The 288,358-nt window shown below is 48.0% G+C and overlaps 2 long non-coding RNA genes across 2 annotated transcripts; one reads left to right on the top strand and one right to left on the bottom strand.

Annotated features, from left to right (window-relative positions):
* Positions 1–141,484: 141,484 nt before the first annotated feature.
* LOC146036530 (uncharacterized) lies at positions 141,485–166,382 on the bottom strand. The gene is made up of 3 exons (XR_014460831.1): positions 165,891–166,382; positions 164,645–164,739; positions 141,485–141,722 (listed from the first exon to the last, which is right to left on the bottom strand). It is a non-coding gene; the product is annotated as an uncharacterized LOC146036530 (long non-coding RNA).
* An 863-nt stretch (positions 166,383–167,245) lies between these two features.
* On the top strand, positions 167,246–275,536 carry LOC146036529 (uncharacterized). Its single transcript, XR_014460830.1, has 4 exons — positions 167,246–167,950; positions 236,922–237,033; positions 272,768–272,905; positions 275,134–275,536. It is a non-coding gene; the product is annotated as an uncharacterized LOC146036529 (long non-coding RNA).
* The last annotated feature ends 12,822 nt before the right edge of the window (positions 275,537–288,358 follow it).

The raw sequence follows: 288,358 nt of genomic DNA, 5'->3' as shown, positions 1-288,358 counted from the left end.
GGAGGGCTATCATTAGGAAATAGAACGATGCCACACAGACACAGCACTCATTACACTGTGCCAGGAAATCTATCCTTCATGTTATTGCCTTTTCTCCCAGACAGCTCTGGGACTCTGTAACTAGGGCAAGCGTCCTGCTGCCTAAATCCTGGCACCTCAGCATTGTGAGATCTCCATGATGAGAACCCAGGCTGCCTCTCTGCGCACACATACCCGCAGGCCCTGAGAATTTACACCAGCCTGAGCTGCCACATTCACACTGCCGCCTCCTCAGGAGCCTTGTGGGGAATAGGCCTCGGAATAGATGTTCTGCAGCAGTAACTCAGGGAAGTACTAGCGGAGATCCTAATGGCTTTCAAATGCTGCTGCATTCTTCTGGGCTTCTTAAGTGCATGCAGCCTCTGAGGGAGACGGCAATCTGCATGCTTTATTTATTAAGGAGAGAATTACTGGGGAATAGGCCGTGGATGAAACCCAGAATGACTCGTAGCACTCTCAGCTCTGCAAGTTGCATAGTCAGATGTTCTAAGGAGTTAATGGGAAGCTGTAACGTAAACAGCAATAATGCATAATGTGTGTGTGTGTGTGTATAGACAAGGGGTGTGCAATATGTTTCCGTGAAGAGGATCAGAAGCCATACCTCCCAACTGGCAATTTTCGCGGGACCATCCCGTTTTTTTGAGACGGTCCCATGTACCGCCCTGCTGTGGGGAGCAGTTGGGAGTCCCCCATGCATGGCACTGTCACAGTGGTGAAAACAGGAACGTGGCCATGCGAGAATGGCGCAAGTATAGGCCACGCCCCCTTGCTGTTAGAACATGCCCACAAAATTCCCTCTTTTAATGTCTCACATGCTCATTGTCAGGGGTTTCCTGCTTGTTGCCAGGGGTTTTCTGCTCATTGCCAGGGGTTACATGCTCATTGCCAGGGATTTCCTGCACATTGCCTGGGGTAATATGCTTATTGCCAGGGGTTTCATGCTCATTGCCAGGGGTTTCATGCTCCTAGCCAGGGGTTACATGCTCATTGCCAGGGGTTTCTTTCACATTGCTAGGGTTTACATGCTCATTGTCATGTGGTTACTTGGTCCCAGTTCGACAGCACTCCTGGAATACGACACTGTGCTCCCCTGACAGATGCGAGAGGTCCAGTAAGACCTCTATCTTCTGTCTCCTCCAAGGCAGCTGCCAAATTTAATGGGTAATACCAGCAGATGGGCGGCGTTGGCTGGCGTTGATGAGGGAGCACGCATCAGCACTCATCGCCGGGCCGTAAACACTGGACGGCAAATCCAAGCAGCTTCCAGATCAGATTAGCTCAGGGTGCTTGGGCCTTAAATGACATTTTCCCCACATATAAAAAGATTTTTACGGAAATATTTTCCCTTTTCAATCTCAGCGGTTCCTCCGTACTTATAATTACACCGTAGCTTTATACTATGTAAGACAAGGCAATAAAGGGCTCCAGATAAACTCTTCCAGGCTTCATGTGATTATTCGTTCTTTGTTGTTTGTGCAATGTGTGCATTTATTAAAGGCTTGTTCCCTGCGCAGCGTTTACTTCCAATGTAATAGTAAAAGTGTTATTACTTAGTCCTGATCAGCCGCAGTTGTTTCATTACTCCCTTCTGTTTGTCATCGGCTTGGAAAGTAGCATGTCACAAGAAAACCAATATAGATTTCACTTTCCAGGTCCCTTTCCTCTGCAGCCAAATACAATCTTTTTCTCCTTAATAAAAATGTCTCTCTCTATTTCTCACTTGCGCGGCTTATGTCAGCTTTGGCCTATGAGAGAATTCCCAGAGGAAGTGTTGTCTTCGCCTCAGCTTCCACTGACCTCTGTTGCGACAATTTAAACCGGTGACAGTATTTTATACCAGAGCCACAGACTCTCCTGCCGCAGCTATACCCACAGGCCGCCCAATTACATTGCTCAAATACTTTTACTGCTAGTAATCAGCGTTAAATTCTGAATGAGAAAACCACTGTGCGCACCGGCATTCCTTGTATTCTATGGTGATATTTACAAAGAGTATGGCAGGGGGTGTTCCATCAGCTGCGCCTGCGTATATGTACAGGGGTAATGTGCGAATATATGATAATGCTGCAGGCGACGTAGAATGGATTGACACACTGGGGGCCTGGCGAGTCTCAGCGTGTGTATACCAAGATGCAGTATCCGTCACAGGATTTCCTTATAGGAGATCTGGGTAGCCCTATGACGGCACAGCCTGGCTGCATTAAATAAGGGGGCCGATTCAGGATTGCTTGTTGTGATCCAAATTCGTCCCCAGCACCGATGGTCTTGGTCTGCTCATGCACAAACCAGGGCAGCAAACGGCTTTGGTGAGTTACACAATCGCCAGGCCATTTGCTGCATGGAGGGGATGTGTTTACTCGTGCGATGGGGGGGGGGGGCGGGCGTTTAACGCCGCTCGCTAAGCAGTGAACGACCGCAAGCAGTCCTGAATCAAGGCCAAGATGACGGAACCTTTTCTACTGCATGCTGGATCGCACTCACACACTGAAGCACACTTTAAAAGCTTCCACGATATGAGCGTGTTTGAGTTGCCACCCACTGCGACTGCAACCGTGAAAACATCACAGCGAATGCACAGTGCCGATTATCGCTCAATTGTGGAATTAACACCATTGTATGCGGCCATAAGTCTGCAAATTATTTGCCATTTAAAATAGGTTAAAGGCTTCTCGTGCCGCTTCCGTTAGGTCTATCATTCACTTTAGATCACCTACTGTATTTGGTGGAAGACTTTTAACATACTGTATGTCACTATACAGTTTGTGGTGCTGATTTTGCACCTCGTGCTGTGATATCGGATCAATTCCATGTGCGATAATTGACTACATCGAGCTGATGTATCAATTATCGCATGAAGGGATTGAGCTTTGAGCAGTCTGTTGTGTACGGTGTATGGACACTTGACAGCAAGCAATCAGATGCATACCTCCCAACTTCTGTGGAGACCAAGGTGGGACAGAGGGATGTGGGGGCATGACCTAATTAAAGGGGGCGTGGCCTATAATTGCGGCTCTCCCATGAGGCCACGCCCCATTTTGACACTATGGGGGCATGACCCAGAGGCTCTGTGAGCCTCTAGTCATGCCTCCTGGCTGCGGGAATAGACGCTGTGCGTGCGAACAGCGTTTATTCACTGCTGCTCAGCAGCCGACAGGGGGGACTCCCAACAGCCCCCCCCTCGCCACGGTACACTGCCGGCTGTGGGAGGGACGTGGGAAAGTCCCCGAAAACCGGGACATTCACTTACTGTACGTCTCCTATTTCTTCAGCTATAATTCACTTACTGTACGTCTCCTATTTCTTTCAGCTCCGACCACCTACATCAGGATCCTCCTATCCATACTGGCCTGTGCCAGTCCTTGCTGAGTCGGGTAGACATTAGACAGTTTGCCTTTGAAGACCGAGCAAACGTCTGCACTACACAAGATTTACAATATGGGAAATTGAAATTCTGCAGCCAGGCGCAGGTAATGGGGATCTTTGCAAACTGTTAGGACTGTTCCCTCAGAATATTAAGGAGCGCCTGCGATGGGTAAATGGGAATTATATGTACAGTAGCAATAGCGAGCAACCCTGCTAATTCAGATCGGTGTCATCTGTATTCATTATCTGCATCTACTATGTGAACTATTATAGGAATAGGAAATGTTTCTTATAAGTTTATAAGACTGAATAACTAAATATATAAAATAAATGTTTGGTAATAAGAACTAGTTAAAATCCCGTCAAAACGGCTTCTTTCACTTTGAGCTGTGATAGTTTTTACTTTCACTTTGAGCTGTGATAGTTTTTAGCCCAGAATCTCTCTACCCCACCCCAGTCCTTATCTGCTCCTACCTGCAATCTGTGTTCCTCTCCCCATTGCCAGCAAGTTTGAAACAGACCAGTGTCCCTGCAAAAATTGCTTTCACTTTCTGTTATGACATCTTTTAGCACACAAAGGAGTAATTTGGTCTGTAGAGTGGCCTCTAGCGGGGATTTTTAGCACCTGTGCATTTATGCGCATGTGCAGACTCTTGGTGCGAGTTCGCTGTCCCGTTCGCCCCTAGCAGTGCAGGCGGGGGGCATGGGGCATTTCAAGGGCTTTCCCATGGTGATTTCCTGATGATGCGGGTGAGGGGGGGCGGGCAGTTGATGTCAACTGCCCATCCGCTTTCCGCACGGGGTGCCCGCAGACCTAAGACACTACATAAATCATTGAATGATTTCATCCCCGCACACAAGCTCAGGGTTGTCTACCCTCCCGGAATGGCCGGGAGGGTACCGAAAATTGGGTCCCCCTCCCGGCCCCCCGGAAAGGTGGGCAACCCTCCCGGAATCCTGGGCACCCCCGCTCAGCCACCCGATTGCCGCTACCTCCATCCTGCCCTTGGCGTTTAAATAACCCTATCTGCCGATCTCTGTGGAGGAGGTGGGGCTAAAATGCATAATCATGTCATTATAGCCCCGCCCCATCCACGGAGATAGGCAAAGAGAGTTATTTCCCATTCTGGGGGCAGGGCTCAATGATGTCACACTATAGCCCCGCCCCCTGAAGTCATGCTGAAAGTCTCCTCTCCGAGCTTCTCCCGGAGAGGCGACTTCAAAAGTCGGCACACCTGCACAAGCTGTGAATGGATGTTTATAATAATAATAATAATAATAATTTTACTTTACAGCTCAGCAGATGTCAGTGAAATGCCTGAGTAAATAAGTACGTCTTTAGTCTATTTTTAAAGGATTCTACAGCGGGGGCTTCTCGCACTGTGCGAGGAAGAGAGTTCCAAAGAGTTGGAGCAACAAAGTTGAAAGCTCGACCCCCAGATGAATTCAGGGAGATTTATGCTATACATCTATTCGCACACATGCAGGGGACCCCCGCGTGCAAGGGGGGGGGGACAGGCGTTCGTGCAGGCGGCGTTTAATCCACTCTCAAAGCTGCTCATTTCCCAGCTTTGCGTGTGGACCAGAATAAGGTCCAATATGCGCTATAATATCGTTAATGGTATCATTATCATATACTTATATACTCAGTACTTATTCAGATGTGGCTGGAGGTGCGATCACTTCCTTAGAAGCAGCAGTGATAGCATGGTAATGCGGCATGAGGCATCTATTACACACAGGCTCCTCCTGCTGTATTAGGGATCCCACCTGCATCCTATGATGTAGCGTCCGATCACTGACTAGTCACCATCAGGCAGCTTATAGTACCCATGGAACTGCGCAAGCCACGCGTCGCAGAGGTCGGGGAATCGCCATCCAATGACAGAGATCCCTGGCCTCTTCCCTCTCCCTAAATGATGACACCCCTCCTGAAGGAGCTGGCTTTTTAACTGCCCCTCTTTAGGCCCTGGACCTTTACATTAATGACAGGCCACTGGGTCTTTCTCCTGCACTATGATGGGCCTCTGGGTCTATTCCATACACCGCCAGAATCCAGAATCCAATAGACACGCAGAGATATGTCCACCCAAAATGTTTTTTATTTACCGTTCTTATGGTTTCTTGCTGCAGCGCCTCCGTCTGGCTCCCTGTGGTCATGTGTGAAGCGGTTTAGGTGTCGGCATCAGAAGCATTATGCTGGAGAGTATTCTACCCCCAATCCCTAATCTTAATTGAATCCCTAAACTTTCCCCTAACCACACTTCCCCCTCCCCCACAGTCTAACAGTAACACCTGACTCCACAAGCGATGACATCCTTCAATTTTCTACATTTCAGATGTTGACATTGTCAACATGTTGAACGTTTCCAACATTCTAATGACATTATAATGTTGACATTATGATTCTGAATAATGACTTGGTTACCACTGACCATCGGTTGATGTCGGCACCTGAGCATGTGGCTGCCGCCCCAATTAGTGTACAGCGCCCCCTACACATTTTGCGATCTTCCGATGCTACGTTGCAGGTTATTAGGGCGGAACATGCATTTCCCTTCCAATACTGTATCCCCCTCTGACGCTGCTTCCTCGCGCTACATTAACATAATTGCCAGGCTCTTTGTGCATTAATAATCTAAAACTGCTGAATACTCTACTTGGTTGGGAAAATCACTTTCCCGGCTTATAAACAAATGCGATGAAATTATAATGAAGCGTCCTATTGAACATTGAATTTAAAATCTGTTATTACCTATAAATATTCAGCGAAATGTAACCTGCTGCTTTCCAATATACTGCACCAGCACCTTTTTTTATCTCCCCCCCCCCCCCCCCCCCCCCGTGAATGAGGGCGGGGAAGGGGGTAGTTGGGTGGGTGGGTGTCATTTCTATCTGCAATACGGGGGTTCTTGTTTGCCACTATATATTCACTGTGATATTTATTTTCTACTCACTCGTGTACATGATTCATGTGATGTCTACGCAATACATTTCAAATGCAATTTAAAGCATTTAAGGATGTTTTCAGTGTATTCATTATTTTATTGTGAACACTGGACTGTCTGTAGCTTGTGGGCACTACCTATATTTATTGGTTGTGCTGTTTTCAATATCATTATAGCATTATCCAAATCAATATGGACACCAGATACTCTAATAAAGCAAATATGTTTAACTAAAGATTACTAATTACTAACAAATATTTCTACCCTGTCACTTACTAGCAGCAGTAGCATGGATCAGAGATAAGAAGACCCTCTGTGTGATCATGCGCTGCTGTCTCTATTACCTGTTGGGATACGGTCATTGGGTCACCAGCATGATGGTCGACATGCATTTAGGTCAACACCATTAGGTCGACATGCATTTAGGTCGACATGACTTAAGGTTAGGTCGACAGGGTCATTAGGTCGACATGGGGTTTTTTATTGTTTTTTTTAAGCAACAAGAAAAAAAGTGTAATCTGAAAGGACAGCGCTCAAAGGTAACTATAAGGTGAAAAATACCTAGTAATCCGTGCTGATAAATTAATATTATTATTAAAATTCAGAAAGTGAGAGATTTGGTGAGAAATCTCCAGTTTTTTTGTTTAAAGCGGCAATCATTTACACTGCAAAACCAGTTTGATTTGTTTGCCGCTTTAAAAAAACTGGAGATTTCTCATCAAATCTCTCACTTTCTGAAACTCTCATCCTAGTAAATCTCACCCATGGTCTTCTGACGAAGGATTTATCCGAAATGAATTACGTGTGCACCGCTTTTATTTGGACTTACCTGTGCATGCTGAACTGGTTGGGGTCACTGACTGGAGTTCCTGTCCGGACTGAGGGACTGTAGCCGAGGACCCTATTACATCCACCTGCCTGCTGTTTGCCTGGGACCTTTTGTCTTGTGTTTTTATATAAGTTATTTTATTGTAAGTGCAGTGTGCATATTAAACTTGTTTGTTATGAAGTTCTAGGTCGACATGGGTCAAGGTCAACATGGTTCTAGGTCGACATGGCATTAGGTCGACACAATCATTAGGTTGACATAGTCTAGGTCAACAGTCAAAAGGTTGACATGGGGTTTTTCACTGTCTTACTTTACCCGTATGTTGACACAGTCGACGCGGACACAGTTTGAAGTCCCCCGCATCCCCTTGCATCGCTCACTGTGCTCGCGATGCTTTGGGCACGGTGCCTTGCTGCACTCGGCACACTATTTGATTCTCACACCACGCCCTAGTGGATGGTAGGGCATGAAATACCGCCTGTCGGCACATATCGGCTCAAAAAACAATGAAAACCCCCAATGTCAACTTTTTGACTGTCGACCTAGACCATATCGACCTAATACTTGTGTTGCCCTAATGATCTGTTGAGCTAAAGCCATGATGACCTAGAACCATGTCGACCTAAAACCATGTCGACCTAAATTTTGCACTTTTACATATTTAGGGAGACATTGCTGAATAGTAACTTCATATTTGCCTACTTTTGAGATCTAGTTTCAGGGAGATTATAGTTGAAAATAGAATTGAGGGGGCGTGTCATGCTCCACCCACAGGGCGTGGCTAGTTCCATATATGGAGATATTGTGAAAAGAGATTGTGAACGTGGCACCTAGAAGCGTGGGTGTGTACTGCTACATCTGAGAGGAATCTTTTAAAACTACTTATATCCAAATGTAGATGAGCCCCAAAGCAGTTAGTAAGAGCTACTATACTTGGTAAAGTGCTGGGAAATGGTGCTGATGACTCAATGTAAATGTATCTGTCTCTCATTCCTTTTTCCCCCAAAAAGTGTAACAGTGTAATCATACCTCCCAACTGTCCCGCTTATCGCGGGAACATCCCGGTTTTTGGGATGTTCCCGCGTCCTTCCCGTGGCCGGCAGTGTCCCGCGGCAGGAGGGTCAGTGGTTAGTCCCGCCCTGTCACACATTAATAGACTATTCCCGCAGGCAGAGGGGCTGGAGGCCTCTGAGCTGCTGGGCATGTCCCTACAGCCGCGAAAACGGGGGCGTCAAATGGGGGCATTGTGAAAAGGTCGGCATTGGAAAAAGGTTGACACAAGTAAAAGGTCCACATTGAAAAAGTCAAACCATGTAGATATGCACCAGGTTGGCATCAAATAAAGATTGACACAAGTAAAAGGTCCACATTGATAAGGTCAAACCATGGAAATATCAACATGAGTTTTTCACTGTCGTGTCAATTACAACATCTGTCGACATGGACCCACAAATAGTGTAGTGTGTACCCTCACCACAAGTGTGTAAACAGAATTAGTAACTTGGACTGAATTGTAATAGCTTTACACTTCCTAGCAAAACATCCATCTATCATATAAACCTACTGAGCCCAGTGCCTCCATGCAGTAGTGTTTGTGATGTCATCATGATGATGTCACAAACAATAGAAGGTAATAAATTGCAGCTCCCGGGAGGTGAGGCTCAGAAAGGGGTAGAAGTGGTTGAGAGGAGAGGAGGTATAACAGATTTGAGATGAATTCTCTACGTTTAACGGTTTTTCTTATGGTGACTTTGCTCACCCTGAGAACCAACGGACAGACTACAGATCCAACTGAAGGTAATGGAGAATTATTTCTATGAATTTATATTAGTAAGGATAGCTAAACTAATTTATATAGGATAAGGGGTATATTTATCATAGGAGAGACACTGTTGATGAGACGTCAAATGGGACAGAACAAGATTTGTCTAAATGTGGTGCAAGTAGAATAGGAAAAGTGTCAAATGTAACTTTTAATTATTCCAATAAAACTGCAAAATATAAATCCACAATAAAAGGGAAAACGACAAACACAGTGATGTGTGTGAATGTTAAAACACCCATACGGGGATTGCAATTATATCTCACAGTTTTATAGGAATTATTAAAATTTAATTTGACACATTTCTTATTCTACTTTGGTGAACCACATTTACACAAATCTTCTACTGTCTCAGTTGATTGCTCTATTACATATATATATATATATATATATATATATATATATATATATATATTATACTCAGTACTTTTGTGTGATTGATCCCCACATAATGCGGCCAATTCAGAAACGGTCTTTCGGTTCCGAATTTGGCCCCTTCCCCGAATAATAAAATTAATAATAATAATAATAATAATAATAATAATAATAATCTTATAATGCCATTACCAGGACAAGAGCAATAACACTGCTTTATTCCAGGCATAGAATTTATTTTATTTCCGTAGTTTTGTAATAATGTTTAATTATTAAATCAGAGCAATTAATATAAAACACAATGATAATACAAAACCAATGTGTACAATATTAATACTCGTGACTTCCTTTTATCTCACCCCTCCAAGTGAGGAAGAAAAGTGGTAAAAAGTGTGTAATAGGAATTAGCAATTTGGGACTCAAATTTAGTAGATGGGTGTGTAACATATTTTAAGATTTGTTAGCAATTTTAAAGCCACCATATAAACTTACTGAGCCTATTTGTGATGTCATCATGATGTCACAGAAGTAGTGTTTGTGATGTCATCATGATGATGATGTCACAAACAATAGAAGGTAATAAATTGCAGCTCCCGGGAGGTGAGGCTCAGAAAGGGGTAGAAGTGGTTGAGAGGAGAGGAGGTATAACAGATTTGAGATGAATTCTCTACGTTTAACGGTTTTTCTTATGGTGACTTTGCTCACCCTGAGAACCAACGGACAGACTACAGATCCAACTGAAGGTAATGGAGAATTATTTCTATGAATTTATATTAGTAAGGATAGCTAAACTAATTTATATAGGATAAGGGGTATATTTATCATAGGAGAGACACTGTTGATGAGACGTCAAATGGGACAGAACAAGATTTGTCTAAATGTGGTGCAAGTAGAATAGGAAAAGTGTCAAATGTAACTTTTAATTATTCCAATAAAACTGCAAAATATAAATCCACAATAAAAGGGAAAACGACAAACACAGTGATGTGTGTGAATGTTAAAACACCCATACGGGGATTGCAATTATATCTCACAGTTTTATAGGAATTATTAAAATTTAATTTGACACATTTCTTATTCTACTTTGGTGCACCACATTTACACAAATCTTCTACTGTCTCAGTTGATTGCTCTATTACACATATATATATATATATATATATATATATATATATATATTTATTATACTCAGTAGTTTTGTGTGATTGATCCCCACATAATGCGGCCAATTCAGAAACGTTCTTTCGGTTCTGAATTTGGCCCCTTCCCCGAATAATAAAATTAATAATAATAATAATAATAATAATAATCTTATAATGCCATTACCAGGACAAGAGCAATAACACTGCTTTATTCCAGGCATAGGATTTATTTTATTTCCGTAGTTTTGTAATAATGTTTAATTATTAAATCAGAGCAATTAATATAAAACACAATGATAATACAAAACCAATGTGTACAATATTAATACTAGTGACTTCCTTTTCTCTCACACCTCCAAGTGAGGAAGAAAAGTGGTAACAAGTGTGTAATAGGAATTAGCAATTTGGGACTCAAATTTAGTAGATGGGTGTGTAACATATTTTAAGATTTGTTAGCAATTTTAAAGCCACCATATAAACTTACTGAGCCTAATCCCAGCTATCTGGTTCCATGCAGTAGTGTCTGTGATGTCACAGACAATAGACATAGTGATGTCACAGACAATGGACATTGTGATGTCACAGTCAATAGACATTGTGATGTCACAGTCAATAGAAGGTAATAAATTGCTGCTGCTGGGAGGTGCAGCTCTGATAGGGGAAGAGACGTTGAGAGGAGAGGAGGTAAAATATTGACTAGAGATGAATAATCTACTTTTACTGATACTTCTTATGGTGACATTGCTCACCATGAGAACCCAAGGCCAGACTACAGATCCACCTGAAGGTAAGAGGGAATTATTTGTATGACATCAAACGAGTAAGAAATTTATATAACATAACGGGTGTATATCTCCTAGGAGAGCCCTATAGCTGATGAGATAGCCCTATGTATTACATCGTTTAACCGCCCACATTATATGGTGTTACCTGTTCTGGTAGCACCATGTCATAACTCCATTGCCAGAGCATTTTTTATGTGGTAGTACAGGTTGAGTATCCCTTATCCAAATATCTGTTACCCAAAGAATTCCAAAAACCATACATTCCAGAAAGTGAAATTAAAAACTACTGAGGATATAATATGTAACTGGCACTACTGAGGAAATAATATCAAACTGGCACTACTGAGGACATGCAGGGCAGCCGAGAGGAATGCCGGGCCCCGGTAAAATTTTGGGGGTGTGGCCTAAGTGTGTGTGGTGTGGGCACCTCCCACACTTAGGCCACACCCCCAAAATGTTTAGAGGTGGGTAAAAGAAAACTCTAAAAACTGTAATCTCAGACGCAGCACACACCTACAGTATGTGCTGTGCTGACAGCAGGCTCAGCATGACCTCTCACGCTGTCAATGAGACACTCATGCTGAGCCTGCTGTCAGAACAGCACATGCTGTAGAAGTGTGTGCTACTGGTGATACCCGGGAGGGACGGAGGGGGAAGGGAGGGGTCGAACCAGGGCCCCTGCGGGGCCCCTTCAGCAAGCCTGGGCCCGGGTAATTAGTACCTGCTCCCCCCCTCTCTCGGCTCCCCTGAGGACATGACATCTAACTGGAACTACTGAGGACATAATATGTAACTGGCACTACTGAGCACATGACATCTAACTGGCACTACTGAGGACATGATATATAACTGGCACTGAGGACATGATATCTAACTGGCACTACTTAGGACATTATATCTAACTGGCACTACTGAGGACATGATATGTAACTGGCACTACAGAGCACATGACATCTAACTGGCACTACTGAGGACATGATATGTAACTGGCACTAAGGACATTATATCTAACTGGCACTACTGAGGACATGATATGTAACTGGCACTACTGAGGACATGATATGTAACTGGCACTACTGAGGACATTATATCTAACTGGCACTACCGAGGACATTATATCTAACTGGCACTACTGGGGACATGATATGTAACTTGCACTACTGGGGACATGATATGTAACTGGCACTACTGGGGACATGATATGTAACTGGCACTGAGGACATGATATGTAACTGGCACTACAGGGGACATGATATGTAACTGGCACTACTGGGGACATGATATCTAACTGGCACTAAATATGTGCAAGAAAATTATTGCTTGAGATAGTACACAAACTTTGTTTCATGTTTTGAAACCTTGTTTTGTGTATTTCATGTGTTTGATGTGTCTGTACAACAAATGCAAGATACATCATTGAAATATAAAAATATTCTGAAATACGGAATAATCTGTTATCCAAATTTCTTCTGGTTCTGAGCATTTTGGATAAGAGATACTCAATCTGTATTATCATTATGTTTACATAGTTACATAGTTACATAGTAGGTAAGGCTGAAAAAAGACTTGCGTCCATCTAGTTCAACCTGGTATAGATATCCATTGCTGATTTGGTAGGTTCTGGTATTTTACAGACAAATTATATTTCTTATTTGTACCCATGGATGTTTTTCTCCAGTAAATGTTTGTCCAACTTTGCCTTGAACGTATTTAATGAGCCAGCCGTTACCACCTCTCTGGGAAGAGAGTTCCAGAGTTTGACTGTTCTGACCGTAAAGAAATTCTTTCTACTAGCTGAATGAAATCTTTTTTCTTCTAATCTATACTCATGCCCTCGCATCCTAGATTCCTTTCTAGTAGAAAAGAGGGTGTGTGACAGTTCCTTATATTGGCCCTTGATATACTTGTACATGTTGAGCATGTCCCCCCTTAAACGTCTCTTTTCTAATGCAAATAGTCCCAAATTGCTTAATCTCTCCCCGTAGCTTAAATTCTCCATTCCCCTAATAAGCTTTGTTGCTCGCCTTTGGACTTTTTCTAAATATTATAAATACAATGTATATAGTAACATGTATATGTATCTCTATTAAATAAGTCACATTTGTATGTATTTGCTTATTTTTAAAGGTGCTACAGAGACGAGTTCCGTTGCCCAGACAAGCTGGAGATCAGGTACAGTATTTGCTGAGTTTTTGCCCTATACCAAATGTTTGACGCTAAAGTCTAAATGAAGACAGTTACATTGCTGGTTGGAAATGACATTATTAGCCCCCTATAGTGCACATAATCCCCGTATAGATGTTAATGGCAGTGTGTGTAAGAGATGCCCCCCTCAGGCAGCAGAACAGCACTACAGGTGGCACGTATAGGAGTGTATGTCATTGTCTCTGACATGGGCCTGTGACAGGATTGTTGGCCAGTTTGTGCATTACACAAGCGGCAGCCATTCTTAGCCGGGCCGTAGATAACCGCGTGTGATAGGCCGACAGCAGTCATGTGTGCATTGTCCCCTTCCCTCAGCTGTGCTCAGGCTACACGTGCTGTGATACCCGGCCAATGGCTGCAGTATCACAGCACATGTAGTCTCCGTACACACATCCCAGCCTTACCCATATGCATTGTCCCTGTAATTATAATAATGTCCCATAGTCACTGTCTCTATACATATGTAACGTGTATCATGTGCTTATCTTATCTGTCTCTCTTTCCTGAACAGCATTAACAAAACTGGAAATGACATTATTCTTTGGCAAGATCGTCTTAGGCATCCTGATGTTGTATGGACTTTATACACTGTATAAGCACATCCAGGAATAGTAAGTTACTAGCATTCTCTACATATAATATTACACTACAGAGGTCTCTGGCCTCAACTATTTACTTTCTCTGAATCACTTGGTCCGGACACACGACGGAGGAAGCCATTTTGTGGATGCAACCAATATTCATTAGGTTGCAGCCTAACACCTCAGTAGGAGCCATTGCCTTGTGAGGATTGGCCATGAGGTGCCTCAGGAAGGTCATTGGTTTAACCCACAAAATGGCTGCCTGGTCTAGTACAGGAGGACACATCTAATTACTGTATCACCTTATCTGGGACATAATAGGGAGAAATGGGCTATTTTATGTCTCTGTGCTGTGTGTACTATTATCAACTGACCGCTTCTCATTATTGTTATATTTCAGCTACCAACGTGTATGTGAATATGTGGGTAACAAATACCAGGCTATAAAGCAGATGGTGACAGGCACAGATATAGATCCAGATATAGATATTGAGGCAGGAATGGAGTACCATCACCCCGGACACCATGAATCTACATACCACATGGAATATGAAGGGGAGCGCTACCACCGCGCACATGATGAGGCACACCATTATAAAGAACGTCATCACAGCGAACACGAGGCTGAGAAACACACACCACGCGGCAAAAAAGACTCAAAGCCGGTGAAGAAAGAAAAGAAGCCCGTGATTCGTCAGCTAATAAAGAAGCCCATCCAAAAGCGGAAGCTCACCAAAAAGCAAAGCTTCATAAATGCAGCACCCAAGAAACCAGCGACAAGAAAAACACCTAAAGTCATGAAAAAAATCAGGCGTTAAAGAACCAATAGGTCATAAGAACAATGAGGGGTAGATGTATGAAGCATTGATAAGGGAGGAGAAGTTATAAAGTGCATGGTACTTTATAACTTCTCCTCACTCATCACTGCTTCATATAACTACCCCTCAGCCTCATTGTAATATCTTGGGGTCTGTGCCATTGCCGTGTACACCCGTCTGCCACCACTAATATCTGCTGTGTGCCCTGGTCCGCTACCATCTTGAAGATCTGCTGGTTTCTATCCGATTCTTGCTGCTGCTGGGACTTCTCCTTGTCTGGGATAACATCTGCTCAGACAGAACAGGAAAGAAAAGTGGGGATTAGGGCTACTGGCGATACCCCCCAAAAAAAAATGACACTGGGCAGCCACCCCACGGGTGTGTTGGAAGAGCTGCTAAGCTGATAATTATTCTTAATGATAACAGTGACATCCAACTCATTGGTAACTTATTAACTTGTAGATTTAAACCTGGGCAACGCCGGGTACTTCAGCTAGTCAACAAATTAGCCTAAACTAATACACAACGGGATTCTGTTTTGGGGCACTCCTGTATAAGTGCAGAACGGACTGTAAATATAAAACATATACTTTATATCACCTTATAAAATATCAGGGAATAAAGCATACTTGCCTACTTTTGAAAACTAATTTCAGGGAGATGATAGTTGGTAATAGAATTTTGCAAAGTGCCCCATTGAGGGGGCATGTCATGCTCCTCCCAAATGGTGTGGCTAGTTCCATATATGGAGAGATTGTGAATGTGGCACCTAGAAGCGTGGGTGTGTACCGCTACATCTGAGAGGAATCTTTTATAATGACTTATATCCAAATGTAAATGAGCCCCAAAGCAGTTAGTAAGAGCTAATATACTTTCTAAAGTGCTGGGAAATGGTGCTGATGATTCAATGTAGATGTATCTGTCTCTCATTCCTTTTCCCCCAAAAAATGTAACAGTGTAATGTGGGCTAGGTGACATGAGGGAGTTTGCTCGACTAATGAGGTAGAGAGGGAGATTGCTGCAATTTCAGGGAGTCTCCTGCAGAATGCAGGAGGGGAGGTAACTATGATGTAACAGTGTAATGTGGGCTAGGTGACATAAGGGAGATTGCTAGACTAATGAGAGAGAGAGGGAGATTGCTGCTATTTCAGGGAGTCTCCTACAGAATGCAGGAGGGGAGGTAACTATGATGTAACAGTGTAATGTGGGCTAGGTGACATGAGGGAGATTGCTAGACTAATGAGGGAGAGAGGGAGAATGCTGGTATGTCAGGGAGTGTCCTACAGAATGCAGGAGGGGAGGTAAGTATGATGTAACAGTGTAATGTGGGCTATGTGACATGAGGGAGATTGCTAGACTAATGAGGGAGAGAGGGAGATTGCTGTTATTTCAGGGAGTCTCCTACAGAATGCAGGAGGTGAGGTAACTATGATGTAACAATGTAATGCAGGTTAGGTGACATGAGGGAGATAGCTGGACTAATGAGGGAGAGGGAGATTGCTGTTATTTCAGGGAGTCTCCTACAGAATGCAGGAGGGGAGCTAACTATGATGTAACAATGTAATGTGGGCTAGGTGACATGAGGGAGATTGCTAGACTAATGAGGGAGAGAGGGAGATTGCTGCTATGTCAGGGAGTCTCCTACAGAATGCAGGAGGGGAGCTAACTATGAGTAATCTGCGCACTAGTTTTTTGTTTCACTTAAAGTTTTACTGCCGAGCAAAGACCCCCCCCCCCCTTCCCCCCAAATAACATGAAATATTGAGCAGAAGCCTATTATGAAGTGCATGGAGGATGTGACAGGGAGTCTCAGCTTTCAGGAGACTGCAGCTAATTGCCCTTCAGATGCCATTTAAATGGCATTGCTCTACATCTCCCCCATCACAATATATCCTCCTGATCTTTCCACAGATCTGGGTCCCATCATAGGAAAATCTCTGACGCTAACGTAACTTACTTAGATTGTATATAAGGCTTACTGTACTGTATATATTATCACCAGCCACATAGAAGCAGCTTCCGTTACTATGAGTCTTACTAGGATAGGAGGGCAATGTATAATGCAGCGTAAGCAGTTACTGGCCTGATTCTTCCTCCCCCTCAGTCACTAATAGTGCGCCACTCTGGGTAGGTGACGGGGTCTTTATCTAACAGTCCCCGCTGTCACAGAAGCACACGGCGTTACTGTGTGAGGTGCACCCAGGCCACTGAAATCTGGGCATGCTGCCCGTTCACATTAGACTGTCACCGTCCTCTTCCAGTACTCGCAGCGCTCGAAGAATGTTGGCGATTATCATATAAAGTGTCCCCTGAATCTGGCCTCTACGCCACTATTTCCCAAGAGAGGACATCTGTTGTACAGCCAGTTCTGGAGGAGTCAAAGCTTATTTTTGTAGTAGTTTTCAATGATCTATCTATATGTTTGTCTGTCTGTATTCTGACTATCTATCTGTCTGTCTGTCTATCTATCTGCCTGTCTCTAGGGGCCTACACACGTAGAGATCTGTGCTAAGCAATTTTGCTAAGCAATTTTGCTGGTGTCAAGATCTCCCATGGAGAGCACATACACACGCAGAGATTTGTGGTAAGCAATTTTGCTTAGGCAAAAAAAGGCCGGGTAGTTGTTCAGAATGAGAGATTGCGATCAGTATCTCTCATTCTGTACACACAGAGAGATTTGCAGTCATTTGCCATGCAATCTAACTAGATTTTGACTGCCTGCACTGATTTGGTTAGCAAGAGATATTTAATCTCTCGGAGCATACACAAATGGTGTGGCTAGTTCCATATATGGAGAGATTGTGAATGTGGCACCTAGAAGCGTGGGTGTGTACCGCTACATCTGAGAGGAATCTTTTATAATGACTTATATCCAAATGTAAATGAGCCCCAAAGCAGTTAGTAAGAGCTAATATACTTTCTAAAGTGCTGGGAAATGGTGCTGATGATTCAATGTAGATGTATCTGTCTCTCATTCCTTTTCCCCAAAAAAATGTAACAGTGTAATGTGGGCTAGGTGACATGAGGGAGTTTGCTCGACTAATGAGGTAGAGAGGGAGATTGCTGCAATTTCAGGGAGTCTCCTGCAGAATGCAGGAGGGGAGGTAACTATGATGTAACAGTGTAATGTGGGCTAGGTGACATGAGGGAGATTGCTAGACTAATGAGAGAGAGAGGGAGATTGCTGCTATTTCAGGGAGTCTCCTACAGAATGCAGGAGGGGAGGTAACTATGATGTAACAGTGTAATGTGGGCTAGGTGACATGAGGGAGATTGCTAGACTAATGAGGGAGAGAGGGAGAATGCTGGTATGTCAGGGAGTGTCCTACAGAATGCAGGAGGGGAGGTAAGTATGATGTAACAGTGTAATGTGGGCTAGGTGACATGAGGGAGATTGCTAGACTAATGAGGGAGAGAGGGAGATTGCTGTTATTTCAGGGAGTCTCCTACAGAATGCAGGAGGTGAGGTAACTATGATGTAACAATGTAATGCAGGTTAGGTGACATGAGGGAGATAGCTGGACTAATGAGGGAGAGGGAGATTGCTGTTATTTCAGGGAGTCTCCTACAGAATGCAGGAGGGGAGCTAACTATGATGTAACAATGTAATGTGGGCTAGGTGACATGAGGGAGATTGCTAGACTAATGAGGGAGAGAGGGAGATTGCTGCTATGTCAGGGAGTCTCCTACAGAATGCAGGAGGTGAGGTAACTATGATGTAACAATGTAATGCAGGTTAGGTGACATGAGGGAGATAGCTGGACTAATGAGGGAGAGGGAGATTGCTGTTATTTCAGGGAGTCTCCTACAGAATGCAGGAGGGGAGCTAACTATGATGTAACAATGTAATGTGGGCTAGGTGACATGAGGGAGATTGCTAGACTAATGAGGGAGAGAGGGAGATTGCTGCTATGTCAGGGAGTCTCCTACAGAATGCAGGAGGGGAGCTAACTATGAGTAATCTGCGCACTAGTTTTTTGTTTCACTTAAAGTTTTACTGCCGAGCAAAGACCCCCCCCCCCCCCCCCCTTCCCCCCAAATAACATGAAATATTGAGCAGAAGCCTATTATGAAGTGCATGGAGGATGTGACAGGGAGTCTCAGCTTTCAGGAGACTGCAGCTAATTGCCCTTCAGATGCCATTTAAATGGCATTGCTCTACATCTCCCCCATCACAATATATCCTCCTGATCTTTCCACAGATCTGGGTCCCATCATAGGAAAATCTCTGACGCTAACGTAACTTACTTAGATTGTATATAAGGCTTACTGTACTGTATATATTATCACCAGCCACATAGAAGCAGCTTCCGTTACTATGAGTCTTACTAGGATAGGAGGGCAATGTATAATGCAGCGTAAGCAGTTACTGGCCTGGTTCTTCCTCCCCCTCAGTCACTAATAGTGCGCCACTCTGGGTAGGTGACGGGGTCTTTATCTAACAGTCCCCGCTGTCACAGAAGCACGCGGCGTTACTGTGTGAGGTGCACCCAGGCCACTGAAATCTGGGCATGCTGCTCGTTCACATTAGACTGTCACCGTCCTCTTCCAGTACTCGCAGCGCTCGAAGAATGTTGGCGATTATCATATAAAGTGTCCCCTGAATCTGGCCTCTACGCCACTATTTCCCAAGAGAGGACATCTGTTGTACAGCCAGTTCTGGAGGAGTCAAAGCTTATTTTTGTAGTAGTTTTCAATGATCTATCTATATGTTTGTCTGTCTGTATTCTGACTATCTATCTGTCTGTCTGTCTATCTATCTGCCTGTCTCTAGGGGCCTACACACGTAGAGATCTGTGCTAAGCAATTTTGCTGGTGTCAAGATCTCCCATGGAGAGCACATACACACGCAGAGATTTGTGGTAAGCAATTTTGCTTAGGCAAAAAAAGGCCGGGTAGTTGTTCAGAATGAGAGATTGCGATCAGTATCTCTCATTCTGTACACACAGAGAGATTTGCAGTCATTTGCTAAGCAATCTAACTAGATTTTGACTGCCTGCACTGATTTAGTTAGCAAGAGATATTTAATCTCTCGGAGCATACACACGGAGAGATTTGTGCTTACTTTCTAAGCAATCTAGTCAGATTGCTTAGAAAATAGCACAAATTTGCTCCGTGTGTACACCCCTTCTGCCCCATTACTTCCGACTATCTATCCTCCACCAGCCAGAAAATTGGAGAATAAGGGTACCCTTGGTCAGTCACAGTGTGTTACATGGCCCTGGTCAGTCACTGTGTGTTATGCAGCCTGGTCAGTCACAGTGTGTTACATGGTCATGGTCAGTCACTGTGTGTTACGTGGCCCTGGTCAGTCACTGTGTGTTATGCAGCCTGGTCAGTCACAGTGTGTTACATGGTCCTGGTCAGTCACTGTGTGTTACATGGTCCTGGTCAGTCACTGTGTGTTACATGGTCCTGGTCAGTCACTGTGTGTTACGTGGCCTGGTCAGTCACTGTGTGTTACATGGTCCTGGTCAGTCACTGTGTGTTACGCAGCCTGGTCAGTCACTGTGTGTTACGTGGCCCTGGTCAGTCACTGTGTGTTATGCAGCCTGGTCAGTCACAGTGTGTTACATGGTCCTGGTCAGTCACTGTGTGTTACATGGTCCTGGTCAGTCACTGTGTGTTACATGGTCCTGGTCAGTCACTGTGTGTTACGTGGCCTGGTCAGTCACTGTGTGTTACATGGTCCTGATCCTGGTCAATCACTGTGTGTTACGCAGCCTGGTCAGTCACTGTGTGTTACGTGGCCCTGGTCAGTCACTGTGTGTTATGCAGCCTGGTCAGTCACTGTGTGTTACATGGTCCTGGTCAGTCACTGTGTGTTACGTGGCCTGGTCAGTCACTGTGTGTTACGTGGCCTGGTCAGTCACTGTGTGTTCCGCGGCCTGGTCAGTCACTGTGTGTTATGTGACCCTGGTCAGTCACTGTGTGTTACGTGACCCTGGTCAGTCACTGTGTGTTACGTGACCCTGGTCAGTCACTGTGTGTTACGTGACCCTGGTCAGTCACTGTGTGTTACGTGACCCTGGTCAGTCACTGTGTGTTACGTGACCCTGGTCAGTCACTGTGTGCTATGCGGCCTGGTCAGTCACTGTGTGTTACGTTGCCCTGGTCAGTCATTGTGTGTTATATGACCCCTGTCAGTCACTGTGTGTTACCTGGCCCCTGTCAGTCACTGTTATGGGGCCTGATCAATCACTGTGTGTTATGTTGCCCTGGTCAGTCATTGTGTGTTGCGTGGCTTGGTCAGTCATTGTGTGTTATGTGACCCCTGTCAGTCACTGTGTGTTACGTAGCCCTGGTCAGTCGCTGTGTGTTACGTAGCCCTGGTCAGTCACTACCTGTTATGTGTCCTGGAGAGCGGATTGTTCTTCATGCAGCCAGATCTGCCGGTCATACCATGTACAGTAATAGGCACAGTTACCTCAGGCGTGTCTCATAGAGGAATGATTTCTTAGTGCAGCTTCTTCCGAGTCATTAAGAGTTCATGGCACTGAATTATTTATCTGTGAAACAACATGCCACATTCATTGGGACTGCGAGAAGTGCGGGAGATCGCCTGACGCGCTGGGAAATGATAAAAGCCAATAAGGTGTGAAGTAAAGGATAAAGAAATCTAAAAAAGATTGTGTTTGCTGCTCTCATGAGGCGCTACAGCTCGCAGATAAACATGTGCATAGATTAATGGTGCATGGACACACACACACACACACACACACATATGTATATATATATATATATATATATATATATATAAAAAGGAAGAATAGAGGTGCGCTGGTGTAGGTTTCACCCAAATTTCATACACAATGGTAGAATGAAGTAAAAGAATTTATTTTGTACAATAATATAAAAACAATTGATTCTCACACAAATGATCGTGTCATATTAGACACCATTTTTAACAGGTATGTTTTCCTGAAAGACCCTACGCGTTTCGTTCCGGAGGGACTTCTTCAGGGGTAACAGGGTATCGATCTGAATTGTGTTCACTTTTAATAGATGGATGGACCGATAGGAGTCCGCCCCTTTGGAGGGGTGTTGACTATATGAGTATCCTCAGCTTGGGGGGGGTGAGTAGAAAGAGTCCGACTGATATCCTCACCAGATAAATGGATGGACCTATAAGAGTCTGCCCCTTTGGAGGGGTGTTGGATATCTGAATATCCTCAGCTTGGGGGGGTGGGTAGAAAGGGTCCGACTGATATCCTCACCAGATATAAACTCCACAAATGGGTTAGGTATGTCCAATCAGTTAGGGTGCGAGTGTCTCTCTCTCTCTCTATATATATATATATATATATATATATATATATATATGTATATGTATCTATCTATCTATCTATCTATCTATATATATATATACAGTGGTCGAAGTGGAAATTTTAAAGTGGGGGTATGGAAAAGTCAAGGCGTGTGCTATGCGCCAGGAAAAGTGGGCATGGCCTCTTAAAAGTGGGCGTGTCCTTGAGTGTAGTGTGCCACACCATATACCTCATATACATTATGCAGCACAATAGCAAACTCCCTTATACTATATGGTCCTTAAACATTATGCCACAGGGGCTCAGGCAAAATTCACCTTAAGCGAAACACAATGAGCCAAAATTCAAATGGAATGAGCCAAAAATCACATTATACCATCCGGATGGAGCAAAAATTTACATTAAGGTGCCCACCAATGAAGCGATGGGCTCTGTGCATTTTGAACTAGATCGCATTGCATCTAATTAAAAACGTATGCGAGTGTGTGTTTTGAAATAAATGCAATGTGATCTTGTTTAAAAAGTACGTGCAGCACATACTTTTTTTTGGGGGGGGGGGGCACCCATCGCCTCACAAAACAGGATCCCTCTGTGTACAGTATGTGCAGCTTTATGACAAAATAAAAGTGACAAAATTCACATCACGCCACTTATATTGAGCCAAAATCCACATCATGCCACACTGCAAGAGCAAATATTCACGTTATGTAACACATATTGAGCCAAAATTTACATCATACCAACCGGATTGAACCAAAATCCACGTCATGCCACCCAGATTGAGGAAAAAACACACATTTTGCCAAACGGTTGAGCCAAACTTTACATAATGTCACACAGATTGCAGTCCCTGTCCCTGCATCCCCAAATTTTGCCGCAATGAGTCAGGGACACAGGCGCGCATGGGCATGGGCACAGACAGGCAGGGACAGGGGCACACAGGGGCAGGGACAGAGGAACACATGGCCAGGGGCACACCATATCATGGATAGAAGAACACAGTGGTAGGGACACACATGGCTGGGACACTGGCGCACATGGGTAGGGGCACGCATGGCAGAGACAGAGGTACAAACAGGCACACAATCCTCTGCCCCTGTAGCCCTGAATAGTCAGAGCAGACTGCTGGGGATGCACACAAATAAATACATAAATATCCACACTGACCTCAATGTAGGATGGAGAGGGGCTGTCTGCTGAATGCAACTGCCTGGAGCTGATGCTGCCCGCAGCCGCCAGGAGGGGAATGCCAGTTGAATGCAGCTGCTGGGTGGGGAGGTGATGGGGCCATCCACCTGCACTCCTGCAGATGGAAGGGGAGTGCGGTGCAGAGGGGTTGCCCATTTACTTCAGACGCAGGGTGGAGAAGGGCTGCCCATTCTCTGCTGTCGTAGGGTGGGGACTTGGGAGAGAGGTGATGCTGGTCACCCGGTCGCCCTCAGCCGCTGAGAGGGGCTGCCTGTTGACTGCAGTCACGGCGTGGGGAGGGAGGTGACGTGGCTGTCCGCCCTCAGCCGCGGAAGGAGGGGGGAGCGTTCTGGTGCGTAGGGTCTGCCCTCTGTGATATGCTGCTACTAAAGTAAAAAAAAAAAAGAAGTTCAGTGCTTGAAGTGCAAGTATACCGGCCCACTTCGAGCACTGGGTTGGACACTATGTCAGGGAAAGAGAGGGAGGAGTTCTTATGCTCGCTGGAATGTGGGAGTGACTTTGCAATATGGAGAAGCAGTAGGTGATAGGGGGAGGCAGTGGGTGATGTTGATTATGACTAGGATAGGCAGTAGGTGACGACAGGTAGAGAGTGACATGAAGAGGCAGAAGGTGACAGGTAAATGCAGAGGGCGAAAGGAGAGGCACAGGGTGACATTAAAGAAGATGCACAGGGTGACATGGAGAGGCAGTGGGTGACATTAAAGGGGGCACTGGGATGGATGGGATGGGGATTCACTGGGCTGAATTAGGGGGACTATTAGATGATTAAGGAGGGGACACTAAGACTGGACTAGGGGCAGTTAGAAGGGGAAACTGGGCTAGTTGCAGTAGCGCACGCAGGGGGGGTTTCTGAGTACCCAGAAACCCCCCCAGGAGTCTAATGGCCCTAGTCTCAAAGCTGAGGGTCCCCTCTTTCCATGGGTACAAGAATTGTAAAAATCGGCCCTTGGGAACCGGAGATATCGGACTTCAAAGCAGTGGTCCCCATCCAAGCTTGTTAATTGCTCTTCCCAGTCAGATATTTCAGGTTTTTTCTAACTTAGAGTTTTTCTGAGGGTATATTCCAAAAGCTGGGACTCTCCCCCTTTGATGGACACTAGAAGCTGGTCTCTACTGTGCCCAGAACCAGAGATATCAGCCTTCAAGCAGCTGGTTACTGCTCCAGCTCCACACACCTGGTATGTAGTTTTATATACTCATTGGCGGATTGCTCTGCCTCCTGAACTCTGATCCGCTAGTCCCCAGTACCATTTGGTAGGGGGGATTCTTTAGTTTTTAATTCCATTAAAATCTAAGAAATCTATTACTGGAAACTGGAGATATCTGCAGTCAAGCAAGCTGTCTCCCCACCAGAAAATTATGAATAATAAGCCCACTCCACTAAATACCCCTCCTCTGCATATTAAACATCCTCTACCTTCCTGGAAGTTATGTATCAGGGCCCCTTCATTCAGCCCAATGTCCCCTTCTCCCACCTCATCTCCCACCATCTGTGCAGTAAATGGGTAATTAGTGAAAATTACTGATCCAGGCCCTACATGCTGAGCGGTTGATATAATACCCCCTACCACCCGGTGGATATCAAAGCTTCCCCCACTCCTACCGCTGGAGGATCAGTAGGTGCCCTAATACATTGCTATGTATATATATATATATATATATATATATATATATATATATATATATATATATATGTGTGTGTGTATATATATATATTTTATTATTATTATTATTTATATACATTTGGTCTATCTATAATACTTTAACTGACCCGGCATATACTGGGTCACCTAAGCGACCATCTCCGTGCTTTGCTCCGCCCCTCTGGAAACCCCCTTCTGAAAATCCTGCGTTTGCCACTGAGTTGGAGATACTAAGGTAGGGATGGAAGGATGTAACACTTGGTAGGTGATATATAGTAGGTGATATATATAAGTGAAGTGGGCTAAAGGACCTTTGAAGCCCAGGTAGAAGGTCCAGCTTCTGGAAGCCCCCACCTCGCATACCGGCGTGTTCCCGCACTTTACTTCTGGCAACTGCAAGCAGCATCTCTATCTGTCCCTTTTCCCACGTCACTCCCCCCCCCCCCCCCCAAATTCCTGTGTCCACTCCACTGCTCCTCATCTTGTCAGCTAAGTCCCCCCCCGATCTGCCTCTTCTTGTCCATCCCCGTTTCCCCTGTTCTCACTCCGCTCTGCCTCCCACCAGATCTGTCCCTCGCACCACACGGCTATGCCTCACGTCAGTTGTTTACCTCCTTCGCCGCCTTGTTTCTTCTCTCCCGCTGCCCGCAGTCCGCTCCACCTCCCAGCAGCTCTGTCCATTGTTTCCCCGCACTCAGCACTGTACCCCGTCTGCCAGTAATAAAAAAAAAAAATATATATATTCTAACTTAGCTCCGCTACTGCATGACACCATGGTGGTGTCATGCAGTAGCGGAGTTATATATATTTTTTTTTATTACTGGCAGATGGGGTACGGAGCTGAGTGTGGGGAAACAATGGACAGAGCTGCCGGGAGGTGGAGCGGACTGCGGGCATGGTGTCATGCAGTAGCGGAGCTAAGTTAGAATATATATATTTTTTTATTACTGGCAGACGGGGTATGAGCTGAGTGCGGGGAACTGGGGAAACAAAGGACAGAGCTGCCGGGAGTTGGAGCAGACTGCGGGCAGCGGGAGAGAAGAAGCAGCCACCTTGGACATCATGAGGGGGAGCTGGCAAAGCAGTAGCAATACTAGATGGTCTCCTCCCCTTGCTCTGCTAACCCAGGCCACTGGAGCACAGCACATGACAACTCTGCTAATTGGTCAGAGCGCGTCCTCCTGAGGTACCCTGCTTTTTTTTTTTTTTTCATATTAAAGTGGGGGTATGGCATACCGTCCCATACCGCCCGCCCCACTTCGACCACTGTATATATATATATATATATATATATATATATACACAACTCCAATCCTGATCACAGGAAAAAAACGGCACTCTGAAGACTAGTTAAATATCAAACATATATTTAGAGCATGGCAGGAGAACGTTTCCGGGTATGAGCCCCGTCCTCAGCTCCGACCTACAGCAAACAAACAAAATACAATACATACATTTATACTTACAAGTCCCTTTGCCTGGCCCAGGAGCCGCCGCACGCGCCGTCTCACCCACCGGAAGTCGTCATCACTAGCATCCGGCGTGACCAACAAGCTGCGTTGCTAAGCAACCGCTAGCTTGCGTATCATCTACGGGAAGCACAGTGACACGCATATCACGGCAGGGAGCCGACTCGTGTAGCTGCTAACCCCAGGCCAGCCTGCAACTGAAAAATACAGCGGCGCAGAGAAACGGCACCAGATCTTACCTGTGAGTGTGGTGTGGGGCCTGGGAGGCTGTAGCATGAGAGAGTGTTATACTCATCTCAGTCTCACCTCTAATCCCGTTTCCATCCTGCTCACAGTGATAGGTCTGGGCACTCTATTCTTCACACGCCCCTGTATAAAATAAAAAAATAAAAAAAAGTTACATACAAAAATTACAGTGTGAGGCACAATATCATAAACATAGCAAGAGAAAATATAACAAATAAAAAATAGAAAATATAACAAGAGAAAAAATAACAAGAGAAAATATAACAAGAGAAAATATAACAAGAGAAAATAGGAATAGACAGCTCCCATCCAAATACTACATCAGACTATTCCAATTTAGTTTATCATTGAGTCCATCTGGCCTGATGGTACCCAATTTGAATATCCATTTGGATTCAAGAATCAGTAACTTCTTAGCCCTGTCTCCACCCCTCATGGTTTCTTTGACGTGATCAATAATAAAATATTGCAGGGAGGAAATAGGATGATTTTTGCTTTTAAAATGGCGTGCTACAGGACGGTCTATCAGCCTGCCTGAATTAGACAAACTGATATCGGACCTGTGCATCGCCATTCGATCACGAAAGGGGCGCTTGGTCTGTCCAGTGTAGTAGAGACCACATGGACAGACAATCGCGTATACCACAAAAGAAGATCTACATGTGAGGACAGATCTAATATCAAACATTTTGTCAGAGTGGGGGTGCTTGAATTGTCTGCAAGGTACCATGTATTTGCAGGTTGCACATGAAAAACAGCTGTAGCATCCTGGGGGTTTAAAATACGTGTTGGCAGGTCTCGGGATCCCCATTTCAGTAATGTCAGTTCTTACCAAACGATCCCTGAGATTTGCTCCCCTTTTGAAAGCCGCCAATGGCCTAGTAGCACTGAATACCGGTAAATCCGGATCAGTTTTTACAATCGGCCATAATGCATTGGTGGCATGTCTGATTATGGGACTGCTGACAGAAAATTCTCTGGACCATGGTAACACAGCTGATGGATTCCGTGTCTTAGGGGTAAATAAATGAGCCCTAGACATATTCAGAACCTTGTTTTTCTGTGTCTCTAATGTAGCAAGATCGTATCCTCTACACACAAATTTCTCAATCAGATCATTCAGACGGGATTCGATGCAAGTAGCATCGCTCATGATCCGTGAAACTCTCATCATCTGTGAAAGCGGTAACCCGCGTTTCAATGCTGGAGGGTGATGGCTTGAAGCCATCAAAAACGTATTTCTATCCAAATCTTTGAAGAAGACATCTGTGAGGATCCTGTTGTCCTTGATGCTGACAGCAACATCGAGGAAGTGACAGCTATCTTGACTCACAGAAGCCGTATACTTAATTGTGGAGGCCCCTGCATTAATCTCTAACAACAGATGAGAAAGCAATTCATGACCACCCGTCCATAGAATAAAAATATCATCTATGTAACGGGTGTAGACTAACAAGTGTCGACTGATTTCTGGTCTATTGAGAAAGAGAGTTTCCTCCTGCCCGAACATGAACACATTCGCAAATGACGGGGCCACAGCGGACCCCATAGCGCATCCTTGTAATTGGAGGTAATACGCTCCATCAAATAAAAAGAAATTGCGCTTTAGCGTAAGCTCCAACAATTGTAGAAATAGTTCATGCTCGAGAAGAGAGGAATCAAGATGTTGACTGACAAAAGAGTGCATGGCCTCTAACCCTCCCCAATGTGGGATGGAGGTGTAGAGGCTACACACATCGAGGCATACCATAAGAGTGCCGGTCGGCACTTCTCTGATATTGCCTAGTAATTGCAAAAAGCTAGTGGTGTCCTTCAAAAAAGATCTCTTTAGTGGCAATAAAGGTTGCAACATCGCATCTAGTAGCTGCGCCACAGGTTGATGTAATGAATTGCGCGCTGCAATGATTGGTCGTCCTGGGGGGGCATTGGCATTTTTATGTATTTTAGGCAGCGAGTTGTAAGTATAAATGTATGTATTGTATTTTGTTTGTTTGCTGTAGCTCGGAGCTGAGGACGGGACTCATACCCCGAAACGTTCTCCTGCCATGCTCTAAATATATGTTTGATATTTAACTAGTCTTCAGAGTGCCGTTTTTTCCTGTGATCAGGATTGGAGTTGTATATGTTTACTTATTCGGGCACCTGAAGCAAGCTGTACTATTATATGGAGTGCCGGCAGAAGTGGAGTCGTATATATATATATATATATATATAGATATAGATATATACTGTAAATACACACACACACTAGCCACCAGCCCGTAAAATGATGGAACCACAGTAATGTCATACCTGGTGGCTGTACGCTCCCGAACAGAGCAACACTAGAGTTACTCCATCAGGCACTGGCACAGGCAGCAATTTAATCCTCCCAACAGAGGTGAGGAATACCAGTCTAACTTTGTAATGTAAACCTGTACAGACAAAATCGGGATGCAAATACTGTGCGACCGGGATGCACAAGTGTCTCATACGCAAGTGCGTACCAGTAATTTGTGCGGCAGGGTATGGCAACCCTGCCCAGATCTGCTTCAGGAAGACGGTCAGGATTAGGGGTTCGGTAGCGTGCGGGTGCGTCTTGTGCACAAAGGGGGGTGCGGGTGCAAGTGCTTCTCATGCACAATAAAGGACGCATTTGCCAGTGCTCCATGTTACATACTGGCAAATGCCTCCATTTTAAACCCCCACTATCCACATCAGCCGGTAGCATGGCGAGCACAGAGAGCCCCACGAGGGGACGCGGTACGCGTCCTCCCGACCTGTTCATACCCCCACTATCCACGTCAGCATGGAGTTGATTTTATAAAGTGTGTCGAGCGCAGCGAGCCACCACGCCTGAAGTGTGGCGAGCGCCGCGAGGGGATGCGGAATACACGTCAAGTAATAGTGGGGCTCGCCACTATTTGAGCTTGGTGGCTCGCTGCGCTCTCCACACTTTATAGTATCAACTCCACGCTGACGAGGATAGTGGGGTTATGAAAAGGTCAGGACGACGCGTATCCACGCTTCGGGCTGGAGTGGATAGTGGGGTGTTTCAGGAACACATTCACACCTGTCATGTTAGGCAGGTTAAAAATGGTCAATGGTTCCCACACAATGTAATAAGGGCTGACACAACGCTGACTGACTACGCTAACTGCGTAACGCTGACTGACTACACTAACTGCATAACGCTCTGGTTAGGCGCAAACGTACATACAGCCGCAGACACAAGCTGACTACGCTGGCTGCGGGAACACAATGCTGATGCTGACAGGGATGCTGACTACGCTGGCCGCAGGAACACTACGCTGATGCTGACAGGGACACTACGTTGACTACGTAAATGGCGCTGTGAAACTACACAAGTACCATTTTTTCATACATCACTTTATATTGGGTCAATGCCCCAAGCCTCCCAATGGTTGGGTAAGGGTATCAGGAATATCGAACACGCTTAATTTCCCTCACAGACCGCCGAGCATCACCTCCAACCGGTAGCTGGATCGGCGGTGCCAGGGGATTAGGGAAACAGGCTGCCTGAACTGGTTCTCCGATTTGGAGAGAACCAGGCATACCGAAAATGTCTCCTCTCTGATCGTGGGGTATGGAGCAGGATAGGGACACCAGTGCAGGTGCCATTCACAACATCATCCAGTACCACCATGTGTGTCTAGTGCCGTGGATTGCCCACGTCTGGTATAATGAATGCTTTGAGGAGCAGTCAGCGGGCGTCGTCACATCGAAACAACTGAAGCCCACAAACTCATTTTTATTTTATCTGCGAAGCTCAGAAGCAGAAATTTAATTACGTCAAGAGAAACCTGTCATGTGGGAGACGGAGAACTGATTCCTAACCGTATTACGCCTAACACCATCCATTCCACTGTAACATTATTATTCCAATCTTGCAAAGTACCTTATGTGTTCCACAGAATAATCAATGCGGGTTCTGCTGGCAGAGAATTGGGCCTTTCTATTGGTTGGATAATGTGACTTAAGTTATTCTGCTACTTGTCACCCACAATGGGTGTCGCTCCATATATACCCTCTGTTCAATGTCATTGTATATAACCTGTTTCACCCCGCAGTATACGAGCTGCAGTACATAAAAGAGAAGGATAAAAATAATAATAAAATGTGTACATATTTATCATATACAATATATGTATCAATGTATGCCTCTGTGTCTGTATATATCTATATATATATATATACATATAATGTGTGTGTACTCTATGTATGTGAATATGTTTTATATATTAGGAATCAATTTTTCTTTTTTTAAATCCCTGCTTAGTGGGTGCCTGCAAATAACTGTCACAGTTTTCAGACCACCCTGCAAGGTGCACAGAGAGAGTTTACTAACTGTCACATTTACCAGAGAACGACAGTGAGGTATTGTAAATGGCATTTGGACATTTTGCCACGTAACTTTCCCAGTTTTAAGCCTCTCCACGCAGCAGTTTCTGTTTCAGTTAATGATTGTGTTTCAACCTACATATGAAAATGATGATCATTATGAACTGTTCGGTATGAATGGTTCATCCTAAACAGCAGGTTGCAGGTTCCTCCAGATCTGTATACAGTTTTAGCTGCAGTCAGCAACTGCATACCTGTTCAGCATTGCAGTTTAACCCTTTGAGTGCCAGCATCTCTGTTCAAAATAAAATGCCAGCCTCGCTCAGATATGTGATATAAATTCAAATAAAAAATGCGGTGTAAAAAAAAAAAATTATATTTCCTATATAAGGTAACATTACAGGTCATTACGATAAATAACAATGTTTGCTTGGCAATTTTCACACATATTTTGACAAATTCACTTGGCACTCAAACGGTTAAGGGCGGGATGCACTAACAACCGCACCCCCTCCCCGCCGCACATCGTCGGCTACCGCATAGATAATTATCGCATATAATTATCATGCGTCGTTGCGGGGGTCTGTGCGGGGCGGCGTTGGTCGCAGTAAGAAGCCCATAGGCTTCTATGGGGTATTGCCAGCTTTTGCACAAAGTCAATAATATGTCAGTGTCAACAATCTTTCTGAACCGGTTTCCTCAGTCACTTTATATCTGTCAGGCATGTTTACACTTGCTGATGATTTCTATCTACTGTATAATTTCTCTATCATTTCATGTACAAAGCTGAACGGGTGAGTTTCACTTATGGCCACTAGGGGTCAGTAGAGATTTAACTGATACCAATATTAGCTGTGGAGTTCATGCAGTAGAACAGTGCAATTATATACGAGTGATTTACCCAAGCCACCAGTTGGGGCAATGCGGGCCGTCCGTCCGTCCCATCTCTATTTTCCTATTACTCGCTATAATGCCAGCTAATTGTCAGCCCCATCTACGCAATGTAGTTACCTCACAATCGATTCCACTTTCTCGATGCTTGGAAAAATTAAATAAAGGACATTTATTTCCCTTTCACACTAATAGGTTTGTGAATATTAGATTTACTTGTCTCTGGACAAATCTAATTCTCACCACTCATCACGTAAAGATGTGTTGCTTCTTATTTTGGCCGTATTTTATAACCAATATAGTATTACAAGCAGGGCCCTCAGTCCCTCCCGTCCTTATACCATTAGCTCCTCCCACTGCCCTTGACGTCACCAAACCTTTGGGTTCAGCTGGCACTGCTATTGTTGCCAGAACATTTGATCTCTTTTCACTCCCTTAGGAGTCGAATTTAGAAAAATGACTGTCACAGTTCCCAGACCTCCCGACAGGTCACATGTTTTAGGGGGGGGAGCAGGTGACCCACTGATAGCGTGAAAGCTCATGGTGAGCCTGCTCTCAGCACTGCACATGCTGTAGGTGTGCTGCTGCTGAGGGGGGGGGGCGACAATAACACTCCCCCTCGACTTTAGCGTGTTTTATCACCTCCTTAAAGATTTTGGGGCGTGGCTGCGGGATGTGACCACGCCTCCCTAATTAGGCCACACCTCCCAAAATTTATCGGGGCCCAGCATACCTCTCGGCTTCCCTGAGCACTCAGGGGTTGGCAGAAAGGGGTGAGGGTTAGATTGCAGAGAGGGAGGGTTAGGTATGATTTACTTATATCTTTGAATTATCCCCTAGATCACCTGGTCTATCAACAAATGATTACACCCAACCTCTAATACGTAACACAAATCCCTATTACCCGCAGTTCTGACTTTTAAATAATTGCACCTTTAAAATATATATCAGCAGCTCCCCACACAACCACACCAGCATTCCACCCACTACCCCCTAACACAACCACACCAGCATGCCACCCACTACCCCCTAACACAACTACACCAGCATGCCACCCAGTACCCCCCTGAGGGCTGTTTCACACAGTACGGTTCCTGCCGCACGGTGAAATCCCGTACGGCCAGGGAGCCGTGCCGCACTCAGCAGTTGTGAATGGACACTATTGTGTCCATTCACACGGGACGGCCACGGCCCGGCCGCACGGCTGCAGCCGGATCCCCCCACTGGAAGGGACGGCTGCCGGGCTGTGGCCATCCCTGCCATTATAAAATTCTGAGTGCGGCGCGGCTCCCTGACCGTACGGGATTTCACCGTGCGGCAGGAACCGTACTGTGTGAAACAGCCCTAACACAACTGGTGTGGAACGTTTTATCGACCACACTTAGGTCGACAGTCATTAGGTCGACACCGTTAGGTCGACATGCAACTAGGTCGACATGGTTGAAGGCCGACAGGTGTCTAGGTCGACATGGGGCAATGTCTACATGAGTTTAGGTCGACATATCGTTAGGTCGACATGGGTTAGGTCGACAGGTCGCGAGGTCGACATGGTTTTTTTCACTTCCTCCTAACACAACTACACCAGCATGCCACACACTATCCTCCTAACACAACCACACCAGCACGCCACCCACTACCCCCTAACACAACCACACCAGCATGCCACCCACTACCCCATAACACAACCACACCAGCATGCCACACACTATCCTCCTAACACAACCACACCAGCACGCCACCCACTACCCCCTAACACAACCACACCAGCATGCCACCCACTACCCCATAACACAACTACACCAGCATGCCACCCACTACCCCCTAACACAACTACACCAGCATGCCACCCACTACCCCATAACACAACTACACCAGCATGCCACACACTACCCCCATCACAACTACACCAGCACGCCATACACTTCCCCTTAACACAACCACACCAGCATGCCACCCACTACCTCCTAACACAACTACACCAGCATGCCACCCACTACCTCCTAACACAACTACACCAGAATGCCACCTACTACCCCCTAACACAACTACACCAGCATGCCACCCACTACCCCATAACACAACCACACCAGCATGCCACCCACTACCCCCTAGCACAACTACACCAGAATGCCATCCACTAACCCCTAACACAACTACACCAGCATGCCACACACTACCCCCTAACACAACTACACCAGCATGTCACCCACTACCCCCTAACACAACTACACCAGCATGCCACCCACTACCCCTAACACAACTACACCAGCATGCCACACACTACCCCCTAACACAACCACACCAGCATGCCACACACTACCCCCTTACACAACCACACCAGCATGCCACACACTACCCCATAACACAATCACACCAGCATGCCACACACTACCCCATAACACAATCACACCAGCATGCCACACACTACCCCCTAACACAACCATACCAGCATGCCACACACTATCCCCTAACACAACTACACCAGCATGCCACACACTACCCCCTAACACAACCACACCAGCATGCCACACACTACCCCATAACACAACCACACCAGCATGCCACACACTACCCCATAACACAATCATACCAGCATGCCACACACTACCCCATAACACAATCACACCAGCATGCCACACACTACCCCCTAACACAACTACACCAGCATGCCACCCACTACCCCATAACACAACTACACCAGCATGCCACCCACTACCCCATAACACAACCACACCAGCATGCCACCCACTACCCCATAACACAACTACACCAGCATGCCACACACTACCCCCATCACAACTACACCAGCATGCCACCCACTACCCCTTAACACAACCACACCAGCATGCCACCCACTACCCCCTAACACAACTACACCAGAATGCCACCTACTACCCCCTAACACAACTACACCAGCATGCCACCTACTACCCCCTAACACAACTACACCAGCATGCCACCCACTACCCCCTAACACAACTACACCAGAATGCCACCCACTACCCCATAAACACAACTACACCAGCATGCCACACACTACCCCATAACACAATCACACCAGCATGCCACACACTACCCCATAACACAATCACACCAGCATGCCACACACTACCCCCTAACACAACCATACCAGCATGCCACACACTACCCCCTAACACAACTACACCAGCTTGCCACCCACTACCCCCTAACACAACTACACCAGCATGCCACCCACTAGCCCTAACACAACTACACCAGCATGCCACACACTACCCCCTAACACAACCACACCAGCATGCCACACACTATCCTCTAACACAACTACACCAGCACACCAAACACTACCCCTAACACAACCACACCACAACCACACCAGCATGCCACCCACTACCCACCTAATACAACCACACCATCATGTCATTCACCACCCCCTAACACACCCACACCACCAGCCTGTTACCCACTAACCCCTTACACACCCACACCAGCATGCCACTCACTACCCCCCTAAAACACCCACACCAGTCTGTCGACCTCTCAGGAACACATGTGGTCCCATAAGCGTGCCAGCCCACCAGAAATCTTACCTACACCTTTTATTGCCCATACTCCGGTTATGCTCTTCCTGTGCTGGGACTGCTGCAGGAATGCTGGGGAGGTGTTCTCGCCTGTAGCAGCCTCTCCTGGCCCCATAGACCTGTGTATGCTTCCCGGGACTACAGCAGCCACCAGGACATAGCGTCTAATCATAAGTAAAAGGAAATCGCAGGAGTCTTATGGAGTGTAATACGTAATCCAGGGGTGGTATGGAGCAGCACTAGCAGTACAGGAAGCACAGAATAGCCGGATCACAGAGCAGCACCGGCAGTACAGGAAGCACAGGATAGCCGGATCGCAGAGCAGCACTGGCAGTACAGGAAGCACAGGATAGCCGGATCACAGAGCAGCACCGGCAGTACAGGAAGCACAGGATAGCCGGATTGTGGGGCAGCACCGGCAGTACAGGAAGCACATGATAGCCGGATTGTGGGGCAGCACCGGTAGTACAGGAAGCACAGGATAGCCGGATTGTGGGGCAGCACCGGCAGTACAGGAAGCACCGGATAGCCAGATTGTGGGGCAACACCGGCAGTACAAAAAGAAAAGGATAGTCTGATTTCGGAGCAGCATCGGCAGTACAGGAAGCACAGGATAGTCGGATTGTGGGGCAGCATCGGCAGTACAGGAAGCACAGGATAGATGGATTGTGGGGCAGCATCGGCAGTACAGGAAGCACAGGATAGGCGGATTGTGGGGCAGCATCGGCAGTACAGGAAGCACAGGATAGATGAATTGTGTAGCAGCACCGAAAGTACAGGTAGCACAGGATAGCCGGATTGCTGAGCAGCACTGGCAATACTGGTAGCACAGGATAGCCTGGTTTGTGTAGCAGCACCAACAGTACAGGTAGCACAGGATAGCAAGATTGCTGAGCAGTACAGGTAGCACAGGATAGCCAGATTGCCTAGCAGCACCGACAGTGCAGGTAGCACAGGATAGCAGGATTGTGTAGCGGCACTGACAGTACAGATTGCACAGGATAGCCGGATTGCATAGCAGCACTGACAGTACAGGTAGCACAGGATAGCCAGATTGCTGAGCAGCACTGGCAGTACAGGTAGCACAGGATAGCCGGATTGCGGAGCAGCATCTGCAGTACAAATATTACAGGATAGCCAAATTTTGTGGAGTGAGAGCCGCACAGCGCTTCCAAACACCACCCCTGTTTCTGAACCATTTATAATATTACTGGCTGACAATAGGACCAGCGACTCCTCATTTGCATTGTGTTTCTTTTCAGTTCGCCTGGGGGAGGCTTCCGGTCTCCAAAACACTGTTACCCAATTCTTAGCAAATCCTCCAGTTTCCGAGGCCTGGAGAATACGCCGGAGAGTAACACAGGAACACTTTTGGGATAAGACGTTAGAGGCGACTTGTTTTTGATTGAAGCTAATTGTAACCTGACTTTCTTTTTTAATGAATCACGTTTACCGTCATCTCTGGGTTTACATATCTTTGTTGTGTTAATTTCCCGGCTGATTACAAGTCACGGAACGCTTTCATTTCCGGCATGATGAAAACTCTTTGAGAGAAACCACTTTGCCTGTGATCTCGCACAAAACACGACAAGGCTTTTGTGTCGGATATTTATGTCCTCCCACGTCAGTGGTCCGGTCCCGCGTGCTGAGCTCTGACCTAAATTCAAGACTCCTCTACAGATCCGCACGTTTTAGCGATCGGGAGACGGCGCTAACAGGCTGACACCACAAAGGAATAATGAGGGCTTTTTTTTAAATGTGTCGGCTTACCAAAGTTTTTATTCTCAGCAGGCCTTTATCACGTCTCCACATCCTTAAGAGTGAAGTCTTTTCAAAGGTCTGAAGAATATTCACCTATATTGAAGCTTTTGTGTTGACAGAGCGGAGCATACCTGCCCTCCAACTTCAAAGTGCCGACGCCGTAGGCACAGAACAAGAACATTCCTGATAAAATTAGGGCTCGGAACGCAGAATAAAAGCTCTGAAGATCATGTCTAGTAAGGTAGACATATTACAGCCTACATTAAATGCTTAAACTTTTTTTTTTTTTTCTCGCACGTTGTCTGACAACTTGAGGTAAAAAGCGTCCCCAGAAGTCGAGGCGGGAGGTTTTTTCCGGTTGTATTTTAGAAGCCACGTACAGGATTTTTTTACATTATTTTATGTGTTTTGTTCAATGATTTATGGCTGTAGCTTCTTTTTATTTTAGGATGTTTTGAGGTAATTTTTTGTTTGTTTTAACAGCGTTTAGGGCCTTGGTCAGCCCTGATCGCACTGCCGCAAATTCACCAGCGTTCCCTCAAGCCGCCGCCCTGCTAAAGTGAAATCCCACTTTGCGAATCAATGTGCTCGCTGAGTGAATTGAGGTGTACGGCTACACATTCATGTTCATCCGAGCGAGTATGTTCTTAAACTCATCGTAACTCACCATTGAATTTTGACGTTTTCAGCCACTGCAGCTTGATGTCACAAAATATCCTGGTACAGAAAAGGCTGATGTCATAAGGGATTTGTGCGGCTCAGAGTGGGGGCTCAGGATAGAGAAGCAAAGAGATGGCGAATCATGAGGAGCCATAGAAAGCTCAGAGGCTCTTCTTCGAGACTTTCCAATTATGTCTCTATTTTCCTTTATTATACCTCAGATCTGTTTTGTACTGGTTTGTGATTGTTTCAGCATAGACAGACGACGCGTTTCACCATGGGAATCATCGTCATCATCATTAACCTGACCATACACCTCCACTCCAGAGAAACTTTACCACAGGAATATTTTATAAATCTATTGGCAAATAAAGGGGTCTGGTTTTTTTAAGACTTCTCTGAAAATATTTTATTGCAGCTCGCCACTCTCCAATCATGCGATCCCCGGCACCACTAGTCATCATCAGTGAGGTTAGAAGCCGCTGAGGCCAAGTTCCCCATCGTCAGGGTCTGTCACATTGCATTTACAAAGTCCCTCCCAAAATGGCCGATGCCTCCTCTAGCATCTACAATTACGGTTTCCTATGAGGTGGTGGCCATTTTGGGAGGGGCCAAGTATCTAGTCTGCGGTCCAGGCAGTGTTAGCAATAGCTAACCCCTTTGCCCACTGCCCCCAACCCACCCAGTTCTGCGTGCAGCTGCATGCAGCTGCGAATCAGGCCCTTGGTCTCAGAGACATGTAGTCAGAATGTTTACAATAGATATAATATTAATGTATTTGGGGCAGAAAATTTTTCTTAAAAGAAGCAGTTTTATTAGTTTTCTCCATTCTGTGAAGTCAGCATTTTTATAAAAAAAATCTCTTTATTTCATTGTATTATAGGCTCCATGAGATGTAAATAGTTAAGCACGACATTGTAGGAGGAATAAAAATTACACCGGTAACATGAGACAGTAACGTGTTGGAGACGAGGTGCCATAAACATCAAAAATTAGACGTGTCAAACATGGTGTTAGTAAGAAGAGAGGAACTAAAACAATTACATAGGAGGAAGAAATAATTAGAGGCATAGGAATGGGGAATTCTATCTAAGGGCCGTACATATATGATTCTGATTCGTACACCCATGCTGCCGCAAATGCCATCGCGCCTTGCGCAGTTAAAGTGCTAAAATATGCAGAAGCTATGTTAACCAGTCTCTGTGTGTATGAGTGTGAAATAAATGGTGTAAAAGTGAACGGTACTCTTTACTTAGCACGGCGCCCATCGCGGCCATCGCGGGCATTGAATGCACTAAAAAATCGGGTGCGACGCGACCGACGCGATGCCCGCGATTTCCCATAGGGAACAATGTTAAATGTCTCAATTGACCCGATTTTCCTGTTAAATGCCTCAATTGACCCGATTTTTCCATAGGAAACAATGTTAAATGGCCCACAGAGGCCAAATAGGCACCCTGAAGTGCGAAATGGCCCCCACAATTGTTAACGCCACCCCACGATCAACGTGAACCCGAAGCGTGGCGAGCGCAGCGAGCCCGCGAGGGGCGGCGGTACGCGTCCTACGACCTTTTCATACCCCCACTATCCACGTCGGCGTGAGTTGAGAATAGAAAGCGTGGCGAGCGCAGCGAGCCCCGCGAGGGGACGCGGATACCTGTGAAGCCCGCGAAGGGACGCGTTTACCTGTGAAGGTATCCGCGTCCCCTCGCTGCGCTCGCCACGCTTCGAGCTCGGTGGCTCGCTGCGCTCGCCACACTATTCTATTCTCAACTCCACGCCGACGTGGATAGTGGGGGTATGAAAAGGTCGTAGGACGCGTACCGCCGCCCCTCGCGGGCTCGCTGCGCTCGCCACGCTTCGGGTTGACGTTGATCGTGGGGTGGCGTTAACAATTGTGGGGGCCATTTCACACTTCAGGGTGGCTATTTGGCCTCTGTGGGCCATTTAACATTGTTTCCTATGGAAAAATCGGGTCAATTGAGACATTTCACATTGTTCCCTATGGGAAATCGCGGGCATCGCGTCGGTCGCGTCGCACCCGATTTTTAGTGCATTCAATGCCCGCGATTTTTTTACCTGCGATGCCCACGATCAAAATCGTGGGCGCCGTGCTAGGTAAAGAGTACCAAGTTAACACACCCACTCACCTAAATATTGCGCAACTCCTAACTCTCCTTTTTCAAACCCAAGCTGTAACCTGACAGCTACGATCTGATTGGCTGCTGTGTTATCAACTTCAACTTTATCACTTTCCCAGGATAAATGTATTATTATTTATTAACAGTTTCTTATATAGCGCACACATATTCTGCAGCGCTTTACAGAGAATATTAGAACATTTCCATCAGTCCCTGCCCCAGTGGAGCTTACAATCTATATTCCCTACCACATGTACACGCACACAGACATTCTACGGTTAATTTTTTGGGAGCCAACAAGCCTACCAGTATATTTTGGATTGTGGGAGGAAACCGGAGCACCCGGAGGAAACCTACACAAGTACGGGGAGAATATACAAACTCCACACAGTTAGGTCCATGGTTGGAATCAAACCCATGACCTCAGTGCTGTGAGGCAGTAATGCTAACCATTACTCCAGAGGTTCCCAATCTTTTTTGATTCACGGCACCCTAGAGAATCAGAATTTTTTTCACGGCACCCCTAGGTCCAAAAAAAATTAATTAGATTGGGTTTATATGCGATTCTTAGAGGCAGTTATGTGGTAAAGGGCAGGATTTGCTTCTGTTTGCACACATTCTATGATTGGCAGCCACCAGCACTAGTTTTGCTCCTAAATAATTAACCATTAATAGTTTGAGTTGGTCCTGGACCACCAAGCCGCGGCACCCCTGCATGTGTCCCGAGGCACCCCAGGGAGCCACGGCACACAGTTTGGGAACCACTGCATTACTCCATCCGTACCGCCCCAATACATCTGCCCCAGTGTTCCAAATCCTGGGTCGAAGTTGGGACTTAAGTGGAACAGAGGTATTATGCCTATCTCCCACACTCTAAGCAGCCTACAGTAATTGCCAGGGTGGCCCATCCTGGGATCGGGATCAGTCGGATTCCCGGAGTTGGCCCTTAAATTGCCGGGATTTCAATCCCAGATTGGTTTGCAATCACGGGATTTGTGGATTAGACTGCGCATGCACAGTTTTATTAGGGAAGTCAATCCCAGGATCTCAAATCCCGGGATTGAAAAAAATACCCAGGGATTGGCATCACTAGTCATTGCATTTATAATATTGCGACTACCCTAATGCTAGCCATTCTGTGTGGGAAACGTTTGAGGCCAATAAATCTGCATCGCTCTTAAATGGTTTCCTTTTATTTTGAGGTTCCTGATCTGATTAGAGGACTTTCACATAAACCATTCCGGACAATTAAGACATGTTTCCTTCCTGTAGTCAATACCTCTTTCATTGTAATTAGTAACTTACCCCAATTATTCTTATTTCTCTCTCACCACAAATGTCCGCTGATAATTAGTCTGTCATTATCATTTTTAAAAACTGCATTAAGGAGCATTCACAGAAAATGCTGCAATAATTAGTGTAAATTAGGCTTCAACTTCTCATCTCCTTTTTATTTAAAAAATAGTGGTTATTAAGTTACTGATTCCTGTCAGGAGTTTTGGTGGCTTAATGAAGGACCTTGGGCAGAGGCGGTTTAAGAGAGGAGGTGGCTCTTGTTCAAGCTCCGATTGTGCCCCCTTTTCTCTTGGGCCCCCTCTTCTCCAGTGGTGCAGTAGACTCTGGCATTGTGTGTATGGCCAGCATGCCGACTGTCCGACGGGTTTGGTGTGGAAGATCTAGAGTAGTTAGAAGACAGACATTAGGTTTGACAGATTCAAAAGGTTGAGATGGCAATGGTCAACATGAAAAGGTCAAGGCGCTTTTTAAAGTTTTTGGTTTTCTTTCTCTATGTTTCATCATATGTTGCCACAATGATAGCTAACTTTGGGCACCACGTTTCGGGTATAATTACTATTCCCAATCCTAGTCCACGTGGATGGTAAATCGGGAAAAATCCCTCCCAAAAAATTTGTATCAATCATTGTTATGCCAAAACTGTCAACTGTTTATACCTAATGAACTTAAGCACTGTCTACCTTTTACTTGTCCACCTTTGAACCCCATCAAACGTTTGACCATGTCGACATAATGCACAGTTCACAGTTCAGTATGCGTGAGGCCGCCCTGAATTCTTGGGAATGGCAAGAAAAATGGTGGGCATGCCAGAAAAAATTCAGATGTGCCAAACCGGCTTAGGGAAGGGTGTATCATGGTGCCTGCTTTGACTTGTGCCCTATGTGGATGGTAAGCCTCTTATGCGAATATGTCTGAAATCCTACATGAGTGCAAACGGATGTGCACAAGGCGGGATTTCACTGGAGTAGGGTGGTGACTTAACTGATCGCTAGCTGCTACGAATTCAAAGCCGTGCCATCAAGTCTAAATGAACCCCACTGTGTGGATGCCAGGATTGGGGCCACAACACCAACAAGTGAGATATCATGTACTGCAACACAATATGATAGCGTGACCTGTTAAAGTTTGTGGATACGGAAGATAAAGTGCAGAGGTAAGCATTCATATGCAGTTACATCTACATATATATATATATATTTCTATTTCTGGATGTAATTGGAAGCTAAAAAAAATTGTCCAGAAGGGACCCAGGAGTGACACATTTCAGGCGCGTAGTTGGCAAAACTTATTAACGTGTGCAAATTGCATTTGGGTTACCGCTGGCTTCCTGCCCGCTTTAAATATGCATAAGATGGGTGACATGTGCCAATGATGATTAATCAGATTAACCTATCTGCTTCTGGATGCCGCACGCTGTATATTTCACGGATAAAGATGAATACCCGTTATCTGGTCACTTTTAGTATAAATCTGCAGAAGATGTACTAAACTTGTCAAGTATTAATCTCTAGTCACTTTCTGTCTGGGCCAGCGCCATAAATTTTTTAACGATCAATTTGTAACGATGATGTTCGGATGGAAATAAAAACACATTTTTTTGCGCTGTTTTTTTTGCAGTGCTAGTGATGTGATTGATTTCTAAATGTTATTTTTATCGGAGAAGCCGCCATTGGTTTCTTTAAGCTAAACTTCTGTCACTATCTTTCACTTCTCAATGCTGGTTGTGGGCAGATGCACCTGTGGATAGGAGAGGGTGGAATGTGGGTGTCGACAACGTTCCCATCAATCTTTTGCTTGCATTGATCTTCTGTTACTGTCGATCTTAATGCTGCTGACCGTGTTTAGGCTTCTAACCATAAGCGTTTGTTTATTAGTGGTCAACCACGTGATTGTCGAGGTAACAAACACCCCGTCAACAGACCCCGCCTCCATGATGGCTGCTTTAGTTACTGAAATAAATGTATTATAGGAGCATGGTAGAGGTGTGGCCACACCTCTTAAAAATACATAAATATACTCAGTGGTCGAAGTGGAAATTTTGAAGCGCGCGCTCCAGAAAAGGTAGCATGGCCACTTAAAAGGGGGCGTGGTCACACAAAGCTAGAGGAGTGGCTTCATCACAATAGGGGTGTGGCCATGAATGCCACATACCATAATACCCGATGCACATGATGCCACACACTGTAATGCCCATTACACATGACGCAACACACCGTAATGCCCATTACGCATTATACTACACAATGGAATGCCCACTACACATGACGCAACACACCGTAATGCCCATTACATATTATACCATACACTCTAATACCCATTACACATGACGCAACACACCGTAATTCCCATTACACATTATACCACACAACGGAATGCCCATTACACATGACGCAACACACCGTAATGCCCATTACACATGACGTGACACACTGTAATAGCATTTACACATGATGCCACAGAGCTTAATGCCCATAATACATTATGGCACACACTGTGATGCCCATTACATAATATGCCATGTAAGTGCCACTTACCCACATGCTCATTGCTAGGAGTTTATTTCACAATGCCAGGGACTTTATGCCTGATGTCAGAGGCTTCATGCCCAATGCCAAGAGGGTTCCATTCTTGTTACCACAGGGGATTACATGCTGGTTGCCAAGAGGGTTTCATGCTTGTTACTATGAGGTATTACATGCTCGTTGCCAAGGGGGTTTATTCTCACGTGACAGCCGCCACAGTGGAAGCGCACCGCGGCCGCCTGGCCACCAGGCAGACTGTAGCTGCTGGCACCCGGCGATAGGGATCGGGTGGGGAGATGACAGGCTGGGCCGGGGGTCAGGGTGCATAATATGCCTTGAGTAGTGTGGCTGGGATCCCCTGATGATTTGTTTTCTCCCCTCCCTGCAGCAGAGATGGAGGAGATTCCACAGCCATTCACTGCAGCCCACATTAGACTGCCACCCAGCGATAGCGAAAGGTGTGGGGATGACGGCTGGGCCAGGGGTCAGGGTGCATTGTGCCCCCCCCCCCACTGTCTTGGCCACACACCCACCCACCGAGAGAATGGCAGCGACATGACAGTCAGGTGAAAACTTGCAGAGAGTGCAGAGCGGTGAACTGCCCATGGAGGGGATGCTCTAACATCTGCACCCCCTTACCGCTCCCTATCGCCGGCTACCGCATTCATAATTATCACATATGCACTAACATATGCGATAATTATGGCAAAGGACAGCTCTTGCGTTAAGAGCTGTCCTTTGCGGTGAGATTCGCCGGGTCCCAGCTGGTTCCGACGGCTCTCCCCTCCCTCCCTTACCCGTCGCTGCTGCGCCGGGCTCTCCTCCTCCCTGCACCCGGAAGAGGATCACAGTGCAGGGAGGAGGATGTCACAGTTCCGGGCAGCACAGCTCTTTGCTGCCCGGACACAGGTGGGGGGGGGGGCGTGCAGGGCTCAGTCCGAGGCGGTGGGGGGGGGGGGGGGGCGGTGCGGGGCGGTAGAAGCCCATAGGCTTCTATGGGGCATCGCCAGATTTTTCTTAGACGCTTAGAGCAGCCCAAAATGCTCCCCATCTCCCCACCTTTCCCTATGGGGGGGGGGGGGGTGTTTTGATCAGTGCGATCGCTCAGCTTGATCAATGCAACCATTTGGTGAAATAGACACTGTTGAATTTTGTGATATTGTATTGCAGCTCCCTGCTCTTGCCGGGCAGTCAGCATCTCTGGGGCGGTTGGACACAACCAGGAAAATCCAGCGAGACCACACCCTTTAAATTAGGTCACACCCCTACCAGGCAGGAGTTGTGTGTGTTTGTTAAGGCAGTGTGCACCTCAAACAAAGTAGCCTCTTAGCCAGATAGAGTAGCACAGTGTGCGTATGTGACACAATCAGATAGTGTAGGGGGGGAGAATCACTTGCGGGCAATATGGCACCAGCGCTATGTGGCCGCTCCTAATTGGCAGATTGCAGACTGACCCCTCTGACGAATAATAAATCACATCACAGGAAGACGCAGCCGTCTCATTTGCATGACGGGATTGACACTTCCAGTTGGTCTGCTGCCGCAAACAAGATTCCCATTGGATTTTTTAATGGGAAAACAACAGATGTTTGTATTTAATTGGTATTTGTGTTTTGTATTTGTGTGTATACTTAATTACATTTTATAGGGAACATGCAAATATCACATCTATTAATAAGACTGCCACTTGTGTGTATGACACTGCATGAAATTACTGTATAGTGTACAAATGGGGTAATACACTAGTAACGCGCACATGCTGCAGCTCTGTGTCTGTCATAGAGGTATAGGTGCTGCTTGTATCGCCTGACCTGCGCACGGCGCACAGCGTTTCACCATCTTACACCGTACGTCCTGGGCACAGCATGGTGCAGCATGTGACCGGGTGGTGATACTAGGTTACAATGCCTACGTTTCTATGTTATACTTCTGTGGGTGTCCACAAAGCTGAATACACAAGATGGGGCCGATTCGGACCCATCCCAATGGTGGGGGTAGGCGCATTCGCGTACTGTATAGGCGCATATGCAGACCTCCTGTACAAATGCCTTCAGCGAATATCACACTCGCCGAGTGTAGGGAAGGAGGCGGGCAGTAGGTGGCTGTAGGGGAACCCACCACATGGCGGGTGCTGACGTCACCTTTTCGGTGGATGGCAGCTGTTTTAAAAGTCAGTTTAGAATAACTTTTCTTACAGAATGCTGAAGAAATCATTCGATGGTGAGTGACCATCGAATGTTTTCATTTGCTATCGGCTGCATGCAAGGGGATGTGCTAGCAAGGGGATTCGGGCACCGGGGGCGAAATGACGCAATTTGTGTCATTTTAGCCCATTTCCCAAAGAGCTGTGAATGCCGGTATTTGACCGGCAGAGGGAGGTGGTGTGGGCCCAGCTAAATGTGGGGCCGGGAGGGGGACCAGAATTTCTGGACTCTCCCGGCCATTCCAAGAGGGTAGGTAAGTATGGATGAGGTGGCAGTGGGGGCAATGCGCATTGGCCTCGCTTGCGATGTCCCACTTTGTACTATATGTACAGATAACGGAGGTTTCTCTGACATCACCAGCGACACAGAGGATAATATGAATATTTTGTTCTTCCAACCCGGCGGAAGTTTGCACAAGTACCGCACATTAACTCGCCCACAAGTACCGCACATTAACTCGCCCACAAGTACCGCACATTAACTCGCCCCATAGTACCGCACATTAACTCGCCCCATAGTACCGCACATTAACTCGCCCCATAGTACCGCACATTAACTCGCCCCATAGTACCGCACATTAACTCGCCCCATAGTACCGCACATTAACTCGCCCCATAGTACCGCACATTAACTCGCCCCATAGTACCACACATTAACTCGCCCCATAGTATCGCACATTAACTCGCCCCATAGTACCACACATTAACTCGCCCACAAGTACCGCACATTAACTCGCCCACAAGTACCGCACATTAACTCGCCCCATAGTACCACACATTAACTCGCCCCATAGTACCGCACATTAACTCGCCCACAAGTACCGCACATTAACTCGCCCACAAGTACCGCACATTAACTCGCCCCATAGTACCGCACATTAACTCGCCCCATAGTACCGCACATTAACTCGCCCACAAGTACCGCACATTAACTCGCCCCATAGTACCGCACATTAACTCGCCCCATAGTACCGCACATTAACTCACCCCATAGTACCGCACATTAACTCGCCCCATAGTACCACACATTAACTCGCCCCATAGTATCGCACATTAACTCGCCCCATAGTACCACACATTAACTCGCCCACAAGTACCGCACATTAACTCGCCCACAAGTACCGCACATTAACTCGCCCCATAGTACCACACATTAACTCGCCCCATAGTACCGCACATTAACTCGCCCCATAGTACCGCACATTAACTCGCCCCATAGTACCGCACATTAACTCGCCCCATAGTATCACACATTAACTCGCCCCATAGTATCACACATTAACTCGCCCCATAGTACCACACATTAACTCTCCCACAAGTACCACACATTAAGTCGCCCACAAGTACCGCACATTAACTCACCCCATAGTACCACACATTAACTCGCCCCATAGTACCACACATTAACTCGCCCCATAGTACCACACATTAACTCGCCCCATAGTACCGCACATTAACTCGCCCCATAGTACCGCACATTAACTCGACCCATAGTACCGCACATTAACTCGCCCACAAGTACCGCACATTAACTCGCCCATAAGTACCACACATTAACTCGCCCCATAGTACCACACATTAACTCGCCCCATAGTACCGCACATTAACTCGCCCCATAGTACCACACATTAACTCGCCCACAAGTACCACACATTAATTTGCCCATAAGTACCGCACATTAACTCGCCCCATAGTACCACACATTAACTCGCCCCATAGTACCGCACATTAACTCGCCCCATAGTACCACACATTAACTCGCCCCATAGTACCGCACATTAACTCGCCCCATAGTACCGCACATTAACTCGCCCACAAGTACCGCACATTAACTCGCCCCATAGTATCACACATTAACTCGCCCCATAGTACCGCACATTAACTCGCCCCATAGTACCGCACATTAACTCGCCCCATAGTACCACACATTAACTCGCCCCATAGTATCGCACATTAACTCGCCCACAAGTACCGCACATTAACTCGCCCACAAGAACAGCACATTAACTCGCCCACAAGTACCGCACATTAACTCGCCCCATAGTACCACACATTAACTCGCCCCATAGTACCACACATTAACTCGCCCCATAGTACCACACATTAACTCGCCCCATAGTACCGCACATTAACTCGCCCCATAGTACCGCACATTAACTCGACCCATAGTACCGCACATTAACTCGCCCACAAGTACCGCACATTAACTCGCCCATAAGTACCACACATTAACTCGCCCCATAGTACCACACATTAACTCGCCCCATAGTACCGCACATTAACTCGCCCCATAGTACCACACATTAACTCGCCCACAAGTACCACACATTAACTCGCCCATAAGTACCGCACATTAACTCGCCCCATAGTACCACACATTAACTCGCCCCATAGTACCGCACATTAACTCGCCCCATAGTACCACACATTAACTCGCCCCATAGTACCGCACATTAACTCGCCCCATAGTACCGCACATTAACTCGCCCACAAGTACCGCACATTAACTCGCCCATAAGTACCACACATTAACTCGCCCCATAGTACCACACATTAACTCGCCCCATAGTACCGCACATTAACTCGCCCCATAGTACCACACATTAACTCGCCCACAAGTACCACACATTAACTCGCCCATAAGTACCGCACATTAACTCGCCCCATAGTACCACACATTAACTCGCCCCATAGTACCGCACATTAACTCGCCCCATAGTACCACACATTAACTCGCCCCATAGTACCGCACATTAACTCGCCCCATAGTACCGCACATTAACTCACCCACAAGTACCGCACATTAATGCTGCTTTCAGACCGCAAAACTGGCTTTGACCAGGTATTTTCAAACGTTTCTAGAAACAGGTCTGCCAGCTAAAACCCCTTTCACACCAGATGTCTTTAAGTGGTATTTCAATGCAGTTTTTGTTCCTTCACAACACTGAACCCGTTTTAACCCATAGAAAACAGTGGATGAAAAAAAACGGGTCTGAAACGGGTAGGACCCTTCTTTATTACCGTTTAGAAATACCAGTTCAATAGAACCGGTAAATTCACTCTGCACCTTTCAGACTGCACAAATTATCGTTTTAAAACTGTAAAAAAAATGCAAAATAACGGGTAAAAAGTACGATCTGAAAGGGGTATGAGTCGCCCACAAGGAATACACAGTATGAGGGGATTCCTTTTCCTGAATAGCGCAGCCTTTATAACGCCAGCAGAACTGCAACATACGCTGTGGTAGTACGCCTGTCCTATGTGGCCACACTGTGTTTTGTGCGCCATAGCGGCTGTTCTGGAGTGCGGCTGTATAACTGCCTCTTCTTTCAGTCCCTGCTTTCATCATGTGATTGCCAAGTGTTTTGAATGCGGGCCAGTCAGCCAGTGCCAGGACCTTTATACAGAGTGCGCTCGGGCGATGGAGCTTAGACTGACCGGAGATCGTTGAATTTGGGACCAGCGCTGACATCATGTGACCTTAGCCGCCCGCCCCAGGCAGGCATTGGCATACCTACTACTACTGCAGGGTTACCCCCAGCATTTTTATGGGCACGCCCATAAAATGCTGGGCTTTCCCCTGCTTCTGCTACGTGCTCGCCCCCTTCCCGCCCCTCCTGGAGTGAACCAACCGGCTGGCTAAGGGCTGGAAGCCGCATATACCAGGTTGCCGTTACTGAATGCGTCACATGCTCGGCAGCTGTTTCATTGTTTCACTTAAATACCATAACCCCATGCTTTGTCTGGGTGAGGATCTGGACATCTTGTCACGATCCGAGCTGTCAGACAGACTTTCTTACCGGCTAAGTGCCTCCGCAGGTTCAGCTTGCGGTCCAGACGTCACCTCTGCCGGCGTCCTGTCTGCCGTGCGCCATCATCGCTGCCATCCTCCAGTCTGCTCAGCGCTGCTGAGTCCGCGGCTGCGCGGTGCACCGCTCTCCTTGTCCTCAGTGACAGTACCCAATGCACGCCAATCCACCTGTCCGCCGCCATTGCTCCCAGTATCCAGCATGGTGTGCGCAAACATACTTTCCCGCCATAGCCTGACATGGGGGCTGCCATGTTTTCCCAGTCACATGTCATTCCCATCCAATCCTGTGTGATCTGATCTCCCAGTCATACCTGCCCGGCCAATCCTGGCCACCCAGTGGGTATAAGTATGCTGGGAGCTCTCAGATCAATGCTAGTGCTTCAGTTGTCTCCTGTATATGGTCAGCTGTCCTTGTCTCCGTGCAAGTGTATTTCTCCGCTGGTGTTGTCTCCCATTCTGCAGAGCGTTCCAGGTTATTCCATCTCCTGTCGACATCCAGGTTATTCCATCACCTGTGAGCCTGCCTCGTCAGCCCAGCGATCCAGCCTAGCTCCAGGACTCTGGTCCTCCGATGCTCCTGCATCATCCATCTCCGATGTTCCACCATCGATAGTCCGATACTCCGGACCCACAGTCAAGCTTCCGTCCGTCATTCCGGACCCACAGTCAAGCTTCTTCTTCCGTCCGTCATTCCGGACCCACAGTCTCCATCTCCGATATCCATCCGATGTTCCACCATCGATTCCACAATTCATCATCCCTGTAAAGTATTGCAATCTGCATGAACTGTCATTACTCCTGCATACTTTACTGTCTGTATCATTACAACCTTCTGCATAATAAATCTGGTTGTATTTTTACCTCTGACTACTCATTGGCTCTGGGTGCACTGTCGCGCAGTTCATGCGCAGGGGTCCTCTCCAACCTCCCCGGTTCAGGTACCGGTCCAGGTCCCCACCAGAGGTCTCAGTCTTGTCGACTGAGTCCCCTGGTGTGACAGTAAGCACTAGCCAAATGGATCCAGCCGCAAACCAAGCTTCTCCACCCAGCCCTGTACAGCAACTGGCTGTTCGCTTGGATCAGCAAGAGGCTGCGCAGAGCCAAGTGATTCATTGCCTGCAAGATCTGTCTTCCCGGCTGGATAAGTTACAGACCACTCTCAGTGGCCCTGAGCCTGTCAGAGAACTTCCAAGTCCCGTTCATCCTCCTGTAATGGCTGCTGCACCTCGCCTTCATCTGTCTGTCCCCACCAAGTATGATGGGAACCCCAAGACCTGTCGAGGCTTTCTCAATCAGTGTGAGATTCATTTCGAGCTGCAACCCAGCAACTTCCCTACTGAAAGGGTTAAGATCGCCTACATCATCTCCCTCCTGTGTGGAGCGGCACTAGAGTGGGCGTCTCCCTTATGGGAAAGATCTGATGCCATCCTGTCCAATTACAAGGACTTCGTGTCAACATTCCGGCGTATCTTCGATGAGCCTGGGCGATCAGCATCCGCCTCCACTGAACTCCTCCGTCTCAGACAGGGATCCCGCTCCGTCGGGCAATATCTGGTCCAGTTCCAGATTCTGGCGTCTGAACTCTCCTGGTGTGATGGGGCCTTATACGCAGCTTTCTGGCATGGCCTATCCGATCGTATCAAGGATGAACTTGCTACAAGAGACTTACCCTCAGGTCTAAGTGACCTTATTTCATTGTGTGTTAAAGTAGACCTACGCTTCCGAGAAAGGGCTATAGAACGTCACAAGAGCGCTCCAGTTAAAGTGCCAACTCCTCCGCCTTCTTTACCCACTGCTCCAGCGGTCCATTCCAAAGAAGAATCAATGGAGATAAACCGCTTCCGTTTGTCTCCAGGAGAACGTCGACGTCGACGGTTGGCACAGCTCTGCCTGTATTGTGCCGATCCTGCACATCAAATTTCTGCATGCCCAAAGCGTCAGGAAAACTCCTCCTCCTAGCCCGTCAAGGAGAGGGTAGGCTAGGAGTAATTAAGTCCTCTCCATCAGCAACCGATTGTGTCCTTCCAGTTTCTCTACAAGTTGGTCAGCATTTCAAGACTGTCTCCGCGCTTCTTGATTCCGGTGCCGCTGGCAACTTTGTTACTGCAGAACTGGTCCGCAAGTGGGGGTTGCCCACTGAAAGTCTTTCCAAGACTGTCTTCCTTACTGCTGTGGATGGCAGTAGGATTCCTGATGCGACAGTCTCCCGCAGAACTTTGCCACTTACAGTCAAAGTGGGAGTCCTGCACACTGAACTTTTGTCCTTCCTGGTGTTACCCCGAGCCACTCATGCTCTGGTTCTGGGTTTACCCTGGCTCCGTCTTCACAATCCTCGTCTTGATTGGAAGACATCTGAAATCCTTTCCTGGGATCCTTCCTGCTCCGGTACCTGTCTCCAAAAGGTACTCCCAGCTCGTCATTCTTCAGCCGATGCAGCAGACCTTCCGCCTCTTCCCTACCAAGAGTACTCAGATGTATTCAGCAAGTCTGGCGCTGATGTCCTACCTCCTCACAGACCGTGGGATTGCCCTATCGAACTTATCCCAGGCAAAGAACCACCCAGAGGTAGAACTTATCCTCTCTCTCTTCCAGAGACTCAAGCCATGACCAGTTACATCAAGGAAAATCTGGCAAAGGGATTCATCCGTCCTTCGACTTCTCCTGCTGGCGCAGGATTCTTCTTCGTCAAAAAGAAGGATGGAGGCTTACGTCCCTGCATTGATTATCGCGGCCTCAATGACATTACAGTAAAGAACCGATATCCGCTGCCTCTCATCACCGAGCTGTTTGACCGTGTCAGCGGTGCAACCATCTTTACAAAACTCGATCTGAGAGGTGCATATAATCTCATCCGCATACGAGAGGGCGACGAGTGGAAGACGGCGTTTAATACCAGAGACGGCCACTATGAGTACCTCGTCATGCCCTTTGGGCTCAGCAATGCCCCAGCCGTGTTCCAGCACTATGTCAATGAGATCTTTCGGGACATTCTTTACAGTCATGTAGTTGTATATCTCGATGACATTTTAATCTACGCCAATAACATCACAGAACATCGTTATTGGGTCAAAGAGGTTCTGTCCCGGCTGCGAGCTAATCATCTCTACTGTAAACTGGAGAAATGTGTCTTCGAGGTGAAGTCTATACCCTTCCTAGGGTACATTGTCTCCGGTTCCGGTCTTCAAATGGATCCAGGAAAACTGCAGGCCATCCAAGATTGGCCAATTCCCTCTTCGCTGAAAGGTATTCAACGTTTCCTGGGTTTTGCCAATTATTACAGAAAATTCATTCGTAACTTCTCTTCTATTGTGGCTCCCATCACTGCCTTGACTAAAAAGGGGTCTAATCCAGCAAAGTGGCCGGCAGAAGCCATCGAAGCCTTCCATCTGTTGAAACAGAGGTTCACTTCCGCTCCTGTTTTAAGACAACCTGATACTACCTTGCCCTTTATTCTCGAGGTTGATGCCTCCTCAGTGGGTGTTGGGGCAGTCCTCTCGCAGAAAGCGCCCGATGGTCGTCTTCATCCCTGTGGGTTTTACTCCCGTAAATTCCTGCCTGCAGAGCGTAACTATGCCATCGGTGACCAAGAGCTTCTCGCCATCAAGTTGGCATTAGAAGAGTGGAGATATCTTCTAGAGGGCGCTGTTCATGAGATCACAATTATCACAGACCACAAGAATCTTCTGTATCTCAAGTCTGCTCAATGTTTAAATCCCCGTCAAGCCAGATGGACACTTTTCTTTTCCAGGTTCCGGTTCAAGCTGTCGTTCTGTCCAGGGACACAAAACCGAAAAGCTGATGCCCTTTCCCGCTCATGGGAGCAAGAAAGTGAGTCTAAGTCCACACATCAACACTTCATTATTGATCCAGTGGCATTCTCCGCAACGAGAGTTTCAAATCTCACGCCCCCTACAGGGAAAAGATATGTAAAGCCAGCTCTAAGAAAGAAGTTGCTCTGTTGGGCGCATTCTTCAAAATTCGCTGGCCATGCAGGCATTCAGAAAACTTACGAGTTTATCACCAGGTCCTACTGGTGGCCGTCCCTCAAACAGGATGTACAGGACTTTGTTTCCGCTTGTGCTAAATGTGCTCAGCACAAGACCAGTCGTCAGTCTCCTCCTGGGCAATTGATGCCACTGTCAGTGCCACATCGTCCTTGGACGCATATTTCTATGGACTTTGTAACTGATCTTCCAGAGTCTGACAAGTTCACCACCATCTGGGTGATTGTTGATCGGTTCACCAAGATGGCTCACTTTGTTCCCCTCACCGGTCTTCCGTCAGCTTCCAAGCTGTCCCAGCTCTTCATCAAAGAGATATTCAAGCTTCATGGACTGCCTCTCGAAATTATCTCCGATAGAGGAGTCCAATTCGTAGCCAAATTCTGGCGAAGCCTGTGCTCCCTGCTTCAAATCAAACTAAAGTTTTCCACAGCCTACCACCCTCAAACCAATGGCCAAACGGAGAGGGTGAATCAGGACCTTGAAGCATTTCTCCGCACATATGTCTCTTCTTCCCAAGATGACTGGGCTCAACTTCTTCCATGGGCAGAGTTCTGCCATAATAACCAATATCATTCTTCATCTAATGTCACTCCATTCCTTGCCAATTATGGGTTTCATCCTCGAGTTCCTGACTTCACTCTGCAACCTGTGTCCTCTGTTCCAGCGGTCGACACGACCATCCGGCAATTCGTCAAATCCTGGAAGCTCATTCGTTCTTCACTTCTGAAGGCTTCAAGCAGGTACAAAAAATTTGCCGACAGGAAACGCAGAGCTGTGCCAGCCCTCCGTCCAGGAGATCGTGTCTGGTTGTCAACCAAGAATCTTCGATTGAGAGTGCCATCGATGAAGTTCGCTCCCCGATATATTGGTCCTTTCCCAGTTGAGCGAGTCGTCAATCCAGTAGCTTACAAGCTCAAGTTGCCGCCCTATTTGAAAGTGCCAGCTACATTCCACATTTCGCTGCTCAAGCCGCTGGTTCTGAATCGCTTTCATTCCAAGCTCCCCAAGGCTCCCAAGGTTTGCACCCAGCGTGGAACAGAATATGAGGTCAGTAAGATCTTGGACTCTCGCATCCGATATGGTCGTCTGCAATATCTGATCGATTGGAAGGGCTACGGCCCCGAAGAACGATCATGGACCAATGCCATCGATGTCCATGCTCCCAGACTCATCCGGGCGTTCCACTCCAAGTTTCCCCGCAAGCCTAAAAGGTGTCCTGGGGCCACCCTTAAAGGGGGGGGGTGCTGTCACGATCCGAGCTGTCAGACAGACTTTCTTACCGGCTAAGTGCCTCCGCAGGTTCAGCTTGCGGTCCAGACGTCACCTCTGCCGGCGTCCTGTCTGCCGTGCGCCATCATCGCTGCCATCCTCCAGTCTGCTCAGCGCTGCTGAGTCCGCGGCTGCGCGGTGCACCGCTCTCCTTGTCCTCAGTGACAGTACCCAATGCACGCCAATCCACCTGTCCGCCGCCATTGCTCCCAGTATCCAGCATGGTGTGCGCAAACATACTTTCCCGCCATAGCCTGACATGGGGGCTGCCATGTTTTCCCAGTCACATGTCATTCCCATCCAATCCTGTGTGATCTGATCTCCCAGTCATACCTGCCCGGCCAATCCTGGCCACCCAGTGGGTATAAGTATGCTGGGAGCTCTCAGATCAATGCTAGTGCTTCAGTTGTCTCCTGTATATGGTCAGCTGTCCTTGTCTCCGTGCAAGTGTATTTCTCCGCTGGTGTTGTCTCCCATTCTGCAGAGCGTTCCAGGTTATTCCATCTCCTGTCGACATCCAGGTTATTCCATCACCTGTGAGCCTGCCTCGTCAGCCCAGCGATCCAGCCTAGCTCCAGGACTCTGGTCCTCCGATGCTCCTGCATCATCCATCTCCGATGTTCCACCATCGATAGTCCGATACTCCGGACCCACAGTCAAGCTTCCGTCCGTCATTCCGGACCCACAGTCAAGCTTCTTCTTCCGTCCGTCATTCCGGACCCACAGTCTCCATCTCCGATATCCATCCGATGTTCCACCATCGATTCCACAATTCATCATCCCTGTAAAGTATTGCAATCTGCATGAACTGTCATTACTCCTGCATACTTTACTGTCTGTATCATTACAACCTTCTGCATAATAAATCTGGTTGTATTTTTACCTCTGACTACTCATTGGCTCTGGGTGCACTGTCGCGCAGTTCATGCGCAGGGGTCCTCTCCAACCTCCCCGGTTCAGGTACCGGTCCAGGTCCCCACCAGAGGTCTCAGTCTTGTCGACTGAGTCCCCTGGTGTGACACATCTGACAATACAAACTCCTGCTAACCTTCAAAATTTGTCTCCAGTCAGTGGAATAACAATTCATCCGCACGGTATCCATTTGTATAGGGAATAGCACGGGGTACAGAAGCCTATAAATGTCACTCCGCATAAAAGGCTTCAGGTTAGTTCCGTAATTACCAATTTTCCATGATTTTTCTGTCCTGCTCTCACTTGAGACTTCCGTGCAGCCAGCTGCCGGTTGGATTAATGACAGCAGCGGTTCAGCCTAATGAACTCGATGTTATGTAGAGAAATAGACTACAAACAGCGACTAGGAATACAGTAAATTGTCAGGATGGCAATAACACATTATTCTATTAATTCATGTATTTCTAACACACAGAGGGGGATATTTACTAAGAATACGAACAAGCCTCAGTCATATTTGTATTCTTAATAGGACAGAAAAAAAAAAAAAATGGCGTAGGGTCCCCCCCCCCCCCCCCCCCACGGCCATAACCAGCGCCAGACTCAAAGAGCCGGATCTGATTGAAAAAATCAGAGAACTAAACAAGTTCCCTTTATTTTTGAAAACCAGCACCAGACTCAAGGGCCGGTCCTGGTTCACAAAATATGGGTGACAAAAAGAGTAGGGGTCTCCCGTATTTTGTGAACCAGCAACGGACCACACCAGCCAGCAGGGTTATGCCACAGCTGGGGGACACTTATTATATAAGGTCGCGCGGCCAAAGCATTAACCCCTACTGACCAGTCAGCCCTGGCAGGGGCATCCCTGGGGGAGTGGGGACCCCCCTATGAAGGGGTCCCCCCTCCAGGGTTAACCCGGCCTGGGCTGAAGCCCTTTGGCTGTCCCTGACGAATAGAATTAGTAAATGCAGAAAATACGAATACACCTAAAATAGGCGTATTTAGCTAATATGAATATACCTATTGTAGGCATATTTTGCTTAGTAAATTTCCCAAGAGTATCCGAATGGTGGGTCCCCCGCTGGGAACATCAATACACCAGTTCACATTTGAGATCTTTCTTGGATAGAAAAATAAATCTAGAGAAGAATTTTAATAAATAAATAAATTAAATCTATAGAAGTTAAACCGTAATTAATATAAAATATGGCAGTGATATCATATACCAGCGTTTCGCTATAGTGTAGGTTCTAAATGTATAATTTTCAGTCCAGGAAGACTCATCTTGGGTTCCTCTTCCAGGCACACTCATCTCAACCCTCTAATCCAGGCTCTCTTATCTCAGTTTCCTTATCCAGACATACTCATCTCAGTTCCCTCATCCAGACATACTCATCTCAGTTCCCACATCCAGATATACTCATCTCAGTTCCCACATCCAGACATACTCATTTCAGTTCCCTCAACCAAACACACTCATCTCAGTTCCCTCATCCAGACATACTCATCTCAGTTTCCTCATCCAGACACACTCATCTCAGTTCTCTCATCCAGACATACTCATCTCATTTTCCTCATCCAGACACACTCATCTTAGTTCCCTCATCCAGACATACTCATCTCTGTTCCCTCATCCAGATATACTCATCTCAGTTCCCTCATCCAGACACACTCATCTTAGTTCCTTCATCCAGACAAGCTCATCTCAGTTCCCTCATCCAGACAAACTCATCTCGGTTTCCTCATCCAGATATACTCATCTCAGTTCCCTCATCCAGATATACTCATCTCAGTTCCCTCATCCAGATATACTCATCTCAGTTCCCTCATCCAGATATACTCATCTCAGTTCCCTCATCCAGACAAACTCATCTCAGTTCCCTCATCCAGACAAACTCATCTCAGTTCCCTCATCCAGACAAACTCATCTTGGTTCAACCCACTTGTCTTGATTTCCTTATCTCAGTTCCATCCACTCATCTTGATTTCTTCATCTAGGATCACTCATCTCATTTCCCTCATCTTGGCTCCCTTGCCCATGCTCACTCATCTCGACACCCTCATTCAGACACACTCCTCTTGTTCCCCTCACACATCTCAGTTCCCTCACTCGGGCTCACTCATCTCTGCTCAGTCATCCATGCTTGCTCATCTAGGCTCACTTATCCAGACTCATTCATCCAGGCACTCGCCTTGGCTCAGTCATCCAGGCTCACTCATTCATTCTCACTCATCTAGACTAAGTCATCCATGTTCAGTTATCTAGGCTCACTCATCTAGGCACACTGGTCTCAGCTCTGTCATCCAGGCTCACTCATCTCAGCATCCTCTTCCAGGCACACTCGTCTTGGTTCCCATTCCAGGCTCCCTCATCTCTGCTCACTCATCCATGCTTTCTCATCCAGATCCTGGAAATATAGAGAAATATATTACAGCGCAAATCTATTAGTGTAAAAATATATACTATAAACTGAATAAATACAATGGTGTGGCTAAGAACAATAGGGTAGATCAGTGGTTCCCAAACTTTTTTGAATCACTGCACCCTAGAGTATCAGAGTATTTTTCAGGGCACCCTTAGGCCAAAAGTTTGTTACCAAGAATAAAAAATAATAATAATTAAATTACATAAGTTGTGCTTAAATGTCATCCTTAGGTCCAGTTATGTGGCGAGGATCATGATTCACTTCTGTTTATCCACATATTTTATAACTGAAAGCCACAAACACTGATTTTGCCCATTACATTGACCATAAACAATTTGAATTGGTTCTGGACCACCAACCTGAGGCACCCCTGCAAGTGCTCCGAGGCACCCCAGGGAGCCTAGTAGCACAGTTTGAGAACCACTAGGGTAGATTTATGAAACAGTTATAAGGGGCGAGAAGTGATAATGTGCCTCTTACTTTATCACCGGCCAATCAGCTCCTGACTGTTAAGTTACAGGCTGGGTTTAAAAAGGGACAGTTAGTTGCTGATTGGCCGGTGATAAAGTGCCAGGCACGTTGTCACTTCTCCTCCCTTATCACTGCTTCATACATCTGTCCCAATATTACTAATATCTTAAATATCCTGTAACTCTATAAGAGCGCAATTTTCAGCCTTTGTGTGGCAAGGATGCCAATGTGTGCGCGACAGAAGCCATTCTAAGGTTCATTATGTCCCAAATACAGAAACATCATTCTACTGTTCCTCACATAATCAAATAGAAGGACAGCGCAAAGACATTTCAGGGGTCTTGACATTTTTGCAGCATCCCATATATGACCATTTGGAAGCCTAAAACTCCCATATATTCACTACAGCTAGTCACACAACCAGAAGGAAGCTAATAAGCAATATGCACACATAAACCAGACACAACTCTACTAAAGATTCAGGATGGAGAACAAAAAGAAATACCCCATGAAGAGTTGGACTCGGACCCCAGGCACAGACCTGCTGTACTTTAAAGCAAATGTTTGATTTAGAAATCGAAAAAAGCGATGAAACCGGCACAGCCTGGAACACAATTAGCTGGAATAGCTGCGACAACAAAAAACAGAAAAGGCACTACTCAAGGGGGAGGTAAACAAGGGGAGATATTCTGGTTGATTCACAAGGCTGAGAATTCGCAGCCTTGTGAGTCCACCAAACCCACATGTGCACAGCCCCCATCGGTCCGCAAGCAGAATACATCCCAAGGCCCTTAATTGGAACCGGTAGCAACCGATAGTCCGGGCACACTTTGTCTACAGCCGAGTGTATGGGAAATTAAATCTGAAACTAGTTTAACAATGAGACCCCGCTTTTTATGTCATATTTGCAGCAAATAAAATAAGATTCCAACATATTCTAGAATGCTGCCATTTGTGTGACATCATCAGTCCAGTCGGCTAATGATTTCCAGTGTCGATTTGGGTTTTAACTTTTTGCTTTGCAAACTTTTTTAAAAGAGAATTTTTTAATCCCAATCAAGGGAATCTCAGAATGGTAGCATGGTAAACCCAAAACCCAGAAATTTGTAAGGGGCAGGCTAGGTGGGCCAAGTGGTTCTTATCTGTCGTCAAATTCTATGTTTCTATGTATCTGGATGATATGTCGACAGTGTCTAGGTATTCAGTTAATAGTCGGACACCAAAAGGTCGACATGCACAAGGTCCACATTGACAAAAGTTTGACATGCACATTGTCGATATCACCAAAAAACTGACACAAGCAAAAGATCAACATTATAATGGTTGACACATGAAAAGGTTGACATGAGTTTTTCATGTTTTTTTCCAGTTTTTAGACTTTTTTATACTTTAACTTCCACGTGGACTCCAATAGTGAAGACTAAGTGGGGGTCCACGTGCTCTGGTGTCGACACTCATACCCAAATAATGTGAAAAACTCATGTTGACCTATTGCGTGTGTCAACCTTTGTTACTGTTGAACTTGTTCATGTCGACCTTTTGTCATGGTAGCACCTTGTGCATGTTGACTCTTTGTCCCTGTAGATCTAGTACGTGTCAATCTTTTGTCACTGCCGACATAATGCACGTTGACCTATTGGCGTTGACGTATTGACTGTCTATCTAGACACTGGAAACCGTTTAATTCGGGACAGATTGTAGATCAATTTAGAATCCCTGAAGCCGGATGACCTCCCGACAGTCAGGATTCCGGCGGTCTGTACTCCGGCATCAGAATACCGACTGTTAAATGCCCGACAGTCGTGATCCTGACTTAAGGGGGCTATTCTCCTGCGTGGGGATCCATGACCTCCATAGAGGGAGAATAGAACCTGTGTCGAACGCAAGTTCGATAATAGAATATAATAGATAGAATCTGATTGGTCATCAGATTCTATGGGATGGCCATCGACCATCGATGTTAAGAACATATCAATGGTTTATTGCTGATGTCGAATAGTTTTGACATTGATGGGGGAGAACCAGCTGGTTTCCCACCATCGATATCAAGCTTAAAGGAATAGTTTTGTTTTTATTTTTTCCTGGGACACAGAGCATACTGTAGCTCCACCCAGGACACCCATGAAGCCCCACACCCATATTCTGATTGGCCCACAGGCCAATCAGTCAAAGGCAATGCATGACCATTAATATGTAAAAACATCAATGGTCATCCATTGCATAGTTATGCACCATCGATGTCCAGTTGCACTTTTGCCATCGATGGCAAACATCGATGGCAGAGGCAACGATGGCATCCCTAATCTAAATGACCCCTCAGAGTAAGTGTAAGTGTTGGGCAGTACAGATGGTGTAATGGTTAGCATTACTGCCGCACAGCGCTGAGGTCATGGGTTCGATCCCCACCATGGCTCTAACTGTGCGGAGTTTGTATATTCTCCCTGTGCTTGCGTGGGTTTACTCCGGGTACTCCGGTTTCCTACCACAATCCAAAAATATACAGATAGGTTAATTGACTTCCAACAAAAATGAACCCTAGAATGTCTGTGTGTGCATGTACATGTGGTAGGGAATAAAGATTGTAAGCTCCACTGGGGCAGGGACTGATGTGACTGTTCAAATATTCTCTGTAAGCGCTGCGAGATATATGTGTGCGCTATATAATAAACTGCTAATAAATAAATACATAAGTCATACTTGCCAACTCTCCCTGCTTGTTAGGGAGACTTCCTGAATTAAAAGCAATCTCCCCAAATCTCCCTTATTGTGCCTTATTTGCTTCGCTCGGACACGTGCATGGGCTGAAGCGAATGTACTAAATCCCACCTAGTGAGTGGATATCGCCGCCCATTCGCACGCTGAATTCAGCCGCTCGGCACGCGAACAGATGTTTTATGTGAACATACCTTCGAATGCCTGTGGTTGCCGACCATCGAATGATCTGGAAAGCGCTCGCCCATGCAGGAGTGGTCTAGACCACTCGTACATATGAGTGAAGAAAAGCGGGGAAATGGGCGGCAGCTGACATCCGGATAAGCCAGCTCTCCGCACACACGTCACAACCACATTTCCATACACACGCCCTGGGTTTTCATGGGAACGCCCATGAAATACAGGTGGTGCACATATGGTAATGACCCTGATCAGGCCGCAACGCCCCTCTCCCCCCCCCCCTGTCCTGCCCGAAAGGCCAGGAGCAAGCACTCAGCGACTGCACTTCTCAATGAGTTCGCTCACTCCCTGTGTACAGACATGCGCAGAAATGGATCCGCGCATGCGTATACGCACAACATCGGTACACTGGCCGAATTCGCATCCCAGCGAAGCGATCTGAATAAGGCCCCTTATCCCCATTATTTACAGGAGCTGTTATATTCTTGGGGGGAAAGGAAATGAGCGTCAGTGCTACTAGTCCCATCCAGCAATAACCACATCAGGGGGCGGATTGGCCATTATATCTACCGGGAACTTTCCCGGGAGGCCGACACTACAGAGGCCGCTGCCGCCGCCGAACGTTGCACATGCGCATACTAGCCACACAGACGGTGACAGGCTGGGGCTGAGCTGAGGCCGGGGCTGCTCAGCGGCAGGAGGCTTGCCCAGTCCCTGCCTCCTCTGCCTGTCATTGGTGGGTGGCCGCCGTCAGAGAGAGTGGCCCCGCCTCCTCCCGCCCGCTGTCCACTGCACTGCCTGCCCCTTCTCCTCCAGCCTCCTCACCAGGGACCATGGCAAGAATAATGAATAGTGCCATGGTGATCGCATTATATGTAAAATAAAAAAATGAGTGATTCCCCAATCAGCAGCAACGTGCCCTGCTGGCTGCTACTATATGGAGGAGGAGGGGGCAGCGCTGCGCCGCTGTGTGCGACTCTGAGTCGGGACCAAGTTAGACTCCGCCCCTTACAACACTCCTTCGGCACGGTCACAGTCTTCCCCCTCCGTCTGGGGTCGCCTGAAGCTCCACCCCCTGGTCAAAGTAAGCCCCACCCCAGAACGATATAAGCACCGCCTCCTCATCAGCCAGCCCAGCATCTCTGTCTGTAGCCCTGCAATATATGCCCTTCAAGAGGTATAAATATGGCGCCAAATAGAGCTGCAACCTGCTCATGGGGGCTTGGAGGCCGTAGCTGGAGCCAGTGGCTAGGCTGTGTGGGAGAAACTCAGGAGGCTACCGCTGGTGCGCATCTTCTCTCTGCTGCTGAGGAAGAGATCACTGAAAAATTATATCAGGTGAGAGGGTCCTGCCTGTGCATCCATCTATGCCCCATCCCATCCATCTCTCTCTCTCTCTCTCTCTCTCTGGCCCCTCCCATCTCTCTCTCTCTGGCCAGTCCCATCCTCTCTCTCCTCCCATCCATCTCTTTGCGGCCCATCGCGTCCGTCCCTCTTTCTGTGCCCCATCACATCTGGCTTTCTCTCTGTGACCTCTCCCATATCTGTCTGTCCTTAGCCCCATTAATGCTTCTCCCTCTCTCTTGCTCGTCTATTTCACTTTCTCTCCCTCATTCCCTATTTTTCAATGAAAACCCTCTTCATCTACTGTATCTATCTCGATCTCCCTTTTCTCTCTGTCCCGCTAAGTGGCATTGTAGTGACAAAGACTGGGGGTGGCCATAAAGTTCTAGTTATGCCTCTGGGGTGTTGCCCTTCAGGGTATTATTATTGCACACAGGCAGGATGCGTAATTTCCTGGTATACTTATATATATTAGGCACACACCATGGGCATTACCCTGTAACCTGCTTTAATGTGTACTGGGCATAATGGCATGTGCTGTAACGTGTACTGGGCATAACGGCGTGTGCTGTAACGTGTACTGGGCATAACGGCGTGTGCTGTAACGTGTACTGGGCATAACGGCGTGTGCTGTAACGTGTACTGGGCATAACGGCATGTGCTGTATTGTGCACTGGGCATAACGGTGTCTTCTGTAATGTGTACTGGGCATAACGGTGTGTGCCGGGCATATTGGTGTGTGCTGGAATGTGTACTGGGCATAACGGCGTCTGTTGTATTGTGTACTGGGCATAACGGCATGTGCTGTAACGTGTACTGGGCATAACGGTGTGTGCTGTAACGTGTACTGGGCATAACGGCGTGTGCTGTAACGGCATAATGGCATGTGCTGTATTGTGTACTGGGAATAACGGTGTCTTCTGTAATGTGTACTGGGCATAACGGCGTGTGCTGTAATGTGTACTGGGCATAACGGCGTGTGCTGTAATGTGTACTGGGCATAACGGCGTGTGCTGTAATGTGTACTGGGCATAACGGTGTGTGCTGGGCATAACGGTGTGTGCTGGAATGTGTACTGGGCATTACAGCGTCTGTTGTATTGTGTACTGGGCATAACGGCATGTGCTGTAACGTGTACTGGGCATAACGGCGTGTGCTGTAACGTGTACTGGGCATAACGACGTGTGCTATAATGTGTACTGGGCATAATGGCGTGTGCTGTATTGTGTACTGGGAATAACGGTGTCTTCTGTAATGTGTACTGGGAATAACGGTGTGTGCTGTAATGTGTACTGGGCATAACGGCGTGTGCTGTAATGTGTACTGGGCATAACGGCGTCTGCTGTAATGTGTACTGGGCATAAAGGTGTGTGCTATAACATATATTGGGCATTACGGCGTCTGCTGTAATGTGAACTGGGCATAACGACGTGTGCTGTAACGTGTACTGGGCATAACGGCGTGTGCTATAATGTGTACTGGGCACAACAACGTGCTGTAATGTGTACTGGGCATATCGGCGTGTGCTGTAATGTGTACTGGGCATAACGGCGTGTGCTATAATGTGTACTGGGCACAACAACGTGCTGTAATGTGTACTGGGCATAACGACGTGTGCTGTAACGTGTACTGGGCATAACGGCGTGTGCTATAATATGTACTGGGCACAACAACGTGCTGTAATGTGTACTGGGCATAACGGCGTGTGCTGTAATGTGTACTGGGCATAACAGCGTGTGCTGTAATGTGTACTGGGCATAACGGCGTGTGCTGTAACTTGTACTGGGCATAACGGCGTGTGCTGTAACGTGTACTGGGCATAACGGCGTGTGCTGTAACGTGTACTGGGCATAACAGTGATGTGATCCTGGTTTGTGTACTGTATGTAGTATTTTCTGGCTCTTTTCAGAGAGAGGCAATGTCCAGTATCAGCATACAGTATCAACAGCCTGAAGTTGAGAGTGTGTAAAGTCAGGGGTTAGTGCCAGACAACTATGGGTCCATTCACATTTTACAGTCTCACCAACAAACACAAGTTAATATTGATGAATCTGATATTCAGACACTATTGATGCTTTAGACACTATTGATACTTTAGACCAGGGGTCTTCAACCTTTACGACAGTGTGGGCCACATTAAAAAATTAAACGAAGCCCGAGGGCCACTAATCTCTACTGTGGTATTTAGCACAGCTCTTCCTAGACAGACATCACAGTCCCCATAAAGCACAGCCCTTTATAGATAGACAGCACAGCCCCCGCATACATAGTTGGCACAGCTGCCCATACACATAAACCCCACCTCCAAAAGCAGGAAAACCATTACCTGACATCTCACTTTTGCAACCTGCATGACCAGACATTGGTTACAGCAGGAATGGTTGTTGTCTTTCCTCGCTTAAGTTGGATGGCTAAAGGCCGCACAGTGACATATAAACATGAAGGCCCACACAGTGACCTAGTACGCCTCACAAATCAAGCCCAAACAATGACAGGCTACTTAAATCAATATACACTGTTTATCCGTAATGCCCATTACACATTATGCCACACACCATGATTCACCTCTGGCGTGTCCCACGTGCAAAGGGGACTAGCGCGGAAGGTTTTTTTTTACATGGCAATGACAGGTGGCGGGCCACTCAAAACAACTCAGCGGGCCATGGGTTGAAGACCCCTGCTTTAGACACTATTGATTGCATGTCAACAATGTATCAAAGTGTAGTGAAGTGGTAATCCCGCCTACTGTTATGTTGGCTCCGCCCATTATTGAATTGTTGCCGCCCACATAAGACCACTTCCAGAAATATTCCAGGGCCACTTTTAGTCCCCAATCCGCCCCTGATACCACATCAAACCCGCCATTACACTGGGGGCATCGGGACAATCACTGAATGTCTCCACAGGTCCCGTTAGGCTCATTACGAGCAGCCTCAATCTGCCAAAAGTGTTACTTTATTCTGCAATCATCACAAGTGGAAATGACAATTCCCTTTGCGGGAGACCTTAACGTAAGGTGATCATCATGCAGTTTCTGCTGACACCTTTTCAAAATTCTCACCCACCTGCTTCTGCCCTTTAGCTGCTGATCTCCCCGGGGGAACACTGACGTGGCGGCCTCCGCCATTGCTCTGTTCCTTACCAGGTTAATCCAAGGATTGCAGTTTGGCTGCCTGCAAGCTGCAAATTGATTGCCTGGCTTTGAGATTTCCAGTCCTCTGTTGGCTTAGCAAACTAGACAGGGCCGTCCAAAACTGCACCAGACGCATGAGCTAAGCAATAGGCTAATTACGATACAATTGATTCTGATTAGCATATCCGCACTTATTGTCAAACTGTCTGGCTGAGACGAGCGCGCAGTCTATTCCGGAGTCAGGAAGCGCTGCACAAACTTTACAAACAGTCTGACAAGTATTGAATGCCTAATGTTATTTACGTAAACACTTTAGGAGCTGACGGATATTTCTAATTGGACATTTCAGAAGAAATTAAATAGTCTCTAAAGGGGAAAGTGTCGGAAATACTGAATTAGGCCCATAATGGTGTATCCTTTGTATTGCGGAAGCCAACGGATCATTTCATGGGCTACTCTTACAACCTTATCTTACTTATAATAATGATAAGCAACATTTTATTATTAATATTATTGTTTTTATCATTATTATTATTATCATCTCTTATATATTCAGCCAGATCTGTCACTAACACCTGTGTGTATAACGCTGGGCGGAGTTACATGGGTGATTGACAGGCCCCCGGACTGCATTATACACACACAGTGTTCTGCCTTAGGAGACTCACAACTCTCCCCCATCCACAGCACTGCCAGACTCCGTCCCCCAAAGCATATTTCACGCAATAAAGGCATTTACAGGTTAAGGGGGCACAATAAAAAGGAATTGCAAATTTGAACAGCGCACATGTAATGAGAATTGTAATGAATGTAAAATAAATTTAATAAACAATTAGAAAAAATCAATGACAAATGAATGGTAAAAACATTTAGCTAGAATGAACTAGCACAATTGAAATGTTAAAACATTAGAAAGGGAACCCCCCAAGGGATGGTAGTTGAGTCGGAGAGTCCGTTCCTATGATACCCCTAGATGAACATAAGAATATACGATATTTACCACCCTTGGTAGGGTATGTGTGTCCTCCACCGAGTATCCACAGGTCGGCCCAAAGATGGCTCAAATCATCGACAGTTTGTGGTGTGTGGAGCTCGGTTGCTCCCCAAAGGGTGATTTGCAGGTGGTATATTACCAAGGGCTGTTCTTTGAATGGAGGCACATGTAGGTGGAATCCTTGGTGGAAACAGTGAAATTATAGATCCAGGGGTTGGTTCGGACTTCAATCCAGATGTATATAGTATATAAGGGGGTTCCAAGCAGTTTCTCTGATGCGTTTTGCCACTCCTGGTGGCTAGTCTCTGTGTGATTCCAAAACACTACAATCTATTGGCAGCAAGTGAAACTACATCTACTAGCTTTCGAAGCATTTGCTTCGAGCGGGCTCACTAGTATATATTACTAGCGGAAAAGTGACATTTTGCTATAACGCCGTTGCCTGAGCAGGGCATACAGTATACCAAACTAAAGCTCTTGACCCATAGATATGCAGAATTGAATTGGAGATGTAATTGGTTTCTTTGTTTCATTATGATGTGGCAAAATGTCCATTTTGCTATATATAGTAGATCTATACTTTTAATGTTTAATGGGATAAATTATGATTGCAGTTTGCGGAGAGCTGAGAACCGTCCTTGTTCAGTTCTTATTTAGGTTTTAATAACATTTTATTGAGTTTTTGATCAAAAACAGCAAATAAAATGATACATGTAGTTTTTTGTACGATGGAGAAAGAGCATATACCAACACAACATTACCAAACCGGTCCAACACGTAGTAAATGGTTTTCTCATATTCTGTTATTTCCATAGAGACGGAGTGGAGTATAGGGAATCGCTGCCTGGCTGGTTTGTGCGTTCATTATGAGAACCTAATTTAAAATGTATTGAGAAGGTGTTCAACCTCAACATCCATCATGGTCTATGTACTAAAAGCCACTGATTCCCAGCACGTTTAAGACCCAGATTTAAAATGTAGTAGCAAAACACACAACGCAGTGGGATTTAAATTGCAGTGTTATAACTAAGCCTACATGCAAAAGCAGAGAGTATTTACCCTGCATGCAGTCATAATACATTAATTCCACCACTTTCCTGCACGTGTGGGCAGGTGCAGCGTCATGATGGAGGAGGGCCCCACGAGTACGTGCTCTTGGACGGGGTATGAAAATGGCTTCCATTGCTTTTGCCAGGCATTGGTTGCCACATACCAGTCCCCAGCAATGGAACAGTAGCTACATGACCAGTCTTGGCAACAAAAACAGCCAATATCTGCTTGGCCACGCTTTTCTCATGTCAGGGCTTTAAGTGGTCAGGCGCCTCCAACTGGGGTCCTCTGTTGTATGTTGCTGGGGTGGAAACTGTAGATCCAGGAGTCAACACCACTGATGATCTTCCAGACAGAGTTTGAGTGACCATCATCAAACTAGGCCAGCGAGTTGCTGGCCAAACTGCTTTCCAGTCAGCTGATAGGGCAGTCAGCCTGCAGGATCCTTGCTCAGGCCAAACCTTGAATGGACTATCCCTATGAGATAACTATCTCTTTCTGGTTACGGTATATCAGTTCTACAATGTCTAGGTCTACAGTCAAAAGGTCGACAGGTTCAAAAGTTCAACAGTTATAAGGTCGTCGGGGCCAAAATCGACATTCAAAAGGTTGTCATGGTCACAAGGTTGACATTCAAAATGATGACATGGAAATGGTCGACATTACTTTTGTGTGTCGACATAGGTCGGTTTGGACACGTCTAAGTGTACCGCGTCCCCTCGCATGGCTCACGACACTCGCCATGCTTCGGGCACGGCGCCTCGCTGCGCTGGGCACACTATTATATTCTCCCGCCACGCCGTAGTGGACGGTAGGGTATAAAATATCGCCTGTCGGCACATGTCGGCTCAAAAAAAAATGTAAAACTCATGTTGACCTTTTCATGTAGACCTCTTCCATGTTGACCTTTTAACCATGTTGACATTCTGAATGTCGACCCTTTGACCATGTCGACCTTTTGACTGTTGACCTAGACACTGTAGATCTAATGACTGCATACCCTTTATCTGGCCCATGGTAGATAACACGTCGGACGGGTATGGGTCATAGGATCGACACTATGAAAGTCGACATACATTCGGTTGACCACTAAAGGTTGACAGGGATTAGGTCGGCACATGAAAAAGTCGACAGGGTCAGAAGGTCTACATAAGCATTAGGTCGACAAGGGGAAGGTCAATAGTCAAAAGGTCTGTCTGATATACCCGCTGAGCCCTAGGGGGGTTATTCTGGTTCACTCCTTCTGGCAAATTCCTTCCTAGATGGACAAAACCATGTGCACTGCAGGTGGGGTAGATGTTACTTGTGCAGAGAGAGTTAGATTTGGGTGGGGTTTTACTTCAAAGATCTATTTTGCAGTGTAAAAATAAAACACTCAGTATTTTCCCTGCACAGAAACAAAATAACTCGCCCAAATACACAGTGCACATAGGCCCTTATTCTGATCAGTGCGGCCGGATCCGATTATGCGGCCAGGACCGTGCGTGCGAAACCCCGCCTTCCATACGGATCGCCAACTCCGTCCGTACGCGGTAAGAAGCTGGCCGAACGGACCGCACGTGTATTTTTCACGGAATACGCCTCCTCCATCTAAGGGAACCTCCCCCATCATTCGATGGTCGCAGACCATCGAATGCAGGACCGAGTGGTCCACCAGCTCCCGCAACCTCAGACCACACGGACATTTTTCCGTGCAAAAGCAGGGATCTGGGCGGGCAGCTGACATCCGGCGATGTCATATGTCCGCCCCCTACACGTGCGTCACGGCCGCATTACCATACGTACGCCCAGCGTTTGCATGGGAACACCCATGAAACGCGGGGCGTATGCATATGGTAATGAGCCCAAATAGCCCTTCACGCCCCTCTCCACCCCCTGTTCGGAGTGTTCACATATCATGCGGGATTTGGCCGTACGCCCCGCTCGCACATGCGCAGAGACGCCTCTGCACATGCGCAGATACAAAACATCGGCGGCCCGAACGCACGCGGATATATCCGCACCGACCAGAATAAGGGCCATGGTTTTGTCCATCTAATACTGAATTTGCCAGAAAGAGTGAACCAAAATAACCCCATAGTTTCAGCTAGATCAGAGGTGACTGCTATCCTCGGGTAGCTATAGAAGGGGCGTATCACTAATATAATACATTGCGGCGCAGTGCCTTAATATTATATAATAAGTCCGCTCAGTATTACAGGACATATTCCAATTACACTCCAACCTGATAACATTCCCTCCACATTTCTCTCTCTCCTGATGTTAATACAGAAATGTAACGCTGACTGATTGAGGATCTGTGTTATTAACAGAAGGAGATTTAATTAGAAACACCGGACAGAAGAGTACTGATTATAGAATGTATCATTTAATCTCCTCCATGTAGCATGTGGTTAATTAAATTTCAGGAACATTAATTTTATTCCTGTCAAATATTTTTTTTCCGCCTACTGGGAAGAAAACTTCCATTACCATGGTTTGTACAGTCAACACAAATGCCGGCAGTCCGCTACGCCGACGCAAATCACCTGACCATGTTCTAAATGGTCAGGCAGGGTTTAAAAAATGGCAGTTAGGACCTGAAGGACAGTGTCTAAGTCAATAGTCAACAGGTTGAGCGCCATCGGTCGACAGGCTCACGGTCAACATAGATTAAAAAAGGTTGACATGCACTAGATCGACATAGACAAAGGTCTACACAAGCAAAAAGCCACCATATTGATGGTCGACACACTTTTTTTCTATAAAGTTTTTCTTGCATTGTGATCCATGTAGAAGACAATTTGGAATGATGCCATACCCCACACATGGGAGAATATGCGTTACATCATTAAGGATCGATTTTGACAGATGTCGACTCTGACACAAAGAATGATAACTCATCTCGGCTGTTGGCTTGTCTACCTGTTGTCTTGTGTGTGTGTGTGTTGACCTTTTTCACATGTCAACCTTTCGCTCTATTGGCTGTCGATCTAGTCACTGTCGTCCTTTGATCCATACCCTATAGCCAGCAGTGCAGTAGACTCTGAGCACTAGGGTCAATAGAGGACCTTAAGGCTGTCCCAGAGTCTACTGCACATGTACAGGTCTCCAGGATTCCCAGTGATTACTGCGAGTGCACAAAACACAAGGAAAATGGCCGATGTGCTGTTTCTCTGATGACTGCTGCAGCACAGCTACTGCAGACTGAGAACTCCATTTGAATAAAATGGGAGCACAGTGTTCAGAATGGACTCGTATGGACCACACAAACATGGAACCCGTTATAAATACACCAGTGGCTATAATCACTAAAGGCAACTGAGATGATCCGACCAATCAGCCAACTAAAGCTGCTACATACTTGCCTACTTTTGAAAACTAATTTCAGGGAGATTATAGTTGAGGGGGCATGTCAGGCTCCACCCAAAGGGCGTGTCTAGTTCCATATAAGGAGAGATTGTGAAAAGAGATTGTGAATGTGGCACCTAGAAGCGTGGGTGTGTACTGCTACATTTGAGAGGAATCTTTTAAAATGACTTATATGCAAATGTAGATGAGCCCAAAGCAGTTAGTAAGAGATACTATACTTGGTATAGTGCTGGGAAATGGGGCTGATGATTCAGTGTAAATATCTGTCTCTAATTCCTTTTTTACCCCAAAAATGTAACAGTGTAATGTGGGTTAGGTGAAATGAGGGAGATTGGTAGACTAATGAGGGAGAGAGGGAGATTGATGCTATTTCAGGGAGTCTCCTGCAGAATGCAGGAGGGTAGGCAAGTATGAGCTGCTATCATGAACTGTAATGTATCGGGGGGAAATATCAATTAACCATTTGCTGCCAAATGGACAATATATGATATATGTATCTACAGCTCTCGGTGCAGAGCGGATGTTTATTTATACACAAGTAAAACAATAATCAACAAATCTAAAATAATGACAGAGACCTATTGGTGAGGAAAATCGTCAGGTTACTAATTACTAGCTGAAGTACCCGGCGATACCCAAGGTTAGATGTTAAATGATCAAGTTGTTAAGTTATCAATGAGTTCGGTGTAACTGTCACCATAATAGTAATAATTAGCAGCTTAGCAGCTCTTCCAACACACCCATGAGGTGGCTGCTCAATGTCGTTTTTTTTGTGGGGTGTCGCCAGTAGCCCTAATCCCCAGCTTGTTACCGTCAATTCCCTCCAGTTTTTAGAATAGAAAAATGATTGTAGAAACTGGGAGGGATCAGGAACAAGTCTTTACAATCATTAGATTGTTTTCAGAAAAGTTATATAAAAAAAAGAAAAGGATTAAAAAAATGTAAAAATTTATTATTAATAGTAGATGGGAACTTACCGCTTTAGACCTGTGATCTTACATTGTGGTGGTTCTGATTTGCCGGGGAGCCATCAGGTGAGGTGGGAGAGAACGTCCAGGCTGAAGAGTCTCTCGCGGCACAGAGGGCAGATGTTGGTGACCTTCAGCCATTCTGTTAGACAGGGAACATGGAAGGTGTGGTGACAGTGCGACAAAGCCATTTCCGTACCTACCTCAATGCTAGAGATGCAGATGGTGCAGTACTCTGGTTTCTCTCCTTCCGCAATGGTGTGCCTGCAGAAGGTGGGGAGGTGGGGCCTGAAGAACTGCATGAATATTTCCAGCAGGAGGCGATCTGGTCTCACTGCCTCTGCCTGATGGTCACTGGCACTGGGCTCATGTCCTCCTCTTCCTCTCTGTCCAGATCTTCCTCTTCCCGATGATGGTCCAGATGTTCTTCCTGATCGACTCCCATCGGATGGTCTGCGGCGTCCTGACCTCAGCCAAGGCAGTCTGATGTTCTGGCTGGGTCCATCTAAATGATATTTCATATATTGTAGATATAACAAATAGCCATATGTGACATGTGAGGATCAGATATTGCTGGTGTACAATAAGAGTTCCAGCAATAACATGATTGTATATATTAAATTACCAAACAACTGAAATACAGAGCTGCAGCAGTATGTGTGTACGGATGCAGGCCCCAATGTTTAGGGGTTCCTGATCTGTAACTAACAGCATGGGAGGTGCCAGCCAGGAACACAGGGACACTGGCCAACCACCACTACTGTAATCCCTCCCACTACATATGACAACTGCTAGAGAAGAGGAATTGGTCTAATGGTGGCCATACACCTACAGATTTATCTTCAGATTTGGCTGGTTGGAACAAAAACATGGTTATGGATGAGAGCAAGTTGACCATTTGCTTGGAAATGCTGGAAAACTGCCAAACTGTCATTCAGAAATCACCAGATTTTTGTTCCAACCAGCCAGATCTGACGATAAATCTGCAGGTGTATGGCCACCTTAAGATTTAATTTACATAACAAAATTTTTACTGACCTTCATTTCCAATTAGCTGGGCCAACTCTCGACGACTCATTGTAGCCGGAGGCAGAAGGTGATCAAAGTAAGAAAAAAAAAAAAAGGGGGAAAAGAAAGAAAAAGCACAGATGTAATTGTGCGCTGAGCTCCACTCACTGGTACAGTAACTCACAGAGATCACTGGCAGCGATTACTAGCCAAAAAATGAATCTCACCTGAGAGGTATTTTCTTTCCTGTGTCCACATCCACTTCTGCCCAGGAAATGCCAGTGCTGAGGCTTTACACCATGCATCATTCAGATGTGGCATGCGGGCGGCAGTTGGTGATGGCCGTGCGGCACATCACATCTACATTATATTCCACATCATCCTCTTCCCACTCATCTTACACAGGCGGACAGGGGGAAATGGCCAAAAACAGACACTCAAACATATGTACATGTGTAAAACTATCTTCTGTGCATTAAAGTAGCAACCCAGTATTTGTAATACACTGTGAGACAGATTTATTAAGCCTGATGAAGTTGCACCAGCCAATCAGCCCATAACTGGCAATGTTAAACCTATCCTGTTAGGAGCTGATTGGTTGGTGCGTTATCACTCTCCACTTTATCATGTCACCAGGCTTAGTACATGTGGCCCTGTGGGAGGTGATTTGCTGATTAAATACAAATGTAAAGAAAAATACAGTTTTCCAGATTATTTGATGCTGCGCATCTCAGAGTGTCTCAGTTGTGCCGGGTGACTTGTGCTGGATGTCGCGTTACAGCTACAATAGGTACACGAGGACTTACCTGTATGTATGTAGGTAGATATGGCTATATTATATTGTCATATTTTTATGAATACAGCGGATGACTATACAGAGAACAGGGACGTATAGGTGCAAAATGCCATGGTCTGACAAAAATGCCCTGCCCCCCAGTGTGACTGTAACCACCAGGGCCGGATTAAGGTCTGTGAGGGCCCTGGACAACAGACTTGTGGGGGCCCCTATCAAACCCCCCCCCCCCCCCAAAAAAAAATTAATATAAAAAAGCACACCTCTATAGACTTTGAGAAATAGCACCATCACATTTCTAAATTGTTTAAATAAGTACAAAAAGGAATATATATATACATACATATTTATATATACATACCTCCCAACTTGTGCCCGGATGAAATAGGGACACTCGCGCGTCGAAGCCGTCCGAAAAGGGGGCGGGCGTATGCAAATGAGGGCGCGGCTTATGCTAATTAGCCGCAACCTCATTTTCATACGAGAATAGACGCTGTGCGCATGCACAGCGTCTATTCTACTAGATTGGGGGGTCTCCCAACTGCCACCCCCCCGCAGCGGGACAATGCCTGCCGCGGGTGGGACAGCGGGACAGGACCCGAAAATCGGGACTGTCCCTCTAAAATCGTGACAGGAGGGTGTGGGGGCGGCCTGCGAATCACCGGAGGGGGGTCGCTAGGGGGGGGGGGCGTTCACCTACACCATGGTGGATGGTGGGGGCGTGTACTGTAGCCCTGGCTGGGCGGGGGGGGGGGTGATGTCAAGGGGGTGGTAGTGTGTATGGGATGCAGTCAGAATCCCGGCGTTCAGAATCCCGACCGCCGAAATCCCGAAACTTTCTCCCTCCGTGGGGGGGGGGGGGGGGGGTGTCACGTCCCCCCCTTGTCGGGATTTCGTCGGTCGGGATTCCAGCGTAGGGATTTTGAACGCCGGGATTCCGACCGCCGGGATTCCGACCGCCGGGATTCCAGCGTAGGCATTTTGAACGCCGAGATTCCAACCGCCGGTATTCCATACCGAATCCGTGTGTATAACACTGGTCTTTTCCCTAGGGGGGGCGGGTTTGTGTATAACGCTGGGCGGAAACGTTATACACACAGGGGATGAGTGACAGATCTGGCTAAATATATAAGAGATGTACCTACAGCTCTGGGTGCAGAGCGGATGTTGACATCATAGACCTGTATGCACTGTACTATAGATATGCCGCTGGGTTGTAGTTTATGGATGGTAACTGTGGGATCTCCTGTCAGAAGGTACAGTACTACACATACCATAGACGCAGGCTACCGATTGGTAGATAGAGAGGCCGACTCACAGACCTAACTTAATAATGTATTCCTGCATCTCCTTCCAAAAAGTCCCGGTCAGAGATCCCGCTGTCACCCCAACATACCACCCTATAATGTGCACAATTACACTCTGGGCCTGATTCAGACCTGATTGCAGGGAACATGTGGGGGGTAATTCAGACCTGCTCCCTAGGTGGCGTATATTCGTAACACAGCCTTTACAAATGCACACTCCCCCCCTCGATTCCCCATGCTACGATGCGAGCAGATGTGTACGCTTGCGCCCGCACTCACAAGCACCCGCACAGAAGAAGAATCATTTGATTGTTACTTTCTATGAATGACTTCCTCTGGTCGCCCAGAACGTACTTTTCTGCTGCATGTTGTACGAATTCGGGGCAGGCACTGATGTCATGTGAATTCAGCCTGTGTTCCCTGGGGCCAGCGTTTCTATGGGTGCGCTCACCGTTTTTGTGGGCATGCTGGGTGTCCACCCCGGAACGCCCCCTGCCTGTCAATCAGGCAGCGAACCAGCAAAGGAAAATGTTCCCGAAAGCGCTTGCTGCAGGGGTCTGCGCATTAGCACCTATGCGCATCGACAGAGGGGATGAATTCGCTGCTCTACGAGCAGGTCTGAATCAGCACCTTTGTTGCATCTGCCCCACCTGCAGTGCAGCATCGTTTTGACAATTTGCAAAGAGAACGTGCCCTGTGATCACGGGCTTAATTAGGCCCTATATCCGAGGGTGGCGTAAGGAGTATTCATCAGTTATATCTAGAGATGAGCGGGTCCGGATCCCCGAGATCCGACAGATCCGAATATCGGGGATCCGGGCCAGATCCGAGCCGGCTCGGGTGTTCCCGCCTGAATTCCGGACCAATAACGAGCCCGAACGTCATCATCGCGCTGTCGGATTCTCGCGGGAGCGGGATCTTATAAAAGACGCACGCGCGCCCGCCATCTTCACTCCAATCTTGGAGAGGGAAGAGGGTGGTTGGGAAGCTCCGTGTGCTCCGTGCTGTGCTCTGTGCCATGTGCTCCGTGACCTGACCTGTGCCCTCACTGCCCTGTGCTGTGCTCCGTGCCATGTGCTCCGTGCTGTGCTCCGTGACCTGCCCTCACTGCCCTGTGCTGTGCTCCGTGCCATGTGCTCCGTGCTGTGCTGTGCCCTGTGTTGTAGACTTGTGGCCTGAGCCCTGTAGTGTGATTTAACTAACTAGGTGCTGCAGTGCTCACACGCAGGGGCTGCAGTGTCCACTGTCCAGGGGCTGTCCTGTGGCCCGTGCCCTGATGTGATTTATTTAGCCCTAAGCCCTGTGTTGTGATTTATTTTATTTAGCCCTGAACCCTGTGTTTTTTTTTGTGATTTAACTAACTCAGTGCTGCAGTGCTCACACACAGGGGCTGCAGTGCTGCTGAGTAGTACACTGTGTACAGGGGCAGCATTAATACAAGGGGCTGTGTCCAGTGTGACGGCCTATATCTTATCCATTGTCCAGTGTCACAAGTCACTCACGACATATATCCTGTGTCCTGTCCTGTGTGACGACTGACGACATATCCTGTGTCCAGTGTGACGACATATATCCTGTGTCGTGCTGCAGTGCTCACACGCAGGGGCTGCAGTGCTGCTGAGTAGTACACTGTGTACAGGGGCAGCATTAATACAAGGGGCTGTGTCCAGTGTGACGGCCTATATCTTATCCAGTGTCACAAGTCACTCACGACATATATCCTGTGTCCTGTCCTGTGTGACGACTGACGACATATCCTGTGTCCAGTGTGACGACATATATCCTGTGTCCAGTGTGAAGGCATATATCCTGTGTCGTGCTGCAGTGCTCACACCAGGGGCTGCAGTGTCCACTGTCCAGGGGCTGTCCTGTGGCCCGTGCCCTGATGTGATTTATTTAGCCCTAAGCCCTGTGTTTAGCCCTGAACCCTTTGTTTTTTTTGTGATTTAACTAACTAACTCAGTGCTGCAGTGCTCACACACAGGGGCTGCAGTGCTGCTGAGTAGTACACTGTGTACAGGGGCAGCATTAATACAAGGGGCTGTGTCCAGTGTGACGGCCTATATCTTATCCATTGTCCAGTGTCACAAGTCACTCACGACATATATCCTGTGTCCTGTCCTGTGTGACGACTGACGACATATCCTGTGTCCAGTGTGACGACATATATCCTGTGTCCAGTGTGACGACATATATCCAGTGTCCAGTGTGACATATATACATTGTCCAGTGTGACTACATATATCCAGTGTCCAGTGTGACAGGGGCTGTGTCCAGTGTACAGGGGCTGTGTACAGGGGTTGTGTCCAGTGTACAGGGGTTGTGTCCAGTTTACAGGAGCTGTGCACAGGAGCTGTGTCCAGTGTCCAGGGGCTGTGTCCAGGGGCAGTGTCCAGTGTGACGGCTGTGTCCAGTGTACAGGAGCTGTGTCCCGGGGCGGTGTCCAGAGGCTGTGTCCATTGTCCAGGGGCCGTGTCCAGGGGCTGTGTCCAGGGTAACGGGCTGTGTCCATTGTCCAGGGGCTGTGTCCAGGGTGACGGGCTGTGTCCAGTGTCCAGTGGCAGTGTCCAGTGTGAAGGCTATGTCCAGTGTACAGGAGCTGTGTCCTGAGGCTGTGTCCAGTGTGACGGCTGTGTCCATTGTCCAGGGGCTATGTCCAGTGTGACGGCTGTGTCCAGTGTACAAGAGCTGTGTCCAGAGGCTGTGTCCATTGTCCAGGGGCTGTGTCCAGGGTGACAGGCTGTGTCCAGTGTACAAGAGCTGTATCCAGAGGCTGTGTCCATTGTCCAGGGGCTGTGTCCAGGGTGACGGGCTGTGTCCAGTGTCCAGGGGCAGTGTCCAGGGGCTGTGTCCAGGGGCTGTGTCCAGGGGCAGTGTCCAGTGTCCAAGGGGCTGTGTCCAGTGTGACAGGCTGTGTCCAGTGTAAATTAAGAAAAACAAATAAAAGTAATAAATAAAATAAAAACACATTTTTGGAGGATGATGGAGGAGGAAATAGTGGGAGATCAGCAACCTGATAGACAGTGGTGCAAGTAGGAAAAAAGTCTTAGCGGTACTGTGCCGCGCGCCGAAGGCGCGCGCCGAAAAATGGGCATGGTCAGGGGGTGTGACCAGGGGCGTGGTCATATGACACTAGGGGGAGTGGCTGGAATATTGCACGCCAAAGGCACACGGCCAAAGTTTACACAGTAATGCCTGTTACGCGTCACACACCCAATACATATGACCCATACCATAATGCCCGTTACACATTATTCCCCACACCATAATGCTCATTACACCGCACAACTGATGCCCATTACTAATAGGCCCACACAGTGCCAGATATGCCCCCACAGTGCCCCAGTGCCAGATATATGCCCCCACAATGCCACACATATGCCCCCAGTGCCAGATATGCCCCCACAGTGCCACACATATGCCCCCAGTGCCAGATATTCCCCCCACAGTGCCACACATATGCCCACAGTGCCACCCATATGCCTCCAGTGCCAGATATGCCCCCACAGTGCCACACATATGCCCCCAGTGCCACATATGCCCCCACAGTGCCACACATATGCCCCCAGTGCCACATATGCCCCCACAGTGCCACACATATGCCTCCAGTGCCAGATATGCCCCCAGTGCCACACATATGCCCCCAGTGCCACACATATGCCCCCACAGTGCCCCACATATGCCCCCAGTGCCAGATATATGCCCCCACAGTGCCACACATATGCCACCAGTGCCAGATATGCCCCCAGTGCCAGATATAATATGCCCCCACAGTGCCACACATAAATGCCCCCACAGCAGCACAACTCACCAGTGCTGGCTGTGTCCGGGGCAGTCAGGTCCTCTCCCCCCTATAGTCCCCCGCTGTTCTGCTTCCCTGGGGAGGGGAGGGAGCGCATCTCCCGACTCTTCTGCCTGGCTCTGTCTATCTCGCGGGCTGGCTCCTGATTGGCTGCCAGCCCGCGAGCGCTGATTGGCTGTCGCCTGACAGCCTAGTCTGAGTGACACAGGGAGGGGAGGGAGAGAAGCGCAATGCGCTCCCCTCCCCTCCGCTCCGAAAGCAATCAGCTGTGGCGGGGCGGCGAAAACCACGCCCCCCGCCACTTACATATGCGCGCATGCGCATTAAACACTTTGGGGCAGATTTGTTATGGCGGTACGGGGTACCGGCAGTATTTCTTTTAATGGTACGCCGTACCACCCCGTACCGCCATACTTGCAGCGCTGCTGATAGAAGTGCTGAAGCTTCTACCACCAGTCATGACAAGGCCGATACCTCTTTGTATTTGCTCTTTGGAGCATTTCTCTTTTTTTGGGATAGTTTATTAAACTGCCACCCTGTCTGCCCCTGCAGTGCCGCTCTGCCAGGTTGGAAGTGTAAGGTCCACATGTATGTGATGCCGACTGCTGTCGCTTAGCTTAGTCATCCAGCTACCTCGGTATACCCTTTTGGCCCAACTACAGTAAATGAAAACTATTTTGTAAGCTGTGAAGTGATCAAAATTGACTAGAAATGAGTGGAAACTAATGTTATTGAGGTTAATAATACTTTAGGGGCAAAAACAGGCCCAAATTCTGTTATTTTAGCCATTTTTAGCATTTTTTCATAAAAATCCAGATCCAAAACCAAAACCAAAACCCACAAGGGTGGTTTTGCCAAAACCAATCCAGATCCAAAACACGAAGGGAGATCCAGATCCAAAACCAAAACCAAAACCCGAAAAAGTGGCCGCCGCACATCTCTAGTTATATCCCTCCATATAAATTCTGTCTTACGGCCTAAATCTCCTGTTTGTCTAAGTGGCGTTATATATGGCTGCTGCATAGGGGATTGATGCAGTGTAATCTCTATAATTGATGTTATGTAATGCACTAATATGCCTTTAGCCCGGAGAATGATTGGATTGGGATTGCGGTTCTGCGCGCCATATGATTCTTAATGTTATTTTTTTATCTATAATGGCACTTTAGGGCGCACGGGCGGCATATTCCAATGGAGCCCTCTAGTTACGTCTTATATTTAATAGTATTCCGATGTTACAAGTGTGAATCTAGAACGAGTTTATTTTAAAGCAATAATGTCGCTTTTGTTTGTTTACTGCAAGGAAAATGCTGTCTATAGCAATGTGCCGGGAGCGTCATATACGTCACAGAAGGGTTTTCTTTCCTGCAGTACCTCCGCTTTTTTTTCAAAACTGGGGTGTGGCCATGCCCCATTTTATCGGGGCCTGGTGGCACTGTCGGCCCACTGCTTACCTGCGCCTTAACCCTAAGCCTCCCTTGTACATACAGTACCTCCCAACTTTTAGGCTCTTTGAAGAGGGCCTTCGGCGCGTGCCCGAAAATTAGGGAGTGTGGCTAGCCGGAAATGGGGCATGGCCTATACGCGCTTCTTCCCGTGATGCCCGACACCGTTTTGACGCTGTGGAGGCATGGCTCAGAGGCTCTGTCAGCCTCTAGCTATGCCCCCAGCCCCCCTGGCTGTGGGAATAGACGCTGTGCGCATGCAGGGGGGACTCCCAACAGGGATCGTCCTCGAAAAGCGGAACTGTTGGGAGGTATGCTTGTAGCCTTACCTACACCCCCCCCCCCACACACACCCTCTCAGTGGTGTAACTAAAGGGCCGCAGCCCCCGCGGTGGCGGGGAGGCGCCGGGGGTCTGCGGGCGCTGTTGTTTCTTCGCCAGATCCCCACTGCTTGTGGGTGCAGCAGGGAGCTGGCTGGGGGGTCCGTGCTGCGCGGGGGTACCTGTGGTCAGGGACTCGCGAGAGCCTGGAGGTCCCTGCGGCGCTGATTATGAGTTGCCGGGGTCCCTGCAGCGAAGTGGAAATACTGCGCTACCGCCGTGCGGCGGCACGGCAAGCGCTACTAACTTTGAAAACACTGGCCGCGGCCGCACACTGATTGGCTGAGATTCAGCCAATCAGCATGCGCCCAGTGTTTTCAGAGTCAGAAGTGCTTCCCGCGCCGCCGCAAGGCGGTAGTGCAGTATTTCCACTTCGCTGCAGGGACCACGGCAACTCATAATCAGCGCCGCAAGGACCTCCAGGCTCTCCCGAGTCCCTGACCACAGGTACCCCCGCGCCGCACGGACCCCCCTGCCAGCTCCCCGGGGGGGGTCTTGTCTTTTAACGGGGGGGGGGGGGGGGGGGGGGGGGGGGCGACGATATTGTCCCGGCGGGGGGGGAGCAAAATTTTCTGTTACGCCACTGACCCTCTGCCTAAACCTGCCTAAACCTTACCCCCGTAACCCACCCCCCCACAGCCCAAGCAGCAGAAACTCAGTTCCTGAACCTCTAATTAAATATGACATCATCAGTAACTGGGCCAAAATGTACTAGTTTCCATGAGACAAGCTTTCCATAAGATCCCTGCTTTTGCATCCACGTCGACTGGGAACAGACTCAGTAAAGCACAGCGGGTGCGGAGTGAGTCCCCTGACCTGAAGCATAGCACTAACATCAATAACCGTGAAAAACTCATATCAAACTTTTGCCTGTCGACTTTGTGCAAGTCCACTTTTTTTTCCAATGTCGACCTAGACACCGTCGACCCATCATACTGATCAGATTCAATATAATATATACAATGTGCATGCTCCTGGATTTCCTGCCGCTCTGTACAGAGCCCGTGTATCTCTCACCTTCCCTCTCTGATTGTCTCAGGTGTTTACTACCTGCACCACAGCCCAGAGAGCCCTCCCAGCGCACCCGTCAGTTTTCAAAGGTTAGATCTGCCAGACAAATTCAAATGAACAAGCGTCTTCCTAGCAGTTCCATGGCAACGCCATCTCCTGGTTACATCATTTGCCTCTAATTAGCACCTTGATGAGGGAGCTTATTGTGCATGCACGACGTGTAAGAAGCCATAGGTGACAGTGACAGTAGAGGATCTCTCTGTTCTACGTCTGTTGTGTTTTCAGTCACATATTTCCAATGTTCAACTGCCAGATGAAAAGAGATGATACTACATAACAAACCAAGGGCGGCACAGTTGGTGTGATGGTTAGCATTACTGCCTCACAGCACTGAGGTTGTGAATTCTATTCCCAATCTGTGTGGAGTTTGTATGGAATACATACAGATGACTAGTGCTGGCCCAATTTCATGCCTTGGGTGAGATTCTGGCAGCTGGGACTCAGCACAGATCTCAGCAAAAAGCCAGAAAAACCCATCACTTCACCCATAGGCCCTTATTCAGATCTGAGCTCTGTACAAATTTGTTTGGAAAATGGGCAAAACCATGTGCGCTGCAGGTGGGGCAGATGTAACATGTGCAGTGAGAGTTAGTTTTGGGTGGAGTGTGCTGAAACTGAAATCTAAATTGCAGTGTAAAAATAATGCAGCCAGTATTTACCCTACACAGAAACAAAATAACTCACCCAAATCTAATGTACCACGACGACTCGCTCACGATGCACATTGTGAGCGGGTCGTCAGTGTTTCTTCAGACCCGCTCACGATGATGCGGGGAGGGGACACGACCCGCTCACGATGTGCACTGTGAGCGGGTCCGATCCGATGGCGACCCGCACCCGGCAGTATGGTCGTTATTCAGATCCTACCTGCAGCAGGTAGGATCTGAATAACGACCGACCGACCCGCGGGACCGCGCATCAGATCGGTATCGGTCCACACCAGGACATCTACATCCAATTGGTCGGAATTGGATCTAGATTGAGGGGATCGGGCCCTAGTCGTCCTGGTGTGTACCCAGCATAACTCTCTCTATACATGTTACATCTGCCCCACCTGCAGTGCACATGGTTTTGCCAATTTTCCAAACAAAAGCTTAGATCTGAATAAGGCCCTTAGTGTGTTGGTGTCCTGTGCAAGCAAGGTAATTGGTGCTCCTACCCAGATGGGAATGTGTAGCAGTCCTCCTCCAGGACCAGTGGCCATCTTTATTGTTGCCCACCAATGCCAACACTGTCTCTGCTCTGGCACTCTGAACCTCCCACTGCTGCCAACTGAGAGTTCCCATCATGGCAGTCAGACAGAGCAGAGACACTGGTGTCATCTGCCCTTCAGGTGACCGGCAAACCGACCCCAGACTTGTCTTCATCGTTGCGCTCTTAAATAACAGTCCGTTTTCCTTCTCTTTGTGAAGGGAGGAGAAATCCTTCCATGATTGGTGACCATCTAATGATTTCACCTGCTGGGGGAGGGGCATGCGAGAGGATGTGTTCTCATACATGGTACTGAGATGATTCTGCGGTATAGGGGTGTATCCGGACAGGCGGCGTCTCAGGCACTTGGTAAGATGTTCGTAGCTTACTGAGCCAACCAGAATAAGGCCCTTTGTCTGGGTTGCCGACTTTATTATTCTCTCTGGGAGAAGCCCGGAGAGGAGAAGTTCAGCAGCCGCTCAGGGGGCGGGGCTTAAGCATGACATCACTATGCCCGCGCCCCATGATGGTAAACCAGCGAATTCACGGATCTCCGTGGAGGGGGCGGGGCAAAAATGACGCGATTGTGTATTTTTAGCTCCGCCCCCTCCTCTGAGACCTGAGGATTGCGGCATTTTAATGCCACGATCCGGGGGACAGCGGGGTCCCCCTGAATCCGGGAGGGTTGCCCACCCGGGGGGCCGGGAGGGGGACCCGATTTCCGGGAGGGTCGGCAACCCTGCCCTTTTTCTGCTGGGCACGAGCAGGGCCCTCTGTGAGTCACGGTTATGTACGTATGTCTGGTGTGGTCTGCTTCCATCTAATGGAACTACGTAGCTTATTGTACGCTGTCCTCTATGAATGCCGCTATGGATCCCGTGTGGGGCCATAGACATAAAAGATAATATTAACAATTTCATTAGTAGGTTGTATAAAAGTTGCCTGCTATCAGGGATTCACGCTCCTGGCGGATGTGCTGTAAAGGAAACAAATGACGGCGATATTTGCTCCTGTTGGCATTTTCACCGTCGCCTAAAACCAGGGGCTTTGTAGTGCTCCACCTTGTCCAATGATTAAAAACCGCAGGATACAAGCCCCGTCGGTTACTCGCTGCAGGTGGATCAAACACAGAGGACACAGGGCTGAAGGGGTATGGGTCATAGGGTCAACAAGAGGAAGGTTGACATGCATTGGGTCGACCATTGACTGTCGACATGCATCAAGGATGACATGTCTGAATGTGGACATTAGGTCAACACAAGCATTAGGTCGACATGGGTAAGGTATGCAGTTGACATGGACACTAAAAAAAGGTGCCTCGCTACACTCTTTTATTCTCCCACCATGCCCTAGTGGATGGTAGGGCATGAAATACCGCCTGTCGGCACATTTTGGCTCAAGAAAAAGTGAAAAAGACCATGTCGACTTTTTGACTGTTGACCTAGCCCATGTCAACCTAATGCATGTGTTGACCTAATGTCCCTGTTGACCTAACCCCTTGTTGAACTTTATGCATGTCAACCTTTAGTGTTTGACCTATTATTACTCTGTTACATCTGCTTGATGTGTCATGCTGGGATTTGTAGTTCCACCGCAGCTGGTGAGATTTTCCTAGCTCTGCTGTAAGAGACATGGAAGTCCCTTCATCTTGATTTTTAGCATAGACTTAAATAAATAGATGGGTACCATAACAAAGTATGGAGCCAGGGGCCCCGTCCAGCTCTTCCCACTGCAGTGGCATGGAGACACTTTTGAGCTTTCATGCTGGGAGTAGTCCATCAGTGATAGCCAAAGATACGCGTATTACATTTCATGCATTGTAACCCATACTTGCCTACTTTTGAAAACTAGTTTCAGGGAGATTATAGTTGGTCAAACAGCCAAAATACATTACATTTTGTCAGGCTAAGAAATAGCCCACAAACCAAACATATCTCACAATTTCTTGTGATTAATATATATATTGACTCTTCCTGGTGGGAATTGACCCATAAATAGCCACATCTCAGTTGCATCCGCCTATATTTTAATCTTTAAAAAAATACATTCTTTATCTTTCCTATGTCATCACATTTGTATGTTTATGTCGTCATGTTTTTAACTCTCATTTCGCTACGATAAGTGGGTGTCTCCTTATCCTGAGTATAAACAATAATGATAAGAGGAGCGCCCACATTTTTATATTAACGCTATAAAGGCTTTCCACTGACACTATACATAAAGTGTCCGACAAGAGTGCATCCAGTAAAAACTTCTTTCCTCTACCCTCTCCCTATTTTTTGTTAGATGATAGTTGGTAACAGAATTTTGCGAAGCACCTCATTGAGGGGGCGTGTCATGCTCCACCCAAAGGGCGTGTCTAGTTCCATATATGGAGAGATTGTGAAAAGAGATTGTGAATGTGGCACATAGAAGCGTAGGTGTGTACTGCTACATCTGAGAGGAATCTGGTAAAATGACTGATATCCAAATGTAGATGAGCCCCAAAGCAGTTAGTAAGAGATACTATACTTGGTAAAGTGCTGGGAAATGGCGCTGATGACTCAATGTAAATGTAGCTGTCTCTCATTCCTTTTTCCCAAAAAATGTGACAGTGTAATGTGGGCTAGGTGACATGAGGGAGATTGCTAGACTGATGAAGGAGAGAGGGAGATTGCTGTTATTTCAGGGAGTCTCCTGCAGAATGCAGGAGGGGAGGTAACTATGATGTAACAGTGTAATGTGGGCTAGGTGACATGAGGGAGATTGCTAGACTAATGAGGGAGATTGCAGAATGCAGAAGGGTAGGCAACTATGATGTAACAGTGCAATGTGGGCTAGGTGACATGAGGGAGATTGCTAGACTAATTAGGGAGAGAGGGAGATTGCTGCTATTTCAGGGAGTCTCCTGCAGAATGCAGGAGGGGAGGTAACTAGGTTGTAACGTAGACCCATTACAGCAGTGATTTTCAACCTTTTTACCTTGCGGCACACTAAATAAGATTTTAAAATTGCTAAGGCACATCATGAGATCCCCACACGGCAAAACACATTGTCCCCCACAGGAAAAACACCAAACCTATTGGCCCCATATAAAAAAACAATAACACTGGTCCCCACAGGTAACAAAAATAAAATACATTGGCACTCACATGAAAAGAGGCGACCAGTAAATAACAGATGAACTGGTGGTGGCTGTAAACTGGTTTGTGCATCTAGATCTGGGGGCACACCTGAGAACAGCTCAAGGCACACTAGTGTGCCATGGCTCAGTGGTTGAAAAACACTGCATTACAGGGACCGGTTCAAGCTTCCCCAGTGGCTCCTCCATCCGCCAGTCCACCACTGAGCACATCACGTGACCCTTACTACTACATCGCTGCTGTTGACACAGAAGCTTTCAGAGCGGACCCTTGGGCCCATGCACAGTGAAATGATCAGCAAAATCAGATATTGCATTGTAAGTGCAGACCGAGCACCTCTCCTCAGACAATACCACCAGTTTCCATCCTCGGTAAGGGAGAAGCAGCACAGCTTAGAACAAAGAAGTCTGCTGCTTGTATTAATTGATCTGTATCTTCGCAACGTGTAATCAGGATCTGTATTCGCTGTACCCCTGGATAATTCAGAACAGAGACTCTTATCCTTTTAGGTGTATTACTATGTGAGATCAGAGCTGTTGCTTTGCCTGGAGACTGAGCAGCGCTGATAACGGTCACGTCTATACATACAGACACTCAATTTTCCAATAAAAAGTAACTTTAATCACATAAGGGGTCTGATTCAGGTTGGTTCGCTAGCCGTTGTGCATTTGTTGCCTAGCAAGCCCATAAACGCTGCCCGGCCGAACACCCACCCCCTCGCCACCGAATCCCTTCGGTACCATGCGAGGGGATGTGTAAACAAACTCATCCCCTCGTATGCAGCCGAAGTGCAGAGAAATCATTTGAGGCTCGCTGACATGGTCTAGGTTGACATTGGCAAAAAGGTCAGCAAAAGGTCGACACAATCTAAAGCTCTTGTCAACAATTTGTCAATGTCAACTTTTGTCACGTATCGACCTATTGCCTATTGACCAATAGTGATCGACCCAATTACTGTCGACCCATCTACCAGATACCTCCTAAGCATAAATATCCTTAAACCATCTTTTCCAACGGTGATGTGGCCAATGGGGGCGTGCCAGTGGGAGTAATTATGTAAAGGAGTGGTGCAGGGGCGTGGCCACAGTCTTATTATTGTATTCCATCCATAGTACACAGTGGTGAGAATATTGTCATTGTATCCAATGGCAGTAGTCGTGTGTGGGTGCGGGAGGGTGCCAAGGGGTAAGGGGGTGCCAAATTTTCACGCTGACCTACATAAGTCAGGGTTACTTATCCTCCCAGAATGAAACTCACTGAAATTGAGTCCCCCTCCTGGCCCCCCATTGGCAGGAAGGGGGGGGGGTGTCCACAGGACCAAATGACGCCAATCGCGTCAATGTAGCCCCTCCCACCACCATGCAATGCCTAAAATACCGGCACTGCGCATGGGGGCTTGGCTACAATGACACAATTGCGCTGAACATATCCCCAAACAGGATGTTCCTCTTTAGCTCCGCCCCACTTCTTTCCCAGAGAGGGCAGCCAGAAAGTTGGCAACTATGACGTAAGTAGGCAAGTATGCCTTAAAACCTGCGCTGCGTTGGGGTGCAGAACGACACAGATGGTGTGGGAATATAGGCAGGTGAGAGGGAGATGACCAGCAGGGAGATATTAGGCCTCAGGCAGGATGTGGAAGTAAACAAGTCATGGCTGAGCTGATGTCACCTGTCTCCGGCAGTCTCCCCGGGGACCTGACAAGCCTCTTCTTGTAGCTGTTTACAAGTAATGTGCCCTAACATACAAGTGGAAATAACAAGCAGTCACTGAAATCAGTGAAATGCGGTAAACAACAAACAGTGCATTTCTATACGTCTGTTAGTCTCTATTCATATATTCATATTACAGGTCGAGTCTCCCCTATCCGTATATTCCGAAAACTGAAATATTCGGGAATATTTATTTTTTTGTTGTTATTGTCCCCGCCCCCACCTCCTCGCCTCTTTTTTTAATACTTACCTCATCCCCTGGAGTCCATGGCAGCCACTTCAGCGGCATCCCCGGTCCCAAGGATGCATTGCGCTGAGACGCAGGTGACATCACCGGTGCATCCACGCACCCTTGCAATGCATCCTTGGGACCGGGGGATGCCACTTAAGAGGATTCCGAAGGCTGCCGTGGACGCCAGGGGACACTATGGATGTCGGGGGACCATCGGGGCACCAGGTAAGTACAGGGCCGGATTTGTTAATAGGCCCATGAGGCACGGGCCTAGGGGCGGCACCTGTTGCAGGCGGCAGGCATAGGTTGCAGCCTCTTGTTTTCTTTGCAATTTTTTTACATTTTAAATTGTTCTATGTCAAGGTAAGCAAGCAATCCTCAACCATACCCCCTCCACTGTAGTGTGCTACATTGTAGCCAGCCCCATACCCTCCTCCCCATTGTGTACTCTCCTGGACCAGCTTCCACCCCTTCCCATAGTGTGCACCTCTCTATTTACCCCCATAACCCCTCCCCATTGTTTACTCCCATATAGCCATCCCCATACTCCCCTCCCTAATGTGTGCTCCGTTGTAGCCAGCCCCATACTCCCCTCCCCATAGTGTGCACCCTTAAATCCAGCTCCATATCCCCCTCTCCAAAGTGTGCTCTCCTATATCCAACCCCATACCTCCTCCCCATAGTGTGCTCTCCTATATCCAGCCCCATACCTCCTCCCCATAGTGTGCTCTCCTATATCCAGCCCCATACCTCCTCCCCATAGTGTGCTTCCCTGTAGCCAACTTGCACCATTCCCATAGTGTGCACCCCTATAGCTAACCCATAGCCCCTCCCCATAGTGTGCACCCCTATAGCCAGCCCCATAGCACTTCCCCATAGTGTGCTTCCCTGTAGCCAGCCCCATAACCCTTCTCCATAGTGTGCACCCCTGTAGCCAGCTTCCACCCACATAGAGTGCTCCCCTGAAACTATCCCTATACCTCCTGCGTATAGTGTGTTCCCCTGTAGTCAGCTTTCAGCTGACCCCCCGCCCCCATAGTGCAGTGGTGTAGTTAGGTGCCATGGCGCCCGGAGCAAGGGCATGTTTTGCGCCCCCCCCTCCCCCCCAATATGTCATAGGTGAGGCTCCTGCGCAGTGAAAAGTTGGCACAGACCAACATTATACCACACACCGTAATGCCCATTGCACATTTTAGTGAACTTTGTAATTCCGATTACACATAAGCCCACACATGATGCCCATGCCATACTATATAACACTCCGCAATGCCCATGACATACAATATAACACTCCGCAATGCCCATGACATACAATATAACACTCCGCAATGCCCATGACATACTATATAACACTCCGCAATGCCCATGACATACTATATAACACTCCGCAATGCCCATGACATACTATATAACACTCCGTAATGCCTATGACATACTATATAACACTCCGCAATGCCCATGACATACTATATAACACTGCGCAATGCCCATGACATACTATATAACACTCCGCAATGCCCATGACATACTATATAACACACCGCAATGCCCATGACATACTAGATAACACTCCGCAATGCCCATGACATACTATATAACACTCCGCAATGCCCATGACATACTATATAACACACCGCAATGCCCATGACATACTAGATAACACTCCGCAATGCCCATGACATACTATATAACACTCCGTAATGCCTATGACATACTATATAACACTCCGTAATGCCTATGACATACTATATAACACTCCGCAATGCCCATGACATACTATATAACACTCCGCAATGCCCATGACATACTATATAACACTCCGTAATGCCTATGACATACTATATAACACACCGTAATGCCCATGACATACTATATAACACTCCGCAATGCCCATGACATACTATATAACACTCCGTAATGCCTATGACATACTATATAACACTCCGCAATGCCCATGACATACTATATAACACTCCACAATGCCCATGACATACTATATAACACACCGCAATGCCCATGACATACTATATAACACTACACAATGCCCATGACATACTAGATAACACTCCGCAATGCCCATTGCATACTATATAACACACCATAATGCCCATTACACATTTGACACATAAGTGCCACTTACCTAGATGCTCAATGCCAGGGGCTTCATGCTCAATGCCAAGGGGCTTCATGTTCGATGCCAAGGTGGACTGAATTTTCTTGTTGCCCAGGGGTGCAGAACTGTGCAGCGGCCCGCTCCCGGCCGCTGTGCAGCAAGGTGGGAGGATGGGTGCAGCAGGGTGGTAGGGTCGGTGGGTGCAGCAGGCTGGGAGGGTTGGTTGGTGCCGCAGGGTGAGTGGGTGCAGCATGGTGGGATGGTTGGTGGGTGCAGCAGGGTGGGTGGGTGTGTGCTTGCAGCAGGGTGGGTGGGTTAGTGCAGCAGGGTGGGTGGGTGCAAAAGGGTGGGTGCAGCAGAGTGGGCGGGTTGGTGCCGCAGGGTGGGTGGTGCAGCAGGGTGGGACGGTTGGTGGGTGGGTGCAGCAGGGTGGGTGGGTGTGTGCTTGCAGCAGGGTGGGTGGGTTTGTGCAGCAGGGTGGGTGGGTGGCTGCTTGCAGCAGGGTGGGTGAGTTTGTGCAGCAGGGTGGGGTTGTGCAGCTGGGTGGTTGCAGCAGGGTGGGTGGTTGCAGCATGGTGGGTGGGTGGGTTTGTGCAGCAGGGTGGGTTTGTGCAGCTGGGTGGGTGGGTGTTTGGTTGCAGCAGGGTGGGTGGGTGCGCGGGTGATGCAGGGTGGATGCAGCAGGGTGGGAGGGTGCACCTTACCTCCCCCTGCTGTGCTGTGCTGCGCTGCGTCACGTCCACCCCTCCCTCACCTCCTCCTGGCTCCCCGCTGTGTCCGGGAGAGAGACGCGCACTGCTGCTATGAATTTTACATTGCCGCCGCAGCAGCAGCAGCAGCAGCACGGCTTTCGCGGGGGAGCGGGCAGGGCAATGGCGGAGGCGGGCGAGCGAGCTGGCGGTGCCGGCACCAGGCTAGCTTCCTGCGCCCGGAGCGTGTGCTCCGCCGGCTCCGGGCTCGCTACGCCTCTGCCATAGTGTGCACTGTAGTGTGCTCCCCTGTAGCCAGATTCCACCCACTCCCCATAGTGTGCTCCCCTGTAACTAGCCCCATACCTCCTCCCCATAGTGTGCTTCCCTGTAGATAGCTTCCACCCACTCCCCATAGTGTGCTCCCCTGTAACTAGCCCCCTACCTCCTCCCCATAGTGTGCTTCCCTGTAACCAGATTCCACCCACTCCCCATAGTGTGCTCCCCTGTAACTAGCCCCCTACCTCCTCCCCATAGTGTGCTTCCCTGTAGCCAGCTTCCATCCACTCCCCATAGGGTGCTCCCCTGAAACTAGCCCCATAGCCCCTCCCCATAGTGGGCTCCCCTGTAGCCAGATTCCACCCACTCCCCATAGTGTGCTCCCCTGTAACTAGCCCCCTACCTCTGCTCCCCCCAGGCACGGGAAGCAGTGAGGCCAGGCACGGGGAGCAGTGAGGCCAGGCACGGGGAGCAGTGAGGCCAGGCACGGGGAGCAGTGAGGCCAGGCACGGGGAGCAGTGAGGCTAGGCATGGGGAGCAGTAAGGCCAGGCACGGGGAGCAGTGAGGCCAGGCACGGGGAGCAGTGAGGCCAGGCACGGGGAGCAGTGAGGCCAGGCACGGGAAGCAGTGAGGCCAGGCACGGGGAGCAGTGAGGCTAGGCACGGGGAGCAGTGAGGCCAGGCACGGGGAGCAGTGAGGCCAGGCACGGGGAGCAGTGAGGCCAGGCACGGGGAGCAGTGAGGCCAGGCACGGGAAGCAGTGAGGCCAGGCACGGGGAGCAGTGAGGCTAGGCATGGGGAGCAGTAAGGCCAGGCAGGGGGATCAGTGAGGCCAGGCAGCCAGGCAGAGAACTATCAGCGGCAGCGCAGCCCACCCCAGCCGCTGTAGCTGTCAGAGGAGAGTAGGTCTGCGCGCTATTTGAAATCTCGCGCCAGCTCACACGGTCCGACACTGGCAGCCAATCAGGAGCCGCCACTCCGATTAGCTGCGTGAGCCGGCGCGAGATTTAAAATAGCCGCAGAGTCAGATTATAATACATATATAATGATTCATTTGTTAAAATGGGGGGCAAAAAGGTTTTGCCTAGGGGTGGCCTGACCCTTAAATTCGCCCCTGATACGTATGAAGAAAAGAAAATATTCAGAAATCTGCAAAAATCCCTTATCCAAAATGCTTGTGGTCCGATAAGGGATACTCAACCTGTACTACACCAAAGCCTTTCAATGTGCGGCTTTAAATACCTGATGCAGAATTCCTCCGAATGTCACCTTTTCGCCCAGAGTTCCGCTGCTCGGTAATTGTACAGTAGCAGTAAGGAAACAGTTGGTGGCGCTGTCTGTGTGTATAACAATTATACCACTTACACTAAGAGCAAGTCATTTACTTTGTTGGGCCTTTCTGGTTCATGAAATGATGCAGAAACTACAGCTGCTGTCACTGACCAAGTTATTTATGCGCATGTGCAGTCAATGTGTGCGAGTGGCCACAACAAATAAATCATTCACCGGGAGCTTGCACACAACAGTACGGGCAGGAGGAAGGGGCGGCGGCGGGCCGGGGGATTCGCCCATGGGAACACCCAGCATTTCATGGGTGTACCCATTCTCATGGGGATTTGGGGGGCGAGCAGCTGACCTCAGCGGATGTCAGCTACCCGCCAGCTTCCCACACAGGCGCCCGCAGATCGGAGACACAACAGAGGCGTCTCAGATCTGCGAGTGCTGGAGAAATCATTCGATGATCGCTGACCAGGGCCGGCGCCACCACTAGGCAAATCTAGGCATTTGCCTAGGGCGCCGGCCACTGGAGGGCGGCATTTTGCCCCCCGTGCCGCGGGGGTACCTGTCCTGCGGCGCTGTGTATTTAAAGCTGGCGGCGGAGGAAGCGAGGGGTCCCTGCAGTCAATAAGAAATAACGAGCGCTATCCGCCGGGCTATGCGGAAGCGATTCTGTTGTGAAAACACTGTCCGCACGCTGATTGGCTGAGATTCAGCCAATCAGCGTGCGCCGTGCGGTCAGTGTTTTCACAACAGAAGCGCTTCCGCATAGCCCGGCGGATAGCGCTGGTTGACTGCAGGGACCCCCCGCTGCCACCGCCGCCAGCTTTAAATACACAGCGCCGCAGGACAGGTACCCCCCCTCCCCCGGCACCGGGGCGCCCCCACCCCGACTCGCCTGGGGCGCTCCGGTGCCTTGCACCGGCCCTGTCGCCGACCATCAAATGATTTGTCCCCCGCGCCAAGGCTGTGAATGGATGTTTATGCTACACTCTGCAAAATTTCAGGCTTGCGAGTCAATCAGAATAAGGGCCATTATGTGACCTATGGTGGTACATTAATTCATTGCCAGGAGTGCGCCTTTCCCAGTGCAAAACAAACTACATGTGCAAGATTGCTGCGGTTGTAGAATGTTGCTGCTGCCCAATGTTCAGCCATCAGGCACTGCGCAGTCCCAGTCTCTGCGCTGTTACGGCCATCCACAGCCATGGAAGAGGAAGCCGGACTTTCCAAGTCAGCTCCGTGCTCTGTGACCTATACTTGTACAGCGCCATTACTTGTAAACTGAATCTGTCCTCTGCGCCTGTGCCCTGAATTATTCAGGCTGCTTGTACTGAGCGGGCCAGGAATGGCTGCTGCTGGAGGTAGGAATTGAGTTCATCTATAAGCAGATCCTGCCTGATGCTGGATTTGTATATTCAGATGAATTCCCAGCCGGCTAAGCGTCAATGAGAAAACATTAACATTTCCATCACAATAAATCCTCGTTCAGTTTGCAGTGACATTTCTAGTTGATGATATAAATGTTTCCAGCACTAGACAAAGGTAGGATTGTGGGGTATTTGTTCTAATGGGATGCAGCGACAGTCCACATCTCGACTAGCGGGCAGACGATGGGTGCCGGAATAACGACAGCGATGAGAATGCCAAAACTAGAATCGTGACTACTGGCATCCCAAATGTAAAAATGATGGTTGTTAGTGCTAGGCTGGGGAGGTTGGGAGTTAGTCCTCCTAGGCTTCAGTCAATCGACTGGCAGCGATTCAAAAATGTGCTGCATTTCATAGCAGGATGGCCTTACTTGTGCATACTACAAACTGTACACATGCCTAGTCATTCAATTGCTGCCTGGCCTGCGAATTGGCAGCCAAGCAATCTGGTCTGAATAATACCCCAAGGCTAGGCACTGAGAAGACGGGTTAAGGTTAGGCTGCAGGGAGGGAAGGTTAGCGTTGGGCTGTGGGGTAGGAGGGTTGGGTTTAGGCAGCGAGGTTTGTAAGTTAGGCACTGAGAAGGTCGGGTTAAGGCTACAGGGAGGGAAGGTTAGGGTTGGGCGAGGTATGTAAGTTAGGTACTGAGAAGGTGGGGTTAGTCTGCAGGGAGGGAAGGTTAGGGTTGGGCTACTGGGTAGGAGGGTTGGGTTTAGGCAGCAAGGTATGTAAGTTAGGCACTGAGAAGGCGGGTTAAGGCTACAGGGAGGGAAGGTTAGGGTTGGGCGAGGTATGTAAGTAAGGTACTGAGAAGGTGGGGTTAGTCTGTAGGGAGGGAAGGTTAGGGTTGGGCTACGGGGTAGGAGGGTTGGGTTTAGGCAGCAAGGTACATAAGTTAGGTACTGAGAAGTCGGGGTTAGGCTGCAGAGAGGGAAGGTTAGGGTTGGGCTACGGGGTAGGAGGGTTGGGTTTAGGCAGCAAGGTATGTAAGTTAGGCACTGAGAAGGTGGGGTTTGTCTGCAGGGAGGGAAGGTTAGGGTTGGGCTACGGGGTAGGAGGGTTGGGTTTAGGCAGTGAGGTATGTAAGTTAGGCACTGAGAAGGCGGGTTAAGGCTACAGGGAGGGAAGGTTAGGGTTGGGCGAGGTATGTAAGTAAGGTACTGAGAAGGTGGGGTTAGTCTGTAGGGAGGGAAGGTTAGGGTTGGGCTACGGGGTAGGAGGGTTGGGTTTAGGCAGCAAGGTACGTAAGTTAGGTACTGAGAAGTCGGGGTTAGGCTGCAGAGAGGGAAGGTTAGGGTTGGGCTACGGGGTAGGAGGGTTGGGTTTAGGCAGCAAGGTATGTAAGTTAGGCACTGAGAAGGTGGGGTTAGTCTGCAGGGAGGGAAGGTTAGGGTTGGGCTACGGGGTAGGAGGGTTGGGTTTAGGCAGTGAGGTATGTAAGTTAGGCACTGAGAAGGCGGGGTTAGGCAGCAGGGAGGGAAGGTTAGGGTTGGGCTACGGGGTAGGAGGGTTGGGTTTAGGCAGCAAGGTACATAAGTTAGGCACTGAGAAGTCGGAGTTAGGCTGCAGAGAGGGAAGGTTAGGGTTGGGCTACGGGGTAGGAGGGTTGGGTTTAGGCAGCGAGGTTTGTAAGTTAGCCACTGAGAAGGCGGGGTTAGGCAGCAGGGAGGGAAGGTTAGGGTTAGGCTCCGGGGTAGGAGGGTTGGGTTTAGGCAGCGAGGTATGTAAGTTCGGCACTCAAAAAGGTGGGGTTAGGCTGCAGAGAGAGAAGGTTAGGGTTGGGCTACGGGGTAGGAGAGTTGGGTTTAGGCAGCGAGGTATGTAAGTTAGGTACTGAGAAGGCGGGGTTAGGCTGCAGAGAGGGAAGGTTAGGGTTGGGCTACGGGGTAGGAGGGTTGGGTTTAGGCAGCAAGGTATGTAAGTTAGGCACTGAGAAGGCGGGTTTAGGCTGCAGGGAAGGAAGGTTAGGGTTGGGCTACGGGGTAGGAGGGTTGGGTTTAGGCAGAGAGGTATGTAAGTTAGGCACTGAGAAGGCGGGGTTAGGCTGCAGGGAAGGAAGGTTAGGGTTGGGCTACGGGGTAGGACGGTTGGGTTTAGGCGGCGAGGTATGTAAGTTAGGCACTGAGAAGGCGGGGTTAGGCTGCAGGGAGGGAAGGTTAGGGTTGGGCTACGGGGTAGAAGGGTTGGGTTTAGGCAGAGAGGTATGTAAGTTAGGCACTGAGAAGGCGGGGTTAGGCTCCAGGGAGGGAAGGTTAGGGTTGGGGTAGGAGGGTTGGGTTTAGGCAGCGAGGTATGTAAGTTAGGCACTGAGAAGGCGGGGTTAGGCTGCAGGGAGGGAAGGTTAGGGTTGGGCTGCGGGTAGGAGGGTTGGGTTTAGGCAGAGAGGTATGTAATTTAGGCACTAAGAAGGCGGGGTTAGGCTGCATGGAGGGAAGGTTAGGGTTGGGGTAGCAGGGTTGGGTTTAGGCAGCGAGGTATGTAAGTTAGGCACTGAGAAGGCGGGGTTAGGCTGCAGGGAGGGAAGGTTAGGGTTAGGCTACGGGGTAGGAGGGTTGGGTTTAGGCAGAGAGGTATGTAAGTTAGGCACTGAGAAGGCGGGGTTAGGCTGCAGGGAGGGAAGGTTAGGGTTGGGGTAGGAGGGTTGGGTTTAGGCAGCGAGGTATGTAAGTTAGGCACTGAGAAGGTGGGGTTAGGCTGCAGAGAGGGAAGGTTAGGGTTGGGCTACGGGGTAGGAGGGTTGGGTTTAGCCAGCGAGGTATGTAAGTTAGCCACTGAGAAGGCGGGGTTAGGCTGCAGGGAGGGAAGGTTAGGGTTAGGCTACGGGGTAGGAGGGTTGGGTTTAGGCAGAGAGGTATGTAAGTTAGGCACTGAGAAGGCGGGGTTAGGCTGCAGGGAGGGAAGGTTAGGGTTGGGGTAGGAGGGTTGGGTTTAGGCAGCGAGGTATGTAAGTTAGGCACTGAGAAGGTGGGGTTAGGCTGCAGGGAGGGAAGGTTAGGGTTGGACTACGGGTAGGAGGGTTGGGTTAGGCTGTGGGAAGGGAGGAATAGGGTTGGGGGGGGGTTGCAGGTGGAGAGTATGTATACCATCTTCAGGACGCTGGCATCAGTATTCTGATCGCCACATCCCCACCGCCGGTCATCTGTACATATATCGGCTTCCTGCTGATTATGAGGTGCAGAACATGCAGGGGAGCATATGGATTACAATGAATCCTAAGTGCCTTGTATATCTCTAGAACAGGCATAGGCAACCTGCGGACCTCCAGCTGTTATGAAACTATACATCCCAGCATGCTTTGCCAGAGTACTGCTATTAGCAAATACTAAAACTGTAGCAATGCATGCTGGGATGTGTAGTTTCACAACAGCTGGAGGTATCACTGCTTTAGAAGATACCAGCCGTACCTGCCATTGGCTGTTGGCCGCCCCCTCCTCCAGCTCACAGCGCTCATACTGCATGGGGAGAGATGATGCACGACAAAGCTGTTGCTTGAATCATCTGTAAGGCCCTCCGTGCAGCATCTAGTGAGCCGTGCCCATGGATCCTTGGTAGACTAATTACTGCGGCAGGTGAAGCACAGGACACATTGGCGCCCTGTTACTGGTCTGAAAGCCCAAACCACTTCTCTAGATTGCTTGATCTCCCACCATGTGCCAGTTTGTTGGACCTTAGCGTCATGTGTTCAAAACATGCAGTGGTCTCTCTAGACCAGGGATTCTCAAACTATTTTGCTCCAGGACCTCGTCAGACAATAAAAAAATAATACAGGACTCCAGCAGTTATGTCAAAATGGCCTTCACATGTGAGGTAAGTGAAGTGAAGTGAGGCAGCAGTGGGTAATGATGGAAGAGGGAGGCAGGGGGTGTTTACTTAATGGCTTTTAACTTATCCTCCGTCCTCCAGAGACACATTAGCCTGATGGTCAACAAAATGGAGTCATGACCCCCTGCTGAGGGAGTTGGGACCAACTGTGGGGTCGGGAACCACAGTTTGAGAACCGCTTCTCTGGAGCTCTGGAGCTTTAAGTTACACCACCATGGCAGAACCGACCGCTGCCGCCTAGATCCATTCTAGCTTGAGAGCAGAACAGATCTCCCTTGCAGTACTGCCATATGGGGTACAGTCCCAGGCCCAGACAGAAACGGGGCCCAGTGCTGGAGTCTAACAAATATAATACGTCATAGACAAAGTTCACATTTCCCCTGTGTACACCGGACACTCCAGGGCTTCAAGAAGGGAGCCCTGATTAATTGGTCTCATTTTCTGATGGCATTCCTGCTCCCCTGCTACATAAATGTTACAAGTTATACATAATAGAAGGAATGGGCCTGTTTAAAAGCAACAAACCCATGATTATCTGACATGCAGTTTTCCTCCAGAGGCGGACTGCTGAAAAACAAGGAGCTTAATGGAGAGCTGTAATGGAAATCCACTGAGATTTGCATATAAAATATTGAACTGGAGAGCATTACCAAGGAAGGCAGATCTTGGAGGCCTGATGAATAAGTCATGCAGCTGGTTGTGTTTCCTCGCTGCACAGAATCATTCAGGCTTTTGTCTTCAAGAAACACACAAATATCTGGGTCTCTTCTCGCTCATTTGCATATAATTAGCATATCTGGATTGTGATTGTTTTGTATCTTTACGGTCGCTTCTTATTCGGGGGGGGGGGGGGGGGTGTTCCCTACCGATTCGTGCGCTTGGGTTGAGATCGCTACTTGTGCTTTCCGGACTTGTTTAAAATTTCATGGACTTCAGCTTAGCCTGTTAGTAAAGCCATCAGCCGAAGCTTTTGTTCCACTTTATCCCAGTCGTCTTTTAACGACCAGTGAGTTTGTCCAAAGCAATTAACCCAAATAGCCACGGTGTAATTACCAGATGACGGCAGCGCGACAGCTGTGCTTGGACCGCTTTGCCGATTACATCCTACGGCCAAGTTCGGGAAATGAGGATATTGTTTGAATTCATTGATTTCTTAGTTTGGGGGAAAAAATTCTCCTTAAACTTGTAATTCTGTAATCTAATTCACATTTGCATTATATAAGTATAAGGTAACTCACACACACATACATACACACCGACACACATACACACACACACACACACACACACACACACACATATATATAGATAGAAAATGTGGAATTCCAGTGCACAGTCTGAAACCTTATTGCTTGAGGAAGAGGTGGGGGCCCCCAGGATGTTGGTCCCTGTCTACGCCTACAACAATTAGGCCTAGGGTTACCAACTAATCCCTTTAATTTGGGACACATATTAATTACACAGGTTCTGTGGCTGGCTGACTTCAAGACTCCATTTCACCTGGTTTTAATCAGCCACAGACCCTCCATTTGACCTGGTTTTAATAATTTTAATTAATATATGTCCCGGATTAAAGGGTTGAGTTGGTAACCCTAATTAGGCCACACCCACTGCAAAGTACCTGTGCCCAGACCATGGTTGCCGGGAGGCTCCTGAAAACCGTGTCCCCCTCCTGGGCCCCCCAGAAAGGTGAGCAACCCTCCCAAATACCGCCAGACCCCTGCATCTTCCCGGCGGCAGCATTTAATTACCGCGATTCACCATTTTCTTGGGGAGGGGAGGGGATAAATATGCAAATTGCATCATTTTAGCCCCACACCCTCCTCGAAGACCAGTGAATTGTGGGACTTGCAGTGCTGGGGCAGGGCTTGATGACGTCTACATCAGGCCCCGTCCCCCAAAAAAGAGCTGCTGACAGTATCCTCCCAGGGCTTCTCCCAGAGAGGAAACGTTAAAAGTAGGGAAGTATGGCCCGGACATACCCTGTCCTTACCATACAGGTGCAAAGAGTGGTTGGAGCAATCCGCACTACTTAGTACCCCGCTGCAGTAGAGTTCATATTTCTGACCTATTTATCAATTATCACCTTCTAAAAAAATATATATATATATATATTTATTTACTAGGTGATTCATCGCACCCTATGGGCGCTCTTCACACAGTCGTAAGGGGCTGCGCCCCCTTAATTTGTGAACGTTTGGGTACTTGTTTCCTAGCACGGCGCCCATCTCATTGATTGTATGCCTTAAGTTTAAGGCACTTAAGGCATACAATCAACGCGATGGACCCGATTTTGTGTCAATCACCAGCTAATTGGCCGTTGAAAGACAAAATCGCATTGATCGTCCCTTATTAGGGGCCGCGATGCGACTGACGCGATCAATGCGATTTTCCCATAGGGAACAATGTTAAATTATTTTTAAAGTGAAAATCGGGTTGATCGCAGGCCATTATAATAAAGTGTGGCGAGCCCGAAGCGTGGCAAGCGCAGCGAGCCCCGCGAGGGGACGCGGATACCTGTGAAGGTATCTGCGTCCCCTCGCCATGCTTCGGGCTCGGTGGCTCGCTGCGCTCGCCACACTTTATAAAATCAACTCCACGCTGACGTGGATAGTTTGGGTATGAAAAGGTCGGAGTACGCGTACCGCCGCCCCTCGAGGGCTCGCTGCGCTCGCCACGCTTCGGGTTGGCGTCAATAGCAGGGTGGCGTTAACAATGTGGGGGCATTTCAAACATCAGGGGTGTTTTCTATGAAAATGGGGGGTTTTGGGGCATTTCACATTAAAATCGATGTAAAATCTGGTCTCAGGGACCATTTTACATTGATTCCAATGTAAAAATCGGGTCGATACGATTTGGTTGGCATGCGATGCGATCGTCACGATTTTTACGTCCCGATGGATACAATCAAAATCGGTGGTGCCGTGCTAGGAAACAAGTAGCAACGTTTGTATATGAGAAATATGGTTAGAATTGTATGAAAGATGCCTGTATTGCAACTTGAGTTATAGGTGAAATGTGTTAAATAGAGAGCATATGATTTGGAAGGGGATGTGTATTGTTTTGTTTAATTAAAAAGCGGTTACAGAGTAAGATGTACAGTGACATTTGTGGGTGTGTGTGTGTGGGGGGGGGGGTGCGTGTTGTTAAGGTGTGTGTGTGCAATAGTATAGTAGGGTGTTTTTGAGTCAGCGGCTCCCCACTGGCGGAGGTCACGACACAGGAAAACAGGAGGCTGGGTAGTGATAGGGGTGTGTGGGCATAAGGGGGACTAAAGAGGAGGGTGGGGGACACTGTTCAGATTCCCTGTATTGCAGCTTCTGCCAGTGGGTGAGGGTCCAGGGTGGCAGCACAGGAGTACAGGACGGTGCCCCTGAGTCAGTGTCTCCTCCTACTGGGTGGGAGTTCGGGTGCATGAGAGCAGGAGGCTGGGCTATGAGGCATGATAGGGGTATGTGTGGGCAACACAGGGTCAGCGACTCCCCAGCTGTGGAAGTTACGGTTCAGGAGAGCAGGAAGCTGGGTAGTGATAGGGGTGTGTGTGCATACGGTGGACTAAAGAGGAGGGTGGGGGACAAAAAACAGTGAAAAAACCCATGTTGACCTTGCAACCTGTCGACCGAAAGTCATGTTGACTTTTTCACCTGTACATTATATATGTCTGTATTTTGACCTTGTCGGGATTTTAAATGTCGGGATTTTGTCCTTGTCGGTATTATGACCCATTCGGGATTTTGACCGTCAGGATTTTGACTGCATCCCGCCAACAGTGTTATGTGTTATGGTTGCTGTTGTTCCTTCATGGCTACATGTAATTGTATCAATCGCTGCTCCCCAGATGTGCGCAGAGATGGCGCAGGCCCTTACTGTAAGGCGACGGGCAGTAGAGAGGGGGCTGGCCACGTATATCCGCCAAGCTGTATTCTCGACTTAATCTGGCTCAATAAATTCGGCCTGTAATTACCTGCGCCGAGCCATTATCAGGCAGCTCTGTGTTCTGCACTTCAAGAACTTGTTTTATTGTAGGTTCAATTAGCAGAAATGAGGGACTGTGCTCAGATACAGGCTACACAATTATGTTTGATTACTGTAATTAAGGTTGTGCTGAATAGTACATATTGTGATATAAGGTAATTGCATGCAAATAAACGGCACAAACCATTAGGGCAAATTCTCTTATACCGGTAATTTGCTAAATATCTCATTTGGAAAATGGAAAGGAATCGCGTTAACCCTCCGATGCTGGGAAACTCTGTTTATTAGATGCCCTCTGAGTAAGGAGAAGTAGAGGACGCGTTATTAATACTTACTGCTAGAACGTACAGATGCGATATCCCTGTTTTTCACTCCCACTTTTATTTTTTCCATGTTTCAGTTACAGGTCTCGTTCTGAGACCAGCACAACGGCGATGCCGGGCGCGGTGGACAATGCATTTATTTGAGTCTTGATGTGTACACTGGTTGTCCCCCTGCCCCAGCCTGCTCCCCACCCCCTCCCTCCTCTGCCAGTGCAAACGCCCGGCTTGTGTAATACTCGCTGAAGTAGATTGCACATCGGGTCTGCAGTCACGTGCGTATTTTTGTCCATAGACATGCGCTGACCCGCAACATAGGTCCCTGGACCAAATTCAGCTCACAACGAGCCAACTTGAATCACCTCCTTTGTTCAGAGTGGCAGTGCAAAGTAACATGCGCGGTGGCAGAGGGCGGCTCTTGGGGGGCGGTGACTGGGAGGTAACAGGGTGTGGCTAAACAGACATATAGAGATCCTGCAGCCTATGCATATCTCCCAGCTGTCCCAGTTTTCACAGGACAGTCCTGTGTTTTGGGACTGTCCCACCGCGGGATACTGTGGTGGGTGGAGGCAAGGCACAGTGTCTATTCACTAGAGACAGAGGGACTGGCGGCATGGCTAGCAGCTCACAGTGCGCTTATGAGCAGAGTCCACTTGATAAGGAAATGTTTGGTGAGTATGCCTTATAGTAGGGTCGCAGAGTGGTTGTGTACTGAGATGCTCATAGAGGAGGCTATAACCGGACGGGGAAACTGCACCTGCCATTAAGCTATTGCAAGTTCTGATGGTGTGACTGATGGTGAAGGCCATAGACAGCCCCATTTTCAAATATGTTTGAAAGAAACTATTGTTCGTTGACCTGTTCAGGGGGTACCATGTGTCCCTCAGCCAGGAATGGGGTTGGGGGTGCAATCTTTAACCCCGTGCAGACAGAGGAGACCAGGGCCGCCACTAGAAATGTTGGGGCCCGGGACTGATCTACAGTCCGGGCCCCTAGCGGCACAGCGCCATACCTCCGGCCACCCCACCCCCCACGTGCCCACCCCTGCCCCGCCTGCCAGCACCCCGCCTCCCCCTACCTTGTCCCCATTACTTACCATTACCTGCGTCGCGCATCGTCCTCCACCTCCTTCAGTGTCCACGGTCAGGTCCGGAGTGCACACTGAACAGTGCAGCCTGCAGAGCACCAAGCACCTCTGTGTCCTAGGCTCGGCGCTCTGCAGGCTGCACTGTGTATTGTGCATGCCTGTCCGTGGGTTGGGGGAGCCTGGGTGTGAGGGGGGGCTGTGGGCAGCTGCCTGGGCCCCTCCAGAGGCCGAGGCCCGGGACAGCTGTACCCAGGGCACACCCCTGTCGGCGGCCCTGGAGGAGACTTCTACACTGAGCGGTGGCAGCCTCCCTAATCCAACGGCAGCAGATTTCCTGAACCATCCACAGCAGCTGGAAACAGAGGCTACAGTGCAGCAGGCTAGCAGGTAACAAGGGGGTGCAAGCCTGGAAATTAGTACTCACCCCGTCCCTTTTCGACACACAAGCCAATGGAGCTACTGATGACCAGTTATATGGACACTGACCGTGGGTATCTCGGTCCAGGCATATTTGGTGCACACCAGGGAAGGGCTTTGCAGCGGCTTGGCCATAAAGTTGCACCTGCAACAATGGCAAAAGTCTCAAGGACAGACCCGCCTGCCCCCTGATACATGTGCAAGTCAGTATTGCGGATGGATCCGCACATTGGGTGTAATTCAGACCTGTTTGTAAGGCTGCTATTTTTTTGCAGATGGACAAAACCATGTGCACTGCAGGTGGGGCAGATGTAACAGGAGCACAGAGAGTGAGATTTGGGCGAGGTGTGTTCAAACTGAAATCTAAATTGCAGAGTAAGAATGAAGCAGCCAGAATTTACCTTGCACAGAAACTAAATAATTCACACAAATCTAACTCTCTCTGCACATGTTACATCTGCCCCATCTGCAGTGCAGCATGGTTTTGGGCATCTGCAAAAATTGCAGCCTTGCTAACAGGAATGAATAATTCCCATTCTCCATCTCCAGCTATTGGTCCCAGATTTGCCACAGGATATCTTTATCTCTGCATCGCTCTCCAAGGTGCTGAATCTCAGAAAGCCATTATTTGAGGTGGACAAGACTCCACAGAAAGACCCAGGGTGACTAGGGGACTGTCCAGGTTTCCAAACATTTCTATTTTCCAAAGTTCCCGGTCTGGCTGTGTATTTATTATCCCTGCAACCTGTAGACCAGCATTTACCTGGAGGGATCCTAGGTGTCAATTAGGCCCAGTGTTTCAGTAATACGGCACAGAAAGCCCGGACAGGAAGGAACGCAGGGAAACATGACACACATTGATCATATATGTTGTTTCTCTATGTATCATCAATAAAAAATGTCAGACACAAGACTAATATTGTTAGTGCAAGATACATTATCTCGCCAATTCAATCACATTGGCTTTTTTCCCAGTACAACGATAGCGGGATTTCTGCCAGATAGATTGGTTCGTAATTATGGGCAGCTCTTATTTCAGCCTTGCTGTCTATATAACCCTTTATATTTTGGATATTGTTATCATCAGAAAGGGCTTAATTTATTGTTTTCATTTTTTCGTACTATAGTGATGGCACTGTGTGTTTTAAATTAATCACAGTGTACGCCAACGGAACCAGTTCCATTTTTACTGATATATGTGTGCTTTGTAGGTACCCCATTCTTTATATGGTACCCCATTAGTGGCGTAATTAGACGTTTTGCTCCCTCTGCCCAAAACAATGACCATACATTCATTATTATTTTATTTTACCTACATGCTCATTGCCAGGGGTAACAAGCTCATTGCCAGGGTTTTATTGCTCATGGCAAGGGGTTACACGCTTGTTGCCAGGGTTGCATACCTGTTGCGAAGGGTTTCTTGCTCATTGCCTGGGGTTACATTCTTGTTAGCAATGATTACATGCTCATTGCCAGGGGTTTCCATGCTTATTGCCAGGGGTTACATGATTTTTGCCAGGGGGTAACATGCTTGTTGCCAGAGGGTTACAGTGGGCCAGCATTTCCTGAATTCAGCACTTCCTGGTAGCGGAACCTCTAGAATCTGGGGAGGGAGGGGGGAGCCGGGGGGGGGGGGGGGTGTTTACAAATATATGCTACCCAAGGAATAGGTCTGAGGGCCAGATGTATCAAGCTACAGAAAGTGGAGAGTGATAAACAGCCAGCTAATTGGCTCTTAACTGACATGTTATATGCTGGGTTTGAAAAATGACAGGTAGGTGCTGATTGGCTGTTTTTTTTATCACTCTACATTTTATCACTTTTTGAAGCTTGATACATCAGGCCGGTCCTCCTGCAAACTAAGCCAATTTGTAAGGTGATTGACATTGGTCAGCGTTTGTAGGCTGCACCCCGGCATTTTCTGGGAGTGCTGCCGAAAACCGCAGAGGGGCACGGCCATTGGGAGTGAGGGACATGGGGGAAATCCATTATATGGTGATAGTTTCCGAATGGATTTGACCCTGAATGCATTCGCAGCCGTCTACAGGTGGCGGGGAGAGACTCTGTCCGGGTGGTGTTTACTTGAAAATTCGCAGCCCAGCGATCAGGTTTGAATTGGGTCCCACATCCCAATCCTTGGAAAACAAAAACAATCGGCTTCATTTGTCTACGGCATTTTATAAATGTGGCCCTGTATGGGATCACAGCAATGCTACGTATGTTTTCCTTTAATTGGATGCGCTTTTCATGTTCCGAAGTTGACCCCATGTGCTAACATTCTGAAGTGAAGCCCATGGGAAGCCATTTTGTCATGGTCTGAGCTACGGGTCACACTGCGTTTCCATGACAACCCGATCTCTTCCTTAATCCCAGATATCACAGGCCCGATCTGCGAGCGCGTGAAGACAGATAACATTACTCTGTATTCAGAACTTTCTCTCCCCCGATCAGCGCTGTGTAAAATAATGAATAAAATGAACAACAGACGCTTAGGCCCGGCAGCTTTTACCACAATGCAGGACAGATTGTATGTGACACGAGCATTGCGCTGCCTCGCTGGCAACAAAGACCCGTGCTATGGGAATTGGCAGCGCTTTGAAGTCAGAGATGACTTTCTTACACGCTGACTTAGTAAAGGAAGCTTGTCACATAATGGCGTTACTACCTAACCGTTTCCCTATAATATACAAGAAGCTTTAAGACTTCAGATGTAGTTGCTGAGGTAATAGAAATATATTTTATGTGGAAATTCTATGTGAGAAGTATTGTACAGTAAATTAATGTTGGAGTTGAATGGAAATGTTGGGCCTGACGATGGTGCTGTGAGTCCCCTGTAAAATCAGTGGGGCCCGGGACTGACAAAATAGGCAGCCCTCCGTCTTCCCTTTCTCCCACATGGGGGGAAATACATTCGGAATCACTCACCACCTGTTTACAGCGCCGATTAAGGCCCTTATTCTGGTTGGTGCGGTAATATCCGCGTGCGTTCGTGCCGCCGATGTTTTGTGTCTGCGCATGTGCAGAGGCGTCTCTGCGCATGTGCGAGCGGGACGCACGGCCGCATTCCGCATGAAATGTGTACACTACGAACAGGGGGTGGAGAGGGGTGTGAAGGGCTGTTTGGGCTCATTACCATATGTTTACACCCCGCGTTTCATGTGCGTTCCCATGAAAACGCTGGGCGTACGTATGGTAATGCGGCCGTGACGCACCTGTAGGGGGCGGACATATGACATTGCCGGATGTCAGCTGCCCGCCCAGATCCCTGCTTTTGCACAGAGAAATGCCCGTGTGGTCTGAGGTTGCGGGAGCTGCCTGGCCATTCGGTCCTGCATTCGATGGTCTGCGACCATCGAATGATGGGGGAGGTTCCCTGAGATGGAGGAGGTGTATTCATGAGAAATACACGTCCGGTCCGTTCGGACAGCTTATTACCGCGTACGGACGGAGTTGGCGATCCGTATGGAAAGCGGGGTTTAGGACGCACGGTGCTGGCTGCATATTCGGATCCGGCCGCACCGATCAGAATAAGGGCCTAAGTCTAGAGTTAATCGGCGCTGTGATGGGCGTGGCGAGATGGAGACTGCTGCTGACGTCAATGGCAGTGCCCCCCCGCTCCCAATGGCCAGGTGCCGCCTACAAATGCCACCCAGCTGCCATTCTATTTGCAAACAGCCAGCAGTAGCAAGTCATTGCTGGCTGTGATTGCACGGAGGGCTCACGCATGGGCACTGTGGACTGTGCGCAATTTGCATGTGCTGTTCTCCGATAATCGTTCGGGCTGCTAATTCGCAGCCCAGAAAATGCACAGTCTCATGCGGTCGCTGACTGGAATATGGCATCAGCAAAGGGTTAATAAACCAAGTGTCTGACGGCCACTACACCGACTTTGCTTGCATCAGCCCTATTTGTGCATGTTACCATAATCCCCTATCACCGTTTCTACTGTCACTACCAGCGCATGGTCCACTGGGCCTGATTCAGTCCTGTTCGCTAGGCTGCTTAAATCTGTTGGATTTAAAGGGGCCCATACACCAGCAGAGTTTGAACCTCCGATCCGATGACAAACTGCTGACTGGATGCGCCGATCAGCGCGCACCGATGATTGGTGAGCTGTCGGTGGATCGGGGACATTCAGCATGCAAATAAAATCCCAATTCCGCAATCCCTGCCGGGATTTTTGGACATAGTTAATATTCCAACGTGACCATTAGGGGATCACCCCGATACAAGGAAGGTGTATGAACCCCTTAAGTCGATTTTATGACCCACCTCTCCGATGTAGCAGTACACGCCCACTGCGCTTATAGGTGTCCCCTTAACAATTTCCCAGAAATGCCTTTCAAAAGTGGCATAATAACAGTGGAGGGTGCGGCTCAATTTAACACCTCTCTGTTATCCGTTCTCATATCCTTCCCGGGTCATCGAGAATCCCACTTTCATTGCCATTTCACAAACAGCAAGCCTCTCTCTCACTCTCTCTCTCTCACACACACACACTCCATTGATGCCACGTATTGTCTCTATTGGATGTGAGATTCGCCGCTGCCAGCTTAAAAAGCTGTGACTTCAGCGCCGCCACACCAGCCCCTGTATGAATGTTTAACCACGTTCCGTGCCCCCAAGACTCATTCTGAGCAGAGCAGATGGAACTGTCAGCTTAGCTTATACCTAACCTTCCAGAAAGCAGCCAAGCGCACTGCAGAGCGTCTTACAGCAGCTGGTGGGAGCGTCGCGCAGCAGTCACGTGGGACAAATAAGACTAATTAGCATTAATACATGCATAAAAAACATGGAATAAAATAAAAAAAATAAAAACCCCAGAGCCTGTGATTCAGAATGACTTTTTATTTAATGCGCAGAGCTGGAAAGCCGGGGTCTGGCAGAGCGCAGCTATTTAATGTGTCATTAAGCAAAATGGCTCGTAAGCCCCTTCCCCGCTAGCGAGGACACCTGCTGAGTCACTAGCACTCATCCAGAACGCATCGGCGAGAATGGATGAAAGAGAGAACACCATTTATTAGGAAGCAGCGTGAGATGAAGACATTAAACAGACCCAATTTGGTGCCCACATTGCAAACCTCTGCGGTGCATATGCTCGGGATTCCGGATGTCCGTAACCGATGCAATATGGTCTATTAACGAGCCATTAACAGCGGCACACCCCAGATATAATCACACCGTATAAAACTGTCAGGAACGAAATAGATGCGTTACAATGGAAGACCGTATGTGAAAATAAGCTCGATAGGTGTTGATAGTGCCCAGCTTCATTCAATTATTAAATATGGTGCTATAATACAGCGGCTGCAGTTTTTCCTTGCGCCAAGTTCCGCTGTAGTTCATCTGCCACTTTTTATGCTTTTAGATTTCCTATGTGGTTAAAGGCGCAGCCCGGCGTACCTAGTGAACAGTGAGTGTGGATTATTTAGTGGATTCGAAACTAAATAATTCATCAACGCACTGCGCGTCTCATGCAGTTTGGCGTATGGAAGCTAAGTGTATGCGGAACGCATCTGTAGCAGTTTACTGCCCGCTTTACATATCTGTGCAGTGCATATGCCTTGAAAAAGGGGCTCACAGGTGGATGAGCACACATCATTTGCACCCATGATCCCATAGGAATTGAAGGTATGACCGAAGCCGCAGCACGACATACCATGTCAAGCGTGTTTACTGAAATTGACATGTTGATACATCAGAAAATCACTCTAGCACACTTGCATAAGACCCCTAGAGCCACTGTGAGGGTCTTCTGGGTTCTTGTTTAGTTTCATGGCGCACGATATATCGGATGCGATATTGGCCGATATATCGATGTGATCCGATGCGATTTTTTACCTGTTCATAACCCCACTATCCTCTATGCATGGAGTTGATTTTATATAGTGTGGCAAGCGCAGCGAGCCACCAAGCCCGGAGCGTGGCGAGGGGACGCGGAGTACTGCGCTCGCCACACTATATAAAATCAACTCCATGCGTAGTGGATAGTAGGGTTATGAACAGGTAAAAAAATCGCATCGGATCGCATCGATATATCGGCCAATATTGCATTCGATATATCGGCCAATATTGCATCCGATATATCGGGTGCCGTGAAACTGAACAAGTACTGTCTTCTGAATTCAACAGCCACCAGTGGTTCCCTTAATGGGTACTCTTTACCTAGAAGGGCGCCCATCGCGACCATCGAATGCACTAAAAATCGGGTGCGACGCGATGGCCGCGATTTCCCATAGGGACCAATGTTAAAAATGAGATTGGACCCGATTTTAGTGTTCAATGCCTCAATGCCCACGATTTTTACATAGGAAACAATGTTAAATGGGCCACAGAGCCCTAATAGTCACCGTGAACTCTGAAATGGCCCCCACAATTGTTAACGCCACCCCACGATCAATGTGAACCCGAAGCGTGGCGAGCGCAGCGAGCCCGCGATGGGCGGCGGTACGCGTCCTCCGACCTTTTCATGCCCTACTATCCACGTCGGCGTGGAGTTGAGAATAGAATAGTGTGGCGAGCGCAGCGAGCCACCGAGCCCGAAGCGTGGCGAGCGCAGCGAGCCCCGCGAGGGGACGCGGATACCTTCACAGTTATACGCGTCCCCTCGCGGGCTTCACAGGTGTCCGTGGCGAAAAGCGTTTACCTGTAAAGCCCGCGAGGGGACGCGTTTACCTGTGAAGGTATCCGCGTCCCCTCGCGGGGCTCGCTGCGCTCGCCACGCTTCGGGCTCGGTGGCTCGCTGCGCTCGCCACACTATTCTATTCTCAACTCCACGCCGACGTGGATAGTAGGGCATGAAAAGGTCGGAGGACGCGTACCGCCGCCCCTCGCGGGCTCGCTGCGCTCGCCACGCTTCGGGTTCACGTTGATCGTGGGGTGGCGTTAACAATTGTGGGGGCCATTTCAGAGTTCACGGTGACTATTAGGGCTCTGTGGCCCATTTAACATCGATTCCTACAGCCAAATCGCGGGCATTGAGGCATTTAACATTAAAATCGCGGTCAATCACCGTTTTTAACATTGATCCCTATGGGAAAATCGCGGTCATCGCGGGCACCCGATTTTAATGTACCCGCGATTTACCCGCGATGGCCGCAATTTTTTACCCCCGACGCCCGCGATTCCAATCGCGGGCGCCCTTCTAGGTAAAGAGTACCCCTTAATGTATGACACACACACTGATACTTAGGATGCCGTCAGGTCTTATAGCTCAGGTCATAGGGGCTTACACTGTTGGCTGGAGAACAAATGATAGGTGTCTGGAGTAATATACAACATACGGACAAACTTGTGTATAAAGGATAAGGACAGGTTCATGGTCAGAACCTCAGCAGGTGCAGATGAAACAGTGAGTTGGTATGCAGCATTGTGCAGTTGGACTTCACTTGCAGGCAGAGCTCATGGCACACACATTGAGGGAGTATATGGGGTTAACAATATAGGTATAATTCAAAGGTTTGGGCAAGACAAAGAGACTAGGCTTCTGACAGGCAGCGTATCCACCAAACGGGCAGAGTAGTGGGTACGGAAATCTGGGACACAGACCAGCAGCATACACCTTAGTACACTTATATCTCAAAGATAACAGTATCACATTTAGGGGGAAATATACAAAGAATACGAATTTTCGTATTCGTGTTCTGAATACGAATGCATACGATGCTTTTGCCGTCGTATGTCATAGCAACTTCACAAGTGAAGTAGAATACACATCTTAGTAAATTTTCCCCTATATGTTTCTCTTAGTTACTATTGTCAATTTTAGATGGAAATGTGTTTGCTCTGACCCTAATCCTGCGGTGCTCTGTAGGGAGATTAAGGCCACAAGTACCGGTAATGGCTTAGCCATCCCACTCACATTGTGCTTTTATAACAGTTACCACTCTGCTTGAAAAATAACTCAAGTGTGCCTGGGTTAAGCATTGCACTTATGAATTATGCTGATAATAGTGTTATTCACAGAGGATTAGGTATGTTTAAGATTCCAGCGAGGGTTTGATGAAGCAGAATTTATGACTTCATGGACAGATGGACTTAACCAATGTTCCTTCCAGTTAACTGATATTTGAACTGATCGGAGGTTAAAGACCCCGGATTTTAGCGAGTGAGAACAATGAGCGATGTTTAACGGGCTGAAGCCTCACGTCGCTTCTGGAAAATGTGCTAGGTTAACATGTGCAATATTGCCAAAATGACGGGGGGGGACATTGAATTTGGGTAGCATTGGACCTGTAGGAAATAAGGGGCCGATTCAGAATTGTTTGTAGCAATCTGAATTCCGTCCCAGCCCCAATGGTCGGGGTTTGTGCATGAGCACATGTGTAACCCCCGACAGTGAAAGGCTTTAGTGAAAGACTCACACACTCGCCAGGCCGTTCGCTGTGGGGAGGAAGGGGGAGTGCAGGGAGCATTAGCAGGAGAATGCCCAGCGGTTTATGGGTGTCCCCCTGTGAACACAGGCGGGTTGGTGCCTGCTCAGGGCGGAAGGCTGACATCACATGACAACAGCGCCCGCCCCCTCTTTGGCGGACACCGACGAAAATAAAAGTCAGTTTAGACTGAATTTTATTTCCAATGGGGAGAAATTGGTCGATGGTCGGCGACTATGAAATGATTCCTATCCCCTTCGGCCGGATGTGTTCTCGTATATCCCCCGTATGGTACCGAGGCGATGCGCAGCGTGGGGGGCGTTCGGCCTGAAGGCGAACAACATGTCAGCGCACGGTAAGCAGCGAATTTAGCTGCTTACCAAGCCAACTAGAATTAGGCCCTAAGCTGCAGGGGAGATAATCACGCCAACACCATAAAACTACATTTTAATAATAATTCATGGATATGATTATATGGGTGTGGATCGTTGGGTTGACAAGCATAGAGTCGACTGCCAAAAGGTCGACCACTGTTGATCCGCAAGAAGAGGGTGGACACTTGAAAAAGGTTGACATGCATTAGGTTGACATGGGAAAAAGGTCAACATAAGCAAAAAGTTGACATGGAAAAGATCGACATGGAAAAAGCTTGACAGGAGTTTTCAGGGTTTTTTTTGAGTGTCTGTGTCGACATAGGTCAACATGTGCCTCATATCAGTGTACTGCGCTCGGCCCATTATTATATTCTCCATCTATGCCCACTGGTATGGTAAAGTATGAACAGGTCAGTTTTAAAAGAAAAATCAGGAAAAAATCATGTCGACCTTTTGCTTGTGTCAACCTTTTGACCATGTTGATCTAATGCATGTTGACCTTTTTCATGTGTCGATCTTAATTCTTTTCTACAGCCAATCATTCACTAATGATTCCACCTTCATTATTAGAGAGGTTGAAAGTAATCCCAAAAGGGACACGAGCAGACAGACCACGAGCTCTATATGTACAGGTATGAGCTATAACACATCCCAGCATGCACCAGCCACCGAGGCGCTTTAAGAGAGGGCGGCATTGTGCCCGAGTGTACTGGGCATGTCTCTGGGAACATGGCGCCCGCAGCATGTTCCTGTGGACATCTATACTGCACATGAACAAATCTGGAAAATGGACACTTTCCCAGCTGTGCCGGGCTGATGTGAGTATAAATACATAGGTGCAGGATGTGAGGGCCCGTCTGGACCTAGTGGCCTGTGTACTCCGAACCCCTTGCACCCATTATCGGTATGCCAGTAGGTAAACTGTGTTATATCCTGCAGGAGAAGGGGTTAGGGGCTGGCATTGGGGAGAGGGTTAGGGATTGGCTGCGGGATAGAGGGTTAGGAGTAGGCAGCGGGAGAAGGGGTTAGCGGTAGGCGGAGGGAGGGAGGATTAGAAGGTAGGCTACAAGAAAGGGGGTTCAGGGTAAGCTGCTGGAGAGTGGATTAGGCTGCAGGAAAGGTGGTTAAGGGTAGGCAGTGGCAGAGAGGGTTAGGGGTAGGCTGCGGGAGAGAGGGTTAGGCTGTGGGAGAGAGGGGTAGACGGTGTGGAGAGAGTGTTAGGAGTAGACTGTGGTAGAGAGGGTTAGGGGTAGGCTGCGGAAAAGAGGGTAAGGAGTAAGCAGTGGGAAAGAGGGTTAGGGGTAGGCTGCGGGAGAGAGGGTTAGGGGTAGGCTGCAGGGTTTAGGGGTAGGCTGTATGGAGAGAGGGTTAGGGGTAGGCTGCAGGGGTTAGGGGTAGGCTGTATGGAGAGAGGGTTAGGGGTAGGCTGCAGGGGTTAGGGGTAGGCTGTATGGAGAGAGGGTTAGGGGTAGGCTGTATGGAGAGAGGGTTAGGGGTAGGCTGCAGGGGTTAGGGGTAGGCTGTATGGAGAGAGGGTTAGGGGTAGGCTGCAGGGTTTTGGGGTAGGCTGGGGGAGAGAGGGTTAGGGGTAGGCTGCGGGAGAGAGGGTTAGGGGTAGGCTGTATGGAGAGAGGGTTAGGGGTAGTCTGTATGGAGAGAGGGTTAGGGGTAGGCTGCAGGGGTTAGGGGTAGGCTGTATGGAGAGAGGGTTAGGGGTAGGCTGGGGGAGAGAGGGTTAGGGGTAGGCTGGGGGAGAGAGGGTTAGGGGTAGGCTGGGGGAGAGAGGGTTAGGGGTAGGCTGGGGGGAGAGAGGGTTAGGGGTAGGCTGCAGGGGTTAGGGGTAGGCTGTATGGAGAGAGGGTTAGGGGTAGGCTGCAGGGGTTAGGGGTAGGCTGTATGGAGAGAGGGTTAGGGGTAGGCTGTATGGAGAGAGGGTTAGGGGTAGGCTGCAGGGGTTAGGGGTAGGCTGTATGGAGAGAGGGTTAGGGGTAGGCTGGGGGAGAGAGGGTTAGGGGTAGGCTGGGGGAGAGAGGGTTAGGGGTAGGCTGGGGAGAGAGGGTTAGGGGTAGGCTGGGGGAGAGAGGGTTAGGGGTAGGCTGCAGGGGTTAGGAGTAGCGTCGACAACTCCCAGAGCTCCGCATCAGTTGATGATAAGACCCCCAGAGATTCTCTACCACTGTGGTTGTTTTCATGAGTATTAGTAATTCATAATGAGTGACATGAATGCCAACATGTCATTGTCGACATGCCAAGCCCATTGACATGATGGATATCAACAAAACAAAGCCAATCCCCTCTGCTAGACTGCAGGTCTGGATCCAGTTGAGGTTCGCTGTGCACTCTGCTCTGAGGAACCAGCTGATTGGTCTGAGTTCTCCTGGACATTTTTCCTTGTAAAATAAGTCTATCCGGAAATTGATTTTAGAATTTATATGCAATCATTGCATCAGGACTAAAGACCCAGTGGCGTAACTAGCATACAGCAACCCCCGCAGTGGCTTGGAGGAGCTGGGGGTCTGCGGGGCGCTCTCCCTGACTTGCCTTCAGTTCTCTGCTGCTGTGCAGGATAAGAGAGGGCACTGAGGTCAAGGAGCTGCACTGATTTATTTCTTCTGTATGCAGTCCCGTCCTCCCGAGTCCTCTCAGGTCTGCTAGAGCTCACACAGTCACACACTGGATTAAGGGATAGTCTGTAAACTATTTTCCACTTTACAAGTGTATTCATACACTCTTGATTACACTTGTATAGCGGCAAGTAGTTTGCAGACTGTCCCTTACTTCCAGCGTGACTTCTGAGACTTTTCTTACAGGGTGGACTCTCTGGAGCCTGTAGCACACTAGCATGGACTGGAGCATAATGGGTGTTTAAGAGGGGGTGAGTGTCACACAAAGTGTGTCACAATGTGTGTGTATATCCCATTAACTATGCAAAACCCAGGTGTCATTTTTTTAAATGTATAGATATCTATATTTCATTTTTTATTTCATTTGTTAAATTTCCCTGTTTTGGCACTCAGATGAGGGTGGGTGGGGGGGAGGGGGGGGGCGCTCCAATTATTTTTGGCAGGGGGGAGCAAAATTTATAGTTACGCCACTGTAAAGACCTTTTAAGGACTTACTCCTCGCATACTGAGTCAGAATAAATTCATCAGGATTATTACACTATTATTCTTGGTTAAGCTATTTACGGAAATTTGCCCCTGAGGAAGTCGTTTTAACGACGAAACGCATTGGGTTTTCCATATATTGACTGAATTGAATTCATGACTCTACACAGATGAAAAAAAATGTTTTGTTGTCTTTTAACATTGTATTAAATTTTTGTACAACTACATAGTTGTTGTCATAATACAGTTGCTGTCATTGGACATCTGGTGGTGGTACTTTAAACAAGGGGCGCACTTTGTTTTTCCTTTTGCTATATATATATATATATATGCATAAAAAGAACGTGGTTCCTCTTGGTGCCACGGCATTGCTGTCACAATCCGGCCAAAATGCCCGTATCATACCTGTCTGGCCCCATGCCCACATGAGCTGTGAGATCAGCATTGCACGTAGCCTGGGGCGCTGGGCATCATCTAATCCAGCTGCGCCAATCCCTCGCTGAGCTTCATTTACATTTCAGAGATTGTTGGAGACTTGGTTAATACTGTATGTAAATATGCGGCATAAATCAATCCATACTTTCCAAGTCACTGTCATCAAACAATCCATCTGGCATATCTGATTTGTGCAATGCAGCAAAAAGAAAAAAAAAAGATTATTCGACAGCAAAACTTAAATAAACATCGTAATCCCCCATACACATACTCCCAGATACAAAGGGGGTCTCTAGAACAGCGCTAATGAATATACTGTAATGTTGGGAAGGCAGACAAAGACTTGAAAAATGCAGCATTTAGGCCTTTATTCTGATCGGTGCGGATATTCCCGAATTCTTACGGTGCGGTCCGCACGCCACGCTGTGCTGCCGCGTGCGGCCATCGTCCGTAGAAACGCCCACGTGTCCTCCGCATTCGGACGGACTCACTCTTTAAGAACAGGGCGTGTTTACGGACGACATACAAACCATGCGTGTGCGGGGGAAACACGCCGATTCTGCACGGTATTACAGAGTATGCACGGTGATACCGCATCCAAACGGATGGCAAGCGGTGCTTCCGCACGGAAGCGGTGTATTTACGCAAAACTACTCACTATTATGTCTATTCTGCAATACATCACATGACCCACTTATTCAATTACCTATCCTCATAAAAAAATGTTTATTTGGAATTGGAATCAATTAGATGCCAATATATCCTTACAAGCATGCCTAACACATGCATTGCACACATTAACCCTTCCAGCAATTGAAGCAGCAATGGTTTCAATTAAAGCACTGACAAGCGTCCTATTAGTGAGTAATGAGTAAAGGAGTCGATTGTATTGGGTTCAGGTGTTAATGCTTGTAGTCATTAGGCGTTCCGTTCGCCTACCGCAAGACCGAGTGGTTTCCGCAAAGCAATACTTGACTTATGGACACCGCACATTTCTATCGGTTTTGGTCGCGTGCATTCGGAGTGCTATCCGAATGCACGCCCCCCAACATAAGTGTACTCCCCCGTGTCCGCCCATGTTTCCTCCCAGTTTTTCCCACTTTGAAACTACGCCCATGTCTCATTCCGCATGACGCCCATAATACGCCCATATTTCCAGACTGATTGCGGTGCACAGTTTTGTACGGGATTTGCCCGAACAGGTACGGAGTCAATGCGTGGCACATGCACGTTGCGTTCTCCACGCATGCGCAGATGCCGTAAAGACGCTATCCGAAAGTATGCGGAAAAGTACGCATCAATCAGAATAAGGGCCTTAATGAGGAAAACAGGAATTGGTGATAATATGAAAATTATAATATATACTGTAGCTATTAGTACTTTTACACTGATGGGGGATACATATGGATGACCGGTGGTCATAAAACCAACTCCAGGTTCCACAGATAGAACCCCCACAGGGGTCAGGTAATGATACACTACTTTACTAATCCTTTAGGGGTCCATTGTTGGTATCTGAAGGCTGGCCTCCTGCCCCCCACGATGCTCACTGCATTCCCTGATGGTTGTTTGTATGGTGGTCACCAACGATGGGCCTTCGTGTCCCCTGCTGGTGGCCGATTAGGGACCCACAGGAAATGGTGAAAACTCTGATCTGGGGCATCAGTGACCTTCAAGGGAATGGGAAGCGATTGGCCTCACCTTCTGATTCAGCTTTGGTTTTGGAGATCAGCCTCCTTCCTACCCTTCCCCACCTCCATCTGGGCCAACAATGTTTTTGGAAGCAGATGGACCTAACCAAGACCTTGACAAGCCAAAGTGTCCTTGTGGTCAGGCTATCCGTCAACGTCAGTCTCCCTGGAGCTATTGTCCTCAGTGTACCTTCCCCATACGGAGCTGTTCTCCAGCCGGTCCGCACATCGGGCACCGCTCTGACACCTGCTGTCAGCTGACTGTAGATCCTCCAACCAGTGCCTTCACAGCGGTCAGATGACTCAGACTCACTAATCCCCACTGACCAGGGGGGATAAAAGGGAAGCTCAGCCAGAAGGCAGATGCTTTCAACAACATCGCTACACTGAGCTGCTTCCCTGTTCTCCTGACTCCAGGTTCTACTAATGTCTGATAATAGCAGCGATTCCTCAGTAAGATAGGCCATGTTGTCCATCTGTCTGACTTTACTGTACCCCACTCTCTCCACACTATGAGCCTAATCTCAGATCCTTACTGTAGCAGGCACGAACCTCCTGTGCACATGGTGTTATGTCACCTGTTACATTATAACATGGATACACGTCACCACTTTAGTCCACGTCTGAGTCATCCGCTGGGAGATCCAGACTTGTGCTTAAGGCCTACTGGAAGCAGGGGGATCTAACAACATTAGTCTATTTTGACTAGTGCAAATAAAAAGGTTGACACAGGCATTAGGTCGACAATGGGAAGGTCAACAGTCGAAAGGTTTTTCATGTTTTTTCCAAAAAACTTACCCTTCTATCCACTAGGATGTGGAGGGAGAATATAATAGTGCGCCGAGAACATCGAGCCATATAGGGGGACGCGGTACACTGATACGGTGTCCACGTCAACTTCAGGTCAAAAATTCAGGTAAAAACAACGTGAAAAACTCATGTTGATCTTTTGTCTGTTGACCTTCCCATTGTTGACCTAATGTTTGTGTCAATCTTCCGACCCTGTCGCCCTTAGCCATGTCAACCTATTTCATTTGTCCACCTACGCCCTGTCGATCTTTAGTGGTCGACCTAAAGTCTGTCGACCTTTATAGTGTCGATACTATTACCCATACCCAATAATACTGCGCCGAATTAATCAAATATAAATGTTGTTTGGTTCCACCATGTTACTGCTCCCGTTCTCCCATCCGGGACTGGGAATACCATCATTATGTCCATTTCCAATACAATCCATCCCTACATTTTACTGATCACAGCATAAAGATCTATTTGTGGCATTTTTATTATATTTTCGGACATATATTTACTAATGCAATCTTTCTGGTTGTTTCCCTCACAGTAGAGAAACCAATAATATCATATTCAGCAGTCTTACGGCGTTGCATTGTTCTCTTCTACCATTAATTATCGCAGCCCCAGAGAGGTCTCTGCTTTCACCTTAAACAACTGTAATGAACGTATTAGCGGAGTGCTGTCCAAGTATTTCCACGGCGGCGCCTCACGCTCCTGTTATAATGATGTCTTCTGGGTCCGCGAACAGTATTTGAGAACCGATGTTATCTATCAGAGCGTGGAGCGCTGGAGGCGAGAATAAGGCTGTGGGGGGCCATTAGCTGGACGCTTCATTGGAGTTTATTTCATAGTAATGTATGCAGGCTGTATGTATGTGTGCTGTGTGCAAGATGGATATATCTTAGGACGGGATGCAGTTAAAATCCCGGCGGTCGGGATCCTGGGGGTTCAGAATACGGACGCCAGAATCCCGACCGCCGAAATCCCGACCGCCGAAATCCCAACACTTTCTCCCTCCGTGGGTGTCCACGACACCCCTGGAGGGAGAATAAATTAGCGTGCCGAGCGTAGCGAGGCACGGGGCCCGCTGCATGGCGAGCGCAGCGACCCCGCAAGGGGGGGCGATCCACGTCCCCCCTTGTCGGGATTTCTGCGGTCGGGATTGCGGCGTCGGGATTTTGAACGCCGGGATCCCGACCGCCGGGATTTCATACTGAATCCCTTAGGACAGCAAGCCCACTTTCTCCCAGCCTGAGGTCTAATCTGAACCAACTTTCCTTTTCTGGATAATTTCCAAAGACGGAAAAGAGGTGAGCCCAGGGCTGGTGCAAGGTTTATCCACACCCCAGGCAAAACCTCAACTTACTGCTTCCACCAACACACCAATACCCACTGTCCAAATCCTCAGGAGAATGTCTGGAGGTGGCCTCTTAGAAGTTCAACACCTGTTATTTGCATTACGTTCAACAAGGACGGCTCTCAGAGTCATCCTTCATTTTGTGATAGCCTCAGGGGCACCTCCCAGATTCTGAAGCACATTGGCACCTGCCTCATGGCAGAGCCGATCTTGGTGGCGCCTGATTTAGAGTCGTAAAGTCGATGGCGGACGCAGTAGAGCGTTGTTTTGCTATTGCGAATGGACCAAAACCATAATGTATGATTATCAGCGATGCACCTACTTCTGGGCAGTAACGTTAAGGCGGGGAGGGACTCTTTTTCTGGGCGTGGCCTAATCAGCCGCTGCAAATTCATCCACTGCTGGATTACTCAGAGTTTGGATTAGCGTATTTTTGCAAGCACCTGTGCACACCCCTCACGCCGGCGATTGCTAAGAGCGTAAACAATCCCACCCACCCCTGCTCCAGCGACTCTTTCAGAAGTAAAGGCACTTTTGACATTTTGTTGAATAGATTTAATTAGTTCCCCCGCCTCCATTGCTTCCCCATAATAAGCATGTTTATCATAATGGCTTATTAATGCATCTCCCGGTGTGAGGCTGAGCACAGGTGCATCATGGGAGCTTCCTGCTACAGCCTATATTGGCTAGAAATGACTCTGTAATTGCTATTGATCGCAGATGGAGTGTAGAACAATGGGGAGATCAGATTACTCGGGGAGATGTGAGAAGGCTGCAAGCGTTTGCTTTTCCATCTCATTTACGGTCATGCAAACAAAATAAACTGTGGAGAAGAGACTGCAGGGCGACCGTCTGCACGCCCGTAATAGGGCGACCCGCTGCATAGACTTGAAAGGATATATCAGAAGCTCATTTTATCCGTTCAGAGTATACAGAAGGGATGCAGTCATTTACATTCATAATTGCATCGTATTAAATGTCTCCGTGGTAACCATAAATTTAATGCAAGAAGCAATAATATCAGACGAGCCTTCCGCTCCCAGAATCTTATGATTGCCGGTCTCATAAAAATGACATTTGCTTAAGCCAATTGCATTAGATGCAGGAAATATCTCCGTTCATTTGCCTTATATCACGTAACATAATTTAGACTATTTGTCATGTAACACGGCGCTTACATCGCTGCTGGTTCTCATCGCGCCAAGTGCCCCCTCCTCCTACTGTTTGTGATGTGCTTCTATTGTTTGTACTAGTTCGGTGTCTGTCCTATAGAATAAAAGGCTAAAGCTGCTCCTAGCCTCTTTGGGGGGATTTAAATGTCCTGCACGTTGTTGACTGCTAGAGGGTGCAGTACTTTTGCGATTGTCCACGCTGACAGGTTTGAGCGGCTTTCAGCTCAAAGCCGCCCAGTGTGTATGGCCTGGCGATGAGCGGTGAGTGCTGCTGCGCGTGCCCACAACATCGACAGGAAAGCCGCTCATCTGCTGGTGTTTCCAGCAGATGAGTGGCTTTCAGGACAGCTTTGCATAGCGCTCAGCTATGCAACGCCGTCCTCTCCTCCACCGTCGGCACCGGGCAGGGGGAAAGCCGCTCAGTGTGTATGCACTGAGCGTCTTTCCCCACAGCGATGAACGCTATCATCGCTGTCCATACACGCTGGACATAGTCGCCCAGTGTGTATGGACCTTTAGTCAGTTTTCCCTAAAATGTACTTATAAAATGTGATACTCAGGATCCTGATAACAGTCTCTGGCATTGGGTCGAGTGGGGTAATTCAGACCTGATCACGTTTTTTTGGGTAGTGTGGTCGACCCTTACGGGCCTTCCATTTCCCCAATGTGCTTAAGCTCTCGCCTTTTGGGGAGAGCTGCGGCCCCCCCGAGGACGACCCCGAGCCGCAAGGCAGAGAGAAGTTCACTGAGGGTCTCTCCAAACCTTCGGGTGCGGAGGACCCACCGTCCTAACCCTTCTGGGGGTTGAGGAATGAGGGTCTCTCTAAGCTTTGGCGAAGAGGACCCACCGTTCCCTATTTTCCCCTCTTCGGCCTTATGGTTGAGAGGGGTTAGGGGAAAAACGGGGCCCTTCTCCTTCGGGAGATAAGCCCACATCGATCGCACGGCCCCCTTTGCACGTGTTTAGGCACAGCACTGGTGGTAGGGAGCACACCTCGGGCTCCTGAGTTTCTTCAAACTCAATTCAGACCTGATCACACAGATGCTAGTTTGCAGTGGCCAAGTAGATGCCGCGCTGCCAGTGTGACATCCCGCATTGCGATTTAATGTGGATGTGTATGGCTGTGCATCAAATTGCAGCCGTGGAAATATGTCCGAAATCCATCGTAACCTGCTCACTATCGAATGATTTTTCCCCTGTGCACAGGCTTATCCGGCCTGTTGCTGATGTCACACACCCTCCGCTAATAAGTTTAGGCATGTTTGCTTGCGTTTTTCAGGGAGCGGGGACAGAAACCGTCATTATTAAGCTCCGCCCCATCCTAAGAAAAGCCATGATTTATGGATCTACATGTAAAGGCGTGGCTAACACAACACTATTTGCACCATTTTAGCCCTGCCCCCTCCGTGTACACCCGCAAATGCCTGTATTTGACCGGCGGGGTAGGAGGATGCCGGGTGGGGGGGAAATGCGGGGGTCCAGGGGTATGCAAGAGGCTTACTCACCCTCCATGGGGGCCAGGAGGTGGACTTGATTTTCGGGAGATTTACCGGCCCTTCTGGAAGGGTAGGTGAGCATGGTACCATGGATTGTATGCATGCGCAGTCTATCGATAATCGTCCGCTGCGCAAATTCGCAGTCGTGAGTTCAGGTCTGAATTACCCCAAGGTTTCTTAATGAACCTGTGATGGGTTGGGATTATTTGGTCTACAGCATGATGGTCGACAGTCATTAGGTCGACACCATTAGGTCGACATGGGTCTAGGTCGACATGTGAAAAGGCCAACATGGTTTTAGGTCCAAAGGTCAATAGTTCGACAGGTCATTAGTTTGACAGTGTCTAGGTCGACAGTCAAAAGAACGACATGGGGTTGTTTACGTCACTGTAAACAACCAATAAAACAGTGTCTTTAGAGTCTGATTAATTGATGCGCAAGTCACATTGGCAATATAACAAATAATTACTATCACAAAATAAATGAAACAAAATTGAAAATTAATCGAATTACATTAAATGAAGTTAATTAAATAGCATCTGTTGTTTTTCTCTATTACAAATCTAACGGGGATCAACTTTTATGCAGTGATCCAAAGGAAAATGTCAATTAAATACTGCGAACACTGTCATCATTGTCATATACTACAGCAGTGACTCTAATGAATAAAATACTAAAAGCTGGAGGGGTGGATCAGCCAATGAGATCGGCTAAATACCGCTTCTGTCATCATTGCGCTGTGAGCTTAAATGTGTCCATCTGTGGCTCAAGGGGCCTGAATGGACCAACAATTGAATTGCTCCTTTGGGGACCATCTAGTGGTGACTCTGGAGAGAAGCAGTTGAATCCCCCTTGTTGTGTCTACGGATTACAAATGTTTCCACATTATCTAAAGGATAATGTGGAAAGTGTACTAGTGGATTAGTGGCAATTATTATTTACATTGTGCAACACAAATGTCAGCCGCTGTCTAGAATCAATACCTAAAATATTTGTACCTGGCCCAACACTTCAGTCGTATAATAATACCCAGGAAGGATTGGTTATGGATGGTATATTGTGGGCGTGACCGGCCCGTTCGTGGCATGGACAGCAAGGTGATTGACAGGAAGTAGGCGTCTGGGGGTGGTAACCGGCCGCTTAGTGGTCATGCTAAGAAGACACCTGGAAAACCTGAGCGTTATAGGGGATGGTGCGTGACGTCAGCTCCAGGCCGGATATGCCTGTTTCCATCGCAGCCGCTGAGTAAGACCAGGACTACTCTGAGCCTGCGATGACTGGTGCCCAGTGCAAAAATCAGAGAGAGAGAGCGGAGACTGGTGTATCAGAGAGGTGCAATGCGCTCTGATCCTGGAAACCCTGCGGTAATTTATTTATAGCGCTTGTACGGAAATGTTCCTCATGAGACAGCGCTCTTTGCTTAATCCTCGCTTGTGGTTGATCTCCTAATGACATCAGAGTTGGGAGTAAAGGAAATGCCTTTTATACGTGTCGGAATGCCAGCAGGCCCATGCTGACAGAAGGAATGCAATGTGATCAGCAGGACAGGGGACTCGGGTTCTGATGTGGATCAGCATCGCTGATGTCATCATCAGGATTATAATAGCAAAGGGCCTGATTCAGAGATATACGCAATGCAGAGAAGAGCGACTGTCGGCCAGCTGCTTTTGTGCTTGCTTACATACAGTGATTGACACGGCACTTTGATTGGTGGAGAGCTCCAGCTACCCGCCAATGAGCACTCTGAATGCCAATCACTGTCTGGCTGCAGGCTTGGAGGCAGGTAGTGAATTCTGTACTCTGATTGGTGGATAGCTCCAGCCTTACATCAATCAGCATCCCGATATACAATCACTGTCTGGCTGCAGGCTGAGAGGGGAATCGCAAATGCTACCTGTGCACTCTGATTGTATGGTATTCACAATCAGAGATGCCAAGCAGCATTCTCTTCCTGCCACCCAAGAAGCTTTGGAGTTACCACGCTGCCCCTGCTTGAATGCCCCTAGATTTGTGGAGCCCTAGGCAGTTGCCTAGTGTGGATGTACATTAAAATGGCTGTGTATGTAGGCAGGGGAGTACGGAGGGTGGCACCAGTGGAACTCAAGCTCCAGAAGCTGAGGAGGAGAGAGGGTGCACTGTCGGCGCCCTCTACTCCATCCTCCGCTGTGCTGGAACTGGAGGAGACTGTGGAAGCTGCGCCCCACCAAAAATGCTTGCCGCCTTAAAGGAGACAAGCACTAGAGGTCTTCCTGCACCTCTAGTGTCTGTCAGGGGAGTGAAGTGTGCCCAGTGCTACTCGGAAGTGTGGATTTCAGGAGCGCTGGAGCGTGGTGCCCCTGTGACCCCTGGCGCCAAGCATTTAACACCCCCAGGCAATGAGCATGTAACTTTCCCTAGCAATGAGCTTGTAACCCCCTTAGCAATGCACATGTAACTCCACCTGGCAATGGGCATGTAACTTCCCCTAGCAATGAGCATGTAACCCCCTTAGCAATGCACATGTAACCCCACCTGTCAATGGGCATGTAACTTCCCCTAGCAATGAGCATTTAACCCCCACTTGGCAATGACCATTCAAGCCCCCTGGCAACAATCATGTAACTTGCCCTAGCAATGAGCACATAACTTGCCCTAGCAACAAGCATGTAACTTGCCCTAGCAATGAGCATGTAACCCCCCCCTGGCAGCATGTACACACCTATGTAAACACCCCTGGTAACGAGTATGTAACCCCCTTTAGCTACAAGCATGTAACTCCCCCCTGCCCCCAACATCAAGCAAGAAACCCCTGACAACGAGCAAGAAAACCCTGGTAACGAGCATGTAACCCCATGGCAACAAGCATGTAGGTAAGCGACACTTTAGGGGGCATTATGTGTGTAAGCAGCACTACAGGGGGGCATTATATGTGTAAGCGGCACTACTGGGAGCATTATGTGTGTAAGCGGCATTGCAGGGGGGCATTATATGTGTAAGAAATACTAGTAGGGGCATTATGTGTGTAAGCAGCACTACAGGGGGGCATTATATTTGTAAGCAGCACTACTGGGAGCATTATGTGTGTAAGCAGCACTACAGTGGGCATTATGTGTAAGTGGCACTAAAATGCCATGTGGGTGTGCAAAATGTATAATTACACTATTGCGTGTATAGCGTTACCTGGAAGTATTACGGTGTGTGGCATAATGTGAAGAGGGCATTATGATGTGGGCCATAATGTGTGATGTGCATTACTGGTTGTGGCATAATGTGTAATGGGCATTATGGACTGTGTGGCATATTGTGTAATGGGCATTATGATCTGTGTGGCATAATGTGTAGTGGGCATTACTATAAGAAGGAAAAATGACCGGGGGGGGGGATGGTGAAACATACCGTTGCTCCGGGCACCATTTCACCTCCTCTGTATGAAGGAAAAGATGTAACAACCCTACAATCCAGTAATATAGCGTAACAATACCTGGAAGACACTTGAGGGAAAATCCTGATTATACAACTCAGCTATTGCCCAATGAATTTCTATTAAAACATATAAGTCTCCCTTTATGCTCTGGCTTTATATCTTTGTGGATAGAATGTTGTACTGCTGTGTATGTGGCGTAGCTGAGTGCTAGCTTATATTACGGTGTCATTAAACAATTTAATTGCTGCACAATGTACTCAAACCACTTGAGAGATGCATTCTCATTAAAGAAAATGATGCTATAAGCCCGAATCCCCCATAACTGTTAGCACTTCTCCCAGGAACGAGAGAAATGAAGGTTTCGGGGGGCTGGGGGTATCACACGAAACGTATGGTTATCATTCGGTGCTGCTGTTCCCATTGACAGAGGAATTCGCCGTCATGCGGGTCTGCGAGATGCATTTTATTACTGTGAAATTCAGGCTGATTGATGGGAATTGGAAGCAGACCTCAGGAATTGAGCTTTTGTGTGCTTCAATTTACTCTCAATATCGCAGTAAACAAATCTTATTCCAAAGGGGATTTTCTGGATAGAAGAATAAAAGTCTCTGCAGATGCAAATGCAGACGTCTTGTTTGTGTTCTTAATGACGATCCAGTACTGCGGTATCCACACGTTCGGGCTGATTGTGGGGGGGGCTGCTGCCATGGGACAGACTTCTAAGCACGGTGAATACGCTGTAATGGGAAGTGAGGGTGACGCCTCCACCTTATGTCATGTTCAGTATCGGAGGAGTAAACCTGACACTCTCTGTGCTCCTGTCTGGGGGTGGACTAGCTCACAGACAATGTCCAAGTCGACAGCCAATAAGTCAACATTGACTAGGTCATTCTTGCCTACCCTTCCAAAAATTGGGTACACCCCAATAACCCCCCTCCCCCCTACCAGCCATAAAGGGTGGGAAAGCCTCTATGGAACTCCACCCCCCCCCCCTCACACACGCATTAGCGCAACATCCACCTCATGTGAAATGCCGCTATTGGCTGGTCTTCGGGAAGAGGGCATCATTTTAGCCCCTCACAAAGAGCCGCAAATCACAGACATTACCATACTGGGGGCAGGACTTGATGACCTCAAGCTCCGTCCCCGGAAGTGCCTCCAAGAGTCTCCTGTCCCGGGGCGAGATGTACTAAGCCATGAAAAGTGATTACAACGGAGAGTGATAAACCACCTGCATTCCGATGGGCCTGCCCAGTGTTTCTATGGCCACACCCACCATTTTTGTAGGCACTCCCATGAAACATGAGGTGCCCACCCCGGAACGCCCCCTGCCTCTCAATCAGGTGCTCGCTGCTGGGGTTTACACATGCACGGGGACATGGACGAATTCGGACCTGTGTGAACAGCTCTGAATCAGCCTCTTAATTAGCACTGTGGCTGTGTAACTTGAAGACGCGCTCGTCTGTTTGCGCTACGTAATTGCCATTTCCATTTGGTCGGCGGCAGGATAGAAAATTCCCATTTCATTGGGAAACAACAGATGTTTGTATTTAATTTAATTTGTATTTGTATTTGTGTTCTCATTTAATGACATTACACATGGAAGTCGCAACTTTCGCATTTATAATAACACTGTGGAAATACAATATTCTCCCTTGTGTAAAGGACACTTCATTATATGATGATGTGATGTGCAAACAGAAGCGGAGCGGTTACTGCTGGGACTGGCGGTCCTCATCTACGCGGCGCTGTATCTGGGCTTTCTGCACCTTGCTACTACTGATGTGCGCCAGGTGCAAATGTTTCCCCTCGCTGATCTGGGCGTAGTCAGAGGTAGGTGTGGGCCTGTGAAGGATATCGCTGCTCATATCAACGGCAGACATTAGTACATACAGTACATACAGTATATTAAAGGTTACCATAGCTGCCTACCCTCCTGTATTCTGCAGGAGACTCCCTGAAATAACAGCAATCTACCTTTCTTCCCTGATTAGTCTACCAATATTCCTGTGTCTACATCCGCACGCCTATTCCTGTGCCCACGTCTGCACGCCAGTTCTCTCGCTGGCAGCACAGAAGTTCCTGTTTAATTTCATTTGAATCCAAATCGCTGGGCCTTCAATTTGGGTTAATTGGTTCCGGAGATATTGTGGGTAAACCGATTGTTTTATTTCTGAAATGTAATTTCATGTCTGTTCATGTTCTTTGAGGGCAGATTACTCTGGAACCAAACAGACCAGTTTCACGGGACCAAGATCATTCAAAGGCCACTCATGTAAATGGGTCAGTTGGTTCCGAAGATATAGCCGGTTAAAAAATATAGCCAGTTACAGGTGCAGGGGAGAGGGGGGTGAGCACGTAGGTAAGCAATGAGCATGTAATCCCACATGACAACGAGCATGGAACCCTTGGCAATGAGCATGTAGGTAAGCAGAACTTATGTAGCATAATTTTTAATAGGCATTATGGTGTTTGGCATAATACGTAATGGACATTATGACGTAAATTTTTAATGCGCACCTTCGGCATTGTGTGAATTTTGGCAAAGTCTGTTTGGCATTATATGAATTTTGCAGAGAGACTGCATCTGGACTTCACTGACGATGGTTTCACCGGAAGAGGCTTTCTCAAGCTGTGCGTCGCAGTCCAGATGCAGTCTCTCGGCATCCTTCGCAGCGGAATTACTGTGAAAGCCTCAGACTCCGTCCGTGGCCAGGTACTCTTCTGCTTCTCCTCCCCGCTCTCTCCCCCCAGCTGCGGTTTGCCTCTCCTTTAAGGATGGGCACCAACCTCGATCTATCCTGCATACAGTGGCGTAGCTTGCTTTGTGGCACCCCCCTTCCGTTAATGGGGGGGGGGGCGCCTCCCCGTCGACCTCCCTCCCCCGGCCACCCGTGCCCCCCCCCATCGCCGCAGGCTTACCTGTCTGCGCTGCAGCGCGTCCCGGCTCCCCTCCTGGCTTCAATTAATTCTATGCAGACGGACCACGATAAAATGGCCGCCGCCATACCGCAGACAGTTTCAGAGAACTGTCTGCTTTATGGGGCGGCCATTTTATCGTGGTCCGTCTCCATAGAATTGATTGAAGCCAGGAGGGGAGCCGGGACGCGCAGACAGGTAAGCCTGCGGGGGATGGGGGGCGGGGGCATTACTATAGCACCGCAGACCCCCCCCCGGCGCCCCACATGCACAGCGCCCCCCCCGCGACCGCGGGGGCTACGGTGCTATAGTTACGCCACTGCCTGCATACTCCTCTGTCCATGTCCTCCTTCACAGCCGGGCTGCTGGCCGTGTGATGCTCATCCCCCACCACTACGACATTGTTGTATGTGGAGGACAGCCGCGCACATTTGACCACCAAAAGGGCTGCACCTGCACTATTTAAGCTTTGCTATTTGGAAGCATCCACCCTGATCTGTGCAAACCTACCCTGCGCTGGAGATTCCTCTATTCAGGGGGGCAGCCAGACCAGAGGGGACAGCAGTTTTTCATACCTTTTCTCCTAATAATTCCCCTTGCAAATAGAGCACGCTCACCCACAATACCTATAAGAGCCCGCCAAATTATTTTGATGGCAGCTGACAAATCGTGGGACTTGCATGATAATTGAGAAGGGTGACCTCTCTAAGATGGAATGCTAATCCCCTACTTTTTGTTACAGGTATATATATATAGTCGGGCAGTAGCAGCTCTATTAAGGAAGAACAGGAGGTTTTTTTTCTTTCATATCCCCCCAAATCCTAAATAAAATGTGTTTTCCTACAATACCTCAGAAGCCCACTGATTGACAGTGGAAGCCGGCAAGTCTTATGGGGACTTCCCTGTAATACATCAAATAACCCATTCTTGCCATAGGTATATAAAGTAGGATAGAAAACACACATCCAAGACCAACAGGGATATTTCAACCTATACTTTATCTCTCTCCCGTACTTTCTCTCTCTCTCTCTCTCTGGATGACATTTATTAGAGATCGATATTGGGTTTTTTGCGATTTTTCCCGAATTCGCATAATTAATGAGATGCGAAAATCAGCAAAAAATGCTGTATTTGCCGCGAAATCGCACTTTCTGAAAGTGCAATTTTTTTTTTTATCTCCAGAACTCGCATCCAGATGTTTTCCCATTGAAAAATATACAAATCGCATATTTAATGAGATGTGAATTTGGAAATCGCCAAAAAGAAATGGTCTAAACATCACAAAAAAAATAGACCTAATCCTGACTGGTGAATTTGACAGAACCATGCACAGATCATTGCGATCTGTGTATTGTTCTTTGGTAAAATATGTGTAAAAGTTAAAAAAAAAAGTGAGGTCCCCCCTCCTGTACATAATCAGCCCCTGTATTTCTGAAACCAGCCCCGGACTCTTGGACCGGTCCTGGTTCCAAAAATACGGGGGACAAAAAAACTGGGGGTCCCCCGTATTTTGAAGCCAGCACCGGGCTCCAACAGCCCGCAGTGTCATGCCACAGCCGGGGGACACTTTTTACATAAGGTCCCCCGGCCGTACCATGAGCACCGTGGCTGGTCAGCCATGGACGGGGTACCTGGAGGAGTGGGGACCCCCCAATAAAGGGGTCCCCCCCCCAAGCTTCACCCGTTCAGGGCTGAAGCCCAGGGCTATCACCGGCGTCCCTGGCCAGTGGATGCCGGTCTGATAGGGTTAAATCTCTCAATCCTAACATTACTTTATACAGGAGAACTACAAGTACCAGCAGACCTCCCCCGCAGGCTGGGACTTGGAGAACCACAAGTCCCAGCATGTGGGGCATTAATGGGCCTGCTGGGACTTGTAGTCCACCTGTAAAACGAATGTTAAAAGAAAAGACACACAGAGAAGTATAACTTTATTACATACACATCCATACACATCACTTTTACACCCACATACTGTACTTACCGATCCAGGATCCAGCGCTGGTCTCTCTGCAGCATAGCCGGTCAGCCCACACTGTCAGCGGGCTGAACCGGCTTTCTCCGATGGAGCTAACAGCTTCTGTCGCGCTGTTCCAGCGCGACACAGGCTGAGAGCGTGATTGGGCGATGCGTCTCCATGGAGACGCATAGCTCAGCCAATCAGGGCTCAGCTATGCGTCTCCATGGAGATGCATCGCCCAATCACGCTCTCAGCCTGTGTCGCGCTGGGACAGCGCGACAGAAGCTGTTAGCTCCATCGGAGAAAGCCGGTTCAGCCCGCTGTCAGTGCGGGCTGTCAGGCTCTGCTGCAGAGAGACCAGCGCTGGATCCTGGATCGGTAAGTATGTGGGTGTAAAAGTGAGGTGTGTGGATGTGTATGTAATAAAGTTATACTTCTCTGTGTGTCTTTTCTTTTAACATTCTTTTTACAGGTGGACTACAAGTCCCAGCGGGCCCATTAATGCCCCACATGCTGGGGCATTATGGTATGGCCGGGGGACCTTATGTAAAAAGTTTCCCCCGGCTGTGGCATGACACTGCGGGCTGTTGGAGCCCGGTTCTGGTTTCAAAATACGGGGGACCCCAGTTTTTTTGTCCCCGTATTTTTGGAACTAGTACCGGTCCAAGAGTCCGGGGCTGGTTTCAGAAATACGGGGGACCCCTATGCTTTTTGTCCCCGTATTTTTGGAACCAGGTCCGGCTCAATGAGCCCGGGGCTGGTTATGTACAGGAGGGGGGACCTCACGCCGTTTTTTTTTTTTATCACAAAATCGCACATTTTACCAAAATCGCATCTTTTCATGACTAAAAATAATCACACTTTTTCATGTCTAAAATCGCCCTATATCGCACTTTTCATGCTGGAATACTCATCTCATTAAATATGCGAATTCGCGGCAAAAATGCGATTTTGAAAAACGGCGATATAGGGCGATTTGAGAAAAAAATCGTATTTTCTCAAAAACGGTAAACCCACTAAATCTCACCTCCTCTCTCTCTCTATTTTCTTCTCCTTTTTCTCTCTTTTCTTTTACGTCTTGACGGTAGGAGGTAGAGCAACCCTTACTTTATGATTTCAGAATTATTCAAGTTTTATATACCTGTACATGCACCAAGATTCTTTAAAAATGGTTTTCATATAAATTATTTGATTATCCTCTGCTGTGGAACAAAACAATGGCATATTTTAAGAGCCATAGACATTAATTTATAACTGTCTTACTTGAACTAAACGTGTTACATTCCTCTAGGCTGAACCAGACACCTACTATATGAGAAAAAACTTTCTCTAGCTAATAAATTAATATTAGCATAGAGATTGGAGGCAGAACCACTTAGCACCCTATATTTGCGGCATACCAACATAACAAGTGTTTTTAAATTATTTTTAACTTTTGTGTGTTTAATATATATATATGTCTGTCTAGTACCTATTTTAGAGATAATAATAAAAGTTCATTTTTAATACATGTCACTCTTATCCTATCACATCCCCATTCCCTTATGTTGCGATACTAGCATTGACTGCTGAATCAGGGGCATTGACAGATTGAGTCTTTCGCGTTGCCCTACCTACCTCCATTTATTTCTCATAAATTAGAAATGACGTTACATAATTTCCATTTGAGAGTGCCCCAACAAAAAAAGTATTTTTCTTCTTTCTTTGCAAGTATAATGGGGTCTAGTATTTTGTTGCATAATGTGTAGAAGTGGTATATGGTGGGGTACACTACACTCAAGAGCACGCCCCCTTTTGAGTGGCCACACCCCTTTTCCAGAGCGCGCCTAACTACATCCTTCACTTTTGTCACCAAGGTCGGCCTGTGTACTTTAAACGCCAGGGACTATTTTTAATCCCATCCCCGCCCTCTCTCTGCTCTCTTCTCTCTTGCCACTCCCTTAGCATGATCACTGGCACCACTAACACCCTCCCCCTCCCAAACCCTCTCCTATCATGGTGCCCCCCCCTGTCATTTTCTCCTGGATCCGCCCCTGCCTGTGCCCACATCCGCATGCCTATTCCTGTGCCCACATCCTCACGCCTATTCCTGTGCCCACGTCTGCACCCCTATTCCTGTCCCAATCCCAGTCCTCTAGTCCTATGCTGTCACAATTTGGAGGAATGATAAATTCGTTAGACTGGAGCCCTGGGTGATCCTATGTCAGACACTGGCTCCGGTCCCTTGCTTGTGTAGAGTCACCTCACACACTATAACTTACTCAGTGAAACTTTGGCAGATTGAAAAGTTCACCGCTCGTAAATTACGTCAAAGTTTTTCCGCTTTACAACATAAATTTGGAAGTTTTACAGCATCATAAAAAATGAACATTGTATTTTCTCTGTTACCGGCTATTTATGTCTCCTGCAAATATGACGATGCATGATTTATAACATGTGGCTGGGTGTGTGGCATTAAAATGAATTGGGGAGGACGTGATTCCTAGCTTCCCCTGCACTATTGCCATCGCCTCAAGGTGCCTATAAATAAGACAGCTGACTCGGTCTCATCACAGCCACAGTGCCCAATTGTCTTGCCAAAAAAACTGGAGTGCGCACGAACGTGGGGCTGAGGCCAAGGTAGAAGAGGAGACACTGGATCACGGCCAGAACTAAATTAGGCCCAGGATAAAACTACAAATGGAGACTGGAATTGTCATTGTTGTGTGCAGTAAACAGTGAGACCTCAAGGTCAGCGACTCAGGTCCTCAGGTCGAGCACAGAGGTCTCACTTCTGGTTATGTTGAATTCTGTGCTATACTGATAGATGTAAATATAATATTATATATATGTATATATATATATATATATATATATATATATATATATATATATATATATATATAAATATATAATCTCATAATATTCCTTTTAGCAGCAGGAACACAGTATATTAAGTATATTTTAATATTTTACAGTTATGATACAGAATTATGTGACAGGGGCAGTGACATGATGTGAGGAGGGGAATGGAGCAGCAGGAAGCCACAGACTGAGAGTTATATAGTGGGAGGAGCAGGATCCCCAGCAGCACAGAGTATATCAGGAAATGAGTGATGTGTCAGTGAGGACAGGATTACATGTAACAGGGGCAGTGACATGATGTGAGGAGGGGAATGGAGGCAGCAGCACCACAGACTTATACCCCTTTTCAGACATACTACCCAGGATTTCAATCCCAGGTTCGATCCTGGGATGTTAGTGACCCGGGTCGATTGCAGGTGCTTAGGATCTGGGAGTGAAATAATAGGTAGACCCTTTCAGACATACGCTAGTCCCGAGTTGATGCGCATTCAAGTGAGAAAAAAAAACACCAGGATTTTCGCGTATATGTCCATACCTCCCAACTTTTATGTCCCTCAAAGAGGGACATTGCGAAAATTTGGGGGGCGTGGCCTTGTGGTAAAGGGACATGGCCTATACTTGCGGCCCTAATGTGAAGCCACACGCCCATTTTCACTACTGTGAAAACCCCCCACCCCCCACTGCCAGCCCTGGGAGGGATGCGGGAATGTCCCAAAAATCCAGAACGTTCCCGCAATAAGTGGGACAGTTGGGAGGTATGTATATCTGATAGGGGTATAAGAGTAATATAGTGGGAGGAGCAGGATCCACAGCAGCACAGAAATTCATAGAGTGGGATGCTCTAACATCCCCTCCGCCGGCTACCACATCGACACTAATTGCATATATTCTAACATATGCGTTTAGTATCACAAAGGGCAGCTGGTGGGGGGTGAGCGAGTCGCCGGCAGCTCTCCCCACTCCTGCTGTGCCCGGCTGCTGCTGCAGGGCTCTCCTCCTCCTTCCTTCACCTGAATGGGGAAGTTTGAGGCTATGAAGAAAGAGGTCACTGGTCCGGGCAGTTCAGCAGGAGGCTGTGAAACATGCCCTTGCTCTGGGCACCGTGGCACCTCACTACACCATTAAGTGCAGGGGATGAGGGTCGGTCCAGGGCGGCGGGGGTCGCGTTAAGAAGTCCATAGGCTTTGGGTAGATTCAGGCATCTGTATAATCAGGGCGCAATCAGGGGGGTGCTATGGGGACAGCTATCACGGGTCCGGGCCACTCTATTCCCACAGCACCCTCCTGCCTCTGGCCGGCGACCGCCATCCCCCCTCACAGCAGTGGGCTGAGATTCGTCTGCAGCCCGCTGCACAGCAACAAAGTGGCCTGTGCAGTGTGCTTGACTCTGAGTCCCAGCAGTGCCTGCTGACGCTGCCTGCCTGGGTCCTTAAAGCAGGACAGTCAGGAGCCCCCACAGAAAGCCCCCACACGTGCGACGAGACGTGATGACGTCACACTGCGCACCAGCTGGCGGATGAGGAGCTGGTTCCGCTAGTGTCACAAGGGAGGGAGGAGCGGAGTGGTGCAGCCTGCCAGTGGCCCAGATTCATCATCCAGATCAGCGTTTCGCCTCCCCACCCTGCCTGGAACAGGTGAATTATTCACCGTGAATATAATTATATTGTAACACATCAGGGAGGGCGAAGAAGGGAGGGGGAGGGGGGCAGGGAGGGAGAGGGACCCAAAATTTGTGATGGCAGCCCTGTGTATAATTACGATATTAGGGGTAGGTGGTGGATTAGTGTTATGGCCCTACAGTGAGAGCTGGAGCACCTGGCTCTGCTATAATTTATGCAGCTGCGGATGGGGGACTATCGGCATTCTATGCTCCGGGGAATCATTACAGTCACAAAGAAACAATCAATCGGCCTCTGACCCGGAGATCCATGAATGTATTGATAAGTGAATGTTATATTGTTATCTTTCTGCTCTCATTGTCTGTACTGCGCCTGGAGAGACACCTACATTAGTCCCGGTCTCTATGCTGACTGAGCATTCTCTCCTGGATTTCAGACCTTATTCTAGTTGAGACACCGCCCGCGCGAATGACCGCCCCCGCTCGCAGGCCGAATATCCCCGCACGTATGCATTCGCAGCCTTGCGTGCAGGGACTAAATCATTCGATGATCGCCGACCATTGAATGATTTTGCAAGCGCTCCCTGTACGGGAAGAGGGCGAGAAGCTGACGTCAGCTGCCCGCACCCACGTGATCACCTAATTTTGAATACACTGGGCATTCCCATGGCGCAGCCCCACGCCCCCCACCCACACTGCTAGGTAAGGACCGCCTGGCGAGTTTAAGCGATTTGCAGCGCCCTTCTCCAAGCAACGGCATATGCGCATAAAAGTGTATGCCAACGCGCAATTGTGAAACATCGCTGCCCTGTGTGAACGCGCAGGGGAGCGAATGGACCAGAATAAGGTCCTTGGTCACAGTAGCACAGGGGTGGCCAAACCGGTCATTTAGATCTACCAACAATTCCGGATCACCTGAGGGTCTGTAGAATGTGTCGGTTAGTAATGACGGCACCTGTGCACCAGCGGGTGAGGATTATTATACAGACAGTAAATAGGCCAACATGCAATATTTCCACATAGCCAAAAGGTTAAGAGGGTCAAAAGGTTGACATTTTAAAGGTCAACTTTGGAAAGGTCGGCATGGTCAATAGGTCGACATGAAAAAGGTAGACGCGTGAAAAGGTCAACTTTTTGTGTTAATGTCGACAATTGTCGACATGGACCCCCAATTACTGTGAAACATACCCTCGCCATGCTTCGGGCTCTCTGCCTTCCTGCACTCGGGGCACTGTTATATCGTCCCTCTATGCCGACATGGATGGTGAAGTAAGACAAAAACCATTTAAAAAACTCATGTTGACCTTTTTTTTATGTGTCCACCTTTTTGTGTCAACCTTTTTTACCCTGCCAACCTTTTCACCCTGTTGACTTATTGCATGTCGAACTTTTGGGGTAGACCTATTGTTGTCTATCTAGACACTGTGGGGGAAATATACTAAGATGGGGGTTCTGTTTCAGCTAGGATGTTGCTATGGGCAACCAGGGTCTACTTCTTATTCATTAAGCACCTATTAGAACAAGGCTGGGCAACACCGGCCCTCCAGATGTTGATGAACTACACATCCCAGCATGCCTTGCATCAGTTTCAGCATGGCCACATAGCAAAACGAATGCAAAGCATCCTGGGATGTGTAGTTCATTAACATCTGGAGGGCCGGTGTTGCCCAGCCCTGCTCTAGAAGGTAAGAGATTAAGGGCAAGATGTACTAAGCTTGAAAAGTGATAAAATGGTGAGTGATAACCCACCAGCCAATCAGCTCCTACCTGTCATGTTATAGGCTGGGTTTGAAAAATAACAGGCAGGAGCTGATTGGTTGGTGCATTATCACTCTCCATTTGATCGCTTGTCAAGGTTTAGTACATCTCACCCAGTATCTGATTGGTTGCCCATAGCAACATCCCATGGGAAATAGAACCAGCGCCAACTAGGGATGGCCATCCTTGCCATCGATGGCAATAGTGCAACTGGTCATCGATAGTCACATACTATGCAATGGATGACAATCAATGTTTTTACCTATCGATGGTCATCCATTTTCTTTGATTGATTGGCCTCTGGGCCAATCAAAACACAGCGGCAGGGCATCACGTGTGTCTGGGGCGGAGCTATGCTCCATGTCCCAGCCCCTTGGGGAAAAAAAGAAAAAAATGTAATTTATGCTTGACATCAACAGAGGGAAATCTGGTTCTCCCCCCTCTATGGCAAAACTATTCAACATCGGCCATAAACCATCAACGATTTCAAATCATCTAGCACCAGCTACGTGGTCTGGAAAACATGGTACTAGCAGTAATGACTGCACCTGGGCACCAGCTACATGGTCTGGAAAACATGGACTATCAGTAATGACTGCACCTGTGCACCAGCTAGGGGGGTCTGGAAAACATGGACTGTTGGTAGATCTTGAGGTCCGGTTTGGCCAGCACTGCAGTATCAGATCAGGCAATAGACAAACATTATCAGGGCTAAAGACCCTATTCTGGTTGACTCACAAGGCTGCGAATTTCACAGCCTTGCAAGTCCATCAGGTGTTGCACGCCGCCCGCAGTGCCGGCCACCCCCCCCCCCCCTCGCATGCGTGACCCCCCCACTCCCCCCATCCCTGCATGCCTGCGAATTGATGATGTACACAATCATCCATTCACAGGCAGGAAAAATCATTCGATGGTCAAACCATCGTCTCCAGCGCTCACAGTTCAGATACACCATACGGTGATGCCAGCTGCCCGCCCCAAGTCATGGCCTCATTAGCATGAGAACGCCCAGTTTTCATGGGAACGCCCATGAAACGCTGGGCGTTCCCATATGCTAATGCGGCTGTACGCCCTCCTTCTCCGCCCCCCGCCCGCTGTGTAGGGTGTGTTCACCCGGCAAACAGAATGTTCACCCTACACCATCGATCCTCCGATCCTGCATCTGCGCACCATCGATCCTCCGTGATCAATTAGAATAAGGTCCCAAGTCTGCAGATAGCTGCCTCAGTATTATAATATGTGGGAATCTGCTGCAACGGGCAGCTTTGTGAGAGACAGACAATAAATATCTGCATTGTGCCACGCTTTAGTTTGAGACGTGTCTTGAAGTTGAAAGAGACGCGGGTATTAAAGGAAAAAAAAATCCCAAGCCGAAGCCTCATTAATAAACCCAGCACATCTTTTCAATTAGCCCAACTAAAGGATATGAATGTGTAAATCCTCAGCAATAAATTGTGCAGACTTGTATCTCGTTCAGAGAAAAGAATCCGTTTCCCTGGGTTTTTTTTATTTATATACCTGCAAATAAAATCCTTTTGTCCTTGTGTGTTCTCCTGAGGTAGATTTTTTCCAGAGCAGCAGAAGAATTAATTATTTGCGTTCTTCATCTGTCGGATAATTTGATCTACCTCCTAAACTCAAACTTTGAACATGAATTAAATTGAATTCTCAGAGATGCAGCTGCGGCAATGTGCGCGGTGGTGAGATCTCCGCAGCTAAACCCCCCCCCCTCAAGTGCAGACTTATTTTTATAATGCAAAAAGATTCATTATATTGTTTCTGGAGGAAATGGTTATTTAAGGAATATTTTAGTGTTTAACATTGCAGGTATGGTTACATGCAATCCCTGATCATTTCAGCAAGGCGCAAGTCTAATCTACCTCCTCAGAATGTAGTTGGATAGTTGGATGACACTTGTCAGGATGCAAATCCCCGGGAGATGCAAATCCACCCTGACGCTCTGTTCCTGGTGTACTAATCCCCCTCATTTGCGAGAAAATGTGACTTTCCACTACACACGGAATATGGGGCTCAATGATCTGACGTGTGAGCAGAGATTGCTGCTCATTAGAGGCCTTACAGCGACAGGAGAAGGGAGAGATGAAAGCCGTAGATAGTACTGTACACTACCAGCCGCAACTGCAGCAGGGAGAGTTGTGTTGAAGAAATTAATTGTACATTTTACAGAGTGTGGTATAACATACCCTCCAACATTTCCAAATAAAAAATCGGTACAGGCCAGGGAGTGTGGCCATAGATAGAGGGTGTTACCATTTTAAAGGGGGCGTGATCTGTACCCTTTTACTTTCCACTACCCCAAACCGGGCTGACATCACACACACACTGCATGCCACACGCTGCTCCTCACCTCATATACACACACACTGCATGCCACACGCTGCTCCTCACCTCATATACACACACTGCATGCCACACGCTGCTCCTCATATACACACACACACTGCATGCCACACGCTGCTCCTCACCTCATATACACAGAACATGCTGCACTGACTGCACACGAGTCAGACACACACACCGGGAACTGTGTCCTCCCACCCCCGGGCCCTGCATACCTGGATTCCCCTGCTCGGCGGCCAGGCAGGTACAGGTCAGGGCTCCAATAATCCGGGTAGGTTCCGCAGCTACAAGGGGAGAGGGCGCCGGGAGGGGGGAGCGCCTTGCACATGCCGCCTCCCACAGCTGTGATGCCCCCCAATCGGAGTCTCTCCCTGAGGGGGAGGCGGGCCTGCTATGTCCCACCACCGTGCACCCTGGGAGATGTAGTCCTGGCTGCCTGCTTCCCCACACTCCCTGGGGAACAGTCAGCAATGTTATGAACTACATCTCCCAGAAACAGTCCCTCAGCCAGAGCTGTAAAAAAAAAAATCGGTACAATCGGTACACTTTATTTTAGCCGGTACAGACCGTTAAAAAACTGTACTGTACCGGCTAAAAGGGTACAGTTGGAGGGTATGGGTATAGATGTATTTCTGATGCTCTTAGAGCAGGCATGTCCAACCTTGGCCCTCCAGCTGTTGTGAAACTACAAATCCCAGCGTGCCTTGCAATAGTTTTAGCATTCCCTAATAGCAAAATCATGGCAAGGCATGATCACACTTGTAGTTTCACAACAGTGCAAGGGCCAAGGTTGCACATGCCTGCTCTAGACTTTTTTTTTATGAGGTGAAGTGCCGCCAGTGACCACTAGGGGCCACTTCACAAACCAAATGACTTTGTGCTTAAAGATGTCAACAGAAAATGAAAGCAAATTTTGCTGGGACACTGATCTGCTTCAAAATGACTGGATATGGAGAGTGGGAGCTGTGAAGACAGAGATTGGAGGTAGGAGCAAATAGGGACTGGGGGTGGGGTGGAGAATTCATGGGCTAAAAACTGTCACTGCTCAAAGTGAAAGTAAAAACTGTCACAGATTTTGAAAGGGGGGGGGATGTAACAAGTGCAGAGAGAGTTAGGCAGCCAGTATTTACCCTGCACAGAAATAAAATAACTCCCTCAAATCTAACTCCTATTACATCAGCCCCACCTGCAGCGCAGCTTTTGAAAAAGATTTTGCTTTTGCAATCAACCCTGAATCAGGCCCTATGGACGCAGCTCCCATTCCTGCGGGTTCCTGATTTCCGTGTGGAAGTAAAACATGGCTGCCACTGGGTGTAGCCTGATAATGTCCCGAGAAGCTAAACATGCAGACGCAGCGCTTCCTGCTCACACTGACGGTGCTGGTTATGACATTGCACAATTATCCCCTCCACCTCCGTCTGGGTGATGCTGGGCCTATCTGTTCTCCAGCACATGCATTTAATATCTCATTGCGAGTGAGCAGATGCACCCGCGGCTCCGGGTCAGCTGCCTGACAGTCCTCCTGGCGCCGCTCATCCTCCCCTGCAAGGCTAGTAACAAATGACTGCTCAATACCGACCCGACCAGGGAACATTACATTACCGTTTATTTATAAGCAATCTAAAAGCACTCAACATTTTGTTAAGCCATCCTCTGTCACAATGAGAAATGCGGAATGTCTGCAAACTCTGCTTTCTTGGGCTTTTCATGTTTTAATGCATGTTTTTTCATTTCCTTTTTCTTTAATTTGCCGTTCGTCTTGTCTAAAGGCTACTTAGCGACCTCAAGTTGCCTCTGCTACCTGCCGATGTACAAATGTGGTGCAGACCGGCATCTCCTGATGGTGCCTTTAAGTGAGAGGAGGGACAAATGCACAAAATAATCAACGGTTACAGATGTTTGTTGCATCTTTTATATTCAAGATTATTTAAAAAAAATACACAGACCCTTATTCTAATTGAGTCGGATGGCTCCGAATGCGGACGGACGGCCGATGGTTGTGTTTGCGCATGTGCAGCTGCGTTTCTGCGCATGTGCGAACGCCTCACACGTCCGAACACGGCGTGAGATCCGTGCAGAAAATGATTGTACGGAACCATCCGAGCAGGGGGTGGAGAGGGGCGTGAAGGGCTGATTTTGCTCATTACCATATGCGTATGCCCCGCGTTTCATGGGCGTTCCCATGAAAACGCTGTGTGTACGTATGGTAATCCGGCCGTGACGCACGTGTGGGGGGCGGAAATATGACATAGCCGGATGCCAGCTGCCCGCCCATATCCCTGCTTTTGCACGGAGAAATGCCCGAGTGGTCTGGGGCACTCGGTGCTGTCTGACCACTCAGTCCAGCATTCGATGGTCGGTGACCATCGGAGGATGGGGGAGGTTCCCACAGATGTTCACATGAAAAATCCACTCACGGTCCGTTCGGTCGGCGTCTTACCACATTCGGACGGTGTGAGCGATCCGTAAGGAAGACGGGGCTAAGAACACTCGGTTCCTGTCCGAAAATACGCATCCGTCCGAGTCAACTAGAATAATGGCCAAAATGACATAAGTAGCCTACAAAGATCAGCTTGGTGTGCGACACTTGTAAAGATCCTAGCGGCTGATGTATGACCTTGTGTTTGCACAATGATTAACGCTGAACTTAACTTAAACCTGAAATAACGACTCAGAGACTTAGGTTTGGCAGAAAGTGTTAGCTGTAATTTATTGAACAACTTTAGCTTAATTTATTGGTTAATAGTATTAATTAATGGTGGCCAAGAAAGAACGGCTATTATTTAAGCTCCATCCATAACTTTCCTACCTAAACAACCAATATCCTAACAACAAGCGGTGTCCGCTCAGCCTTCTAGATTGACTGCCCACCTGTCCGGGTGGTGTCGCTGTCCTCAACCGGGTGCTCCAGTGAAGGCCAAAAGTCAACGAAGTTCACCGTAAACAACTATATACAATGAATCAACCTTTAAAAAATGCCCTAAATTGATTAACCTGCCGTTCTTTCAGCCAACGCCACTGTTATTCAGCTTCACATCCAAGCAGATGTCTTGGAAGGAGGATGAGACAGTGGTCACACCTGAACTGAGCAAGTACAAATCCACAGAGACTATGGGGGGTTATTCTGGGTCACTCGCAAAGGCACAATCACTTTCTAATGGACAAAACCATGTGCACTGCAGGTGGGGCTGATGTAACATGTGCAGAGAGAGTTAGATTTGGGTGGGGTTTGTACTTCAAAACTGATATCTATATTGCAGTGTAAAAATAAAGCAGCCAGTATTTACCCTGCACAGAAACATTAAAACCAAATCTAACTCTCTCTGCACATGTTACATCAGCCCCACCTGCAGTGCATATGGTTTTGTCATTATAGAGAGTGATTGTGCCTTTGCGAGTGAACCAGAATAACACCGTATTGGAACTGGACAAGTGACGAGAAGTACCGGGTAACAGGATTGTTCTGTTTGGGTCAGGGCAAACTATATTAGGCACAAAGGGTTCCATTGCTATGGGGCCCAGAGGCTTTGGGGGCCTGGACCCAGGTTAAAAAGTTGCACATCAATTTCCCAGATTTGTGCACTAAGCAGTTGGGTCTGATCCATTACCCACCCTGAATTGTACGACTACATTTTTAGCGAGAGGTAGGTTCAGTGGGTATAATAATGGTAATGAGCAATGTAATGTGGCACAGTATAAACTGGAGAGCACTGAAATGTATCATAATCTAATCTACTCACTGTATATATATATATATAGAGGGCACTATAATGTTGCATAATAGGAACTGGGGCACTGTAATGTGACACAATATAAAAATATACAATAAACTGCATATAGTGTCGCATAATATGAACTGGGGCACTGTAACATGGCATAATCTGATCTTGAGGGCACTTTAATACGGCACAGTATGAACAGGCAGCACTGTAATGTGGGTTTCTAAGGGGCCCCAAATTTCTGTTTACACCCCTTCAACCAGAAAGAGTTACACATTATCCCGTTATCCCACCAGGGAGTTCTTTCTCAAAGCAGTGCATCCCTTAGACGTGGGGGAATCTTACTGTGCAATGTACAGGGATGACAGGCTTGGTGACGATCACGTCTGTAATCCTTGAGAGTCGTCATCTGTCACTTTGTGCTTTGCTCAGTTTGCAGCATGTTGCAGCAGCATCTAGCACCCTGTGTAACCACTGAATGTTCTGATCTCTGTACACTCGTATCCCAGGAAATAAGGTACATACATATATATATATCATTTTCTCTCATCTCAGCCAGCTGCTGCCTGGGAGAGGAAAATGATCGGGTCTCATGCATTAGCCATATCGTGTTCTGTACAGAATAAGATTGCGGAGAGGAGAAGAGATAGCATAGACAAGGAGCCCGTCCTGCGGAACATCGTGTCGCTACATCAAGGTGGTTAATGCATCTCATCACTATCCTGCAGACTGGAGCCTCTTCTGGAACATCTTCCATCTTTTATACACTTCTGCTTCAAAGGGTTTATTTTCACCGTGCTTCTTCCGCAATCAGGATGATTGGGTGATGCCTAGCAGAGCATGAGGGTTTTCAGGGTAGCCCAACTGTCCCGATTTTCGTGGGTCCGTCTCGTTTTTTTGGGGGTTGGTTCTACCCTGGGCAGGTTGTGTCCCGTCGTGGGTGGAGCCCCCCTCCACCCACCATGGGACAAAACCTGCCCCGGCTGTCTATTCACTGCAGAGAGGAGATGAGATCATGGCCAGCAGCTCTCACAGTGTGGGGGCGTGGCCTAATGGGAGCCCTGCAGGCATAGGCCCTACCCCCTGACTGGGAGACCACGCCCCAATGGCGCACACCTGTGTCCCTCCTCCACTGCCATCAATGTTGGGAGGTATAAGTAGCCATCAGGAATTCTGGGACTCCAGTTCCGGGGCCCCTTTCTGCCACATCTGTGTCCACTGTTCCATTTGATCTTATGCTAATGAAAGTATCTACCCATGTATGCCAATTATACATCCGGTTTCAGGTGAAAGGGAGCGTTTCTGGCATCACCCGCTGTTTTTCTTGCCCTTAGACGTAAGCACCAGTGCTGGGACTTACTGTCACTCCAGGCTGGGTGCAAAACATCTGTCAGAAGCAGATGTTCCACATACATTGAAGAGTTATCAAATTGGCATATGTGCTGTTTACAGATAGATGCGGGATCCATTCTGCATTTGTACTTGCCGTCCCATAAGAACAGTGGCATAACTAGAGGCTTGGGAACCCCCTGGAAGGTGGGCTACCTATTTGATTTTTGTAAACCCCTAGGTCTACACGTGCAGCTGCAGCTGTGTAGATATCAACCAAACCAAACAGGGAACCGACTGACAAGAAGAGAGCCGTGCATAATGATGGTCAGAGGCACGCCCAGGGGACAGACACTCCAACGGGCAGCTAAGGGGTTACCCACCAGAACTACAACCAAGGACAGAGGAGTCTCCTCAGGTAAGCACCAGACAGCGAGGCCAGCAGGCAACAACCTCATCGTGGTTGCGGCAGATCAGGATCCAGGAGTACAGAAATCCAGTCCATGTCTTCCGGTATATCCAGATCTCAAAGCTCAAACTGCAGAGCTCAGTGAGCCCCCTTTGCCATGTAGGCCCTTGCACCTTTACCAGTCTAGCCACCCTGTAGTTATGCCACCGGCTAAGAATCAGCTCTAAAATTCAAGTTCGCTCATCTGGGATCCCAGACCGAATAAGTGAAATCAAAAATGGAAGACCTGGAAAAGGCCTGTGAAGAGCTGGAGGCAGATGTGGCTGCTATCCAGGTGAATATAAGATGCACCGAGCACCTGATCTTGACCCGCATGCCGACACTTATGTCTTGTGCAGTCGTTGCGTCTGCGGCGTTATGTTACTGCTCCGGTGCATGGCCTCTTCCTATATAAGTTATTACAGTCTGAGTTTGCAGACAGTTCAGTTCAGAGGTACGCCTGCATCTTGGGTCAGTATTACAAAAATATAATTTGGGCCCCCATCCTCCACCCCAATTCAAGGGTGACAGAGAGAGGCAGGGGGTGACAAGGAGAGGCAGAGGGTGACGGGGAGAGACATGGGGTGGCAGAGGGTGACAGGGAGAGACATGGGGTGACAGGGAGAGACATGGGGTGGAAGAGGGTGACAGGGAGAGGCAGAGGGTGACAGGGAGAGGCAATGGGTGACAGGGACAGAAATGGGTGACAGGGAGAGACATGGGGTGGCAGAGAGTGACATGAAAAGAAGAGGGTGACAGGGAGAAGAGTGGGTGACAGGGAAAGGCATTGAGTGGCAGAGGGTGACAGGGAGAGGCAGAGGGTGACATGGAGAGGCAGAGTGTGACAGGGAGAGGTAGGTGGAGTCAGAGTGTGACAGGGAAAAAAATTGGGTGACAAGAAGGTGGCACCGGGGCCCTTTAGTCTTCAGGGGCCTCGGTGCACTGCACCATGCTGCACCAATGGAAGCTCCGCCTCTGGTACACACCGTGGTATGCATACGCCGTGTGACTGTCTAGGGACTTCTGCACACATGGACTAACTCATACCGCGTAAGAAGCTTATTTGCAGCACCTGACTGCATGCTGTCATCATCCACAAAAAGACAATTTAAGATGTCTGTAGTAAAGTGTATTATAATTCCTAATACAATTAAAGTAAGATAGAAGACGTGCTAAGTAACATTCGGGAGACTTCCTTATAGGAACTGAAACATAATTATATTTAAGGAAATCAAAATTTTAGATAGTGTCACAGAGATTTATAGCTTCGTGTTCTTCCACTAATTGCTTATATGAGCGATATACTTACTGCATGGCGGAGATTCTGCTGCTGCTGTGGAACATTAATACAGAACCGGCGTTTGCTTAGTACCTGTCATCTGCCCAAGCAAGACATTTCTCATTTCGTCCGAAGACTAAATGGTAAATTACTAAAAGTTCTAAATATAGGAGGTGAGGTTGCCTATAGCAACCAATCAGATTATATCTATCATTTCTCTATTGCATCCTTGAAAATGATAGAGCCTGATTGGTTGCTATGGGAAACATCATGTCTTATTAGAAACTTTAGTAAATTTACCACTAAATGCCTAATTCATGTATGTACGCTTATTGGAGACTGCCCCGCTGTCTTTCCTGCAGGTGGCAGCTAGGGGGAGACAGAAATCACTGCTGCTCTGCGCCTGGACCCTCTGCAAAAGGTCACGTCGCTCCACCCCCACCCGGTCCCGAATTTCATTCGCCCACCATATTTTCAGTGCGGGACTGGGAGTTGGGGGCTGCTCAGCTGCTCCGCGAGTGCTGGGAAGCCCCGAAAGTGACAAAAATGAGGGTCTCGGCCCCCCTCAACTCTCACTGCCAAAGACCATGCCCTCCTCACATGTAGCTCGGGTTGGCTGCACCTTTGGGGAAAGAATTGGGAAGTATGCATAAACCATTGGGTTTGCATACAAATCCATATCAGCCATATTGTTAAGGTGATGAACTTTTTTACCATGAAGAGGATGACACAAATAAACTGAAGAAGAAAAATATTGTAAATAAAAGAAACCAGAAGCAAAACTAAATAGACTAGCAGGGTGGGCAGTGGCGGAACTAGCGCCTCGTAGGCCCAGGTGCGGCAACGTTATTAAGGGCAATAAAGGAGGACACTTTTCGAGGGAGGACAGAACTTAAAGGAGAACTGGTGGTCACCTTAATATTGTAACAAACTCACATCTACATACATGAGGAAATAGTTTGATTTGCTGGCAAAGTTTTACTTTACCCTTTGTGCGCTCTTTTCCTGATAGAGGAAGTTTTTTTCTCCTTAGTCTACTGTAAGTTGTTGTTTGTGCGAGCACGATGTTACAGACACTGTTAATAATAGACAAAAGCAAATCTGTTTATTTTCCTGCAATCAGCGTAATAAAATGCTGGGGATGTGAGGTTAGATCCTCTCACAGCTTGCATCTGATTAGTCCGGAGTTATGATGAATAAGCTCAGAAAAGGCTTCGATGTGCAGCTCGTAAAGATGCTCCACCTCTGATACAGCCCCTATGGTATGCTTACTCCTTTTGGCAAACATTTGATAGATTTTAGATCTTTTATAACAAATGGTAATCTCACAGGGGGCTGATGTGATGTACTCCTACGTGCCCCACTCCCTATACCTCTCTGCCTGTCCTATCCCTCCTAAGTAACATTTGAGGATTAGGCAGCAGGACTCCCGTGCATAGCAAAAAAGTGGTCTGGCCTTTAAAATGGCTTTGCGGCAATGCCACAATCGCAAGCAATGCACCCCTTTTCATCATGCGCGTGCACACAGCAACTATTCACCACTGAGACCAGAGAGTGACAGGGGAGTCTTTAAACTGCCTTCCCCCACCACACTGCTGCTCGCAGGTGGGACGCGGAACATTCACAAAAAAATCGTGACAGTTGGGAGGTATGTTGTCTCACTTCCTGTACCTCTCTGCCTGCCCCACTTCCTGTACTAACCTCTCTGCCTGCCCTACTTCCTGTACCTCTCTGCCTGCCCCACTTCCTGTACTAGCCTCTCTGCCTTCCCTACTTCCTGTACTAGCCTCTCTGCCTGCCCCACTTCCTGTACTAACCTCTCTGCCTGCCCCACTTCCTGTAATTCTCTGCCTGCCCCACTTCCTGTACCTCTCTGCCTGACACACACATTAAACCACACAAAAGCAGGTAATCGAGAGTTATTTGACCTTCAAACTGTATTGTATAATACTCCCATGTCATATGAACTGAACAAAATGTCCAGTAACCTTCTACATGTGTTCTCATTCTGTGTCTCTCTTGCAAAGATAATTAACAGTGTATTGTCATTAATAATACCACAACCGCCACATCAGCGCTTTGTAACACACCTGTGTAATGAGAGAGATGGTTCCCACAACCACAGCTAATTATCACACATACACAGCCTGCTGCTGGAGAATACTTATTTCAGCTATTTTAAGCAGCACAGTTGATGCTCACTGAGGATATGATGAAGAATTCTGCTACAGGCTTTTGTCTAATAATTACCTACATTCCCTAATTCTCCAGAGGCCGACTGGGATTTATCTAGTGCCAGCATCAATGAATATTTAACAAGTCCAGAAAAACTACTCGGAATTGATGATACTGAAATCTGAGCCCAGGCGCTTCTATTAATCTGGGCGGTTATATGCGGCTCATTTCATGTTTTTTTTCTGTCAGGAATTGTCCGGTCAGGAATTGTGCACGCGGCAGATTGGGTAGTTGCTGGGTGGCAGACAACACACTGCACAGTCACTGTACCTGGCCCAGTATTCAGCATGAACCGCTAATTTGAGAAAATGCAAATTGAGCTATTATCATCCGACAGCGTTCACATTGCGCATACCAGAAAGCACATTGCCAATGAAAATGCAAATTCTTAGCAATCGCCGTTTGATTTCTGGGTGGAAATATGACGTTTTCTGAGTGTTTTTGAAAAAAATACAGGGATGCCCAGGGGCGGGGGGGCAGCTTGGAGTCCCCCAAGTCTGAAGAGAATAGATGCTGACTGTCAGCCGCCGCCGTCCCAGAGCGCCTCTGCGTGATGTCACGTCCGGGACGGGCGGCGGAGATGGAGCGCCGGGGGAGCGCCGGGGGAGCGTCGGGGGCGTTGCCTAGCAACGCCCCGAGCTTCCGGCTCCGTGGTTCCGGCTGCTGGACGTCGGGGCGTTGCTGGGCAACGCTCTCGAGTCTCCCAGCAGCGTGCGGCGTCAGCGCAGCTGACGTCAGCACAATCACAGGCGGCAGATTCAAATAAATAGCTGGCGTCTGCTGGGAACAGACGCCGGTTATAGCTTTGGTCATACCTTAGTGTGCCTTGGTGTTCCTGGTTCCAGAAGTACTCTACAGTACTGTGCCTTCCCGTTCTGTGTCGTGCCTCATCCTGTTCCTCGTGCCGTGTCCCGTTTGCCTGTGTCCGGCTACAGATAAGTGTCATCAGAGGACCTGGTTGCCAGTGCTTTCTAGCTCCATATTCCACCTGGTTAGAAGCATTGCTGCCAGTTATATCTTTGATCTTTATATTCCATCTTCGGCATTGTTGCCCTCAGTTGTTGTGATATTATCCCATCTTTGTAGCATTGTTGCTCCCTTGTTCACCATTTACATTTATTACCATCTTCACGTATTGTTACGTTTAGTACACGCCAGGCGTCCGGGGTCCCCCTGCCTTCTGTAGGTGTAGTTAGCTTTGCCCTTGCACTCTCCTGGCCTCGGCAGCAGGTGTTGTCCACCCTTAAGACCTGCCTGTAGCGGAGCGGAGCGGGCCTAACTCGCTCCCCAGCCGAGACGGGCCCAGGTGAAGCCTAGCTCTGCACACAGCTGCCGACTCCTGTCTGAGGCAACGGAGTTAGGGTCCGGCAGGGGTCCCCTTCGCATAACATTATAACCGGCCAGATAAAAATTGTAACACAACCATATTACCTTTACAGTGGTTGTGTATTTCTTGGTTTAGCATGGATCCCAATGCGGGGGTTCCGGCCCAGGTTTTTGCTGAACAGTTACACCACCTCACTCAGCAGTTGCAGGATCTTACTCTCAGAGTTGAGTCTCAGGAGGAGGTTCGTAGAGCAGCTCCTGCAACAGGTATGGCTGTTAAAGAACCCAAAATGAGCCTTCCTGATCGGTTCACTGGGGATAGACATCAGTTCTTTAATTTTAAGGAGAGCTGTAAATTATATTTTCGGTTACGGCCCCTGTCCTCCGGGTCTGAAATACAGAGAGTGGGGTTGGTTATTTCCCTCCTCCAGGGGGATCCACAGACGTGGGCATTTGGGCTGAAGTCAGACAGTCCGGCTCTCCGGTCCGTGGAGTCTTTTTTCCAGGCAATGGGGATTTTGTATGATGACCCAGATAAGGCAGCCGCAGCAGAAGCTCACCTTAGATCTCTCAAACAGGGTCGCCAGGTGGCAGAGGCCTATTGCTCTGAATTCCGGCGATACGCTAATGATTCAGGGTGGAATGATCCAGCTTTACGCTCCCAATTTAGGGTTGGGCTGTCTGACCAAATAAAAGACTCCTTGGTGCAGTATCCCACACCAATGTCCTTGGACGATCTCATGCAGCTGGTTATCAGGGTGGATCGCCGGCTCCGTGAGAGACGCTCGGAGCGAGGGGCAGGATTGGTGCCATTGCCCAGTGTCCCCGAGGATTCTGCTGTTGACCTTGGGGAACCTATGCAGTTGGGCGCAGCTCGCTTATCTCCGCAGGAGAAGGCAAGACGGCGTGCTCAGGGCCTCTGTTTATACTGCGGGATCCGGGGACACTTGGTAAATGCTTGTCCTGAGCGCCCGGGAAACGCCAAGGCCTGAGGATGCGGGGAGACATCCTATCAGGCCTACCTCTTATATCTCCCAGTAATTTTTTATTAATCCCCATATGTATTTGTTCTGAAATTCATAGGTGGGATGGCCAGGCATTTATTGATTGTGGGGCTGCGGGTAATTTTCTGGACTCCCAGTTAGCCAAAGAACTGGGGATTTCCCTCATACCAGTATCTCCAGAGATTTCGGTGTATGGCTTAGATGGCAACCGTTTGCCCAATGGAGTTATTACACAGCGCACCGTTCCCCTACAGGTCCAGGTTGGGGTTACCCATTCCGAGCTCTTATCCTTTTTTATTTTTCATAGTCCTGTTACACCCGTAGTGCTGGGATTACCTTGGCTTAAACTACACAACCCACATTTTGATTGGCAGTCAGGGGAACTTGTAAGTTGGGGTGAGCAATGTTCTCATAATTGTCTAGCCCTGCCAGTCCGCATGGTGACTCCCTCAGTTTCTGGGTTACCTGAACCTTATTTGTCATTTTCCGATGTGTTTTCCAAAAAAGAAGCAGACGTCTTGCCCCCTCATAGACCATATGATTGTGCCATTAATCTCATTCCTGAGGCCAAACTTCCCAAGGGGCGACTATACTCCTTATCCCTTCCTGAGGAGAAGGCGATGGAGGAGTATATTGAGGAAAACCTTAAGAAAGGGTTCATTAGGCCCTCAAAATCACCCGTCGGAGCCGGGTTTTTTTTCGTGGGGAAAAAGGACGGCTCCCTTCGCCCGTGCATTGATTTTAGACAGCTCAATGCCATTACAGTAAAAAATTCGTATCCTCTTCCACTCATATCTGTACTCTTTGATCAGCTTCGTAAGGCATCCATTTTTTCTAAAATTGATTTGAGAGGGGCGTACAATTTAATCCGCATTAAAGCCGGTGATGAGTGGAAAACTGCGTTTAATACGCATTCGGGACATTATGAGTATTTGGTTATGCCCTTTGGTCTCGCTAATGCACCTGCAGTGTTCCAGGATTTTATTAATGACGTCTTGAGGGAGTTTCTGGGGGTTTTTGTCGTAGTATATCTGGATGATATTTTGATCTTCTCCCCATCACTGGAGCAGCACCGCTTGCATGTATGCGCAGTTCTAAAAAAATTGAGGGAGAACAATTTGTATGCCAAGTTGGAGAAATGCGAGTTCGAGGTGGAGAGCATTTCTTTCCTGGGTTACATTATTTCCCCTCGGGGTTTTCAAATGGACCCAGTAAAGCTTCAGGCCATTAAGGATTGGGTTCAACCATCTAACCTTAAATCCACTCAGAGGTTCTTGGGCTTTGCTAACTATTATAGAAGATTTATTCCATTCTTCTCTGATATTGTAGCCCCCATTGTTGCATTAACCAAAAAGGACGCCAATCCTTCAGTCTGGTCCGATGCCGCTGTTAACGCCTTTATTAAGTTGAAGGCAGCCTTTCTTTCCGCCGGGGTTTTGAGGCATCCCAATCCTGAATTACCCTTTGTCATGGAAGTTGATGCCTCAGAAGTAGGGATTGGGGCAGTCCTCTCACAGGTGGATAGGCAGGATGGGTTCTTACATCCTTGTGCTTTTTTTTCTCGGAAATTTTCCTCAGCGGAATGTAATTATGATGTCGGCAATCGGGAGCTTCTCGCCATTAAAGCAGCCTTAGAGGAATGGCGACATTGGCTGGAGGGGGCTAGGTTCCAGGTTACCATCATAACGGATCATAAAAATCTGGCATATCTCCAATCAGCCAAGAGAGTCAATGCTAGGCAGGCTAGGTGGACATTATTTTTTGCCCGATTTAATTTCATTATTACTTATAGGCCAGGGTCAAAAAATGTCGTTGCCGATGCTCTTTCAAGAAGTTTTTCCGCTGTCCAAGAACCGCATTTACAACCAGAGTCTATTATTCCTGCCTCTTGTATTATTGCTGGGGTTACTCATAGCCTTATGGATCAAGTCATGTTGGCACAAGCTTCGGCTCCGAAGGCCGTGCCAGAAGGTAGACTCTTTGGCCCTTATTCTGATCTGTGCGGAAATTCCCGCATTCTTACGGAGCGGTCCGCACGCCACGGTGTTTTTCCGCATGCGGCCATCGTCCGTAGAAACGCCCACGTGTCCTCCGCATTCGGACGGACTCACTCTTTAAGAACAGGGCGTGTTTACGGACGACATACAAATCATGCGTGTGCGGGAGAAACACTCCGATTCGGCACGGTATTACAGAGTATTACAGAGTATGCTCGGGAATACCGCATCCGAACGGGAGCCAAGCGGTGCTACCGCACGTAAGCGGAGGATTTCCGCCAAACAACCCACTATGAAGTATCTTCTGCAATACATCACATGACCCACTTATTCAATTACCTACCCTCATAAAAAACAGCTTATTTGTAATTGGAATCAATTAGATTCCAATATATCCTTACAAGCATGCCTAACACATGCATAGCACACATTAACCCTTACAGCAATGTAAGTGCAATGGTTTCTATTACACCCTGTGTCAAACATTATAAACATTCTACACATATACTATTTAAAGTGCTAATAAAACCAACAACTGTGAACTTGCATAAAGAATTTATTAAAATATCTATTTAACATAATGTAAAAAAAAAAAAAAGGAAACATTAAATGAGCAGGTCTTTTAGGTCCTGCAAGTCGGCTTGAAGGAGCCGGAGATGGTGCTCTGCTCGCAGGAGGGCCCCACGCACCCCCTCATCTGCCGGTGTGGTGTCATCTGTGGGCATGTCAAAGGGGCAAAAATTAGTCATGTTATTCATGCATACATTTCACATACTACGACATAAATTGCACAAATGCTAGGTGACATGTGTGTATATATATATATATATAGAGATATATATCTATCTATGTAGAGAGATAGAGACACACATAGATAAATATATATGACACATACATATATACATACATGCAAACTTATTTACTACATACTGTCTATTTTGCCCTCGACCCTTAACTCTGCAGAAGACATAACAGTCATATTGTTTCTTCTCAGTCACAACCCACCCATGACTAACCAATGTCAAGCAGGTCATGGCCTACGTCAATAACAACTTGTCACAATCTGCTCAATCTAAGTTCAGTGATGGTTGGTGGCATGGGAGTTATGCAAATGTCAGGAATGCACAATACACATCCTCTAAATCATAATTCTGTCTAAACCAACCTACAATTCTGTGAGTGACAAAAATAAATCAGAACTACAGGGGGGGTTTAGGTAGAGGAGGCTCCGGGGACACTGCCAACTTGTGACGCCATTCCAAGGTAGGCCGGCCCATACTCCATTTCGAGCATACATCCTACAGTTTATAAATAACATTCACCAACAATATCGATGCCACTATTTGATGGGTCATAATCTACGCTTGCAGCAGGTGATTTTAATCCACAAATGATCCACTCATCCCTTTACTCCTGGATCCTGTTTAACTACAACGGTTATGTGGCAGTCCAAATGGACCTCCAACCCATCCCACAAACCTGTGTAATTGAGAGGTGTCCTGGATGAAAGTGATGCCTTGGACTCCCCATCTAACCCGTACCTGTATCTGTAGCTACCCACTTTGGGGTCTATATGATTAGTATGTGCCCAAAATTTTTAATCAACAGTGCTACATAACATATACCAGTACAACTACTTCATGAATGATGCATTATGTAAACATACCGATCTGCGGCGAGTCCGGTGCCTGGCACGCCTCCTCCCCCTCGGAACTTGATGTGTCCGGGGCAACCGTGGCCTCCTCAGCCCCCTCCTCCGCCATCTCCTCGACCACAACAACCTCCTCCTCCAACTCCTCCTCCACCTCCTCCTCCAACTCCTCCACCTCCTCCTCCAACTCCTCCACCTCCTCCTCCAACTCCTCCACCTCCTCCTCCAACTCCTCCTCCACCTCCTCCTCCACCACCACCAGCACCTCCTCCTCCACCTCCTCCTCCGCCACCAACACCTCCTCCTCCGCCACAAACTCCTCTTCCACCTCCTCCTCCTCCACCTCCTCACGCACCACCTCCTCCTCCACCATTTGCTCCTCCTCCACTTCCTCCTCTTCCACCCTTGCCGCCACCTCCTCCTGGGGGTCTTGGGCCTCGTCCTGGGCCAGGCCTGCCTCCGCCTGTTCACGGGCCTGTCGGGCTCGGGCTCGTGCTGTGTGGTAGAAAAAAACATCATGGTCAATGTCGGCTCATTGGGGCACATTTATTCATCCATAACAAGACATACATGGAAGGGTGATAATGATGGCAAACGATGCAGGAAAGTAGCTCCTTACTGTTAATGGACTCCAAATTGTGACATTTAAATTATTATGTGATTGTTAGTCATTTGGTCACACATTACAACCCAGGCATTTATCAATGTGTAACACATATTAGATTGGGCACATTGTATGCATCAGAATCCTCAATGCTATGGCATGACATATAAAAGGCACATGACTGCATGTTAACCAGGAAGAAGCACACATAAGAGTCTATGGACTTTTAAACCCATGGACACCCACTTATCATGAGACACATTTTATTGCTTATATATGCTATGTTGTAAGTGCGAAATTTCATAGCTAAAATACTCACATTCAGCAATTTCGCCCCTTATTTGTGTGAGCAGCTGGGGCTGGCGCCTGCGGAGGTCCGACCACCGCCTCTCCAGCTGCCCGAGGGACCTCCGCACCCGAGTGCGGGCGTAAATTCGGCGCCCTGCCGCTCTGTACGCCCTCCGCTTATGGCGGTTTGTTATGAAGGGCCCCGCACGGCCCAGCCTTGTCTCCATGACGGAGACAAGAACCTTGAGCTCCTCATGCGTGAAGGGTTCTGCCCTTCGTGTCTCCGCCATGTTGACAATGGCATCTATCAACCAATCAGGTGGTGGCATTGGTTGATCACAGTTATTTGTGATAATAACTTTATTGTTCATTTTTACATTAACAGCGTCTCTGCGCCAACACAAATGGTGAAAAATTCGCATGCCTTCAAAACCGTAGTGTTGATGTATGCCAATGAACAAATCTGATATATATAAAACACAGTGTGTATGCCCTTAGCAAATCCAATAAGGCCGCGCTCCGCCAAGCAACGCGTGCTATAGCTTAGCAAGGCATAGCTGTAGTTAGCATTACTTACTCTATGCATATATGTGTATGCGTACATTTATGTGTAAAAGACACATACACACACTTGCAGGTATCCTGAAACCAGCATTATACACCAGCCCTGCCTGCCTGCCTGCCTGCCTGCCTGCATGCTCCTTGAAATGTTGAAACATGTGAATAAATTCCAACATCATATATAGATATATATCTATATATGCAAACAAATCATACATCAACACAGGAAATAATCCCCAACACATGATAGAATAAATCAATGTACTCACCAGTCATCAGGGATAGTATCAACTACAATAATGAAGATATAACAAACACATAAGATCCCTTGTCCAAGGTATAATAATTAGCACCTATATTGAACTTCCCCCCAAACTAAGCACATATGATAAATATCTCCTATTTCTTTGCCATTAGGAGGGCAGGCTGGCTAATTTTCGTGTTGTAACACTGACAACTAACACACTGTACTTATTTGAAGGGGTGATTTGTACAATAATTGGTGTGTTCTGTCAACTCAATAACATGTACCTGAAGTATCTTTGCGCCACAGAGTCCCGCAGCTGGTATCCCCTCCGGCATTCAGGGGCGCGGGATGGGCGCATGGGCGGATCTTGCGGCTCAGATGGTACCTCCCACTCATCAAAGGGTATCTCACGCCGCACAGCAATGTTGTGGAAAAATATACACAGGCCCACGATCCTCGACACCATTTCAGGCGCATATTGTAAGTCACCACCAGTGCGGTGGAGCACTCTAAATCGACCTTTTAAAAGCCCAATTGAGCGCTCCACCACTTGCCTGGTGGCAACATGCGCCCGATTGAATGCCTCCTGTGGGCCCGGTGCTGGGTAGCTGTACGGCGTAAGTAGCCAGGGCGTACATGGGTAACCGGAGTCACCCAGAACCCACGCATCACGGCCTTCCAGCTCTTGGAGTCTATGCCATATCCCGGTTTGTCGGATGACATGAGAGTCATGGGCACTTCCGGGAAACTTCGAGTTGAAGGCGAGAATCTCCATGGATGGGCCACATACCACCATCACGTTCAGTGAGTGGAACAATTTGCGGTTCCTATATATCTTCTCACTTCGAGATGGAGGCACAAATGGTACATGGGTGCCATCCACAGCCCCTATCACATTAGGGAAGCCAGCAATTTGATGGAAGGCCTGCTGGCTTCTGCGCAGGGTCTCGGTGGCAAATGTCATGGCCATGAAGTGCCCCTTGCGCCTGAACATGGCCGACGTCACACGCCTCAGGATTCGGCAGAAGGCCGGCTGAGATATTCCAGCAAGTACTGCCACTACTTGTTGGAATGATCCTGAGGCGCAGAAATGCAACACCGCCAGCAGCTGTGTGTGAGGCGGAATTGCTGTCGTGATCCCGTGTAGAGGTTCCAGATCGCTCTGAATTAAGGTGAGCAGATCCAGAATGACATGTGGCGGTAACCGGTACCTAGTAAGTACCTCATCATCGGGCATAGCAAACAGAGTCACCCGTGTGCGATAGATTCTAGCACGTCCTGGCCTCCTTGGCCGACGAGTGGGGAGAGCCGCAAGTGCCCTTAGCCTCCTCTCCATGTAGCGCATAATAGCTTCTGCAACCTATAAAGAAATGAACATAAATACTGATGCACCTATGCACATAATGGCCATATCCCACTACAAATAGATTTGTAGCCTTCAATACGTACAATAGATGGCCGCCCCATGAAATCCCGCAGATCCATTTGACTCTCTAATGATGACACAATAATATGAACTCAATACACACCGTCCAAAACACACAGATAAAGGTGTCAGCATTTTTTGCCGACATCATGTACTATGACACATTTCATCTATTGCTGGGACATGTTGTCCTGCAATAGATGAACCCACACAGGTTTAAGCCCTGTGAGTGAAATAGTGAACATTTGACATGTTGCAATAATAATACACCACTTTGCTGGCCCAACAATCTGTAGTCAGTGAGGCAATAGTGCATACATTCATACACTTACATTGTTAATGGATATCATATCTACAAGGAGCATGGAAGAGCTTACCTTAGACCCTGACAAGTCCAGATCTGAAGACAAATGATTCTAGCAGGAAGACATTATTTATAGGGCTCTCACATGTGTGGTCTATAACAGTAGAGATGAGTATTGCATGACTTGTGGCCTGGATTCTCTAAGGGAATGGGCTACTTTTAGCTTGCACTAAAACGCCACAATACCACAGTAGTCATGAATGAAATGTCATGTCATGCTAGCAAATAGCATGTGTATTGAGCAATAGTCACAGGTGTATCAGAAGATTCTATGCAATGTTAGCATTGGTGACCAGTATTTCATGTCGAACTTTCGCCAGGTTTTACACAATGGAATTTCCGCCACCGTATGCGGCGCGAAAAACCAGCGACGTACGCTCACGCACGGAACGCAGCTGCCGCTGATGTCCGCCAAACAGATTACACAAACAGTATATAAAGGTGTATTAGAAGGTGACAATGTTGTTGCTAACATGTCTGGATCCCAACCAGAGGTGGACCCAGTGCTGCAGCAACTATTTGACCAGATGGACTCCAGCACCACCTATGTGCCACTGCACATGCGGACAGTGGGTAATGAGGAGGCTGCTGGCCCTTCTCCAGCAGGGGAACCTGCACCTGACCATTCTACAGCAGGGCAACCTACACCTGGCCCTTCTGCAGCAGGCCAACCTGCAGCTGGCTCATATCCACCATCAGCAGAATTGTTTGGAACACAACAGGGGACTTCACAAGGTAGTACCATGGCCAGCACTTCAAGTGCAGCGACTGGTGCCAGGGGGCGTGGCCAGGGACGTGGCAAGGGGCGAGCCAGTGCAACAGCGGAACCACCCAAAAAAAATAAGGCATATGAAGCACAGGAGCTGGCCATCCTGGTTCCCCGAGCACGTGATTGGATAGAGTGTCCATCCGAGAGGCTGACACACACACGCAGATGGAAGATTTGGGAACAGATAACGGCAGAGATTAATGAAGTAGCGCCACAAGTTCGGGAGACGGACCATGTGAAGAAGAGGCAAGTTGTTTTGTGATACATGTGGCCAGTAATAGCCAAGTAATGATTGAATTGATGCTTAGATGCATTTAGCAAATGGCCCGTGAGGTTGTTACGATACACATACATTATTGCCATGTAATTTCATTGTGAGTTAGAGTACGGTGATTGTGAATGTGTATTGTAACGGTTGATATCATAGTTGCATGTAATATTATATATGGGACAATAATCACATGTTGTAATATGTAGCACAGAGCAATGGCTGCAACAGCTAACATTGGGAGTGACATGTATTAATATGTCAACTTACATTGCAGGTGGCAGGACTTCAAAACCAACCTGAAGAGGAAGCTGACCAAGCGGTGGGACCACAGCCAGACATCTGGGGCCGGCCCCATGCCATCAGGGCTAGAGCTCACCCCCCTGGAGGTGATGGCCGAGAGCTGCATATCAGTTGAGGAGATCCGGGGGGTGAGCACTATGGATAGCGAGGCCCCAGCTGAAGTGTTTGCGTCTTTTCTGGAAGGTAAATATTGGTCATGCCATAAACTTGTGCAAGTAATTATCGTAGAATGTCTCCTAATTGTGTTTATCTTTGCCCACAGACACCCCACCGCTTGGTGACGACTCTGTTCAGGAGGTGGAGGAGTCCGTGCCACCTGGCCCCAGAGGTAGGCCTGTGCAGCAGCAGGCATCGGGCCAAGCCGATTTGGCCGCCTTGGCCGAGGTGCTTGGGGACATCAACCAGCAGGGAGACTTGGCATCAGAACGGGTGCGTAGGACCGAGGAGATCCTGGCGAGCTTGGTCAGCACCCAGCAGTCCATGGCTGCGAGCATGCAGGCCATGGCTGCAAGTGCTCAGGTGCTGGCCGAGCAAGCCACCCGCCAAAATGATCTCCTCCTCCACCATAATGAGCTTATGGTGGAGCTGGTTACCAGCAACAGGGTCCTAATGGCATCCGTTTCTGGTGCATTACCAGCGGCAACACTCCCTGCTGGCAGGAGGGGTAGACCAGCCAACCCCTCCACATCATCTGCTCCACCTGCCCCAGCATCTGGCCGTCCCCGAAGAGCTGCTGCACAGGCCAAGGAGCCTACCAAGGCCAAACGTGGTCGGAAATGAACTTGTGGCTGCATTAATCTCTGCCGTTATGTGTTCCCAAATCTTCCATTGTGCTGTGTGTGTCAGCTTCTTGTGTCCAATCACGTGCTGAGGGGAACCAGCTGAGGCCTTGCTTCATATGTCCTTTGTGGTTCCCCTGTTGCCCTCTTTTGCCTGGCATTACTGTCAGCTGTACTTGAAGTGATGGCCATGGTACTATCTTGTGAAGTCCCCGGTTGTGTTCCAAATGATTCTGCTGATGGTGCATATGAGCCAGCTGCAGGTTGGCCTGCTGCAGAAGGGCCAGGTGTAGGGTGCCCTGCTGTTGAATGGTCAGGTGCAGCTTGCCCTGCTGTAGAAGGGCCAGCAGCCTCATCATTTCCCACTGGCTGCATGTGCAGTGGCACATAGGAGGTGCTGGAGTCCATCTGTGTGCAATTATATTTGTTTTGTATTATTATTTATTTTGCGGCATTCCTGCCATGTTGTTTATTGTTTGTATGTATTATTTTATGGTCATTGCATCACACTGCCATTGACTGTGACATGAATATAAATAAATGTGTTTACTTTACCCAAAATGTGTGGTTTCATGAGTACATGTCAAATACACATGTGTATTGCTAGTATTAATATTCTGTCATGTCCATTGTTAGCAGTTTGAAAGTGTCTGACAAGTACAGCATATGTGGGTGTTTAGTACGGGTTCCTTGAAGCAGCAATGGTTTCAATTAAAGCACTGACAAGCGTCCTATTAGTGAGTAATGAGTAAAGGAGTAGATTCTATTGGGTTCAGGTGTTAATGGTTGTAGTCATTAGGCGTACGTTCGCCTACCGCATGAACGAGTGGTGTCCGCAAAGCAATAGTACACTTGTGGACACCGCACATTTCTGCCCTTTTTTCATCGCGTGCATTCGGAGTGGTTTCCGAATGTACGCCCCCCAACATAAGTGTACTCCCCCGTGTCCGCCCATGTTTCCGCCCCGTTTTGCCCACTTTGAAACTACGCCCATGTGTCATTCCGCATGACGCCCATAATACGCCCCTATTTCCCGACTGATAGCGGTGAACAGTTTTGGACGGGATTTGGCCGAACTGGTACCGAGTCAAGGCGTGGCACATGCGCGTAGCGTTCTCCACGCATGCGCAGACGTCATAAAGACGCGATCCGTAAGTACGCGGTAAAGTCCGCATCAATCAGAATAAGGGCCTTTGTACCTTTTGAGCTCCGCAAAAAAATTTTTTTGGAGTTTCATCAATGTAAATCAGCGGGTCATCCCGGCAGTGATAAAACGTTATCTTTGTTATCAAGAGCTGTCTGGTGGTCCACCATGAGGAAGGATGTCAAGGTATGGGTATCTGCCTGCGACGTTTGTGCCAGGAATAAGACTCCCCGTTCTTCGCCCATTGGTCAGTTGGTTCCCTTGTCAATATCCCGGAGGCCATGGTCACACATTTCCATGGATTTTATAACTGATTTACCATTATCCAGGGGTTGTGATTCCATCTGGGTGGTGGTAGACCGATTCAGTAAGATGGCACATTTTGTCCCCTTGACTGGTTTACCTTCCGCGGAAAGGTTGGCCTCTTTGTTTTTATGCCACATTTTTCGCTTGCATGGTCTTCCTACTGATATCGTCTCAGATAGGGGCGTTCAATTTGTGGCCAAGTTTTGGAGGTCTATTTGTTCTGCGTTACAGATTAAGCTCAGTCCATCTTCGGCCTATCATCCACAATCTAATGGGCAGACGGAACGTGTGAATCAGACACTCGAGCAGTTCCTGCGGTGTTACGTATCAAAGTCCCAACAGGATTGGGTGGAAAATCTGCCATTCGCAGAGTTTGCCTACAACAATGGCTGGCATTCTGCCACCAAAATGTCTCCATTTTTGTGTAACTATGGTTTCCACCCTCGGGCCAATTCGTTTGATCCTGTTCCCGCCAGAACAGGTAATTCGAGGTGGGTGACCAGTAGGAGAAGTATCTGGGCTATGGTCCGTAGGGCTCTCCTCTCTGCGACCACGGCCGCAAAGCGCTTCTCCGACCGTCACAGGAGACCTTGTTCGTTTAAAGTCGGAGACTGGGTGTGGCTATCCACCAGGAATATTAATATCCATCAGGCATCCAAGAAGTTGGGTCCTCGCTTTATCGGTCCCTACAGGATCATTAGGAGGATCAATCCTGTGGCCTTTCGACTCCAGATTCCACGCTCTTTGAAGGTCAATCCCACGTTCCATGCCTCATTGCTTAAACCTGCCCATCGGCCACGTGCTTACAGGCCGGCCCCAGTAATTCGTCAAGGCATCAAGGAGTTTGTGATCGATAGTATTCTTGATTCGAGAATCACTCGCGGGCGTTTGTTCTTTCTAGTCCATTGGAAGGGCTATGGACCTGAGGAAAGGTCCTGGGTCCCGGACAAGGACCTTCACGCTCCATCTTTAAAAGAATTATTTCATAAGCAAAATCCGTTGAAGCCAGGATTTGGAGGTCGGTTGACCTCTCCTCAAGGGGGGGTACTGTCAGCCGCCGCCGTCCCAGAGCGCCTCTGCGTGATGTCACGTCCGGGACGGGCGGCGGAGATGGAGCGCCGGGGGAGCGTCGGGGGCGTTGCCTAGCAACGCCCCGAGCTTCCGGCTCCGTGGTTCCGGCTGCTGGACGTCGGGGCGTTGCTGGGCAACGCTCTCGAGTCTCCCAGCAGCGTGCGGCGTCAGCTCAGCTGACGTCAGCACAATCACAGGCGGCAGATTCAAATAAATAGCTGGCGTCTGCTGGGAACAGACGCCGGTTATAGCTTTGGTCATACCTTAGTGTGCCTTGGTGTTCCTGGTTCCAGAAGTACTCTACAGTACTGTGCCTTCCCGTTCTGTGTCGTGCCTCGTCCTGTTCCTCGTGCCGTGTCCCGTTTGCCTGTGTCCGGCTACAGATAAGTGTCATCAGAGGACCTGGTTGCCAGTGCTTTCTAGCTCCATATTCCACCTGGTTAGAAGCATTGCTGCCAGTTATATCTTTGATCTTTATATTCCATCTTCAGCATTGTTGCCCTCAGTTGTTGTGATATTATCCCATCTTTGTAGCATTGTTGCTCCCTTGTTCACCATTTACATTTATTACCATCTTCACGTATTGTTACGTTTAGTACACGCCAGGCGTCCGGGGTCCCCCTGCCTTCTGTAGGTGTAGTTAGCTTTGCCCTTGCACTCTCCTGGTCTCGGCAGCAGGTGTTGTCCACCCTTAAGACCTGCCTGTAGCGGAGCGGAGCGGGCCTAACTCGCTCCCCAGCCGAGACGGGCCCAGGTGAAGCCTAGCTCTGCACACAGCTGCCGACTCCTGTCTGAGGCAACGGAGTTAGGGTCCGGCAGGGGTCCCCTTCGCATAACACTGACCGCATGCGCACAGTGTCTATTCAGCCACGCAGAGCGGCGTAGAACAGGGGCGCGTCCTTACGATGTGTCATGCAATGAGGCCACGCCCCATTTTCATAGGCCACGCCCCGTGGGTGTGTCCTGAGTCAGCAGGACCAAAAGATGGGATTATTCTATCCTTCTGTGCGGCAGGTTTTTGCTGGCAGTCCCCTGTGTTTTCTCTGATTAGCAATGTATACTGAATTAAGCCCTGTGGGGGTTATTCAGTGAGGATCACAAACTCAAAAGTGCACCATTGTATTTTTTTTTTACTTTAAAACACCTTTTTGGACAGAACCACGCTCCGATCTAACTGATCTGTGCATGGTTCTATCAAATTCACCTGCCAGAACCAGGTCTGTTTTTTTTTGTGATTTTTGGTAATGTTTAGGGTGAGATTTGAAAAATTGCTCCCTATTACATTTGTGATTTTGATGTTTTTAATGAGAAAACATCTGGATGGGATTTTTGAAGTGTGATTTTTGTCGCCCATTTAATGGAACGAGCAATATATTTATTAGGGTCTATTGAGATTTATCATGAAGTATGAGATATACAGAACGTACTAGACGTACGAGAAGAAAAAATGAAATAAAAATAATTCCTTCCCTAAATTCTGCTTGGAGATTTTTGTACCCTTTGTATATAATTGATGTAGCAGGAGGGTATCTTCCGATAATATACAAGAAACAGTTAAAAGACCAAACCGCTCACACTTCTGAATCTATAACATCAAATATCTCAGAGGGACATTTGTTCCGCTGTTGCATTCTCTGTACACCAGACTTACCATTAAAAGGAAATTCCTGGGCAGCCGTCTGCAGAATAGAGAGATGGAACTCATTATGCCGGATGGATTGGGCCATTGGCTTCCATGTTATACTTCTGGAATGTAAGAATAAAAGACACGATAAAAAAGGTAAAATTGTGTAAGGCCTCCTGCTGTGTACATCTTTATTTCCCCCATTCAGCCAAGCAGGGAACATAAACCGTCCTGGTTAACTAGACGTTCTGTTACTGTGACAACTGAACAATGGTGGAGGGCTAGCTCGGCCCTGCAGAAATACGACTCAGCAATCAGTGTACAGCTCAAGCTTCCGCGTATATATATATCTGTCAGTGCGTATCCCAATGTAGTACGCTGTTCTGCCAGCTTTAATCACATTTATATGTATATAATAAAATCAAGCGCCAATAAAAAAAAATGATTTATTCACCATGGCGCCTCCTAACGAGCTTTATTTAAAAAAAAAAAATAACAAAGCTTCCACACACTGCTCCCCCCATCATACTCCCCCTAAACAAATAGCTTAAAAACCACAGGGTCTGATTCAGGATTGCTCTGTGCGATCCAGAGACCATCAAATGAATTCTCTCCCCTTCAAACCCTGTGTTCTCATACATATCACCCTTGCATGCTAGAGAAGAGATGCGGGCAGCAGGGGAGGGGGGTTCGGTGGGTAGGCGGGCGGAGCTGGCCTGTTCGGTGGGCTGCAAGTATGCGCAGCGTAGCATACAGGTCTGAATCAGAGTGACAGCAGAGAAAGTAAGAGGGTAAGAGAAAGAGGGGACAGAAAAAGGAGTAGGGTGTTACATCAGAGAGGGAAATAGAGGAGGAAGGAGTGGGAGATAGGGAAGAGAAAGTTGGCATAAGAGGGGGAGAGACAAGTGGAGGAAAAGAGAAGGGAGTGGTGAGAAGTATAGGTTTTTTGCAGGACAGAAGCCTAGATTAGCATCGATTCCTCTATGTAAAAATGACACTTATTTGTTTCCCCATTTAAGCGCCGTCCGCCGGGACAAAGTTGCTGTGCGCGGTAATTTTGTTGTTTGGTGACATTCCGCTAGTAATATAGAAGTCCTCAGCTTGACAGACTCTTAAAATGAGGACTGGGAATTGGATCCTCCTGTGTAAACTCTGGTTTTGAAAGATAATCTCAGCAGTGCTGCTAAGCTTCCCTTTAAAACACGCTTTATAAAAACAGGATATAGCTTACTGAACTTTATTACCCATCCCGGCGCATTTCTGTGTGATTTACCGCCGATATCTCTGGATTTTTCCTGTCATAGAGCCGGCAGCTATAGAAACAGGCAATTCGCAGTCTTCTCATAAATCCGTCCTGGTAAATAGCCGTTTGGAATATGGTAAAAACATTTGCCGGTGTCATTTGCAGGCCTGGGAGATGGTCACATAACGGGAGATTGTGTAGGTTTCCTAACTAGCTGGAAATGCCGTATTTTATAGATATCACTGTACACAGTTCCCATGTCTAATAGAGGAAGATCTAACGAACCCTGAAGGGCTGCAGTAAATCACATACAGTATTAGAAACATAGATGTTTTAGAGAAAGCTGAAAGAGAGAGAGACACGAAGGAAGCAGCAGCACTCCACAAAGAGTCAGGTGACCACATGCGCCTGCCTGGGCCGTGGCTTGATTCTTTCGCCTTCCACCTCATAACGCTGACACCACCGGAATATGGTGATCCATGCGAGACACTGCTCTCCGTACACCGCCATCATCCTGCGATACATTTGTGAAGCAGGCTCGCCTTCGCGCATGAAACTGGATAACCGTGCTTTGCGCTGATCCATAGGAATCCATCATGCATCCAACTGCGCAAAACAACTTTCCAGGAATGACGAAGCCGTTCACTACACATGCGCAACTGGGAAACTGCCACGCCATCTATCGGCAAACACATTAACCGGCTGCGATGAGATACAACGCCACTACAGCAAGTCTCCTTTATAGACACACACATTTTCCAAAGTCCAAAGCAGATTAATGAAACAGAAGTGGAAAGTCATCCGCTGAGACAGAAATGGGGGGGGGGGAATATTTTATAAATGTATCTGTCACGACCGCAGGTGGTCAGCGGTACTTACCGGTCCGGATGTGGGGTCTCCGCTCCCTCCGTGTTGGTACCGGCCGGGGGAATGCTGCTGTTCCGTCCCGACGGTTGCGTCTGTCTCCTCCTGCCTAGCTGCTGCCGGCGTCCATTCCCGGGCGCAATATTGGCGGTGTCCTGTGTCCTATGGGGCACCACCATCTTCCTGTAGCCATCCAATGGCTTTCACTGGACCTCTCTGCTCCTCCAATCAGGAACATGCCCTGGGGATTTAATCCCTCACCTGAGACCCAGCCAACGCCAGTGCTTGGCTATCTCATCCCTAGGAGGTGTCCTGCGTCCTGCGCTCCTGAGCTTCCCTGTGTTAACCTTCACCTGTTCCTGTGTGATTCTGTAACACCCCATAACTGTGGAATAATAGGTGCTGTGCATTCCAGTTAACCAGGGGTTAATATACCCCAGCACTAGGCACAGCTCAGACCTAAAGAGTTAAACACAGACAGGCTGGAGTGTGACAGGAAGAGAGGTCAGAGGTGACCTGAGCCAGCAGCGTGATTGAGGAAGTTAGCAGCTAGCACAGGGAGAGGAGACTTCTCCATGCAGCCTGAAAGACACTGGGAAACCTAGAGAGAGGAAGACAGCAGCGTGGCACCTGTGACCCCTGACCTGCCAGACACTTGAGCAACAGAGAACTCCAGTAATGAGTGACAGCCTGGCCTGTGAGAGAAGGAGCCAGTCAGGCAGCGTGCAAACTGTACAAAAGAACACAGCAGTTGCAGTCAAGCTGCCAGAGCCCAGCAGTAAATATCTAAATCAGCCAGTCCACCAGCAGTGGGGTACGCAGGGCCAGGGAACAGGAGCAGCAGAGCCCAGCAGTAGCATCTAAAGCAGCCAGTCCACCAGCAGTGGGGTACGCAGGGCCAGGGAACAGGAGCAGCAGAGCCCAGCAGTAGCATCTAAAGCAGCCAGTCCACCAGCAGTGGGGTACGCAGGGCCTGGGAACAGCAGCAGCGGAGCCCAGCAGTAGCATCTAAAGCAGCCAGTCCACCAGCAGTGGGGTACGCAGGGCCAGGGAACAGGAGCAGCAGAGCCCAGCAGTAGCATCTAAAGCAGCCAGTCCACCAACAGCCGGGGGCGCAGTGTAGCGGAGTGTGGCAACGCCTGGCACCCACACTAGCGGTACCCAAGGGGTACACTGCGACCGATGAAAATTTGAGCCTCCCAGCCGGAGTTAACACCGTCCTACAGGTACAAATCCCCTCAGCCCAGGACAACCCCTTTGTAGGCCCTAACTGTCCCACTGTCATTGGGCCCCACAAGCAACACCTCCCAACGCCCCACCAGCAACATCGCCTAACGCCCCACCAGCAACGCCCCTATTGTGGTACCCGCGGACTGCCAGGGTAGCGGAGTTTGGATCCTAGCATTGTCCCCAGACACTAAGTCCTATGCATAGGCCCCTTACAGGACTAGCCGGCCTCAGTTATAAGAGTACCCGGGTACGTGGGTTTTGTGTTATTATAGGATTGTGATATTGTGATATTAATGTTATGTGCCTTGAACGTATATGCAAGTTAAAGTGTAAAGTTCTACCTCATTCAATTCGCCGGTGATACTGCACCCAACCTTATACGTGTGTTCAAGCGGTTTATACTTACCGCAGTCAAGTAGTGTAAAAGGAGTCGCATGACCCCATTAGTTGGGCAGTAACACCGCTAATATAGAATAGGATCGGTGCACTAGTGCCCTTAAGGTAAAAGGTGCTGAAATTGATTATTGCCAGAAGCATTGTGGAAACCCAGTACTGTGTGCCGGGATTGTGTGTATATTTGTAATATTGTACTGTCCTGATTTATGTTGAAGTAATCGCCCTGTTTGAAGGCGCAAAACAAAGGCTGGCGCCCCTAGTTGCAGTCCCAGAATAAAAAGTCAAAGTTACACCTGTGTCGCCTGGTCTGTACCGCCCATCCCACCGCAGCGAGAAGATTCTGGACCGGATACAAAGGACAGCGGCAGAACCGAACGCCACTGCACCAAGCAAGGTACCGCCCACCTGTCCCTGGGGGCTACAATTCCAAGTACCTGCACCAGCATTCACCTACACCTGTGTGCTTCCAAGTACCTGCACCAGCGTTCACTTACACCTGTGTGCTTCCAAGTACCTGCACCAGCGTTCACTTACACCTGTATGCTTCCAAGTACCTGCACCAGCGTTCACCTGCACCTGTGTGCTCCAGTTCCTGCATCTCTGACCACCTGCACCTGTGTGCTAGTTCATGCACCTGTGACCAACTGCACCTGTGAGCTCAAGTTCCTGCACCTGTGACCATCTGCACCTGTGACCACCTGCACCTGTGTACTAGTTCCTGCACCTGTGACCACCTGCACCTGTGAGCTCAAGTTCCTGCACCTGTGACCACCTGCACCTGTGAGCTCAAGTTCCTGCACCTGTGACCTCCTGCACCTGTGACCTCCTGCACCTGTGACCACCTGCACCTGTGAGCTCCAGTTCCTGCATCTGTGACCACCTGCACCTGCGTGCCTTGGTGTCGGCACCTATGACTACCTTCACTGCTGCAGATCTCAGCTACCCGCACCTGTGCCCCAGTTGCAGTCATCCCGTGCTTCCAGGCACCAGTGCACAAGCTGTACCTGCTCCGTGCTTCCGGCACCTGTGCTCCAGTGGTCCTACTCCATGCTTCCGGCACCTGTGCTCCAGTGGTCCTACTCCATGATTTCAGGCACCTGTGCTCCATTGGCCCCTGCTCCATGCTTCCAGGCACCTGTGCTCCCGTGTCTCCTGCTCCGTGCTTCCAGGCACCTGTACTCCAGTGTCTTCTACTCGAAGCTTCCAGGCACCTGTGCTACAGTGTCTTCTACTCCGTGCTTCCAGGCATCTGTGCTCCAGTGTCTTCAACTCCGTGCTTCCAGGCACCTGTACTCCAGTGTCTTCTACTCCGTGCTTCCAGGCACCTGTGCTCCAGTGTCTTCTACTCCGTGCTTCCAGGCACCTGTGCTCCAGTGTCTTCTACTCCGTGCTTCCAGGCACTTGTGCTCCAGTGTCTTCTACTCCGTGCTTCCAGGCACCTGTGCTCCAGTGACTGTTACCCTGTACTTCCAGGTACATGTGGATGCATTGACTTTGTCTATGAGAAAGACTTACATTAGGCCTGCCTTTTTCTGCCCGCCAGTCAGCCTGTTAACTCCTGATCAGCAGACAGAATCACAAAACCCGCGAGTCCTGACAGTATCCAGATATATAAATAAATAATGTAAATAAATGTGTTTGACGCTGATACAGAGACTGTAGCATATTGTGGATCCTCGGAAAAGGAATGGGGGGGGGGGGGGGACAGCGGCTGTGGTAATATGCAAATGCTAGTGGACAACAGCGCACTTCTGCTAACCGTTCTCTATTCTCTGTCATGGCGGTAACGTTCACCTTCTGTGTGCAAGGATACCTGCCTAGCAGCACTTCTGAGCTGGCTGCAGCGTTATCAGACCCCCCTCCTTTCCCTCTAGTCCACGATTGACGGCTTTCGTGTAATCCCGGGATCAGTCACTCAGATCGAATAGAGTAGAGAGCGCCGCTTGCTTATTTAATCATCCAATGGTGCGGGAGAAAATTGCAGGTTGTTATATAACACTCAGATGGGTTAAACTATCAGCGAACCCAGGGGCTGGGCAGCTGTAACGCCTTCACTTAAAGATGCCCAACTTCCTTCCATAACTGTGTCCCTGGTGAGGGATTCCCCCGCCGCTGGGTGTCACAGGGTAATGATGAAGAGAGTTTGTACCTGCTAATCCGCGTACACAGGGGACATTCGTCACAATCACTTACTGTAAACTGCGCCATTAACAAATAATAGACCCACTGTGACCATCATAATCACGGCAAACGGTCATCTATTAGACCTCACTTAGGTCGACCAAGGAAGGTCGACATGGGCCAAGGTCGACAGGGTTAAAGGTCGACAAGGGTCAAGGTCGACATGGTTTTAGGTCGACACTCATTAGGTCGACATGAGTTTTTCACAGTTTTTTTGAGCCGACATGTGCCGACAGGCGGAATTTCATGCCCTACCATCCTCTAGGGCGTGGTGGGAGAATAAAAAAGTGTGCCGAGCGTAGCGAGGCACCTCGAGCGATGCGAGGGGCTGCGATTCAACTCCAACTCTGTCCATGTCGACTGTGTCGACAGTTGGGCAAAAAAACAGTGAAAAACTCATGTCGACCTAAAGACTGTCGACCTAAAACCATGTCGACCTTGGCCCATGTTGACCTTCCGTGGTCGACCTAATGACTGTCGACTTACTGTAAGTGAGGTCTAACAGTTGTACCGTAACCCATAATCACCATCTTTTCTGGAATTGGATCATCTGTAGAGCCCCAAGTTTTATCATCGCCTGAGATGTTCTGATGATCATCTATAATGGAGGTTGAGGGGAACACTCATTGGGGCCGGTTCAGGATCACTTATGGTCGGGGTTTGAGCAGGCGCATTTCTGCGCATGTGCAAGAAACTGGCAGTGAACGGTTTTAGCAAGTTACACACTGGCCGGGCCGTACGCTGCGGGGCCAGGGTTGGGCACCGCACCGGAGCAGGGGTGTGCCCAGAGTTTTATGGGTGTCCCCATTAAAACACTGGTCATTCCCCTGGGAACACGGGCGGGCTAATGCCTGTGGGGGGGGGGGCAGCTGACGTCACATGACATCAGCACCCGCCCAGGTTAGACTGACTTTTATTTCCAAAGGCAGGAGAAATCATTTCTCGATGGTCGGTGACCATCGAATGCTTTCTCCTGCTAGCGGACGCATGCGAGGGGCGGCATTAAGGTGCTTGCTAAACAGCAAACGACCGCTGCTTCCCGGGCCAACCTGAATTAGGCCCATTACGTGCACAGGACACTATGGTGGACATGGGTATATATTGACCCATGTTCATTTTCCATGTCCATTTTCGAAACCCTGAAATGATAAGAGGCGCTGTTTCCCATAGCAACCAATCAGATTCTGTATATTATCTCTCTACTGCATCCTACAAAATGATAGACAGAATCTGATTGGTTGCTATGGGCAATCTCGCCTCTTTACATTTTTAGAAGCTTTAGTGAATTTACCTCAGAGCATCTGCCTGCAGTTGTTAGGGAAGGGCCGTAATTCATTTAACCTAATATTTCATGTGAACTTTATCAGTCGCCCAAAAATTGTTACATAGGAGGAAAATTACAGGGTTTTTTGTGCCGCGCTAAGTAATGGACGCCCGTGCGAGCAATTGTTGCTTGATCGGGGCAAATGCTGTGGTCACCCACATTTCTGCTTGTAGGCTTCAGGGGTGGCAAGCAGAAATGTGTGAAATACCCATGGATTTGGGCTTTAGCCACTAAACACAGATAAACCAGGGGCTTGTGCCAGAGCAATAATTAATGTGCACCCAAAACAATTGAATTGGGCATTGAAAACCCACCTGTTCATCACAGCGTACCCATCCACATAACCTATTACAGTAATTGGGGGTAAATGTCAACTAATATTGACCTAGACACTCTTAAACTCATGTCATTATTTTCCTATGTTGACCATTGCCACATCGACACTTTCCTTGTGTTGACTTTTTGTCAATGTCGACATAGAGCATGTTGACCTTTTCAATGTGTCGACCTATTGCCTGTTGACCTATAGGGGTCGACCTATCGACGGTCTATCTAGACACTGTAGACCTTCTAGGTGTAGTATGCTGGGCCGACAGTTAGGATTACGATGCTCAGTATACAAACATCGGATTCCCGACTGCCGGTTCACCAACAGGGGGGGGGGCGAGTGCAAAGAAGCACCTTGCGGGCCCCCTGCACTCACCACAGGTTCTGTTCTCCCTCTATGGGGGTTGTGGAGCCCCACGAGGGAGAATAGCCCCTGTAAGTCAGGAACCTGACTGTTGCGCATTTAACAGTCGGGATTCTGTCAGTGTACTGACTGTGGGAATCCCAACTGTGCAGAAGTCATCCAGCACCCGACCTTCTAATCTGGAACCCTATGCAGACACAGTATATGGTGGCTGTTGCCCTTTTGCTGGGACGATAACAGAGTTGGGGCTGATTATTATCGCTCATAGCGATCCAGATTCGCGTCCAGCCCCGATAGTCGAGTTTTGCGCATTTCTGCGCATGTGCAAACCCCAGCACCGAACAGCACTGAACAGCTTTGGCAAGTTACACACTCGCCGGGCTGTTCATTGTGGGGAGGGCAGGGGGGGCGGAGGATTCTGTGGCAGCAGGGCTGGATTAAACCTTTGGGGGGCCCGGGGTCACTTTAGACAGGGGGGCCCCCTCCCACTTGTCATTACTGGCCGCAAACTGCACGGGAGAAAATTACACTGTCAAAACACAGAATAAAGGCAGGATAAACTTGGTCAATGGGTAACTGAGGGGGGGGGTTAATATAAACATATATATAAAATACCACATGAAAAGTCTGTGTTTCTCCCTCTGTACCTTACTCTGTAGGAGCCCTGACAGGCTCAGTGCTGCCTCTAATTAAAAACCCTCCCATGATGAGGCCGATGCTGCTGTCCTCCATGGGCCTGAGAAGCATATGCTGAGCTCCACCAAGCAGAGAACAGCACAAGCCTCTCAGCCTCTAACCTCTTGTGCAAAGTATCATGGGACTAAGTCAACTCCCAGTAATGCACTGCACACTTGTGCAGTCAGTGTGCCTTGGCTCCCGATGCTCAGCACCATTAATCATTGTCACATTGGCAGATAGGTGAAGCCGCAGCACTACCCCACTCCCATGCACAATACCTTTAGCAAAAAAAAAAAAAATGTTTTTGAAAAATACATGCCAACCACAGGATAGAGATAGAGGGGTGGCCAGGGGCACTGCGACCCTGTGCCCCCCTTAATACAGCCCTGGGAAGCAGGGGGTTTGCGTTCAGCGGGGCAGCGTTTCAGCTCTCAGTAATCAGCAATTTTTGCTGCTTTATCGAGCCAACTTGAATCACCCTTGTAAAGTGGTTTGCAGGAAATGACATTTTCTGCATGCAATGAAGTGGTTACAGAAACTATTTCAGGTTACATGAAAGAACCGATGTAATCCAAGTAAACGCCAGATATATTTGCAAATAGCAGTATTTACCGAAACTTGCAGATAGGAGAAATCTTTAATTCCAACACTCTTTAAACATAATCTCGTTTATTCATTTTGTGACACGCGTAATGCGCCCGTAGACCGCGTTCCAGCTTGTAGCATGTTTGGTCCCCTCTCCTCCGATCACGGACTGATGATTCTGTTGGAATCTTTACATAATCATAGACGGAATGAAGGGAAACGTTATTAGTATAATTCGCTGCGGTCATGAATTATTCATCCGATGATTTCCTATTCACACATCTTGTAGTCTGAATCAATTTTTTTCGACTTTACAGCAAAGTTTGCTTGATGTGGGATCTTTGGCGCTTGTCTTGGTAATGGATGTATCTGATACATTATTTATTGATTAATTTGGCCATCTAGATAATGAAATCACCTGTTCAGATTTGCAGGTTTGTTTAAAAAAATTTTTGGAATACATACGGGACTGGCGGAGGGGGCATACTCGCCGCCCCTCCCGTAATAGCCCGGGAGGCTCCCGAATATCGGGTACGGCTCCCGGCCCCCCCGGGAAGGTGTGCAAGTCCCTCACAATCCCCCCTCGGCAGGGTTCAGATGACGCAAATCACATAATTTTGACCCCACTGTGAAATGCCTGTAATACCGGCGTGTGGGGGGGCGTGGCCACAATGATGCTATTGCAATGGCAACCCCCCTAAACAGGGCCCACTGTTAGCCCTGCCTCCAGCTCCGGCCCTTTCTCGGCTCGCCCCCTGCTTCTTCTAGCTGGCTGTCTTCTCCTGGAGAGGACAGTTTAAAAGTAGGAAACCCTGCAGGGAGTCAGAATACCAACACCGGTATCCCGAAGGAGGGACTGCATACAGGGGTATGGCAAGGGGATCCATACGATATCCTGGTGGGGGGGGGGGGGGGTGTCAGAGGTCAAAGACCAACCCTGGCATCCCAATATGGTCAATCACAATAGGGGCTCCCTGTCAGGAACCCCGGTGATTTCGCTGCTCGCATGCACCACTTACTGGCACCCTGGTGTATTGTCCGCCGCAGATCGGCCGCCGGTGCTGTCTGTGGCTGTTTGTCAACCTGCATTCTTCACAGGTCAGGAGCTACATGGGCGCTGCCCTGACGGGATTGGTACTAAATCCCGGCGTTCAAATTCCCGACGCCAGAATCGCGACCGCCGAAATCCCGACAAGGGGAGGACGTGGATCGCCCCCCCTTGAGGGCTCGCTATGCTCAGCGCACTAATTTATTCTCCCTCTATGGGTGTCGTGGACACCCACAGAGGGAGAAAGTGTCGGGATTTCGGGATTCCGACCACCGGGATTGTAACTGCATCCCGTCCTGACACCTGCAGTCAGCTGACTCCTGCACACCTATCCAGCAGCCAGTTCCCCAGTGATCTCATGATTCAAGTAAAGCCAGGTAAACCTACAGTATTTCCTGGTGCTGTCCTAATTGCTTCTGCAGCCAGCAGCCAATCAGCAAAGCAACCGCCCCAGGGAATATAAGCAGGCGGCCAACCAGAGCCCCCCATTGTCTTGAACTATTGTCTGTCTCCTGTGGATAATCGACCATGCCCACTTTTTAAGTGGGCGGGACCTGTTGAAAACTTTTAATGTTGCCAGGCAGTCAGTAGTAGGTGTCTAATCACGACTGACTGCCTGGCGGTGGCTGAGGGGAAAGACAGGAGCCATAGGCATGCGGGTTGACATGATGACGTCCGCCACGTTATGATGTCACGCTGGACCTGCCTGAGTTGTGATGTCGCATGCTGGACCCGCTCCGCATCTGACATCACACGCCGCCTATAGTGCTATATTCATTCATTGTGTTTGTCTCTTGCATTGTGGACATAAGTGTTAAATGAAATGTTTCTCAGAAGCAAATCAGTAATCATTTCCAGAACACAAGCTAACCTGGTGAGCATCAGCCCCAGAATATTGCATTGGGATAAAAAAAAAAGCAAATAAGTTTTGCATGAAGATGCGGCAGAGAAATTAATAACTGGATGAGTGCTGCAGAAGCACGCACCATAATTGCCTTTGCTGTGGTGCGGAGAGGCGTTCTCATCTTATAGCTAAAACCAGATTTCATTACGTGTGATTATTCCACCTTTGATCAGAAGAACAGGTTTTTTTAAGCTGTTTATTTTATTCCGGCGACAGAAAAATGCATATTTCTCTCTCGCTTCAATCAAGGACCCCAAAAAAGGAAATGATTCAGTAATAAAAAAGGCAGAAACTGTTGCTGAGTTAGAGATCCAATCAGGTGATCTATAGCGCAGCGGAACCGATAGTGTGAGTATTCGCTCAGGACTGTGTACTGTATCACACTAGTTCTCATTCAGGGCCTTATTCTAGTTCACTCTTTCTGACAAAATCCTTCTTAGATGGACAAAACCATGTGCACTGCAGGGGGGCAGATGTAACATGTGCAGAGAGAGTTAGATTTGGGTGGGGTTTTACTTCAAAGTGAGATCTATATTGCAGTGTAGAAATAAAGCATCCAGTATTTACCCTGCACAGAAACAAAATAACTCACCCAAATCTAATTGTCTCTGCACATTTTACATCTGCCCCCCTGCAATGCACATGGTTTTGTCCATCTAAGAAGGATTTTGTCAGAGTGAACTAGAATAAGGCCCTCAGTCCCCTGGTGGCTCCTGTTCCCGCCATTACTCCTCTGCCTCCGCCACACATACCTCCCAACAGTCCCGATTTTAGCGGGACAGTCCTGATTATCAGGGCCTGTCCCACCCGCGGGCGGCAGTGTCCCGCGGTGTGGGGGGCTGTTGGGAGTCCCCCCTGTCAGCTGCTAAGCAGTGGGGAATAAACGCTGTGCGCATGCGCACAGCGTCTATTCCCGCAGCCAGGGGGCTGGGGGCATGGCTAGAGGCTCACAGAGCCTCTGGGTCATGCCCCCATAGTGGCAAAATGAGGGCGTGGCCTCGCGGGAGAGCCGCAAATATAGGCCACGCCCCCCCGAAAATTCCGGTGCGCCGCTGGGCTGCCAAAGTTGGGAGGTATGGCCACATGTTGTCACACACCTGCCTACTTTTTATAATTCCTTTCCGGGAGAAGCCCGGAGAGGAGTGAAAGGGGGGGGGGGCGAGACAAGGCTGATGTCACCATGCCCTGCCCCCAATGACAGCAAGCCACATTCATTTGCGGGTCTGTGGATTGGGGGAGGGGCTAAAATGACAGCCAGGGCTGTGCAGTTGATGCAGGAGACTTGTCCACCTCCCCAGGGGGCTGGGAGGGGGGTACGATTTGTAGGACCCTCCCGGCCATTCCTGGAGGTTAGGCAAGTATGCTATAAACATGCTGGGTATTCCCCTGCACACGCAGGCATGTTGATACCCGCCCCGAATTTGGAGGACAGCTTGTAACTGAAAAGCCAGTCCAGGCTTACTTTTCATTACGAACGGCAGGGCTATCTGAAAATATGTGCCCTTCCTTCACTTATACAGAGGTGCGTGTTCCGTACTGATTCTGCGATCCACGGATTCTCCACTGTTCTCCTTATTGGATCAGTCGGGGAGGATGAGGATTTTTTGCTGATGCGTCTGTGTTTGTTTTTCCAAAATGAATCTTATTTCATTGATTGTTCATTATAATAGTTGAATTTGGACTTGCCACAAAGGCCCATGCTGTACATAATTACCAATATGTTGCTGTGTTATTGTATTGATTTTGTTTTGTTACAGACTGGTTGAAATTAAAGAGCTGTTACTTAAACCGCTGGAACATCGCTGGTTTCACCGCTGTATATTAATCCATTCGTTCACATAAGTGGTGCAATTCTGCCCAGCTGTCACTCCTCATGCTGAGATAGAGGAGCACCCACCTCCTGGCATGGCATTCTGGTGCAGGGACAGATTTAGGATGTATTGTAGATAGGGAAGCCAATCCCGGGGCATTTTTTCAATCCTGGAACTTGGGATTGAAAAATGCCCAATCCCGGGATCCCGGGATTGGCTTCCCTAATGCAAAAACCCGGCCCAGGCCACCCGCATATTTACTTACAGGTGCGGTGCGGCCGGGCTGATGCAGCCTGGGTGGGTGGGTTGGATGATGCAGCCTGGGCGGGTGGACGTCGGGCGATGCTACAGGGATCAGCCTTGGTGGGTGGGCGTTCTCGGAGGTGGCGGGAGGTCAGCGCGGCGGGAGGTCAGCGTGGATTCAGACTGCCAGGCTGTTGTGTGGCCTGCGCAGCGTGACCTCTGACGTCGTCACGCTGCGCAGAGCCGCACTGCCCGGGACAGGAGAAGCCGGACAGCGTCTAAACACTAGTTCAGACACTGTCCGGCATTAGACTGCGCATGTGCAATCTAATCCCGAAATTCCCGGGATTGGAAACTCCAATCCCGGGATTGAAATCCCGGCGTTTTAGTGGCCAAATCCCGGGATGCCGCCGATCCCGCCGATTTCAATCTCGGGAATGGCCACCCTAATTGTAGCACCGTGGGTGGGGGGGGGGGCGCAGCTGTGTGGGCGGCGAATGGTGGATTCACAAGCCTGCGAAATTCGCAGACTTACAAGTCAACCTGAATAAGAGCCTAAGAGCAGCAACGTTCTAGGCAATAAAAATTCCAAATGACTGTAAATAAAGTTTAAAATAGAAATTCAATATTGGGCTTGCAGAAAGCAGCCTCCCCGGGCTCACATCCTGTGCGCCATAATGATATTATAGAGGTAGATTTTGCTTATGATGCAGCAAGTGCATTAACGGCCCCGCAGCCTTGTGAGCTCGCAATAGACCATTCTGAGAATCATGTGACAACTTGCCTGGGCAAGAAATGCTAATATAGAGGCCTACAGTCATGCTGAGATATTACCTGCTGCTTCCAGGCCACCAGAGCACCTGACACATTAGGGAAAACTCTGGCACATTAAGCTGTAATCCAGTGGAAATGTTTTCCAGGGCATAGATTCTGCAATCAGCTCTGCACAGCTGGGCCGCAGATCAGCCATATCTGAAGGAGATGTCTGCAGGGGAAATGTTCTGCTCAGTATTGGAAAATGTCCTTTAGAGTATAAGAGCCAAGTGGTAGTAGGGGTGGGTAGTGTTGGGGGCGTTTGGGAGCGGAAAGTTACAGACTGGAAAAATGACAGTTAGGGGCCAATTAACTGGTACTTTATCTATGCCCATCTCTCACCAAGGCTCGGTATATAGAACCTTAGGCCGATGCAGAATTTGGGTGACGGACTGCTGTCTGCAGACAGAGCAGATTAGGGTCCTCTCCCAGTCCAGGAGCTCCAGCAGTAACACAAACAATGACATAAATACAGTGCTGCCCCTTGTACTGAGACGCTGCGCACAGTTACCGGACCAGCTGCCACCGATCCAAACATAGCGCAGATCAGAACCAAGTGTTGATCCATAGTTACCTCCCCTCCTGCATTCTGCAGGAGACTCCCTGAAATAACAGCAATCTCCCTCTCTCCCTCATTAGTCTAATAATCTCCCTCAATACACCTAGCTCACATTACACTGTTACACCATAGTTACCTCCCCTCCTGCATTCTGCAGGAGACTCCCTGAAATAGCAGAATTCTCCCTCTCTCCCTGATTAGTCTAGCAATCTCCCTCATGTAACTATGACAAAACCCATAGATGCATACCCTCCTGCATTCTGTAGGAGACTTCCTGAAATAGCAGCAATCTCCCTCTCTCCCTCATTAGTCTAGCAATCTCCCTCATTTCACCTAGCCCACATTACACTGTTACATCATTCTGCAGGAGACTCCCTGACATAGCATCATTCTCCCTCTCTCCCTCATTAGTCTAGCAATCTCCCTCATTTCACCTAGCCCACATTACACTGTTACATCATAGTTACCCCCCCCCCTGCATTCTGCAGGAGACTCCCTGACATAGCAGCAATCTCCCTCTCTCCCTCATTAGTCTAGCAATCTCCCTCATTTCACCTAGCCCACATAACACTGTTACATCATAGTTACTGCCCCCCCCTGCATTCTGCAGGAGACTCCCTGACATAGCAGCAATCTCCCTCTCTCCCTCATTAGTCTAGCAATCTCCCTCATGTCACCTAGACCACATTACACTGATACAGTTTTGGGGGGAAATGGAATGAGAGACAGATACATTTACACTGAATCAGCAGCACCATTTCCCAGCACTTTACCAACTATAGTAGCTCTTACTAACTGCTTTGGGATCATCTACATTTGGATATAAGTCATTTTAAAAGGTTCCTCTCAGATGTAGCAGTGCAGACCCACGCTTCTAGGTGCCACGTTCACAATCTCTTTTCACAATCTCCATATATGGAACTAGACACGCCCCTTAAGTGGAGCATGACACGCCCCCTCAATGTGGCGCTGTGCAAAATCCTGCTACCAACTATAACCTCCCTGAAACTAGTTTTTAAAAGTAGGCAAGTATGATACAACCAAACATTAAAATAGTATTCTGTACTTGCCTACCCTCCAGCACTTCCGTCCCCCAGGAAAGTCCGCAGGAGAGGGATACAAAGTCAGTAGGCAGGGTAGAAATCATGTCCCCAGTCATCAAAGACCACTCTGTAAGGGATATGGTCGACAGGATCAGAATTTCGATACAAGCTTAAGGTCAACAATGGGAAGGTCGACAGTTTAAAGGTCGACATGAGTTTTTCACATTTTTTTTTCAAACGCAGAATGTAATTTCATACCCTACCATAGAATAGTGAGCCCAAAGCATGGCCAGCTTACTGTTGTAGAACTACAGATCCCAGCATGTCACCCCAGCTTTTAGCTTTTTGACATGACCATTGCACCCCAGCCTACTGGGACTCTCAGTGCCGCAGCCGAACAAGCGCTTGTTGAGCTTCCCGCAATCTCTGCGGCAGAATGAGCGCCGTGATACGATACGCGGCTCGCTGGTAATTTGTGTCTTGTCTGCTGTTCCATATGTGTTGCTGTTTACACCTCAGAAACTGAGAGAATAGAATTGTTTTCCCCAGTAACGTGATGCCGCGGCGCGGTGTGCCAGGCGTGGGCACCAGATAATAGAGTCAGGCAATCATAGATTATTAGACTATACTGGAAACTAGACTCTCACAGTGTCATTATTCCACCTCGCTGCAAATGTGTCAACACGTACAGCGCAGATAACGCCGCGGGTTCCTGCATGACCGAGGCGTTTAAGGGACATTCATTGAGAAGATGGAGGGAGCTGACTGCTGGGCACTTATAGACTGCAGAATGAGAGCGTTATTGCGGATTGTGACACAGCAGGACGCTCCTGTGCTCATTACGGCATTGTGAAGGCTAAGGACAAGGAGCTAGACATGTAGGCCTGGAGATACATTGTGGCTGTATGTGCGTTCTGTTTGTGTATATAACCGGTGACATAACAATGCAACCGCAGCCCGAATTGGGGGGCGACACAGGGTCTCTGCAGATTTCGTGCAGACTAGCAATGTGCATGGAATCTGCTGAAAACGACCCTCCAAAAATGGCTGCCTTCTAGTAGATTTTTAATGTCAGTTAGGAGAGCATAGCACGTACATCGATACCCCTAAGTGTCCAACTCTGGAAGTACTGGTGCCAGAAGCCCCTGGCAATGAGCATGTAACCCCTGGCAATGAGCAAGAAACTCCTGGCAACGAGCATGTAACCCTCTGGTATTGAGCATGTAACCCCTTGGCAACAAGCAAGAAACCTCTGGCAACATGTCTAGGAGCAAGAAACCCCTGGCAATGAGGATGTTACCCTCTGGCAATGATCAAGCAACCCCTTGGCAACGAGCAAGAAACTCCTGGAAATGGGCATTTAACCCCCTGGCAACGAGCATGTAACCCCTGGCAATGAGCAAGAAACCCCTTGCAACATGTATGTAACTCCTGGCAATGTGCATGTAACCCCTGGCAACAAGCAAGACACCCCTGGCAATGAGCATGTAAGCCCCTGTAAACGAGCCTGTAACCCCTTGGCAACAGGCAAGAAACCCCTGGCAATGTTCATGTAACGGCAATGAGCATGGCGGACAGGCTGCAGGCAGAAGGTTAACACATGAAAAAGGTCGATATGCATTCATTCGACATGGTGAAAAGGTTGACATGTAAAAATGACGACATGAGTTATTCATGATTTAAAAAAACAAAATAGTGTGTCAGGCGCAGCGAGGGGACGCAGTACACTAATACGGTGTCTATGCCGACATGGACGCCGTTATATATATCATTGTCACGTGGTGGTGTTGTGTTTATGAGCAATGACAGCTGGCTTGGATATGTTTATGTCCGTGGTATTTACTTAGGCGCAGTCGGTAGATGAGACGTAAGGAAGATAAAGCCTGGTAATTTATTTTACTTTTCCTATACGTTGTCAGCTGTCTTCTGTTTATTAGTGCTGCTTTCTGTATTTCCCTGTAATCCGTCTTAATTAGTGTATATCAGCATGGAAATGACGCCTTTGTTTTGTTGTTGAGATTATTTTTGGTGTTCCCGACATATGGGCTTTTTTATACACAATGGTGGAATTGGGCTATGAAGTCTGTAGTATTGAGCCTAATTCAGTCCTGTTTGCTAGGCTGTGAACAGGTCAGTGCCACCCGCTGTCCCACCGAATGCACCCCCCCGCCGCCGCCAATGCTGCCTGCATCCCCTTGGTAATATGCAAGGGATTGTGTCCGACAAGAGCACATCCCCTAACAGGGGCAGATTGGTATTGAAATCCGGCCCTGGAAGGGGGGACGCCACAGCCGGGGGGGGGGGGGCGGTGGGAATTGCGGCCGCTACAGCGGTGGGGGGGGGTGTGTGCTTGCTGTCGCCACAGCCGGGGGGGGGGCAGCGGGAATTGCTGCCACTACAGCTGGGGGGGTGCTTGCTGTCGCCACAGCCGGGGGGGGGGGGGCGGCGGGGATGCGGACGCTACTTACCACCACCTCGGTCGACATCCAGCGGCCGCAGCTGCTCACACAGTGCAGCGCCCATATTTGTTCTGGGCAATGCTGCCGTTTGTGACCAGGCTGGGCTGCGGCCGCTTCTAACGAAGGAAAGCGGCCCAGCCAGAGTGAAATCTGGTCCAGCTCACCGGGAAACGGCCCGGTTTCCCGGTGGGCCAATCCGGCTCTGTCTCCTTATCAGAGTCCAGCACTCTTTATTTGCCTCAGATCTTGCAGACAGACAGTGCATGGATGTCAGTGTGTTTATTGGTGGATGGCCAAAGCTATCCACCAATCAGAGTTCCAAAAGCCATTCACTGTATGGAAGCATGTGGCGAGATGGCACGGGACCACAGGAGGGGCGTGATATGTTTCTTTGTTGTTTTTTTTACAATTTTCCTGTGAAGCCTACAATACTGTTAAGTTGGCCCTGCAGTAGGTCACAGCATTATGAAGCCCCGGTGACCGGCAACACTCCGGAGCTCCGATCCGCAATCCCCGGGGTTTGGTAAGGATAACTAGCAGAGGGGGGCTGCGGTATGGGGGGGCAGAGATTTTTCATGATAAAAATAACTTGATATGACTGAGGTGGGATATCGGAGAGGCAGAGCTGTCTCACAATGCGACATGCGACAATTGATACCGCCATTGCGAATCTGGCCATTTCTATCACAGCACCTCCGCACCCGAGGATGTGGATGGTGATAAATCGGCCCTTATGACTGAACTGGGGCGCTGTCTCTGTAATCGCCTGGCAGTTTTATGTACAGGTTTATATGTGGGAACTCTCTTAGAACATATTCGGAGAAGGTCCCCTGAAAGTCATCGTCGGCTGCCAAACAGCCTCATTTTGGCCCTTATTCTAATCGGCACGGTACGGCCCGCGTGCGGCCGTACCGCCGATGTTTTGCCACTGCACATGCGCAGAGGTCATTCTGCGCATGTGCAGCCCCCTTCGCCGCAGACGGATTTCGTCCGCCGCAAAGGGGGCGTATAGGGGCGTGAGGGGCTTCATCCCCTCATTTCCCTATGTGTACGCCCCGCGTTTCATGGGCGTTCCCATGCAAACGCGGGGCGTATGCATGGTAATGAGGGCATGACGCCCTCATTACCATGACATGGGGGCGGAAAGCTGACGTCGCCGGATGTCAGCTTTCAGCCCCCATACAAGCTACCACACGGACGATTGTCCGTGTGGTCTCAGCTTGCGGGGCTGCCGCGGCGTGCGGCCCTGCCTTCGATGGTCGACGACCATCGAAGGCAGGGGGCAGCTCCCACCATGGTGGAGGCGTACGCCTCCACCATTTTGATGCGGATCGCCAGCCGTCCGTGTACGGACGGCAGTGGCGATCCGTCGGGTGGGCGGCCCTTGGTTTGTGCGGTCGGAGCCCCGTGTGCGGCTCTGACCGCACCAACCAGAATAAGGGCCTTAGTTGGGATAATTTTGCTCATTTTCTGTAACTGCTGACTCAGCACAGGGAGGGGGGGGGGGGGTCGTTTCCCACTAGCCCTGCGGTGGCCAAATAAATATATTCATTACATTTTCCGAGGACGTGCCGGATCTTAACAACATCTTGTCGTCGCTTCACTGAGCAGTGTATACAGCATTACGCCCCACAGCCACACGGATCTGTATGTAGGAACATGCGCTGACAGATCAGTACAATGCTCCTTGTTTGTGGCATAATCTGTATTGTCTGAGAGAGTCCATAACACTTGTGTTGTAACCAGTGGTGCAAATAGAAAGTATGTATCAGTGGTACTGTCCTGCGCGCCTTAGAAAAATGGGCGTTTCGAGGGGGGTGGTCATATGACACGTGGGGGGAGAGGCTACATGACAAAACTTTAGAACACGATGGCATTTCTGTTTGGGCTTGTGCACACAGGGATATTACGCACCGAAGGCGCACGGACAAAATGTACACAGTAATGCCTGTTACGCGTCACACACCCGATACACATTACCCATGCCATAATGCCCGTTACACATTGTGCCCCACACCATAATGCCCATTGCGCAGCTGCCGCACAACTGATGCCCATTACTAATATGCCCCCAGTGCCAGATTGTCCCCAGTGCCACACATATGCCCGCATAGTGCTAGGTATGCCCCAAGTGCCACACACATATGCCCCCACAGTGCCATATATCCCCCCACAGCGCCAGATATCATATGCCCCCACAGTGCCACACATATATGCCCCCCACACTAAGGTAATCTGCTGGGCTGCCCCCAGCCCCCGTGCACCCCCCCCCCCCTCCATCCATTCACCTCCTCTGCTGCCGCTGCTCTCTGCAGAGTATAGCAGACAGCAGTGCAGGCTGTCTGTGCCTGGTCCGCAGGTTGTACGTCCCCCATTGATGTAAATGACCCAGCGTACCCGTTTACACCACCCTCTACCCAGATCCTAGCCGTGTTCTACCAAGGTCAGGACCTGGATAGAAGTCCCGTGTAAAGGGACAAGGCGTGACCCATTTACACCGCCGCCGCAGGTTTTTGTAAAAGAGGTATAACCCGCCAGCAGCAGCAGCACAACTCAAAATCAGCTTTATTGGCCGGCTATACTTGCGTATACTAGGAATTTGTTTTCGGTTTGCTGTGCAGCAGCCAGGTGGGTAACAAGTAAACAGCATACATTATAAACAATATAACCAGGTGGGGGAACATGTACAGTCATACAGAAAGTTATTCCGAGGGGACACCGTGTTATTTTATGTGCAAAGGGTTATGGCGCGACTAGACAGTGAGGTGTTCATGAGTTCACGTGTCAACAGGTGAACCGCTTGAGGAAAGAAACTTTTTAGGCTTCTGGTGGGAATAGCCCTGTAGCGTCTGCCTGATGGCAGCAGGTTAAACAAGCCATGGCCAGGATGTAGTTGGCCCTTGACAGGTCCTGGACAGAGGGAAGGTATGTCCGATTATCTTCTCCACGGTTCTGACTACCTTTTGGAGTCTGCATTTGTCTGTCTTGCTGGCAGAGCCGTACCACACCAGTATTGAGGAGCACAGTACAGACTCCACAAATACGGAGTAGAAGAGGAGCAGAAGCTTCTGTGAGATGTTGAACTTCCTCAGTTGCCTAAGGAAGAATAGCCTCTGCTGCGCTTTTCCAACAATAGTATCAGTGTTGGGCCCCCATTTAAGGTCCCGGTAGATTGTGGTTCCTAGGAACTTGAAGGAGTCCACCAGTGACACCGCACTGTCAGCAATGGTTAGCGGAGGAACACCAACAGCCTTCTACCTAAAGTCCACTACCATCGCAACGGTTTAGAGTGGGTTGAGCTCTAGATGGTCTCACCCTCCGTGTCCTGACTTCTGCAGTATCCCGCAAGCTCTAATTGGCTGACAGCCCAGTCACAGTGACACGGAGGTGAAGGAGAGATGAGTGATGCGCTCCCCTCCGAAGGGAATCAGCCCCCGCCACTTACATATGCGCGCATGCACATTACACAGTTCGGGGGGTATTTGTTATGGCGGTACGGGGTACCGGCACAATATGTTTTACTGGTATGCCGTACCACCCCGTACAGCCATACTTACACCCCTGGTTGTAACTGATTCCCCATGGATGTTATACAGGTTACAGTGTCCTGCACGCCTGTTATTGCAGCACAGCGCGCACCGCGCACTGGGCCAGGAAACCTTTCTACACCAATTAATGGCGTTATGCCCAACACTGGGCCTGATTCAGACCTGATCGCTGCTGTGCAAATTCGCACAGCAACCGGTTATCGATAGCAATCAGCTTGGCATTTATGATCCATACCGAATCAGGCCCAATAGCCGCTTTATGGGCCTGATTCACCATCCCAAATAATTAGTTACTAGCAGCCTCTTAGCATGGGATAAGGTCACTAGGTCGACCCTACGAAGGTCGACATTCTTTAGGTCGACCAATGTAGGTCGACAGGGCTTAGGTCGAAATAGACCTGAAATAGGTCACCATGGCTAAGGTCAACACCGTCAGAAGGTCGACACACGCATTATGTTGACAATGGGAAGGTTGACAGTGAAAAGGTCAACATGGGTTTTTCACTTCTTCATTTTTAGCCGACTTGTGCCGACAGGCGCTATTTCATACCCTACCGTCCACCATCCACATGTCCATGTTGACTATGTCAACATTCGGGACAGAAATAGTGAAGCTCATGTAGACCTTTTGACTGTCGACCTTCCCATTGTCGATCTAATGTGGTTTCCATGACACTTCCAGAAAACGTCAGGGTGACACCCACAAATGCCTGTTGTCAATCAATTTGATACAGCCAATGATAAAAAAAAAGATACTGGAATTAATCCATACTTGCCTACCCTCAACGGAAAGGTTGGGAGACTCCCGAAAATCGTGTCCCCCTCCAGACCCCCCAGAAGGGTGGGCAATCCTCCCGCAAGCCCTTGGAGTCCCCCTGCATTCTCCCTGGCCTCCTCCTACCCTGCTGCTTAAATACCAGCATTCGTGGGTGTACACAGAGGGGGTGGGGCTAAAACATGCAAATTATCACCATTTAGCCCCACCCCCTCCATGTACATCAGCAAATCATGGCAGTTCTAGTGATTAGGGGTGGGGCTTGATGTTGCCAGGCTCTGGTCCCACTCCCACCCCCAGAAGCCCATTGAAAGTCTCCTTACTGGGCTTCTCCCGGAGAGGAGAAACAGAAAGCCGGCAAGTACTGCAAGCCTATCGATAATCGCCCGGCCTGGGAATTCACAGCTGTGCCATCAGGTCTTATTAACCACCTCAACTGACTCCGGGTAACACTGAACAGTGTATTTACATCTAAGATTCATACATACACATTTCCATTTGGAGTTTTATTTGTCCTGTAAGATACCGGGGGAAACAACATTTTATTGGCAATCATTTCATATAACCTTTTGCATTGAATAATTCCCATGTATTTATACCGTAGCTACCACAGGTGACAGATTAAACGTCACGGGTTACTCCGCACCAAACAGATGATTGATCTGATTTCTCCATTTCCCAACTTTCCCATTGTGATATAATTGTGTAACGCGGAACATTCCGTGACAGGAAGATATATGAAGCAGAAATTAAATGGAACACAAGTGGCTTCTCAGCTGGTTATTTGTCTGAGGAAGGGCTTGTGTCACGCTCGGATATATATGTCTGGGGCTTACACCTAAACGCCAAATGTTTCATTCAGAAATTTAACCCTTACAGTCCGGCATCCGCTCCTCAATCGCTTTCACATTGTGGGAGCAGTTCTAAAATGTATTGAAACTTCCATTTTCTGGAAGAGGTGGATTAATTCATTCGGTATCACTGATCATCGGATGAATCCCTCCCCTCCATGCACATTTGCGGTCTTATCAGTACGGAGGGCATGGTGGCCACCATTGCGTAATTGTAGCTAACCTTCCTACAATGCAGAGATTACTGGCATAATACAGTAGGGGGCGTGGTTCAATAAGAATCCCATCATTGGCTCTCTAGGCCACCCACTTCACTCAATAAGGGAGACTTGGCCTTTTTTTCCAGTTGGATGGGAGCTCCACCCGATTATCAGGAGTCTCCCGCCCTTTACTGGAGAGCAAGCAAGTATGGACTAGCATTAGCATATACATTATACATTGTAAACTTGCGAGCAGGACCCTCCTACCACTATGTAGGTCTATCGTTACCCAGTTTGTATTATCACTGCTGTTTCCAATTGTAAAGCGCAACGGAATAAGATGCGCCATATAAGAAACGATAAATAAATATATTTTGAAAATAGTTGCAGACACGAGCGCGGCAAGAGGCTTCAGAGGAATGCGACTCCCAAATCAGCCAATTAATATACAGATATGAGCAACAGGGAGAAGAGATAGAATATAGGGTACTTATGTATTATCTGGACGCCCGATTTTTTCATTGCATTCCACTACTTAAGGCATGCACTGCAATGCAATGCAATGCGATTGATTTTTCATTGTAAAGACCTGATTTTTAATTGTATGGTCAACCATGGGTGATTTCATACCCCCACTATCCAACTACGCATGGAGTTGATTTTACGCTTCGGGCTCGGTGGCTCGCTGCGCTCGCCACACTATATTTTATTTATTTATTAACAGTTTCTTATATAGCGCAGCATATTCCGTTGCGCTTTACAATAGCAGACAGTGATACAACAAAACAGGGTATTTACAGACAGTCAAAATGTAGGAGGGCCCTGCTCGCAAGCTTACAATCTATAGGGAAATAGGCATTGATACATAAGGTTAGATACTGTATTCTTTATTGCATCGATTCCACTAGAACGCAAGGTTCTATGACTGGTTCAGGAATTTGATATGCTTGCCTGAAGAGATGAGTTTTTAGGGAATGCTTATAGGTTTGGAGACTGGAGGAGAGTCTTATTGTGCTTAGGAGGGCATTCCACAGAGTATATAAAATCAACTCCATGCGTAGTTGGATAGCGGGGTATGAAATCACCCATGGGTGACTATACAATTAAAAATTGTTTTTTAAAATGAAAAATCGCATTGCATTGCATTGCATTGTATGCCACTATATTGCATGCGATGCAATGCAATGCAGTGAAAAAATCGGGCGTCCAGATAATACATAAGTACCGAATATAGTCTTTAATCGCAATCCTCAGCTATGGTCAAGCGGATACACCCTCTGATAAATGTAGCCTGACGCTTGTGTGTCCGGTGGGCGATTAAGTGGCATCAAAGGCAAATATCGGCCTCAATGCAACAACCAACAGGAACACACAAAAAAAATATATATATATGTATATTCTAACATGAGCTGAAAGGAATGTGTGATGGTTCCCCACGCTCCCAGCAGAGTCCCCCGCTTCCATAAGGCAGAATTACTTTCAGTTCCGTGTTCCTGGCTCTGCTTCCCGCGGCTCATTAGCAGTATTATCGCCCTTACAAACCTGCGCCGTTCCTCTCCACAATACCGCCAATAACGGTAATGAATGTTTGCTGTGAACTCTGCCTGACCCGCACACAGCACTAAATTCTACGGTTTATCTAGGAAAATGAAAATATTCAAATTTGTCTGCCTAATACCTCCTGCAAGATTTAGCACCATAACCGTTACAAGATCTGCATGACTGCATTACCCCGATAATGGTGCTTTCTCCGGCACAGTAACATTAGTCACCTCTATGCTGTTTGATGCAGAATGTATTGTGCTGCCCGTTAGCACAAACAGGGGTTATTCAGACCTGATTGAACAGCTAAGATTTTGCAGGCCGGGCGATTATCGATAGACTGTGTATGCGTGCGTATGGTAGTGTCCACGCGCAAATCCAACGTCTTATTTTATTTCTGGCCGTGTGCAAGGTGATTGGCAGGAAACCGGCGGTTGGGGGCGTTTTCTGGGAGTGTCAGGGAAGGAGCAGGAGTAGCCAGGTGTTCTCAGGGAAGGCGTGTGACATCAGCTCCGGCCCCGATCAGCCTGTTTCTATCATACCCGCAGAGTAAGTCCTGGGCTTGTCCTGGGAAGTCATTCGTTGGTGAGCAGCTTGCGAATGGATTTGTAGCTAATAGCATGGCTGTGATATTTTCGCAAGCAGTTTTACGCACTTTTGGTATGCCAGCACTTCCCAACAGTCAGAATACCCACAGTGGAATCCTGATGGTCAATATTCTGATGACAGATCCGGAACATCAGGGCTGGATTTCCTAGGGGCGGCACGCCATCCCCCCTTCTCACGGGGTCCGTGAAATGCGGGAGGGGGGGTCACAGGGGGGTCCGCAAATTGCAGGAGGGGGGTCGCAAAACGTGGGAAGGGGGTCACGGGGTTCCGAGAAACGCAGGGGGCACACAATGTTGTGCCTATGGGCAGCCAGCTATTTAAATTTGCCCCTGCGGAACGTATGTACTGGGCTTAAAGCTAAGGTTAGGCTAAGGGGTGGGAGAGGGTGGGGCTGAGGAGTGGTTGGAGTTAAAGCCCCCATACACAGATCCAATATGGTCCGATTTCATCCGATTCTCATGTATCAGGTCGATATTTCTGATAAAAGCGGGCCGTATCGGGTGTGTTTGATACCAGGTGTGGTCCAATGCGCGTTCCTGTGCGCATCAGACCGATCCTGTAGGACATACGTGCAGCATTATGATCTGTCGGAGTTGGATTATCAGCAGGATATTGGGAGTGCTTTTGTATTGCATCCAATGTTCCTTGAACTCCCCTAGAAGATCCACAGGAGTTCTTTTATATATGATTTATCTCATGTAAAAAATTACTGACTGACTGGTCTGTAGGCCAATCAGAACCTGGGGGGTGTGGCTTCATGGGTGTTGGGAGTGGACCTATGCTTTGTATCCTGGCACCTTCAGGAAAAATAAAATGACACAATTGTGCTGTACCATCGATGGAGGGGAACCATCTGGCTCTCCCCCATCAATTATTATTATTATTATCCTTTATTTATATGGCACCACAAGGGTTCCGCAGCGCCCAATCACAGAGTGCATATAATCAAAACAGGAAAAAAGTGACTTACAGTTGAAGATAATACAGGACAAATACAGGGTAAATGATTATAGGAACATCAGCCAATTGCTGCAACATAAGAATCCAGGTGACAACAAACAGCATGCTTTGGTGCAGTCGAAGACTACTGAAGTAAGAAAGGATAAGCACATGAGGCAAGAGGTCCCTGCTCGTGAGAGCTTACATTCTAAAGAGGAGGGTCAGACAGACAGGAGTGACACAGGAGGGGTAGACAGGGCGAGGAACAGAAGGTTAGGAGCACAGTTTGGTGAAGAAGTGAGTCTTAAGAGCCGTTTGAAGTTCTGCATAGAAGTGGAGAGTCTGAGGTGGAAAGGTAGAGAATTCCAGAGTAAGGGAGCAGCACGTGAAAAATCTTGAAGGTAGAAGTGTGAGGAGGTAATAAGTTGGCAGAAGAGCCCACGGGTGTTAGCAGAGCGAAGGGGACGAGTGGGAGTGTAAAGGGATATAAGGTCAGAGATGTAAATGGGAGAGGAGTGGGTGAGAGCTTTGTAAGTGAGTGTGAGAAGTTTGAATTTAATTCTGAAAGGGAAGGGAAGCCAGTGAAGGGCTTGCAGAAGTTGGGAGGTGGAGGTAGTGCGTTTGGTGAGGAAGATGAGTTGGGCTGCAGAATTGAGGATAGATTGGAGTGGAGACAGGCTTTTTTTAAGGATATCAGTTAGGAGGAGATTGCAGTAGTCCAGCCTGGGTATGATCAGTGAGTGGATAATGGTCTTAGTGGCATCCTGAGTGAAAGAAGGTCTAATTCTGGAAATATTTTTGAAAATGGCAGGTTTGTGAGAGGTGCTGAATATGTGGTTTGAAGGAGAGGGAGGAGTCAAGGATTACTCCCAAGACAGCGTACTTGGGGGCTAGAGGTGATAGTCATGCCATCAATAGATAATGAAATCGTGGGATTTGAGGTTGTGCAGGAGGGCGGGAAGATGATCATCTCAGTCTTGGACATGTTAAGTTTGAGAAAGCGCAGGGACATCCATGAAGAGATAGCAGAGAGACAGTTGGAGATACGAGTGAGGAGAGTGGGGGAAAGGTCAGGGATGATATTGGAAGTCAAAAGAGCTAATGAGCTCACCTAATGAGGATGTATAGAGAGAGAAAAGGAGAGGCCCAAGAACATAACCTTGTGGGACACCAACGTTTAGTGGAAGTGGGGAGGAGGTAGTGTCATGAGAGGAGACAGAGAAGGAACTACCAGTGAGGAGGGCAGCAAGGAGAGAGCAGTATCACGCAGACCAAGGGAGTGAAGGATTTGGAGAAGGAGAGGGTGGTCCACAGTGCCAGAGAGGTCAAGAAGACAAAGCAAAGTGTAGTGGTTCTTAGATTTGGCGGCATGAAGATATTTGCAGACAATATTTTTGAAGATATCTTGTGCATTTGGTGTGCCATGGTTGTGGTGTTGATTTGCGAGGGTAAGTTGTGGTCATTGGGGCGACAGTGTCACGTGCAGAGGTAAGGGATGAATTGTATAGGGAAGTGGCTTGTTCAGGGCATGAGTGAGAGAGAATAGGAGAGAGAATTGAGTCAAACAGGGAGGACAAGGATAAGGCCTCAATGTTACCTTTCTTGATGGTAGCCTTTGGAAGTAGAGATGGGGAAGCAGAGAGAGGAAAGATAAAGGAGAGCAGGTGGTGGTCAGAGAGGGGAAAAGAGGAGTTGGAGAAATCAGAAATATCACAACGATGAGTGAAAACCAGATCCAGTGAGTTCCCATTCACATGGGAGGGTGACAGTGGCGGGCTGGGCAGGGGGGCAGGGTGCCATCTGCCCCCCGGGCCAGTACCGTGCAGCTGTTTGGGGCCGCAGGCATGCTGCACTTTCTCATAGCTTACAGCCGGGAGACACACATAGCGTTCTCCCAGCAGCTCTGTCTGAACCTCTGCCCAGCGTATCCACAGATGCAGAGGTTCAGGGCTGGAGCAGTGGTCACAGTCTGTCACACGCATACACACAGAGTTCCTGATCTACTCAGCTGCTGTCCGACGCGATTACTGAAGCCAGCCAGTCCCCTGGGACCAGCTGCCAATCAGCTGAGCTCATCTACATGCTGGCCCCTCCTCTCCTGTCTCCCAGCCTTCTCTCTTCTACAGCACTCGTCTCCTCCTGGCCAGCAACCACCCAGCCTCCTGCAGCCCATCTCCACCCTTTTAGAAACAGGCAAGTGCCATGCATAGGGGGGAATAATTATATGTTCAGTGTGACTATGGCACTAATTTTAGTGTTTATTTATTTGTGTGGTGTGTACAGTATGTGGGGGCTGTTTTTTCTTAATTATATTTGTGTATATGGACTGTGTATGTATGTGAGTGTATGGAAAATATGTGTGTGTATGGGGATTGGGGGGCTAAGTATGTGAATAGGCTGCACCTTTTTTTAATGGAGAGCCCATAGATTTCTTTGCATACCCTCCAACATTTTTAAGGCAGAAATCGGTACACATATGGAAAGGGGGCGTGGCCATGGGTAAAGGGGCGTGGTCACGGATAAAGGCAGACAGAATAAATGATATATGACTTGCAGCTATAATCCCAGAATAATGCATTTGAGTTTCTTTAGGAGTGCACTAAAGACATAAACTTTGTTGTTGCTATGGGCAACCTCTGCTTTATACTTTATTAACGGCTTGAGACATCTCCGCCACAGTGATAGGACTGCTACAGGGGGTGGAGATATACAATACAGCTGCATGATGTGGTGACAGTGACACTTAATTATTAGACATATCCCAGCTGCTAAAGTCTCCAATACAGCGCTGTTATACTATACAGAGCAAACAGAAACTCACATGCCCATGCCGCTCTGACAGGCAAGCTCAGATAGATGATACACAGAGCCCAACTCACCGTGACAGGCCCGCCGACCACATCGCGTGCAGGCGCAGGTAGAGGACGCAGAGTGAGGACCATCCCTGTGCAGACACCCCTGCCATAGTCCCGTGCTCCCTCCCTGCTAGTGACACACTCACACTGAGCCCGCCTCATACAGGCTGACTGTGATCCGGGCTCGGCATAATAGAGCCAAACGCAGCATCAATGTGTTTCTCTTTCCCAGCAGGAGGACATCTTTCTGTAGACCGCGCCGCTGCTCTAACTTGTTTGGTCTTCAGAACAATGGCGTTCAGCGATACGCTAGGGAGACCAGCATGAATGCAAGACTAGGACACTTTAGATAAAGTAATGTCCCTGGGTTTTCTTGCAAACTATCCGTACATGCGCACTCATTTCATGAGCTAGCACAGTGGGGAAAAAATCGGTACATTCGGTACAATCAATATTTTCCGGTACAGACTGTTAAAAACCGGTACTGTACCGGCAAATTCGGTACAGTTGGAGGGTATGCCTTTGTTGTATATAGTTCCAAAAGAACCAGCACATCTAAAGTATTCATGCAAAAAAAGACTTTAGCAAAAACATATACAAAGTTTAGCAGCAAAACCTAAAGTGCATGTACTGCATAGTCCAGCATCTACAGATGTAGCCACGTGACCTGGGCACACGTGGTAATGCACAGCTGTGTCTAGCCTTAGCCCAATGTAGTATGGGGTGTTATGTATATTAGCCACTACTAGGGCACTCAGTGGCAAAGCATAGTGTCACTGCATCTGCACATAGACCCGAGATATCAATGAGAAATAATTAGCATATATGTCAGTGTGGTCAATGCAAAAAGCCCATCACCGTGCAAAAAAAAAGTAGACCGCTGTTTCAGTGCCATTAGCGCACATTCATCTTGGGCCTCTGCCTCAATGAAATGAGGCACCATTACCTGTATGATGCAGTTTCTGTCTTCGGGCCTCCGGGTCCATACTAGCACACATCTGCAGTGTGGTTGGTGAGATACAGGTGAGTTTAATTTCTGCATTCATATATATATATATATATATAAATATATATATATATATATATATATAAATGCTGCCACATATCATTGAGTCAGCGGTCCATGACGAAGGTGCTACACTGTCAACCAGACACTATTTGATGATCTTTTTTATTTGATCATACTCACATATATGCACAAGGAATTCTGCTTTGATAGTTTATCGTTGTGTGTCATTACTCCTTGATAGATAGATATTTTGTATTATATATATATCTATTTGCCTGTCACTTAGCGCGGAGGCTGGGTCACCCCATGTGTATGCCCCTTTCTTTACACTAACGCCCCATACACACAAGGCGACTGTGCCTTTTTGCTGAGCGATCTAGTTAGGCACAGATCGCTCAGCACACAGCGATGCACCCGCTATGTGTGCTGAGCGATCGGTCACAGCCAGTGTTCTCTGGTGAGAGAACACTGGTGATGACTAGATTTATACTGCATGCAGTATAAATCTAGTCAGGTGATGGTGACGCATGGGACCACACATCCCTGTCGCTGGGGTTATCACGGGGCATTCCCCTATGCAATAAGTGAAGGTATCTGACCTGAATCCTCTTCGCTCAGTCCTGCTTTGCCCCCCCTCCCCCCACACCCACCCTGTTGCTCTTTACCAACATTAAGCAAACCATGCCTCCAGAATTGTGATGCCCATATTCCCAATACATGTTCTGGCAGAAGAAGAGGGGCCACTTGCTTGTGTGTGCCCCCCAGGCTGAAAGTTGCCAGCCAGCCCCTGGAGGGTGAGGTGGTCCACTGGGAGAGACATAAGTGAATATGTGAGATGAATGAGTTTAGAGGCAGGTGATTTTGAGGGGTTATCGATAGGGATGTTGAAATCACCTAGGATAATAGAGGGAATGTCAGAAGAGAGGAGGTGAGGAAGCCAGGAAGCAAAGTTGTTGAGGAATTTGGAGGGCATGCCAGGGGGACGGTAAATGACAGCAATTTGAAGATTAGCAGGTTGGTAGAGGCGTATAGCATGGACCTCAAATGTAGAGAATTGTAGGGATGGTTCTGGAAGAATGAGTTGATAGGAGTAGCTAGAGGGTAAAAGAACCCCAACACCACCACCATGGCGACCTCCAGGTAGAGGTGTGTGTGAGAATGTGAGGCCCCCAGCAAAGAGAGCAGCAGGAGAAGTAGTGTTAGAGGGGGTGATCCAGGTTTCAGTAATGGCTAGAAGATGCAGGGAGTTGGAAATGAAAAGGTCATAAGTGGGGACAAGTTTGTTGCAAACAGATCTGGCATTCCAGAGGGCACAGGATAGGGGGTATATGTTAGTGGTTGGTATGTGAATGAGATTATCAGGATTGCTATAGCATTGAGGTGATATTTATTTGGAAGGCAGAGATGTAGAGAATATAGTGATTGTGCTGACTACTGGGCTGGGAAGGGAAACTGTAGGAGGAATGAGGGAGCAGAGCTGAGTGGTATAGAGGTGTAGAGGGCCCGTAATGGGGTAGAAGTGAGTGCAAATGGGGTAACAGGAGAGGAGGGGAAGGGTAAAAAATGGGAGGATGGAAGACAGAGGAGAGGAGGAGATGAAGGATACTAGGAGAGAAGAATAGAGGTGGTGCCAGGGGGCAAAGTAAAGGATTAGATAGACAAGGAGTGTTGGGGGGTGTTGACAGGCAGGACATAGTGTGGATAAGGTAAATAGGCTTTGAGAATGGAAAAGAGGAGTGGTGGCAGAATGAGAAATAAAGCAGCAGAATTGCAGAGTTGCAGGTAATAGTAATACCAATGTAATTCACTGGTTATTAGTAAAGCAAATATTTAGCTGATGAAAAGTGACACAGTGTTTGTTGATGCAAACACCAACATTTCATTACAATGTCAAACAAATGATAGCATTACAAACAGCATTTAAACACGAGTTGGTTGTATAGTGAGGTGAATGGTGAGGAGTGGACTCACATTTGTTAAAGTTGGGCTTTAGTTTGCTGAGTTTTGATAGTGGTCTCCTTCAGTTTCACTTTGTTGTAACGCTGGTATAACGCTGTAGTTATGATTCCGTTTTCCCAATTTAATAACGGCCCACTCCAATGTAGGCCCACCGCTAAACTATGGCCACAGCCTATCCGGCCACAGCCGAATGCAATGAAACTAATATACTGAAACAATGCATGGGTTCCCACTTCCCATTCCAGGATACCATTATCATTAAGAATAAAAATTAATTCCTCCCTACACACAGGCAAGAGTAGATTTGCCAGATTAACTTGGAAGGTACTTTTGTGAATTACAAAGTTCAAATATTGTTCAATTTATATCATTGGCAAAATCATTCCACATCGGCCAAAAACCATCGATAATTTTGAATCGTTGATGGCCAACCCTACAGTGGGTCCCTTTGTCCTCAGAGACCCTGGTGCACTGCACCTGCTACACTAATGGTAGCTCCGCCTCTTCCCCACCTGCAGTGTGGTGTAGCTTTGCCCATTTGCATGCCTTTTTGCTTTGCTAACAAAGCTCAGGCCCTATGACCCTTCGTGAGGCGATAGGATTGATATTCCGTCTGGTTCCCTTCTTTGGAGTCCCTATGCTGCGCATTTGTTGACATAAGTAATTAAAGTGATGTTCCCTTCATTAGCAGATTATTAATGATTAAAATAAAAAAAGAGCACGCTATAAATAGCCCAGGGAGTAGCGGAGGCACAGAAGTGGCAGTCAGCTCTTTAGGTATTCATTAAATGTAATGTAACAGCCCGAGGCTAGCACTGTGATAGAATAATGCAGCGCACTGAAGGAGCCAGGAGCACCTATGTTGAGTGGCAGGAACGGTGAATGTCTTGTATTTAAATGTTCCTTCTAATTGCCTCTTGAAAAACGCTTACGTTCAAAGAGACTTAGAGGTGGGGCGGCAGGGTCTTCGGTGTTAAATTAAATTGGTGCTTCTTCGTTCCAGACAAAGGTTTATACCGTCCGTGTCTCCGCTCGCTCTGTATCCCACGGGCTTTGCACAAATGATCGAGCCAAAGCTCTCATATATGGAATGCTTTTTTGTCCATTTAGTGTATCAAAGAGTATCAGTGTTCTCTATCAGTTGCCTCTCAGCCAACTCACTGCAAACGAGCCTTAATTCTCATGAGTGTTGGGGGTTCCTCCAAAGCAGCTTCTTCCCCGATGCTTAAGACATTTCTGTGCTGTAAGATTAATGCTGCACTTTGCAGGGGTTACGCTTACAGGACGTTTTAACGTGGCGTAGATTTAGCGCGCAGTATTAATAATTAAGGCCCTTATTCTGGTTGAAGCGGTAACGGCCGCATGCGGCCGTTCCGCCGATGTTTTCGGTCTGCGCATGTGCAGAGGCCACTCTGCGCATGTGCAGCCGAAATCGCCGTACACGTATTTTGTCCGCCGCAAAGGGGGTGGATAGGGGCGTGAGGGGCTACGAAGCCTCATTTGCATATGCATACGCCCCGCGTTTCATGGGCGTTCCCATGCAAACGCGGGGCGTACGCATGCTAATGAGGCTATGACGCGTGGGTACAGGGCGGGCATCTGACATCGCCGGATGTCAGCTGCCCGCCCCCATACAAGATTTCACACGGACAAGTGTCCGTGTGGTCTTGTGTTGCGGGACCTGGTGGAGCGTGCGGCCCTGCATTCGATGTTCGGCGACCATCGAATGCAGGGGCTGCTCCCACCATGGAGGAGGCGTATCCCCGTCCACAATCATGCGGATCGCCACATGGCCGCGTACGGACGGCCGTGGCGATCCGTATGGAAGGCGGGGATTCGTCTGGTGCGGTCGGAGCCGCATATGCGGCTCCGGCCGCACCGATCAGAATAAGGGCCTAAGTGCGATCCACCCATGTTATCTTGCGAGACTTGAGCGCTCTTAGTCACCTTTCTACGGGTATGGTAAAAACCGGACCTGGACAAGACCTCAGAATGCCGGACCGGACATCAAACTCTGCATTCCGGAGCTTGTAGTTTCCGGGGGTGTGCTGTCCAGGGGGGTTGCCTGTGACAGCTGTCACCATGGAGAGGAGGAGGGGGAGAATAAAGCCTCCCTGTATGATCCGGGCATATAGTAGTAGTAGTAGTAGTACGTTTATTTATAAGGCGCCACAAAGTGTCCGCAGCGCCGTACATAGCAAACAAAAAAAAACAAATTACAAGGTAACGTACAGGGTGTGTAGAAAGATACAGTATAAATAGGGGTATAGCTGGTAGAACTAAAATCAGCATCAGTTCAGAAGTAGGTGTCAAAATAGTCAAGGAGACCGAAGATGAAGTAGAGGAAGGGAAGAACAGGACAGGAGCACAGGTGAGGTAATGAGGTAGGGTGAGTACGTGAGGAAGGAGGGCCCTGCTCATAAGAGTTAACATACTAAAAATAGGTGGGTGGACGAACGAAATACGATAGGATAAGTAGGAACGGAGGGGAACGGAGGCAGGATAGGAGGATCAAAAGAGGTTAGGAGGAGGGATAGGCTAGTCGAAAAAAGTGGGTTTTGAGGGAGCGCTTGAAGGAGGTAAGGGAATCAGATAGCCTGATGGGTGGCGGGAGGTTGTTCCAGTGCAGGGGGGCAGCGCGAGAGAAATCTTGGACACGGGAGTGGGAGGAGGTGATTAGGTGAGAGGTCAGTCGGCGGTCAGCGATGGAGCGAAGAGGACGGGAGGGAGTGTGGATAGAGATCAGTGAAGAGAGGTAGGGAGCTGTGGAGGAGGAGAGAGCCTTGTAGGTGGTGGTGAGGAGTTTAAAGAGAACTCGGAAAGGAATGGGGAGCCAGTGAAGAGATAAACAGAGGGGGGAGGCGGAGGTAGAGCGGCGGGAGAGGAAGATGAGCCTAGCAGCAGCGTTAAGAATGGATTGGAGAGGTGCGAGGCGGGTGAGAGGTAGCCCAGAGAGAAGGATGTTGCAGTAGTCAAGGCGGGAGATGACAAGAGAGTGAATGAGAATTTTGGTCGCGTCAGTGGAGAGGAATGGTCTGATGCGTGAGATGTTGCGTAGGTGAAAGCGGCAAGACTGTGAGAGAGCACGAATGTGGGGGGTGAAAGAGAGGGAGGAGTCAATGATGACACCGAGGCAGCGCGTTTGGTCGGTGGACGTGATCTCGGTTTCACCAATGCTGATGGAGATAGTGGGAGAAGAGGGGATGTTCGGGGGATGGAAGATTAGAAGTTCAGTTTTAGCCATGTTTAGTTTCAGGAAGCGTTGGGTCATCCAGGCTGAGATGGCCGTGAGGCATTCGGAGACCTTGGACAGAAGTGATGGGGATAAGTCGGGGGAGGAGAGATAGATTAGGGTATCATCAGCATAAAGGTGGTAATGAAAACCATAGGAGCTGATGAGGGTGCCCAGAGAGGTGGTGTAGAGGGAGAAGAGGAGAGGGCCAAGGACTGACCCTTGGGGAACACCGACTGGCTGGGGGGTAGTAGGAGAGGAGGAGCTCGGAGTGGAGACGGAGAAGGAGCGATCGGAGAGGTATGAGGTGAACCAGGAGAAGACCGTGCCAGTGATGCCAAAGGAGCGGAGGGTGTTGAGCAGGAGAGGGTGGTCAACAGTGTCAAAGGCAGCCGACAGATCAAGCTGGATGAGGATAGAGAAGAGGCCTTTGGATTTAGCCGATAGTAGATCGTTAGTGACTTTGGTCAGGGCAGTTTCAGTGGAATGTAAAGGGCGGAACCCGGATTGGAGGGGGTCTAGAATGGAGTTAGCAGTAAGGTGGCTTAGGAGACGATTATAGGTCAGACGTTCTAGGAGTTTGGAGGCAAAAGGGAGGAGGGAGATGGGCCTGTAGTTGGATGGAGAGTTGGGGTCCAGATTTGTTTTTTTGAGAATTGGGGAGACAAGAGCGTGTTTGAAGGAGGAAGGGAAGATCCCAGAGGATAGGGAAAGATTAAAGAGGTGAGCCAGGTGAGAGCAGACTGATGGACTGAGACGACGGATAATATTGGAGGGGATAGGATCAAGCGGGCAGGTGGAGGGAGAAGCGGATTGAAGGATAGAGTGGACTTCAGCAGCAGTGGTGGGGTAAAATGAGGACAGGGGTTGGAAGGAGGGGAGTGGAGATGTAGGAGGGGAGGAGGGAGAGGGGGAGGTCATGGCAGCAGTGATGGCAGTCCTGAGAGAGGAGATTTTGGTTGAAAAGTAGGTAGCAAAATCAGCGGCTACGATGGAGGACGGAAGAGCTGGAGGAGGGGGGGAGAGCAAGGAGTTGAAGGTGGCGAAGAGCCTGCGGGGATTGGATGATTGGGAAAGGATGAGGGACTTAAAGTAGGATTCCTTGGCCAGAGCAAGGGCAGAGCTGAAGGAGGAAAGAATGAATTTGAAATGGAGATAATCCGCAAGGGAGCGTGATTTCTTCCAGAAGCGCTCAGCAGTGCGAGAGCACTTTTTAAGGAATCGGGTGATAGGTGAGTGCCACGGTTGGGGGTTGGAGCATCGAAGGGGGATAGAGGAGGGAGGGCAGGCAGAGTCCAATGCCGAAGATAGGGTGTCATTATAGAGGGAGGCAGCGAGGTTCGGGCAGGACATGAGGGTGATTGGGGCGAGAAGAGGACACAGCGTGTTTGAGAAGGCAGCAAGATCAAGTGTGTTGACGTTATGCCGTGAGACAATGCGCTTGGGAGGGGGGGTGGGAGAGGAGGAAGCAGTGAGGGAGAAGGAGATGAGGTGATGGTCAGAAAGAGGAAAAGCTGAGATAGTGTAGTCAGTAAGGGAACAAGAGCGAGAGAAGACGAGATCGAGGGAGTGTCCTTGGATGTGGGTGGGAGAGGTAGTCCACTGAGATAGGCCAAGAGAGGAGCAGAGAGAGAGGAGTTTGGAGGTGCCAGGATCAGCGGGGTTATCCAAGGGGATGTTAAAGTCACCAAGAATGACAGATGGCAGGTCAGAGGAGAGGAAGTGTGGAAGCCAGGCGGCGAAGTTGTCAAGAAATTGGGAGATAGGGCCAGGGGGGCGGTAGATTGCAGCGACACGGAGGTGGTAGGGGTAGTATAGACGGATAGAGTGAGACTCAAAGGAGGAGAAAAGGAGAGAGGGTTCAGGGGGAATGACACTGTGGGTGCATGAGGCTGAGAGGAGAAAACCCACACCGCCACCTTGGCGACCGTCAGGCCTGGGAGTGTGAGAGAAAGAGAGGCCACCGTGGGAGAGAGCAGCTGGAGAGACAGAATCAGAGGTGGAGAGCCAGGTCTCGGTGATAGCAAGGAGGTGGAATGCTCTAGAGATGAATAGGTCATGGATGGCAGGGAGTTTGTTGCAGATGGATCTGGCGTTCCATAGTGCACAGGAAAGAGGGGGGGTGGGTTGTGTATTTATGTGGATAAGGTTTTTGGGATTGCAGAAGCGAGGGGGGGTCATTGGGAGGGTGGGGGTGCGGGGGCGAGTGGTCAGGATAGGTATGGGATGGGAGGGGGGAGGAGCAGTTGGAGAAAGTGAAGTTGAGAGATTAACAGCCATGAGGAACCGAAGGTGAGAGGGTAGGTTAGTGAAAGCAGACAGAGGGATTTCTGAGGACAGACAGCGTCTGTAGTAAATTTGGTAGAAAACAGAGTGAGAGAGAAGGTAACAGGCAAGGAACTACTGTCAGAGAGGAGACCAGTGGGTAAAATCAGGTTGATTGAGTAATCCAATTAAGTATGAAACAACAACAAGTGAGAGGATGAAGGGAACAGAGAAGGTCAGAAGTGAGGCAAATGTGAGCAGGCGTGAAGAGGGAAACAGAGTGCAATAAATGTGTGGCAAAGATAAGAGAAAATGATAGTGAATGAGTAAAAATGACATACAATGTTGGAAAAATATAGATACAATGAATAAAATGTCAAAATTGAGCAACAGGTTACGATAGGATAGAAAGAAGATGAATCTATTACAATAAAACAGAATATGAAAATTTAGACTGTGTTCAAACTCACCTTTTTCAGTATTCTAACTCACCTGCTTCCAAATACATATACCAAATACATATACCAAATACATATACCATATACCAATATACCAAAAACCAGAACGGTCCGGACTACACGGGGAGGCTGTTATCTCCCCTTTTCCATGTCCCTGGTGAAAGCTATCACAGGCATCCACCCGGACAAGACACCCCCCCCGGGAACCCCCCTCTTGTCTGGGTCCGATTTTTACTTAGTTCCCCTCTCTACCGAGTTTGCAGGCAGATTTGATTGCGTGATCTTGTTTTGCAAGCACTTATATGGGGTGCGAGGCAAAATGATCAAAATTCCCCTGGCCAGAAAACCTGGGATGCAATAGACAATGAGGGTGTCGTAGAACTTGTCAACAGTCGTCCGGCAGACAATGCTGAGGAACTGTCGACATGCAGCATGTTTACCTGGATGATATGTCAACATGATTAACTGTCAACAAATGCCGCTGGTGGGCTAGTGGTCCTATTACTCATATCAACCTTTTTATGTCAAACATTTACATGTCGAACGATTGATTGTGTCGACCTTGTGCGTGTCAACATTTTGGGGTCAACCTAGACACTTGACCTTTTCACTATCGAACTATTATATCACAACCAGTGGTTGCAGCATCTTCTTGTGGCCATGTGACTTCCGGTGGGACCTCCAATGCTGCAGCAGTCCAGTGAGTATTTCAACGTATACGACCTACGAGGTTTAATCAGAACTGAGCTGAGTTTCCTGGTATGTATTATGTCACCTAGGCTAGAACCTTCTTGTATTGTGGAGGATCCCAGCCATGTGAATGTGGAGCTTCGGGTGCTCTGTAGCCAGGTCTGTGTCATGCTGAAACCTTTATAGTGACAAAGCAGCTAAATAAATGGACGGCCGGTTGCACTTTGCACCTTTAGACGCTGGTTATTGTGCCAAAATATAATGCATTGCCCCATTTCCTCTACTTATACTGCATGTGCATTCATTATTTTTCCTATTACAATAAACAAGTTGCAGCCTTTGATCTATGTGAGGTCTCTCTCGTCCATCTCTCCAGCTCGCAATTAAATTAATGAATATGTTTTTCCTTCTTATGTAAAAAAAAAAACATAGTCAAGTACTTAACCCTGATTAAACAAAAGTAAAATTGTTATTCATTTTAATTAATGACTTAATTAAACATCCTGAATAATCTACTTACACCCCCATCCGACCCCCCCCCCCTCCAGAGCCTGATGTCCTAACATTAACCACTTCGGAACTGCTTGCTGATGGCATAGGCAGTGGAGCAATGTTTTTATACTGTGAATGTGTCTCGACTGTTAGCGCACAGGAGTCGGATGCAGATGTGGTTGAAGCACCATCGGACAGCTGCTTGCGTAACCTATGTAGGCATGGCCATCGGTGAAGTCGCCATCGATGGTTGCAATTGATGGTGATACTGCCATTGATAGTGACAAACTTTGTGATGGATAACCATTGATAGTTTTAGTTATCGATGGTCATCCATTCGCTTTGACTGACTTTGACTGACTGGCCTGTGGACCAGAATGTGGGGGCGGGGATTCAGAGATATCAGGGGGCGGAGCTATGCTCTGTGTCCCGGCACCTTGGAAAAAAAGGAATAAAACTGCGGTTCTGCTGTGCCATCGAGGGAAGAAAACCATCTGGTTCTCCCCTATCGATGGCAAAAGTATTCAACATCGGCCATAAACCATCAATGATTTTGAATCATCGATGGTCAATGGCCATCCCTAGACCCATGGGGCCGCAGGTCCAAGCAAGGGCCCCGGATATCTCTATCCTCTAATGAAGAACTCTGCCTCATCCCATTTTGAGAAACGGAGGCGATCGCTGCCCCCTCCCGGCCCCCAAATGGGATCAGACTGTGAATCGCTAATAGTCTGATGCCGTACTGCGTCCGTCATCACAGACCCGAACCGCACATGCTCAGAATGGGTATGCGCAACGTACCGAACGTCAACACTTTGCAGCATATGACACCAAAGTCTCGGAACGAAGTTCAGGCCCAGAGTCCCAGTTCTATTTCACGCATGTGGGCCAGATGTAATAAGCCTTGAAAAGTGATAAAATGGAGAGTGATAAAATGGAAAGGGCCGTCGGGCGCCGGGCAGCTCCACCGCCATATGGAAACACTCAGCGTTTCACGGGAATTCCCATGAGAACTCTGGGCATTCTCATGCTAATGAGGTCGTGACACGGGTGCAGGGGTCAGGCAGCTGACATCACCGGATGTTGGCTGCCCGCCCATTTCCGTCGCAGCGTGCACACAGTCACTTTTATATGCGTGTACCTTCCACATTCTTCGATGGTCGGCGACCATCGAAAGATGTGGGTGTTCCCTGCAGCATGCAAATGGATGTTAATGCTAAACATCCCTTCGCAGCCTGTGCGTGGGAACAACCATGTCAACCTTTGGTGTGTCAACCTAACCTTTCATGCCGTCAGTGATAAAACATAAATGTATTTTTGTGTCTTCAGTTCATATTAATATTTTTTTATAAACAATGTTCAATATGGCATAAACACCCAGAAACAATATATGCCCACCCTGGGTTTAACCCATATTGTACACGGTACCAGCTGCGTGGCAATATATAAATGAGTTACATCCAGACTGGGCCTTTTATAGCCTTAATTATCAGCATCCAGGATGATAGCAGGCTAAACTGGGAAACAACACAGAGAAGAAGGATTGCCGCACTCAGCCTTACCCATATTGTGCATGGCACCAGCTGAGTGGGAATATTAATGCCATATACTGTACGCATACAAAGCAGAGAGACCGTGGTTGTCAGACTCTCACAGAGCAGAATCTGTGCATAGCTAGCAGATAGGAGCACAGGGAGCTTGGGGCAGGATTCAGACGCGTAAGCTACCCCAAAGGGACGGTATTACTTGTGTTCTGGTCTGTGACTGCAAGATCACCCACAGTTCCCCCCCAGGCCCTCTGAAATACCAGGTGGAATCTGGCCCCTTACTTATATTTTCATCAAAACATTTAAGCTTGCTGCCGATCATCGCGGTACCCCAAATATATGCACCAGCGTAAACATTATACCTAATGCTGGGTACACACTGGGCCTTATTCTGGTTCACTCGCTCGGGCGCGAATTCGCAAAGGGGGACCGATGTTTTGCACATGTGCAGCTGCATTTCTGCGCATGTGCATACGATGGGAGCGTGCAAACTCTGCGCTTAATCTGTCCGAGTGCAGGCTCCCTGCCTTGCGGGAGAGGGGCGTGGGGTGCTGGCCAGGGGCATTAGCATATGTATACGCCCAGCGTTTCATGGGCGTTCCCAAGAAACGCATAACATACATATGGTAATGCGGTCATGACGCACGTGCGGGGGGTGGACAGCTGACATAACCGATGTCAGCTGCCCACCCATATCACTGCATTTCTTTGTTCATATGTTCGTATGGTCTGGATGGGATGCAGTCAAAATCCCGATAGTCAAAATCCCGACAGGGTCAAAATCCCGACATTTAAAATACCGACAAGGACAAAATCCCGACATTTAAAATCCCGACAAGGTCAAAACACTGACATATAGAATGTACAGGTGAAACTGTCAACATGACTTTGGGTCGACAGGTCGCGAGGTTGACATGGGTATTTTCACTGGTTCTTGACCCGACATGTGCCGACAGGCAGTATTTCATGTACTACCATCCACTACGGCAAGGCGGGAGAATAAAATAGTGTGCCAAGCGCAGCGAGGCACCGTGCCCGAAGCTTTGCTAATGAAACGAGCGTTGCGAAGGGCTGAGGTTCACCTCCAACTGTGTCCATGTTGACTGTGTCGACATTCGGGAAAAAAAACTGTGAAAAAACCCATGTCGGCCTCGCGACCTGTCGACCCAAAGTCATGTTGACCGTTTCACCTGTACATTCTATATGTCGGTATTTTGACCTTGTCGGGATTTTAAATGTCGGGATTTTGTCCTTGTCGGTATTATGACCCATTCGGGATTTTGACCCTGTCGGGATTTTGACCGGATTGCATACCGTATCTGTCTGGACCACCCGTATGCATGCGTTTGCATTTGGTGTCAGCGACCATCGAAAGATGGGGCAGGTTCCCACTGGCATGCAAATGGTTGTTTATGTAAAACATCCATTCACGCGCCGGATGAACGAACTTTGGCGTGCGAATGGGGGCAGCCGTACCACCACTCACCGGGCTGGTTCTGGATGACTCACAAGGGAGAAAGTCAATCAGAATAAGGCCCACTGAGTGTGAATGATATATCGACTGAACGGCCGAAATATTGCTGGCCGAAATATTGCTGGCCCATTGGTGGGTATGTACCCCCAAAATGTCTGTGAACCATGACTCAACTGGAAAAGCACATTTAAATGCCCGGCTAGTTGTGACATCAGACGCGACACATTGTACGGATACCTGGTTAGTTTGTATGCACCTATCAATCGCTAGATAAGTCTGTAAATTGGCCCGCCCATTGTGTGTACCTGTACCTCATTGATCCCCTTATCTTTATTTTTTAGCAAATTTGGAAAAATAAAAACAATAAAACAAACATAATTTTAGACCCCAATACATTTATTTTTCCCAATGCAAACTGCGCAGCGGCGTCCGGTTTAATATTTTGCCTGCTGCACAGACATCTAAGAGAAATCAGCAATGGAGAGCGAATAAATGGAAGCGAAATCTGTTGGATAATGAGCTCTGTTTGCTGCCAACATAAGCCCAATCTCACATTGTAGCCCCGGGCACTTTTCTTTATGATGGTGGCTTTTTGGATCTGCGCTCGTCAGTTGATATATAATGCAGACTCCCAGTCGTATGCGTGTGGTTGTTTTTCACTATGGAAGCCAATAATGAGTGATGGTGTTACCTGTTACTTGTTAATGGTCGGCTGTTATACTTCTGATTAGTCAATGTCAGATTTCATACAAGTTTATTTTCACCCAAAAATACCTACAGGTCTACGTTCCCAGTTAATGTCTTTAATATGACTAAAGGTACTACGTGTATATATAGGTTTCCTTATATTTGTCCAGTGCCATCACTAGTAATGTTGGGGCCCCACCGGCATCTCCCTCCAGCAGCGGCGGCGCAGCATCTTCTCCCTCCTCCAACAGTCGGGACTTAGAGCACTCACTGCACAGTGCAGCCTGCAGAGCACCGAGCCCCTCTGTATCCTAGGCTCGGCACTCTGCAGGCTGCACTGTGAATTGTGCGTGCCTGGCCGGGGGGCAGGGGGGGGATTGCATTGTGCGAGGGGGGGGGGGGTGCCGTGCCACTGTGGGCAGCTGCCTACACACATTTCTGGCTACACATTGCCCAGGATTCCATTACCTATATTGTAAGATGGTTATCAGGAGTAATAAGTTTGGGAAATGACGCATGAAATCCAATCATTGCCACCTAATGAATAATGGTCTAATCTTCTGAGCTCTATCAGACGGTTATGGTAAAGAAAATAAATCGGTGATGTCTAGATCAACAATGACTTAGTCAACCACTAGTCGACTAGTTAGATGCCTAAAAATAGATGGCAACGTCTAGATCAACAGTAACAGAAAATCGACACAAGCAATAGATCGACAAGAACGTGGTCAACAGCAAAAAGGTCAACATGAGGTTTTCACATTCTTTTGGTCTCTATGTTATATATAATTGTACCACACCACCTATTCTATTCTCCCTCTATGTCCACTGGGACGGTAAAGTATGTTCAAGTCGGTTTAATAAAAAAAAAAAATGAAAAACTTGTGTTGACCATGTTCATGTCGACCATATGCTTGTGTTGACCTTCTGTCAATGTCGATCTAGTGTATGCTGATTATTTGTAGGCATCTAAGTAGTCACGGTCGACCATTAGTGGATGACCAAGTCATTGTCAATCTAGATTTTGTTGACCGGATACCCTATCAGACATGCTTTCATCTCATAATTCTTCATATTCAGTATCTTCAGCAACTTGGGAAAGATAAAGGTTTGCCTGGACTTGTCCAGTCTTCCACTTGTTGGTCTTATCGGGGTGGTCTTCCATGTGCTTCAGATGGGGGTGTTTGACGAGAAGCAAGAGATATTATAGGCAGTCCCATGCAAATTATAGTGTTGTACAACTACGAATGGGGGTAGACTGTGCATACACCGTTCTGCGCATGGGCAGGTCCTGCGTCGATGCACGCAGCGCCTCAGTTGGCCATTTTCACGTGGGAAGGGGTTACACTGAAAAGCGTTCCCGACAATGTTGCAGATTTCCTGGCATGGCTGAGTGAAAACACAGCAGAACCTGTAGGTAAGTTGGCCAATGTCTTGCAGGTGATCCGATCTTGCGTCCTCAGAAACAACAGTGTACCACGGAAGCTCGTAGGAGGCTACTTTTGACATAAGTATCCTCTTGCAGCATTATCCTATTGACACACAGCAGCTGCTGAGTTCGCCATGTCCATTCCTGAATCAGGCCCCAGGTCAGAATAGTATTTGTGTTATCACCAATAGCATTTTTTCTGTGGAATCTCACATCCAGGGTATTCGCAGCCGCATTAAGTGATTGCAACATTAATCTTTCCATCTGTAATTATCTTGTTACATTTTCATCTTGTAGCTGTAAGTGGAGAAGGATGGGTGATTTTATGAGACCATTTACAGAGATGTCTGACAAAGATGCACTGCGAGAATCAGATTCTGCTGTAGAAGTTACCGTAGCATCAGAATCTTTAGAGAATTCTGTTGTTGGTTCCAGAAGACAACAATTATCCAGTACTATTTTCCTTAGGCGTCGTCATCATCATACAGTATATGTTCCTTAGAAGATATCAAGTACCATGTTCTTTAGAAGATATCATCATCAAATACCATGTTCCTTAAAAGATATCATCAAGTACCATGTTCCTTAAAATATATCATCCAGTACCATGTTACTTAGAAGATATCATCATCGAATACCATGTTCCTCAGAAGATATTATCATCATTAATTGTCATGTTCCTTAAAAGATATCATCAAGTACCATGTTCCTCAGAAGATATCACCATCATCATCATCATCATCATCAAGTACCATGTTCCTTAAAAGATATCATCAAGTACCATGTTCCTTAGAAGATATCACCATCATCATCATCAAGTACCATGTTCCTTAAAATATATCATCCAGTACCATGTTACTTAGAAGATATCATCATCGATTACCATGTTCCTCAGAAGATATTATCATCACTAGTTGTCATGTTCCTTAAAATATATCATTATCCAGTTCCATGTTACTTAGTAGATTTCATCATCAAGTACCATGTTCCTTTAAATGATATCATCATCATCATCAAATATCATGTTCCTTAGAAGATATCAAGTACCATGTTCCTTAAAAGATATCATCATCCATTACCATGTTTCTTAGAAGATATCATCATCCAGTACCATGTTTCTTAGAAGATATCATCATCCAGTACCATGTTTCTTAGAAGATATCATCATCGAGTACCATGTTCCTTAGAAGATATCATCATCCAGTACCATGATCCTTAGACGATATCATCATTAAGTGCTATGTTACTTAAAATATATCATCATCCATTACCATGTTCCGTAGAAGATATTATCATCATTAAGTATCATGTTCCTTAACAGACATCATTATCCAGTAGAACAAAAACACCCAATTTCACTGCGCTCTCAGATCTGCAGCCCGGTTATATCCAAGGAACACCACTCCTCCACAATAGCTATACAAAAGAAGGAAAGTAACCAACCACTGATCTATTCTAGTGGGTTTTCTCCTTAAGCTCAACCAATTTCTTCTCTAGAGATCCTCGTGGATGTCTATTGGACAACACTGACCTTTCATTGGCCAAATGTGACACAGGTATCAAGTTTTAAGTCGTTACTGACCTGAATAATGGTCCCTATGTGTACGTAGCAAGTTCTTTAAGATCTCCCAAATCCCTCTCCCTGATTTGGGAGATCCTAAAGAACTTGCTACGTGCACATAGGGACCATTATTCATGTCAGTAACGACTTAAAACTTGATACCTGTGTCACATAGGGCCAATGAAAGGGAGGTCACGGAATAAAAGAAAACGTTACGTGCACATAGGGACCAACACTCAGGTCAGTGTTGTCCAATAGACCTCCACGAGGATCTCTAGAGAAGAAATTGGAGCTTAAGGAGAAAACCCACTAGAATAGATCAGCGCTTGTTACTTTCCTTCTTTTGTATAATCATTATCCAGTAACAAGTTCATTAGTAGATCTCATTGAGTACCTTGTTCCTTAGGAAACGTCATCACCGAATACCATGTTCCTTATAAAGTTTAACCAAGCTCCAAGTATCTTACACACAGTGGCGTAACTAAGTTTTGGGTGCCCCCCCCCCCCCCCCCCCCCCGCCAAGCACCCCCAATCCCCCGCCGCCCATGCAAACCCCCCCCCAATGCCCTGCAGCCTTACCTATCGCGCTGGTCCCAGCGGCTCCGTTCTTCTTCTGCTGAGGACCACCACAAAATGGCCGCCCCCATACAGCAGACCGTTTCAGAGAACTGTGTGCTATATGGGGGCGGCCATTTTGTGGTGGTCCTCAGCAGAAGAACGGAGCCGCCGGGACCAGCGAGATAGGTAAGTCTGCGGGGGGGGGGGGGGGGGTGTGACTATAGCACCGCAGCCCCCGGCGCCCCCACATGCACAGCGCCCCCACGCGGTGGCGGGGGCTGCGGTGCTATAGTTACGCCGCTGCTTACACACTTCCATACTTTATGATGTTTCTGAAGTTATGCGGTTTCTTATGGAGCTATCTAGTTATCTGTAAATGAGATTGCTACAGCAGCTCCTCTGGTTTTACTAAAGTTAGAGCTACACAATTTTATTCCTCCCGTTATCTTCCTGCTTCCATCCTTTATGTGTTCAATCATTTCTTTTGCTTTTCCGTAGGTATTTCACTGTGTCTGTTTTTATTATGTTATTAACAAGCTGGTGCAGTCCATGGAGGACACATATTGTTGTAATATTTGGGTAGTTATTTGTTATGATCTCTCTTGGTGCTTTCACATTGATACTTTATCACCCCCAATCTTTTGTACAACATGAACTTTCTCACCAGTGATACAGTACGCAAGCCCTCCCCTGTTTTAGAGACTAAGGGGCCCATTTATCAATGATCGCATTTACAATGTGATCTGGGCGGAATATTACCTTATATTACATTATAAAATGCGATCCTAATGGTGGGATTTATCATCGCCTGCTTGCAGGTATAGGGCCTGTCCCTGCGATGGGCTGAGCCTTCCGCCAGGTGGGTTTGCTCATGTGCAGTTAGCACTGTCCACCAGCTGACTCTGCTGGCCGTACTGCCCCGGCAGCAGTGAGGTGTGTAGCCCAAAGGCTACAATGGGCTACCGCCATCTCAGAATGGCTGTAGCGCTGGGATGGGATGTGCTGCTACCCAATGTTGATACATCGGGCAGCTTTGCAGCCCCCATAGGGACTATGGGAGAGTCATCCAGTGGCGGGGATTGGAGATTCCTACTGCGGTCCCTTCTGATACATTCAGGGGATACTTAAAATATGCGGCTAACCCCCGAATGATAAATGGGCCCCTAAAACTGGACATACACTAGGTGACTTCTTCCGTAGAAGAAGCCGCCCATGATCGGCTTTAAGCCGTCCGAAACCTTCCCGGACAGCAGGATCGCATGCAATATATCGCATGCATCTGAAATATCGCATGCGATCCCAGCTAAGCCTGCCCGGCTCGGAAGCAATCTAGCAGATTGCTTCTGCAGCTGGTGCGACTTGCAGAATCCGGTGCGATGCGCATGGGACCGCGCATTGCATAGGACCCGCTGTCAGTAACATGCAATTTGGGCACTTTGTGAATCGTCCTAGTGTATGTGGCTTTAAGAAACTGGTGAAGGGGGTGAATGCAGAACATCTATAAATACATCTGTCCATCTATCTGTAAGTGCTGCAATATACAGTGACTGCCTGCTATTACTTGGACAGACTGCACTACACACCCTTATTTTGACTTTAAAACAGGCTTACTTCAATTATATCTGCTGGGAATACAGTAGGATGGTCTAAGTAATGTAAAAGCTTCCTGCCATAGTGCGTTCTCAGTTATTGGCAGTGATATACAAGAAGAAGAATGTACAGTATATTGCAGGAGCTTCGCTCTCCAAGTGACCTTTTAGGATTGAAGATTCTGAACTTTTTAGTATAAAGTAGATGGCAATTCTGGGTACTTGATTGGATAACTCTGGTGTTGTAGAAGCAGCAGCAGGACTTCTGGATGAGACTTTATAAAAACCGGACACGGACAAGACCCCGGACCGGACATCAAAATCTGCAGTCCAGAGCTTGTAGTGTCCAATTCAGGGGAGTGTCTTGTCCGGGGGGATGCCTGTGATAGCTTTCACCAGGGACATGGGGAAGGAGAGAGTACAGCCTCCCCGTGTGGTGCGGACCCTTCCATTTTTTGCTACATGCCCAGACCATACAGGCAGGCTTTATTCTTCCCCTCCTCCTCTCCATGGTGACAGCTGTCACGTGAAGCCCCCCGGACAGGACACCCCCAGGACGGAACTCCCAGACCAGACACTGGATTTGATGTCTGGTCCGGTTGTGGTTTATGGTCCCGACAGTTGGGAGCCCAACAGTCATTATCCCAACATCGGGATCCCGACTGGCCGGACCCAGACAGCATGGCGAACGCAAGAAAGCCGCCACGCAGCGGGCACGGTGGCTTGCTATGCTCACCACCTATTCTATTCTCCCTCTATGGAGGTCGTAGACCCCCATGAGGGAGAATAGCTGGTGGCCTTCGGGACCCCGAGTGTCAGGGTTTTGTCTGTCGGGATCCCGAAAGTCAGGAAACTGTCCGGCACCCGTCCGGTCCGGGGTCTTGTCTGGGTCCGGTTTTTACCCATACCCCTTCTGGATCCAGGTGACCAGTCTAAATCACTACTTGTAATGTTGTAATCATCATCATTTTACTCCAACCGATGGGCCACCTGACAACCCTAGGTTTGTAGCTAGTTGTTCTTAGAGATCAGATCACAGCTCTCCCTGTCTTTGTACTTTGGTGAGACTCTCCTATAGACGATGGAACTCCCATTACCGTCTTCCAGTATGGGCAGTCTCTAATACATAATTGGAAAACTTGTTTATATATAACATCCCCCAGGTCAGTGGCTCATACACAGTGGAGCTCATAAAGATGTTTTCCACCCTGCTCATCTCACAGAATAATGAAAGCTTGGAGGGGAAATGTTGGGCTGAGGCTGAAATTGTGGTGAAGGTGAAATAAGTATTAAAGTCTGTTTGTAAATCAAATTGTGATGTTCTCACTCCAGCGGGAAGATTGTCCGCAATAGCTCATAGTGACTGTAATGCGGGGTCTCTTCTGCCGCTTGTCTCTCCGCTGTAAGTATCCCTACCCCCTTCTGCAGCACATCGAGTCTTGTTAGTAAGAAGTGATTTAGGGCAGAACGTTCACATATATTCATATAATACTGAGGAGAGAGAGAAGCATTTTACTGGCCTAAAATACATTTCCCGTTTGCAGTGTCCATCTGTCTCCCTGAATCTTCTAGGTGCCGGCATTGCCTGCCGCGAATGATTCATGGCCGAAACCAACCTCTTCAGGTCCTTTCCATTGCATACAGATCGAGGCAACCTACGAGTCCCGGCATGAAGTGACTGATCTGCTAAACGGATGTATTTTATATGTGGGAAGAGAACTTTCATTTCTTTTTAAAGAGTAATTCTTGTCCGCGGTATATTGGGAAGTCAGCCTGGCCATATAAACTTTGTCCAGAGACAATAACTGTATTTAATGAGCCTTTCACATTTATTGAGCTTTTCACATGGTCACATGCAACTATGTAAGTACTGTAAGACAGCCCCAGCAGCCGCTTGGGGGAGCAAGCAGCAGCAGGGTCTGTGTGGGCGCCGGCACCCGCTCGACGCACTGACATGCTGCTGCCTGCCGCTGCCCACTGACTGAGCACTGGAGGCGAGTCAGCCGCAGCGCGGGTGGGGCCATGGCAAAGATGACAAATTCTCCCACTGATTCAATTGACTGTACACAGACAGAGCTGGCTATTGGCTACTGTGTACAGGATGGGTGGGCGGATGGGCGTGCTAGGGCGGCCTGGGATGCGTCTGAGACAAGGGAAGCAGCAGTGTCTGCTGGTCTCTCTTCCTCTCTCGTGCTTCAGCTTCTCCCTTATGTGTGTGACGTCATCACATGCTGGAGAGGAGCCTGGGGGGGGGGGGGGGCGCCACAGACTTTTTGGCAGGGGGGAGCAAAATTTATAGTTACGCCACTGCCTGTATGCTCTTTGCCAGGGGTTACTTCCTCTTTGCGGAGGTTTCTTGCTCCTTGCCAGGAGTTACAGATGTTTCATGCTCATTACCAGGGGTTATATGCTCATTACCAGTGGTTACAGGTGTTTCATGTTCGTTGCCAGAGGTTACATGCTCGTTGCCAGGGGTTTCTTGCTCGTTGACAGTGCGTTACATGGTAGTTGCCCCAACACTTCCAGAAAACAACACTTCTGGGTAGCGTAGTACGTCAGTAGGATCTGTACTCTCCTGACAGACACTAATGGGGAAATTTACTAAAGGAAATTTGTAAAAAATAGGTGTATTTGTATCCCGAAATACAGCAGCAAAGTAGGGAATTATGTATTCCCACCAGCAAGAGGAACCACACAATGGCCCTTATTCTGGTTGGTGCGGTCAGAGCCGCACACGGGGCTCCGACCGCACAAACCAAGGGCCGCCCACCAGACGGATCGCCACGGCCGTCCTTACACGGACGGCTGGCGATCCGCACAAAAATGGTGGAGGCGTACGCCTCCACCATGGTGGGAGCTGCCCCCTGCATTCGATGGTCGTCGACCATCGAAGGCAGGGCCGCACGCCGCGGCAGCTCCCGCAAGCTGAGACCACACGGACAATCGTCCGTGTGGTAGCTTGTATGGGGGCTGAAAGCTGACATCCGGCGACGTCAGCTTTCCGCCCCCATGTCATGGTAATGAGGGCGTCATGCCCTCATTACCATGCATACGCCCCGCGTTTGCATGGGAACGCCCATGAAACGCGGGGCGTACACATAGGGAAATGAGGGCATGATGCCTCTCACGCCCCTATACGCCCCCTTTGCGGCGGACGAAAGACGTCTGCGGCGAAGGGGGCTGCACATGCGCAGAATGACCTCTGCGCATGTGCAGACCAAAAACATCGGCGGTACGGCCGCACGCGGGCCGTACCGTGCCGATTAGAATAAGGGCCAATGTCTTTGTTCCTGTCTTTGTTTATTACAGTGCACCACTAGGTAATCTCTCAGTTGCCAGCACGGTTGTGATAGATATTAAAATTACAATTGTTTAAAAGGAAAACCAACCTGGTACATAGTATGGGAACATCATTGCCTATGGCAGGTGACACGTGTATTGGCAACATGGGAGTACCATCTGATGGTTAGACGTATGCAGGATCCCACTGTACTCTACGTGCTCCTCCAGGCCTGTGACTTACAGACGATTGACATGCAAAGCAGTAACCGGTCAAAGGTTCTTTCCTTAATATACTTGCTGACCCAAAGCTCATAACTGCCTGCGGGCCCTTAGCCATGAAAGGACCACTGTAATCCATGAAATAACCTGTCCCATGCACAGCAATCCTTTAAAGTTCCGTAATATCGCTTGTTCCCATGACAACTCCTGATATCCCCTCAGTGAATGGAAATTCTCAGTGTTGGGATTCATTTCACAGGCTCGGAAAACGAGGATTGTTTAACCTAGAGTACAAGGAAATGTCATATGAAGGTTTGTAGCAAATATTGATGCACTGGATCCCCTTCCCAATAGCGGTGTCTCCTCTAGAACTCCAGGAGGCCCTCCACTCAAATGAAAGGGTAACTAACACTTGTACACATCAATCAGTCAGATATGTTACCACTATTCTTATACTGCTGATGAATGCAACCGTCACAGTACTGGCAGGCGCATGCCCACTGTGCTCCAGAGACACCACTTCCTGTGACATCATCACACTGCCAGCTTTCCCTACATTGGTTCTGAATGATCACATGACTAGTGCCCATTCCAAGAGCTAATTTCAATATACATGTATGACAAGTTATTCAATAATGCGTCTTGTGGTTGGTTAGTCATTTGACACGTGATGCGGCACTCTGGGCGAACGGCCTGCCGTGTGTGAAGCTAAGGCCTTAAGTAGGCCAGAAATCAATCACCTGGTTCTGCCATTTAAAACATTGCCGCTTTAAACTTGGAGGCTGTCCGCCATTCACAGTCTATTGCGCTTACCCCTTAGGGGGCTGCGACGTCATAGACCAGGCTATTATTATAGACTGGGCATGTGTACGGATCTTAATACGTATGTGCGTGGCAATCCTGCAATAAAATCCTTCTACTTTATTCGTCGCTGGCCTTATGCAAAGTGATTGGCAGGAAGCCAGCGTTTGGGGGTGGGAATTTCATGTGATGCCAGCTTCGCCCCCGATCAGCCTGTTTCTATCAAGTCACCGAGTAATTCCTGGGCTACGCACAGACTGCGCACACTGGGAAATCATTCCATGGTGAGGGGCGTGGCCAGGTGTGTGAGGGGAAGTCATGTGACATCAGCTCCGGCCCTGATCAGCCTGATTCTATCACAGCCGCCGAGTAAGTCCTGGGCTACGCACAGACTGCACACACTGGGAAATCATTCCATGGTGAGGGGCGTGGCCAGGTGTGTGAGGGGAAGTCCTGTGACATCAGCTCCGGCCCTGATCAGCCTGATCCTATCGCAGCCACCAAGTAAGTCCTGGGCTACGCACAGACTGCACACACTGGGAAATCATTCCATGGTGAGGGGCGTGGCCAGGTGTGTGCGGGGAAGTCATGTGACATCAGCTCCGGCCCTGATCAGCCTGATTCTATCACAGCCGCCGAGTAAGTCCTGGGCTACGCACAGACTGCACACACTGGGAAATCATTCCATGGTGAGGGGCGTGGCCAGGTGTGTGCGGGGAAGTCATGTGACATCAGCTCCGGCCCTGATCAGCCTGATTCTATCACAGCCGCCGAGTAAGTCCTGGGCTACGCACAGACTGCACACACTGGGGAATCGTTCACTTGAATCAGCTTGTGATTGGATTTGCAGCTAATATTTGTAAACCGTGCTAAGCATGACGGGGCGGAAAATTAGCAGCCCAATGATCAGGCCCGAATCATCCCTTAGTCTGTCTTTGTCACATTACCAATTGCTGTTACATCCTCACGCGCTGTTTTCTGTTTCTATAAACCGTCCGGCACAAGCGCTGAGCGGGGCCTTTCTACTGCGCAGCAACAAATTGCCGTGTCTGTCACTGCTCTGAATTGAATTTGGAATGTCGGAGAGATTAAGCTAATTGAATATAATGTAGCTCTTCAAACTGCATTCCAGCCATTCATGTAATTGGAAGGCATTGTAAATGATGCACTAATCTATAGCTGTGAATGAACCACATAAGACAAACAGATTTTATTGAACAGAACAGGGATTAGTACGGAACAATACATTATATAATATCTGCAAAAATATCCAAATATAGATCTGAGCATAGATCATTATGGAATGGCATCTAGAGATAGTAATTACTGGATAATCAGCATCATGTTTAATATAGGCTATAACCAGAAGCGGTAACTCAGAAGTAGAACCTCAAAATTGTCTTTCGACCGGCCTATCAACTGGGCAGCTATTCCACCACTGTGAGCACTGACCATCTGCCCTGGAAACACTTATATCAGGAAAGCACAGGTTCTGCTAATCAGCCCAACCTTGATCACATCAGTTTTCCTGCTGCTGCTCTAAAACCTGGACCGGATCCTCCACATTACCTTCATGTGGAAGTGTGCTGTTCCTGCCACACTTCATATCAATATACACAATAGAAATAGTTCAGTGGAGAACACAAGTAAATGCGCTGTGGCAATATAATACAATGAAGAGTCACAGCAATCCATTATGCAGACAGTACTTGATGGTTAAGAACTAAACCATCAAGAACTGACTGCATAATGGATTGCTTTGACTCTTCACCACGGGTAATCTTTGTATTGCCACCAACATGGCTGCCTCACATGCTACACTTGTGGATGGCACTAAAAAATACATGGACCTGACTTATATCAGGACCCTACTCCTCATTTTGTGTCATCAACTCTAGACGTAACCTACTCCGCCCAGGGTAATCCTATGTAGGGCACTCCCAAAATGGCTGCTACCTCTGGTACATTTTGTGGTGGAATAAGTAACCTGTTGATTTTTCATTTGGCCACTATATAAATTCCCTTGTAAAAGACCATACCAGAGCAAGCCCTTAACTGTATCAGTGTCTTTTTATCAACGAGTAGATCTTACTGATTGCTTTGGGACTCATTTACATTTGGATGCAAGTCATTTTCACGCCACGCCTCCCCAGTGTAGTAGTCCACGCCAACTGCGCTTATAGGTGTTCTCCCTGAAATGCTTTTTCAAAAGTGGGCAAGTATGGGTAAGCGCTTGTGTGCCTCCTTCCCACTGTTTGCTCTGCATGCCCCTTATATGACATCACTTCCCCCTACATCCCCTTATATGCCATCGGACCCTCTGCGTGTCCCCTTATGAGCACCTTCCATGGAATAACACCTCCCTGGCTTATAACATTGGGACCGATTCAGACCTCATGGCACTGCAGCGATTATGCAGCGACCAGCGATCACCTGGCTATCTGGTTATCTCTGGCCATGCGCATTGCGGCCCACACACATGTACAGTTTGTCTACATTCGCCTGCTGTGTGAAATCATAGCCGTGCAATCAGATCTGAATAGGGCCCAATGTCCTACTGTAGGTGACAATCTGAGCACAGATGGTAAGAATCTCTCTTTATCGTTATATTCACCCACATACTGAAATATATTTCGCAGAACCGGTGTTAGTGGGATCTGCAGCACCCGTCGTATAGCGTGAATCCTCTCCTCAGTGTACAGAGAAGGAGGTGAATCCGTAGAATGTAGGTCAGCTATCTCGCGGATGACAATGCTTGTTGGAAAGGTGTTGCGCACATTTGGTTGAGGCATTAATCTTCCGCAGCACAGATCGACTCGCTGTTCTTTCTGCAGTCAGGTCACCTAAACGCTCCCACAATTCAACCCCTGCCAGGGAGCACGAGTATTTGTCGAGGCCTGCTCATAAATACTCCCAAGCATCAATAAAGCTGTAATTGATTTCAGGGCTGCAATAACATGATCTATATCCTGGTGTACATTGTGTACAGGAATATACATATTTATTACTTCATTTGAACTGGAAACACTGCTTTCGATGTGTTTATTAGCTGCAGGATCTCCCCAAGGTATCATCTGTTACACCGCTCTTTCTCCTTCCTATTTTATTGTAATCAATGAAAGCGAAACGGGGCTGCCTGGAACGGCAGGGAAGCGGCCGCCGCGATTGGCCGGCAGCGGCCACCTGACGCTGTGGAATAATGCATGAATTCGAAGGCTTTAAATCCAAAAATAATAAACAGATTTTATTTTTTCTGATCTTAAACAGCCATGAATTTAAACAAAGCGGAAATACTCTCTGAAACAATAAAACAAGCGCTTTTTAAATTAAAGTAGAAGGAAGCGGTGACTGGAAATCTGGGGCATTTGTAGTCCTGGGAATTGTACAGTGCGAGCATCCAATTTATCGGTTAAGGCAAGTGTAGTAAAAGTGTTACAGTATAAACCTTCTTGTGGGGTGTAGTCTCAACCGATAACGTTGCCCATTAATTTACAAAAGGAAGCTTTGCAGAGATTTCCCGGCATTGTATCGCAGATATCACGGGTGGGTTTGCAGAATACTCATGAGATGATAATACAGATATAATAGTCTTCAGTGTCATCAGTTTTTATGATAATGTAAGAGCGACAGACCGCCACGGCCCCCACAATACAGTAATGGTGAACATCAAGCCTGTGATAGTATACATATAAAATATAATATAAAGTCGTCATTACACATTTTATATATAAATCCCTATTAGATGTTGGGTGCTGTTAATGGAATGGAGTATCTATAATGGGGGCAGGGCATAAGGTACACATGGGGTCCTGGGATTACAGGGGCCCTGCATTGTGACACATGACTAGGAACATCCATTGTCCAACGATGATTAAAAAATCGATGATGGTTTATTCCCAATGTTAATGTTTCCCAGCGATGAGGGAGAACCAACTTCCATTGATGGTATAGATTTTTTTCTACAAGGTGCCAGACATGGAGCATAGCTCTGCCCCCTGACAGCTGCAAAGCCCCACCCCCAGGCTGTGATTGGCCCACAGCACTTTGAATAGAAAAGCACAGATGATGTGTGAAACCACAACAGTTTCCTTAAGGATGGTTTTATACCATTGAGGTTAACCATAAATGGTAATCAGTGGTAACCAGTACAGACATAGGTGTGCGCACATTGAGTGTTACGGGTGCACAGGCACCCCCTAATGCTGTGTCCCCCCCACCACTGGGTAAATCATTTGCTGTTTGGTGAATTGCCTATGCATGTGCCCGTGGATAGCGAATAGCGATCCATTCACTTGCAGATTTGCATGTAGCAGGTTTTCTTTTTGTATGGGTGTGGCTTACTGGAAAGGCAGGGGCTACAGATACTGGAAAGTTTTAAAAGCCATTTGATCCTTATCAGTGAATGTGGGAGTTTATGGTCCAAACCAGTTTATTTGAAATGCAGGGGGGTGGACAGGAAGTCTTCAGACAAAGGACAGGGAGTTGGAGAGTGTGAAATGAGATGGAGGGCACAGGCTAGTGTCCAGGGATGAGAGCCCATGCTGGGTCTCTGGAAAACAGGTAGAATGGTATTCCACAGCCCCTGGCCTCATGGAAAGGAGAGCAGTGTGTGAGTGCAGCAGTATGCAGACATAAGTGGAAGGAACAAAGGGGAGACCCCATTTTAGGGGTACCCTAGCAGCAGGATGAGAGGTGTGAGTCTCAGCAGAGGATGATCTGGTTCAGTGGTTGGAAACCGCGTTGAACAAGCCCCCAGCAGTGAGTCCATGAGAGATCCCGGTTAGATAGCCTGCAGAGAGCCCCCAGCGAATAGGGGGATAACTCCAAAAAGGAGAGTCCTTGTAGGCTGCTGTGGCACTACTGGTCCCAGGATACCCTGGTAATCTATTGCTGTCCCATCATTATTTATGCTGCCAGTAAAAGGAAAAAAAGTTTGATTGGAGGTCCTCCCTTGACCACCACCCCTTACCAAGCACTAACCCGGCCTACTGGTAACTATGGCCCTAAGGAAAAAAAACTCTGTGATTAGAAATGATATGAAAAAGATTTGGAGAACTAGTTTTTATGCTTTGTTCCGGATGTAGGACAGTTAGGGGGGCTTTCGCCCCCACAAACATTTCATCCTGTCTTTAATGGCCTCCTCACTCTGCAGGGGATGCGCTACTGTCAGATTAATCCCCTCGTGAAACTTTTGTGCCAGCAGGCAGCAACTCAGCAGCCCTGATATTTCAGGGAAAGATAAATAACTGCCCGCGATTCTAAGGCGAATAGTAAATTATCATAACCCCCCTCAGACTCTGGGGATTACAATAAAATTACTTTTTCATCCAAAGATTTAACTTTTTTTTTTTATTTTCATTTTCAGCAAAAGTCAACAAAAGCATTTTTCTGCCCGACCGTTATTTATTTATTGGCTGGGAGATGGAAGCTGCTGAACGAGATGCTGTTTCCATGGCAACCCGTCGTTCCCACAGCAGATGCCGGCATAAAGTTCTTGGCTTATTCCTTGTAGAAGGACTCCGGTTAGAAGATGCTAGTTGGATGGAGAAGGGGAGGATTATATCTAAGCACCCCATACCTTTCTATGGACAAATCCCCGATGTTCCAGAACAGATTAACTTTCTGCATTTGTCGGCTAAAACAACAAAACAGGAGGGGGCTTATTTACATGCAGGAACGGGGACTAGCGCAGAGCGTATAAACAGCTGAGCTCAGGGCATCGGTGGAAGAACGTGAGGAAATGTCGGTAGGGTTCCAAACACTTTCACATTTCACTTATGTATGTTCTCTACAGGACAGACTTAACCGATTTGTTCTGTGTCATCCTGGCTCCCTATTTATTATTATTAGCAGTTAGTTATATGGCTTTACAAGGTATTGCGGCACTGTACAGTGTACAGCGCCTGGGCCAGTGGTAGACAACCAGGTAGGTGTCAGGGGTTACGTGTTGCCCTTAATTATAATAATAAGTAATATTATAAAAGGCTAACTCTGTACCTCACCATTATTGGGGGAACTCAAGTGTTTTACGCACCGCCAGCCACTAGATGGCACTTGGCAGAGCAATTCAAGCGTTTCTCCGTTCCGCTGCGCACAGAGCCGACATTAACTTTACGTTGCTCCATCATTTTAACCGCCCTCTGATGGATTGTTAGGTCGACAGTTACTAGGTTGACCACTATTTGGCAACAGGCAATAGGTTGACACATGAAAAAGGTCAACATTGAAAAAGGGCCAACACAAGCAAAATGTCGACATGGAAATGGTTGAAACAGGAAAAGATCCCAAATACCGCTATTGGCCGCCTAGCGGCCTAGCGACTCCTGATTGGCCGCTAGGTGTCATTTGGCGGCCAATAGCAGTATTCGGGAGGAGGAGCCGCAAGATGTAAACAAACACATCCTGCAGCTCTTTTCTTGGTTCGTGGGTGTCGCGTTGGTCGTTTTTTTATTTTGCCAAGACTGTGGACGCGTACATGGACAGAAGGGGACGCCATCTATGCCAGAGGACCCCTGTAAGTATGGTTATCTTCCACAGGTACCCTAATTGGATTTCTTCAGGACCAGTGGACGGATGGACAAAGACCTACCTACGTGTCAAGATAGGTAAGTATCTGTATGAGTGGGCTCTGAATGTAATAATGTTTTATTTGTCTGGTGTGTGTATTTATTTGACTATCGATTCTGCTGTGGAACTAATGCTGCTTTCCCACTGCAGACCAGTTTAAAGTACTGGTAATCTTAAATGGTATTTAAAACGGTATTAGCATTCCCACTGCAGCAGATTACCGTTTTAAATACCATTTAAGTACCATTTCCATTGCAGTGAACCGTGTAAAATGTAGAGTGCCTAACCCCCCCCCCACCAGTGTAAAGAGTGCCTAATCCCTCCCCCCCACAAGTGTAAAGAGTGCTTAACCCCCCCCCCCCCCCCGTACCTGCCCTGTGCCCCCCACCTCCCCTCCAGGGGCGTAGCACCAATTTTTGCACCCCCCCTCCCTTCATAAATATAGCGCTGTTCTTACCCTGCCTCCCCCGCCGCGTCTATATTCAGCCGGGAGTTGGGACTGCATCTCCCGGCGCCTGGCTCCTTGAGTAAAATGTCCATTACAAAATGGCCGCCTCCTTACAGCAGGACTTTTGTATGCTAGAGGAGGCCGCCACTGCCTCCTCTAGCATCTTAAAAAAACGGTCTGCTCTAAGGAGGCGGCCATTTTGTTATGTACATTTGACTCTAAGGATCCAGGCGCCGGGACGCATATTAGTAGATATGCGGTCCCAACTCCAGGCGATACAGACACGGCGGGGGAGGCAGGGGCACAGTAAGTAGATGGTCGGAGGGCAGTGGCTGGTGCCAGCACCCGGCGCCCACGCAGCCCCCGCTCCCCCAAGCAGCAGCGGGGGCTGCCTTACGATAGTTACGCCCCTGCTCCCCTCCCCTTGTACAGTGGGGAGGCAGCGGGGGTCCATGCGAGGTCCAGGCAGTCCCAGTGCCTGATGAGAACTGGTAGTTCTCACTTTGCGCATATGTAATGAGTGCACGTGCATAATAATGAGCTACTCATTACATATGCGCATATGTAATGAGTGGCTCATTATTATGCATGTGCACTCATTACACATGCACAAAGTGAGAACTACTAGTTCTCATCAGGCACTGGGACTGCCTGGAGGCTAAATAACGTTTAAGAGGCATTCCCACTGCCTCAAAAACGTTATTTTTGCGTGTAGGACTCTGCTTTAAAAACGGGTTGAAATACCATTTAGCTTTAAACGGTATTTCAACTCTGGCACTTTCCCACTGCAGCCTTAAAACTGTAAATTGCGCTGAAAATCTGCAATTGACCGTTTTTTAGCTGCAGTGGGAAAGGGGCCTACGAGACCCAGCAAGCCCATTAATGGGCTGCATGCTGGGACTTGTTGTTCTCCAAGTCCCAGTATGTGGCCCAGGCTTGCTGGGACTCATAGTTCCACAGCAGAACCCAATTCTTTTGAATGGTGATTCCTATTCGTATACTTTCGATGGTGTATACATTTGTATTCGTAAATGTGAACACGAATGTGCCATGAATACGAATTGCGGTATTTTCAACATAGTAAATGGCGTAAATACGAAATAATAATTTTAAAAGTTGTAAAATGGAAAATACATACCTGCATAACTCATTACTATGTCTCTCTTCCATTCAATGACCACAATCACACCAATTGTCTTTAAAAATTACTCTATGTTTAATTAATGTCAGAGATGGACAACTTTATTTGATCTTGTTGTAACATCGTCACAATGTATGATTATGCTTGAACAATTGTTGCACAATAAAAATTACTCAATTAAAGAAAAAAAATGCAGAAAATACGAATATGCATAAAATACAGATGAAGCCCCTGTCATTCAGAGGGGGTCTGGCGGTCGGATCGCCAGCCGCCGGAAGGGGACACGCGATCACGAGTCGCTTGCGCGTCCCCTTCCAACGGAGCTCCCCGCTGGTCCCCGCCTCCTCCCCGCACACACACCCCCTAACCCTGCCCGTCTCTGCTTCAGGTTTGTATCCCCCACCGCCTGGAAACTGGAATGCGCATGCGTGAGATGAAGTGCCTCTCCGCCAGCCATCACCAGCGGAGGCATTCTGGCGAGCCCCGGCGCTGGCTGAGGTGTATTTTTTTTTTTGCGAATTCACCTATTTTATTTGTATTTTCATTAGTAAATTTCCCCCATAATCTTCCATAGAGCTCCCATCTAAATACCGAGTCTGCTCTTCCCCATTTTTTGGCAATAAGCAGCTCTTTATCTCAGATGTGGACGCCAATCTCAGTGAAGCTGGGATCGTGTTTGTACAGTACAGCGACAGCACGATTCAGCAGCTAATCTGCTGCCACCTCCTGAAGCACTGATCCTACGAGACGCTGCCTTTATTGCTGAGACAATGGGCAGATTTTATCTGCGGCTTAATAAGGCGAGGTGTGAAGAGGTGCGAGGCTGCTGCTCACACTTTGCCGGAATATCTCCATTATCACATCTAACAGAGGCACGATTCATTTCAGAGATCAGAGAGCAAAATCCCCACGTTGCTTAGATCATTTAGTGCAGAGATTCTCACAGGTCAGGTTTTCCAGGTCACCCGGCATGTGCGCTTCCTGTCACATTCTTAAAATCAACAGGTGACCCAGAAAACATAAACCGTGTGGGGTCCTGAGGGATGGAGTTTGAGAACCAAGATAATCATCATAGGCGTGTGGTCTGTCACCATACTGTATTAATCTTCACTCATGTAGGAAAATGTCCATTCACCTATGTTTCACATATCGCCCTTTCCTACAAAGCATTAGCGGGGTCAGCAGGATTTGTGCAGCTCAGGGAGACTGTTCGATACTGACAGCCAGTCCAACCTACCGCCAATGGGTGACATCACTGCTTTGTGTGGATGAGGTCATGTGGTGCAGACAGCTTCGGGAAACGACTAAAGGGGCATACACACGTAGAGATCTGTGCTAAGCAATTTTGCTAAGCTATTTTTCTAAGCAATTTTGCTGGTGTCAAGATCTCCCATGGGGAGCACATACACATGCAGAGATTTGTGCTAAGTGATTTTGCTAAGCGATTTTGCTTAAGCAAAAAAAGTCAGGGTAATGGTTCAGAATGAGAGATTGTGATCAGTATCTCTCATTCTGTACACACAGAGAGATTTGCTGTCATTTGCTAAGCAATTTGACTAGATTGTGACTGCATGCACTGACTTAGTTAGCAAGAGATATTTAATCTCCCGGAGCATACACACGGTGAGATTTGTGCTTAGTTTCTAAGCAATCTAGTAAGATTGCTTAGAAAATAGCACAAAACCGCTCCGTGTGTACACCCCTTAAGATCAATTCAGATTCAGATTTGCTAAAGCCTCAAAAATTATTTTCTAGGAGGCTGTTCTTCCGGAGAGGTGTCCATTTGGCAGGGGCAGGCTATGTGCCTGGGGATGGGGTGATGGCAGGGCAGCCGAGAGGTATGCCGGGCCCCGGTAAACATTTGGGGGAGTGGCCTAATTACTGGAGGCGTGGCCACCTCCCACAATTAGGCCATGCTCCCAAAACATTTAGGGGGGTGAAAACACACTTTGAAGTCGAGGGGGGAGTGTTATTGTCCTCGTCCCCTCAGCAGCAGCACATACCGAACATCCCCTCTTCTCCCAGTATCTCCATCAGCATTGGTGAAACCGAGATCACGTCCACCGACCAAACGCGCTGCCTCGGTGTCATCATTGACTCCTCCCTCTCTTTCACCCCCCACATTCGTGCTCTCTCACAGTCTTGCCGCTTTCACCTACGCAACATCTCATGCATCAGACCATTCCTCTCCACTGACGCGACCAAAATTCTCATTCACTCTCTTGTCATCTCCCGCCTTGACTACTGCAACATCCTTCGCTCTGGGCTACCTCTCACCCGCCTCTTACCTCTCCAATCCATTCTTAACGCTGCTGCTAGGCTCATCTTCCTCTCCCGCCGCTCTACCTCCGCCTCCCCCCTCTGTCTATCTCTTCACTGGCTCCCCATTCCTTTCCGAGTTCTCTTTAAACTCCTCACCACCACCTACAAGGCTCTCTCCTCCTCCACCGCTCCTTACCTCTCTTCACTGATCTCTATCCACACTCCCTCCCGTCCTCTTCGCTCCATCGCTGACCGCCGACTGACCTCTCACCTAATCACCCCCTCCCACTCCCGTGTCCAAGACTTCTCTCGCGCTGCCCCCCTGCACTGGAACAACCTCCCGCCACCCATCAGGCTTTCTGATTCCCTTACCTCCTTCAAGCGCTCCCTCAAAACCCACTTTTTTCGACTAGCCTATCCCTCCTCCTAACCTCTTTTGATCCTCCTATCCTGCCTCCGTTCCCCTCCGTTCCTACTTATCCTATTGTATTTCGTTCGTCCACCCACCTATTTTTAGTATGTTAACTCTTATGAGTAGGGTCCTCCTTCCTCACGTACTCACCCTACCTCTTTACCTCACCTGTCCTCCTGTCCTGTTCTTCCCTTCCTCTACTTCATCTTCAGTCTCCTCGACAATTTTGACACCTACTTCTGAACTGATGCTGATTTTAGTTCTACCAGCTATACCCCTATTTATACTGTATTTTTCAACACACCCTGTTCGTTACCTTGTAATTTGTTTTTTTGTTTGCTATGTACGGCGCTGCGGACACTTTGCGGCGCCTTATAAATAAACGTACTACTACTACCTACAGCATGTGCTGTGCTGACAGCAGGTTCAGCATGACCTCTCACGCTGTCAGTGAGGTGCTCATGCTGAGCCTGCTGTCAGCACATGCCATTCGAGTGTGCTGCTGCCCAGGAGTGATGGAAGGGGGGGTGTTGGACCAGGGCCCCCACCGGGCCCCTCCAGCAAGCCTGTGCCTGGGTAATTAGTCTCCTCCCCCGCCCCCCTCTCGGCGGCCCTGGGTGACGGTAGCGGGGTTTCCACTTGGCCACTTACAATGAAGCCTGCAGCTTCAAGGGCTGCCTATTTTCTAAGTCCCGGGCCCCACAATTTCTAACGGCAGCCCTGGTGGGGCCACATGTCAGCAAACAATGCCTTAAATGTGCATCAACCCACTGAAAATCTTCCCTGTTGCCGCGTGGTCAATCTACCCATGGTCTACCTCATGATAAGACCTGCCGATAACATGCCAGCATTTGCTTAAATGACATCATACAGCTTTTTCATTGGCTGAGACAAACTTAAGTGTGAAGAAATAATTAGGGGACCAGAGAATCTATGTGAATCGTACTTATCCAATCAGAGCTAGGTCCAGTGGGGGTGTGCCGCCCAGGTATTACACACAAGAGTTATTGCTAATAATAAGGGGCAGTTGTAGGAAATTGCAACCCTGCACTCTAACTAAAGATCATGGTGGATGCCATGGCTGGGCTGGAGACTGGCAGTAGTAGGGGCACCCAGGGCAGTAGCTAAGGATAGTGGGGCAGATGTAATATTGAACATGCAACGGTAGAAATTTCTCCCACATTGCGTGTGCAGAACTATATTTGGATACTGGCTGCTATAGGGATGGTCATCGACAGGTTGGCCATCGATGGTCACTGTTGATGCCACCATTGATAGGTCACATGAATGCTGTGACACCATCTGCAAGGGAAACAGTGATGGTTTCACCTAGCGATGGTCATCCCTGCTTTATTATGCCTGTGGACCAATGAGAGACTGTGACCAGGCTTCATGGGAGTGTTGGGGCAGAGTGAACCTCCATGTCCCGGCAATTTGTGCAAACCAAAAATATTCATTGCTTTCGCTTCAGTAATGGTGGTAAATCATCAGGTTCTCCTCATTGATGTACAAAGTATTCAACATTTTTTGAATCATCAATGGTTTATGGCCATCACTAGGCTTTTATGCAAAACCGTGGGCATTTCTGTCTTCAAACCGTTACCATAGCTAGCATTATCAGTGTGGCACAAGACCGAGGAACAGATGTATCAAGCTTTAAAAGGTGATAAAATGGAGAGTGATCAGCCAATCAGATCCTACCTGCCATGTTACAGGCTGGGTTTGAAAAATGACAGGTAGGAGCTGATTGGCTGGTTGTTTATCACTCTCCATTTTATCACCTTTTGAAGCTTAATACATGTGGCCCCCAGGCCTTATTACACATATGTGCTGCTCTGCGTGGCCCGCAGTTCTGATGACAGCCCCATTATCGCCCAGTTAAAGCCCACTGAGTACTTGGCTCGGTCACGCGTGTAATGCTAAAACGGTACTCTTTACCTAGAACGGCGCCCGCGATTAGAATCGCGGGCGTCGGGGGTAAAAAATCGCGGTCATCGCGGGCATCGCGGGTAAATCGCGGGTACATAAAAATCGTGTACCCGCGATCACCGCGATTTTCCCATAGGGAACAATGTTAAAAAGCCTGATTGACCGCGATTTTACTTTAAAATGCCTCAATGCCCGCGATTTTCACATAGGAATCAATGTTAAATGGGCTACAGAGCCCAAATAGGCACAATTAACCCTTAAATGTCACCCCAATTTTTGTACGCCACCCCACGATCCACGCCAACCCGAAGCGTGGCGAGCGCAGCGAGCCCGCGAGGGGCGGCGGTACGCGTCCTCCGACCTTTTCATGCCCTACTATCCACGTCGGCGTGGAGTTGAGAATAGAATAGTGTGGCGAGCGCAGCGAGCCACCGAGCCCGAAGCGTGGCGAGCGCAGCGAGCCCCGCGAGGGGACGCGGATACCTTCACAGTTATACGCGTCCCCTCGCGGGCTTCACAGGTATCCGTGGCGAAAAGCGGACACCTGTGAAGCCCGCGAGGGGACGCGTTTACCTGTGAAGGTATCCGCGTCCCCTCGCGGGGCTCGCTGCGCTCGCCACGCTTCGGGCTCGGTGGCTCGCTACGCTCGCCACACTGTTCTATTCTCAACTCCACGCCGACGTGGATAGTAGGGCATGAAAAGGTCGGAGGACGCGTACCGCCGCCCCTCGCGGGCTCGCTGCGCTCGCCACGCTTCGGGTTGGCGTGGATCGTGGGGTGGCGTACAAAAATTGGGGGGACATTTAAGGGTTAATTCTGCCTATTTGGGCTCTGTAGCCCATTTAACATTGATTCCTATGTGAAAATCGCGGGCATTGAGGCATTGAATGCAAAATCGCGGTCAATCAGGCTTTTTAACATTGTTCCCTATGGGAAAATCGCGGTGATCGCGGGCATCGCGTCGCGGCCGTTTATGTACTGCCCGCGATGTCGCGATCACCGCGATGGGCGCCGTTCTAGGTAAAGAGTACCGCTAAAACACGCCAGAGTCATATCTGGTTTTGCAGATCCAATATGAATGCGCGCAGCGCTGCAGCCTGTCCCAGCTGTGACAAGTGACCTCTAACACTCTGCTGCCAGGGACTTTTTTATTTTATTAATAAATGTAATCGCAAGGTGATTTTCCTATCACAGTGATGAAGCGACATATGATAAATAGCCCCATAAGTGTTGTACCTGGCACACTGAGCATTTACCTTGCAGCGCTGTGAATTGTTGCCATCTTGCGCCTTTGCAGCATATTAATTAACTAGAGGACTTGTCATATGCCTAATCCATCTCTTATTGTTATATCTGCTAAATAAAATACCTCCGGATCACTTCCCAAGTGCTGCCAGCGAAACTATCCAGCTTCATTTTGGAATTACAGTTTAATAGGAAAAAATATTGTAAAGATAGATGTAATATAAAATGTATGTGTACATTTATCTATATATCTCTTATATATTTAGCCAGATCTGTCACTCATCCCCTGTGTGTATAACGCTGGGCGGGGTTACAAGAGTGATTTACAGCATTATACACACATCATTTCTGCCTTAGGACACCCCCCCCCCCCCCCCCCGCCCAGCATTATACACACCACACCACCCCCTTGGAAAACACCACCTCCAGCCAGGGCTACAGCACACGCCCACCATCCACCATTATACAACACAGCCAACTGGTGTAGGTGACCACGCCCACACACACAAGCCCCCCCCCCCCCCCGATCAGTGGGTCTGCACGCAATGCCCCCCCATCCAACACCCGCGAGCAGCACGCAGCCCCCCCCCGCGAGCAGTGGGTCTGCCAGGACACCCCCCCAAAGGTTATGAGCGCACAACACAGAGCCTCCCCCCGGATCAGCGGGTCTGCCTGCCCCCACCCCCCACCCCCCCCGCCCCGGATCAGCGGGTCTGAACGCAACCCCCCCCCCGAGAGCAGCGGGTCTGCCCACACACACACACACACACACCCCCGCAAGCAGCGGGTCTACACGCACCTCACCCCTTTTTGGACCTAGTTATTCAGCATCAAAGGGGCCTATTTATCAGTAGCGATACAGATTTTTTTTTTTATCTCATCCTTTTGACAACTCTTACAGTAAGTGTACCAGATTGTCCCTCATTATAGTAAATAGCAGTTATATAGTCAGTACAGTTCATAGTCAATAAACATTGAGAATCAGGGGCAGTGTATTCCTATCTGTCCTCTTAAATCAATCACATTAATGTTTCCAATCAATAACAATATAGGAAATGGACAGCCTAATACTTATAATCTAATCCCATTCTAGTCATTTCCATATTCTCCATCGCAAATACAGATCAGGCCAATGGTAATTACGAGGTAGAGACGTTCTTTTCATTAACTAATTCCCCTGTCACATAGGGGTGATTCTGGTTGATTTGCAAAAGCAAACTCCTTCAACTCCTATTTACAGAGATTTTAAAAACGGCTTGACGGAATGTTTGCAAGATTCTGCATTGTCCTTCCTTAAACCCCCTAATACTCATTGCGCACTGCCACCATGTTGTGACTATCAGGTCCCATGTGCTCCTCTTGCACTGCGACACACCATTCAATGTGTAGTACTACACCATGCCATACACACACACACAGAGCCCAGTACAGACCCTACCAACCTTATATAGGAACTATAGGGGGAAATGTAATAGGATGAGAGCAGGGCCGGTGCTAGGGGGTTCGGCGCCCTCCTGCAAACTATAAATTTGCGCCCACCCAAGCTTTACAAAGGGACAGCGCACACCAAAAGAAAAATGTGTGATCTCTCAAGGAAGGGGAATGGCCACACAATAATACTCCCACTCCAAATTACACCACATAGTAGCACAATATTATTCATCTTACACAGCTGTAACTAGCCATTTTGGTGCCATGAGTTAAAAAAACAGGGAGAGTTTGCGCCGTAGGAGCGCGCAAAAATGTAGGAGCGTAGCTTTATGGGGAATGGGCATCGTTACATAAAAGTACCAATTACACTGTAATCCCCATAACACATTATGCTTCACACCTCAATGCCCATTACACATTATACCACACACAGTAATGCAAATTATACATTATGTCACACATCATGATGCCCCTTACACAATATGCAGCACACCATAATGCCCATTACACATTATGCCACACACCGTAATTCTCCTTACAAAATATGCCATGCACCATAATGCCCATATGATATTGACACACATTATGCTACACATAATGCTCCGAATACTCCTGGATATACCCACATTTGAAGGGCTGCTTATTCAGAATGCCCACACCAGTTGCCAAAAGTAGTTGCTCTGCTTATACGTAGTGCTCACACCAGTTGCCAACATTAGTAGCACTGTGTAACCATATGCCCACACCAGTTGCCGACATTAGTAGCACTGTAAGTAAGTAAGTAGAATTTATATAGCGCACTTTCTCCAACAGGACTCAAGGCGCTACTGTGTAAACATATGCCCACACCAGTTGCCGACATAAGTAGCACTGTGTAACCATATACCCACACCAGTTGCCAACAGCAGTAGCACTGCCTATACATGTGCCCCCACCAGTTGCCGACATCACTAGCTCTGTCTACACACATGCTCACACCAGTTGCCGACATTAGTAGCGCTGACTATACACGTGCCCACACCAGTTGCTGACATTAGTAGCGCTAACTATATACGTGCCTACACCAGTTGCCGACATTAGTAGCGCTGACTATACACGTGCCCACAGCAGTTGCCGACATTAGTAGCGCTAACTATACACGTGCCCACAGCAGTTGCCGACATTAGTATCACTGACTATACATGTGCCCACACCAGTTGCTGATATTAGTAGCGCTGACTATACACATGTCCACACCAGTTGCTGACATTAGTAGCGCTGTCTACACACATGCTCACACTAGTTGCTGACATTAGTAGTAGTAGTAGTAGTACGTTTATTTATAAGGCGCCGCAAAGTGTCCGCAGCGCCGTACATAGCAAACAAAAAAATTACGAGGTAACGTACAGGGTGTGTTGAAAAATACAGTATAAATAGGGGTATAGCTGGTAGAACTAAAATCAGCATCAGTTCAGAAATAGGTGTCAAAATTGTCGAGGAGACTGAAGATGAAGTAGAGGAAGGGAAGAACAGGACAGGAGCACAGGTGAGGTAAAGAGGTAGGGTGAGTACGTGAGGAAGGAGGGCCCTACTCATAAGAGTTAACATACTAAAAATAGGTGGGTGGACGAACGAAAAACAATAGGATAAGTAGGAACGGAGGGGAACGGTGGCAGGATAAGAGGATCAAAAGAGGTTAGGAGGAGGGATAGGCTAGTCGAAAAAAGTGGGTTTTGAGGGAGCGCTTGAAGGAGGTAAGGGAATCAGAAAGCCTGATGGGTGGCGGGAGGTTGTTCCAGTGCAGGGGGGCAGCGCGAGAGAAGTCTTGGACACGGGAGTGGGAGGAGGTGATTAGGTGAGAGGTCAGTCGGCGGTCAGTGATGGAGCGAAGAGGACGGGATGGAGTGTGGATAGAGATCAGTGAAGAGAGGTAAGGAGCGGTGGAGGAGGAGAGAGCCTTGTAGGTGGTGGTGAGGAGTTTAAAGAGAACTCGGAAAGGAATGGGGAGCCAGTGAAGAGATAAACAGAGGGGGGAGGCGGAGGTAGAGCGGCGGGAGAGGAAGATGAGCCTAGCAGCAGCGTTGAGAATGGATTGGAGAGGTGCGAGGCGGGTGAGAGGTAGCCCAGAGAGAAGGATGTTGCAGTAGTCAAGGCGGGAGATGACAAGAGAGTGAATGAGAATTTTGGTCGCGTCAGTGGAGAGGAATGGTCTGATGCGCGAGGTGTTGCGTAGGTGAAAGCGGCAAGACTGTGAGAGAGCACGAATGTGGGGGTGAAAGAGAGGGAGGAGTCAATGATGACTATACACATATACACAATAGCGCTGACTATACACATGTCTACATCAGTTGCCAACATTAGTAGCGATGTCTACACACATGCTCACACCAGTTGCCGACATTAGTAGTACTACCTATACACATCCCCACATCAGTTGCCGACATTAGTAAATGCTGCCTACACACATGCTCACACCAGTTGCCGACATTAGTAGTACTACCTATACACATCCCCACATCAGTTGCCGACATTAGTAATGCTGCCTACGCACATGCTCACACCAGTTGCTGACATTGGTAATGCTGCCTGCCTATACACGTGCCCACACCAGTTGCCAACATTAGTACACTCACACTTTAGTCTGCTGTCCTGGCAGCTCAGTCTCTCCTGTGTCTTTCTTCAGTCTTGCTCCATCATAGCCCCGCCCCTCCGTCCGTGTAGCCCCGCCCCCTCCGTCAGTGTAGCCCCGCCCCTTTTAGTACGTACTGCTGCCCTGATGTATACTATAGGAGCCTGGAGGGAACTCTGTGCCTCCGGCGCTGCTGCGTGCCCTGCAGTGTGATAGGCGCAGCAGCAGCCGGCAGCCTCAGAGAGTCAGAGACAGCAGGGGATGCAGAGCAGGGATAGTGGCGCCTCTCCTGCCCGGCGCCTACCTGCTTTGCATCCTCTGCTGAGCGGGTAGCGCCGGCCCTGGATGAGAGATTCAGAAAGTGAGAGATTTGATAAGAAATCTCCAGTTTTTTAAAGCGGCAATCAAGGGCGTAACTACCATAGGTGCAAGGGGTGCAGCTGCTATGGGGCCCAGAGCTGCAGGGGGCCCATCTTTGCTGTCTAAGTAATATGTTTTACATACATTTATCACCATCAGTTGCTAATAGGGGGCCCTTACAAACTTTTGCTATGGGGCCCACGAATATCTAGGTACGCCTCTGGCGGCAATCATTTACACGGCAAAAACCAGTTTGATTTTGAAGTGTAAATGATTGCCGCTTAAAAAAAACTGGAGATTTCGGACAAAATCTCGCACTTTCTGAATCTCTCGTCCTATTAAATCTCACCCATAATCTTCTTTTACACAACATTATTTATTTGAATTTATATTACAAATGTGAGCAACGCTGGCAGTTTTTGCAGATATTCTGAACATCTCTCACAGAGATGTTGGCACAAAAGGGTTCATTTAGGTGTCATTTAAATTATTAAAGTTTTCAAATTAGGCGCTTACGAGGTCCATGATCTTGCTGATGCGAGTATTGTGGCCGTGAGTATTGTGACTGATCCCGGGATTGGCCCCAAACATTGCCGTAATTTCAATCCCGTTACATTTTTAAAATTCCAACTGCTCGCCCCACAGCCAATGTCCAATTTTCAGGAAACGCTTGCGATTGGCAGAGAGGCAAATGGACTGTAATACATCTGTATACATGTATTTGTATCCTACTGGAGATGTGGCCTCCAGAACTGCGACGATGTTGTTTAACTGTAAATCACGTCTCTTGCGTCTCTGGTGATTACTGATATACTGCAATCTGCTATCATTTTTCAACACATTAGTTTTCAATGAGGCTATTATAATTAATGAATTGATTACACGGTGGTGGATAGCCACGGTTGCATCCGATAGACCACGGTTGACGTGTGTGTGTGTTTTACACTTCGAACACGCTCCGAGCAATTTGGGAGCAGAAGAGACAGGATTGGCAATCTATAAGTGTCGGTTACAGGTGATTGGCTGTCGGCTCGCAGGTCAGACAGCTGAGAAGACGGGAGCGGGGGATGATCACATCACAGACGCTTGTGGCCCGTTACGTGCTCTCCGCTACGGATCAGCAGCCAGAACTGTCCAACGCTCAATACAGAGTTTATCAATTCACCTCATTAGTGATCCGCTAGGCTAATAATTGTAGCCGTTCTGGTCGCTCAGCATCACCACTTAAACAGCGCTGTTTTTTTTGTTTTTTTTACAGTATCATATGAGAAGACGCCGCTGAACACATAGTATGGGTGGGAAACGTACTGTGCAACTACAAGTCCCAGCTGGCTCACCGGTCACCATCAACACCTGAAGAGCTGTATAAAGTGGGTGGATTCACAGCAGTAAAAAGAAAATCACGTCTTTGGGGGTTATTCAGACCAGATCACACAGCTGCTAATTTGCAGATCCCTGCAATCAGATATACACTCCCGCTAAATGCCTGGCACAACTGCGTTTTTGCTGACACTACCAGAAAGTGGACGGTTACCACCTACAAATGTCAGCTTTCTGTCAAATTAACTCGCGAACGGCCATCGATAGAAAAGTGGCAGGATTTTATTGCAGGAAGGCCTCGTGCATGAATATACTACAGGACATATGCATGCGCAGTCTATCGATAATCGCCTGTCCTGCAAATTTACATCCGTGCAATTAGGTCTGAATAACCCCCTTTATGTCATTTTATGGAAACTATTGTAGGAGTGGATATGATAATGCTGGACCACAGTTGTAAGGGTTAATGTGCTGCTTTGCCAGGCCAGCTGCAGAAAAGAGCAGGCAGGAACTAACCTGCCAGGAATTAGCCACATCCTTATGGACAAGAGACACTCTAATGAAACTGATGTGATTAACTAAAGAAATATTACCAGCAGAAAATCTTACCTTAAGTTACTCACTAGCAGCAGAAGCAGCAGCATGCTATGGATGAGTGCACACCAGCATAGATAAGAAGACCCTGTATGATCATGTGCTGCTCTCTCTCTCTCTCTCTCTCTCTCTCTCTCTGCTGTCAGGGGTTTCCAAAAGGGGGATAATGAGAGTTATCAGCAGGGACACCTGAGCAGCTACAGCAAATCACAGTAATTATATCAAATCATCACTGTCCTTGCAAAGAAACTCCTTAGTAGCACCCCTGGCAAAATCTGAAGAATCCAGCAGATTAGGAGTGCAATGTAGGGCAGCAGGAGATTTATGACTGAAACAGGAGCCTCCTGCAGGATGCAGGAGAATAAGCAACTATGCTCTAGTTTCTGTAGTACTGTGCATATGAAAAGGGCATATAAAAAGGGGTCGTGGCATTACAGGTGATGCATCCTCAGGCCACTCCCCCATTTACCACCCTTCTGCAATGCTGAAATACGGGACAGTTGGGAGGTATGGTTAATCTAGCCCTTCAATCCAGTCAATTAAAAAAATATGGAAGCACATAAAAAAAAATCTGACGTTTCCTAAAAAGTATTTTGAAAGTTTCTGTAAAGTAAAAAAAAAAAAGTCAGTAATAAACCTTCTTGAGGGCAACTTTATTATAAGGTACAATAGTAACTTGTAAGCGTTCCGTATTTTCATTTATTTGTTTCTGTAATTTACTGTGTTTTATTGCAGCCACATTCCAAAATGGAGTACAGCTGGTTCTCAGGATACATTGACTAAAACATATTTTTTAGAATTTACTGCCACTTATAGATTTCAAATACGCATCGTGTTTTATTTTTACTGCAAAGTTCTCTTCCATTTCATAAATAATATATACAATGTTGCATCCAGCACAACAGAACAGTATATTTACATCTGAATTACAGTCCAATAACTAGGTTTTCACTTGCAGACTACCTAACGCATGGTAAATAATGCTCCATTCGGGCAATGCAATTGTTTATCGCGCCCATAGCGTCTCTCTGAATTGACCAGGAGCTGTTGCCAAGGCCATACCTCCCAACATCTGACCAACTTGGAGGGGGACACCTCGCGCTCCGAAGGCGCATGCCTGAAATTTGGGGGGCATGGCCTAGCGGCACAGGGCGTGGCCTCCGCCCCTGTTTTCGCTAGAGATGTGCAGGTTCTGATTTACACTGATTTCAAAGCAGGATCTTATTGGCTAACCCTAATCACATGACAGTTGTTGACAGTTGATAGACAATAAGATCCTGCTTTGAAATCATAGCCTGCACATCTCTAGTTTTCGCCACTGTGGGGGCATGGCTAGCGGGTCTCTGAGCTGCTGGCTATCTCGCCAGCCCCTCAGGCTGCAAAATAGATGCTGTGCACATGCGCACAGCAGCTACTCAAGGGTGACAGGGGGGACTCCCAACTGCCCCCTGCTGCGGGACACTGCCATCCCCGGGAACGTCACAAAAAAAAACAGGACGTTCCAGCGAAAAAAGCGGGACAGTTGGGAGGTATGGCCAAGGCTGCAGTCACGAAACCACTCTTGGGTCCTGATTCAGATTTCATCGCTAACTAGAGAATTGGCAAATAGAGCAACTGTGGAACGACTGTGCACGTGTAGTGTATTCGTTGCGCATTCACCAGGGCTATTTGCATATGAATCAGAAAGGCAAAGCGCCGGAGGTTGACTGACAGGAAGGCGGGGTTTGGGGGGTGGTAACCTGATGTTTTCTGAGAGTGTCAGAGTAGTTAGCCACCGCCCAGACAGAAAGAGAACCCGTGGAAATATCGATAATCGCCATCCACTGGCAAACCCATTTGCAATTCCTGAACCATCCAACAGTTTTTGCAGTCTGTGCCAATGTGAGGAGCTCTGAGGCCGCCAAAATCTGGGAATGGGACAGGTTGAACAGGGCCGACGCTGACGTAGAGACCCTGCCTTAAAACACATGGGTGATATTTTTGCTGTTTCTCTTGTCTGGGGCAACGGCTAACTTCTCACAGCGAACAGCAAATATGTAGATAAATGAGCCGGTCTGAATAAGGCCCTTACCACGGATTTCTGGAGAATGGGCCATTGGGTCGACCAAATTTAGGTCGACATGCATTGGGTCGACCACTGAAGGTCGACAGGGCTATTTCAACACCTGAAATAGGTTGACATTTCTAAAGTCGTCAGTTTCAGAAGGTAGACACAAGCATTGTGACATAAGCCCTGTCGAGCTTGAGTGGCCGGCCTTATGTAAGTTGACCTTCATAGGGTCGGCCTAGTGACCATATCCCCCAAATCGAACTCACTCTGCACCTGTTACATCCGCCCCACCTGCAGTGCAGCATGGTTTTGCCCATTTTAGCGCTGAATCAGGCCCAGCGTACGCTATAAGCTATAACGCATTTCCTTTATGAGATGTTTTGTTTTACTCAGCTCTCTCCTGATGTTTTCCATCGAGCTCTGATATCGCCGCGGCGTGAAAGCTTTTTCCTTTTTTTATATTGCTCTAGAAGTGCATTTAAAAGTACAATGTTCCATTATAAATCAGCAAAGGCCTGTGGTAAAAATGAAATCTTAATTTCCACAGCTCAGGTACATGAGTGTCTTTTTTGTACTTCAGAAGTGGGGCAGCCCCATTGACGCTGGCTGCCAAGTGGTTTATTAAATGTGTCTGCCAAGTGGCTGGCTGGGAAGCTTTTATCTATGAAATAATAATGCTCTGAGTGTGTTAGAATAATGTCTTCTGCTATCCAGCGACGGCAGAGAAATAATACAAGGAATAAAAAAAATGCGGCTTTTAGCTCTATGTAAGAAATGTCCCATAAATACCTCAATGCCGCCTCCTCGCGTTCGAGGTGCGTTCAGTCAGAGGTAATGGTAACAAGTCCTGGGAATAACCTCGGACTACAAGGGAAAAGGGTGCAGCATGGGCTATCCAGTTGTCTGTGGTGTATAATGGTGGACGGTGGGACATGTGCTGTTGCCCTGGCTGGGTGGGGGGCGGGGTTTTCAAAGGGGGTGGTGGTGTGTATAACGCTGGTCTATAGCTAGGGGGGGGGGGGGTTTGTGTATAACGCTGGGCAGGGGGGGGGGGTCCTAAGGCAGAAACTTTGTGTGTATAACGCTGTCAATCACTCTTGTAACTCCGCCCAGCGTTATACACACAGGGGATGAGTGACAGATCTGGCTAAATATATAAGAGATATGTAATCCTGTATATAATATATGTTCTGTCTGCAGTATACGGGGATCAGCGGCGCTAGTGTGCTTCACTGGCCCGGCACAGCACGGGACACAGCGCTCACTTTGCCTTTATAAGACCATCCCTAGACTAATGTGAAACTAGCCAATCGGAGTTTGGGGGTGGGGTTATATAAGTGAACTGGACAAAGGCTGCGTTCTGGATGCAGCGGAAGCTGTGAACCCCACAGCGCTGCTGAAACCTGGTGTCAGACAGCAGCACATACATGACATACAACATTACATGTATGTTAATATGTGTTAATGCCACCCAATTTAATAAGTGGTCTGAGCTGCATGTCATTGGCAGCAGCCACCACTGTCTTGCTGCTATTAGGGATGCGCCACCGCCACTGCAACTAACCAGCGGAGTCTCCCGAGGTGACTTTCTTCTTATCTCGCCCTCCCCCTGATTTTACTATCACATAGGCAAACATGGGGGGGGGGGGGGGCGGGTGTTCTGGTTGCCCGGAGCTCTCCTCCTCTTGGCAAATGGCTCAGATTGTGGCAACCATGACAATGGTATATAATACGATTACGAGAGCTGTCGTTGCATCATGCAGTTTAAGGGGCTGAGCAGAGCTGCTACTACCAAGTTTGCTGTGTGTGGATGTGAGTCCTCAGTCTGGACCAGAGAGCAGCTGTCAGGAAGAAGAGACAGGAGCCTTACCATGAAGTGGGAGAATATGAACTTAGAAATACAGTACTGGTCCTTTTATGTTTGTGTACATATTTATTATGGTATGTTTAACCTTTGTTTGCTACACTTTCTTACATGAGCTTCAGCTCCCGGAGGTTGATTCAGAGACTACTCACACCCTTAATGCTTAATAGACAGAAGATTAATGCATTCCCCTAGGGGAACCGGACCCACATAAAGAAATCAAGCCTCCAACCTCATTTGTTGAATGAAGCTGTGATCCGATCTCTCACTTACTTCCCCCTCAGTTTCCGTGCTGGTAGTCAGCTGGCTCGGTTCCCAACTACATAGAGTTTTTCCCACAGATGGAACATGTTTTTTTTTTTTGGTCTGGCTCATCAAAAATCCATTCAGCTCCTCTCTGGCTTTAACGAGATCCTTAAGAAGTGTTCACAGGGGACTGTTTACGTGTCTCCTCTAACAAGGGCGCTTTCTTGTCTAAGTCACCCTGACGTTGATGGCTTTCTTTCATTCAGTCTTGTAACCACTTGAATGACCGTACCCCTAATAACTGCCATCAGCAAATACCAGGACACAAAGCGCGAGTTGTCCTCTGGGTTGTTAGCCATCGAGTAAATATCCAGAGGGTTTTGGGTGGCCTGTTCAGGTTCTAATAAGGACAAGAGATAGTTACCCAGTCTCCATGGCCTGGTGGGCATGCTTGTATATCATCTTGTTTGGATTACTGCAATGCCCTTTACCTTGGTCTTCCAGCAAAATAACTGCACCGAGTACAGCTGGTACAAAACACAGCTGCCAGGCTGTTAACCAACCAGCCCCGTTCTAGCCACATAACTCCCATCTCTACTCCCTTCACTGGCTGCTAATAAAATGGCGAATCATTTTCAAGATCAATCTACTGAGTTTCAAAGCCCTACATGACCAAGGCCCAAGGTACCTGAAGCAGCTTCTGATTCCATACTGTCCCACCCGATCACTGCGTTCTGTAGATTAAGAACGTTTAGCAGTACCTAGGATCTCCCATAATTCATCTGGGGGTCGAGCTTTTAGCCATTCAGCTCCGAATTTATGGAACTCACTTCCCCGCACAGTTCAAGTGACCCCCACTCTAGAATGCTTCAAAAACAGACTCAAGACTTTCCTATTTACTCAAGTGTTTCCTTCAGTCCCTTAAGTATTGTTTATGCAAAGCTTTTCTGTACTTCATTGTTCCTGTACTGTATTACATTCATTCTATCTGTTAAGCGCCTTGAGTCCTATTGGAAAAATAAATATAAATAAAATTATTATTATTATTATTGTATCAGTAAGTCCCTACTGTAGGGGAGGTGGACTCGGGGAAGTCTCTGGTCAGAGGATTGGGATGAGATCCACACTCAGGCAAATGCAGGGGGGTTTCTTTTCCTCTGTTCACATCTAAAAGTAAGCCATGACTCAACCCCCCCATACATACTGTACAGACAAAATTACTGTAACGGTGACATCTCTTTAAATTTAAATTTGCCTAAATTGAGTGTCCACTGTCGCACCCAGAAGCAAATCCATTCTTCCCGGCATAATGAGCTTCTGAGGTATATGGGCCAGGGGACAAGAAAGTGGGGAAAAAATAATTGAAAAACTAATCCAATTCAAAGGGAATTATTACCATAATGATTTATGGCTTCATTAATGACCGTGATTGAACTAATGATTTTTCTGGTAGTTACGAAGAATTAAGAGCGCTAGCTGAGAGCAAGGATGGCTCATCAGTCTCCATTTAAATACTTAATGATTCCTCACCAGAAATCAATAGTTTGGATGGAGGGACCTCTAGGAGATTGTTCGTTACAGCTGCAACAAGCCGTTTAGCATTTTGTTCTGCCTATTACACCTCTCGCTCCCTGTTGCTCCCGGAGTGCGTATTTCCATTATATTCCCATTATTACTCTATGGAAACTTTCTGTAGTGATGGTGTACCTTGGAAATGGGTGGGGCCTCATGGAATGGGGGCGTGGCCATGAACCAGTAAAGTTATATTGAATACGACGAGTGCCGACAGCTATTGCACCCGTCATCAACGGAAACTATTACGAAAGTAATGTGAAATGAAAAAAAAAATGATGGCTTAATGCCACCTAGCAGATAATGCTACCTAGTATACAATATGCCACTCAGTGTTCCCCTGGTACACATTAGGCCACACAACGTCCCAGTATGCAAAAAGCTGAACAATGCCCCTCCAGTACATCATATAATACTCGGTACACAATATACCATACCACACAATGTCCACCGGCACCCCTCACAGCACCTCAGTGCGCCACCCTCACCCATCACCGCACAGCACCCCTCACTCATCACAGTACACCCATACCTCCCAACTGTCCCAATTACAGAGGGAAAGTCCCGCCAACAGGAAACTGTCCCATCCGTGGGTTGCAGTGTCCTGCGGGGGCGTGTGCGCAAGTTAGGGGAGGTGGTGATCACTGTTGCCCTGCTCTGTAGTTGGTAATTATGCATGCATATGGCATCTATCGGTGCACCGACGAGAGCCAGGGGGCTGCCCAGCTTCTCGGGGCACGCCTCCAAAATGACGAGAATGGGGTTTGCTGCGCTAGACCATGCCCCTCTGTACTAGGTCACGCCCATCCCTTCCATAGCCCTGCCCCCTTTTTGGGCCGGGCTTACCTAAGGCGCGGCAGGTCCCCATACTAAAACCATGACTCCTTATAATGTCATTTGAGGGAGCGAGATGTTTCTGTAAGGATCCTTCCTCTTCTTGGGATGAATTACAAAGCGCGTGGGTAGCAGACAGTCTAGACGCAGCCTTCCCAAAATTCTGCTCAGCTGCTGCCCCTGTTCCTGGCACACAGAGTGCTCCCGTGTAGGCTGCCTGTGTCTGAGCTGCTTTGTGTATTATCCATCGCCAAAATACTGTCATGTTATAAAGAAGGCAGCATCTGCGTTACAGGACAGAGTATTCTGCTGTGTTGTGGGTCAAGGACAGCTGCAGTGGGGAGGAGGAAGCAGGGGGCTGTGGCCAGCTGTTTTCAGGAGCCTACTGGCTGATCCGGGAGAGCAGGCAGGTATGCTGTGGGCTTATTAGCCAACTGTCCCGATTTTCATGGGCCAGTCCCCCCAAAAAAGGGGCACTATTGTGTGAGGTATAATATAGTGTAATGGGCACTATTGTGTGGGGTATAATAATGTGTAACGGGCACTACTGTGTGGAGTATAATATAGAGTAATGGGCACTATTGTGTGGGGTAAAATAATGTGTAAGGGGCACTACTGTGTGGAGTATAATATAGTGTAACGGGCACTATTGTGTGGGATATAATATAGTGTAAGGGGCACGATTGTGTTGGGTATAATATAGTGTAAGGGGCACTATTGTGTGAGGTATAATATAGTGTAAGGGGCACTACTGTGTGGGGTATAATATAGTGTAACGGGCACTATTGTATGGGATATAATATAGTGTAAGGGGCACGATTGTGTTGGGTATAATATAGTGTAAGGGGCACTATTGTGTGAGGTATAATATAGTGTAAGGGGCACTACTGTGTGGGGTATAATATAGTGTAACGTGCACTATTGTGTGGGGTATAATAATGTGTAAGGGGCATTACTGTGTGGAGTATAATGTAGTGTAACGGGCACTATTGTGTGGGGTATAATAATGTGTAAGGGGCACTACTGTGTGAAGTATAATATAGTGTAACGGGCACTATTGTGTGGGGTATAATATAGTGTAAGGGGCACTATTGTGGTGGGTATAATATAGTGTAAGGGGCACTATTGTGTGGGGTATAATAATGTGTAAGGGGCACTACTGTGTGGAGTATAATATAGTGTAACGGGCACGATTGTGTTGGGTATAATATAGTGTAAGGGGCACTACTGTGTGGGGTATAATATAGTGTAAGGGGCACTATTGTGTGGGGTATAATATAGTGTAAGGGGCACTATTGTGTGGGGTATAATAGAGTGTAAGGGGCACTATTGTGTGGGGTATAATATAGTGTAAGGGGCACTATTGTGTGGGGTATAATAATGTATAAGGGGCACTAATGTGTGGGGTATAATATAGTGTAACAGGCACTGTTGTGTGGAGTATAATATAGTGTAAGGGGCACGATTGTGTTGGGTATAATAGAGTGTAAGGGACACGATTGTGTTGGGTATAATATAGATGTAAGGGACACTATAGTGTGGGGTATAATATAGTGTAACAGGCACTGTTGTGTGGGGTATAATATAGTGTAACAGGCACTATTGTGTGGGGTATAATAAAGTGTAAGGGACACTATTGTGTGGGGTATTATATAGTGTAAGGGACACTATAGTGTGGGGTATAATAATGTGTAAGGGGCACTACTGTGGGGAGTATAATATAGTGTAACGGGCACTATTGTGTGGGGTATAATAAAGTGTAAGGGACACTATTGTGTGGGGTATAATATAGTGTAAGGGGCACTATTGTGTCAATGTCAGGTAGTCTTTTCCTGCAAAGCCACGCTCATTGCAGCGAGGTCACACGCCATTTTTGGGCACACGCTAATATTGTATTTTAGGATGTCTTTGGGGGAGGGGGCAATTTTAGTGTTCACACTGGGAGCCAAATTGTCTAGATATCGCTGTATTCTGCAGGTTATTTAAGAGTCTTCTGCAGCACAAGGCAGAAAGCCCCAAACTGTTCTTGTAAATGGTTTCTGTGTTTTGTAGCTGCTTTATGTACTTGGTTTTATGCGTAACTACTGTACTGAGCTGTGCAATAACCCCGCGTAACGCAGCATAATGATATTACAGCTGCGTCCTTAGCATAGATAGCACAGCCTGTTCCCGGGAATGATCTGCCCGAGAGAGTATGCCAGGTATAAAACGCTGCCTGGAAACTGCACAAATGCTTCTCTCTCCTTCATATCTCTGAACTCTGTCAATGCCTGAAGGCAGAAGAGGTGTAAATGCGAACGGATCATCGGGAGATCCATATATACTATATGTGTAATGGACACTTCCCACTGTTACTGCTATCCAGTGGCGGATTCAGGGGGGGGGCACCCGGGCACGTGCCCCCCCTGTCATTAATTTTATAGCTAAGGACCAGGGCTTTCCAACGAGCCCAGCCCTGTGTCTCTAGCCTCCCGGGAACCGGAGATATCGCCTGGCAAAGCTGTAACGTTTTTTTCCCCATAGGATAATATGGGACCCGTCAATTCCGACCCCCCATCCGGTTCCGGCGGCTGCCAGTTCCCCTCCTGGCATCGCAGAAGCTTGTGGATCTCATTCCATTCCAAATCGCTGGGCCTTCAATATGATACCAGGCTGGTCCATATCGGTCAATCAGTTCCAGAGATATTGCATGTAAACCAATTTTTTAATTTTTGAAATGTCATTTCATGGCTGTTTATGTTCTTTGAGGGCAGATTACTCTGGAACCAAACGTTCCAGTTTCACTGGACCAAAATCATTCAAAGCCCACTCAAAAGTTCTTCAATATGATATTTGTCTCATGTAAATGGGTCAGTTGGTTCCGAAGATATAGCCGGTTAAATTAGATAACTGGGTAAAGGGGGGAAGGGGTGGTTTTCTCTCCCCCTCACACCGAAAATGAAGGGACTAGGCTGGTGTAAAAGGGGCCAACCTGGGAATGCATTTTCTGGTGTGAAAGGGATATTTTTTCAAATAGCCGGGACCTGCAGTGCTCTGAATACAGCCAGGCTCTGCCTCTGTCAGTGGCTATCACTTCTGTCTGGCGGCAGCTGTCCCCGTTTACCGCGAGCATGTATTCCCCCTTGGCAATGAGCATGTAATCCCGCATGGCAACGAGCATGGAACCTCTGGCAATGAGCATGGAACCCTTGGCAATGAGCATGTAGATAAGCAGCACTTATGTAGCATAATTTTTAATAGGCATTATGGTGTTTGGCATAATACATAATGGACATAATAGCGTGTAACTTAACGTGTAATGGACATTATGGTGTAAATGTTTAATGCGCGCCTTTGGTGGACAATGTCCCTGTTTATGAAGCGTATTGTGAATTTTGGCTTAATCTGTGTGGCATTATGTGAATTCTGGCTCAATCCGTGTGGCATTATGTGAATTCTGGCTCAATCCATGTGGCATTATGTGAATTTTGGCTCAATCCATTTGGCATTATGTGAATTTTGTGTAAGGGGCAAGTATAATGGGGTCTAGTATTTTGTTGCATAATGTGTAGAAGTTGTATATGGTGTTGTACACTACACTCAAGGATACGCCCCCTGTTGAGTGGCCACACACCCTTTTCTGGAGCGCGCCTTCGGCGCGCGCACAATTACATCCCTCACTTTTGTCGCCATGGTGGGCCTGCGTACTTTAACTGCCAGGGCCTATTTTTAATCCCATTCCCACCCTCTCTCTGCCGCTCTCTTAGCATGTACACTGGCACCACTAACACTGCCCCTCCCCCACCTAAACCCTCTTTTATCATGGTGCCCCCCCTGTCATTTTATCCTGGATCCGCCCCTGCTGCTATCCCGTATCTGGGATTCTGTGTTACATGGATCGGGCAGAATGGACTGTCTACCAAAACTGGGTAACAAACTGGGGCTGGTCCACACGAAAATGCGATAAACCAGGCTGCACTGCATGGGGCAGATGTAACGTGCAGAGAGTTAGATTTGGCAAGCTATTTTGTTTTTGTGCAGGGTAAATACTGTCTGCTTTATTCATACACTGCCGTTAGATTTTGGTGTGAACGAACCTCACCCCAATCTAATGCTGGATACGGATGATTCGCTTAATGAGCAATATTGTAACTGATTCCCGTCTTACAAACGACATTGGTAACGATATCGGTCAGCAACATCACCCGCATCCCGCTCCTACATGCAGTTGTTGACGATATACTCAACACTAAGCTGCATGTACAAAGGGGGGGGGGGAGGTTATTAACAATGCGATAACGATATTGAGCATACACACCAGACGACAGCGATATCATTATCCTACATATCACTAATGATATATCGCTTAGTGTGTGACCTGCATAACTCTCTCTGCACATGTTACATCTGCCCCACACAAGCAGGAGTAATATCTAAAACAAACCCAAGTGGTGTTTTATGACACACACATATACAATATGTGGGACCAAAGGTACATACATAGTAGACGATACATTATTAACGATATGCATGATACAAAAGATCATTAACGATGCGCACTCCCGCGGGTCATTAATGACACACAGCCCTTCCCCCATTGCTGTTTGAACATGCAAATCAGTATTGATCATATCATATCGTCAATGACATCATGTTTATCGGGGGCTGGATGATGTCACTGAACGATATCATTAACCATATTGTACAGTGTGATTTCCCTATTTCGTTCGTCCAGGAAATTCGCTGATATCATTAACGATATTGACGGCGGAGAGGATTGTATAGTGTGTACCCAGCTTATGTGTTAGAATCTTACTTTTCTGGGTCTGTGCAGAAAGTTGTCTGTAAGATGCCCTGCTCAAACTGGCATCAGAGACTGGTATGGTATGCCACTTAAATAGTTATGCAGACAAAGTATAGTAAGTGGAGTGCAGTGGAGTGCATTTACCTACATTTCTGGGTCAAGCCTTCCCCCCCTTCCCCCTTCCCCCTTTCCTATTAACTGTAAGAGATGATAAATACGGTAGATTAAGGAGAATTCCCATTGAGCAGAGCCCGCTCCCTCAATACAGGCAGCACTCAGCCTAAGTAGGCAGATGGACATACTCATTAATAAAAGAAAGGGGTTGTTTAAATAATGAATGCTCATGTTTGATCTTACATGGAAAAGCCTAGAATTCACATCCCCCTTATCTAACTTTTTTTTTTAAATTAATTTCAAATCATTACATTGACCCGTCGATTTACCTGAGGGATGCGGGAGGGGGGAGGGGTCTTCTGCGCAATACAGAGATACTGTAAGTATTTTTTTATGATTCTAATAGAAATCAATTTTAGGCGTGGAATCCATAATCACCAACTTATGAATCTCCTTAAATGTCATATATATATATACTAGGTGATTCATCGCGCCCTACGGGCGCTCTTCACACCGTCGTAAGGGGCTGCGCCCCCTTAATTTGTGAACGTTTGTATATGAGAAATATGGTTAGAATTGTATGAAAGATGCCCTGTATTGCAACTTAGGTGTCCGCGAATCGCGGGAGGGGGGGTCGCGGAGGGTGCCGCGAATTGCAGGAGGGGGGGTCGCGGGGGGTGCCGCGAATTGCAGGAGGGGGGGTGGATGCTGCGAATCGCGGGAGGGGAGGGATTGCAGAGAATCGCGGGAGGGGGGTCGCGGGGTGGGTTGCCGCAAATCGCGGGAGGGGGGTTACGGGGGCGGGGGTTGCGGCGAATCATGGTAGGGGGGGTCCCGGGGGGTGTGCCGTGAATCACGGGAGGGGGGGTCACGGGGTGGGGTGCCGAGAATCGCGGGGGGGGGTCGCCGCGAATCGCCGGAGGGGGGGTTGCGGGGGGTGTGACGCGAATCGCCACAAGAAAAAATCAACACAGAAAGGTCAACACATGTAAATGTTGACATAAGTGTGGCACTTCATTGGTGTCCATGTCGACACATGAGAATAAATATGAAAATATTCAAAAAATGAAAAAAAAACCTTCAAAAACTCATGTCAACCTTTTTCATTGTCGACCATAGCCATGTCAGTGTTTTCCATGTGCAATTTAATTCTGGAGCTGCCGCGAATCACGGGGGGTGCCACGAATTGCGGGAGGGGGGGGTCGCGGGGTTGGGTGCCGCGAATCGCGGGAGGGCGGGGTTCACAGGGGTTCCGGTGGGGGGTTGCCGCGAATTGCGGGAGGTGGGGGGTCACGGGGGGTGCCGCGAATCGCGGGAGGGGGGTTGCGGGGGGGGGGGGGTGTGACGCGAATCGCCACAAGAAAAAATCAACACAGAAAGGTCAACACATGTAAATGTTGACATAAGTGTGCCACTTCATTGGTGTCCATGTTGACACATGACAATCAATATGAAAACATTCAAAAAATGAAATAAATCTTCAAAAACTCATGTCAACCTTTTTCATTGTCGACCATAGCCGTGTCAGTGTTTTGCATGTGCCATTTAATCCTGGGGCTGCCGCGAATCGCGGGGGGTGCCACGAATTGCGGGAGGGGGGGGTCGCGGGGTTGGGTGCCGCGAATCGCGGGAGGGCGGGGTTCACAGGGGTTCCGGTGGGGGGTTGCCGCGAATTGCGGGAGGTGGGGGGTCACGGGGGGTGCCGCGAATCGCGGGAGGGGGGTTGCGGGGGGGGGGGGGGTGTGACGCGAATCGCCACAAGAAAAAATCAACACAGAAAGGTCAACACATGTAAATGTTGACATAAGTGTGCCACTTCATTGGTGTCCATGTTGACACATGACAATCAATATGAAAACATTCAAAAAATGAAATAAATCTTCAAAAACTCATGTCAACCTTTTTCATTGTCGACCATAGCCGTGTCAGTGTTTTGCATGTGCCATTTAATCCTGGGGCTGCCGCGAATCACGGGGGGTGCCACGAATTGCGGGAGGGGGGGGTCGCGGGGTTGGGTGCCGCGAATCGCGGGAGGGCGGGGTTCACAGGGGTTCCGGTGGGGGGTTGCCGCGAATTGCGGGAGGTGGGGGGTCACGGGGGGTGCCGCGAATCGCGGGAGGGGGGGTTGCGGGGGGTGGGTGCCGCGAATCGCGGGAGAGCGGGGTTCATGGGGGTTCCGGTGGGGGGTTGCCGCGAATTGCGGGAGGGGGGGGGGGGTCGCGGGGGGGGGTGCCGCGAATCGCCGGAGGGGGGGGTTGCGGGGGGTGTGACGCGAATCGCCACAAGAAAAAAATCAACACAGAAAGGTCAACACATGTAAATGTTGACATAAGTGTGGCACTTCATTGGTGTCCATGTCGACACATGAGAATGAATATGAAAATATTCAAAAAATGACAAAAAAACTTCAAAAACTCATGTCAACCTTTTTCATTGTCGACCATAGCCATGTCAGTGTTTTCCATGTGCAATTTAATTCTGGAGCTGCCGCGAATCACGGGGGGTGCCGCGAATTGCGGGAGGGGGGGTCGCGGGGGTGGGTGCCGCGAATCGCGGGAGGGCGGGGTTCACAGGGGTTCCGGTGGGGGGTTGCCGCGAATTGCGGGAGGTGGGGGGTCACGGGGGGTGCCGCGAATCGCGGGAGGGGGGGTTGCGGGGGGGTGTGACGCGAATCGCCACAAGAAAAAATCAACACAGAAAGGTCAACACATGTAAATGTTGACATAAGTGTGCCACTTCATTGGTGTCCGTGTCGACACATGACAATGAATATGAAAAAATTAAAAAAATTAAAAATAAATCTTCAAAAACTCATGTCAACCTTTTTCATTGTCGACCATAGCCATGTCAGTGTTTTGCATGTGCCATTTAATCCTGGGGCTGCTGCGAATTGCGGGGGGGGTGCCACGAATCGCGGGAGGGGGGGTGCCGCCAATCGTGCAAGGGGGGGTCGCGGGGGGGTTCTTTTTGCCGCGAATCGCGGGAGGGAGGTCGCGGGGGGGGGGGTGTTTTTTCAGCAAATCGGGGGGGGGTCACGGGGGAGGGTTTGCCGCGATTCGCGGGAGGGGGGGGTCGCGGGGTGGTGGTTATGCCGCGAATTGCGGGAGGGGTCGTGGGGGGTTCTTTTTGCAGCGAATCGCGGGAGGGGGGTCGCGGGGGTCTTTTTGCTGCGAATCGCGGTAGGGGGGGTCACGGGGGAGCGGGTGTTTTTGCCGCGAATCGCGGGGGCGCGCGGGGGGGGGGAGGTTTTGCCGCAAATCGCGGGAGGGGGGCGCTCACCTGGTGGCTGTGGAGTAGCAGTGCTGGGCAACATGGGAAGGCAGTGGGTGTCTGGCACTGTCTGTGGGCTCACTGGGCTGGTTCTCTGTCACATACCTCCCAACATGACCCTCTCCAGGAGGGACACAATGCTCTATTTCTAGACTTCCCCTTAATGTATGATTGCCATCACCTGTTTTAAACAGGTTAATTTCTCAGAAAGGTGTTCAGCACAGATGAAGGCAATCACACATTAAGAGGAAAGTCCAGGAACAGAGCGTTATAGACACAGACACCCACTTTGAGTGACAGATGTAGCCAAATATATAGGAGATTTTTTTAAACGGCGTAAAACTCCATGGCATGGAATGCAATAGAATTCATTAGCTAAGACTTGATTATAGGCGTCACATCTTCAGCATCAAATCTACAGTTAAACATATACAGTAGTATTGTGAAAACAAAAAGGTAATTCTATATACTGTACAATAGAATGTGTTTAAATGGGATTATTTGTTTCAATAATGAAATGTTTTGTCTTGGTTCTAGGATTCATTCTCTTTGTAATAATATTATTAGCATATTAGACCCCTTCGATCTGTGTCGCTCCTTCCAGCCCTGAGGAAGGACTTTCACAGACTGAAACGCGTCGGGTTTGCACTCCAGATGGGAATCTGATCTGCTGGAAGTTTAACATTTACACAATGAGATTTCTTCTTCAGCATATGTGCAGGATCACATTATTATCTCCACCAGGAGATCCGCTGTGATCCACATACCCTCTGAGGAAAGAAATGCTCTGAGGACGAAGCTTTATATCCCATGTTCATTTTATGCTGGTATAACATTAAGGAGATCGCCAAAGATCCCCTTTAGTGGCAATAGTGGTTGTCCACTTTATATACTGTATATATATATATATATATATATATATATATATATATATATATATATATATACACAAGTCGAGTCTCCCTTATCCATACATTCCAAAAACTGAAATATTCCAAAAAACGTGGTTTTTCAGAATATTTCAGGGTTTTTTTGTTTTGTTTTTATTTCCCCCACAGTCTCTTTTTCACACTTACCTTATCCCCTGGTGTCCACGGCGGCCTCCAGAATCCTTTTCAGCGGCATCTCTGGTCCCATTGCGCTAGTGCGTCGGTGACATCACCGGCCCGCTCGCGCAATGCACCCCCGGGATCCTGGTCGATTTCACTTGCCCAAATTTTCCAGGATTTGAAATCCAATGTATTAATGGGAAACTGGAGGTCAACGAGACCATCTATAGTCTTAATCACCGCAGCTAGCAGCACAGTTCCTGGTGCAATGTGTGTAACTCGCACATTGCCGTGCTGTTGAAACCCTTTGGAGCAATGGAGCAAGTGTGGGTGTCTGGGGGACTCCTCAGGCAGTGCACTGGACTAAAGAGCAGCTACCAGGGGGAAGAGACAGGAGCCTTACCATGAGGTGGGAGAATGTGAGCTTAGAAAGTGCAGTACTGGTTCTATTATGTTTGTGTATTAATCAATTATGGTATGTTTAACCTTTATTTGATATAGATTATACTATAGACCATCTATAGAGTTAGATATTAATGATATGTTCAATAAAGTATCCAATGTATAAAAAGACCAATGTTTACATTGATGTCCAGGGTTGTTATTTGGTTTATGGTAGATAAACCAAATAACAACCCTGGACATCAATGTAAACATTGGTCTTTTTATACATTGGATACTTTATTGAACATATCATTAATACCTAACTCTATAGATGGTCTATAGTATAATCTATATCAAATAAAGGTTAAACATACCATAATTGATTAATACACAAACATAATGGAACCAGTACTGCACTTTCTAAGCTCACATTCTCCCACCTCATGGTAAGGCTCCTGTCTCTTCGACCTGGTAGCTGCTCTTTAGTCCAGTGCACTGCCTGAGGAGTCAGGTTTACACACTGAGCAAACTTGGTAGAAGAATCTGCTTCCACTGGGTGTGCTGTGTCCTATACACTGCATGATGTGGCTTCAGCACTAGTAATCACATTATGTACCATTGCTATAATTTGAGCCACTTGCCCCCTCCACTGAATTTGCCTATAAAAATGGTCATCCCATTGAGGAACTAAATAGTAATAAAATGTGGGGTCAGGCAGTCACACCGTTATAAGTTATCAGTATTCTTACTGGATATTCAATATATCCATATCTGTAATATGCTGTTATTTGCACAAGAAACATCCCTTCGTTTTATGGCTAAAGATGAGCCGCAAGTGTGAACTGCATCTGGAAATCAGGACAAATCATTTCAGCATGAATTCATTACCTTCTCTCAGCCAGCTTTTGGGTTACCTATAAATTATCATACGTTGACTGGAGGTGAATCAGCCCTGCAGCCTCCACAGGCTTACACTCTAATTAGGCGCATTACCTTTCTATTCTAACTAAGCCCAATCGGGATCTCAATAAAGGTCTGAAACCTAATTCCGTATAATATGAAGACAAGAGTTATGACTTGCTGAATAAGGTGCGCTTAATCATTCTTCGCTCTTGCTGTAAGCTCATCTCTAATAAGAAATCTGGAAAGAGATGAAGACGAGGCGAGCTCTCCGGCCTAGTGAGAAACCAGTGGAATAAATGATGGAAACACAACATTTTTTATTAGTAAATATCTCTTGGCCCTTGATCAGGCTTGGTTATAATAACAACACTCATTCCACAGAAGATCAATAGTCCAGATGATTAATTCTGGCACTAAAACACGTATCCGCCCTGACATCGGCTCTGCGGGAGACAGTTTGATCAAAAGCCCGTTGGGGCGTTTGGAAGACATGAAGGGACTTGCTTACAGCGATCAATTGCAAATTAACAGTGTGTTAGGTCTGACAGTTACAACAAAGGGAGCTGGGGAGCCCAGAGAACGGATGAAGCAGGCGCTGGGCCACTAAATGTCATCACATAAGGACCCGCAAAGAAAGACGGGATTTGCTACCAGGAATTCATCACATGCAGGAATAATAATAATTGGGGCATCGATCTCATTTCCAATTTGTATGTGTTACTGCGTCCAGGTGGTGGGGTTCCCATGATGAGACGCACCCGCAATCATGCTTAGCATTGAACACGTTAAAGGGATGCCATTAACCTGGTACTGGAATCTAGTTTCCAGGGCCGGTGCAAGGCTTCTTGACACCCTAGGCAAAACCACAACCTACTGTTGCATCTTTATCTGAATGGCTTTTTCCGAGAACATTTCCCCAGTTGCTATCCCATAATGCATGTAAATCATCACCCTTGAAATAGTGAAAGAGAACCCGATTTTCGGGACCCTCCCGGGCATTCCGGGAGGGTAGGCAACCCTGATTTTCCAGTTCTCTAGGGAGGCTTCTTATCCTATTCCAAGATGGCCACCAAGATCTCTACTAAGCATGTGCAGGGGCCATATGACTTTACTGTATAGTGTGACATGGTAAGTCAGAGGTCTCCTGTGTAACTCCTATGCAAGACCTGGCTATTACCTGCCATAAAGCTGATGCTGCATCCCTGTATATACACATCTTCTGCAGTATACACTCACTAGCTAGTGGACTGTATTTAACCCCACGCAGCTCCGCTACATCACCAGAGTACATGTAACAGTGAGTACAGCTGTGCTAACTGTTACATGTAAACCAATACTACTAGTTAAGTATCTGGGCTGGTCATAGTGTGAGTCATCCAATATTGCGTGCCTATATAACTCTGCAATGTCAACACCTGCACACTCATCATTCCCAACACCAATTGCACAGCCAATGGTTGGCACCTGTATTTCACTTGCACCGTGCCTGGCATTCTGGTCTAGGAATCCTCTTCTGTGATGCAATGTTACATCTGTGAGGAGCAGCGGGATGAGCCTCAGGGACATTAATGGTTGGGATGGCAATCTGTTGGTTTTCATCAATGATACCATTGATGGATAACCTCAATGGTGTGAAACCATCTATAAGAAAACCATCAATGGCTTTATGTACCGGTAGTCACCTCTGCTTTAGTGTTCAATGAGCTGCCAGCCAATAGCAGCGTGGGGGTGGGGCATCATGGGTGTCAGGAGCGAGGCTAGGTTCAACAACCCACCACCAGGGTGCGAAAAAAATTCAGAATCTCTGGTACCATCGATGGCAGGAAACCATCTGATCGATGGTAAAAGTAATCACCATTGGTCATAGACCATTGATGATTTCAAATTATGATGGTCCATGGCCATCCCTAATTCATGGCTTGCTACAGTAGCCATACTTGCTGCACGTGGTGGCCCATCTTCCTATTACATTACTTTCCACTAGTTAAAAGATTGTCAAAATAACGGCTTCTGTACTTTCACTTTGAGCTGTGACCGTTTTTACTGTCACTTTGAGCTGTGACAGTTTTAGCCCACAAACTCTCCACCCCACACCCAGTCCCTATGTGCTCCTACCTCCAATCACTGTCTTCATTTCTTTCCTCTTTTTGTTAGGGAGTAATTTGGTCTGTCGAGTGGCCTCTAGTGGTCACTGACGGTAGAGAGGTGAGGAGTAGTTAGCCTTTTATATATAGAGGGTGATTCAACAGTGATCGGACGGGGCCAATGGTGGGGGGTCTGCGCATGCATATACGCGTTATGGTGCTAGCTAAGCATCGAATATATGCTGCCTAGCGTGCCAACCCATACCTCCCAACTTTGGCCGGTCAGCAGGCGGGACGCTGCTGCTGCGCGCCGTAGACGAGCCGAAATTTTCGGGGTGTGGCCTAATTTGGGGGCGTGGCCTATACTTGCGGCTCCTCGCGAGGCCACGCCCCCATTTTGCCGCTATGGGGGCATGACCCAGAGGTTCTGTGAGCCTCTAGCCATGCCCCCAGCCCCCTGGCTGCGGGAATAGACGCTGTGCGCATGCGCACAGCGTTTATTCCCCGCTGCTTAGCATCTGACGGGGGGACTCCCAACAGCCCCCCTCACCGCGGGACACTGCCACCCGCGGGTGGGACAGCGGGACAGGCCCTGACAATCGGGACTGTCCCGATAAAATCGGGACTGTTGGGAGGTATGCCAACCTGAATCAGGCAATTAGATTGGTTGTTTCTCTTTTTTAGTTCTCCAGGTGTATGGGAGTGTGCGTGTGTGTGTGTGTGTGTGTGTGTGTGTGTGTGTGTGTGTGGGAGTGCATATGTGTGTGCATTCATTGTCTAGTTTACTTTGTTACCTTGTTACTTTAGTTGCCTTTTCGGAAGAGAATCATATGAAATATGGAGATGAATCGCAGAAGCCGGCTCTAAATCCACCTCACTCTGGGCAGCTTATGTTCCTTAATGCGCCTCTGGCTGTAAAAAGCCTTTTGGATGAAGATGTAGCTGAGTCTTTGCTTCTGAGAGTACAGAGACTCACACCGTCAGCAGCACAATGGGAAAATCTATATTTATTACAAACTTTTTTTTGTTTCTTATTAAAAGACTAATCAGCAGCGTAGTGTAACGCAGAAGAGACCAGCAAAGGACATTGCGGGTACAAAGAACCTCGATCTGTGATTATACAACACACGTCTCATTAACTCATTGATTTACAGCAGTCGCTGACAGCTTCTTAACCCTTTGAGTGACAAACGTTGCTGTGAGCGATGTGCAAAATATCCGCTAAAAATGCCAGGGCCGTAGTCGCGGAATATGACTCGCTTTAGTTATTGCCGGCAGATGATCTGATGTCATTTAATCGGAGATTAGGTAAATATTGCGCCCCCAAAAAAAACCACTGCCAGTTTTAAACGGATCTCTCACAGCAGCGTTGGCACACAAAGGGTTAATATGGAAAGATACTAGATGGAGAGAGTCACACCTGCAGCGCCACTGGTTCCTGGCCTTACTGAGGCTGGGAGGTCATGCTACGCATCAGCTGGGGGCTACTGAGCTTTCTCTCAGGGTATATACTGTACATCAAATCAGTTAGGGAACCATACAACACCATTACACACAGTACAACTCCACCATGCACAGTATAACTCAACAAGGCATATTACTGCTCGATGCGTGGCGTGACTTCAGTATGCACAGTACAACTCCATTACTTCCAGTACAATGTTTTTTTACTTCCATTACAAACTACTGGATCCATAGCTACTATTCTCAATACAAACCACTTCATATGCCTCACAGCACAGTCTCCATATAATCCTTATCTGTCCATCGCAGCAGTCTCCATATCATCCCTACCTGTGCTTCACAGTACAGTCTCCATATCCTCCTGATATGTGCATCACAGCACAGTATCCATATCATCTGTGTCTGTGCATCACAGCAGTCTCCATATCATCCCTACCTGTGCTTCACAGCACAGTCTCCATATCCTCCTGATCTGTGCATCACAGCGCAGTCTCCATATCCTCCTGGCCTGTGTATCACAGCACAGCCTCGTTATCATCCTTGACTGTACATCACAGCAGTCTCCACATCATCCTTATCTGTGCATCACTGCACAGTATCCATATCCTCCTGATCTGTGCATCACAGTGCAGTCTCCATATCCTCCTGGCCTGTGCATCACAGCAAAGTCTCCATATCCTCCTGCTATGTGCATCACAGCAGTCTCCATATTATTCTAAAGCATCACAGCACAATCTCCATATCATCCTGAACTGTGTATCACAGCAGTCTCCACATCATCCTTACAAGGGCATCACAGCACAGTCTCTATATCATCCTGATCTGTGCATCACAGCGTACATTTCCTCCTGATCTGTGCATCACAGCAAAGTCTCCATATCATCCTGATCTGTGCATCACAGCACAGTCTCCACTTCATACTTAGCTGTGCAGCACAGCACAGTCTCGATATCATCCTGATCTGTGCATCACAGCACAGTCTCCATATCATCCTTACCTGTACATCACATCACAGTCTTCATATCATCCTTATCTGTGCACCACAGCACAGTCTCCATATCATCCTGATCTGTGCTTCACAGCACAGTCTCCAAATCATGCTGATCTGTGCATCACAGCACAGTCTTCATGTCATCCTTATCTGTGCATCGCACATTCCATATTATCCTATATATTTAAAGCACACTGGGTTATTTTGGTTCACTCTTTCTGACAAATTCCTTCTAGATGGACAAAACCATGTGCACTGCAGGTGGGGCAGATGTTACTTATACAGAGAGAATTAGATGTGGGTGGGGTTTTACTTCAAAGTGAGATCTATATTGCATTGTAAAAATAAAGCAGTCCATATTTGCCCTGCACAGAAACAAAATAACTCACCCAAATATAATTCTCTCTGCACATTTTACATCTGCCCCCCTGCCGTGCACATGGTTTTGTCCATCTAAGAGGGATTTTGTCAGAAAGAGTGAACTAGAATAAGGCCCACAGTCACTGGTGGAGGCACACCATTCTGCCCTGTAAGAGTGACCTTCAAAATTGTTGACCAGATACGGCCAAGGTATTATTTTGTCTTTGTCATTACAATGTATTTTTTTTTTTTTCTGGCAGGGAAGGGGGGTAATGGTCAGTAAATTGAGGTATTAAAGAGGGTAGTGAGGTTTGGGCTTATTTCATCTGGAGGTGTCAGAACCAGTTGCGACATAAAGGATGCAGTGATGTGATGGGGAGATCAATAATGTTGTGCCAAGGGGTAGTCTGACCCTTCAATTTTTGAACCACAAGCGTCATATCCTCATACAGGGCACACAATCTCCATATCCTCATACAGAGCACACAGTCTCCATATCATCATACAGAGCACACAGTCTCCATATCCTCATACAGAGCACACAGTCTCCATATCATCATACAGAGCACACAGTCTCCATATCCTCATACAGAGCACACAGTCTCCATATCCTCATACAGAGCACACAGTCTCCATATCATCATACAGAGCACACAGTCTCCATATCCTCATACAGAGCACACAGTCTCCATATCCTCATACAGAGCACACAGTCTCCATATCCTCATACAGAGCACACAGTCTCCATATCATCATACAGAGCACACAATCTCCATATCCTCATACAGAGCACACAGTCTCCATATCCTCATACAGAGCACACAGTCTCCATATCCTCATACATAGCGCACAGTCTCCGTATCCTCATACAGAGCACACAGTCTCCGTATCCTCATACAGAGCACACAGTCTCCATATCCTCATACAGAGCACACAGTCTCCATATCCTCATACAGAACACACAGTCTCCATATCCTCATACAGAGCACACAGTCTCCATATCCTCATACAGAGCACACAGTCTCCATATCCTCCTACAGAGCACACAGTCTCCATATCCTCCTACAGAGCACACAGTCTCCATATCCTCATACATAGCGCACAGTCTCCGTATCCTCATACAGAGCACACAGTCTCCATATCCTCTTACATAGCACACAGTCTCCATATCCTCATACAGAGCACACAGTCTCCATATCCTCATACATAGCACACAGTCTCCATATCCTCATACAGAGCACACAGTCTCCATATCCTCATACAGAGCGCACAGTCTCCATATCCTAATACAGAGCACACAGTCTCCATATCCTCATACAGAGCACACAGTCTCCATATCCTCATACAGAGCACACAGTCTCCATATCCTCATACAGGGCACACAGTCTCCATATCATCATACAGAGCACACAGTCTCCATATCATCATACAGAGCACACAGTCTCCATATCATCATACAGAGCACACAGTCTCCATATCCTCATACAGGGCACACAGTCTCCATATCATCATACAGAACACACAGTCTCCATATCCTCATACAGGGCACACAGTCTCCATATCATCATACAGAGCACACAGTCTCCATATCCTCATACAGAGCACACAGTCTCCGTATCCTCATACAGAGCACACAGTCTCCGTATCCTCATACATAGCACACAGTCTCCGTATCATCATACAGAGCACACAGTCTCCATATCATCATACAGAGCACACAGTCTCCATATCCTCATACAGAGCACACAGTCTCCATATCATCATACAGAGCACACAGTCTCCATATCCTCATACAGAGCACACAGTCTCCATATCCTCATACAGCGCACAGTCTCCATATCCTCATACAGGGCACACAGTCTCCATATCCTCATACATAGCGCACAGTCTCCGTATCCTCATACAGAGCACACAGTCTCCACATCCTCATACAGAGCACACAGTCTCCACATCCTCATACAGAGCACACAGTCTCCGTATCCTCATACAGAACACACAGTCTCCACTTCCTCATACAGAGCACACAGTCTCCATATCCTCATACAGAGCACACAGTCTCCGTATCCTCATACAGAGCACACAGTCTCCGTATCCTCATACAGAGCGCACAGTCTTTATATCCTCATACAGAGCGCACAGTCTTTATATCCTCATACATAGCACACAGTCTCCGCATCCTCATACAGAGCACACAGTCTCCATATCCTCATACAGAGCACACAGTCTCCGTATCCTCATACAGAACACACAGTCTCCATATCATCATACAGAGCACACAGTCTGCACATCCTCATGCAGAGCACACAGTCTCCATATCCTCATACAGAGCACACAGTCTCCGTATCCTCATACAGAGCACACAGTCTCCACATCCTCATACAGAGCACACAGTCTCCATATCCTCATACAGAGCACACAGTCTCCGTATCCTCATACAGAGCACACAGTCTCCGTATCCTCATACAGAGCACACAGTCTCCGTATCCTCATACAGAGCACGCAGTCTCCGTATCCTCATACAGAGTACGCAGTCTCCGTATCCTCATACAGAGCACGCAATCTCCGTATCCTCATACAGAGCACGCAGTCTCCGTATCCTCATACAGAGCACGCAGTCTCCGTATCCTCATACAGAGCACGCAGTCTCCGTATCCTCATACAGAGCACGCAGTCTCCGTATCCACATACATAGCACGCAGTCTCCGTATCCTCATACAGAGCACACAGTCTCCATATCCTCATACATGATAGCACAGTCTCCATATCCTCATACAGAGCACACAGTCTCCATATCCTCATACATAGCACACAGTCTCCATATCCTCATACATAGCGCACAGTCTCCATATCCTCATACAGAGCACACAGTCTCCGTATCCTCATACATAGCACACAGTCTCCATAGCCTCATACAGAGCACACAGTCTCCATATCCTCATACATAGCGCATAGTCTTAAAATCCTCATACAGAGCACACAGTCTCCATATCCTCATACAAAGCACACAGTCTCCATATCCTCATACAGGGCACACAGTCTCCATATCCTCATACATCGCACAGTCTCCATATCCTCATACATAGCGCACAGTCTCCATATCCTCATACATAGCGCACAGTCTCCATATCCTCATACATAGCGCACAGTCTCCATATCCTCATACATGATAGCGCACAGTCTCCATATCCTCAAACATAGCGCACAGTCTCCATATCCTCATACGTAGCACACAGTCTCCATATCCTCATACATTGCGCAGTCTCCATATCCTCATACATAGCGCACAGTCTCCATATCCTTATACGTAGCACACAGTCTCCATATCCTCATACGTATCGCACAGTCTCCATATCCTCATACGTATCGCACAGTCTCCATATTCTCATACATAGCGCAGTCTCCATATCCTCATACATAGCGCACAGTCTCCATATCCTTATACGTAGCACACAGTCTCCATATCATACGTATCGCACAGTCTCCATATCCTCATACGTACTGTAGCACACAGTCTCCATATCCTCATACATTGCGCAGTCTCCATATCCTCATACATAGCGCACAGTCTCCATATCCTTATACGTAGCACACAGTCTCCATATCCTCATACGTATCGCACAGTCTCCATATCCTCATACGTATCGCACAGTCTCCATATTCTCATACATAGCGCACAGTCTCCATATCCTCATACATAGCGCACAGTCTCCATATCCTCATACATAGCGCCCAGTCTCCATATCCTCATACATGATAGCGCACAGTCTTTATATCCTCAAACATAGCGCACAGTCTCCATATCCTCATACGTAGCACACAGTCTCCATATCCTCATACATTGCGCAGTCTCCATATCCTCATACATAGCGCACAGTCTCCATATCCTCATACATAGCGCACAGTCTCCATATCCTCAAACATAGCGCACAGTCTCCATATCCTCATACATAGCGCACAGTCTCCATATCCTCATACATAGCGCACAGTCTCCATATCCTCATACATAGCGCACAGTCTCCATATCCTCATACATAGCGCACAGTCTCCATATCCTCAAACATAGCGCACAGTCTCCATATCCTCATACAGAGCAGACATGGTACTCCCCAGTAAGGTACCATGGTATCACAGTAGGCACCACTCTGTCTCAAATGTTATGATCCAGTTGTGTTACATGATGGTCTTGTAGTGAATGTGTGAGAAGAAGATGAGATATCTGGTCACCTCTGGCTGCTCCTCCGCTGTTGGAGGCTGTTTTGTGATCACACCACACGCAAGCTGGTGGATTGCTTGCTGATGGCAGCTGGAGGGAGTCTCCCTTTAATCACTGGCTCTTTGATTCCCATCTTTCTGCTCTTCCCGCTTTATTAGGGCTGATTGGAAAAGGTCAGACGAGACAATGCTCCGGTAATTTCCCGTACTGCCGCTTCCCAAACTCATTTGCTTGTCACTTTGGGAGCGTTGATGCTGAGCTCTTGTCCACGACTTCGCAGTATAATCAGTCAAGTAAAGTAGGTCTGTCTGGATCTGATGACTACAAGGCTGACGAGTTGCTGGGACAAGTTCTGTTAAATCGTTTCCTACACTTGGTTATTCCTAATGAAATGGACACGGGTTTTCTGCTGGCAGAGCCGAAGATCCCATTACCCAAATAATTTGTGAACACGGCATATGCCGAAACTAAAATTACCTTGTCATATGTCAATTATGTGTCATATGTCTTGTTTCGGTCTCCCTAGCTGTTGTGAAACTACACATCCCAGCATGCCTTGCCACAGTTTTACCATTCCCTAATAGCAAAACTGTGGCAAGGCATGCTAGGAAGAGTAGTTTCACAACAGCTGGAGGTGCCACAGGTTGGCCAGCATTAATGTGGGGCAATGGTTGAACATGGTTTCCAAAGAGATTTGGTAAGTGTAAAGCCCTGTACACATGCATCTATTTTTCCAGATTTTCGATTAGATTTTGCTTATAGAAGCAAAATCGTATCGAATCCTAGACGAAATTGAATGGTTTTTGTGTCACTTTCGATCTACATTCGATTCAATGCGCGCTCCTGTTTTCACAAAAACGAACAAAAACATCTACTATGCAGCCAAGGAAATATCGAATTCGAACTAGTAAGTCGAATGTGTACAATGTACCATGAATGTATATCGAATTTGATATCGAATTCGATATCTAATGCAAAAGTACAGATCTAATGCCAAATCGAATGGAAAGATCTAATGCCAGATCTAATAGAAAATCGAATCTAACATCGAATCAAGAGCAAATCGATGTGTGTGTACAGGGCTTTAGATATACTGTATCCTGGAGAATATCCCCATCAGGGCTGATTACTGAGAGGACACCTGCTGGTTGAGTAGTGCCTGGAAGAATGAGCGCCTTTGAGATACTTCCTAAGGCCCCTTTCAGATGCTCCGGCTCCTGCCGGGCGACGAAACCCTGCACGGCCAAAAGCCGTGTCCATTCACACTGGACGGCTACGGCCCGGCCACCCGGTTGCAGCCGGATGTCACAACTGGAAGGGACGGCTGCCGGGCTGTGGCCATCCCTACCATTGTAAACTATTGTGTGCAATGGTAGGGATGTACGGGGTTTCACCGCCCGGCAGCAGCCGGAGCGTGTGAAACAGCCCTTACCCTCCAAGAATGGCTTGCCCACTGCCAGCCCATTTGGTCACGCCCACTATCTCCTTGGCTGTTTGTAAAAAACTCATGTCAACCATTTTTGTGTCGACCATTACCATATTGTCCGTTTGCTTGTTTAGAACTGTTGTCCATGTCAACATAAATGCATGTCAACCAATGGTGGTAGACCTGTTGACTGTATTGACTGTGTATCTAATGCCTGGATCCCCTTCCAGCTAGACCAGTGATTTGCCCATATAGTGTGCTGAATGCAAGAAAGCTTTAGCGCCCCTGTCCATTACCGCATCCCGGCCGCTTCATACATGGGGGAGAAGCGGTATCAGTGCACATAACGGGGCAGATGTATGATGTGTCGATATGGGGAAGAAGGGCATCAGCGCACGTTATGTGCACTGATACCGCTTCTCCCCCATGTATGAAGCGGCTGGGATGCTACGCGCCCCTGTCCATATCGGCGCTGCTATCAAAATGATAGCAGGCCGAATGTATGAACGGTCAGCATCGCTGACCGTTCCGCACAAAGCCGCACAAAGCCGGGTATCTAAACGCAGCATGCCAATGTCCTAAGATACTTGCTGGATGAGGCGGCACTCCAGTCATAAAAAAAATACTGAAAGCCAAAACTTGGTAGACAACATTTCAGCACCATTTATGTGGTCACCTAAGGTTACCACTCCATACCCCTTATACAAATCATGCAACACAATAGTAACCCCCTTGTACTGTACTTGCCTCTTACACATTATGCCACATGGAATGACACAAAATTCACACCGACTTGAGCCAATATTCACACTACGGCACACGGATTGAGTATAAATTTTTTTTATGCCACACAGATTAAGGCAAAATTCACATTTTGCCACATGGATTGAGCCAAAATACACACTATACCAAATGGATTGAGCCAAAATTCACAATATGCTTCACAAACAGGGACATTGCACAAAAAAGCGCACATTTAAAATTGCCGAACACCATAATGCCTATTAAAAATTAAGCTACATAAGTGTTGCTTACCTACATGCTCATTGCCAGGGGTTCCATGCTCATTGCCAGGGGTTCCATGCTCGTTGCCATGTGGGATTACATGCTCATTGCCAAGGGGGAACACATGTTTGCGGTAACGGGGACAGCCGTTCAGAGCACTGCAGGTCCTGGCTATTTTAAATAATACCCCTTTCACACCAGAAAATGCAGGGATTTACCTGGGAATATGGTCCAGGATCATGCATGGCCCCCTTTACACCAGCCTAGTCCCTGCATTTTTATGGTGTGAAGGGAAGAGAAACCCCCCCCCCCCCCCTTTAACTGGCTCTTTCGTTTAACCGGCTATAACTTTGGAACCAACTGATTCATTTGCATGAAACAATATCATATTGGATAACTTTTAAGTGGGCTTCGAATGATCTTGGTAACATGAATCTGGGCCATTTGGTTCGAGAGAAATCTGCTCTCAAAGAACATGAACAGCCATGAAATTACATTTCAGAAATAAAAAAGTTGGGTTACCCGCAATATCTCTGGAACCAATTAACCCATATGAACCAGCCCAGTATCAGATTGAAGGCCCAGCGATTTGGGTTCGAATAACCTCGAGCTTCTGTGATGCCGGGGGGGGGGGGGGGGGGTGGCACTGGGGGACTGGCAGCCGTCAGAACTGGGTGGGGGTCTGAATTAGCCTATGGGGAAAATGTTCCAGCTTTGCCCGGCGGTATCTCTGGTTCCCGGGGGGCTAGCGACGCGGGGCTGGGCTCGTTGGAAAGCCCCACTCCTCATCTACAAAATGGGCCTTTTTGGAGGGTGGGCCTGGAGCTATAGGCCCATTGTAAATCCAGCCCTGACTCTGGTCCTAATCCCGGGTCGCCCCGGCATTTGCAATGTGAGAGGGGTACTACTGGCTGTCTATCTAATAATCTACATTTTAGAAATATAGATGTGGCCCTTAGCAACCAATCATAATCTAGGGGGGTAAATTTACTAAAGCTTCTAAAAATTGCCCATAGCAACCACCCTATTGGAGTGAATTTATAGCACCCGTTTTCTTTTATAGAAGCTTGAGTAAATTTACCCAGAGCTATTATTTTCCAATAGGTGCTAGATGAGTGATGGCTAAACTTGACACTCCAGCTGTTGTTGAACTACATATCCCAGCATGCCCTGCTACAGTTTTGCTATTTGGCCATACCAAAACCGATGCAAGACATGCTGGGATGTGTAGTTCAACAAAAGCTGGAGTGTCAAGGTTAGCCATCACCGTGCTAGATAAACAATAAGTAGAATCTGGTTACTGTTGGCAATATCTTGGTTTCTATATACCCGCACTTTAGTATATATACCTGCTTGCCTCTGACAGACACGTCAATGTATACAAATGGCATAAAAGCGAAATGCCTCCTTCTCTTTTGTCTGTTAACCTTGTGCGGATGGCACTCAGTTCTGCTCCTGTGTGATTACAGGCAGCACCTCCCGCGCTTCATCTTGAGAGTGCTTGAGAAATGAGTGGGTACTTGTGTCGCCCAAGAGATTGCCAGCGCGCTGCTGAGAGGACGGAACATTCTCTGCCGTTGTATCAAAGTTCTAACTCGGCCACCCCGCATCGAGCATTCAAGTCAGGAGTCATCCTTGGCAGAAAACCTAGAGAATCATTGATCGATGTGGAAATTCCGGGTTGGTGATAGCATCTACATAAAGTATATGCATACATGGGAACCTTCCTGGAAGATGCGGGAGGCTCCCGATTTTGGTGGTAGTCTCCCGCAGCCCTGGATGCATAGGCGGTTATGCCTACTGGAGATGCAGCTGGTGTGCTGGATTTAAGTCAAACCAAACTGTTATTCTTCTGTCTGTGCGGAACTGCAGCACATCAGCATCATTCCATGCAAATGGCCAGACCACAAAGTACCTGCAGAGGCACCGCTATACCTGCAGTGCTTTCCTTATGCCACTCCCTCTACCTTCAAGACCACGCCCCCTACTTAACAGCTTTGCCGCGCACTCTAAGTACATGCCAACACCAAGACCTTTATTCAGATCTGATCGCAGTACAATTTTGTTCTCAAAATGGGCAAAACCATGTGCACTGCAGGTGGGGCAGATGTAACATGTGCAGAGAGAGTTAAATTTGTGTGGGGTGTGTTGAAACTGAAATCTAAATTGCAGTGTAAAAATAACACAACCAGTATTTTCCCTGCACAGAAACAAAATAACTCACACAAATGTAACTCTCTCTGCACATGTTACATCTGCCCCACCTGCAGTGCACATGGTTTTGCCCATTTTGAGAACAAATTTGTACTGCAATCAGATCTGAATAAGGGCCCAGGTGTCATTGGGAGTAGGGACGCAGCTGGTGGCCCTCAGGCACTGGGGCCCACCCTGTACCCTTATGGGCCAGTCCAACCTTACTTATACACCTATTGCTCACTACAGTGCAGTATTAGGAGCTGGTCTCAGGGCTTTTGGTATGCATTAGAGATCCTCAGTGGGGAAGAATGGGTTAATGTCTCTCTTTATCGACCCCAGACGCATTTTCCATTTCGTTAATGTTGTATAATTATGTTTTTTGCAACTCGGAACTCAATAAGCTGGAAACGATTATAGAGTCTTAGAGGCTTTTCCCTAATGTTCCATTGCCCACGTTTGTCCGACGCTGGACAGAATGGGATGTAAAGGCCCACGTACTGTACCTGCGCCCTTTACAAAGGAGAAAACCGGGAAATATCGAGTTCTTGTTTGTTATTCTCTGGCTGTTAAAGGCGGATACTGATTGCTATTGAATTTCTAGCTTCATCAGTAATGGGGAATCGATGGCAAACAGAAAGAGACCTCGCTCGGTGCTGTTGGTAAAACATTTTGCCCGGTCAACTGAAAAATACATAATTAACGTGTTCAGGGCTGGAAGTGCTTCTGACGTATCGATTTTTCTTAATGTCTGTGGCCCCGGCGCTCGCATTGCGGAAGCGTGATACACTGTAGTGCGATATTCAAAATATCAGATTCATGTTTTGTATTATTGATTGATGCAGCTTCATTCCTGGGGATTCCGGCTCCGAACTGTGTAATATGATGAGGTCAGAGGCTTCTTGTGGAGGGCAGAGGTCAGGGGCCTGCTTCTTTTATACTGATACTTGGTTCACTATCAGATGCACCATTAAAATTTGCACTGTGGCAGGTGCGCGATTTCAGTCGGACACACCCATGTCGGCTTAGCCAATGGGCTGCCTCCCATTGAGGCCCACTAAAAGCCACACTCTCTGCAGAATGCAGCAACAGATCAACAGTTTGAGGAGATCGATGGAGATCGATGGATGAAATTGAAGGCGATTGACCGTCTATGTTTGGCTACCACTAATGGTTTGCCATACTGTAGATTGATGTCATTGATGGCAAAGGCAATGTTTCTACATCATCGATGGCTTTTTCATCTGCTATTTCTTAGCCCCCGCCCCCTGCAGTGCGGCACTTAGCCCTGTCCTCCTTCTCTGATTGGCCTGCAGCATTCATATGTATCCACCTAGTGATGTTCATCAAAGAGTCAAACCACCTATGGTGTCCTACCATCGGTATAAAGTGCTGCTGCGCCACCACCGTAGATAGACTCCCATTCCGACTCCCTAGAAGAAGACCTCATTTATGGTCGAAAGGCATTGGTGGAGAGAATGGAGACTCTTAGCAAAAAACTGTCACTCTCAGGAGATTAATCGGTACTCTTTACCTAGCACGGCGCCCACGATTTTTATCGTGGGCATCGCAGGTAAAAAAATCGCGGCCATCGCGGGCATTGAATGCACTAAAAAATCGGGTGCGACGCGACCGACACGATGCCCGCGATTTCCCATAGGGAACAATGTTAAATGTCTCAATTGACCCGATTTTCCTGTTCAATGCCTCAATTGACCCGATTTTTCCATAGGAAACAATGTTAAATGGCCCACAGAGGCCAAATAGGCACCGTGAAGTGTGAAATGGCCCCCACAATTGTTAACGCCACCCCACGATCAACGTGAACCCGAAGCGTGGCGAGCGCAGCGAGCCCGCGAGGGGCGGCGGTACGCGTCCTACGACCTTTTCATACCCCCACTATCCATGTCGGCGTGGAGTTGAGAATAGAATAGTGTGGCGAGCGCAGCGAGCCCCGCGAGGGGACGCGGATACCTGTGAAGCCCGCGAAGGGACGCGTTTACCTGTGAAGGTATCCGCGTCCGCTCGCCACACTTTCTATTCTCAACTCCACGCCGACGTGGATAGTGGGGGTATGAAAAGGTCGGAGGACGCGCACCGCTGCGCTCGCCACGCTTCGGGTTGATGTTGATCGTGGGGTGGCGTTAACAATTGTGGGGGCCATTTCACACTTCAGGGTGGCTATTTGGCCTCTGTGGGCCATTTAACATTGTTTCCTATTGAAAAATCGGGTCAATTGAGACATTTAACATTGTTCCCTATGGGAAATCGCGGGCATCGCGTCGGTCGCGTCGCACCCGATTTTTAGTGCATTCAATGCCCGCGTTGCCCGCGATTTTTTTACCTGCGATGCCCACGATCAAAATCGTGGGCGCCGTGCTAGGTAAAGAGTACCGATTAATCTCCTGAGAGTGGCAGTTTTTGCTGACCCAAGGGGACACCATTACATCGTATCTGCATCAAATGCTGTTAGGGGATACGGTCACTAGGTTGACACTATGAAGGTCGACATACAGTACATTAGGTTGACCACTAAAGGTCAACAGGGCAAAGGTGACACATGAAATAGGTCGACTTGGCTATGGTCGACAGGGTCGGAAGGTTGACACAAGCATTAGTTCAACATTGGGAAGGTCAACAGGTTGACATGAGGTTTTTTTGACTGCCGACCTTCCCATTGTCGGCCTAACGCTTGTTTCGACCTTCCGACCCTGTCGACGGTTGGGATCCATCCATTGTTACTTACTGTATTTGAGGTGAATGGAAATCAGAGACATAGGATAGAAACCATTAGGCAGCTGCCTAGGGACTCCAGAATCTGGGGGGCTCCCCTGAATCTAACTATCACAAAATTAAGGATGACTGAGAGAATCATGTCAGCACCTTGCTTGTAGACATTTCCACAATGCCGACATGATACCTGTTGACATTGTGGTGTCAGTAGTAAGCAGTTCATCATTCAATGTTGATCTAACGTCCACTTCCCCAGTGAAAGACGCAGTTCGACAGAAGCCCCTGGGAGCCAATCACTGGGCCTGCACCAATCAGAATGCAGATCCCGCCAACCACAGACGTCTCCCGTCTCTTCCTAGTGTCTTTTTATTGTAATCCATAAATACTCTATCCGGTGTTTATTGCTCAATTTCATATCCATTGTCTTTAAATACCCATTTTAATTAAAACATGTGTTGCTTTTAAATGCACATCGCTGCTTAGCACAGACTCAGGATAGGGGGACATAGAATTACATTGTGCTCCAGCTATAAATATCATGCACGGGCGAACAGCAAGTTCCACAGACTGAATACTTAATAACAGTACGGTCGTATGGGACTCGGAGGGTACCTTTCATGGGGAGTCCGGCAGGGTCAGATTTAATCAGAGCTGTGCATTGGGATTGTGGTGGCTGGATACATCTACAGTTGGATGTGGCTGCTGTCAGGAGAGTTTTTTGTCACGTGGTTCATTTCTTTATTATACACAGGTTGTAGAATTTACTACAGCGATGCGGCGGATCAGAAGATATGAGATGGAAAGTGGTCTTTAATTAGAAATGGGGGAATGGGGAATAACAGCGTTTTTTTCTAGTGAACACGTGTATTAGTTACAGTACAACACAATGGGGTTTATTCTAGTTAATTCTTTCTGACAAAATCCTTCTTAGATGGACAAAACCATGTGCACTGCAGGGGGGCAGATGTAACAAGTGCAGAGAGAATTAGATTTGGGTGAGTTATTTTGTTTCTGTGCAGGGAAAATACTGACTGCATGATTTTACACTTCAATATAGATCCCACTTTGAAGAAAAACCCCACCCTAATTCTCTCTGCACAAGTTACATCTGCCCCACCCGCAGTGCACATGGTTTTGTCCATCTAAGAAGGATTTTGTCAGAAAGAATGGACTAGAATAACCCCCAATGTGGCCAAGACGCATAGGGAGACTGCTGATTAATGTGATATGACACTTGTGTAGTGTGTGACTGTGTATGGGGAATGATGGAATAATTGTATGAGAAATAACCAGTTACATTGTAGCACTTTGACTACAGACCATAGTAGCCTACCCCCCTGCATTATGCAGGAGACTTCCTGAAATAGTAGCAATCTCCCTCTCTCCCTCATTAGTCTAGCAATCTCCCTCAATTCACCTAGCCCACATTACACCATTACAATTTGTTGGGAAAAAAGGAACGAGATATAGATACAGTTACATTGAATCATCAGCACCATTTCCCAGCACTTTACCAAGTATAGTATCTCTTACTAACTGCTTTGGGGCTCATCTACATTTGGTTATAAGTCATTTTAAAAGATTCCTCTCAGATGTAGCGGTACACACCCACGCTTCTAGGTGCCACATTCACAATCTCTTTTCACTTTTAGGTCTCCATATATGGAACTAGACACACCTGTTGGGTGGAGCAAGACACGCCCCCTCAATGGGGCGCTGTGCAAAATTCTACTACCAACTATAATCTCCCTGAAACTGAAAATCCCCTTTCATACTGCAGCTCTTAAACGGTAAACTGACGTTTTTTTAACCTTTTTAAATGGGTAGAGCTGCAGTGTGAAAGCTCCAGGGTGCTTTAACCTTTTAACAAATACCGGTATTTGTTAAACGGTAAAAAAGCAGTGTCCTACCCATTTCAGACCCGTTTTGTTTTTTTGCAGTCTGAACGGGTCTGAAACGGTATTTAGGATCCTTCCCCTGGTACCTGCCCTGCGCCCGACCCACCTCCCCTGGTACTTGCCTGCGTAGGGGAGCCGGGCAGGCAGCGGGATCCATCCGGCATGGGCACTGTACTGCAGGTCCCTCCCTGCGGCTGATGGTTGCTGGGGAGGCAGCGGGATCCATCCGGCATGGGCACTGTACTGCAGGTCCCTCCCTGCGGCTGATGGTTGCTGGGGAGGCAGCGGGATCCATCCGGCATGGGCACTGTACTGCAGGTCCCTCCCTGCGGCTGATGGTTGCTGGGGAGGCAGCGGGATCCATCCGGCATGGGCACTGTACTGCGGGTCCCTCCCTGCGGCTGATGGTTGCTGAGGAGGCAGCAGGGTCCATCCGGCATTGGCACTGTACTGCGGGTCCCTCCCTGCGGCTAATGGTTGCTGGGGAGGCAGCGGGATCCATCCGGCATGGGCACTGTACTGCAGGTCCCTCCCTGCGGCTGATGGTTGCTGGGGAGGCAGCGGGATCCATCCGGCATGGGCACTGTACTGCGGGTCCCTCCCTGCGGCTGATGGTTGCTGAGGAGGCAGCAGGGTCCATCCGGCATTGGCACTGTACTGCGGGTCCCTCCCTGCGGCTGATGGTTGCTGGGGAGGCAGCGGGGTCCATCCGGTATGCGCAGTGTGCGGCGGGTCCCTGCGGCAGACCCTGCTGCCCAGATCCCCCATGCAGGCAAGTACCAGAGGAGGGGGGGGGGGGTACAGGGCAGGTACCAGGGGAGAGGGGGCGCAGAACAAGTACTAGGGGAGGGGGGGGGGTGCAGGGCAGGTACCAGGGGAGGGGGGTATCTTACTGGTTAATTACCGTTTTGTACCTTTCACAACGGGTTCAATGTGAAAGGTACAAAAAATGTTATTAACCAGTAATATACTGTTTACAAAATGCAATGTGAAAGGGGTTAAAACCTGCTTTGACCCGTTTAAAGAAACATTTAAAAAACCGAGTCAAAGCAGGTTTTGCAGTGTGAAAGCAGCATCAGAGGGGTACATTTATGGTGCCAATACACGTTACAATTATTGTATATAAATAATACAATATTGTATACAATATCACATCTCATCGCATCTCGGTTTTGCAATGAAGGGGGGAATTTACTAATATGAAAAACCGAGTTTTTCGTATTAGTATTTTCCCTACGACTGCATACGACTGTTTCAGTCGTATGCAAAGTCGTGTTCCGGAGGGTCATTTACAAATCAGTCAGTTACGACTGCTTTGTAACCCACCGATGTCGTAGGAATTCGTATTAGCGGCCGTATATACGGCTGCTAATACGAATTATTTGTAGCAGTCTGCACGGATCAGTCAGATCCGTGCAGGCTGCAAGGTGTAAAAAAAAATAGAAAAATAAATAAATAAATAAAACGGCGTGGGGTCCCCCCCACAGCCGAAACCAGCACCAGGCTGACAGAGCCTGGAGCCGGTAATTAAAAATCAGGGAACCCGACAAATAGGGGTTCCCCGATTTTTAACAATCAGCCCCAGGCTCCAGGTCCGGGGCTGGTTCCCAAAATACGGGGGACAAAATGACTAGGGGTCCCCCGTATTTCAAGAACCAGTCCCAGGCACAACCAGCCAGCAGGGTAATGTCACAGCCGGGGGACACTTATGATATAAGGTCCCGCGGCCAAAACATTAACCCTACCACCCAGTCAGCCTGGCCAGGGGCCCTGGGGGAGTGGGGACCCCCCCAATGAAGGGGTCCCCCCCCTCCAGGACTTACCTGACCAGGCTGAAGCCTGGTACTGTCCCCGAGGCCCCTGGGCGGTGGGCATCGGGCTGATTATGGTGTAAAAAAATAGATTAAACTATTGTTTTTTACTGTGGCACTACAAGTGCCAGCAAGCTGGGACTTGGAGAACCACAAGTCCCAGCCTGCTGGGCATTAAAGGGCCCGCTGGCACTTGCAGTTCCACAGTTAAAAAAATAGTACACAAAACACACTGACACACTTTTAAAATAAAACTTTAATACATACAAAGCCCACACATACTGATACTTACCTATCTTCTTTCCGTAGGTAGCCCTGATGTCCTGGTCCTGTGTCGTCGTCTTCTGGTCCTGTGTCGTCTTCTGGCTCCATGTCGACCGTCGCTGTCGCCGTTGCCGTCCGGATCCGACGAAATCCATTTGGGAAGCTGTGGAAGGAAACCATACTCACCTGTCCCAGCGCGACGTAGTCCGGCTGGTTTCGCGTGTCGGTTTGTTTTTTTGCCAAGACACTTACCTGGACTACGTCGCGCTGGGACAGGTGAGTCAGTAAACAAAAAAAAGGGGGTGTAGATCCGCACAGACTGTGAATTTGATAATTAATAAATTATTGAGACCAACAGTTATAAACTACTTTGGAAAAAAGATTTCTAGTAGTTGTGGGGTTGGCGGTGCGCCCGGCGTTTGAGATCAATGTTTATACACTGGGATTTTTTGTCAGAGAGAGACTGACAAAGAAAGAAAAAAACGCTTTGTGGGCGCACTCCTTTTTTAGTTTAAAAAAAACCCACCATTTACTGTATCTAAACTAAAAAAGGAGTGCGCCCACAAAGCGTTTTTTTCTTTCTTTGTCAGTCTCTCTCTGACAAAAAATCCCAGTGTATAAGCATCGGGGACAGTACCAGGCTTCAGCCTGGTCAGGTAAGCCCTGGAGGGGGGGACCCCTTCATTGGGGGGGGTCCCCACTCCCCCAGGGCCCCTGGCCAGGCTGACTGGTCGGTAGGGTTAATGTTTTGGCCGCGGGACCTTATATCATAAGTGTCCCCCGGCTGTGACATTACCCTGCTGGCTGGTTGTGCCTGGGACTGGTTCTTGAAATACGGGGGACCCCTAGTCATTTCGTCCCCCATATTTTGGGAACCAGCCCCGGACCTGGAGCCTGGGGCTGGTTGTTAAAAATCGGGGAACCCCTATTTGTCGGGTTCCCTGATTTTTAATTACCGGCTCCAGGCTCCGTCAGCCTGGTGCTGGTTTCGGCTGTGGGGGGGACCCCACGCCGTTTTTTTTTTTAATATTTTTTTTTTTTTTTTACACTGAAGCCTGCACGGATCTGACTGATCCGTGCAGGCTTAAAGCAAATAGAACAGGAAAATGGTGTTCTATTTTCCTGTCGTATTTGCGTGGGTGTTTTACACCACTAAGCAGCCGTATTATCAGTACGGATGCTTAGTAAATCAGAAACCACCATTCTTTTGAATGGTGATTTCTGTCGTATCCTATCGATGGTGTAGACCAGGCTTGTCCAACCCGCGGCCCGCGGGCCGCATGCGGCCCAGGTTGGCTAGTAATGCGGCCCAGTGCACTTTTGCAGGCATGAACATTGATGTTTCTTCTGATTCCTGCACTTAGTCCGGTCCCAGCAGTCCTTTGCGGAGGTGCGCGAGTGCACGGGTGACGTCACCACGCACCCGCGCACTGGAGTACGGCGCTTACACTATGTCAGGCGTCGGTGGAGGCGGGAACTCTAGTCTGTGTGCAGTCGGCAGCCATAGGGAGGGAAGGACGCATGTCTGGCGGTACAGCGCTGTGTGTTGCTGGTGTCTTGGGGCGGACAGCACTGGGTCCCACTGCAGTGCTAAAGGTGGAGGGGCAGACGGTGCAACTTAATACAGGTCTGTTGGGCATATGTGTTATAATGCACTGTGGGGGCATATGTGTTATATGGCACTGTGGGGGCATATGTCTTATATGGCACTGTGGGGGCATATGTCTTATATGGCACTGTGGGGGCATATGTCTTATATGGCACTGTGGGGGCATTTGTGTTATATGGCACTGTGGGGGCATTTGTGTTATATGGCACTGTGGGGGCATATGTCTTATATGGCACTGTGGGGGCATATGTCATATGGCACTGTGGGGGCATATGTCTTATATGGCACTGTGGGGGCATTTGTGTTGGCACTGTGGGGGCATATGTCTTATATGGCACTGTGGGGGCATATGTCTTATATGGCACTGTGGGGGCATATGTGTCATATGGCACTGTGGGGGCATGTGTGTCATATGGCACTGTGGGGGCATGTGTGTCATATGGCACTGTGGGGGCATGTGTGTCATATGGCACTGTGGGGGCATATGTGTCATATGGCACTGTGTGGGCATATGTGTCATATGGCACTGGGGGCATGTGTGTCATATGGCACTGTGGGGGCATATGTCTTATATGGCACTGTGGGGGCATATGTCTTATATGGCACTGTGGGGGCATTTGTGTTGGCACTGTGGGGGCATATGTCTTATATGGCACTGTGGGGGCATATGTCTTATATGGCACTGTGGGGGCATATGTGTCATATGGCACTGTGGGGGCATGTGTGTCATATGGCACTGTGGGGGCATGTGTGTCATATGGCACTGTGGGGGCATATGTGTCATATGGCACTGTGGGGGCATATGTGTCATATGGCACTGGGGGCATGTGTGTCATATGGCACTGTGGGGGCATGTGTGTCATATGGCACTGTGGGGGCATATGTGTTATATGGCACTGTGGGGGCATATGTGTTATATGGCACTGTGGGGGCATATGTGTTATCTGGCACTGTGGGGGCATATGTGTTATCTGGCACTGTGGGGGCATATGTGTTATCAGAATGTGGATTTCGGCTTATTCTCTGTGTCACAATGTGGATTTCGGCTTATTCTCTGTGTCAGAATGTGTATTTTGGCTTATTCTCTGTGTCAGAATGTGAATTTTCGGCTTATTCTCTGTGTCAGAATGTGAATTTTCGGCTTATTCTCTGTCAGAATGTGAATTTTCGGCTTATTCTCTGTGTCAGAATGTGAATTTTCGGCTTATTCTCTGTGTCAGAATGTGAATTTTCGGCTTATTCTCTGTGTCAGAATGTGAGAAACAATGTCAAACATCTCACTAACTTCATTTCCATGTAAATTTAATCTGTTAACTATGTTTTCTATGTTTTTTTGGGATGATCAGGTATCGTTACTGTTATTTTATTTTATGTGCGGCCCAAACCAAATTTTCATCTTCTGATGTGGCCCAGGGAAGGTGAAAGGTTGGACACCCCTGGTGTAGACATTCGTATTTGTAAATACAAATACGAATGTTCCATCTTTAGGAATACGAATTGTTGTATTTTTGGGATTGTATATCCCGAAAATACAAATTCGTAAAAAAAAGGTGTATTTCTCCCTACGAATACACCTTTTTTCTACGAATCCATTTTGGTAAATGTCCCCCGAAATGAGAGTGCAGCACATACTTTTTGTACTAGATCTCATCTCATCGCAAAACCAAGATGCGATATTGTATACAATAATTGTAATGTGTATGGGCACCTTGGATGGGAGTTCTATTGAAGATGGCATGTTGCCCATAGCCAGGACTTAAAGTGGTCCTGGAGAGGTGGTGGAACTCTTTTCTCCTGACACTGACTACCCCCCTCAGTGCCACGGTCTGCATGCAGCTAGTTTCTGCAAAACGAGATCTGCCCTGATCACCTCCACCTTTGTAAATGACCTTTGCTGTGCATCTGGGGCCTTATTCTGGTTCACTCTCAGAGGCAAATTCCTTCTCAAATGGACAAAACCATGTGCACTGCAGGTGGGGCGAGTTAGATTTTTTTTTTTTTTTTTTAAAGTGAGATCTATATTGCAGTGTAGAAATAAAGCAGTCAGTATTTTCCCTGCACAAAAACAAAATAACTCACCCAAATCTAATTCTCTCTGCACATGTTACATCTGCCCAACCCCCCCCCCCCCTGCATTGCACATCGTTTTGTCCATCTGAGAAGGAATTTGTCTCTGAGAGTGTGAACCAGAATAAGGCCCCTAATCTGCGGCTTTGCACTGTGCATCATTATAATGCTTTCACTTTCCTGGACACTATTCATATATAAAGCGTAGGGGCGCTTCACCAACGCGTGCCTTAACGCATGATAGAAATGTCCTCTTCTTCTGCATCTGTCTTCCTTAGGTGCATTGATTGCAGCCATCAGCTGTGATTTCTCACCTGAAGACAATGTGTCAAAGGGGGACAACAGGACGACGGAGGATTGGCTTGAAAAATGAATCCACAGGGAAGATCTCATCCGTTTCATCTCTCCGAAAGCGCTGTGGGACTAGTATGGCGGTATAAATTCAGACCGCGCTGGAACTAATAGCTGAATCTCTCCCAAGTTCTCTGTAACAAATACACTGTCTCTTCTCATTTCTCCAAAAGAGTTTTCAATCAGGGAATGTCAGTCATTTTCTCTTCTTTTGTGTTTCGCCTGTTTGCTTTGCTTATTACAAATCTGGGGTTTTATCGCCCCTGGAGGGTGGGCGCAGGAGGGGACGCAACAATCTCTTCATGGGCGACTGATTTCTTGTCTTAATGATCTCATGTCAGCGGCTGCCAAAAAGTGTGCGGCTGTCCGCGGGTTGGAAAGTAATGTGTCCATTCCGCCGGCCTGTAGTTCAGTGTCACAGCGATTTACTGTGTTGTTTGTAATGATGGGGATAATGTTTTACGGTACAGAATAATGTCTGTCTCCCTCTTGCTGACCAGCAACAGAGAGGACTGTGGGCTACAAAGGAATGCAGCAATATATACTGCAGTATTGGTTCACTAATGATAATATTGGGTCTGATTCAGCTAGCAAAACAAAAAAGCACGCAAATGGGCAAACCATGCTGAACTGCAGGTGGGGCAGATGTAACAGGTGCAAAGAGATTTATATTTGGGTGAGGTGTGTTCAAACTGAAATCTAAATTGCACTGTAAAAACAAAGCTGTCTAACATATGTGGGCTACATGCAAAAGCAGACAGTATTTACCCTGCACAGTTACTTGATTTTTTTGCGTTACTGAATCTGGCCCATAGTTTGTATCATACATTTTTTTATACTGATAATATACAAAACGGGTGCTGGATGACCTCCTAACAGTCGGGATTCCGACAGTAAGAACACCGACATCAGAATCTCAACTGTTGAAGCCAGACAGTCGGGATCTTGACGTACATGGGCTATTCTTCTTTGTGAGGGTCCAGGACCCCCATGGAGGGAGAATAGAACTTGTGGCGAGCGCAATCAGGATTCCGATGTTGGTATACTGACCATCGGACCGGCATACCACAGCCTTGTAAAACAGTAGGTTTGATAGTGTTTTCCACTGCGGGGATAGCACAGCCCTATCTCATACTACAGTAAGATATTCAAACTCTAGAGAGAGGTAAAGTAGTAGAATGGGTTCCCATAGCAACCCATAGCAACCAATGATAGTTAATGATAGATGCGACTAGCATAGCCCACCCTGGTTGCATGAGAGGTGGTATTTCAGTGGTAGGGTGGGTGACAGAGGCCTAGGGAACAGTGGTCTGGTTGCATGGGAGGTGGTATTTTTGTGGTAGGACAGGTGACAGAGGTTTGGAGAACAGTGGTCTGGTTGGATGAGAGGTGGTATTTCTGTGGTAGGAGGGGTGACAGAGGCTTGGGAAACAGTGGTCTGGTTGGATGAGAGGTGGTATTTTGGTGGTAGGGGGGTGACAGAGGCTTGGAGAACAGTGGTCTGGTTGCGTGAAAGGTAGTATTTCTGTGGTAGGACGGGTGACAGAGGCCTGGGGAACAGTGGTCTGGTTGGATGAGAGGTGGTATTTCTGTGGTAGGACAGGTGACAGAGGCTAGGGGAACAGTGGTCTGGTTCCGTGAAAGGTGGTATTTCTGTGATAGGATGGGTGACAGAGGCTTGGGGAGCAGTGGTCTGGTTGCATTAGAGGTGGTATTTCTGTGGTAGGATGTGTGGCAGTGGTTTGGAGAACAGTGGTCTGGTTGCATGAGAGGTGGTATTTCTGTGGTAGGACGGGTGACAGAGGCTTAGGGAGCAGCGGTCTGGTTGTACTAGAGGTGGTATTTTTGTGGTAGGACGGGTGACAGAGGCTTGGAGAACAGTTGTCTGGTTGCATGAGAGGTGGTATTTCTGTGGTAGGATGGGTAGCAGTGGTTTGGAGAACAGTGGTCTGGTTGCATGAGAGGTGGTATTTCTGTGGTAGGACAGGTGACAGAGGCTAGGGGAACAGTGGTCTGGTTCCGTGAAAGGTGGTATTTCTGTGATAGGATGGGTGACAGAGGCTTGGGGAGCAGTGGTCTGGTTGCATTAGAGGTGGTATTTCTGTGGTAGGATGTGTGGCAGTGGTTTGGAGAACAGTGGTCTGGTTGCATGAGAGGTGGTATTTCTGTGGTAGGACAGGTGACAGAGGTTTGGAGAACAGTGGTCTGGTTGGATGAGAGGTGGTATTTCTGTGGTAGGAGGGGTGACAGAAACCTGGGGAACAGTGGTCTGGTTGGATGAGAGGTGGTATTTCTGTGGTAGGATGGGTAGCAGAGGTTTGGAGAACAGTGGTCTGGTTGCATGAGAGTGGTATTTCTGTGGTAGGAGGGGTGACAGAGGCTTGGGAAACAGTGGTCTGGTTGGATGAGAGGTGGTATTTTGGTGGTAGGGGGGTGACAGAGGCTTGGAGAACAGTGGTCTGGTTGCGTGAAAGGTAGTATTTCTGTGGTAGGACGGGTGACAGAGGCCTGGGGAACAGTGGTCTGGTTGGATGAGAGGTGGTATTTCTGTGGTAGGACAGGTGACAGAGGCTAGGGGAACAGTGGTCTGGTTCCGTGAAAGGTGGTATTTCTGTGATAGGATGGGTGACAGAGGCTTGGGGAGCAGTGGTCTGGTTGCATTAGAGGTGGTATTTCTGTGGTAGGATGTGTGGCAGTGGTTTGGAGAACAGTGGTCTGGTTGCATGAGAGGTGGTATTTCTGTGGTAGGACGGGTGACAGAGGCTTAGGGAGCAGCGGTCTGGTTGTACTAGAGGTGGTATTTTTGTGGTAGGACGGGTGACAGAGGCTTGGAGAACAGTTGTCTGGTTGCATGAGAGGTGGTATTTCTGTGGTAGGATGGGTAGCAGTGGTTTGGAGAACAGTGGTCTGGTTGCATGAGAGGTGGTATTTCTGTGGTAGGAGGGGTGACAGAGGTTTGGAGAACAGTGGTCTGCTTGCATGAGAATGGTATTTCTGTAGTAGGACGGATGACAGAGGTTTGGAGAGCAGTGGTCTGGTTGAATGAGAGGTGGTATTTCTGTGGTAGGACGGGTGACAGAGGTTTGGAGAACAGTGGTCTGCTTGCATGAGAGTGGTATTTCTGTGGTAGGACGGATGACAGAGGTTTGGAGAACAGTGGTCTGGTTGAATGAGAGGTTGTATTTCTGTGGTAGAACGGGTGACAGAGGTTTGGAGAACAGTGGTCTGCTTGCATGAGAGTGGTATTTCTGTGGTAGGACGGATGACAGAGGTTTGGAGAACAGTGGTCTGGTTGAATGAGAGGTGGTATTTCTGTGGTAGGATCGGTGACAGAGGTTTGGAGAACAGTGGTCTGAAGCGTCTAATTGTCCTTCTCGTGAACTCACCACTAACCTGTAAACCCTCTCATCTTGCCATATTGAGATTTATAGCAACATTTTCCTTTATCTGCAGATCCTATAAATACATCCGCAGATACATTGCACAGTTCTTAATATTGATTAGCCCCAAAGACCTTGGCAGATGAGCTTCGATGCTGCAGCAACATTGTCTGAGTTAGCAGTTTTCTCAGATCCTTTCTACATATTCGGTTTGTTTTGATCATTAGATAGTACCGTTGTACCGTTGTGGGTATTGTCTAATAAACGGTACAGCCAGCAGTTTGCCCTCGTACAGTAACTGCACATCTTACAGGCGGTGTTATATAGAGACACGGAGCCAGAAAGGACCAATAAGAAATAGAATACAGTACAAGGTTGGGGAATGCAGACAATTACAATAATGCTGGGTTGGAGTTACCATTACCCAGTATTTACTAAGCTGCAGCTGATCTTAGAGGCCTCGTTGACAGTGACCAGAGGTCAACACAAGCAGAGGGAAGACATAAAAACGGTCAACGCATGAATAGGTCGACTGCCATGTGGACATTTTGCTTGTGTCTGCCTTTTGTCATTTTAAACTTGGTGCATGTCGACCTTTTGTCAATGCCGACTTTCTGCATGTCGACAACTTGATGTCGGCTTATTGATTGTCTATCTAGACAATGTTACCCTTAGAGTTGGGAGTGCATCAGTTTTTATTCCTCCTACATATGCAGACTGATATGTGCCCTGCATCTAGAGCAGTGGGCAGGGAACAGGGGTAAATTACCCCAAATGGGGTCAAAATGAACTGTAACACACACACAGTCGGGCATGCATATAGAATCTATATATAGATTCTGTATGCAATGAAATAAAATTCCTGGGGGAAATGGACGGTCGCGCTGCAGAGACACAGCTGGGCTTGTATATGAATCTATATGCATGCCCGGCTATTACCCTCAGGAATTTCATTTCATTGCATAAAGAATCTATATATAGATCCAATATGCATGCCTGGCTGTGTGTGTTACAGTACTGTAGTGTACAAGGACCTTGTGTATAACACGCTTCCCTGCATGATGCCCCGGGCTTCACCTCCAAGTCCGCCCGCTTCTTCAGTAGAGCCGACTAGTTGCTGCGCTATCTCGGCAGCGCGCAGTCTGTACTGCCACTGCGGCACCAAATTTCTTTGCCTGGCTATAGACTCCTGTCAGGGTATACCTATGTCTAGTCTATGGGGAAAACATTTCCACAGACTGTCACCATATCATCTTGTAATACTGACACTAATAGTTACCTGGACGACACATTATCAATGACTATACCACACGCAGCCGGGCAGCCATTGATGACGATGATTACCATGTATGTACCACACACAGCAATGCATGGTAATCATCATCATCAATGGCTGCCAGGCTGTGTACCGTACTAACAGGATATATCATCAATTTCTGGGGGTACATTGGAGGTTATTCTGATCGTAGCGGCCAAACGTGCGTACGTTCGCTATTAACGTACGCTATCCGTACGCGGCCGTTGGGGTTAAGTCCACCCACAAATCAGCCGCATACGTACGGGCAGAAACAACGTCGAAGGGGAGTGGCGTACAACTGAGCGTACGCCAACGTACACGGACGGGCCAGCCCTTACACTCCGACAACTGGCGTACAATTGAGCGTACGCCCCCGTTTACGGACGTCTCTCGTCCGTCTTCCCACCGACTTCTTGCGGCTATCTGAGCGTACGCCAGCTTGCACGGACGGGTCGCTATTGTTTTCAATAGAAAACTCAGCTTATGTCACCGCTCGTGAGAGTGAGCGTACGTCCGTGTACGCTGGCATACCCTTCACATATATGGACCTGCAAATCTTGCCTTTCAACTATAATTATGAAAATTAATTAATTGATTGAATTAATTAATGTGCAAAATAGTGGGCATGGGCTTAAAACATTGCTGAAACATCCTTTGTAGGTGTTAGATGTGGTTTATGTTATTGTATCATAAATACAAAACCTATGTTTGTATTAGAGTGAACACGTTGACACATGTCGACTTGTGTAGATTGAGTGTGCTACTGTGTAAAGTCTATGAAAGCACGTAGTGAATGTGTATAACTGTTTAACAAATACCTACCTTAGCGTATATAAGCAGGTCTTAAAAAGATTCTTACCTTAAATTAAACAAACCTTTAAATGTCGAGAAGTATAGAAAGATAAGCTTCCAATGTGTTTGAGTGCTGTGTGTGGCTTGCAGGTAGTGAAATCATGGTTTGGACTTAATAGACTGCAGCATTGCTTATTACATTCAGGTGTATGTGTTTGAGTAGTAATCTGCGTAAATTAGCAAACCCAGGCGCACGCTGTCATGCGGTATCTGTAGGGGTGGTCTGAGCTGGCGGTTGGCGGCCGCCTGTTTTGTGTCCGAAATGAACGTTGCTTTAGTCGATCGTGCGGTAGTAGCACCGTTCATTTTTGGTGCACACCCCCGTGTACGCCCATGTTTACGCCCATTTTCCCTCATTATTTCGGCCGCTCCCCTCAACACGCCTCTATGCCGCCCCCAATGCCCGTACTCTCGCGTACAGGTTTTTTCGCACGGAGAGACCCGTCCGTAAGCGTTGTGGAGTGTTCGCGCCTGCGCATTAGCGAATGTACGCATGCGCAGATCATTAAAATTCCCGGGACGTCCGCGTACGGCCCGGCCGCTCCAACCAGAATAAGGCCCATTGTGTATTACTATTATAAGATTTCCTTCCTTTCAAATGAAGGGGGTAACGTAGGCGTATCTAAATATATTTTGGGGTAAAAGGTTAAGAAGTTCCCTGACCCCCCTAGATTTCTCCATGTCTTAAGGGATGTACACACGGTGCGATGACCTTGCTGGTCAATCCCGATTCGATGTGTACGCCACATTAGAGTTGCATCCCCTTATGGCCAGTGGCAGGCAATGCTCATTTATATTTAAAGAAAAAAACAATGAATGCTGATATGTTTATTCTAAACAACAAAACTGCATTTTCCATAAATAATGTCATTAAATCAGTTACCTGGAGTCTATACGACACTTAATTATTTTAGACTGAATTTGAACATTGTCATTACACTAACACTGCTGTGTCGCACTCCCATACACATTTGTAGGTGCAATGCAGAAGTGCTGCTGTTTTGGGCATGTCCTATATGCACCTCAGTGGCGGAGTTTATATGTGTACGTTTGTACCACTCCTAGGGGGTTATTTACTAAGATAAACCCATGTAACCCCATGCAAAAAAAAACACCAAAACCTCTGGCAATAAGCATGTAACACTTGGCAATGAACACAAAACACCTGGCAATGAGCATGTAACCCCTGGAAACAAGCATGTAACCCCTGGCAATGAGCATGAAACACCTGGCTATGAGCATGTAAGCCCTGGCAATGAACATATAACCCCTGGCAATGAGCATGAAACACATGACAACGAGCATGTAACCCCTGGCAATGAGCATGTAATCCCTATTAATGAGCATGTAACCCCCTGGCAACAAGCATGTAGTCCTTACCAATGAGCATGTAACCCCTGGCAATGAGCAGGAAACATCTGGAAATGAAAATAAAACACCTGACAATGAGCATGTTACCCCTGTCAACAAACATAAAAACCTCTGGAAAAGATCATGTAACCCCTGGTAATGAGCATGTAACCCCTGGCAATGAGCATGTAACTCCTGGCAACGAGCATGTAACCCCTGGCAACGAGCTGTACTGTAGGGAAAAAATAGATAATTAACAGGGTTTGGGGGGGGGGGGGACTTTTGGCAGGAGGGTGTAAACCTTCTAGTTCCCTCACTGGTCACTGATGCCTGCAAACGTGGCCAATTATCTCACAACTGGCATTTTTCAAACCCATTCTATAACATGACAATTAGGAGCTGATTGGCTGGTTGTTTATCACTCTCCATTTTATCACCTTTTGAAGCTTGATACATCTGGCCCTACATAATTCATGTCCCCCTAATGTATCTAGTTTGTTTTCAAATGTAATGAATCTATAAGATTTAGTGGCAATAACCAGCTGAGGCACTAGTTAATGTGTGTGGGGGGGAAGAGGGCTAGTAAGAGGCTGCGGGACGTCTTCCTGGTATCTGTAAGCTGGTATCATTCCCTCCCGCAGGCTGTGCAATGGGCCGTGAATTGTAATCTCTATGCAAATACCATGAAAAATTCCAGTCATTATGTAAAGGGGCAAAAACTTTCTGTTTGACGGTAGAACCGGCGATGAGCCCCTCGGAGGGTGAACTTGTTTTTGTTTCATTTTCGCACCCATATTTTTGTAGACCTATGATTGCTCTTTTTTTTTTTTTGTAACCTTTAAGCATTCCGGAACCTTTGCATAATCCTGTCTGCAGAAACAGCGCAACGCCTTACACGCTGCATTCCTGCCGCACTCTCAATGTCACCCTTTTTACGTTGACCTGTAAAAGCCTAAATTGTGGGCAAGGATATTCGCAGGGTTTCTTAAAGATGGGAAACAATGGCTGCATGATAAATAGGCTTTCACCTTGAGGAATTCTGCCCTGCTGTACTGCAGCTGCCTCTGTCCGTGGTGCTGAAATCACAGCCTAGGACTTTTCCCATTCTGTCCTGTCCCATCGACCAGTGGTCTACATCTGTAGGGTCCCTTGCTCCCCCCTGCCCTTAATACCCCCTCTCTGCAAAGCTCACGGCGCTGGGTGGCCAGTATAGCTGGAGGCTATCGCTTGTTTAGCCCTGGCAAGCTGACAGCAAGCAGGAACAATGCTTCAGGTTGGAGAACTAGTGCTGAATCACAATCAGATGGGGAGGGGGCGGCAGGAGAGGCGCAGGCGGAGGGATTTGGGTCTTATAGATGGATTTTCTCTCTCTCAGACTCCACATAAAGACAAATACCTGCAGTACAGTACATCCCTCCTAGCGCAATGTAGAAATCCATCAGCGATACAATAACATAAATGCTGCTGTAACGAGACATCGGGAAGTCATTTCAAATTCAATTTTAATACTTAAAAAAAAAAAAGTCAAAGCATAGTAGGTAAAAATCGGTCTCCGTTAGACGCGACCAAGCCGGGGGAATTATAAAATGTACCTATTGTTGGATTTACAAGAAGCAGTTGAAAGTAGTTCATCAGCGTTTAGGTAGACAGTCAATACGTCGACACCAAAAGGTCAACATGCAGACAAAAGGCCGACGTGCACTGGGTCGACATTGACAAAGGTCGACATGTTAATGCTTGACATTGACAATGGTCGACACAACTAAAAGCTCTTCAGGACAACGGCCAACATGAGTTTTTCACATTTTTTAAAAACTTTTTCCATACGTTACCATCCATGTGGACTACAATTGGCAAGCAAAGCGAGCCGTGTGAGTGTATGCACTACATGAATTGGAGGGTCTATGTCGACAATTGTTGACATTGAAAACAAAAATATGTGAAAAACTCCTTTCATATGTTGACCTATTTACTTAACCTATTTAATAAATGGCTAATGCTGCTCCTAACCTGTATGGGGGGATTCAAGTGTGTTTGTCGCTGGACGGATATTACTGTTGTTATGTTGTTCTGTCGTATGGACTGGCAGGTGACCAGTGGTTTATATGGCATCTCAGCGACAATAACTTGAATATAATAAAATGTCTTTGTGGCAGGTGCAAGGAATGTTTTTTTTATCCCCTTGCAGAAGACTGAGATCAGTCAGTGCGCCGGCTGCGTGTCTATAGATAGATGGATATATAGCATTTGTTTCTGATTGATGGGTTGTCAATTCTGGGTATTGTTTTACATGTGTCTGCGCTTTCTCTTCCATTCCGGTGACCCAGATGCGGTTTCGCTGTGAGCTGTAAGCAGCCTTGGAGC

The sequence above is a fragment of the Crinia signifera genome, chromosome 9 (genome assembly GCF_055691185.1).
Source record: "Crinia signifera chromosome 9, ASM5569118v1, whole genome shotgun sequence".
Taxonomy (NCBI): domain Eukaryota; kingdom Metazoa; phylum Chordata; class Amphibia; order Anura; family Myobatrachidae; genus Crinia; species Crinia signifera.
This window is presented reverse-complemented; position numbering and strand designations above follow the sequence as displayed.